General features: G+C 37.2%; 22 protein-coding genes and 4 long non-coding RNA genes across 54 annotated transcripts in view; 13 read left to right on the top strand and 13 right to left on the bottom strand.

Moving 5' to 3' along the window:
* The first annotated feature begins 801 nt into the window (after window positions 1-801).
* LOC309501527 (complement C1q-like protein 4) lies at window positions 802-2,194 on the top strand. The gene is made up of 4 exons (XM_082173705.1): window positions 802-1,063; window positions 1,208-1,270; window positions 1,382-1,513; window positions 1,604-2,194. Exons 1-4 carry the CDS (start codon window positions 895-897, stop codon window positions 1,879-1,881), a joined length of 642 nt encoding a protein of 213 aa, XP_082029831.1. The 5' UTR covers window positions 802-894; the 3' UTR covers window positions 1,882-2,194.
* Window positions 2,195-2,510: 316 nt separating this feature from the next.
* LOC309501504 (heterogeneous nuclear ribonucleoprotein C-like) lies at window positions 2,511-7,688 on the bottom strand. Its single transcript, XM_082173667.1, has 9 exons — window positions 7,538-7,688; window positions 6,536-6,664; window positions 6,002-6,267; window positions 5,831-5,903; window positions 5,654-5,716; window positions 5,405-5,574; window positions 4,304-4,417; window positions 3,350-3,483; window positions 2,511-3,164 (listed from the first exon to the last, which is right to left on the bottom strand). The coding sequence occupies exons 2-9, from the start codon at window positions 6,538-6,540 to the stop codon at window positions 3,060-3,062; spliced, it is 930 nt and encodes a 309-aa protein (XP_082029793.1). The 5' UTR covers window positions 6,541-6,664; window positions 7,538-7,688; the 3' UTR covers window positions 2,511-3,059.
* Window positions 7,689-9,674: 1,986 nt separating this feature from the next.
* On the bottom strand, window positions 9,675-22,471 carry dcaf8 (DDB1 and CUL4 associated factor 8). The gene is made up of 13 exons (XM_082174417.1): window positions 22,199-22,471; window positions 21,349-21,418; window positions 20,707-20,793; window positions 19,528-20,165; window positions 18,410-18,550; window positions 16,891-16,985; window positions 15,159-15,269; window positions 14,785-14,915; window positions 14,548-14,655; window positions 14,262-14,392; window positions 14,027-14,146; window positions 13,332-13,448; window positions 9,675-11,893 (listed from the first exon to the last, which is right to left on the bottom strand). The coding sequence occupies exons 2-13, from the start codon at window positions 21,383-21,385 to the stop codon at window positions 11,783-11,785; spliced, it is 1,827 nt and encodes a 608-aa protein (XP_082030543.1). The 5' UTR covers window positions 21,386-21,418; window positions 22,199-22,471; the 3' UTR covers window positions 9,675-11,782.
* A 1,399-nt stretch (window positions 22,472-23,870) lies between these two features.
* pcp4l1 (Purkinje cell protein 4 like 1) lies at window positions 23,871-28,434 on the top strand. The gene is made up of 3 exons (XM_082173908.1): window positions 23,871-24,086; window positions 25,770-25,824; window positions 26,783-28,434. The coding sequence occupies exons 1-3, from the start codon at window positions 24,078-24,080 to the stop codon at window positions 26,932-26,934; spliced, it is 216 nt and encodes a 71-aa protein (XP_082030034.1). The 5' UTR covers window positions 23,871-24,077; the 3' UTR covers window positions 26,935-28,434.
* A 1,554-nt stretch (window positions 28,435-29,988) lies between these two features.
* On the bottom strand, window positions 29,989-42,490 carry apold1a (apolipoprotein L domain containing 1a). 7 transcript variants are annotated; one of them, XM_082173888.1, is made up of 20 exons: window positions 42,364-42,490; window positions 41,786-41,861; window positions 40,819-40,923; window positions 40,667-40,735; window positions 40,375-40,440; window positions 40,131-40,250; window positions 39,624-39,674; window positions 39,286-39,357; window positions 38,920-38,985; window positions 38,702-38,776; window positions 38,539-38,610; window positions 38,352-38,420; window positions 38,193-38,261; window positions 37,910-37,972; window positions 37,764-37,826; window positions 37,569-37,643; window positions 37,377-37,413; window positions 34,844-34,895; window positions 34,348-34,762; window positions 29,989-33,428 (listed from the first exon to the last, which is right to left on the bottom strand). In XM_082173888.1, the coding sequence occupies exons 3-20, from the start codon at window positions 40,906-40,908 to the stop codon at window positions 32,865-32,867; spliced, it is 2,088 nt and encodes a 695-aa protein (XP_082030014.1). In that variant the 5' UTR covers window positions 40,909-40,923; window positions 41,786-41,861; window positions 42,364-42,490; the 3' UTR covers window positions 29,989-32,864. The 7 variants fall into 7 exon arrangements, with proteins under 7 accessions (XP_082030014.1, XP_082030018.1, XP_082030016.1 ...); XM_082173892.1 differs by having other exon boundaries at window positions 40,179-40,250; XM_082173890.1 differs by having other exon boundaries at window positions 40,667-40,729.
* Window positions 42,491-42,559: 69 nt separating this feature from the next.
* Window positions 42,560-47,688, bottom strand: apol1 (apolipoprotein L, 1). 11 transcript variants are annotated; one of them, XM_082173899.1, is made up of 13 exons: window positions 47,635-47,656; window positions 47,482-47,552; window positions 47,063-47,127; window positions 46,818-46,886; window positions 46,544-46,618; window positions 46,296-46,361; window positions 45,275-45,349; window positions 45,087-45,143; window positions 44,928-45,008; window positions 44,372-44,449; window positions 44,249-44,288; window positions 44,021-44,072; window positions 42,560-43,940 (listed from the first exon to the last, which is right to left on the bottom strand). In XM_082173899.1, the coding sequence occupies exons 3-13, from the start codon at window positions 47,066-47,068 to the stop codon at window positions 43,106-43,108; spliced, it is 1,434 nt and encodes a 477-aa protein (XP_082030025.1). In that variant the 5' UTR covers window positions 47,069-47,127; window positions 47,482-47,552; window positions 47,635-47,656; the 3' UTR covers window positions 42,560-43,105. The 11 variants fall into 11 exon arrangements, with proteins under 11 accessions (XP_082030025.1, XP_082030031.1, XP_082030023.1 ...); XM_082173905.1 differs by lacking the exon at window positions 47,063-47,127 and having other exon boundaries at window positions 47,477-47,502; window positions 47,584-47,688; XM_082173897.1 differs by lacking the exon at window positions 47,063-47,127 and having other exon boundaries at window positions 46,544-46,615; window positions 47,477-47,502; window positions 47,584-47,688.
* A 3,565-nt stretch (window positions 47,689-51,253) lies between these two features.
* Window positions 51,254-104,100, bottom strand: tep1 (telomerase-associated protein 1). Of its 6 annotated transcripts, none has more exons than XM_082173885.1 (57): window positions 103,957-104,100; window positions 101,762-102,298; window positions 101,205-101,387; window positions 100,705-100,854; window positions 100,444-100,608; window positions 100,128-100,265; window positions 99,684-99,755; window positions 99,456-99,577; window positions 99,174-99,331; window positions 98,967-99,076; window positions 98,802-98,880; window positions 97,978-98,170; window positions 97,656-97,875; window positions 97,373-97,525; window positions 96,863-96,943; window positions 96,643-96,764; window positions 96,394-96,471; window positions 95,022-95,168; window positions 94,521-94,812; window positions 87,406-87,527; window positions 87,098-87,211; window positions 86,898-87,015; window positions 86,115-86,300; window positions 85,816-86,000; window positions 85,589-85,730; window positions 84,800-84,979; window positions 84,607-84,699; window positions 84,369-84,501; window positions 83,555-83,714; window positions 83,340-83,473; window positions 81,778-81,866; window positions 81,578-81,692; window positions 81,437-81,481; window positions 81,076-81,283; window positions 80,713-80,833; window positions 80,485-80,609; window positions 80,290-80,389; window positions 80,044-80,199; window positions 79,750-79,962; window positions 79,586-79,642; window positions 78,866-79,007; window positions 78,425-78,655; window positions 77,923-78,080; window positions 77,719-77,826; window positions 77,519-77,623; window positions 76,504-76,633; window positions 76,313-76,398; window positions 75,646-75,781; window positions 75,307-75,437; window positions 75,072-75,193; window positions 74,179-74,316; window positions 73,935-74,034; window positions 73,471-73,849; window positions 72,851-72,933; window positions 72,649-72,753; window positions 72,397-72,530; window positions 51,254-51,393 (listed from the first exon to the last, which is right to left on the bottom strand). In XM_082173885.1, exons 2-56 carry the CDS (start codon window positions 102,287-102,289, stop codon window positions 72,411-72,413), a joined length of 8,061 nt encoding a protein of 2,686 aa, XP_082030011.1. In that variant the 5' UTR covers window positions 102,290-102,298; window positions 103,957-104,100; the 3' UTR covers window positions 51,254-51,393; window positions 72,397-72,410. The 6 variants fall into 6 exon arrangements, with proteins under 6 accessions (XP_082030011.1, XP_082030012.1, XP_082030013.1 ...); XM_082173886.1 differs by lacking the exon at window positions 51,254-51,393 and having other exon boundaries at window positions 72,094-72,530; window positions 73,471-73,569; window positions 73,612-73,849; XM_082173887.1 differs by lacking the exon at window positions 51,254-51,393 and having other exon boundaries at window positions 72,094-72,530; window positions 73,471-73,650; window positions 73,723-73,849.
* Window positions 53,051-55,439, top strand: LOC309501721. The gene is made up of 4 exons (XR_014206985.1): window positions 53,051-54,048; window positions 54,323-54,406; window positions 54,727-54,846; window positions 54,929-55,439. It is a non-coding gene; the product is annotated as an uncharacterized lncRNA (long non-coding RNA).
* LOC309501719 (cerebellin-2) lies at window positions 68,848-72,232 on the top strand. Its single transcript, XM_082173907.1, has 3 exons — window positions 68,848-69,151; window positions 71,612-71,746; window positions 71,837-72,232. The coding sequence occupies exons 1-3, from the start codon at window positions 68,983-68,985 to the stop codon at window positions 72,121-72,123; spliced, it is 591 nt and encodes a 196-aa protein (XP_082030033.1). The 5' UTR covers window positions 68,848-68,982; the 3' UTR covers window positions 72,124-72,232.
* Window positions 104,101-105,224: 1,124 nt separating the features above from the next.
* Window positions 105,225-110,623, top strand: LOC309501714 (mannose-binding protein A-like). Its single transcript, XM_082173881.1, is given in 5 exon segments — window positions 105,225-105,302; window positions 108,475-108,679; window positions 108,780-108,790; window positions 108,792-108,858; window positions 109,057-110,623. Coding segments are annotated over 5 exon segments (825 nt in total). The 5' UTR covers window positions 105,225-105,239; the 3' UTR covers window positions 109,536-110,623.
* Window positions 110,624-111,644: 1,021 nt separating this feature from the next.
* hbl4 (hexose-binding lectin 4) lies at window positions 111,645-114,061 on the top strand. The gene is made up of 5 exons (XM_082172729.1): window positions 111,645-112,198; window positions 112,613-112,809; window positions 112,976-113,062; window positions 113,411-113,494; window positions 113,613-114,061. The coding sequence occupies exons 2-5, from the start codon at window positions 112,623-112,625 to the stop codon at window positions 113,990-113,992; spliced, it is 738 nt and encodes a 245-aa protein (XP_082028855.1). The 5' UTR covers window positions 111,645-112,198; window positions 112,613-112,622; the 3' UTR covers window positions 113,993-114,061.
* Window positions 114,062-114,279: 218 nt separating this feature from the next.
* cbln13 (cerebellin 13) lies at window positions 114,280-115,707 on the bottom strand. 2 transcript variants are annotated; one of them, XM_082172731.1, is made up of 5 exons: window positions 115,571-115,707; window positions 115,225-115,452; window positions 115,034-115,096; window positions 114,813-114,944; window positions 114,280-114,710 (listed from the first exon to the last, which is right to left on the bottom strand). In XM_082172731.1, exons 2-5 carry the CDS (start codon window positions 115,406-115,408, stop codon window positions 114,433-114,435), a joined length of 657 nt encoding a protein of 218 aa, XP_082028857.1. In that variant the 5' UTR covers window positions 115,409-115,452; window positions 115,571-115,707; the 3' UTR covers window positions 114,280-114,432. The 2 variants fall into 2 exon arrangements, with proteins under 2 accessions (XP_082028857.1, XP_082028856.1); XM_082172730.1 differs by having other exon boundaries at window positions 115,225-115,703.
* A 423-nt stretch (window positions 115,708-116,130) lies between these two features.
* On the top strand, window positions 116,131-123,621 carry LOC309500913 (uncharacterized protein). The gene is made up of 5 exons (XM_082172728.1): window positions 116,131-116,918; window positions 117,879-117,974; window positions 118,058-118,163; window positions 121,112-121,200; window positions 121,519-123,621. Exons 1-4 carry the CDS (start codon window positions 116,414-116,416, stop codon window positions 121,167-121,169), a joined length of 765 nt encoding a protein of 254 aa, XP_082028854.1. The 5' UTR covers window positions 116,131-116,413; the 3' UTR covers window positions 121,170-121,200; window positions 121,519-123,621.
* LOC309500916 lies at window positions 119,417-121,103 on the bottom strand. Its single transcript, XR_014206732.1, has 3 exons — window positions 120,137-121,103; window positions 119,751-120,039; window positions 119,417-119,515 (listed from the first exon to the last, which is right to left on the bottom strand). It is a non-coding gene; the product is annotated as an uncharacterized lncRNA (long non-coding RNA).
* A 342-nt stretch (window positions 123,622-123,963) lies between the features above and the next one.
* Window positions 123,964-133,774, top strand: LOC309500912 (protein lifeguard 1). The gene is made up of 7 exons (XM_082172727.1): window positions 123,964-124,518; window positions 125,629-125,840; window positions 125,995-126,074; window positions 126,169-126,369; window positions 128,266-128,394; window positions 129,719-129,862; window positions 129,981-133,774. Exons 2-7 carry the CDS (start codon window positions 125,630-125,632, stop codon window positions 130,131-130,133), a joined length of 918 nt encoding a protein of 305 aa, XP_082028853.1. The 5' UTR covers window positions 123,964-124,518; window position 125,629; the 3' UTR covers window positions 130,134-133,774.
* On the bottom strand, window positions 133,612-142,646 carry parp2 (poly (ADP-ribose) polymerase 2). Its single transcript, XM_082172724.1, has 18 exons — window positions 142,603-142,646; window positions 142,235-142,322; window positions 141,753-141,953; window positions 141,502-141,672; window positions 141,170-141,240; window positions 140,638-140,688; window positions 140,160-140,256; window positions 139,985-140,060; window positions 139,792-139,894; window positions 139,541-139,691; window positions 139,289-139,427; window positions 138,741-138,804; window positions 138,418-138,552; window positions 138,148-138,275; window positions 137,880-137,979; window positions 137,652-137,750; window positions 134,123-134,247; window positions 133,612-134,033 (listed from the first exon to the last, which is right to left on the bottom strand). The coding sequence occupies exons 2-18, from the start codon at window positions 142,305-142,307 to the stop codon at window positions 133,874-133,876; spliced, it is 1,944 nt and encodes a 647-aa protein (XP_082028850.1). The 5' UTR covers window positions 142,308-142,322; window positions 142,603-142,646; the 3' UTR covers window positions 133,612-133,873.
* On the top strand, window positions 142,246-148,027 carry mettl17 (methyltransferase like 17). 2 transcript variants are annotated; one of them, XM_082172726.1, is made up of 14 exons: window positions 142,246-142,381; window positions 143,884-144,022; window positions 144,166-144,315; window positions 144,389-144,479; window positions 144,572-144,653; window positions 144,730-144,803; window positions 145,154-145,248; window positions 145,331-145,401; window positions 145,497-145,604; window positions 146,028-146,096; window positions 146,240-146,290; window positions 146,391-146,483; window positions 146,677-146,876; window positions 147,007-148,027. In XM_082172726.1, the coding sequence occupies exons 1-14, from the start codon at window positions 142,328-142,330 to the stop codon at window positions 147,098-147,100; spliced, it is 1,371 nt and encodes a 456-aa protein (XP_082028852.1). In that variant the 5' UTR covers window positions 142,246-142,327; the 3' UTR covers window positions 147,101-148,027. The 2 variants fall into 2 exon arrangements, with proteins under 2 accessions (XP_082028852.1, XP_082028851.1); XM_082172725.1 differs by lacking the exon at window positions 142,246-142,381 and adding an exon at window positions 142,770-142,908.
* Window positions 148,028-152,073: 4,046 nt separating this feature from the next.
* On the bottom strand, window positions 152,074-155,278 carry sdr39u1 (short chain dehydrogenase/reductase family 39U, member 1). The gene is made up of 6 exons (XM_082172069.1): window positions 155,141-155,278; window positions 154,594-154,700; window positions 153,884-153,966; window positions 153,664-153,785; window positions 153,247-153,399; window positions 152,074-152,778 (listed from the first exon to the last, which is right to left on the bottom strand). The coding sequence occupies exons 1-6, from the start codon at window positions 155,154-155,156 to the stop codon at window positions 152,351-152,353; spliced, it is 909 nt and encodes a 302-aa protein (XP_082028195.1). The 5' UTR covers window positions 155,157-155,278; the 3' UTR covers window positions 152,074-152,350.
* A 427-nt stretch (window positions 155,279-155,705) lies between these two features.
* On the top strand, window positions 155,706-159,543 carry LOC309500335. The gene is made up of 7 exons (XR_014206551.1): window positions 155,706-156,028; window positions 156,377-156,397; window positions 156,573-156,616; window positions 156,793-156,843; window positions 158,964-158,984; window positions 159,164-159,204; window positions 159,297-159,543. It is a non-coding gene; the product is annotated as an uncharacterized lncRNA (long non-coding RNA).
* Window positions 159,544-159,765: 222 nt separating this feature from the next.
* Window positions 159,766-164,454, bottom strand: ltb4r2b (leukotriene B4 receptor 2b). Of its 2 annotated transcripts, XM_082171909.1 has the most exons (6): window positions 164,166-164,454; window positions 163,937-164,067; window positions 161,448-162,042; window positions 160,476-160,676; window positions 160,340-160,380; window positions 159,766-160,262 (listed from the first exon to the last, which is right to left on the bottom strand). In XM_082171909.1, the coding sequence occupies exons 2-6, from the start codon at window positions 163,972-163,974 to the stop codon at window positions 160,058-160,060; spliced, it is 1,080 nt and encodes a 359-aa protein (XP_082028035.1). In that variant the 5' UTR covers window positions 163,975-164,067; window positions 164,166-164,454; the 3' UTR covers window positions 159,766-160,057. The 2 variants fall into 2 exon arrangements, with proteins under 2 accessions (XP_082028035.1, XP_082028036.1); XM_082171910.1 differs by lacking the exons at window positions 163,937-164,067; window positions 164,166-164,454 and adding an exon at window positions 162,995-163,930.
* A 2,346-nt stretch (window positions 164,455-166,800) lies between these two features.
* Window positions 166,801-180,471, top strand: nfatc4 (nuclear factor of activated T cells 4). The gene is made up of 13 exons (XM_082171908.1): window positions 166,801-167,442; window positions 169,675-169,835; window positions 171,452-171,958; window positions 172,104-172,279; window positions 173,283-173,445; window positions 173,825-173,925; window positions 174,015-174,116; window positions 174,203-174,390; window positions 174,674-174,814; window positions 177,261-177,316; window positions 177,417-177,543; window positions 178,358-179,044; window positions 180,139-180,471. Exons 1-13 carry the CDS (start codon window positions 167,307-167,309, stop codon window positions 180,207-180,209), a joined length of 2,616 nt encoding a protein of 871 aa, XP_082028034.1. The 5' UTR covers window positions 166,801-167,306; the 3' UTR covers window positions 180,210-180,471.
* Window positions 180,472-184,144: 3,673 nt separating this feature from the next.
* On the bottom strand, window positions 184,145-190,228 carry ftr66 (finTRIM family, member 66). 2 transcript variants are annotated; one of them, XM_082174415.1, is made up of 6 exons: window positions 189,603-190,228; window positions 188,778-188,873; window positions 188,329-188,550; window positions 188,085-188,235; window positions 185,502-185,561; window positions 184,145-184,997 (listed from the first exon to the last, which is right to left on the bottom strand). In XM_082174415.1, exons 1-6 carry the CDS (start codon window positions 190,182-190,184, stop codon window positions 184,468-184,470), a joined length of 1,641 nt encoding a protein of 546 aa, XP_082030541.1. In that variant the 5' UTR covers window positions 190,185-190,228; the 3' UTR covers window positions 184,145-184,467. The 2 variants fall into 2 exon arrangements, with proteins under 2 accessions (XP_082030541.1, XP_082030540.1); XM_082174414.1 differs by having other exon boundaries at window positions 188,085-188,550.
* A 2,139-nt stretch (window positions 190,229-192,367) lies between these two features.
* On the bottom strand, window positions 192,368-199,872 carry LOC309502150 (thymidylate synthase-like). The gene is made up of 4 exons (XM_082174416.1): window positions 199,808-199,872; window positions 198,080-198,153; window positions 197,787-197,961; window positions 192,368-192,498 (listed from the first exon to the last, which is right to left on the bottom strand). The coding sequence occupies exons 1-4, from the start codon at window positions 199,854-199,856 to the stop codon at window positions 192,476-192,478; spliced, it is 321 nt and encodes a 106-aa protein (XP_082030542.1). The 5' UTR covers window positions 199,857-199,872; the 3' UTR covers window positions 192,368-192,475.
* A 3,759-nt stretch (window positions 199,873-203,631) lies between these two features.
* Window positions 203,632-208,888, top strand: LOC309500232. The gene is made up of 5 exons (XR_014206506.1): window positions 203,632-203,664; window positions 203,877-204,032; window positions 204,236-204,511; window positions 208,470-208,625; window positions 208,829-208,888. It is a non-coding gene; the product is annotated as an uncharacterized lncRNA (long non-coding RNA).
* A 7,888-nt stretch (window positions 208,889-216,776) lies between these two features.
* myadmb (myeloid associated differentiation marker b) lies at window positions 216,777-221,734 on the bottom strand. Its single transcript, XM_082171873.1, has 2 exons — window positions 221,648-221,734; window positions 216,777-218,846 (listed from the first exon to the last, which is right to left on the bottom strand). Exon 2 carries the CDS (start codon window positions 218,759-218,761, stop codon window positions 217,880-217,882), a length of 882 nt encoding a protein of 293 aa, XP_082027999.1. The 5' UTR covers window positions 218,762-218,846; window positions 221,648-221,734; the 3' UTR covers window positions 216,777-217,879.
* Window positions 221,735-225,893: 4,159 nt separating this feature from the next.
* LOC309500330 (myosin IXb) overlaps window positions 225,894-243,793 on the top strand; it is a 32,018-nt gene continuing 14,118 nt past the window's right edge. Inside the window, exons 1-20 of one of the 4 annotated variants that reach the window (XM_082171905.1) lie at window positions 225,894-226,112; window positions 226,664-227,557; window positions 233,014-233,108; window positions 233,274-233,336; window positions 233,462-233,561; window positions 234,620-234,720; window positions 235,307-235,430; window positions 236,185-236,274; window positions 236,491-236,607; window positions 237,798-237,932; window positions 238,039-238,160; window positions 239,107-239,248; window positions 239,378-239,573; window positions 239,655-239,730; window positions 239,872-239,964; window positions 240,197-240,304; window positions 240,482-240,521; window positions 241,632-241,754; window positions 241,985-242,065; window positions 242,167-242,277. In XM_082171905.1, the coding sequence (XP_082028031.1) occupies window positions 226,721-227,557; window positions 233,014-233,108; window positions 233,274-233,336; window positions 233,462-233,561; window positions 234,620-234,720; window positions 235,307-235,430; window positions 236,185-236,274; window positions 236,491-236,607; window positions 237,798-237,932; window positions 238,039-238,160; window positions 239,107-239,248; window positions 239,378-239,573; window positions 239,655-239,730; window positions 239,872-239,964; window positions 240,197-240,304; window positions 240,482-240,521; window positions 241,632-241,754; window positions 241,985-242,065; window positions 242,167-242,277 (2,754 nt within the window). In that variant the 5' untranslated portion in view covers window positions 225,894-226,112; window positions 226,664-226,720. The remainder of the gene's footprint in view (window positions 226,113-226,663; window positions 227,558-233,013; window positions 233,109-233,273; window positions 233,337-233,461; window positions 233,562-234,619; window positions 234,721-235,306; window positions 235,431-236,184; window positions 236,275-236,490; window positions 236,608-237,797; window positions 237,933-238,038; window positions 238,161-239,106; window positions 239,249-239,377; window positions 239,574-239,654; window positions 239,731-239,871; window positions 239,965-240,196; window positions 240,305-240,481; window positions 240,522-241,631; window positions 241,755-241,984; window positions 242,066-242,166; window positions 242,278-243,793) is intronic. The other 3 variants (XM_082171904.1, XM_082171902.1, XM_082171903.1) reach the window with 3 other exon arrangements.

The following is a 243,793-nucleotide window of genomic DNA, read 5'->3' as shown; positions in this document are numbered from 1 at the left end:
TTAACTTAAGCTTTTTGTCTCAATGAGCAAAGAATTCTGAAAATATTAACTGTTTTAGGCCTACTATAATATTATAGTATTATTTATTTCAATAATATTATTGTAGCCTATTATTTATTTATTTAGTCATATTTATCAAATAACAGTTATTGAGTTTTGTTTGTTCATGTGTAGAACATAGGCCTACACAGATTCAGTGTGCAGGTGTTACAGATGCTATTCAATCTCTCCATATTTCAGTGTCAGACAGGAAGAATTTAACAATTTGCAATGCAACAAACTTTTATTAAACATGCAATTTATAACATGTTGCAACCGTCCCCAACCCTATCAGCCATGACAGAACATCATACTCCTGCTAGACACACTGACTTTGACACATGCTAACCATGTCACTTAGAAGTCAACAAAACAACAATTCAAACTATGTAAGTTTTGATTAAATCATACAAAATTTCAGGACAGTATGACAAAAATATATCTCATGAAAAAATTTACTTTCATACCTCCAAAACAAGTTTTGTTCAATAAATACATCAGCAGATGTTGAATATGTCTACTGTCTTCTTGGTGGGGGGAGGGTCTAACTGTGGTTGTGCAGTATGTGTGTTATCACTCTAGCTTGTTTCTGATTGGAGAAAAATGACATGTTGCAACCATCCCCTGTTGCAACTGTCCCCGGTCTCCCCTACCCAATTCTACAATTGAATCGTCCTATTGGACTACTAAAATAAACAAAAAAAACCTCTCAACATCAGTCTAAAGTACAAATGTTTACAAACTTTCGCAACCTTTCACAAAAAAGTATTTAAGAACAGCGTTTGCCATTCAAAGCTGAATTCTGGAATAATCGCAGGAGTAATTTGTCTTAAAAATAAATAAAAAAGCAAGACGATGGCAGGACTGCTGCTGGTACTGCTGCTCTGTGCTGGGAGCTCAATTGCACAAGATTTATTGACACCAAGTATGGACATTATTGCTGAGCTCCAGAAGATAAAACACATGGATGAAAGGATAAAAAAATTAGAAGAAACACTGACCAAAGTATTGAGTGAGAATGAAGGTAAGGTGGATTTGTATTGAACATGTCATTGTGGAAAAACTTTACAATTTATGAACTTACAAAGAAATTACAACTTAAACATCTTTATAAATTCACTATTTTGCAATATTGTGACATTATCATATCAATGTGTATTCCATACAGCTTTGAAAACCTCTGTACAAGATTCACAATATAAGCTTGAAACTGTCCAAAAAGAGATTGAAGGCAAGTATAAGGCACATTTTGTTCCCATAGACATTTAATGTATTAAATTTAAAAATGCATTTGATTACACAGCCTACATCATTTTACATCAGCCCATTTGCTCATTTTCAGCCAAAAAGGTTGCTTTCTCTGCTGGACTTCTGGCATCTGGAACCGGACGAACTGGGCCCACTGATCAACTGAAAATTCTGGAATACAAAAAAGTCTTTAGTAATGTTGGAAGTGCCTATGACTCAAATACTGGTAAGGACTGTAAAGAGAATACCATTACAGGAATACTGTGTTCACATATGATGACATTTTCTGTGACTGCTTTGTTCATGTGCCTTACAGGTATTTTCACAGCACCAATAAAAGGAGCCTATTACTTCAGATTTTATGCTCATTCTCATGGTGGAACCACAATGGCAGTCAGTCTCTTGAAGAACGGTGAAGCCCAGTGCTCTGTGTTTGCCTGGAAACCTGTTAGCAATGGTAATGGCAGCAATGGTGTTGTTCTCACACTGGAGATCGGTGATCAGATTTATACACAACTTTGGAAGAACACCTGGGTTTATGATGATCCAGCAAGTTACACCAGTTTCAGTGGCTTTCTGATTTTCCCCTTGTGAACACCTGAATTTCTTAGAAATCCAGTGCAGGATCTGATGCAAAACACAGTTACCGGTATATGAAACTTAATTGTTCCTGTGTAAGTGAACTATATAGTAAATTAGAGCAAATAGGCACAACAAAAGGGAGATCATGGTTTATGCTTCTTAGTTACAATACGTTAATATCTGGATGTCTTCATATTTCTTTATTAAGTCTGAAGAGTAAATGAGCTAAACTCATATGATCCATCTAAGAATGAGAGTAGTACTTTCCATATCTCTAGCATATCAAATGCTGAACATTTCATTAAATAAACCAAATGTCACAGAATTATGATTCACTTGCATTCTTCCCCCCAGGTGGTCAGACACCATCAAAGAATCAGAAAGTCAATGATAAACAGTCAAAATTAGACTTTTAAAGCTCATAGTATGCAGTTTAATGGTCAAATATGAATCACACTTCACATCAAATTCATGTTATTGGTGATATGAATGAAAAAATTATAATAAAAAAAAGTTTTATTTTTTATAACTTAAAAGACCATCCTAACTACTTAAGCTAAAAATCACTGACAGCATTGTCACATGATCAAATATTTGCCAAGGTTAACACTGAAGAAAAAAAGAAAAGAAAAACCAACACATTTAATTTAATATTTTATTGAAACTTTCCTGTAGAATTATTCTGAAACAGGGTGATATAAAAAAGACAGGAAATACAAACATAGATGTTTCATGGAAGCTTGTTGGTTCTCTGTAGAGGAGCCACTCAAGTTTCTCCCTTTAAAAATACAAATTTTACCTTTGTTCACAGAAAGAAAATTCCCATAGAGACACAGGGCAAACAGGGAACAGGCCAGTTTCACTCTGAGAATGCATAATGGACATATTCTGATAGTGAAAAATAAAAACCCAGAATCATTAGGAATAACTGGAGAATGTCATAGTTTCTGTTGTTTGAAAACAAATGTTTGTCTTCATCAAGGTTAAGGGACTTCAAAAGCCTGAAAAGTTGTCATGCTTACATTAAAAATAAACTGACATCAGTGAAACTGATGTAATTGTAGTGTCAGTTATTATAAGTGTGCAGGCATCTATAGACAAATCTTTTAAAGACTGGCTTCAACCTTTCAAAAGAACTGAAAGGGCTGAATTTTGAGTGGGTGTCTGAAATCCATGGTGTTTAAAACAGCCTATGAGTCATCGCCATTAACGCTGTCACCATCTTCCCCTTCCACATGCTCACCCTCTTCCTCCTCTTCTTCCTCTTCTTCATTCTCTCCTTCCTGGCTTTTAACCTGAGAAAAAAAGAAAAGAAAAAACGTCAGTATGAAACTATAGTTGGAAACAAATCTTGGAGACCCAAACAACATTAAGGAGATTAGACATCTTTACTCAAATCATGTCCTCACTAATTCAGCACCAATTACACTTAATCTTAACATCCATAATCATAAATGCAAATAGATTAATTTTCACAAACCTCCTCCTCTTCCTCCAACAGATCTCTTTCCTCCTCAGAATCGTTTATCTCTTGCTCTTCCCTCTCTCTGTCTTTCTTGCTGGAATGCTGCAGGGAGGAAGCCTCACCCACTTCTGCCTTCACACTCTTCCCCTCTGATGTAAAAAACAACAACAAAAAACATACATATTTATACACATATATATATATATATAAGCCAGTTATTTATATATTTTGCTATAGTATGTCTGTAAGAAATATCAGTTTACATTTCCAAACATTCATTTTGCCATTAATTGTAATCCAGTGAGATTTCTGTATGTACAAGTAGTCTGACAATCAGATCTCACCATCATCGAGTCTGTCTGTGATTACATGAAGAAACAGAAAAAACTGAGAAAGATTAAATCCAGAAGAACTGTGGCAACGTCTCCAAGACGCTTGAAGAAACTTACATCCAAAGCTACAGTACTGTGAAAACTTTTAGGCACTCGTGTAAAAATGCTGTAAAGTGAGGATGCTTTCAAAAATAATATCATAAATAGGTTTTATTGATCAATTAACTTCTGTTAACTAAATCAAATCAATATTTGGTGTGACCACCCTTTGCGTTTAAAACAGATTTTGTTCTTGCACGGAACACTTGCACATAGTTTTTAAGGTATCTTTGGAGGTCAGTTTCTTCAAGCATCTTGGATACATTGCCACAGTTCTTCTGAAAAACTGGTCTCAGTTTTTTTCTGTTTCTTCATGTAATCATAGATAGACTCGATGGTGATATCAGATCTATGTGTGGAGCATATCAGATGTTGTCAGACTCCTTGTGCATACAAAAAAAAGTTTTAATCTAATGGCATTTTAAAATATATTCTTTTTGAAAAAATACTATGGATTGATTATTTTCTGGGCCCATTTGAAGGCCATGTATGATGAACCTGCTGCAGAAACTCAGGGGGAAACCGTGAACACTTTTACCGGATTTCTTGCTGTGGTCTTTCTCCATCCTGTCCAGACTCTCCAGCAGATAGTCAACCTTGTGTTTGATTTGAGAAAGCTCTCTCTTAATTGTTTGTAGGTCATCTGCTTTTACTGAAAGAAAAAGAATTCCCTGAATGCATGTACCAATTGACAAGCCAATCAAGGTCAAAAATGTAAAATGAGTAAACGCTGTAAAAAAATGTAAAAAAGTAAATAAAGTAAAAAATGCAATGTTAACATACATTTTTTTTTTTTATAATATTAAAAACAAATCAACCAAAATGTATTTAACATATTTGTCACTGGTAGATTAAATGGTAAATTTACCCATCATTTAATCATCCTTGTTTTGTTCCAAACCCGTAAGATTTTTGTTCATCTTCGGAACACAAATGAGGATTTTTTTTTTACTAAAATCTGAGCCAGCTCTGTACTCTCCATTGACAGCTACCATTTTGAAGCTTCAAAAAGTTCATAAAGAGATCGTAAAACGAATCCAAATAAATTGAGCGGTTTAGTCCAAATTATCTGAAGAGAGACAATCGCTTTATATGATGAACAGATTGAATTTAGGCTTTTATTCACGTATAAACATCGATCAGCAAACATAAACAGAAGCTTAACCGAACCTGCTTGTGGAAGCTCAAATGTTCTGCATAACACGAGAATGAACCTCACTGGTGCTCACACTAAAAGAGAACATGCTTAAGCTTTCGTGTACCACAACTGAATCTGATGTGTGAATTGATTAATGTTTTTATGTGAATAAAAGCCTAAATTAAATCTGCTCAGCGTATAAAGCGATCATGTCTCTTCAGAAAATTTGGACTAAACCACTCAATTCATATGGATTAGTTCTACGATCTCTTTATGAACTTTATGAAGCGTCAAAGTGTCAGTTGCGTAGCTTTCAATGGAGGGACATAAAGCTCTCAGATTTCATCAAAAAGATCTTCATTTGTGTTCCGAAGATGAACGAAAGTCTTACGGGTTTGGAATGACGTGGGTGAGTAATTAATGACAGAATTTTTATTTTTGGGTGAACTATCCCTTTAAACAAAGCCCTCTATAGAGTTAAAATAAAGAAAAGGGACTGACGGGCTCGAGAGGATGTCCGCTGGCTGCTCTTGGAAGCAGTTGAGAAACTGGACTTGGTGCGGCGGCTGGTTCCCCCACTCATACTGACCCGTGGACGTTTGGAAGGGATCACAGCCCGTGACAGAGGAGGTGGTGGCGGCGGGGGCACACGGGAAGGATATGAATACATTCTGTACAACACAAAGAGATTGAGGTGTTGGCAAAAAGTGCACACATTTTTATTTATACCCACTGGCAAAGAGATCTTACCTGTCAAAGTATTCTCTCTGGAAATCATAATCAACCTCAAAACCAGAACTACTGCTGGAGAGACTTTAGAAAAATAGAGATTTTAACAACAACAACAACAACAACAACAACACTGGCTTATTGGAATAAAACACTAAAATGGGTGAATATAAAAATAAGAACAAATGTATTCCTTACCTGTACATATCTCCAGCTGATCGCTTTGACGTGTTTGGCCTGTGAGGTTTGGGTTCTCCTGCCAGGTTAATATCTGATTGAAAGACAAGGCAAGGCAAGGCAATTGTTCAATTAAAAAAAACAATATGACAAGATAAAATAAGATAGCCTCAGATTGTTTTATGTCCTCACCAAGCACCTGTCCAACGATCATCCGGCCGTCCTCTCCTGCAACAGCCGCTCGTGCGGTCCTCTCGTTGACGTACTGGACAAAAGCGTAGCCCTTGTGCACAGAGCAGCCAACAATCTTGCCGTATTTGCTAAAAATAGCTTCAACGTCTGCCTTGGTAACCAGCATAGTGTTTAAGTTTCCAATGAAGACCCTTGAGTTCAGCGACCGTGGGTCTGTCTTATTTGTGACGTTGCTGGCAATCAGCTGACTAGCGGTGGGCGAACGACTAGGGCAGTGAAAGGAGACATAAGGAAGGAAATTAGTATATTTTCAAGGGGAAAGCTAGCAAAATTGAGCCTATCCTACTTTTATGACATCTAGTACAGTATTTTTATTTATTTTTTGCTACTTGCTGAGGTATGCATTTGCTAATTTGTGGATGATCTGGTTAGATTATAAACCCAAAGAGGACAATACTATTCCTCAATAATTAATACACAGAAACCACATGTGATATTAGACATTGAAAGAAACTGTTGAAGACTGTGACTCACTCCATGGTGTTACTGCAGGGCAGTCGTCCGTTTGTCAATGGGAATAGCCCAAAGTGCAGATTACTCTCAGCCAAAGCAACAATTCCAACACCCCAACCAGTGAGCGGATCTTGGCTCCTAACAGTAACACTGGGAGAACAAAAACACACTTCATTACATCTGGACAAGGCTAGTTTTGTTTTAATCAACATTTGAAATCCTTTTAAATAGATCTAGGTTCAGTGTTTAAATATACATAAGATGACCAATCAGAATTCAGTATGCAAAATATTATGGTCATTAGGCGAACATTCTATCAGTGGAATTCAAAGTAAGAATTAATTATAAAAAAAGGGGGGAAATGGGAATGGGAATGGGAGGGGGAAGGGGAATTGGAATGGAGGCACGTAAAGGAAAAAGTACGTTTAAACGGCTAAATCTAGCAAACATTTAGTTTCATCATTAAAAAAAAGTAATGCAACAGAATAGATTCCCGCGATGATAAACATCGTTAACTTTGACCTGAAATACCCAGCGCGACCAGAGAGCTGCAATTTGGGTTCTTAATCTTATCAGTTATCACCCTCTCTCCTCTCCACATATACTATAGCCGCTTGTTCTGTGGCTGCCGTCGCATCGGTGGTGGTGAGGAGAGACTCCGACATGATAATAAAGCGCTTTGGGTGTACAGCATTAACGTTACATTGTAACGCGTTACAAAGTTACATAGTGAATTCATTCATTCATTGTGGTCGCGATATCGACCATAATCGAGTTTGAATATTCCCATTTAACACTGACGAACGCGGTTTTGTTTCGGTTTTGATGCAAGGCATTATGACTCAACACACGTGGCAGAAATTCTAATTCATGAAATGTAATAGAAAATCCTCGAAGTAGACAAAGAGGACAAACAGGGCCTCGATCATTGACCGGGGGTATAACGGATATTTCTGCAAATGCACAAAAAAATATGCAAAGGTCATTGTTGATTTAAAATAAAAAAAACTATAGTTTACTCACCAAAAGTTTAAAATGTGTTAATTAAGAAGGACTAATCTTAAAGTGCCTGCAAAAAAGCAACAACTGTGAATTCGCCGCGAGCAGTCAATCTGCTACGACATAAAGCTGGCCGCACACTTTTCAAGTTTAAAGTCATATGTTTTATTTATTTTTATAAGCCCTTCTTCTCGTCTAAACTCAGTAACGCTGGCCTGCACAGTGTTCATAAAATCATAAAATATCAAGAAACGCTCTATTAAGCTGCATGTTAAGTGGTGGCGTGTTTATTTAAGCCGCAGTTGCGCGAGTAAGGGCTTGTATTTTGAAAGAATCATGACCTTTTTCGAGACGCGTTGCGCCCTTCACACATTCTCTCTCTCTCTCAGTTTTTCTCCTGACAATAGATGGCACCAAATCTCATCTCAGCACTTTTGATGAATGGTTAAGCTATTTTTTAATTTCCGAAACAGTTTTGAGATTGATCTCATTTTGTGTCTCTGGAAAATAGTGATCTATGACATTGTTTTATGTTGAATATCAACGTTTTCTTTTGGTCTCTATTTGTTAATAGGAGATTTGTGGACACAACAATTGTTTTGGATTGAAGGAGTAAGTTAAAAGTTATAGTTTTTATTTTTAAGTAAAAAGATCAAATTAGACCCTTGGGGTAGTTGGCCCCGTCCGACATATATCGTTAATTAAAATATGCCTGTACTTTAGTCATAGAATAACTTTACCTTTCAGATTACTCTTTTACTGAGATTCTGTTTTGTCTGTCATCGGTTTAAATATATATATATTTTTTAATATATATATATATATATATATATATTTATATATTTATATATTTATATATATATTTTTTGTTTATATATATATATATATATATACACATACACACACACACATATATATATATATATATATATATAAATTATATCGAAAGTAATATATACATTCTGTAAAGTTAATCCAAGAGAGGCTTTTTACCCCAGGTAGGAGGCAATCTTAACCCTCTTTTAACCCTCTTGTGCTATAACAACTAATTTAGGAAATATTTATATTTATTTCCTATAACAACACACTGGCTGATGCATCATGCTAAACTTATGCCTAAATGTGTTACAGTTACAGCTATATAATATTTTCAAAGTAAATCCACATTGTTCTTAAGGGGGGCATCTTACCCCATCCTACTCAAAATCATGGTCCTAAAAAGCAATGCAGAATAAATCTGACTGAAAATCAAACAGGCCAGAATAATTTTAATTATGTATGTAAACTGATAAGAAAAAAGTCAACTCCACTCACTTTAAGGTTGAATTCTTAGGGTTGAGGCAAGGCGGCTTCTTTGGGTATAGTTTCATTTCATTTTTACGTTTTCATAAAGAGTGTCAGTCCAAATTATATTTTCCTGAAATTTATTTGCTTAAATTTCACAATTTTCTAATGCCTTAATGCTGATGGCTCAAACAGCAACTGAAAAGGAACATTAAAATCAGAACCTAAATATGACTACTATAGCAGAGAGACAACAGCACTAGTGTAATAATATCGGTAACACTTTACAGCAAGGAAGTTAGCTACATTAGTTAACACGAACAATACTTACAACATATATTCATTTTAGTTAGTTAATGTTAATTTACTTTTTTTAATCAAAAGTTATATCTCTTAACATTACGTAAACAACGGTATTTTATTAACTAACATTAATAAATGCTTAAAAAAAAGCTTATTCTGAGTTGATGTCATGCTAATGCATTAAATGAAAAAAAAAAAGAGAACTTCTTGTAAAGCGTTACCATAATATCTACGGTTTATAAACATTTTAGATTTTATGCCAATTAATCAAATGTTATGCCTGTACATGGCATGTCCCCTATTACACAATTTTTTTATTTGTGGAAATCAATTATTTAATAGAAATCAATTATTTGTCATTTGTTTCCTAAGCACAGGATGCACAAATAGTGAAAGAGAAAACAAGTTTCTATGCTACCACACGTACAACTAATTAAATAGCAATAATTATATAAACTATGATTACATATATAGCATGACGGCCTGAAATTAGTTGCACGGAAAATAAATTCCTCCAGTATTTACAGTAAATGAAGGCACTTGAAATAATAAGGCACTTGGTCAGAAACAAAAGAACAGATTTTTCTCTTTTTTTTTACTGCACAAATCATACATGTTGTCTGAACCGAACTGAAAGAACACAACATTAGGCAGCGGTGGGATAACTCAGATGAAAACCCTAAAAAAGAAGAAAAAAAGAAGAGAAAAATACATGCCAGTGACAGGACAGACATTTTGAGCAGACAAGTGAGAATGAGAAAATGCTTTTAACTTCAGTGACAATTAGGGTTGTAATCCAAAAAAAATAACAATGTTTCATTCATTTAAAAGTATTTTGTCTTATACAATATAAATCTCTGCATCAATACCAATTAAATTTAGACACCCTTTGAAAGAGTAATGGTTGATGGTGATTTTTACATGTATTTAATATTTATTTATATATATATAATATCTTTATATATTTGTATATACATCTAGTCATTTAAGTTATTCTTCTCATACAAAAAGAGAAAAGTTGAGACTTTATTCCCCTTACAAAAGAAGAAGGAAAAAGGGGGCAAAGTAATTCAAGCTTCTTACCCCTCCCTGCGTACCCCCACAAGTGCTTTACATCCCCTGCCCTTGACCCATAATTCTTTTCAACATGCAAGTTGCAACAGGGTCACAGTCCATCCATGTTTGCTCTTAACCAGCTGAATCCAAATACTGACAAAGAACAGCCACCATTTTTATGAAAAATGGGTTGCAAGGGCTTAGTGGGTTCTTCAGGCAAACATGGAACATCCTGCTACATTTGATCCTTTCCACCTAGTTAGGCAAAGATCTCAAGGATGTATATTCAAACAAAAGACAGAGGAAGAAACAAGGATTCAACAAATCACTGGATCTGAGCACATCATCGTCTTTGCTCTCAATTTCTACGGGACAGGGCTGAGAAGACGAAAGCAGTCCATGGAGAATTACATTTGTAGCCTTTTGAAATTTCTTCGAGAACTCCAAGTCAGCTCCACCCAAGTGCAAAACCAAAAACCAAAGAGCTGGTGTCAAATCTCTGTATTCAATTTAAAAGTCCACAATAAATTTAGGGAATTGCAGGGCAAAAACAACTAAATTAGCTAAATAAACACATTTAATCCAAGTATTGCATGCCCCCTAAGCGCGCACTCGTCTTAGAGATTCAAAACTCAAAGCAGATCCCTGATTAAAGTGCACTCAGTAGCATGGGAGAGAGGAACGGAGAAAAACAGCCAGCTCTAAAACCAGATTAAGTAGCTCTGGCTCATCTTCTGTGTCTTCAGTCAGATCTAAGAGAGCATTATTGACCTCAAGAAAATTTGCCGCGCCTGGCTTCAGAAAACACACACACACACACACACACACACACACACACACAGGAGAAGAGAACAAAGACAAGACCGGTCTATCAATGCGATGAAAAAGACAAAGATTGCAGTCCAAAAATAACAAACGTCAGCTCAGTCTTGGAGACAGAGGCAGTTCAGATCACTGGAGAAAACTGAAGAGGCGAGTGAAGGATGGTGCTGTTTTTGAATAAGTAACACTCATCATCTCAGTAATCTGCAAAAGGACTGGCTTTGAGTGTCCGCACTGTCCCATCATGCACTGAACACATCGCTGTGAAAGAAAAGCTTAAAGTGGGCCTGTTTTCTAAAGCAAAGATGAGAAATGTCCTCTTCTGCGCCTCACGACTGCTGCAGCAAAACGCTGCTTCTTGGTTGTTGATAAACTAAGGCAGCAAAACAGTAGAGGCGATATTTCTCGATCATCGGCTGTGGTCTTCCATGTGATACGCTGTAAAACTGGGAATGAAATTTGTCTGTGTCCATGTTTGCATAAAATCAGAGTGGTTAATTGCGTGTGTGGTTGCAAATGTATAAAAAATATGAAGTTCAGTATCAGTTCTTCCCCTAGTAATGTCTCTGTGTGAGTGTGTGTGTCTCTGTGTGTCTGTGTGTGTGGAGCATAAAGCCAGATTTTGACAATCGTTTCCCTCTCCCTCACACTGTGTGTATGTGTATATAAAGCTGTGTGTGGGTGTGTTGCTGGCCTTTCAGTGTCTATTTGTGTACCAGTGTGTTACTAGCATGTATGTGCTTAAATATATGGCAAAGTGTGTGTGTGTGTGTGTGTGTGTGTGTGTGTGTGTAGGTGTGTGGCTCAGGAGGACATGCACTGCACATGGTCTGGTCCTCCGTCTTCTTCATCAGAGGAATCTGGGGAGCTCCAGGATTCGTCTGTGTCGCCCTCTCCTCCCTCCCCTCGCCGGGCCTTAAAGGGTGAAAAACGTTGAGAAAGCTTTCAGTGTAGAGTTTTTGAATGGCTATGAACAAATCAGATCATGGAGCATGAGGCCAAGTTCTTTTCTGTGAGGCAAACCAACCATTATGAGGTCATTCTATTAGGGCTGTGCGATTAATCGTAAATAATTTCTGATTTGGCTTCCAACGATTTTGAAAACAAGATAATCAAGGTAAAATGATTATTGTGCCTCTGCCGCATTCTGTCCAGTACACTTTCCTTTCCTTCACAGTGGTGCACTTTCTTTCCTCCCTAAGCCAAAATTTACATCCAAATCACCTGGATAAGTGAGTGTTGTAAAATGCAATCTACTGTTGCTAAACTACAGGAAGTGCTTGATATTAAACAGTGTGATTAAAAGCGCATTATGCCACGATAAAAGATACTGTTCCCTTTCTGTGTGTGCACTCCGGGAAGGTGGCGGAACGCACATAAGCAAAGTATACTATGGGCTTCAGATACATGCCTAAACAGTCAAATAGCCTACACACACTTATGTTGAAATGCCATTTTGGCGAGTATCCTCGTAAAAACAGTCGGTTATGTCTTAAATTAATGTAAACAATTGAGAAATTAAAACGCATGTGTATATCAGTAATATTGGATCCGTGCAGCTCTTAAAGTGACAGCAGCCTAATAAACCTGCAGCAGTCATTAATGTTAATCAAACAACAAAAGACAAAGATAAAATCACTCACTGCTGTTGAATGAATAATTTTTGTAGTTTTAATAAGGATTAGTCTGTAATGTATACAGCAGTGCTATTTTACATTGATTTATTCCATTTCTGTTGTAGGCTATTACTTATCTGAATACCACTGTTAGTACATCTTCCTGAAAAACCTAAAGCACAGTTTATTTAATTTGTACTTTTGTTCTTTTTATTTATTTGTCCTTTTTGTTTGTAATTAGTTTCTTTGCTCTTACTGTATTGCTGACCGTTTACTTCTCTTTTGTAACTGTTTGGAGAACCTTTTACCTACATTAGTTATTAACCTAGTATTAGTTTTTGCTGAAGTATCGATAATTGTGAAATTTCACTGATATTTAAAATTACTCGTATCATGAAATAAGACTTTGATTATATTACCACCAACAATTGTGTTAATTTTTTTTGATATTTTTGACCAATATTGACCAAAATAATTGTGATTATGATTTTTGCCATAATCGAGCAGCCCTATATTCTATTTATGGTTTCCAGGTTTGTTTGAAAAAGCACAAATTGTATGTTAAGTGTAGAAGCGAACAAAAACACTTTCATCTGAGTGATTTTGATTTCATACAGCAGCATGTTCCTTTGCACAAAGTATATGGCACTATATCTTAAGTATATTGAAACTGCATAGTCAAGCCAATAAGACTATATATTAGTAATGAAAAATATGTTAGAAGAGCAAATTCTCACCCGCTGAGGTCTTCGGTTTCTCATGTGTCTCATCAGGAACCAGAGGAGCTGTGTGTCATACTGGTCACCATGACGAACGCTGTCTTCATCACGCTCTCGCTTGTTCTTCTTCATTACCTAAACAGCCACAATAAAATGACAAACATTTATATTTTGGTGCATTAACAAAATATTTATTAGCTACACTACCATTTAAGAGAGTTTTATCTGTCTGTTATGCTCAGCAAGGCGGAATTTATTTGATAAAAAATACAGTAAAACAGTAATACTGTGAACATTATTACAATTTAAAATAACAATTTTAAAGTTAATTTTTAAGACATTAAAGACTCATAGTGTTACAAAAGATTTCTGTTTCAAACACATGCTGGTCTTTTGAACTTTCTATTCAAAGAATCCTGAAAATCTACTGAAAATTCAGCATTGCCATCACATGAATAAATTACATTCTGAAATATATTAAAATAGAAAATGGTTATTTCAATTTTAATAATATTTCATATTACTGTTTTTACTGTATTAAAAAAAATGCAGCCTTGGTAAGCATAAATGACAAAAACAATAATAAAAAAAAAGAAACCCCCTCACCCCACTACAACTTCTGTTCAGTAGTGTAATCCGACACAAATAATAGCACTACACTTCCATGTCATATGCATTATATGGAAACATATCTTCTGTGGCATAGTATGTACCTCTTTAAGTCCCTTTAGTGTTGTGGGATTCTCAGCAGTGGGCGCCCACAGCTTCACATCATGGTCCAAACCACTGGTGGCTAAACCTGGAAGATGAGGATGTGGCTCCAGACAGTTCACCTGAACATAGAAAGAAAATATTTTGGGACGGTAAAGAATACTCCTACACTTCTATCAATTTGTAAACCAGGAGTTAAAGGTTCTAGTCTAGATTAGTCAAGTGACAGGGTCTTACCACTCCTCCCCGGTCTCCCTCCATAAACTGAACCACACGAGCAGAGTTCTTATCCCACAAGTAGATGTGTCCACAGTCACTGCCACTGACAACAAACTCACTACAGGGACCATAAAAGTTAACCCCCTTCACTGGATTTTCCAATAGCAGATGGAAAGAGAAAAAAAAGGGGGAAATGGTTTCACAAAAACTGAATCTATATTGGTTATAACATGAATGCAAAATGTGATACATGCCTTATAATGCAATTAAATCAAATGAAAACATTCAGGTTTGAGACAAGTACCTGTAGCGTTGTTGCGGTGACCCTTGTATCTTCTACGGTAATCAGCCCCATCACTGTGGCTGGAGTCGAAAAGGTAAATGTCCTCGTCATTGTAACTTGCCAGCAGTTCTGAAAGACAGTTCAATCATGACACACTTTGAATGTTGCCACAACAGATCATATAACATGTAAAGTTTTTAATCAAAGCCATGAAACCATACAAGGGTCATAAGTTGAGGGTATAAGTTTACTTATTACCTGTGCCATCATGGCTGTACACTAAACAGGTGATATTTGTTTTGGACTCGCTGGCCACCAAGTGAGAGGGACAAAACTTCTTTAGCACACCATTATTATCGTGTTCATTTATCTTTCTCTGGTCATAGATCCTATCACATACAAAAACAGGAAGAGAGAGAAACAGTGATGCAGTACAAGAGTTATGTGCCATTGGAGAAACAATTGTAACAGGTATAAAGTTTGACAATTGCATCAGAAGCAGCTTGTGATATAAAACAACGTTAGATGTTAAGATATGATTTCAAAACTTATAATACTCATAAAACTACAGACATACACAGAAGCATGACTTTGGTGCAAAGGAGACATGTCAATGAAGATGTTTGTCTCACCTGACATACTGGTCTCTACCACCCACAGCAAATTGGTGCGTGTTGGCTGGGTTCACGAAAATGGTATACAGCCCAACCTTCTTTTCGCCCTCCTTCACCACCACCAGTTTGCTGAGCGAATAAAAATTTTTTTTTTTTTTTAATTCTTCACATAGAACAAGAGTGTATCATATGAAATCACACCCATTCTATGGACTAAAACAATGCAGACTTAAAGGTGGTATCAGTGATTTCAGGCCCAAAAATATATATTTTTTTTTTCCTAACGATCCGCTAGCTGCCCGCCCCATAAGCATGCCGTCAAAAAAACGCATCTCTGTAGGCAGCCTAGGCTCTGAGATCTGCACACAAAAACAAATGGTTTCACCAAACACTCAAAACAAAAACAAATAGTGTTCCAACCAATCACCGACAGGGGGAGGGTGTTGTAAGGTTTTGAGCCAGCTTCTTCTTCAGCTCTGACTTCGCGTGCAGCCGTGCACAAGCACAAAACCTCACAACACCCTCCCCCTGTCGGTGATTGGTTGGAACACTATTTGTTTTTGTTTTGAGTGTTTGGTGAAAACATTTGTTTTTGTGTGCAGATCTCAGAGCCTAGGCTGCCTACAGAGACGTGTTTTTTTGACGGCATGCTTATGGGGCGGGCAGCTAGCGGATCGTTAGGAATTTTTTTTAAAATATTTTTGGGCCTGAAATCACTGATACCACCTTTAATACTCCAAACCCACCTAAATGAGTTAAATAACATTGTTATAAGTTTGAGTGTAAAGAGATAGTTTTTCCATGATGCCAGTAAAGAGGTTGTTAAAAGATTATGGTTTCTCTAATGTGACCAAATATTTTATTTTCTTCAGGATAGCAGATTTTTTTTAATTGTTAGCCTTTTTGCCATTTTTATTTTTGTAGCATAGAAAAGAAAATGAGAGAAGAAAATAGGAACTGGATCAGGAAACATAGCAAGTCGGAATATCAAACACATTAAAATTTGAGCTGCTGGGGGGAAAAAATATGTCTGAAAAAATATGACAATCGGAAGCAATTCTAGGATTGCTAACCCAGATATGTGATGTTTTATAGTAAATGTGAAGAGAGATCACATAATCAGATTTTACAGGTAAGTACAACCAATTTATCTCCAATAAAGTGGGTATATTACTTGCTATTAGAATGCTGAAGTGTATACAATATAAATCAAAGTTTGGGGTCGTTGTTTTTTTTTTTTTTATGTTATTGAAAAAATTCTCAACAAGGTGGCTTATATTTGATCTTTTAATATATTGTAGCTTTTCAGCATCATTACACCAGTATTCAGAGTCATATGATCCTCCAGAAATCATTCTAATATGCTGATTTGGTCCTCAAGAAACATTTCTTATTATTATCAATGTTGAAAATGTTTGCGCTTCTTAATATTTTTGTGGAAACTGATAAATATTTTCAATATTCTTTGATAAATAGAATGAAAAGCATTTGTATTTAAAACTGAACATATTCTGTAACATTATAAATGTCTTTATTCCCATTTCCATTGCTTAAAAGTATTAATTAAAAAAAATACTGATGCCAAACAATTGAATTGTAGAGTATACCATGATGTTACTAAATGAGTTAGTTTTATAGCATTACTTCAATACTGTTCACTTTTGTCCCTCTGCTGAAGAGCTGATTTTCTTTTCCTCTGCCAATCTTAGGGCAGCTGTCTGTGACATTTGTGACATGACTTTGCACTCACTTGGCAGGTCTGTCTAAACGCAGGTCAATGCCGAACACGACAGCGTCTTCACCAGCGGAGAGGAAAGAGCAGGGAGAGTCTGGCTCCAGTGCAAGCTGAGAAAATAAAATCTTATTTTTCACAAGCATTCACATATGACTCACTCCTTGAGTGAAATCCTGTTTATGTTGCCCTAAACCAAGGGTCGGCAAGTAAGTTTGGCATCGGGCCAAAACGTTTTCACAACATAGTCAAAGGATAATTTAAGAAATGATTTGATGAAAAATGCAACTAGAATTGCCTGTGACAGACTGTTACAATGTCTTTTGTAACTGGTAGTGAGCTGTTACTCTGTGTTAAATCCTGAAGTAGGACAGCCATTAACAAAAAGTGTGGCGGTGTCTGGGTTTTACACTGGATAAATTAATAAAGCAGTAGTGAAACGTAAACTGGCAAGTATCTTCATTCACCAACTTGCAACACAGACTGCCTTGCTAAAACACACATATGTAGGAGATGCGGAATGGATAAAAATAACTCAAAAAATAAAAGAGGACTTGAATAAGCTCATTAATGGCATGTTTGAGTCATGCTCTCAACGAACTGTTTTATTTCCTCTTTCCATATTGTGAATAATAAATTTGTATCATTTTAATTTGCTTGTTACACAATGGAGCCTAACTTATTGTAATAATTATTTGACGAAGCCTACTTTTACACTCAGAATTATTCTTTGGCATCCTCACGTACTAAACTGCATTTTTATTTTATTTTTTTTGTGCTGGAGGTACGCTATTACGTCGTGTGCAGAGTGATGTTAACATTTAAGTTAGCTGTTTAGAGAGAATATGGCACTATCAAAGAGTCTAAAGACGAAAGTTGACAGCAAAAATAGGGCATACAAAGAAGAACGGAAAGACAACTAAGCCTTCATCATCCTACCTAGTTTTGTGAATGCAAAGCTGGTGTGTCTTATCTGCAACGAAGCGATCCACAGACTCAGAACTTTCAAATTAAAAGCTCTCAATTCATCTCAAAATAAAACATTGCTACAAAAACGTTCTCGTACTTTTATTTTGAAGGCAAAATCACTAAAGACGAAGTGATTATGATTAACTGTTGCTGTCATGACAGATCTATTTCAGAACCAGCCGCAATCAAAATAATCTGGCTGTGGGCGTGGGCCAGATATTGCTGCTGGCGGGCCAGTTTTGGCCTGTGTTGCCGACCCCTGCCCTAAACCAATAGACCTCAGTTCTGATACACAGAAATATGTTCTTTGTTTTCGCACCACAGCATGTTCGAATGCTTGATTCTGTTTGGTTGACGGATGTTCCCAACTGTTGATAAATGAACGTGTGATTGTAAAGCTCCAACAGGTTTGGTTTGAGGTAACCACTGAAATAACACGAGTCCAGAACAATTAATTCACCCATCAGAATAACAGCCACAACTTGAAACACCTTAATCATTCATTTCAGTCCGTCATCTATTATTCATATCAAATATACAATTAAAAAACGTTTATGGATGATCATACCTTATGAGCTGCACCTTTGTGCTGGGCCACTCTTTTGGTGTTCTTGCAACGCTGTGTGGCAGAAAGCTCAGCCACTCTGATCTGTCCATCTCTGGCACACATGGCCAATGTGGAGTCACCGCTGTGAGGGAGGAACTTTGCCTGGGGACAGAATAATGAATAATAATGAGTGAAGAGGCACTGATTTAAATTTCTACATTTTAAAATCTTCCTCTGGACATCTGAAACTAAGATGTTCAGAAGAACTTAAAACACATTTAGAGGGTCAACACAAAAAGAGGTTTCTGTCCAACATACCCAACACAAATTTAAGAAATCACAAATAAGTTGAACAAAATGTACGGTCAAGTTAGCCTACAGGACTGTGGCTAAACTATTGATGTGGCTTTTATCTAGTTTTTAATACTGTGAAGATATACTATAGCCTACACTTCTAAAAAACACTACCGTTAAAAAGTTTGGGGTCAGATTTTTTTAATTGCATTAAAACTGATCAATTTTCTTTTATGATTTAATTTTTTTAATATATATATATTTTTTATCATTGTTTCCACAAAAATATTAAGCATGCACACCGGTTTTTCAACTGTGATCATAATAAGAAACGTTTCTTGAGCACCATTACAGTATATTAGAATGATTTCTGTGGATCATGTGACACTGAATAATGGAGTAATGGCTCTTAAATTCAGCTGTGGATCACAGGAATAAATTGCATTTATAAGCAAGGCTTGTTTCTTTGAGTCTTATTTTGACACTTGCTCAGGCTAATGTATGCGTAGTGTTTTATCAATACACTACCGTTCAAAAGTCTTTGTGCTCAATTAAGCTACATTTATATATATATGTATATATGTATATATGTATATATATATATATATATATATATATATATATATATATATATATGCATACATTAGCCTGAGCAAGTGTCCAAAGAAACAAGCCTTGCTTGTGTTTCAAAAGCCCTAAATGTCGCCTTCAGTAACATCAAGAAAAGGTTTTCTTTGTGCCTTGTGCCTCTCCAAGTTTTCCCATCAATGTGCCACTGTTTAAATTGGAATGCAAAGATTTTAGAGCTTCAGACATCTGCAGTCAGCTAATCTGATCTTCCTCACCTGAAAGACATTGCTCTTATGTCCGCTGTCAAACTCCAGCTCCGCCTTTCTGCGAGCCCAGTCCCAGATCACCACGCGGAGGTCATCGCTGCCGGATGCCAAACGGGTGCCAGAGGGGTTAAAGTGGAGGGTGTTCACGCAGCCTGTGTGTCTCTCCAGACGGCCCTGCAGTTCCAGCCTCTGCAACAGACCCCGCGCCCCACACACCCTCCTCGCAAACTGGTGCGAATCACGGCCGATCTCTCTGGCACGCAGAGAGGGGACCGCGCACCACGAAGGACGACACAGGTCACGCAGATCTGCTCCCAGCCACGCTTCCATGGCTTGCTCGTCTTCTTCCTCCACGTCATCCTCCTCCTCATCTTCTTCATCATCATCATCATCATCGTCTGAACTGGAAGAGTGATGTGTGGCACCACCGCTGGGTCGATTCCTCTTCCTGGCGGATCTCTTACTTTCATCTTTTCCCCTCCCTCCTCCCTCAGTCTCTCTCTCTCCTTCTTCAGTGAGAGAGTACAGCCCACTGCCATCCATGCTGTCAGTGTCCTCCTCTTCTCCCAGTTCCTGCTTCTGCTCAGAGTCTGCCATGGGCCTGTCCTGACCACCCTCACTTCCCTCTGGAGCTGAACTCAAATTTGCTGTCAAGAGAAAACTTGAAAAATTGGTGGAGCATTGCTTACATATATCACAGTCAAAGTGATGTTAGGGGTCAGGAAGACTTTCCTTATAAAGAAATAAATACTTTTCTTCAATGAGGATGCATTAAATTAAACAAAAGTGACAGTAAAGACATTTATAATGTTATTAAATGTTTCTATTTCAAAGAAATGTTGTTCTTTTAAACTGTATATTCATTGTGAAAACAATTATCACTGTTTCCACAAAAATATTAAGTAGCACAAATCATGAACACCAAATCAGCATATTAGACTGATTTCTGAAAGGATCATGTGACACTGAAGACTGGAGTAATGGCTGCTGAAAATTCAGCTTTGTCGTCACAGGAATAAATTACATTTTAAAATAGAAAACAGTTATTTCAATTGTAATAATATTATTTAACAATATTACTGTTTTCACTGTATTTTTGATCAAATAAATGAGCATTGTACTTACTGACCCCAAAACTAATGAACAGAAATGTGTATTACAAAGTTTGGACTCTATTTGTTTTCATACCTGACTCAGGACTGGTTTGGGTCTCTGGCGCTGCAGATGTATCTGCTTCCCCTCTTCCTTCTCCAGGTTCTGGATCATCAGAACCACCTGGTAAATTAAGCCCCAGGCAAAAAGAATTAGCTGTATTTGCCATCATTTGAATAATGAGAGATTAAGGAGTATTTCACCCAATACTTTTTTCACTCTCTTGCCGTATTGACCCCATTTGATTTTATTTCTTCCATGAAACACACAATGAGATGTTATGAATATTGTCAGTGCTACTATTGACCATAAAACAGAAGTGAATGCTGACAGTAAAGCACCATAAAAGTCATAAAAATACAGCAGCAAAATACAGCTACAACAGAGGGGAAGATTATCAGTTAATAATGACTGAAATGTTGGTCTATTCCTCACACAAAGTTATTATATGACTTCAGAAGACAGACTATTTTTTACAATATTATATGGCAGTATAAAACACTGTTTACTCTCCTCATACGGAGAATGGGGCATTCTGTCTAAGATCTTCTTTTATATTTCACTCAGAAAGAAAACAGTACGGGTTTGTAACTCCGCATGGACATAATTTTCAGTTTTGGGAGAACTATTCCTTTATTAAGACGGTAAACTGAAAGCTAAAACAAGTTGTTTACTCACCATTTGGGACACTGGATTTGCCGTCTGTATCGCTCATTCTGTCTGACTGTCTCTTCTAACAGAAGAGACCCTGAAGAAATAAAAGAAAAAGAGCTTACTTCAATTACACTGGATTATGTTAAGACAATATATTTCACTTACAAATTGATTGAAACGCTTGAGAGATCAGTTAACGTTGGTATATCCTATAGTCAATGATTACTAGCGTCCTAATCAAAATGCATGTCTTCAAACCGATGAACATAAAAATACATCATTGCCATTTTGACACATTTAAAAGGTGATGAGCTCTCAGATTGACCCAGCCAGTGAGCTGACAGGATCCCTGACATCAGCTAAAGGTGTCAAAATAAGCCTGCTTGCATGGTAAACACCTGCCTCTAATCGCAATACCCATACCATTACCTTGTACAGTAACAACTGAGTCCAACTGCAAACGACACTAACATAGCAGCTTGGTAACTTACTGTTTGTGCATTAGTGGCAATGCCACATTAACAACTTGACAGTGCGCAGTAAACTGGCTGCGACTAGCAAGTGTGCTAACTAATCTTAGCAATTGCTTTTGTGGCATTACCCTGTTCAAAAATAGAAAAGCTGCTAGGTACTTTTGCAAGCTCGCACGGCTCTTGGCAGTCAAATTGTAGCTCTTCAGTTTTGAACAAAGAGAGATATATTATCAAGATTACAAAAACGTACCGACGAGTAAATATTGTGTAATGTGTCGTGCAGGAGAAACACGAGTTCAACGCGTCAGTAATGGCTCTGTTATGAGTGCTGGCTGAAGCTGACAACATGTAAACATTGGTCGTAGCGAGAAAATGGAGAGCTAACTACCGAGCAGTGTTACCTCTACTGTAGGCCCAAAGTCTCCGCACTTGTTAATCCTCTGCGCAGATTTCCTTCCTTCACCTTCGAGTCACGCGCAAACAAAAGCTCGACACATTAGGGAGATGTGCCCTGGACACACTCATGCACGGGCGATCCAAAAACCACCGCAGTTTAAGGTCACGTTTTTGGTCGTGCCCGCAGTGTTTATGTTTTGACTGATCTCCTTCGTTAGCACTTCTGTGTTTTTTTTTCTTTCTTTCTTTTTTTTTCTTCTCTTTCCTTTTTTTCTCTTTCTTTTTCCGGCAAGACGATCGTTCTCCGGAAGTTGGTCTGGATCCACAAACAAAGCGGCGCTTAATATTACATTACACACTGATATATGTGATATATGTTTTTTTTGTTTTTTTGTTGTTGCTCTGAATATTGATTATGACTGCGCCATTTGGTATATTTATAATGATAATAATGATAACAAAACGCAACATTTTATTGTTATTATTAGTAATAGTAGTAGTATTATACCAATTGCATATTCATCATAAGTAAAAAAAAAAAAAGTAAAAAAAACAACAGCCTATTTATACAGTTAAAAGTATGGACCAATATGCATATCTAAAAATATTTGGATTAATTAATGAAAATAATCAAGAATGCAAATAACAATAACAACGAGCATTTCATCATAATTTGAAAATATTATAAAAAGTATTATTATTATTATTATTATTATTATGCAGATTCATCATCAGTAATAAAAACAAAACAAAAAACAACAGTCTGTTTATACAGGTACAAATATGGCCCAATATGTGACTATATTTAATCATTATAATATTTTGATTAATTAATGATAATAATAAAACATGCAAATAATAATACATTAAATTAATAATTATTTCAATTTAATCCAAATAAAAATTATATGTATTATATGTATTATTATTATTATTATTATTATTATTATTATTATTATTATTATTATTATTATTAACGACTTTCCGGGTTTCTCTGAAGCGGAGAGACTAAATTAAATATATATATTTTTTTGTGTTCCCATTTTGCTCAAATAGCAAAAGAAAAACTCCACATGTTTTCACAACTTTCAAAAACAGTAAAAAGAAAGAAAGAAAGAAAGAAAGAAAGAAAGAAAGAAAGAAAGAAAGAAAGAAAGAAAGAAAGAAAGAAAGAAAGAAAGAAAAAGAAAACAAAATTAGAGAGAGAGGAAGTCAGAAGAGAGAAAGATTTGTAATTTGATGCAAATGTAATGTAATAGCCTACTAAGCATCGTGTAATAAATGTACATGAAAAAAAAGATAATATAAAAAACTTTGCAGGATTATTTTATTTTTATTTATCTACACCTTCTTATATATATATATATATATATATATATATATATATATATATATATATATATATATATATATATATATGCTTTATTTGAACATTCAGTTTACAGTGTGAAACAACCAAATTAGAACACAGCAACAAGTATTAAGAATAACAAAAATATAAAGAATAGTAAAAGAAAACAAAACTTTGCATGATTTACGATGCTGATGACCGTTAAAACGCGTCCTCAAAGTCTGTGAAAAGGTCTGAACCATAGACGGTAACGAACGAGAGAGAGGGAGAGAGAGAGAGAGAGAGAGAGAGAGGGGGGGGGGGGGGGGCGGATAGAGAGAGCGCAGGGGCGTGTTTTTTTTTTCTACATGAGAGCTGGAAATACAGTCCTCTGCATAATATTCTCGGTTCCGTTGTTCTGACATATATTCAAAGCACTCTGACAAAAAAAAAAAAAAAAAAAAGGAGGGAAATTCCGCTTATATTTTGTTTGAGGCTTTAAAACGCTACAAATTAAACCGCGAACCGAAAAGGACATTCTCTCAGAAAGAACTATGAGTGAGGTAAGTTCTATTTGTTATTTTAAGACTGTATGATAAACCCGACTAACTTAAAAGTTCATTCGAAGATTTATAACATAAAATTAATCTAGGACGTCCAATTCAATGCAAATGCTTTCTTTGTTGAGACCCAAAAAAAGGATTAAATCATTTAAATCCTTTGAATCATGCAAGTTGCATTAATACAAATGGGTTAGCTGTAAACCCAACCCAAATTTCTCGTCAGTAAAGATGAGAAATATAACCCTTTCTTTATATTTTTTTATCTTTACTGAAATCAGAGGTTGGTTGACAGCTGAAACCATCTCTTTATGAATTTTGCCAATATATATAGAAAATATAAATCTTTAGATTTCCGTAGTTTAAAATGAAAGTGATGATTTACATTATTTTTGTGTGTCCTATTAATTGCCAATTAATAAGTGGCTCAGGGGAGCTTGACCTTGCTGATCTGAGCTTGGCTAATTAGCAGATGGAGATTGTGCCGTGAGGCTTGTGTGTATCAAGTGATGTGTGAGAGTGAAAATAAAGTGCTGTCTGAGGTAATGTAGAAGAGAAAAAGTAATGACTAACACACTGAGAGCCAGCTGGCAGCATGCATGCATGGGATCTCCCCCCTCATCACAATGTCTTTTAAGTGTGAAAGCCAGAAGTGTGAAGTATTACCTCCACAATACTCATATGACTTATTTTTGGCAAATTATGAGAAAAATAAACAACAGAATGGCATGTACACACACAAAAAAAGGCATCTCTTGAGACCAAAGTTGTCGTTTTTATGCTCAAAGAGATTTTATCTGACAGCTCACAGAATGTGGTGGATGGTGCATTAAAACTTACTGGAGAGAGGAGGCTGAGGCTGGTTCAGAGTTCAGAGTAAGGTGAAGATGCTCTTTCATTCCAAAAAAGGCTTAACGGGGGAAAGGGCTGCAGCGATTTGCATTTGAAAGAGTCCCTTGCAGTGAGAGAGAGTGAATAATATGTGTATATGTGAGTGAGTATATGTGTGTTTAGGCAATGTTCCATTTCATCCCCCCTTGATGACATTTTCGGTTCTCAAAAGAGTATATCAGCAGCTTCAAGCAAATATCACAGTGTTTCTCAGATTGAAATGACAATTCATCGCTGAAATTACACATTTAAAAAGGATTTACACAAAAATACATGAACACAAACTGACACATTTTGGATGCCAATGTGAATAACTCAAATCTAGGGCATCATCTCAAGGCTAATTTGTTCTCATAATTGAAAAAGCAAGGTCACAGATATACTGAATGTATTTTGGCCTTTAGTAGTTTACACCGTGTGCCTCGGAAACAAAGATTTAATAACCCCGTACTTTATCTATCAAATGTGAACAGGGATAAATTAATTTAAGAAATATATAATATAAAATACACACACACACACACACACAGTAAGCTTGCATTTCATGGGGATCCTCTCCAGGGCTGAGTGCCTCTGTTCCAGATTGCACACAGAATTGAAAAAGGGGGATTAAACCGATGGGGATTAAGGGGTCTTTATCGCTCGGTGTCCTAACACACGCATGATAAAGCCCATATCAGGTTTTAATTTGATGGCAGACCAAGTACAAAATTCACAGATGCTCCGATTTTAGTTTTTACTGCATGCCTGAATGCTCTCACAATAAACCTGAAAGCTGCTGCCTCTTTCTTGCAGAACAGTTCATCTGATCCTCCCAACAGCACTCAGGGGCCCGCCACAGATGGAAAAGGTGTGTTTATGTGTTCCATTACAGCATATTTAACATTTTCATGATTTACTTCTTGAAAACTCCACCAAAACTGTCCGGTTAAGGTCACGTTTTTGTAGGCCAATGCAGAAGCTAGCATCATCCTTGTTCCCTCAACAAAACCTAATAGGATTTTTCCCTTTGGCTTTAGGACAGTTGCAGAAAATAAGCTCCGACCAACAGAACTTTTATGAATTTTGAAGCCTAAATACAATCACCAGAAGTAAAAAGCTAAACGTATGTTATAAACGGACTACACCATGGTCACCACCATTAAGCATCATAAAAAAGTAAGAATAGTTTGCAAGAGCGTGAATAATAAACACAACGAGGCTGTAAAAGCTGCCTATAGTGAGTAGATACGTTTTTCATCTTGATGACATTTAATATTCCCGACAACCTCTGTATATAGTCCCATTTAGCCACTTGACAAGTAACAGCTTTAAATAAAAACACAAGTGTTACTGATGTATTTTATGTCAAAGTATAAAATGTGAAAATATATTGAGCTTGAGCACAGGGCATAGACATTATTTCAGGCATTTAATCAAACACCCATTCAAAAAACCCATTGACTTTGGGACGTTGGAGCCGGAAGTGCTAAAATACTCGTCTACAAAAAATTCATCATCCTTAAATGACTCATATTTGTCTCTGAAAGCTGACAAGAATACTTTTTAACATCGAAACAAATAGACATCTCATTTTTAACTATGAAAATGCACCGTACTGCTAAAAGATATTAGAACAAATACATATTTTAAAGTTCTGTGGTATGAAAATGTATACAATTGCTTTAAGTATATTTATAACAATTAACATGATTTAAGACCTGAATTGGGACGCATATACACAGTGGCTTCACAAATGTAAGAAATATTGCAGTTCCTTTTACTATGCCATTAATGTTGTCAATGTTTGCGTGTCATGTGTCCCTCAGCCGCCCAGGAGAAACCTGCGGACAAAGAGGGGAAGCCCCCTACGCAAGAACCCGAAGAAGAGATCGACATTGATCTGGAGGCGCCAGAGACGGAGAAAGCAGCTTTGGCAATACAGAATCAGTTTAGACGCTTCCAGAAGAAAAAGAAGTAGAAAAGGGAAGCCTGAACAAAGAGAATCGGTGGACAAAAAAAACGCCTTCCACAATATTCACTATGGAAAGAGAATTAACAAAGAAGAGACAGAGGAAAGTCAAGTGTGGGTGGGAAATTAGGGGTTTGGAAAATAAATGATAGCCCTGTGGCATCAACATGCTGGGTAGATTAGAGTTTAGGACATAAGAATAGAGAAGGATTTTCACTTTAAAAGACATGGCAGATTCTGTTCTCACTATATTTGTCTAGATTTGTCTCCATCCTTCTCCTCTCCTGTAGACATAAATATAGGAACGCCAGTTACATGTGCAACACACATCTGTCATTTAATGTATTTAGTATCATTGATGCAATAGAACAAATGTAAGTGGTATTAAACTTAATTCAAAGGGCAGTAAATGACCAAATGTTGCACTACACTTACAGTAAAACATGTTGGCGTGAATCAGTATTAGATATGAAGTAGCTTAGTTGTAAATCTATTCTTAGAGTAGGCTGTTCATTTTTTTTGTGTTTTTTTTGTTCAAGTGACAAGTGATTAAAAAAAATCTTTATTTCAACAGCAGACCAAATAATGATTATTTAATAGCAGAAAAAAATATTATAACCTGACATTCTCAGAAGAATTAGCAATAGCAATATCTTGCATATTTATGCATTTTGGACAGGGCTTTAATCAAGACACACTGAAGTTTAAATTCAATAGCTTATTATTTTTAATATTAGCCCTGTTAAACTAGGCAAATGGCCTTGAAATACATGTAAAATGGGCAAGTTTAACATTCTATTCAGTTAACTGTAAATTGCTAGCTGAATTTAGCACAAGGTCAAGAACCTTTTAAGTCATGTCATACTCACTTAAATTAGCATAAATTCCTTTCATTTTTGCTTCAATGCCAGAAGTCACTGGCATGCAAGTGAGATCCTTGAATTTTTGGAGACTGGTGACTCAAATGAAGATGATTATCAAGGAAAGTGTAACATTTTGATCTATTTTAAGTGTCTTTATCTTTCTCCTTCCCTATAATTAAAGTGGTCTCCACAGATATCTCAGAATAGCTCATAAAAATTAGAGCAGTATATAGAGACTCATGATTATCTTGCAGTTAATGGGACAAATTATGTCTGTAATTGCATTGAGATAGGTTTGATGAAAATGTCATCTGTGCTTGATCGTTTTCAGATAACCACTGGCAAGGCAATTATTGAATACATCTGTTATTATTCTGTATATTTTATATCAAGTAGCCTATGACACATTTTACTGTTGGACAGACATTTATATCCTCCTGTATTGCTATGTACTTATCTCTCTCTCTCTCTCTCTCTCTCTCTCTCTCTCTCTGTGCTCATGTGTGCTTGAGTGCTCTATCCTACACTTGTTTCTTTTTTCAGTGTGACTCATTGCTTCAATAGAAAGAATTGTATGTCCTGACCTGAATTGTATGTACTAGGGGCAGTAAGTAGATGGTTACATAAAGTGAAGAACATTATATAACATTAGTTTGCCTTTTCTCCATCAAACATATAGAATTTTCAATGTAAATGCATATTTCAACTACTATTGCAGTTTAGTATTTTTTAAACCTTCGATCTAAAATAGTTAATGCAGGAGTAAAGTGAAATGAATGGTAAAAAAAAGAAGTAATTATTGGATGTTCCCACTTAGGCTACTTGTCGTTGTCTATAAACCAAAATAGAAAGCTTTTTATAGGCTACCTAGTTTTATAGCTAAGAGTTTTATTGTGCTGTCCCCTAATAAGTACAGTCAATAGTTACATCATTTAATCATTTAAAGAATGCACGTTTACTTGTGTTTGGTGCTGATACGTGTAGGAGGTGAATGGCATCATACAACCTAAATCTTGCGAGAGGAGATGATGACGCCTGTTACTAGTCTGATAGTGTTTAAAAACTATAATAACCTATACTATTATTTGAACAGCAGAGGGCAGTCTCTTTCTTTCTATCCATCTTAGGCAATGTTTCCAAGTCCGTGGTTTTTTGGGGTTACTTAATTGGGCTACTTTTAAAGGGGTGGTATAATGCCCTTTTCACAAGATGTAAAATATGTCTTTGATGTCCCCAGAGTGTGTATGTGAAGTTGTAGCTCAAAATACCCCACAGATATTTGTATATAGCATGTTAAAGTTGTTTTTGAGGGTGAGCAAAAACGCACCGTTTTGTGTCTGTTCCTTTAAATGCAAATGAGCTGCTGCTCCCAGCACAGAGGGCGGAGCTTCAACAGCTTGTGTCATTTTACCTCACACAGACATGCACTAAAAATTTCAAAAACGTTTAGCCTTTTATGTTCAAACAAAAGTCAGATGATGTCAACGGAGTCAATGATGGAGAGACTCAAGAAGAAGTGACAACATGTAGAATGCAACAGCACATTTCTGAATGGTTAGTTGATGAATTTATGTAGCTTTTGTGTAGTTATCTTCTAGTCACTGATTAGCATATTCTGTCTTGATAATCTATAAATCATGTTCAGGGGGTGGGGTTTATGTAAATTTTAGGGTTAGTGATGTCAGGAATGTTGTGTAGTCCCTACCAGCTAAAAAGCAATTTCTTTAAAAGCAAATAACTCCCTTTGCTTTGAACTTTGAGCATTGCAACTTTGCAGATGTTGTTTATGCTCCAACAGCAACATTACACCTAAACTTAGAAAAGTGAAATCATAATCAACCACCCCTTTAAAGGTAGGGTAGGCAGTTTGAGAGACTAGCAAGAGTGGTGCATGTATGACTTCAGAACCGAGAAGTCTAATGCGCCACTGGTTCCTTCAATATTTTCCTTTGAGGTTTTATAATGTTTTTTTTTTTGTTTTGTTTTTTTTATATGAGTAAAATAAAGCCTGTGGTAAACAACTTGACAGTAGGCTACTTTGACGTTTAGTTCTACAAATTAGTCTTCCGGGTTCTGACGTCATACCTGCACCAATCTATGGCAAGCTCGCTTTTAAAGCATAAGATCCTTTTCCATCTCCCTTCAGAGCGCTCTCCAAAGCCACACCTCCTCCAAAACACATGAATGCACACAGCTAGTGCAGAGTCTGCAAATTTTATTTATAAACCAATTTTATGCACTGCATAAATCCATAGAAAAAGAACCATACAAAACATTTTGTGGAAAAAATGTAAAACCAGTAAAAGTGCAGTCAAAGAATAAAAAAATATGTACAAAAATAAATAATACAGAACATATCAAAAATATATTACAACTATGATGCATAAAAACTTTTATTTTTTTATTTAGGGAGCAGAGGGGATGAAATAGGATCAGAATTCAAACTTATGACACCTGTATATGTCCCAGAGTTAAATCCACAATATTGAAATGCTTTTTTACCTACACTTCATCTTTAGTGCACACTGCCAGCACTGGTTTAAGGTGTTTCATTAATGTAAAGTCACAAAAGAATGCTTCCCATATATAATGCTGATGAACTGAAACAAACAGATTTTTTGTTTGTGTGTGTTCAAAACCACACCAGAGAAATCTGAAAATCTCAATTATAGGCTACAGGTCGCGGTTATCAGGTTGAGAATAAAGTTTCTGACTCAACCCTTGTACTGTCAGTCCAGATTCTTAGACCATTACACTGGTCTGCTTTTTTCACACTAATTCTCTAGAATTTATTTATACTGCTTGCAAGACAAGACTACTGATATACCTTAAACATCAAAGTTTAGTGCTTTGTTATAAACCCACAACCCTAAATATAGAAAATCATTTTGAAATTTTCTTCTGCATATAGTGAATTGTGATCGCCATATATTTAACACTTGCAGGTTAAATTACAGTTGTCATTTTGATTCTTGTGTGTAGCACACAGAAAACAAAATGCATACATGATGCAACATTTGATTTATACAGAATCAGAAGCCTGAAACATAGTATTACTTAAAACTTAAACACGAATCTGGTATTTACTTCTGGTAATGCAATAGATGTTTTTCTTCCTCCCCTCTCTTACTTCTCAATATACTCTCAATATATTTACATTTACATTTACATTTAGTCATTTAGCAGACGCCCTTATCCAAAGCGACTTACAAATTAGGACTAAGTTCAGCGAGTCATCATAAAGAGGCAAAAGCAACAACAACGCAGGAAGTGCTCAAAATACGAAGTTCAGGTATTATTCAGAGTAGCCTAAGCCTGATAAGTGATGTTTCAAAGGGAAAGGATTATTTTTTTTTTTATTTTTTTTTTTCTATAAGGTTAAGTGCTCACGGAAGAGATTGGTTTTCAGCTGTTTTTTGAATGTTGTCAGGGATTCTGCATTCCGGATGAGGGTGGGGAGAGCGTTCCACCAGCATGGAACTGTAAATGAGAATGTTCTGGAAAGTGATTTTGTGGCTTTCTGTGATGGAACCACGAGACGTCGCTCGTTGACCGATCGTAGGTGTCTGGTAGGGATGTAGACTCGTAGGAGTGAGTGAAAGTAGGAGGGAGCTGAGCCTGTGATAGTTCTGTAAGCAAGCGTCAGTGCCTTGAACTTGATGCGAGCAGCTAGAGGTAGCCAGTGCAGAGAGATGAACAGAGGAGTGACGTGGGCCCTCTTGGGCTCGTTGAAGACAAGACGAGCTGCAGCATTCTGGATCATCTGTAGGGGTTTGGTCGCACATGCTGGGAGTCCAGCCAGAAGGGCATTGCAGTAGTCAAGCCTAGAGATGACCAGGGCCTGGACGATAAGTTGTGTTGCATGCTCAGTTAGGAAAGGCCTGATCTTCCTGATGTTGTGCAGTGCAAACCTGCATGATCGAGCTGTCTTTGAAATGTGATCTGTGAAGGTCAGCTGGTCATCAAACGTTACTCCAAGATTTCTGACCGATCTTGATGGGGTGATTAATGATGACTCTAGCTGGATGGTGAAGTCGTGCTGTAGAGACGGATTGGCAGGGAGGACGAGAAGCTCAGTCTTTGCCAGGTTGAGCTGCAGGTGGTGTTCCTTCATCCATGTGGAGATGTCCGCCAGACAGCTTGAGACCCGTGCAGCTACTGTGGGATCATCTGGTTGAAAGGAGAGGAAGAGCTGTGTGTCATCAGCATAGCAGTGGTAGGAAAAACCGTGTGCCTGTATGATGTGTCCCAGTGATGTGGTGTAGATGGAGAAGAGGAGGGGACCAAGAACTGAACCCTGGGGAACCCCTGTGGTCAGCTGATGTGCTCTGGATACCTCGCCTCTCCATGCGACCTTGAAGGACCTACCTGTGAGATAGGACTCAAACCAGTGGAGTGAAGTTCCTGTGATGCCCAGCGATGAGAGGGTGGACAGAAGGATCTGATGATTCACCGTGTCGAAGGCAGCAGACAGATCCAGGAGAATGAGGACTGAAGATTTGGAAGCAGCTTTTGCGATCCGTAGGGCTTCTGTGACTGACAGTAATGCAGTCTCAGTTGAATGTCCTTTCTTGAAGCCAGATTGGTTGACATCCAGCTGGTTGTTTAGAGACAAGAAGGATGTTAGTTGGTTGAAGACAGCTCTTTCAAGTGTCTTCGCAATGAATGGTAGGAGAGAGATAGGTCTGTAATTCTCTACCAATGATGTGTTTAGCGTTGGTTTTTTGAGCAGTGGAGTAACCCGAGCCTGCTTGAATGCTGTAGGGAAGGTGCCAGTGTGGAGGGATGAGTTGATGATGTGTGTGAGTGATGGCAATATATGTGTGTTAGCTTGAAGAATACATAAGGGTTTCTATACTTCTTATCCCCCTTGTGTTCACTTGAATGATCCCCTTTCTCTATCTTTAACCCAGATGTGTTCAGTTCCTCTTATAATCTGTGATCAGACCCCTGTGTCAGACCCCAAATCTTTGAATTTGATTTGCCAACCATCCTGCTTTTGTGGTTTCCATATGTTAGCTCACTGTTAAGACTTTTTAATATAATTTTTATAATTGCTTTTTGCTCTTTGACTACTCATTTCTTCTTTGTGGTATCTTTATTAATTTGCTCCAGTGTAGTTTTCTGGTCAAGTTTTTCCTCCAACTGATCAAGTTCTTGCTCAAGTAGAGCCAGTTTAATAGGATCTGACTCACATTTGTCTTCATCCTCTTCCTCTTCTTCATATTCTTCCACTTCAATTCCATCCATGGTCTTTTGTAGCTGAGTCTTCACTTTGTTTAGTTCCAGAAGGCCGTGTTGAAGCTCTTTGCATACTTCTCGGATCTTGGAGGCAAATTTGGTCTTGGCACCTTTGCGGAGTTCATTGGAGTCTTTGGCAAGAAAAAAGACATCCAGGGCTAGAAAGAGAGTGGACATGACCCCCGTGGTGATACTGATGGCCCTGACGGCTTTGGCAGCTCCTCCAGCAACACCTAAAACTTTCACAGTGCTGATAAGCCTTTCAGTGTTAATCATGAGGGCTTTACCTGCTCGCCCACCTTCCTTCATCACATGCTTTATGTTGCGGCTGAGTCTCGTGTTGACCACACTCTCAGAGTACTCCTTAAAATCCCATTCTTGCAGAGTGTTCATTCCTTCCTATATACACAACAGACAAAAAGTGAGATAGATAGATAGATAGATAGATAGATAGATAGATAGATAGATAGATAGATACAGTGCTATGCATAAGTTTAGACACCCATGCTAAAGTTGACTAAAAAGAGGAATAAAAAATCATCTTTTGGAAATTGAACTTAATGCCTTAATTAAAAAAATTAGGAAAAATCCAACCATTAAGGACACCAATTTTCTTTGTGAATGAATAATGTATCGTAAATAAATAAACGTTCTTCCTTAAAATACAGGGTGCATAAGTCTGGACACCCCTATGTTAAATTCCCATAGAGGCAGGCAGATTTTTTATTTTTAAAGGCCAGTTACTTCATGGATCCAGGATACTATGCATCCTGATAAAGTTCCCTTGGCCTTTGGAATTAAAATAGCCCCACATCATCACATAGCCTTCAGTACTTTCCATAAGATCATCTCTCAATGCAAATCCAACCAGCTATTAGGCTAACTGAAATAAAACCATGCCAATCTCTAGGTATGGTGAAGGCTATGTGATGATGTGGGGCTATTTTAATTCCAAAGGCCAAGGGAACCTTATCAGGATGCATAGTATCCTGGATCTATGAAGTAACTGGCCTTTAAAAATAAAAAATCTGCCTGCCTCTATGGGAATTTAACATAGGGGTGTCCAGACTTATGCACCCTGTATTTTAAGGAAGAACATTTATTTATTTACGATACATTATTCATTCACAAAGAAAATTGGTGTCCTTAATGGTTGGATTTTTCCTATTTTTTTTAATTAAGGCATTAAGTTCAATTTCCAAAAGATGATTTTTTATTCCTCTTTTTAGTCAACTTTAGCATGGGTGTCTAAACTTATGCATAGCACTGTAGATAGAGAGAAAGAGAGAGAGAGAGAGAGAGAGAGAGATAGACATACTTGCATGAATTCCAGACAATCTCTGATGTCATTGATCTCGTCCTGGTAGCCCTGGATCATCTTCTCCACCTTCTTGCGGTCCATTTTGGATTGAACCGCATCAGTGATGTTAGCTGTGGCTGAGGTGATGCTCCCAGCTGTTGCCACACTGATACCCACCGCAGTAACGATAGTAGAGGTGCCAAAAGTGAAGGGTGCCAGTATGAGGCCGGTAATGGTGGCTATGCCCCCGGCCACACAAGCCACACCCCCTCCGACAGCTGCGCTCACGGTCTTCTTATGGAAGCTGTCAGCAGTGTCCGCTAGTGCAAGCAACTCCACAATGCGACGTTGCAGAGAGGCTCCACGCTGGTTGAACAGACTGACAAAGAGACGGGCTGCCATGAACACACGGTCAGCAGCAGCCTCAACAGCCCTAAGAGACAAACATTAGCAAAACAGATCAGTGGTCATAGGAGTTAGACAGTTTAAAAAAAAAAAATCCACATTTACTCACAGCTCCTCCTTATCCTCCTGAAAATTTGCTGTTTCATTCCATTCAGTCCAACCTGTCAAAATTCAGTAAGTCATATGAAATTAGTGAGGACAAGTAGTTCATAATTATTTTATATTTTTAGCAGTGCACTGCAGCTACAAACACACAACATGGCTGTTATAGGGCAATGCATCATATCTTATACTGTTTTTTAGTATTATGTCATTAAGACATGCTTTTTAAGATGCTATGTTAAGTTTAAAATGGTTGAATTTATTCAATGTACTGTAGTATAACATTTTGCTCTGTGCAGCTGAACATGTCTTACGTAATTGCCCCCTAAGAAACGGGTCAGGTGAATCAAAAACTAGCCTAATTATACAAGGACGTCTTTAACCCTTAAATGCATGAAACTTTTGCTCATCATTATTACATATTCAGGTCTTTAGTGACCCGGATCTAACATATATGGCTCTCTAATTGCCGTAATAGTATAACATTTTCTTTATATTTTAATAACAATTATAAAAGAATAGAATAAGGCATATTTCGTAACCTTTTGGAACTTGGAAGGGTTCAGTTTGATGTTTTCTTTTACCATCATCACTCTCATCGTCAGCTCATTTCCCCAGCATCTGGCTCATATTCACGATCTCAACTATATTCTTAATCTCAAAACTATCTTTTCAACATATTCAATATCAATATTTTGATCGCTGACAGCTCCTTCACCAGATCCACCATCAAGTGACGGTGACACTAATATTTAATTGCCTACAGTACTTGCTCTGCAGTAAATCACTTAGTCTTTTGTTATATGCCTGCGGTAATTATGAGTGTAACATCATGTCATCATTGAGTATCAGACATTGTCACCTTGAGGAATAAAGGTGAATTGCACTTATTGAGTCATCAGAGATTCAATTCATTGTGAGAAGGACCTGGCTGCAGCCTACAGAATGGGGCGGGGCAACATGTCTTGCTCCGCCCTATACTTACTCTGATTGGCTCTGTCGTCTTTCATAGGCATACATGATAGGAAATGTGTTCGGAGTTGTCTTCACTATAATGCACTGACAACATTCTTAATGTTAATGTTTAATGTAAAGACAACATTGGCCTACATCCTACAATGGCAAGAGAAATTAAAGTAACACTTTAGTTTAGGGTCCAATTCCCACTATTAACTAGTTGCTTATTAGCATGCATATTACTATGATATTGGCTGTTTATTAGTACTTATAAAGCACATATTAATGCCTTATTCTGCATGATCTTATTCTACATTCCTAATCCTACTCAATACCTAAATATAACAACTACCTTACTAACTATTAATAAGCAGTAATTAGGAGTTTATTGAGGCAAAGGTTGTAGTTAATAGTTAGTTAATAGTGAAAATTGGACCCTAATCTAAAGTGTGACAGAAATTAATTATGAAATGTTTATTCGTGGAGGACGGTGTGCACAAACCCTGTACTTAAGTTAAAATAGAGTACACTAATAAAATATTACTCCAGTAAGAGAGGTTTGTAATGCCACACAAAAAAGATAGACCTAAAATAGGCTAGAGCTCAGACTGACATTATTATGAATTATTAGGAGCACACTTAATCTGAGATTACTCCTGGATATTGGCTCATTTTAGCAGGACAAGACCAAATCAAGTGTTTATTGTTCAGTTGACTCGCTTGTTAACCACTGCAAATTTAATCTCTAGATCAGTTGAATTCACAAATTACACATTTAATGTTATTGATTGAAAAGAATCAGCTCAAAAGATCTTTTACATATTTTTTATTTCCTTTCTCATACTGTGGTGATATAAAGTAATCACATTTCATGAATCATTTAATTCATATTTCATTTCTCTACCTGAAGACCCTACCTGAAGACCTGACGTGTGGATAATCAACCAATACATTTTGGTTAAATGTTGTGGGGTTGTTCATGCGTTAGTCTTAAGACCAGCTCAATTTAGCAAAATATTAATTTCAGGGACATTGCGAGATACAGGCTAATGTTTTTTTTTTTTTTTTTTTTGCATTCTGAAGGCTTTGTGAAACTGCACAGCTTTTTCAGTTCATATAGATTTGAACGACATATACTCCGTCCTGCACCGATTATGAACACATTTCCTATCATGTATGCCTAGGAAAGACAATCAAGCCAATCAGAGTAGGTATGGGGCGGAGCGACACGTGCAACCTGCAGTCAGGTGTACTTGATTGTTGTTGCACAGAAAAAATACATACCTCGGGTCAATAGCGACCCAATACACAAAATTAATTAGAAAACAGACATTCTTTTATAATTCTTTTCTTATTATATTGTTTATAATACACCAATTGAGGAATACTAATACGGTGGATGTATAACTGTAAAAAAAGGGTAGTGGATGACGTCCTACAGTAGGTCAATAAAGACCCGATGTTTGCGTTTAAGGGTTAAACATTATAGCAGACTAGTCTTCTAGGAAAACCATGACCAGCAAATTAGGAAAATATGTAGTTTTTCACATGCATAATGTGTTTCAAAATTTGACCCAACTCACCCTCAACAGTTTTCCACCAGTCCATCAGGCCATCATCCTATGAACAGAGAGCAAGAGATAAAAAAAAAAAGGTTAAAACAGATTTCAAAATCAGTCAAATTTAACATCAATATTAATATATATATATATATATATATATATACTGTATGTATGCATGTATGTATATATAAAACAATACAAAAAAATAAATACCTCATCAGCCTCTAAAGAACTTAAATCTGTTGGGTAGGCAGCCATTTCCACTGGCAGGATTTCAAAAGTACAGTCCTATAACATTCAGAGAATAAGATATTATAAAAGTATTAAGTGAAGGCATAATGTTATATCGATGCACCATAGAAGCAACATAATAATTTGCAATTATAACGCATTGCAATTACAACTCACCTCAGTTGTCTGAAATTTCTGCATTTCCATCGGCACCTCAATTGTATCTTCTTGATCGGAACACTATAGAAAGATTTTATATTATGACGATTTTTTTAATGTAAACTATTAAATTATATATATATTTTTTTTAAGTGTTACATTACCTGTATACTGGGTGAAAATGTTGACATTCTAGGTAGAGTTCTCTTCACTCTAAATGATACAACCTGAAAGGATGTGAACAGCAAAGAAGATTATGCAGAATAGAGTATGTGAACTGACACTAAATAATTTTAAGTGCAAACAAAAAGCCCAATTCCACAACTGTCTGCGGCATTATGATGAAAATGATCATCAGTTATTTGTGTAGTTTATTGTACTGATGGGCTTCTATTTCCTACAATATTCCCACCTGTGTATACCGAAGGGAAAACAAGTGATCCTCACCTTGGTATTACTGTTAGAAACTTTTATATCATTATTTTCCATGCATTTTCTGGGCACTGCAATAGATTTCTAGGACATAGAGGAAACAGTTCAACATTTGTTGCACAACTTCATTTACTCTGCAGGCAACTTAAGATCATTACCGATTTGGTAAAGTACCTTTTCAGTGCCAGTGTCCAAGAAGCTATAATCCCAGTCAATACATTTACTGTGCTCACTTAGCGGATCCTACATATAGAATTAACTGTCATTTGAACTTTATTAAAAAAGGTTTAAAAGTACATGATATTTGTAAAGACTGTCAACGATATAAAAATACAGCAATAAAAGGGGGAAGCTGTGTTACCGTCTCAGCAGTGAAACGTAATGCCGGTTTTGGAGATCTGTGGAAAGTGCCACTACGCTTCCCTGAGTTATCCTGCACAAAAGGGACAGTAATTGTGAATGGCAGATGACTAAGCAATTACATATATTCTATTGTATACAATATAAAGGGCAGTGATAAGCACCTGTAAGTTGTTGAAAGAGAGATATAAGAGATCGTCATTACTGGCCAGCAGTTTAATGTGTAATGGTGGGCTGTCCTACAAGAAGAAAGCTTGTTAATACTGTGCATTATCATCTGGAAGGTAGGGGTACCAATGCAAAAAATACACAAATACACACTACCTATAAATAAAATAGACCTTCATATGCTAATTATTTAGTTGTTGTTGCAGAAATATACCTCTCCAGACGTGTCCTCAGTTCCTCGAGGAAATGTTTGGAGAAAATTAAACAGGGAATTTCCCTCCTAAAGAAATTAATCTGAGAATTAGATTGGCATTTTGTTTTACTTTGAATTCATGATAAACTGCCAATGTTATTGGTCCCACTGAACTTCAGTGACATTGGGGCTTACAAGACTCTCACTGGCTGAAAAATCCTAATTTTTCAATGCTGTTTCTACCTGAATGGACAGCAGATCTTCATATTATACAAAGCTAAACTAATTATATCATAATTTAGACAGTATTGCTGCATAAATGTAAACTTTAAGACATTCATTTAAGAATAAATGACTGCATGAACAAGGCTGTAGTTTTTTCCACACCTTGGTGTTGTTGTTTTCTGTTTGGTTGAGATTACCGGCTGAGAGTTCTCCATGTTGTAATGATAGTTCTTCCTGTCAAGAAAGAAAAAGGAAGGAAACACCAGACACGGTATGTGTGAGCTAAACCAAAATTGCAGGTAGCATTATTCGTTGTAATGTGTAACATCAAAGCATGGTTTTTACAGATTGAACACAGATTGTGGACACAGGGTGGACCACCTGAGCTTTTGTGGTGACCTTAGAGAAGCCTAATCCAAACTTATTGTGTCATTACAAAAGCTGTGATTCATATTGGATGTTCGGGTTAAGATGTAAAGTGTAATGTAATTACAACAGACCTTATTGCTGTGTTGGTTGGACAGACTGTCAGTGGTGGCAGTGAAGCAATCCTGGGGCAAACAGAAAGATAATCGCTGAAAACCTTGCGTTATCTTCCATAACAGATAATAATCAATAGATCAAAGTGTATATGCAACTCTACAGGCAAAAATCTAATTTGATCATGGGATTCCTATCCTGAGTATTTGGATGATGTATGAGCAAATTCACTGAGCAAGTCTCTTGCCTCCCCTAGTGGTAAAATAGGATACACTTTCATGGCCTAAGTAGCTGTGTGATGTAATGTATACAAAATAATGTGTGGCTGCAATGCATAATGAGACACAATGGTTGCAAAAAGTTTTTGTACACCTGAACCAAACTTAAAAATACATAAATTTGACTGTTAGACAATGGATGTTAGCAACATTTTGATACCTCAATGATGTTCAATTTCATGGTCAGGCCATTTACTTAAATTACACTATGAATTTATTATTTCAACTAGCATCTGTAAATCAACAGACTGTATAAAATAGCTTCAAGTGTCTGTCTTCAGTAAACACATGTTCTACCTCTTGTGCAGGAAGACTCGTCAACTTTTTAGGAGTTCTTTTAAACAACTGGCTGAAAACAGCAGCTTTCCCCTGACACATAAAGAAAATGTACATTCTACTAACATTTTCATTGTAAAAAAGAAACATTAAAAACAATGAAATGGATATAAATATACACCATGTATGATTAAAGTCAAGAATATAATTTGATGACCTTAGGGTTGTTGTTGTCTGGTTGTTGATCAGTGAGAGCCGAGAGATCACTCTCAGTTAGCATGTTCTGGGAAAAGATGTTAACTGATTATTCTCAGAAAAAAATACCATTGCTATATTTATATCATCTACATACTACAATAATAAATCAGATTCTTCCTTTTTTGCAGTCTGTCTATATTCCAAAATGTTACCAAAAAAAGCAGAGTCAAAATGGTAATATTCTGAGAAATCAAACTATAACATCAACTCTAAAAGTGCATTAAAGATAGAACATACAATTAGAAACTGACCATAATTTTGCTGTTCTCTAGCAGACCGTCATTATTGCCAGTGATTCCACCATGCACAATATTCTCATCCTAGAGAACAAAAAATGGTCAACTAACCATTACAAATTAAAGCACAGATATTACAGAGAGTCAGGCTACATCAAACTAATTACCCTAGCGTGAACGCTTGCGGTTCCTACACCCTTAAACATGTACCGTCTCGCCTCAGATGAGTGCTCAGCTGCGTCTGATCGCCTGGGCATTGAATCTACTTTCTCCTTAAGCACAAGCAGAGACAAAAACACACAGCAATACACAAACAGTTATATATGTGGCTGCAAAAAAAATTTATTTGAGTTTTTAAAATGTGTGACACATTCAAACGTTCAATATCTCACATTCACACCTAAACTAATAAAATGGGGATGCAGCTCCAGACATGTTTTCAGTGGTTCTAGTTCATGACTCATGTTCATATAAATCTATATTTAATCTATATGTTCTTTTATGATTGCTTTTTCTTTCCTTTTTATTCATTTAAAAAAAAATTTGTAAACTTAATTGTTAAATGTTCTTAATTGATCGTAATTGTACTTTTTTTTAACTCTCTTTCTCTCTTCTTGGACACTGAAACATCGTGTATAGATGTACTATACAAATAAACTTGCCTTGCCTTTTCATGTCACAATTAAATGTAGGGTTGTGGGACGCTGGAGCCTAAAGGCAGGGAAACACCTTGGACCAGTCCATCATAGAGCTAACACACAAAGACTCACACCCTTGAATAATTTAATGACTCCAATTATGTGAAAATCTAATATATTTATTATTTTAAAATGCCATAGCCAACCTGATGGCAATATTACTGCAAACTCTTTAGTGAGCATATGGAAACCTTTTCACACTGCTCATTCTCTCTCTTCATCTTGACAAATTCTAAATTATCTAACTTACAGGAAAAAATGCAAGTATTAATTATTATTTATAATTTTATTTAATTTAATTTATACAACTATTAATATTTCTTCAAATTAATTTTTAAATAGCCAAATATTTAAATAAATTATTTTAGCATTGTCACCATGGAACTGAAAAAAAATATTACAATTATTTTTATTTTTCATGTGACTGCTTCCTTACCTCATTTTAGCGTAGGGGAGGTCTGAGCTTCTGCTTCAGTTTTCCCTCTGTTATCAACCACTGCACTTCTCCATTTCTAACAAAAAAAACAAAACAAGTTTGCACAATGGATATCATATAGAAACCAAAATTATGAATATTGTGAATAATTATGAATAAGCGTTTCACACGCAACACTGCGCCGGAGAGTACTGTAACACTATCTTAAAAACGACCAACAATGACATCATTCATGATCACAAACAACTGCAAAGTCAAACATTATCACCAGTGTCAACGCCTCGGGCTAACGACGCTTCATTAGTTATTTGCTATGATGCACTTTGGTTTGCTCACTTTTTATGCTTTTTTAAAAAAAAATATAAACAACATTGTGGAATTCTTTTTCGATATTGACATTCCGTTGTTAGGGTGGATTTTTCTAGTCTGAGGCAAAGCGTCTGGTCTAGTATGACACATGACGCGTGCGAGCCAAACAGGAAGCCACTTGACTTTACCGAAACTTAACTCTATAGTTTATTTGATAAACATACAGAATTGCCAATTGTGACGATATTTCTCCGAACTTTTTTGCCTACCTTGTGTTCCCATGCGTACAGCTAAAGAGAAATGGAATGGTCTGTCAATACTTGTCAAGCTCCGCCCGGCTAATCGGTGTTGTGTAATAACAGAATCACAGCGAGACGGTTTAACAGGGTGTCTGTATGACTGACTCCAGTCTCTTTAAATCCAGTAGAGGGAAAAAAGAGAAAAAAAACACCAAGAATTCATTGGTTTCTTCAGACCAGGTTTATTATAACAAATTTCAACTTTTTTTTTTTGTTATATGAAGGTCAAATTAAAATTGAAATACAAAAGGAAATGTTACAATATTTACTGTGTGAAAATTCATTATATGAATTTTAAAACACATAGCTATCATAAGGCTGTGACAGACAGACAGACAGACAGACAGACAGATAGATAGATAGATAGATAGATAGATAGATAGATAGATAGATAGATAGATAGATAGATAGATAGATAGATAGATAGATAGATAGATAGATGACAAATATACAAGCAGATAAATGTTATAAATAATTAAATAACATGTTTTTTTATCAGGAGAAAATATTTACATAAACGTGTTCAGGACCATATAAGTTCATATTCTTTTAGACTTATAAAAGCATAAATTATAGCAGTGGATGTAAAGCCATAAAACAAGTTAAGATGCCAAATTTTCTTTGCTGTCTAATAAGGAAAGCCAGTGTAGTTACATAACTATATAATTTGTAAACATCTAGTGTGAAGGTATTATTAAACCCAGAGGAGTGTTTATAAAAGTTTGTCTTCTTTCAGAGTGGTGGTCAACTGCAACTCATTTCGGATGCTGTTAAGTTCCACCAAGCCCTCCTGTAGCTGGTCTGCCACCTCTCTGATTTTCGCAGCAAATTCTGACTTTGCACCATTTTTAAGCTCATGGGAGTCTTTGGCCACAAAGTAGATGTCCATACCGACAAAAAGCCCAGTCAAAACTCCTGTGGATATACTAGCAATCTGCACAGCACGGGCTGCAGTGGTTCCTGCTACATTGGCTATCTGCATCACACGCATAATCTCATTGGCGTTAGTTAGAATAGCTTTGCCCGCCATGGCACCATCCTCAAAGACATTGTCAAAACAAGGGAAGTCTCGATTATAGGCATGCTTCTTCATCTTATTCAGGTTGAACTTGCGTAGGTTTGTAATGCCTTGCTTGATGAACTTCATGCTTTTGTTAAGGTCTGCCATCTTCGCCTGGTAGTCTTCCACAATGCGCTCCACCTTCTTGCGATCCATTGAGTTGTTGACGGTACTGGTTATCCCAGCGGACGCAGAGGTAAGCCCGCCTGCCATGGCAACACCCAGGCCAACCGCAGTGACAATCAGAGAGGTTCCCATGGTGAAAGGTGCCAAGATGAGGCCAGTTATGGTAGCAACACCTCCCACAGCGCTGGTGGAGCCACCGGTGATCTGGGCAATTTTAGTCTTCTTGTTGAATCTGTCCAGGCCATCGGCAATGGCATGCAGGTCAATCACATGTTGCCATAGTCCTTCTGCTCTCTCTGAGAAAAGTTTATTAAACACGCGAATGCCCTTTTGCACCTTCTCAGCAGTTACAGCAAAAGCCCTGAGAAAAAGGCCAATGGTCAGTCAAATTATCTTTATTTCCATGTCACACACACACACACAAAATGAATTGGGACTTACTTGGTTTCCTCTTTCTCAGTCATGTTGTCACTTTTGGGCATGTCCTCCCATTCTAAATTGGAAAAAACAAATTGGGAGGACAATAGCTATGAATTAGAATGGGCCATCTGTTCAAACGTGGTTACGTTAATGTAAGTTTGTCTAAACTAAGAAGTTAAATGAGGGGAGGTAGGGGATTATTTCTGAAAGTGGACAAACAGTCACGCCAACATGATGGGAAAAACTCACGTTCCACAGTGTTCCACCAATCCATGAGGCCATCAAGATCCTGTGATAGATACATTTATGATAACTAAAAATTGGGTCTATTTTAGAAAACAAAGTCAAGGATCTATATTTAATGAACCAAACCTCCTCATCCTCTTTCTCATTTTCACTTAAACGGAACTCATCTAGCCATTCCATGAGGGACTTCTTGTGTCCTTTAGTCTGATTTAAAAAAAAAAAAAACAGAAAGTAATGTCAGGTTATTCTGCAAGCAGAGATTGGACAATAATGTGTAAAAAAGAACTTGATGGGAGAATTCCAATGCAGAAACACACAGAAATTGCAGAAGTTGCGAGTCAAATAGGAAGGTAGTTTGCTCATGTGGTTTTGTTTTTGTCACAGGTTGCAAAAAAGCACTATTTCTTGTGGCTGGTGCAATAAAATATAGGGGCCAAATAAAATTTGCAAGATAATTTTTCCCTCCTAAAATAATAGTAATTGAGTTCAGGTTTTTTAAATCAAAATACAAAACGAATTTATTGTCACCTGACCTGTAGCATAAAACAGTTTGTGAAGATGGGGTTTTTATATTTAGGATACCACAACAGTCTCTCAGTTCTCATTCTTTGCCTGGTTGTGTCTTGTTTTCAGTGTCACAAGTTTAATTTTGATTAAAAGAACTGCTAGGACATTTCAGCACCTCTGCAAGATCACTCCCACTGCCACTGCCTCCGCCTCCGCCTCCATTTTGGTTTCCACTCTTTTTCTGCGTTGTTTTGTTCTGTAATAACAGCACATGATTTAACTGAATAACAACTGTGAGCGTGTAAAAACCTAAGAAGGAAAAATACTTGTTTACCTTTGGTACAACCTGGGGCATAAATGGATTTTTGGGTTTCTTCTTTTGTCCTTTTTGCTGTGAAAATGTCATATGATATAAAGCTGTTCAACTGGGATGAATTTCAGATCACCTGTTTTGGTTCTCTGGAAAAATGCACTGATAAGGGCATCAGTATTCACTTAAAATGATAAGATGGGTGCAATTACTTTTGTATTTTCCTCTTCTCCAGGTGTCTCAGCCACTGTGTCAGGAATCTTTTCCAGGACCTCATTGCTATCGCCCTGCAATAATGAGTAGAATGCATCTAATCCTATTCCTATGATTCAGATATGACTTTAAATGTGTTTTTTTTTAAATGTGTTTGGCATATAATCTGTGTTGAAGAAAAAAGAAAAAGAGAACACAGAACCTAAATTATGAGAAAATATTAAATGATAAACTAAAAGAAGTGACATTGTTAAAAACTTTAGGTAAGCCTGTCATGGTTGCCAGTCAAAATAGCACCAATAACTGCATTCATGCTTTAGACAAGTGTTTAAATTATAGCCTCACCACTTGCTTTGTTATTGAGTTGCATAATTCAACCTGTCTAGATGATCTTGCACAATAATTTGAGCCATATTTCACCTGGCATTCTGATGTGCAAGTAGGTGCTTGTCTTTTATGTTTGGTTACAGCGATTTAGGCTGGGCCAATAAAAAACGAAAAGTATTGCTGAAAAAGCCCAAAGGCATGTTCAGATAACAGCTTCCATACCAATTTGGACTTGCACAAGATACCTAGATGAACAGAAGAAACTTAACTAGTCTGTTTCAAAATGTTTTCAATAAAGCTTATAGTTTAGGGGTGATGTTTATGCTGTGTGTGTGTATACATACATTTACATACAGTATATATATATACAGTATATAAATATACACACACACACACACACATATATATATATATATATATATATATATATATATATGCCTATTTTAATATTCAAACAATACAGGAATATCACCAGAATGACATCTTGAAAAAAAACATAATAATAATAATTTTTTATTATATTATAACTTAATATATTTAATACTATACTATTTTTAACAATAAAATATTATAAAACTATTGTAATACAATTCAAATAAATAAAATGTACCATCACATTTTGGTAGTCAAAGCAACAGCACTTAACCGTTCCTCATATTATAAACCAGTACAGAGATGAAAATGCATATTTACCTTCTTAAGGGCTGGTTGGCTCTCAACATCAACCAGCTCCTCTGCATCTAAACCAGAACCCATATCCTGGTATAAAAGAGAAAAGTGCATCATTGACAATAATTTGATGAAAATGCCCTTGTCTTTTGAGATTCAATGGTTAAAGGCAGTCCTGATCCCATCCAATTATGTGTGTACTAAATCTGAGCTGTAATTTAACTTGCAAATAATTAACAAAACTGGGTTACATCTTTAAAAAGTATGCCCACCTGCATGGATATTGACTGTTTAACGTCAGGTTTATCAGTGAGCTCCAAGAACTGTTGTGTTTTTTCCATGCCCTGCTGGGGAAGCAGATGCCTTCCTATTACAACATGTTTTATCACCTATCAGAACTAGTGACATTACAAAAAAGATAGCCTAAAGTCTGTGAAACAGTTAGTAAGGTTTAAGTTACAATACATGGAACATAGAATACATAGAAAGGTGAAAGAAAGTGAAAGTGAGTGAAATATAGGAGTATCAAGGCAGACAAGGACTTACTTCAGCCGTGGAGGGCTCGCCACAGTTGTCATCGATTTTAAAAAGTTCTCTGTCCATTATAAGAATGTCCTAATGGAGGATCAAGAAACAGATAAAAGGACTGAGAGTCAGAAGAGTAAAAATAGGACTATTTAACACTCATGATGTTGCGGTCAGACCAAACATCATCACATGCTGAAGGTTCACTTTGAACTGGGAGGTCATCCTGAGACAGAGAAAGAAAGGCGTTTTTGTTGAAAAATGACCTTCATTAATCAACACTGAATGCTAAGGCAAAGCAGACCCCAGATCAGCAACAAATATAGCCTACCTAGCTAAAAATACCTAGGTAAAACATAAAGATTGAAGATAAATAGAGGGATGACAGCTGAGTACAAGAGCATTTTAGAAATAAATCAAATTTTAGAAATTAAATTAAAGTAACGGTTAGATCTCGTAGCCTCGGGTAAGTCAACAATCCATTCCACAGACGGAGTCATGTCAAATCCCGGGATTTATAACAAATAAACGCACCCATGCCTCTCTCGGTCGTTTCCTGGACATGGCAGTGCTTTTCCAACATACATTATTAAAGTTTGTACAGTTGTTTTACAAATAAACACTGCAACAACAACAAAAAAAGTCGTTAAAGTTAGAGCAACAAGACGTGCTCAACTTACCGCACATGCGTAAACCGCACACTTCCCTGAGGAAAAAATATTGAGTTTCGTGAAGAAAAATAAATCGGTGATCTATCTATGAAATGAAAGACAACTGTGTAAGCCACCTTAAATTGTTTCCATGTTATTTTCTTTTGACGTGCAGTGGTTTGCCTTACAGTGTGAAGTAGCCTATCGAAATGTTGTCAACTCCGCCCTTTCTTGCTGTGTTTTGCCTTCGTTTTGTAAATCCATGGACGGCAGTCAAGTGGTGCTATTCAGACGGGCAGGGGGCCCCTGTGCTTGAGGTAATGTCTACAGTACACTATAAATTACCTCAACAAGAACATAATTATGGAGTAGCACAAAATACCAAAAAAATTTAATATGCTTGATGTTCATAGAACAATTAATATGCAACAAGACTAGCATATTCAAAGTTTAGATGTAATATCAAATAGTCGTATAATATTTATATAATAGTTATATAATACAATAAAATAAAGGATGTGCTCTCTCTCAGTTGAGAGAAGATCAAAACCCTGAAATAACACTGAGCAATAAAGCCAGAGATAGTAGGCTATTATAGAATAGTATTGTCTTCAATTCAATGAATAAATTAAATCTGAATAAAATACACTTTATGGCTACAACAATCAAGTGAAATCACTATCAACAGAATCCATAGATGGATTTTGCATAGATTATATTAAGAGATTAATGTTTTAAATAGGCTATAATTTTTTTTTGTAGAAATATAAAATTACTGGAAAAATTAAATAGGCTAAAAATTACAATGTAAGAAGTAAGCCTAAACCTGCCAGTAGCTAGGTGGCGGCAAATTATTGAGTTGAATCCTTAAAGCAACAGATTTGTTTAAAATGATTAGTCATTTAACTCATCAACGACTGTATTTAGGCCTATAGCCTGCTTGAATCATTTACTCATCTGAGGAACAAAACACTGTGATGCTCGGAGACGCAGCGGTTCTGCTGCCTCTTTTCCACCACCGTAGGGCCGAACGTTATACGGTTCCAGTTTTATTTCCACTTGAGTTTGGCTGCGTGGTATTTGAGTGGCGTAAACACAAATTAATAATAAAATTCAAAGAAATATCTGATCATCCTCCGACAGGCTTCCTCCACTGCTGGTCACTGTTAAGTCTGCTGCTGGTTAGAGTGGTGGATATTTTTTTTTAACTCTTTTGTCAATGGAGCTACCACTGGACATTGTCTTAATTATGAACATTATAGGCTTAACATGAGACATCAATTCACGAAACACCAAAAAGTCAACATAATATAAAAACTATAGTTTTAAGTTGTCATATTTATATATTTTTTGTATTTGTATTGATTTTGGAAAATATAATCCAGCATTATCACAGTGTTTTGTTAGCTGTCACTCTGTAAATTCCATGACAATTATTGCTTCAAAATGTACTTTTTGCAGTCCAAAGTCTGTTTAAACAGTTACGCAAGTTGTGGTCTTTAAGAGAATGTTATTCAGTTGATACATCACTAGAAGGTCTAACAGACAGAACAATAAATAATGTTGATTTTTATAACAGTTTTAATGGTCAATGTGTGGGTTATACCAGCAGATGATATATTTTCACCAAACATAAACATCCTTGAAGAACTGGGAAAGATGGGAGCAAGGATGAAATATATGGAGAAGGAAATGGAGCGACTAAGAACAGAAAACACAGGTAATATCACAGGTAATATATGACATGAATGAAGGTACTATACTGTAAAATGTTATTATTATTATTATTATTTAAGAAACTGACTGACCACACTGGAGAGACCAGTTTGTTTCTTTGAGCATAAAGCTTAAATGGATAGTTCAACCAAAAATGAAAATGCTGTCATCATTTACTCACCCTCAAGTTGTTCCAAACCTGTATACATTTCTTTGTGGAACAGCTGTGTCGTCATCAAGTCAAGTCACATTTATTTATATAGCACTTTTTACAATACAGAATACAGATAGAAGAAAATAGCGTCACAGTCCAGCTTAAGTAAGTTAAGTGATGTTTCATTTTTGTTGTATTAAAAGTTATTTATTTAGTTCAATTATGCTATAGCCGCTCTGGAGAAAACCGTGATGTCATCGTCTCAGTTCAGTTCTCATATAAAATGGTGTCCATGCAGGCGGATCAATATTACTGTTGAATATTAAATTACATGTTCAATTTAATGTCCCCAACTAAGCAAGCCAAAAGCCAATGGCAACAAAGGAGAAAAAAAGGAGGAAAAAAGGAGGAAAAAAGGTGAAAAAAAAGTGAAAAAAAAACGGTGAAAAGGGGGGGGGGGGGGGGGGCAGTTCTCCTCTGGCCAACGAACAAACAGTGTATGATTATGATTCAGCATTACAGGTCAGAAGTCAGATTGGAACAATCAGAATATAAGATTTGTGCAGCCGCTGTGGAGAAGCTGTGCTGTCGGAGTCAGTCGTCTGCTCTCGGATCGCTCCCGCGGTACTTTGATGCCATGTTACAGTGGCGTGGCGTCGGCGCTGTCTCAAGTCGGACAAAATTTCTAAATGGCATGCACTGTTTCAAGCCAGACACAGATCGGAGCGTCATGAAGCAGTGTTTTGAAGGCGGCCATCACTATTCGAACCTCCTGGGAATCACCCGTTTTAAAAACTGCCGAACAGAGGAGCGTCTGCTGGCAAAAGAGAACCCGACAGAGCTCGTAATGAAACAAGAATGAACGATAGTTGTGTTCGACTTGAGGCGCTGTGCAGATCGATTAGTGTATGACATCAAAGTACCGCGAGAGCAGATGGCTCCGTATGCTTTCGAATTGCTCTTGCGGTATTTTGATGTCATCCACCGATGGGTCTGCGCAGCGCCACTTCAAGTCAAACACACCTGGCTATTCGAATATGGCGAGTATAGAGGAAATTGAAATGTAAAAGTGACGCGTAGATGGCATTTTTATTACTCAACAGGTGAGCAAGGTATTTTATTTAACAGATAAATAGCCATTTATCTCTCTAACAGAGTTCATTGTAAAGCTTTATCTATTGTGAAAAGTAATTTTTGTATAGTGCTATTGCTGTAGGCTATAGTGCTGTGCTGGAAATTAGCTTCAAGGAAGTACCGTGTATATTAATGGGTATAACTACAGTAACGTTTTCAGCTAGTCATCTTGAGATCCTTTCTATCTAAACTGCATATATGCACCTATATATAGGTTATCTCTTAATAGTGAATGTTTTATGAGCAATAGGATAATATCTCTCTTTTTTTTTTTGTTATGAGAAAGAACCAGTAAAGAGCCGAAGCACAACCAAAACAATGTTCTTCCGCAAAATGCATGCAATTTTGTTTTTTAACCATACAGTGTACCTTTAAGTTCAACAAGAAATAGCACTACAAAGATTAAATGAAAAGATACTGAAGGGTTTTTCTTTTTGCTTGCTTGATCATTTTATTCACATCCTTTTTTTGCAGAAAGGGTGAAAGTAGCCTTTTCAGTCTCACTGTCAGCTTCAACAGATGTCAAATATATTGGCCCTTATGCAGAAGCAACCAATCTTGTGTATGAAAATGCATTTTCTAACATTGGAAATGCTTATGACATCAATACAGGTAGGCTATCGCAACATTGCACAAAGAAATTCTTAACACAATGCTTTAACAATTTTATCATGTCATTTATTATTTAAGAACCTAAGTTTCTGCCATTATCAACAGGAATCTTCACTGCACCAGTAAAAGGAGTTTATTTCTTCAACTTTGTGGTCTTCAATCCTTATGCCATATCGACCGGTGTGAGACTGCTAAAGAACGGCAATTTTGTGGTTGCAGCGTCAGATAACCCTCCCGGGCAAGACACAGAGGACACTGCGTGCAACTCTGTCACTCTTCTGTTGGAACAAGGGGACCGGATACTTCTTCAGCTCTTACAGAACTGTCGTATCTACACAGATATGTGGAAACGAAACACCTTCAGTGGACACCTTCTTTTTACCATGTAAAGTTATTGCCCATGTAATATAGCTCAAATGCAGTGTTTTATTTACATACAAAAAATAAAGTAGAAAATTTCATTTTCTTGAAGCTGTCAACATGCACTTGGCAGGACAAAAATTGTCTTCAGACAACTTTTAAAATAGCTTACAAAAATCCTTCAAATGTAGTGCAATTTACACACTACTTTGATGTTGTTTGTTTGCTTATTATTCATTAATATTAAGTATAAATCACATTATTCATGAATAAAGACATTTTGCTAGTAAAGTGATAATAATCAAGGTATTAATCAATATTTTTCATTCTAAATATCAAATGAGTTGAATGACTTCTCTGGAGATTTTACTTTGTTATAGAAGTTACCAGTGTGATCACTGAAATGTTCTTTTCATGTATTCTTTAATGTGTAGCTCTCGCCTTAAAGACATTCGTTCCAATGAACTGCCGTAGACAAGGCGACATCTAGTGTATATATCTATGCACCAGTCTGCGTCAGATCAGATCACTTGAACATGGCTGTGTATAAGAGGTAACAACGATATAAATACTGTTCGTTTTCTCACACAAACTGCTCGTTTCGTGTCTTAGGCCATCAATGTGTACTTACGATGGGGAATTGTTTAATTTGGATGACGGGGAATTGTTTTAATTTGGACTCTGTGCATGCTCTTTGAGGTGGTGCCCAAAGACCTGCATTATATGACTGACAGACAAGAACGGTTTGACCTAAAAATATCAAAATTGAAACTACTGCGGAAAAAAAGACACCTACATCTTGGATGCCCTTGAGGTAAGCTAAAACATACCAAAAATTAATTTCAAAGTGAACTATCCCTTTAAACACTGATCTACTTTCAAACCCACATTAACCAGAGATTTCTGTCGCTGTCACACTTCTGAGCCATTTAGAGTAAAACACTCTCTGTCATCTGGTGGCTGTGTCCATCATACCACTCACCAGAAACCGCATTCCTTGGATGGCTTGTTTTTCATTGTGACAAGTGTCTGCAACTATGCCAGGGGAAAACACCCTGATGGAGATTATAGATAAAGAGCTAATGGGAATGGGCTTTCAAAAACCAGCAGAGACCATGAGGTGATTGTCATTATTTGTTGTGGAGACAGTAACAAAACTTCTTAATTTATATCAGGACCATGATGTTGGATGCCTTATGGGCAAGAAAAAAAATGTTTAGAAGTGTTTATCATGAACTTATATGCCAATAACATACTTTTAACTCCTGAAGGTCGTTAGACACGGAGGTGGGTAAAGATGAAGACCGCTTTTGTAGATTCAACAAAAAGTCTGAAATTGAAACTTTTATATTTATTGTATTTTACAGTTTTCATATGATTTTTTATTTTATTCATTGGTTTGTTAAATACACACAGCATTACTGTGCTATTACTGTATTTTGTTTAATACAGTTTCTCTTCAGTTAAAAACAAATGTATACTGTCCACTCAAGTGGACATCTGAAAATTTAAAATATGTGTAAAATATATAACCAATGACTGTGGTTAGCATAATTCATGCATGAAAGGGTAAAAAATGATCAAACAAGCAATGTACAGTGTGTCAGGGAGAGACACGGATTCAGTTGCTGGTAAACAGAATAGTTTATTTTGCTCTCAAAAGAGCCCAGGAAAAAACAGGAACACAAAAAGAAAAGAGGAAGTCCAAAATAAATGTCCTCTGGGCCACGAGAGCACTTCTCAAAAGAAACCAATTATAGCGTCACCCGACGCAGTGTCCAAGTCACACTGAATTCCTTGAAGATGATAAGCACACAGAGAAGGCCTGGGGTGGTACATCCAAGTCCCAACAGAAGATAACACCTGGGCAGGCAGTCTAGGAAACCAGCTCTGGCAGGATGAGAGGGAGACAGTGGAAACAGGACAAAAATCTAAACGTAAAAACAAAACCACACTTGGCGTCTGGAGAAGCACAGCAAGCCAAGAAAGAGTCAAACTCAGGAAAAGCCTTACTCACAACAACAGTCTGACAAAGGACTGAACACAAAATGATCTAAAATAGGGGAGATAATGAGGGATTCATTGACAACAAGACACCACAATGACAGCAAAGCACATGGCGAGCTGTCAAAACAAGCACATGTGCTCAAAAGACAACAAGGCACGCAGGGAAAAGACAAAAACACAGCGGATCAGACCGAAGTCATGACACAGTGGTTACTTACTACCACCTTTACAAGCTTTTAAGTTGCCATTTTGTATTGATATGAGGAAATATAATCCAGCATTATCACAGTGTGTTTGTCACTCTGGAAATTCCATGGCATATACACCAATGATTGCTTCAAGATGCAGTCCAAAGTCCCTTGGTCTGTTTAAACAATTACGCAAGTTGTGGTCTTTAAGAGAAGTGAATGTTATTCATTTAGAACATAGTAACAGACAGAACAATAAATCATGTTGATTTTTATAACCGTTGTAATGCTTAATGTGTGGGCTATACCAGCAGATGATATATTTTTACCAAACATAAATATCCTTGAAGAACTGGGAAAGATGAAGATCATGGAAACAAGACTGGAATCTATGGAGAAGGAAATGGAGCGACTAAGAACAGAAAACACAGGTAATGTGACACTGCTTACAAATGTGAAGAACATTGACAAACATAAGTTTCCATCAAAAACCCTTCTAATTAAAGTCAATTAGGGGGGTTTATATAACTTATTAAACAAAATGGTAGGTAATAAAGGGTAGGGATAATAAAAGATAGTTTCATCATTCACAAATCTCACATATTTAAGCTAAAAATAGCCTATCAAGAAGTTCAAGGCTTCAATTGATCAGAAATGTTTTATGTAAATAAATTAATGTTTGTTGATCAATGATTATTATTTTAGCTCAAGGTAAGGAACTGGACACATTGCGTGAAACAACAAATGATGTAAAGACCAAAATGGATGATCTACTAAAGCAAAACGAAGGTAATATAACAATAAATTACAATTTTGTTTATTAAATATTAGACAAGACTCATAAATGTTTTAGCATTAGCAAATAATTGCAGGGATGCTGAACTATAGCCAGAAAAATTCATATATTTAAATGTTGAATACATTTATTTCTCGATGTTGAATTTAGTGATTTATATTAATCTTTTTTCATTCAAGCTTTGTAATCGTAAGGTATTGCAGTTTATAAAGAATCTCAGTTATATACTTTCTTTATCGTATAGGTAAATGAATGTAATTAAATAATGTCCTTTTTTAATAATGCAACCTAATTTACATATTTTATGTCTTAGTTTCAAAAGTGGCTTTCTCAGTTTCTCTGTCGTCCTCTAATGGGCCGCACAGCAGTTTACACACCCTGATTTACAAACACATCTTCCTCAATACTGGAGATGCTTATGATGCAAATACAGGTACAGTAAATCACTTCATATACTGTAAATGTGAATTTTTTTCAAAATCCTGATTGATTTATGAAATATTTGTCTGATACAGGAATCTTTACAGCACCCATGAAGGGAGTGTATGTATTCAGGCTTTTCTCTAAGGCCCATGGAAGTTCAGATAAAGCGGTTGTCGCAGGCTTGTTTAACAATGGCCAGCATGAAATTTCTACTTATGCACGTCAAAGCGATGGTTTCATCGGCTCTTCAAATGGAGTTTCTCTGCTGCTGGAAAAGGGGGATAAAATATATGTAAATCTCTATCCTGGATATTGGATTTTTGACAATGAACACCATCACAGCACCTTTAGTGGACATCTGCTTTTCCCCATGTGATCGGAACCTAGAACATCTTTGGACATCAAGACTGTAATCATACAAGATGTTCCATTCACATTATTTATTTCTGTCTGTAAGACTAAGAGTGAATGAATTTGATACAATTTTCTGTAAATTTGATACTAACTTGTACTTCAAATGTATCGGCATTCGGCTCCTATAAAGTAAGTATTGTAAAAATGTGTCAAATGTAATCCATAAAAGAATCTGATCAAAATAGTAAACTTTGAGTGTCACGTTATTTCATAATCTAATGCTCTTTAACTGTTTTCTGGAGTCTTCTATTCTCTCAAGTGAAGTGACGTGATGTGATGTGCAGGACAAGTAACCCATACTCAAAATTTCTCCTCTACATTTAACCCATCCAAGTTAGTGCGCACACATTCGGAGCAGTGAGTAGTGAACACACAGCCATTTATTGCGGCGGCCAGGGAACAACAGGTATTGACAATAAAATCTGCAAACTTCGGGATACAAGTCTGACTCTCTAACCATTAATGCAAGAGCAGAACAATATGGAAAAGAAGGATTGGGCAAAATAATGCTTAAATAAATAAATAAAGCACAATATATAAATGGGTAAATCTTCAAAGTGAGTCCAATTTTAAAAAAATTACACACCCTGATTTACAAACACATCTTCCTCAATACTGGAGATGCTTATGATGCAAATACAGGTACAGTAAATCACTTCATATACTGTGAATGTGACTATTTTACAAACCTTTAAAATTAAATGGATTGGAGTCTGATACAGGAATCTTTACAGTACCCATGAAGGGAGTGTATTCAGGCTTTTCTCTCAACGATTTCCACAGGCCTGTTTAGGAATGGCCAACATGAAATTTCTACATTTGCACAACAAGATGGTTTTATTGGCTTTTCAAATGGAGTTTAGCTGCTGTTGGAAAAGGTGGGTGAAATATATGTATTGGATTTTTGACAATTGAACACCATCACAGCACTTTTAATGGACATCTGCTTTTCCCTGTGATCAAAACATAAGGTTCACTCACAAGCATTTCTTTATTAGAAGGCTTTAATCACAAAATAATGTGCAGTGCCATATTATTGCCTTCCAGTTTAAGGTTTCCACAGTGCACACGAATCAAAATCCTTACCTTTTAATTTGGGTTATTAATAAAAAAAAAATTGTCTGATATAGGAATGTTTTCAGCACCTGTGAGGCAAATACACATTTAGGAATTAAAATAGGCCTATATGGTAAAAGTACAATATGTTTAATTTTCACTATGTATTGAAAATAACCTTGAACTCTTTAAAACATTTCTTGATTTGTATATTAAATTTTAGCATCAATGCAAATTTCTTACAATGTTAAAAGGACCTAGATTATGCTTTGGAGTCATTGATCTAAATACAACACGAATAAAGAGACTAGATTATTAGAATGTATTAGAATGATTAGAAATAGAATGAAAGCATTATCCAATAGAAATTATAGCAGAACAATATGGAAAAGAAGGATTATGAAAAATAATGGGGGGAAAGGGCACAAAATAGTGTAACGGTTCCTTTCGCACACTCACCTTTTCATTTTACAGTGAATGCCAAAATAAATATTGCCTCAAAATGTAGTTCTTGTAATCCAAAGTCAATTGGACAGTTTAAACAATTAAGCAAGATGTTGATATGAAAGATGTGGGATTACAAATTTAAAAATATGTTTACGATCTGCTGATCCTAGGCTACATCCTGACATAACATCACATGAAAAACTAAGGTGAACTTTACTGATTAGATTAAAGAGTTTCCAGTGTGGGGTTTTTGTCAGTCTTTGATCTTCCTACTGAGAGTCAAATATATATATGAATGTTCACATGTCTCTAGTTCCTGTGACATGCAGGTGCTGCTTAAGCCATTTGGGGGTAGGCTACTATTAGCTCATAGTCAGGGGTTGTTTCCTGTATAGTCTTTAGATGCTTTTGTTTCAGTGGTCACTTCTAGGCTGTGTGTAAGGTCAACACCTTTAAAGGGTTAGTTCACCCAAAAATGAAAATTCTGTCAGTAATTTCTCACCCTCATATTGTTCCAACCCCGTAAGACCTTCGTTCATCTTCGGAACACAAATTAAGATATTTTTTAATGAAATCTGACAGCTGGCTCACTCCTCCATAGGCTTCTATAGACGTTATAACTTGCTGGCCCAGAAAATGCATTAAAGACATCGTTAATATAGTCCAAGTGACTACAGTGGCTCAATCTTAAGTTTATAAAGCGACGAGAATACTTTTTGTGCGCAAAAACAAACAAAAATAACGACTTTATTCCACTATTCATTTCCTTTTCTCTGGGCCTCGAGTTTTTTCACGTAGTGTTTAAGCGCAGCGCGTCTGTGTTGCACGTCACCTCGTAGGCTCACTATTGGCCGACGCTGGTCATGTGGTGATGCGTGGAAACTCGAGGCCCAGAGAGAAGGAAATGAATAGTGGAATAAAATCTTTATTTTTGTTTGTTTTTTGCGCACAAAAAGTATTCTCGTCGCTTTATAACCTTAAGATTGAGCCACTGTAGTCACTTGGACTATATTAACGATGTCTTTAATGCATTTTCTGGGCCAGCAAGTTATAACGTCTATAGAAGCCTATGGAGGAGTGAGCCAGCTCTCAGATTTCATCAAAAATATCTTAATTTGTGTTCCAAAGATGAACGAAGGTCTTACGGGGTTGGAACAACATGAGGGTGAGTAATTACTGACAGAATTTTCATTTTTGGGTGAACTAACCCTTTAAGGACTGCCCACTGAATGCACACGATATAGCCTATTAAAATGTATATATTATATTAAATTATATTATATAAAAACATTATATCACTGCATACATTATTAAGATGAATGTTTTAAATAAAAAAATTTATGTAGAAATATTCAATTATTGGAAAAATTAAATAGGCTATAAATCACTATGAAAGTAGGCCTACACCCGCCAGTAGGTGGCGGCAAATTATTGAGTCGAATCCTTTAAATTAACAGATTCGTTTAAAATGATTAGTCATTTAACCCATCAACGACTGTATTTAGGCCTATAGCCTGCTTGAATCATTTACTCATCTGAGGAACTAAACACTGTGATGCTCGGAGACGCAGTGGTTCTGCTGCCTCTTTTCCACCACCGTAGGGCCGAACGTTACGGTTCCAGTAAGAGTTGTATTTCCACTTGAGCTTGGCTACGCGGTATTTGAGTGGCGTAAACACAAATTAATAATACAATTAAAAGAAATTTCTGATCATCCTCCGACAGGCTTCCTCCACTGTTGGTCACTGCTAAGTCTGCTGCTGGTAATGTGGTGGATTTTTTTTTTTTTTTACTCTTTTGTCAATGGAACCTACCACTGGACATTGTCTTAGAACATTATAAACGAAACTCATCAATTCACGAAACACCAAAAAGTCAACATAATATAAAAACTATAGTTTTAAGTTGTCATATAGATATATAGTTTTTAAATTGCCATTTTGTTTTGATTTGGGAAAATATAATCCAGCATTATCACAGTGTTTTGTCAGCTGTCACCCAAATTCCATGACATACACCAATTATTGCTTCAAAATGTATTTTTTGCAGTCCAAAGTCTGTTTAAACAGTTACGCAAGTTGTGGTCTTTAAGAGAATGTTATTCAGTTGATACACTGGTCTAACAGACAGAACAATAAATGAGTCATTCCACGAAACCGGTACGATTTGGATTTTTTACTTACTTTTCTGAACACCCCACAACATTAATTACATATTTAACTTCCAGAAAAACATATTTTCCCACCTCAGACATCAAATCCCTATTATTATTTGTAATTATTTTGATGGCCACTATTAGTCTTCAACCCCGTTATGGACACTATGGGAGCTCTCTGAATATGATTATAAAATATATTTGTAATGAAATCAACATTTCATATTAATCAGATGTCCCTCACACTAATTCAGTAATTGTAAATGTAAATTTTACATATCATTTTACACGTTATGCTATACTAAAGCCTGAAATGGGCACTTTTTGTGACAGCAACCTCATCATTTTTTATCAAAGATGTGGCTTAACTTCAAAATTTGAACTAAATTCAGTATTCTTATGATTGCTCTGAACATTTCAGACTAAGTTCAACAAACATTAAATTACTTATTCATACACTTAAAAAAATAATTAATGAAAATGTAGGTGTGACGGGGTTGAGACTAGGGTAACAGGGTTGAAGTTGGTAACGGGGTTGAAGAGACAAATACAGCTTAACATGTACATAGTTGTTTTTTACTCAATTTCACTGTAAGATTTTCTATAAGCACTGTATTTCATTATGTAACCAAGAAAAACAACAGATATAAATTGCAATTGCAACTTAGTTTTATTAACCCGACTGCAGGAAAAACAACCATAACTTAGTATACATTAGAACATTATAAACTGACTAAATAAATTTTTTTTGCACATGCGCGCGCTTCGTGGCAAAAAAGTAACGGGGTTGAGTGTGACGGGGTTGAGTGTGACGGGGTTGTGATTTTTTGCTCGAAAATGGCCACTGCTCTACATGTAGTGAATAACAGGAGAGCACATGGCATGCATGGTATTAAGAAATCATGTATATTGTTGAAATAACAAAGATCATTTTCACAAGTAATAGAATTCTATCTTTATTTGATGTAACAGGGTTGAGTCGTTGAGCTTGACAACCACAATATCACAATTCTAAATAAGTTAGAGTTATAAAAGAAGGTGGTAACTTGCCTGTGTCTACACACAATGTTGTTCAGAAGACTTCGATGATGTTACTTCCTGTTATTGATGTCACATAAGGATCTGTTCATTAGTTTTAAGGGGGAGAATGATTTGTGTAACGGGGTTGAGGGATTACTGAGGGACGGAACTAAATAATGTTTAAATGAATAATCATGAATTTACTTGAAAAAAAAACATTACCAGCAAAAAAGCACAGATAGATATTCATGGGAATGGCAAAATGTATGGACTTTTCTCAAATTTTATTATTCATATCCCAAGTGCACTTTCAAGGCCATGAGGGACATGACAAAATAGGTGGTGTTAACTGAAAAAAACAAGATCATTTCTAATATAAAGATAATATGTATGTCATTATTTTTAAACTTTATTAAAGGAGACATTTCAATTGATACAAAAAGCTTTTAAAAATAGATTTTGGTGACCCAATAGGTAAAATTAACTTTATATATAATTAAATATTATAACAGTTTTAATGGTCAATGTGTGGGCTATACCAGCAGATGATTTATTTTCACCAAACATAAATATCCTTGAAAAACTGGGAAAGATGGGAGCAAGGATGAAACACATGGAGAAGGAAATGGAGCGACTAAGAACAGAAAACACAGGTAATATATGACATGAATGAAGGTACTATCAGAGAATGTCTAATATGGCTCTGGTACTACTGTAAAATGTTATTTTTAGTATTATTTAAGAAACTGACTGACTGACCACACTGCAGTTTGTTTCTTTGAGCATAAAGCTTAAATGGATAGTTCATCCAAAAATGAAAATGCTGTCATCATTTACTCACCCTCAAGTTGTTCCAAACCTGTATACATTTATTCGTGGAACAGCATTTATATAGCACTTTTTACAATACAGATAGTTTCAAAGCAGCTTTACAGAGATAACAGGAAAATAATGCGACAAAGTTTGTTTCCAGAAGAAAAAAGCGTCACAGTCCAGCTTAAGTTAGTTCAGTGATGTTTCATTTTTGTTGTAAAAAAGTTATTTATTTAGTTAATTTATGGCTATATATATATATAAAGCCGCTCTGGAGAAAACCATCATCGTCATCGTCCAGCTCAGTTCAGTTCTCATAATGGTGTACATGCAGGCGGATCAATATTATTGTTGAATATTAAATTAAATGTTCAATTTAATGTCCCCAACTAAGCAAGCCAAAAGCCAATGGCAACAAAGGTGAAATATGATGAAAAAGTGCACGTGCACATTAAGGGGGGTGTGGGGAGTGGAGGAGAGTGAAGCATGAAGAGGGAAGTGAGCTAGAGGAGATATGTCCTAACAACGACAACGACTAACGTTAGAATTATATTCTCTTGAATTTTGATATGGCCGACACACGACCAAAGAGATGGCGTTCCGATGAACAAATAGCAAAGAAGAGGGAAAAAGGAGAAGGAACGTGCGAAGTCCCGAATTTACATCGGAAAAGCACGGAAGGGAGGGGGAGGGGGAGGGGACGGGATGAGGAGGAGGGAGGGTCGAGCTAGCCTCCGTTCCCTATCAAGGCTACGGAACTCGACATTACGGATGTCGTATATGGGAACTCCTCTCATCCTTCACTTCCGCTGAAATCTTATAGGCTAACGCCAGCAGAGCTGGCCAATTGACGCAAATATGCAAATACTGAAACACCGTTGCAGTTATAATGCAAGTGCAGCGCCAATTCCCTTCAGAATCTCTCTCTTCACGCTTAAATCGTGTGCTAGAAAGCTGATACTACAAACTTGGATTATTCGCCGTCGTTGAAGTTGCGTCGGAGATACTCGCACTGTCTCCTGCATCCGATGGCAACTACTTGCAACTTATGCTCGGGCCCCATCGCCCCCACCGACACGCACCTGTTCTGCATCGCGTGCTTGGGGCTGGCCCATGCTGAGTCAGCCCTCGGGGACGGAGGGTCCTGCGACCACTGCGCGGATTTATCCCTTCGAGCCCTCAGAGCCAGGAGGGAGGAAGCTCGCGCAGCAGCGGGGATTGGGCCTACCGCCGCCTCTGAGCCGCTGGTAGCCCCCCCCAACCGCAGAGTCGAGGTTCGCTCCCCGGTGAGCTTCCCCGACCCCACCTTTCATCCCCCTCGCGACGTCGCTGACTTCGTTTCCTTCGGGGTGAGTGAGGGGGACGACTCCATGTCGCTGTCGGCTTCCGAGAACGACTGGGGTGCAGAGCAGGCCGCACCGCTGGCGGCCGCGGAGCAGGACACCCCTGCGGACCTGCAGGACGAGCTCTTCCGCGTCCTCTCTAAGGCCGTCGAGGAGCTGGACCTCGACTGGAAAGCTCCTGATGAACCATCAAAGAGCAAATTGGATACGTGGTTCCTACAATCGAGCCGCCGTCAGGCCGCTTCGAAAAGGGGAACACCGTTTTTTCCCGACGTGCATGAGCACGTGGTGAAGTCGTGGGCGGCCCCGCAATCGGCGCGCACCCTCACTTCCACCCAGGCTATGTTTGCCCCCGTGGACGAGGCGGGGGACCACGGCTACCTCACCATCCCCCCCGTCGAGGAGACCGTCGCCGCTCATCTCTGCCCGTCGGCTCCCGCCCTGGGCTCGGACCGCAGCCTGCCGTCCCGAGCCTGCAGATTTACGGCCCACCAGGCCAACAAAGCCTTCGGTGCCGCGGGGGAGGCAGTATCCGCGCTGCATGCTATGGCCCTTCTCCAAGTGCTCCAGGCAAAGCAGCTGAAGTCTCTGGATGGCGCCGCCTCTCTTGACGCTGACGCCATCCGAGATCTCCGTTCGGCCACGGACCTCGCGCTCCTGGCCACGAAGCGCTCGGCCCAGGCGATCGGCCGTTCTATGGGCTTCCTCGTGGTCCTCCACAGGCATCTGTGGCTCACCCTGTCAGACGTGCAGGAAGCCGACAGGAAGACGCTCCTGAATGCGCCCATTTCCCCTGCAGGCCTGTTCGGAGACGCCATGGAGAAAGTAACCGAGCGTTACTCCGAGACGCAGAAAAAGGCCAAGGCTATGAGCCACGTCATTCCGCGAAGGGCGCCGCCGCCGCCGCCGCCGCAGCCGCGCTCTCGTTCGTCCTCAGCCTCAGGCCGCCAACCCCAGGCTGCGGCCAGAAGACAGGCAGCACCCCGCCCGGGACAGGATGCCCGTAAGGGCCGCAGCGGTCAGTGGCAAGGGGCAGGTAACAGGAGGACGCAGAGGAGCCCGCGCAGAAAGCCCACCGCGTCCCCTGCCAGGCCCAACCAGTCGTCCTGACCGCTCGGGCAAGAGGAGGAAAGAGCGTCAGGCCGGCCCCGCGTTCAAGCGGCGCGCTCTAGTGCACTTAGTCCCTCAGAGTTCTGCGAGCGACGCGTGCAGTTGTTCTGTGTATGCAAATGTTGTGAATGTTGTTCAAATAAAGCAAATCACTACTTCACAAACAGAGCTTTTTTCTCCTCTTGCACCACACACTGTGTTACCCGCCCTGCCCTCGAGCAGCGCAGAGTCACGGTCAATAACTACCCCCAGCACTCACATAGCGGCCATGACCGCAGCGGCGATGACCGCAGGTTTAGATCAGCCCACGCTCAGTCGTTTCCAGGCAGCGTGGGAAGCTATTCCGGGCATTTCGCCGTGGGTGTTGAATATAATTCGGCGCGGGTACACACTTCAGTTCAAACGCAGACCACCCCGCTTTCGCGGCGTAATTCAGTCATTAACTTTGCCCCAAAACGCTCATGTGCTGAGGCAGGAAGTGTGCAGCTTGCTCGAGAAGAAGGCTATAGAACCAGTTCCCCCGAGCGAGCGGGACAGCGGGTTCTACAGCCGCTACTTCGTTGTGCCGAAGAAGGGAGGGGGTCTCCGCCCCATTCTGGATCTGAGACCTGTCAACAGAGCGCTTCACAAGCGCGCCTTCAGGATGACAACACTGAAGCAAATCCTGGCGCAAATTCGCCCCGGGGACTGGTTCGCTTCAGTGGATTTAAAGGACGCTTACTTTCACTTTCAGATAGTGAAGCGTCACAGACGATTCCTGAGGTTTGCGTTCGAGGATTCGGCGTACCAATATACGGTGCTTCCGTTTGGACTGGCCCTAGCCCCCCGAACGTTTTCAAAATGTGTAGACGCGGCACTCTCACCCCTCAGATCGAGCGGAATGCGCGTCTTGAACTATCTGGACGACTGGCTAGTTCTCGCTCAGTCGAGAGAAACGCTGGTCAGCCACGTGAATACCCTCCTTCGACACTTGGAGATGCTCGGGTTGAGGGTGAACGTCCAGAAAAGTGTGCTCACACCGAGCCGGACGATAACATTCCTGGGAGTGTGCTTGGATTCGGTGAGAATGAGAGCGCGCCTCTCCCCCGAGCGAGCGGAGGCTCTGAGTTCTTCTCTCAGTCTCTTCAGACCTGGCAGGCTCGTCCCGCTAAAAGAGTTTCAGAGGCTACTGGGACGGATGGCAGCGGCTTCCTCGGTGTGTCATCTGGGGCTGCTGCATATGAGACCGCTTCAACTCTGGCTGAAAGCGCGCGTTCCCCCGAGTGCGTGGTATTCTGGCCACAGGCGCGTTATGGTCACCAGCGGATGCGCCCGCGCCCTGGCCCCGTGGAGGAACCCAGATCTCTTCAGCTCAGGTGTCCCTATGGGCTTAGTGACGCGGCGAGTGGAGGTCCTGACGGACGCTTCATCCACCGGATGGGGAGCGGTCTGCTTGGGCAAGCCCGCCTCGGGTCGGTGGTCAGAGAAGCAGATGGAGTGGCACATAAATCGCTTGGAACTAGAAGCGGTCTCTCTAGCTCTAAAAACCTTCCGGTCTCAGCTGGAGCAGCGGCATGTGTTGATTCGGACAGACAACACTTCCGTGGTCTCGTACATAAATCGGCAAGGCGGTGTACATTCCAAAGCCCTATTCAGGCAGGCGGAATCCCTTCTGCTATGGGCGGACCGGTTTTTCCTCTCGGTGAGAGCGGCGCACATCCCCGGTGTTCTAAATCGCGGGGCGGATATGCTCTCGAGAAGCGGGATTCCCCAGGGGGAGTGGAGGCTTCACCCCGGGACGGTTCAGCTGATATGGAATCGTTTCGGCAGGGCGGAGGTCGACCTCTTTGCAACGAGCGAGAACGCGCACTGTCAGATGTTCTTCTCGCTGTCCCGTTCCCCCCGGGAGGTGGACGCGCTGACTGCGCGATGGCCGAGAGTCTGTCTCTATGCTTTTCCTCCGGTGAAAATTTTGCCCATGGTGTTGTGCAAAATCAGGGAGGAGAAGGCGGCGGTGACTCTGGTAGCCCCGAACTGGCCGAATCAGCCCTGGTTCGCGGATCTGGTAGAGTTACTAGCAGGGCAGCCATGGGAGATTCCGCTCAGGAAGGACCTTCTGTCTCAGGCGAGCGGAACGATCTGGCATCCCAGCCCCGCGCTGTGGAGCCTCCATGTGTGGCCGCTACAGGGTCGCTGAGCGGGCGGGACGCGCTGCACTCGCGGGTTTTGAATACCATCGCGGAGGCGCGAGCTCCGTCCACCAGGCGCCTGTATGCTCTGAAGTGGGGTGTTTTCTCTAAATGGTGTCAGGATGTCGGCATAGACCCAGCGGACTGTTCTGTGTCGGATATTCTACGCTTCCTTCAGTATAGGATGGATGAAGGGAGCCTGCCATCCACTCTGAAGGTTTATGTGGCCGCTATTGCCGCGTTTCACCCCCCTGTTGACGGACAGTCTATCGGTAGACATGCGTCGGTGACACGGTTCCTCAAGGGAGCTAGGAGATTGTGCCCTGCACGGCCGCCTTCTGTGCCGCCGTGGGATTTAGCTTTGGTCTTGGAGGCTTTGTCACGACCGCCTTTCGAGCCCCTGGCCTCGATTGCCATTAAGGATCTATCGATTAAAACGGCTCTGCTTCTCGCTCTCGCCTCGGCGAAGCGGGTTGGGGATTTACAGGCTTTCTCTGTAGGTGAAGATTGTATTCGCTTTGGACCGGGAAACTGTAATGTTACTCTCAGACCGAGGCCGGGTTACGTTCCTAAGTCGCTCAATACCCCGTTCAGAGCGCAGATTGTTTCTCTGCCTGCCCTGGCCGCTGAGCCATCAACCTCTCAGGGTTCGGATGCTCAGAGTGCTATTTGCCCAGTCAGAGCGCTCCGAGAATACATTTCTCGCTCGGCAGCGTTTCGACAATCGGACCAGCTGTTTGTGTGCTTTGGTGGATGCAACAAGGGACGGGGGGTCTCAAAACAGAGGCTTGCTCACTGGATCGTGGACGCTATTGTTTTGGCTTATGATTGCCTGGGACAGGAATGTCCCCTGAACATCAAGGCCCATTCGACTAGGGCGATTGCCTCCTCGTGGGCTTGGACTAAGGGTATGTCTATTCAGGATTTATGTCTTGCGGCTGGCTGGTCTTCTCAGAACACGTTCGCCAGATTTTACAAGTTGGATTTACCCTCTGTAGCGTCTCGAGTGCTTTCGGTGAGTTGATCGCTTACACAGCATTAAGAGAGCTGCTCTGCGCTTTGCTCATGAGTTGTTCTGTGTGCTATTTGTGTGTTGTACTATTGTCACCGCTATGCGTTGGCTTTCTCTGTTGTTGTTGCCCTGTTGGTCTACAGTGCAACCTTCCCCCAGATATACTGCTCGGGATATGCAAATTCCATATAGTGTTGGTAAGCTTGTGATTGGTCCCTTTGGACCTATCAGAGGTTAGAGGTTCGCTATTTGTCAATCTCGGCCTATCAGGCGCTTGCACTCTGGGGGCGAGGTTTGTATTGGGTCTGTTCAATAGTTGCTGCCACGGCGGGATTCTATACAGTTCCCATATACGACATCCGTAATGTCGAGTTCCGTAGCCTTGATAGGGAACGTCTCCGGTTACTTTCGTAACCTCGGTTCCCTGAAAGGCAAGGAACGAGACATTACGCTCGCCGCCGTGTTCGCTATTATTTAGCGTTGTTCGATTCTGAAGGGAATTGGCGCTGCACTTGCATTATAACTGCAACGGTGTTTCAGTATTTGCATATTTGCGTCAATTGGCCAGCTCTGCTGGCGTTAGCCTATAAGATTTCAGCGGAAGTGAAGGATGAGAGGAGTTCCCATATACGACATCCGTAATGTCTCGTTCCTTGCCTTTCAGGGAACCGAGGTTACGAAAGTAACCGGAGACGTTTTGTTTGACAATACTTTGAACGTCAACAAGAAGTGACGTCACCCATCATCGCTTAGAGCACCTTTAATACAGTTTCTCTTCAGTTAAAAACATAAATGCATACTGTCCACTCAAGTGGACATCTGAAAATCTAAAATATATGTAAAAAAAAAAGTTCAAATCTTGTTTTTCATGCAATAAAAACAATTATAAAAAAAAAATCTGACTGTGGTTAGTATATTTAATGCATGAAAGGGTAAAACATGGTCAAACAAAACAATGTGGTTACTTACTACCACCTTTACAAGCTTTTAAGTTGCCATTTTGTATTGATATGGGGAAATATAATCCAGCATTATCACAGTGTGTTTGTCACTCTGGAAATTCCATGGCATACTAGTTGGGGGCCTTAAGCACATTTTCTCTACCTTGGTAATCCAGAGTTCTCGCGAGAGCACAAGCTCAGCGAGTTAATTATTCTTTTAGATTTAGGTCTGGATTTCCAGGCTACATTTTCGCGCAAATTCATCTAAAAGCGCCAAATTTGGCAAAGATGTAACTCAGGTCATACTGAAATGATTTAGCTAGAGCGCCGTGCAACCCTTGCAAAATAAAATAATAAAATAAAGCAGGATATTTTTTCTATTTTGCAATTGTAGTCATATTAAGAACAAAACACTTGTAGTAAAAAGTACACCTGGTTACTTACACGAGGAAGGAAGTTGGTAGGAAAGGAAGTAGTTGGCTAAACACTGTTGTTGGTCATCTTCATCTTTCACCATTGTTGTCCATCTTGCTCACAAGCATGGAGTAGCACTAAACAGCTGCTCCACCACAGTCCATACAGTCAACTAGTATTCTCAATATTTGCTCTATATTGCCTAAATCTAAGCTGGAATTCTGACTCTCCCTCATATATGCCTTCCCTACATTCTCAATTAAAAAATTGGTGGGAATATTTGGAAAGTATGAATTATCAGGTAGTTGCTTTCCTGTAAATGCAAATGTGGGGTCTAAACATAGGCAATCACAAATGTAAGCATTCCTGTGTGTTTGTCATGGTAAAAAAATTAAATAGACATTAAGTTTTCATCTGTAACTTATTTGGTTAAAAAGTTGTAGTCAAAATCCTTTTTTGGACAGTAGCCAGATTGGATTTGGGGACTTTGAGGGTCCACATATACCCAATCATAAATATTTTTTTTTTGTGTGTGCTTCCCATAGCCAGAAAAGGTGAAATATATATCAACTTTATATTTGTATCTCACCTGGTTCAAAATATGCAGCCGAATACCTTTTCAGGTGGCGGCCATATTGGATTTGGCAGTCATCTTGGTCTCAGGGATCACTGGCTCGGGCGCCCAGGCTAAATCATTTCAGTATGCGTCAGCTGCATCCGTGCCAAATTTGGTGCTTGTAGATAAATTGGCGCAAACAATGGGGTGTAAGGCCCCATACTACAGTCAAAACTGCTTTTTTGGACAGCAGCCATATTGGAATTGGAGGATTAAGGGGTCCAGATATACTGGGTCATAAATATAAACATTCCTATGTGTTTCCCATGATCAATTAAGCTGAAAAAGACATCAACTTTGTATTTGTAGCTCATGTGGTTCAAAAGTTATAGTAGGAACCCTTTTCGGGCAGCGGCCATATTGGATTTGGCCGCCATCTTGGCCCCGAGGGTCGCTGGCTCTGGCGCCCTTGCTAAATCATTTCAGTATGACCTGAGCTACATCAGTGCCAAATTTGGTGCTTTTAGATTTATTTGCACGAAATGACCACTTTATGTGCCCCCAACTATACACCAATTATTGCTTCAAAATGCAGTCCAAAGTCCCTTGGTCTGTTTAAACAATTACGCAAGTTGTGGTCTTTAAGAGGAGTGAATGTTCTCAGTTAGAACATCACTAGTAACAGACAGAATAAATCATGTTGATGTTTATAACAGTTTTAATGCTTAATGTGTGGGCTATACCAGCAGATGATTTATTTTTAACAAAAATAAATATCACTGAAGAACTGGGAAAGATGAAGATCATGGAAACAAGGCTGGAATCTATGGAGAAGGAAATGGAGCGACTAAGAACAGAAAACACAGGTAATGTGACACTGCTTACAAATGTGAAGAACATTGACAAATATAAAACTAGTTTCCATCAAAAAGCGTCAAAAGTTTGGAAATATTAAGATTTTTTAATGTTTTTGAAAAAAGTCTCTTAAAGGGTTAGTTCACCCAAAAATGAAAATTCTGTCAGTAATTACTCACCCTCATGTTGTTCCAACCGCGTAAGACCTTCGTTCATCTTCGGAACACAAATTAAGATATTTTTGATGAAATCTGAGAGCTGATAACTTCTCCGTAGGCTGCTAGGTGACCGAAACTTGCTGGCCCAGAAAAGTTATTAAAGAGATCGTTAATATAGTCCAAGTGACTACAGTGGCTCAATCTTAAGTATATAAAGCGACGAGAATAGTTTTTGTGCGCAAAAACAAACAAAAACAACGACTTTATTCCACAATTCATTTCCTTCTCTCTGGGCCAGTTGGTTCACGTAGTGTTTTAGCTCAGCGCGTCTGTGTTATACGTCACCACGTAGGCTCACTATTGGCCGACGCTGGTCATGTGTGTGATGCGTGATGACGTATAACAGACGCGCAGCGCAAAAACACTACGTGAAAAAACTAGAGGCCCAGAGAGAAGGAAATGAATTGTGGAATAAAGTTGTTGTTGTTTGTTTTTGCGCACAAAAAGTATTCTCGTCGCTTGATAAACTTAAGATTGAGCCACTGTAGTCACTTGGACTATATTAACGATCTCTTTAATAACTTTTCTGGGCCAGCAAGTTTCGGTCACCTAGCAGCCTATGGAGAAGTTATCAGCTCTCAGATTTCATCAAAAATATCTTAATTTGTGTCCTGTTGTATAATATCAAGAAAATGCAATTACCTGCCTCCTTATTTATTATAGATGCCTTTTTGTTACACATATTTAGCCAATGTATTGGATATAATGCGTTGCATTCAATGTTGTTATTTAATTTGTTTGTAAAAGATGGCTTATATTGTTTTGGCATAGATGTACAGTAAATGGTTATATGTGTGTATATGTGACTGTGCTAACCCATGTTGAGAGGAGCAGAAAAGTGCGATTATGTGTGTGCGCTAGAGGACTCCTACAACTTTAAATGAACTCAGCCATTGTAGTTGAGTTTACTGGAGTTCAAGGACATGAAGAGGTGGACCGCTTGCACCTGCCTGGAGAAGGATCTGGGAAACTTTGGAGGAGTGTCAACCTAACGCTTGTTGTAAACAAGGAGTATAAAAGACTGATGAACTGACTGCCTCTTGGGATACTGATACGCCAGAGCCCCCGACGCCTAGAAGCCCAGAGCTGGGGACAAGAAACCCCAAGCAGAAGAGAAGAAGCCCAGAGCTAACTACACCTTTGTTTCAAAACATGACTATTGTATTTTATACTTAAACGATTAAGTTGTATTCGCCTTTTATATTTTTGTTTATTATAAAAAGAAAAGTAACCAATTAAAAGAAATTTAACTGATTACAAAATCTGCCTACTGAGACTTAGATTTATGATGCTGGAAGACTTTTAATGAGAACATACCACAGAGGAGTCTTCTGACCAAATTGTAAGTACATTTTGAATGCTTACGGTTTAGGTCAGATTTGACTTTCTTTACCTTACCTGAGAATAATAAATAAATAGGTAAAAGGTGTTAAGAGTAAAGTACACACCCTAAAACAGTCCCGAAGACGAACGAAGGTCTTACGGGGTTGGAACAACATGAGGGTGAGTAATTACTGACAGAATTTTCATTTTTGGGTGAACTAACCCTTTAAGCTCGCCACGGCTGTATTTATTTGATGTAAAATACAGTAAAAACAGTAATATTGTGAAATATTATTACATTTTAAATTGTTTTCGCTTTAAATAGAATTTAAAATGTAATATATTTCTGTGATATCAAAGCTGAATTTTCAGCATCATTACATTACTTCAGCATCATTACTTACTAGTGTCACATGATCCTTCAGAAATCATTCTAATATGCTGATTTTGTGCTCGATTATCAACTAGTATTGGTGCTCAAATATTAATAATGGTTCTTATTTTTATTAATGATAAAAAACATTTTTGCATGCTAAATATTTTTGTGGAAACCGTGATACATTTTTGTCTGGATTCTTTGATGAATAGAAAGGTAAAAAGAACAGCAACGAGCATAGAAATCTTTTGTAACAATATAAATGTCTCTTTTGATCAATTGAATGCGTCCTTGCTGAATAAAAGTATTATTATTATTATTATTTCATACATTACTTATCCCAAACCTTATCATGGTTTGCCATCACAGAACAACAGAAAACTTACTATTTTAAATTGTAAAAATATTTGACAATATTATTGTTTTTACTGTATTTTTGATCAAATAAATACAGCCTTGGTGAGCAGAAAAAACATTTAAAAAATCTAAACCTTGAACTGTAGTGTAAATATAATGAAATAATTTGTAATCTAATGTACAAATCTATGTTTTAGCTCATAAAGTGGCTTTCTCAGCCTCTCTGTTGACCTCTTTTGGACCACAAAGCGTTGGACCCTTTAATGATTTACACACCCTGATTTACAAACACATCTTCCTCAACACTGGAAACGCCTATGATGCAAATACAGGTGAATAAACTCATATAGTGTTAATATCTTCCTGTAATCTTTTATAATGCTCTCATTTGAATGTATCTAATGAACCTTTGTTCGATACAGGAATCTTCACAGCACCTGTGAGGGGAGTGTACGCATTCAGGGTTTTCTCAAAGGCGATCGGAAATTTACTGAAAGCCGTTACCGCAGGCCTGTTTAAAAATGACCAGCATATCATTTCTACACATGGACACCAAGCAGATGGTTTTATCAGTACTTCAAATGGAGTCTCTCTGCTGCTAGAAGAAGGGGATAAAGTAAAAGTAAATCTCTATCCGGGCCAATGGATTTTTGACAATGGGGAACACCATCACAGCACATTCAGTGGACATCTGCTTTTTCCCATGTGATCTTGCAGATAGTTTATTCACCCAAAAAGCTTTTCATACAGAAAGGATGTACAATCCTTAAAAAAATAAAAATAAAAAATACATTTACTGAATATAACTAAATATTAAATCAAGTGGTTGTCATTTTCATATAATAAAAACAAAGCAAATATTCTTCATATCATGGCTTAGTTTAAGGCAATAGTATCATTAGTGCAAAATGCTCCATGCATGTGAAGTAAATGAAAATGAGCAGAATGCAACATTACAACTGATTAAAGATTACAAACGTACAGACTATGAGGATATCAACCTTTCCAGGACAGGAAGTACAGCTGACCCTGCGTATCTCCGCAAACAAATTCCTTGGGGTCATGGGGGTTCACCTCCAGCACCTTGACAGGGCCTCCACACACAAACATGCCAACCTGTGAAAGGCAGAAAATGAGTGGGAAACAGAAATGAAATGGAATATACACTGGTGGAAGTGATTGCAAATCCACTCCTTCAATATAAGAAAAAAAATAAAATAATAATAATAAAGACCTGTTTCTTAGTGTGTTTGTCCCATAGTTTGACGGATCGGTCATAAGATGCTGAGATGATGAGGCTCTCTGTAACCCGCAGTACACTCACTTTGTCTGTGTGTGCCTATAGAGACCAGTCAACAGCCACCCAATTTATCAGCAACCCATGCCTTCATGACTTATGATCATTATATCTATCAGGAAAGCTAAAGGATACTTGCCGGTTTTCTTTCAGTCCAGGAGGAAATATTAGGAGGCTGGTTGAACCATATGTTCCCTTTATAATCACCACACACAATAAAGTCTGTAAAAAAAAAAAAACACGATTTGAAAACAACCAAATCAATTATCAAATCATTTATCAGTCATGAACAGTTCACATAATGACCACTAAAAAGGTCAATGGGTCATGGGCATGTAAGTTTTTTTTGTTGTTAAAATACATTCTCTTAACCCAGTTTATTGTTCATTAAGTACTATTTGTATGGCATTCATGGGTTTATCTTCCCCAAAATTGTAAACATTGAGCCTCCCAGGCACTATCAAAAAGATGAGCACGGTCCGCTCAGATCTGTCAGTCTCTGTCTAGCTCAACCTATAGCGAGAGTTTGGGGCGTGGCTACTGTAGCAGTCAGAGACAGAGCACAATGGACACTTCAATACTACAACATCATGCGTCCGTTTGCAACGACTGAACTGTTGTGAATATGGTTAATAGTAATTTATTCTCACAAATAAAAAAGAGAAATGGACTTGAACAGATAGCTCTCTTCACATTTTACTGACTTTCTGACAAATTGATTCATTTGTGCTACACATTAAAGTGTAAGAACAAGTGTACCATTTTGCATTGCTGCAGCTGTGATCCAGGAGCTAATCTGCCCAGCCTTCCGGTTTGCAATTCGCAGCTGTTCAATCTGTTCCTTGCTGGGTTTCTCCTGCTGCTGCTGTCCCTCCTCCTCCTGCTGCTGTCCCTCCTCCTCCTGCTGCTGTCCCTCCTCCTCCTGCTGCTGCTGCTGCTCCTCCTCCTGCTGCTGCTCCTCCTCCTCCTTCTGCTGCTGCTTCTCCTCCTGCTGCTGCTGCTTCTCGCGCTGCTGCTGCTCCTCCTGCTGCTCCAAATGCTCCCACATATTCTCCTCCTGCTCCAATTCCATAGGCGTCTTACCCACCGCATCGTAACAAAAGTTTAAGTCGTAAAGTCGATTTGGATTTACAGACAACTGAAAGACAGACCGTTTCAGATCATTTAGTTTTCAGACAGTTTGTACAATGTCAGTGTCACATGATAATGATAGATGAACTTACAAGCAATCCAATGTACAGTACACTCTTTTTCTGTCCCAACAGCCAAAAGCTCTTGTTATCATTTGGCATCACGCCAATAGGACGTACATCGTTTGTCCAGCTACAACAAAACACACACTTTTTATTATCCAATGAAGTAATGTTATCATTCACTGTGGATGTGCCACATTGCACCGAAAAAAGGCTTAACAGAAGAGTGTAGGACATCTTTTCTATGTGTAAAAATGATGTGGTGTTTATTTACGAAAAAGTTTGTTTGGTCGACGAGCTAGTAGAGATCACATCGACGACTGGTCCATTCACACATACTCCAAACAGACTGCCACTGTAGAGCAAATAGCTCACAGGAACCTCCACTTTGTATGAAGACATCTTATTGAGTCTGGAAGAAAATAAAATGTTGGCCATGTAATTCCTTATAACAAGATGACTCCTGCACTAAGCATCGTTAAATAGGCAATGAGAAAGGTCATGTGACCGAAATGTTTGCCACTTTTTTCATTAATCTTGCAATTGTGTTTTTTTGGGGGTTTTTTTTTTGTTAGAGTGTGCAGGCTTTTTTTGCAGTGCTTTCCTATTTACAAAATAAAATCCACACATAAAATTGTGTGAAATTGACAAACATTAAAATAGCTACAGACAACCACTCAGGGGTGAAGCAATCATTATATCATCCTTTATAAGAGCTTGGTTTTCTTTAGACACAGTGTGTTTTATGTTTATTGAACATAAAATGACACTGGCTGATATAATATAAAATCTGTACTATTTTTATTTTTAAATAAATTAAAAACAAAACACTAAAATCAAGCATTTGAAAGTTTTGTACATACACAATATTACTATGAAATAACAAATATTATTATGCCTGTAATCACACTGCTGAATTCAAGAGCAAAATGTGTTTTCAAGATGTATTTCTAGTAAACAATGCAAAAAAATCTTCAGTGGTCTTATGTTGACAAATCTTTTGTCAAATTGTTTACCCTCTTCTCACCACCCCCTTGTAAAAACTGGCTTTGCTTGAATCATGTGATTGACATGTTCTTGGTTCAAAATGGCACATTTCTCTGAAAGGCAACAAGTTTGCAAAACTGAAATTGAAATATGAAAGTGAAGAGGGATAAAAGTTGATACCTCACAATGCACTTCTTGGTGTCTCTCTCCAGTTTCCAGACACATACAGAGCAGTCACTGCAACCCACAGCTAGCTGATCCTCTGGCATACCGGTGACTGCACATAAGCCGCCATCACTGACCTTAGTGCAACACACACAGAGCCGTTCATTCAGAAATTTCCAACCAAAAGAAGGTAAAGTTATTTTTACTAACTGATCAACAATAATAAATTCAGTTCCCAACCCATGATTACCTTCTTCCAGTAAACCACTGAATTCTGATGCCATATCTCCAATCTGCCTGTGTCATAACCACAGACCATGAGGTCATCAGTATCAAGGAAGCACACAGCTCTGACACTCCCTTTCTGGCAAGGAGGAGCTTCTGTGGATGATTGTATATAAAAAAAGTTATGTTATTAATGCCAATCAAATGATATATTTGGATGTACAGCTGTAGTTTAATAAGAAATTGCAATGTTGTTACCGCTTTTCACATCAGTTTAGATTCTGCTTTTGTTCACTAACAAAATGTTCTGAGGATTTATGTGACAGTTTAGTTGAGTTAATTGGGAAAGACCATTTTGCCGTACCCATTGCCGTGGTGACACTCCATGACCTGAGGGAACGATCCACAGAGACAGTGAGAAACTCCGGCAGTCCTGCCTCTTTGCACACTAAAGCTTGGATTTCTGCACTGTGACCATGCAGAGTACTATGATGATGTACCTATGAAAATTTAATTTTTATGAATAAATTAGCAATGCACTGATATCAAAATCTGACCGATGCAGATAAGATGAGAGTTATTTTCATTTTATGGCATAATAAAATAAATAACAAATGGCCAATATAAAAATGTTATACCATTTTATCAAAACAAAGTAAAAAATAAAACACTAAACTAAAACCAGTTGTTTTAAATACTAGAAGTTAATTTAGGCACCACACCTTTATAAATTATGAAAATTACTATTTATTTTGAGATTTGCAAAAGATTACATTTAACATTGTTATTAAATTATTAAATTTGAGCACTTTTAATAGCTGCAAAGATCTAAATTTACGTAAATATAGGGGAAATTATTTTATAATCAAATATACAGTATCAACTGATCAACAATACGGTAGCGATATATTATGCATTCCTAGAATTAATCTCTGGGAATTATGTAAAATATCTGATTTGCAATTCATTTTATTTAAATAAAATATAAATAAATGATTAATGAAAAAAATACAGAAGTGAGAGTTGGTTACCTGCAGTGGATGCCAGAGTTTAACAGTTCCATCTTCTGATGCTGAAGCTACCAATAAGTCCTCTGGTTTTAAATTCTCTCCCAGATCTGTGTGCAACAAATGGTTTTGCTAAGAAGGTTTGTTTAAGCAAGATACACTATTTAGATATCAAGCTTCCGTTTGTGTATACATTTGTGTATTAGTCACAGTACCTGGCTGAGAGACAACAGTGCAGTGATTGAGACGGGACTTGTGGGCCTGGATCCTGGTTACTTGTATACCTGATTCCCACTTCCAAACCATCAGCAGTCCATCCATAGAGCCTGCCATTACATGATCCTCCTAAAGTCATTAAAAATTACATAAATGTCAACAGGTTCCACTTATTGTGTATTTTTGTGACCTGGCTTTAAAGGGTTAGTTCACCCAAAAATGAAAATTCTGTCAGTAATTACTCACCCTCATGTTGTTCCAACCCCGTAAGACCTTCGTTCATCTTCGGAACACAAATTAAGATATTTTTGATGAAATCTGATAGCTGTCACACTCCTCATAGGCTTCTAAAGACGTTATAACTTGCTGGCCCAGAAAATGCATTAAAGACATCGTTAATATAGTCCAAGTGACTACAGTGGCTCAACCTTAAGTTTATAAAGCGACGAGAATACTTTTTGTGCGCAAAACCCCCCCAAAATAACGACTTTATTTCACTATTCATTTCCTTCTCTCTGGGCCTCGAGTTTTTTCTCGTAGGATAACTGCGCAGCGCTTCTGTGTTGTACGTCACCACGCATCACACACATGACCAGCGTCGGCCAATAGTGAGCCTACGTGTGACGTGTAACACAGACGCGCTGCGCAAAAACACTACGTGAAAAAACTCGAGGCCCAGAGAGAAGGAAATGAATAGTGTAATAAAGTCGTTATTTTTGTTTGTTTTTGCGCACAAAAAGTATTCTCGTCGCTTTATAAACTTAAGATTGAGCCACTGTAGTCACTTGGACTATATTAACGATCTCTTTAATGCATTTTCTGGGCCAGCAAGTTATAACGTCTTTAGAAGCCTATGAGGAGTGTGACAGCTATCAGATTTCATCAAAAATATCTTAATTTGTGTTCCGAAGATGAACGAAGGTCTTACGGGGTTGTAACAACATGAGGGTGAGTAATTACTGACAGAATTTTCATTTTTGGGTGAACTAACCCTTTAAGGTGCAACTGCCTTACCCAACAGCACAATGTGCTCAAAGATGAACTAGACAGGATCTCTCTCAGCAAACTTCCTGTCTGGATATCCCACATCCGCAGCTTACAGTCACTGGAGCAGCTAAGCTGAGGTGTAAGAGAAGTTTTGCATTTGGTTACAGACACACAGAGTCAGATGTTACTGAAATTAACTAACTGCCCTTTTCAAATGGCTTTCTTACCACTGCAGTTGATGTCCAGGCACATCCCGTAATCCAGTCTCCATGGCAATGGGAAAAAGACCGGGAAAGAACTGGAGGGGAGGAGTTTACATTCCATATCATCAAAGCCTATTGGAAGAGATTATGATAAAAAAAAGTCTTGTGAGAGAGATGATAACATTTTCTTCCATTTTTCCGGTGATAGATGTGGAGTGGACCAAGTACCTGATCTTTCCCTCCTGACAGCAACTCTTTCTCATTAGGACTGAAAGCAAGGCATGTGACCCCTCCATTGTGACCTCTCAGAATACACATCACTTTAGGGTCGATCCAGGGCTTAGAAGTCAATTCACTCTTCAACCACAGAGCAATAGTGAAGTCATCTAAAACAAAATTAAATTTTTCAATAAAATAACATTTTAAAACATGAAATAAATAAATTGGAAAAAAAATTAAACATGAAATAAATAAAATTTACATTTCTAAAAACTTCTCAGTTGTCTAAAAATAGCCACCTATAATGTGCAGTATGAAATGGATATTCATTCTGAGATTAACTAAAGACTACATTTTAGTGTTATTAAAATATTAGTGCATTTAAAGAATAACTTTAAATGAGTGTAAGAAAAGATAATCTAAATGTAAAAATAGGTTGAAACGAGCATGCAAAAATTAAATATCCAGTATGGACCAAAATCAATTGACAAAATGTTTTGTGTTTACTGACCAGATGCAGATGCCACACAAGTGGAGATTTGAGCCAGAGCAAGAATAGCTCCCTTTTGCACGCCAAAAGATCCTACTGACACAAGGCTTTCCGAATTTTCTCCTTGCCTTTCCCAGACTCTGAGACGATGGTCCATGCTCCCAGACAGCAGCAGCTCTGTTCCTCCTCCCTCCATCCACATGAGGCAGAGCATGGACACCTGCAGCTCCTCACTGGCCCAGACCTTCTCTCCTACAGCACAAAGCATTTTGGGATGGGTTCTACTTCTGGTTACTCACAGTCCTCTCCATTATTATTAAGTGTGGATTGTTTTTTGCACCTTATTTCGTTCATGTTATGGCTTTTGAGAACAAGCGAGATTGAGAAGCAGTTTGAATATATGAGCTCCAAGTATTTCTGGATAAGTACGTTTGTAAATGCTGGATGCAAATGTTTATGTACCTGACTTCAAATTGAACATTTTGATACCATCTCCATGGTAACCCACAGAAGCGTACCCACTGGCCACAGCCACACACAGAGCATTAGCTTCATCTTCATTTCCACTTCTGGTGCGCTTTTGTTGCTGCTGCAATACTGTTACCTGCAAATTATGATTATTAATATCATCCTTATAGGCACTCAAAAAAACATTTTCATTTCCTGAAGGAAATATCCATGCTTCCAATGCGGCAAATGAATAGTGTTGATGTTTCAGGAAAGCTTAAGCTCTGGTTCAGCATATGTGAAACACATCAGAGCTGCTTCGCTGTGCATGAAAATCACAGCCTTTGCAGTGCAAAGAGTGCTATAGTTGGTTTATTAGATGTGAGATACATATTATATTATAAGTAGAAAATATAATCCAATAACATGACATGATTAAGTTGATTACATACAGTATTTGCCAAAAAAAAAAAAAAAAAAGTGTGATTTAATATTTGAATTATCTTCATAGGCCCCTAAATTAGAATATTAAATTCACACAAAATTAAAAAGTTAAATTAACAGGCCTAAACATCATTTAAACATTCAGGTATGCAAGGGCAGAAAAAGTCTGTTTGGAGTCTGTACATCAAGCAGTTCAGGCTGAATTCATTGCTGAATTTAATACCTATTATACTATTTATACTGCTTATACTACTTATAAGTAGCAATTCTAATTTAAGAACATGAAAGTACCTTTTTCTCTCCCAGTACAGCGACAGATCGCCCAAGACCACCGGACCACACATTAACCTGGACAACAAAAAAAATACCTCAATACGGAGTGTTTTAGGATGCCTGTTAAAGTGCAAAAAAAACCTAACAATTGAAAATTAAGAATGTAAGACCATAGTCCTCACCACACTGTCATGTCCAGCGCTCAGCAAAAGGTTTCCTCCCTGCAGGAAGTTCAGTGACTGCGTGGAGCCGCGGTGAGCATGATAACTGCCCACACAAGCAGCTGCTGCCACTGACCAGAGCCGCACTTCTCCTGACAGACAGCCTGAGCACAATATGGAGGAGCAGGGAGAGAAAGACAGACTCCGCACTGAACTCTGATGACCTAACAGAGTCTGAAAAAGAGAAAGCATTGGGAGGGAAATTAAGTTTTAGTATATCAGGCATAGCAACATATCTTTGGAGTCGTTCCTCACCGTAACGTTTTTCTGTTCAAGCCAGTTCCACAAACGAACAGCTCCATCCCAGCAGCCCACTGCCAAGAGCTGGCCCTCAAGGTCAAAGTTCACACAGTTCAGGGGGGAGGGATTCAGGAGAGAGGCCACCTCTGTACTCTTCTGCGCTGACCACACCTGAGTACAGCCAAATAAATGATGAATATTTCAGAATAGTAAAACACCACACTTATTTCAGATTTTAAATTATTTTTTCCTTGGTTTTACCTTCAAGTTTAGGTCTAATGAAACGGTAGCAAAGAGTTTTCTGTCTGGACTGACATCACATCCTGTGATCTTGTTGGAGTGGGCATTCATGTGGGCAGTTCTTAAAGTGACAGCGAAAAAAATAAACCGAAGATAACAAAGCTGTGCAAAATTGTACAATGTAAATTGTACATTTGAGCCAGAAAAACGAATTACCTGCAACCACTCGCAACATCCCACACCTCCACCTGCCCATCAAACGAGGTTGTTGCCAAAAGCTCCTCCCCAAGAAAAATACATCCAGAGATGCCATCACCACTGCTCAGCAATGACTTCACTTCCTGTTTGAAAAAATAATGTAAAAAAAGCCAATTGTGATTGAATTATCCTAAAAATGCCGAAAATCATAGTAGATGTATGTTTAAATACGTTTTGAACTAATACCTGTCCAGTCTCTGTATGCAGAAAGTGAAGTGTTCCCTCTACGGTTCCCAGTGCCACAAGTTTTCCATCAGGACTCACCACCACACAACTTGGCTCAGAGTGGAAGGTGGAAACCAGCTCACTGAGCAGAAGAAACAATTAACATACATAGAAAAATTCTAGATAAACAACCTTTGCACATAGTGGTGTCCAGGAAGTCACATTATTAATTGAAATCTAATTCTAAATCTAAATTCTAAACCTGAAAACAAAAAAAGGATTTTAGGATTTTCTTTATAAGTGTATAACTGTGGCTCAGCCAGAATTAATCTGAAATTCTGAATCTGAGAATAAAATGCTATTAATCAGACACAATATTAGTACCTGACTTCTTTTTGTGCAGCATCTGTGAAGTTTAGCCATTTTACAGCATGCACCCCTCCATTTCTTGTCATGCTTTCAGCCCACAAGTGTGCAGAGCTGTCACATGGTTCATTAAGAGCTGTTTGTATGAAGAGAGCGGGCCATTGAGAGAGGAGGAGGCTGTGGCGCTTCAGAAAACTGAGACAGTCTTTAAAATCCTTCAGGTTATCTGGAAAAACACACAAATTTGGTATAGGTTTACCGCGAAAACTATAATTTGTAGTTTCAGTACATATTAAGATCATGAATTCATTTTAAGATCTTTTTAAATGTCAGTGTTGTCGGGTTTTCATAAACATACAATAATATAAAAGTAAAATACCTGCTGATTTTTTGGATTGCAGATGATCGGTCCCATACTTTTGGGCTAAATGGATAAAATGAAAAACAATCAATATGAGAACCTGTGAACTAAACAGAAAAAAAAGAAAAATGCAGTACTGAAAAACATCAGGCACTTTACCGAACAAAATGTAGGTCTCCAGAAGTTGGTGAAGCAGTCCATACCGCACATTAGCATAGAGGAAGTAGTAACTCGATAGCAGAAAACGCAAGGGCTCACATTGATTACCACCCATCTGATCAGAGAGAGAGAATAGACATCTCTTATAAGTTTAGTAACTGAAGCTGAAAGGTTGAAGAAGAGAGTAGGGGGATACTGACCAGGTGGGCAGGGAGATGAGACAGAATATCAGCATCAGAGTGAAGAAATGTGTCCTTCCCCTGAGGATTTGACCGCACCCAAAGGTGAGCTGAAAAAAAAAGAAAGTTATTTAGAAATAAATATATAAAAACCCATACACTACTGTTCAAAAGTCTGTTTCTGAAAGAAGTCTCTTACGGTCAACCAAGGCTGCATTTATTTAATCAAAAATACAGAAAAGAATAATATTGTGAAATATTATTACAATTTAAAAGAAATGTATTCTATTTTAATATATTTTAAAATAGCTGCTACCAATCCGTTCTCATTGCTTAACCGTTTCATTCCATTCAGCGATTCAAAACGGTAAGCTTGTAATAATGTTTTTAATTCCGGTGGAACTGGTGGATTTCCGTGGGAAATTCGAGCATGTCTTTGCGTCATCACGTCACATCTGTACACATAAAGAAGGAGTCTCGGCTAGTAGGCTATATTGCGTGTGAGGATGTTGGAGGTGGAGATTTATAGCCTTTTCTACAGCACTTGATATAATTAAACTTATCAATTTGATGGCGGATCCAAAAAGGTTCAAACGACAATCACCAGTGACAACTGGAGATTCACCCGTTGTAAAATGCAAAAGACTTCATTCAGACTTCGGAGTGGCTACAGAAAAAAAGAGGGTGCCCATGCGAAAACAAGGATAAATATCGGAAGGGCAATTAATGTAGTCATGCAATGCTGATGTTGTTAACATGTTGAACAAAGTATAATTTGCACGGTTTGACGTGATATGATAAGCGATCGTTAGATTTAATCAGCACGATTTACTGCAATGCTTTTTTTCCCTTAGTTGGAAACTAGTGGATGTTACTTGTTCAGATGACATTTTCTGGTGAAAATTCTTATGTTGGTTATACTTCCAAAAAGTAGAATCTGTGATTCCGAACGACAGTATCCACACCAGCGCAGTGACTGACAGCCGCACATTCTCCTCAAAACATTGCATTCATCCGCGCTGTGCCGTGCCGAAGCACAACCCACGTAAAGTTGCTAATTCCGCGAATAACTGCAATTGCAGATTTCGAAAGGAGATGGCGACAAAGAGGAAAAACTACGGACTGCAGCTTTAACTATTTTCTCATTTGTATTCTGATGACACTGAACATATTCATACATTTTGTAAATTGTATACAAAGTTATGTGTCATAAACATGTCATCTCTATGTGTTTGCAAAAGAAAAAGAAAAAAGAAAAAAAGTAGCCTTTGAGCTAGAAGCATGTCCCAGCCGGGTTCACCACTTATTGGGGTCCCCTGGAAACATGGTCTGTGCTATTTGCAGTGCGTTTCTGTATTTGGTTGTGTTATGAACTTTTGCAGCACGTTTCTGTATTTGGTTGTGTTGTGAGTATTTGGAGCACACATGTGTTGTAAAACTAATGAAGAAGTTTTCTTAATTTTTGGGTGTTTTTTCTTTTTGCATGTGTTTTCTTCAGTTGCAGCGCGTTGAGCTCTCTCAGCCACCGTAGTAGTGTATAAAACACATAAAATGTATCACAATTTGCATGCATCATGTTTTACCTGCAATTATCAGATGACTTCTGGTTCTACTCTCCTCAGTAGACAGGTACAGATGTTCAAAGGCTGACCTCACCTCTGGATGGGTCAAAGTCAGGAGGTCATCTGACCCCTGACCGTGAGACTGTCCAATTATACTGGCGATACAACAAGAATAAATCATTCATTGTATAAAACAGAAGCTATTTCTTATGTCCACACATTTCACTGTGCTGTACCTGTGCAAAGATTGTGCCAGCTGAGAGAATATTGCCATGGGAACACGGCTCTGTGGATGCCTTGCTATATGGAGAATTTCTTGCCATGACACCAGCCCTCCTCTGGAGTTTAAATCATTGCACATGTTCAGTATAGTGTAAAGATCACTCTCGCGCATCCCTGTGGAAAAAACAGATTAGCGATGAGAAATACTTATTTTCAATACATCTACATAAAAATTATAATGTTATTTAAATCATTAAACTATTTAAATTAATTAAAAAAAGAAACAACATACAATAAAACTTCTAACAACTTTACAATAAAAACTATATAAGATCTTAATATGGGATACAGTTTAAAATTAAGCTTTAGCATAATGTTTATTATTTAATAGAACCTCTAAAATTGTGTGGTGCGATTTTAAAAAGGTGCAACCAATGACATTTTTTAATAAAACTGATACACGTCCAATTTGTGATATCAATTGGGCCACAGATCTTTGTTTGGAATAAAACAATAAGTAAAACAAGTACCATGGTATGACCCTTAATTTTTGGACACGGCAATATCATGCTTTCTAGATATGCACCATGCAATGATATATGAATCATTCAATGCCATATTAATATTACGATTTAATACTAATCACTGTACCATGTTACCCCTCTTAAGAGAGAAGGGCTGGACAATTTAATTTGAGCTTGTCCCCTGTGGAGACAACCTTAAAGAAATAAAAATGTGTAAAACAGGGTTAAATTAAGATAACGTATAACAGTTTTTGCAGAAGTGCAGTGCACTGCACTAAGTCAGCAATAAATAAATGTCTTGTACCGGTGGACCTGACAGCTAGAGTCGCTAATGCCCAACCCAGTCCTGCTCTGCAATATTCAGTCTCCAGCCTCAGCAGACTGTGCTGCACCAGCTCACCAAGGGACTGAGGAAGAGACTGGAGGCTGTCCTTCATCTAAATGACAAATTTCATCATCAACATTACGTTCAACTTTACATTTCTTAAGCTAAATAACATTATGTGGATCACTATAAAAAAAATGATTTAACAATAATTTACCTTCTCAAAGGAGGCATAATTCCTGAGCTCCTCACAGGCCAAATGGAGGTAGAGTGGACTCACAGACCCTTTCTTCATCAGCAGTGTCTGAAGCTACAGGGGAACACAACAATAAAGTCACTAGTTAAGCAAAAACAGTTCTCAATATTTCCTTATAGTACTCCAACAGCCAGAGAGCAAAAGGGAAGTTCACCTGGTTATTGAAAGCAGAATCGCTCAGTTTCTTTCCAAATCCAACAAGCTGCTTCTGCACAATCTCCTTCCTGTCAGGTAAAGATAACTGCCCCAGTGGAAATGACACGGCACCTTTCCTTTTGCTAATAGTGTTTTGTAGGGATGATTCTGAAGTAACACTCAGGACCAAACAGACACCCTAAGAGGACAGTGAACACAGTAATTGGTTGATGAGAAGGTTCCCTCATTTTTTTTATACACTTATTTAAAGTGTTAGTTCCCCCCAAAATCAAAATTCGGTTTTCATTTACTCACCCTCATGTTGTTACAAACCCATAAGACTTTTGTTCATCTTCGAGACACGAATGAAGATATTTTTAATGAAATCTGAGAGATTTCGCTCCCTCCACTGAAAGTCCATTCAGTCTATTTCACATATAAACATTTACTAGCAAGCATGCTTGAGCTTACGTTTATCATATTTGAGTGCTCTATGTACGTCCGCTGATCAGTGTTTATAATGTGAATAAAAGCCTAAATTAAATGTTCATCATATAAAGCATTGTGTGTTTTTGAAGACATGGATTAAACTGCTCGATTCATTCGGACTTCTTTTATGATCTCTTTATTATCGTTTTAAAGCATCAGAGTTTTGGGTGAACAGACTTTCAATGGAGGGACAGAAATCTCTCAGATTTCATAAAAAATATCTTCACCTTTGTTTTGAAGATGAACGAAAGTCTTATAGGTTTGGAACAAAAAAATGTTGGGCGAACTACCCCTTCAAGAGCACGTTTCTCTCTCTTACCTTAGGGATGTGCTGCGGTATCCATTCTGACACCCTTTGACCACGACCGTCATGGAAACGGTCCGCCCCATCAACAAGCAAGGCCAGTGGCTTCTCTTTGTTCAGGTCCTTCAAGTTTAACTGGAACTCAGACAACAAGTCCCTGTAATGCAACAAAAGAATAATTATGAAATGAGTTTGCTTGTGTTTGCATATAACAATGCATGTTACATCAGATCCTTCCTTACTTATAAGATGTGTTTGGAGGCAACTCCACATCATCTTTTCTTTTCCTCAGCCACTGAACAAGACAGCGCAGAAGCTGCTCAACACTGCAAGCAGACTGGCTAGCGTCTGTGGAGTAGGATATGACATCACAAAGAGGGGCTTTCTTGTTTTTGACAGAGGTTTTGAGTGCCTGGGCCAGGGCAGCCTTAATAAAACAGAAGATATAGAGAGATATTCAGATGTACTTCTAGTAATTCATCATACATTGGGCATTAATACATGAAGATTCAGATGGTTTATTGTACAAATGTACAGTTACCATGAACACAGTTTTGCCCTCTCCAGGTTTTCCCTCAACCATCAGAACTCCTCCTTTTTGCTGACATTCTTGAACTTTCTCTGTTGCCATAGAAATAAGCTTTGACCTGCCGTGAAACTGCCGCTGTTGGGAATCCTGATAGACTTCCTGTTCTTTAATCTCTGAGATCAAATCTTCATCTGTCTCCTACAACAACAAAAAAAAGAAAAAAGGAGAGAAACAAAATTCCTGAAAATCACTAATTAATCACATTAATAAATGTAAAATAAGCACTGGGATGTACTGGGATTGATATGTCAAGAAAAAAATATTTCATCCAATAAATTATGAAATGTGTAAACAAAAATATAGAGATATGAATAGAATGAACAATTTGATCATACAAAAATAATCTAATAAAACATTGATAAATAATCAAATAGAAAATAAATGACCAAATTGATTTTATAAAAATAATGACATGTGACTATGAAGTGATTGGTAATTGAATATTTGCATTTTCTAATATCTACTATTATCAAAGAAGTTGGGACCTAATAAACAAATTTTGCCAATTCTATTCATTAGCAAATAATGTAGATAACCCCAATATGTAGACTGCCGAATATCCCAATCCCAATATTTATATATACACAAATAGAATACACTAAATATAGGTGAGTAACATCCTTATTCATCGTTTAATTGATTTATCTTTCAATTGTTGTTTCAAACTGTGAGTGGCCCCCATAAAGTAGAGCATATGAAAACAATTCTTTTAATTCATTTTAATGAGACTCTGACCTCCACAAAGAGCTGCTGCACTGCTTCCCAGATATCCTCCAGCGCTGCTCTCCCAAAGTCCTCCAGTCCTTTCACATAGGGCTTTCCATCCACCACCCCACCCCATTCACAGGGATAACTAAGAGAATATGAAGCAGGGCACAAATAATAAATGCAATGTCATTCCTCATTGTGCAAGGCAAAACAAATACAGAACTCACTTTTCTGTCACTTTAATCTCATTGTTCTGGATCCATGTTTTTAGGCTGTTCATTTTAGCTTCAGCTTCTTTGGATTCTGCCACAAAGTCCGTTCTCCATGCCACTGGCACTGAACTAAACATACAAACGCACAAAATGTAGATGATATGACATATTGTACTTAAATTACATAGCCTCAGAAACATTAGCTGGCAGCTGTAATTGTTTTTCATCCATTATTTCATTTCATTACATTAAAACTGACTGAGAACAGCCTGCAGAAACAAAAACGAATCGGATCAGCTGACAAATGATAAATGAATGTATACCTGGTGAGATGGGGTGATCTGAAGTAGAAGAACATGCGGCTCTGGGCAGAGTCTGGATACAGCGCTTGAAACTGTCGAATCTCCATTTCAGTAATGGATAACCCATCAGGCGCAGAGTTCAGCTGATAGAGTGAAGCATGAAAGCAATTCATGAAACTTCAGGACAAGGGGGCCCAAACCAGTATACAATGTCGTTTTATGTTGCTTTGGCTACATATTAGTAATTTAGGGATGAACCAATATTCAAATTCTGGTTGATACCAATAATGTGATGGGTGATAATGTTATGACTAATAACCAATAAATGGCGATATTAAAATCTATGCTTTGTCTAAATAAATTAAATTCTATACTATTTTGTCAAAATAAATTTTAAAGTTAAATATAAAAAACTTAAATATTTTTTTTTAAACTACAAGTGAATTTAGGCATCACAGCATTATAATGTGCAGTAAAAAAATTATATTTATTTTGAGATTTGCTAAACATTACATTAAACGGTGTTAGTAAACTATTTGTTTTTTTAAAGATTTTCTTTAAGTGAGCGTTAGATTACGGCAAAAGTAATATAAATGATAGCATGATAGCACTAATCTATTGTGCATCCCAATGTCGTTTTAAATAAATACGTAAAAGACTTACTCTGAACATAAAGGGCAAGGCTATACTAGTTTTTAAAACTGGACCTTTATTTAAAACTTCTGACCAAGCTCAGAGGGTACACTACCGACGTTTTAAAGCCTTTGATAGTCAAAAATTCCAAAATATAGTAAAAATAGTAATTTTATGAAATATTCTAATTTAAAATAACTTTCTATTTTAATATATTTTAAAATACAACTTATTCCTGTGATGACAAAGCTGAATTTTCAGCAGCCATTACTGTAGTCTTCAGTGTCCCTTTGTTTTTTTACAATTCGACTAATAGAGAGTTGAAATAGAAATCTTTACTTTTCACCTTTCTTCTCTTATCTAGCTCATATATTTCAACGTCAACTCTGGTGAATATTTAAGGTGCAGTAAGTGATTTCTGAGAAACAATGTTGATATTTGAAATCAACCCAATCAAACAAACCCCTCCCTTCATTGCTCTGCCCCCAAAATGCACAAACACCAGCAGCACACCAGCGCCAGACAAACAATGACACACAAAATTGCCTCGCTGCCTGCTGTGAGTGTGTTTGCTCTGTGTTGTAAGCTCCGTCTTAGCCTCGTATTTTCCTTGTTTTGAACCATCATCTACCACAATTTCTAGTTGTTTATACTACTACTAAATACAGCTTACCCAACATCGCTAGCTTCCGTTACTACTAGCACAGCACGCTAGTAATTCGCTAGCCTGTAAAAGCCGTGTGCGCTCAGCTATTTTATTTATTTATTTTCTCTCGCGCCTTTGAGTTCATAAAAGCTCAGGTGAGTAAGAAACACTCAACAAACACGGTGAGTAATGTCTTGTCCTGTTATTATCATGCGTCGCGTCTGAATACGTTGTTGTTTTTGGAGCTCTATCGATTTGATTTATAATTCTTGATTTTTCTCGCTGCCTGCTGTGAGTGTGTCTGCTTCGGTGCTGTAAGCTCCGTCTTAGCCTCGTATTTCCTTGTTTTGAACCATCATTTACTACAATTTCTAGTTGTTTATATATTACTACTAAATACAGCTTACCCAACCCTGACATCGCTAGCTTACGTTACTACTAGCACAACACGCTAGTAATTCGCTAGCCTGTAAACGCGCCACCCGTGTGCGCTCAGCTATTTTTATTTATTTATTTTCTCGCGCGCTCGCGCCTTTGAGTTCAGAAAAGCTCAGGTGAGTAAGAAACACTCAACAAACACGGTGAGTAATGTCTTGTCCTGTCATTATCATGCGTTGCGTCTGAATGCGTTGTTGTTTTTGGAGCTCTATCGATTTGATTTATAATTCTTGATTTTTCTCTTTAAACTCGCTTACAACGAACATTTTCTACTTTTCCTCACTGAGAAGCACTAATGTTACTGCTCAAACCTCATTGTTACAACGCGGACTGTTGAGCAGACGCGTCTCAAGCCTATTAGTGATCCAACGCTGCATACTCTTAAAGGTTACGTCCGTGGATCACGGCTGAACGCGTCTTCTCCACACTCACTTATAAACAAACATTTTTTTTTTCGCCTATCGTGCGTCTACTCTACACCCCTACCACTAAAAAACCTAAAAAACCTCATAGTTACAACACGGACTGTTGAGCAGACGCGTCTCAAGCCTATTAGTGATCCAACGCTGCATACTCTTAAAGGTTACGTCCATGGATCACGGCTGAACGCGTCTTCTCCACACTCACTTACAAACAAACTTATAATATAAATTAGTATTAATATTGATAGCATCACTGGTAGCTTCGTTGCTAACTCACTGTCCATCTGTTAAAATGGCGAATATATCAGATGTAAGTAGTCTACCGCTTGGTGCAGGTGAGGACACATTTGAGCTTCACGCACTGCAGTCTGAGCTGGAAGCTGTTGAGAAACAGATCCACAACCTTTTATTGAGACAGGCCGAGCTGAGAGACCGGTGTTTGGCTCTTGAAACATCACGCGCCGATGCACACAAATCAGTGTTTAACGTTACTAACCCGCTGACTCCGACCGCGTCTACTCCGTGCGTTCCTCAGTTCACTCCGGCTCCAACACGCCACCACGAAGCCTGGGTGGTTCCGCAGCGGAAGACGCGAGTCAGGTTTAGACCAAGACTTTCTCCGACCCTCCCGGTTTTCGAGTTATCGACTCAAAACCGCTTCTCCCCTCTACGCGAAACAGAACGCGATGCTGTGATCATCGGCGATTCCATCGTTCGGCATGTACACGCTACGTTAGGTAAAAGTAAGGTGCAAAGTCACTGCTTTCCTGGTGCTAGTGTTTCTGAAATCGCTGCTCGCGTTCCCGAGATCCTGAACGGTGACGAGCGCGTCGGAACTGTGGTCCTGCACGCGGGAGTGAACGACATCAGGCTGCGCCAGACGGAGATTCTGAAGAAAGACTTCAGGAATCTAATCGATACGGTACGCAGCACATCGCCTGAAACAACGATCATTGTGTCAGGACCGCTTCCCACGTACCGACTAGGGCATGAAAAGTTCAGCAGATTATTTGCGCTAAATGAATGGTTAATGTCATGGTGCAATGAGCAGAAACTGCTCTTTGTAAATAATTGGAATCTGTTTTGGGAGCGTCCTAGGCTTTTCCGTGCTGATGGCTTACACCCAAGCAGATTCGGAGCGGATCTTCTGTCAGATAACATCTCCAAAATGTTAAATACCCTTTGACCCCAAATCATAGTCTCTGCTGCACCAATTCAACTGATATAAATACTAGTGTAGAACATTGCATAGAAACCATGTCTATTCCTCGTTTAGTGAGATCAAATAATAAATCTAATGCAGGATCTAGGAAAAATCTAATTGTTATTAAAACAGAAAATGTTGCTATTAGTAAACAAAAACTATTTCTAAAGCTAGGTCTTCTAAACATTAGATCACTCACACCTAAGGCAGTTATTGTAAATGAAATAGTCACAGATAATAGCTTCGATATACTTTGCCTTACTGAAACCTGGCTTAAACCAAATGATTATTTCGGTATTAATGAGTCTACTCCTCCTGGATACTGTTATAAGCATGAGCCCCGTCTGATTGGTCGTGGCGGAGGTGTTGCAACCATTTATAAAGATATTCTAAATGTTACCCAGAAAACGGGTTATAAGTTTATTTCATTTTAAGTACTTGTACTAAATGTTACGCTCTTAGATGTTAGAAAAACATCCCTATTATCTCTAGCCTTGGCTACCGTATATAGACCGCCAGGGCCTTACGCTGATTTCCTAAAAGAGTTTGCAGATTTTCTCTCAGACCTATTAGTCAATGTCGATAAAGCACTAATTGTTGGAGATTTTAACATACACGTAGATAATCCAAATGATGCGTTAGGAGCTGCGTTTACAGATTTATTAAATTCATTTGGGGTCAAGCAAAACGTCACCGGACCAACACATCGTCTTAATCATACACTCGATTTAATTATATCACATGGAACCGATCCAACCGATATAGATATCATTCCACAAAGTGATGAAGTCACTGATCACTACATGGTAACTTGCATATTACGTACTGCTGTAATATGTCATGCGGCGTCGCGTTATCAACCAGGCAGAACAATCCTCCCATCCACCATAGATAATTTCTCAAATTGCTTATCTAATCTGTCTCAGCTGCTGCCTGAACCCAAACAAACAGATGAACTAGAAGAACTAACTAGCACTATGAGCACCATTCTCTCTAGAACATTGGATGTGGTTGCACCTATTAAATTAAAAAAGGTCAGAGAGAAAAATAAAGCACCATGGTATAACAATACTACGCATGTTTTAAAGAGAGAAACGCGTATTTTAGAGCGTAAATGGAAACAAACTAATTTAGAGGTCTTTAGAATCGCGTGGAAAGACAGTATGTCACGTTATAAAAAGGCCCTAAAAGCGGCCAGGGCTGAGCACCTCCGCAAACTAATAGAAAACAACCAAAACAATCCAAGGTTTTTATTTAACACCGTGGCTAGACTAACAAATAAACAGACGTCACCCGAACAAAATATCCCGTTACAGTTCAGTAGTAATGATTTCATGAACTTCTTCACTGAGAAAATAGAAAGCATCAGAACCACAATTGTAAACGTTCAATCTTCAATCGCGCCTTATAATTCAGCTTCAATTATCACCCCGCAAGAACAATTACAGTGCTTTACAACTATAGAACAAAAAGAGTTAAATAAACTTATCACTTCATCTAAAACAACAACATGTTTATTAGATCCTATACCAACTAAACTACTGAAAGAAGTGTTACCTGTAGTGGAAGATCCTCTCCTCAATATTATTAACTCATCTTTATCTTTAGGTCATGTTCCAAGAACATTTAAACTGGCAGTTATAAAACCTCTCATTAAGAAACCACAATTAGATCATAATAATCTAGCAAATTATAGACCCATTTCAAATCTTCCATTTATGTCTAAAATATTAGAAAAAGTGGTGTCCGCTCAACTGGGCTCTTTCTTGCAACAAAATGAGATCTATGAAAAGTTTCAGTCTGGATTCAGACCGCATCATAGCACTGAAACTGCGCTCGTTAAAATCACAAATGATTTACTTTTAGCTTCTGACCAAGGCTGTATCTCAATACTAGTTTTACTTGATCTTAGTGCTGCGTTCGATACTATAGATCATACATTACTCTTAGATCGACTACAAAATTATACTGGTGTTCAAGGACAAGCACTAAGCTGGTTCAAATCATACCTATCTGACCGCTACCATTTTGTCTATTTAAATGGAGAAAAATCGATCATAACTCCAGTAAACTATGGAGTGCCGCAGGGATCTGTATTAGGCCCTCTGTTATTTTCAATATATATGATGCCACTTGGAAATATTATAAGGAAACATGGAATTAGTTTCCATTGTTATGCTGATGACACTCAAATATATATTTCATCACGGCCGGATGAAAACGCAAAATTTTCCAGATTGACAGAGTGTGTTAAAGATATAAAAGATTGGATGACCCGTAATTTTCTTTTATTAAATCCAGACAAGACAGAGGTAATACTTATCGGTTCAAAAAACCGCCCACAAAACCTCGCACAATACAACTTTAACATCATAGGATGTCCTGTTACTTTATCCTCTACAGTAAAAGACCTGGGTGTTATACTCGATTGCAACCTGTCTTTTGAAAATCATATTTCATATGTTACAAAAACAGCATTTTTCCACCTTAGAAACATTGCTAAGCTACGTAATATGCTATCAGTTTCTGATGCAGAAAAGTTAGTTCATGCATTCATGACCTCGAGACTGGATTACTGTAATGCTTTACTAGCTGGTTGTCCTGCATCCTCAATAAACAAGCTACAGTTAGTCCAAAATGCCGCCGCTAGAGTTCTTACTAGATCAAGAAAATATGATCATATAACACCGATTTTATCATCACTGCATTGGTTACCTATAAAGTTCCGTATTAATTACAAGGTATTGCTACTGACCTATAAAGCCCTAAACGGCTTAGCTCCAGTCTATTTAACGGATCTTTTATCACCCTATAATCCATCGCGCTCTTTAAGATCACTAAATTCAAGGCTTTTGGTCATACCTAGGATATCCAGAACCACCAAAGGAGGGAGAGCATTCTCACATTTGGCTCCAAAACTCTGGAATAGTCTTCCTGATACTGTTCGTTGCTCAGACTCGCTCTCCCAGTTTAAAACTAGATTAAAGTCGCATCTCTTCAGCCAGGCATTCATATAATCCTACAGTTCAAACTACAATCCGGCCTCTAGCTCATAAATGCCAGAGGAGAACTGGCCCCCGACTGAGCCTGGGTTCTCCCAAGGTTTTTTTTTCTCCATTAGGTCACCTGATGGAGTTTTAGGACACCATTAGGTCACTTGATGAAGTTTTTCGGTTCCTTGCCACTGTTGCCTTTGGCTTGCTCAGTTGGGGATATTTTGGGGATATTTAATTAAATTTTATCAATCAATAAATTCCTCTTGAAACAAACTTTGTTGTATTATTTTAATTTAATACTGTGAAGCTGCTTTGATACAATCTGTATTGTGAAAAGCGCTATACAAATAAACTTGACTTGACTTGACTTGACAAAACTGTCCTGTTACTATAGGTAACATTACAGAAGCAGCATAACCAACGTCACTCACATATGGAGCAGAAACAATGCAACCTTGGCATCCATTTTCAAGCCTTCCCACTTAGGTCTCTCTAGCACTAGTGTATTCATATTCCTATGACCCTTTCTCTTTTGTAATGTCTCTCAGTCATCTCTCTTACTATAGTCTTCCTTCAAATCTCCCTCTTGCTCACTCTCTCTCCTCCCCCATCATGAGTGTATAAATCCCCTACTGCTGATTGGCTACAAGTGTGTTGTGATGCTCGGTCCAATCCACTTTGAACAGAATTTCTCATAAATCGCTTACTGCACATTTAAACTTGAAGTTGTACACTTTTAGAAGTGCAGCACATGACTAATCAAAAGTATCTATCAGATAAATAAATGAAATTATTACCCAGTTGTATTGAGGAAGTTCAGGTAGTGTGGGGTGGGGCGGCACTAGGCCATATCTCTCCCCCAGAATCCCCAGCAGCAGCTGGCTGCGACAGACCTCCGATAGACAGAGCTCCACAGCACGGTTAGACTCCTCCTCCGTAACGCCCCAACGCAGCTCCACTTCCTGCAGGTACAGATAGTGTGCCGCTGCCCGCCTTCTGAGCTCTGGAAACACACTACGCACAAGAACATCCCTCTCTGCATGCATGTCCCTGAACGTAGAAGAGATGAACACTCGCACACCTTTCCATCTATAAAGAGAGAAAATAATGAAAAGAAAATTGACAAGGACAAAATTTTGTTTAGCATTTCATTTCCAATGTACGTATATTTAGTGTGGTCTACATTGCAATATATTCTGGGCCACAACCACCCAATTTAGACTTAAAGTGATTGACATACATTTTGTTTAATACAAGTAATTTATGGATATTTGAGCTTTGGTGTTACTGGAACTTACCTGAACTTTGGTGTTGCTGGAAGTGCGATGACATCGGCAGCTCTCTCAGGTTCAGTTTTGCGCCCCTGTGGTGGAGGGATTTTATAGACTCTGTCCATGTGCTCCACGTGCTGCAGCATCCTTGAGGAGCCTCTCTCGGACACAAACCTACGATCACAAAACAGATCTGAATGAACATCTGAAACTACTCCATTATGGCCATTATCTCTGATAATAGATTCAAGAGTAGATTGTAAAGTTGTAGAATGCTTAATGCAAAGAGCAAAACACATTGTTGTTTACAAATCAAACACAAGGAAGAATGTTTATATGCAAACCGTCAAAATGCGAGATGGGGGCTTCTATGAACATTTTTGTGAACATGGCAGAGTTTTAAAACGATTAATTGAAACGGATAGTTTGAATTTAACTGAACTTACAAACTCTAATATGTTTTAGCAACTGAAGTTTAAAATAATTACACAACCTTTAAGACCTTTAACCTTAATAAAACATATTAAGATCATTGCAATATTCAAAAGTTCGGGGCCAGTACGTTTTTTTATTTTATGAAATGAACGCTTATATAGCGAGTATGCATTAAACTGATCAAAAGTGTGTTACGACCTGTGCTACTTGTATTTGTGTTGTTGTGCTGGGTTCTTTCTTGTTCTGTCTTTCATTTCTGATAGATTTTCTGAGGATGGGGACAACAGTCATTGGCTGTTAAGTCGAGGCGTGGTCTTTATAAGGACGCTGCTGGCACTCGACGGAGAGCTCATTTCTGGTTGTGATCGTGATCGGGTTGAGAGCTCCCGGAACTCTCCACCAGCCGATGATCAAACTCGTGAAGTTCATTCTGATTGTTACACACGTGGATCATGTTCAATTATGTTAAAAATATGTTAAAAGATCTCAGAGCGTATGAGGTGTCCGGCCTCTTTTTTTTTGGTGAACCTGTTTGGGCTTTGTTTTTTATATGGATTTAGGTAAGCCAACTGTATTTTATTTTGCATTTGATTAGGTTATTTCATTTATCCCTTTTGGAGGAAGAGGAAGAGGAAGAGGAAGAAGAAGAAGAAGAAGATTTCTGAAGGATCATGTGACACTGAAAATTCAGCTTTGCATCACAGGAATAAATTAAATGAAAATGAATCAATTAATGAAGTTTTTTTTATTGTTTTGACTGTATTTTTTGCAGCCATTGTGAACAAAGAGTTCTTTAAAAAGCATTAAAAAAACGTTTGAACAGTAGTGTATATTGTGAATATTAGATCCGACACTAGCTCTTACTGCCAATTACATGTTTTGTTTTTCAAAAGAAAATCATCTTAAATCTTTTCACAAGAGAGAATATATCGAGTACAACATAGGAATGAACTAAAGATCTTACTTCAGGATCTGCTCGCTAAACCCACAAAGTTGTACTGTGCTGGATTCGTGTCTGTATTGAATATCATCTAGTGGAGACCTGTTAAAAAACAAACAATACAAGATTTATTTGTAACTATTTTTGTAAGCATTTATGATCCAAACAGCAGATGCTTCAAGGAAACATAAGCAGTTGCTCTTATAAAAGTAACATATCAGACTCAATTTCAATTTTGGAAATTGGAGATAGAAGAAGTTTCACAAAACGTACGTTTTTCCGAGCAGCACCTCTATCACAACAGCATCAGCGTTAGTATCTTGCCGATAGTTATTGATATCTGCCATTAAAGCACAGTTGGTGTAGCAACTTTCAAACACAACTATACGATCCAGCTGTGGGGAGAGAGGTTTTAACAGACATGCCACTTATTTTAACCCATGTGCAGAAAAACACACCCTGGTATAGCAATAAATTAAAAAGGGGCTCACACCTTTGTCTTTTCTTCAGTCAGCTTTGCAAAGAATGTAGACGAAGTTATGAATTCAGATTCTACGTCGCAATCATTCATATCCTAAGAGAGAGAGGGACAGAGAGACGAAGAGGATAAAACACAAAAAAGGTATGACACAATCCAAAAATACAATTAAAAGTTTTTGTTATTATACAATATTGGATATTTAATTGTGCATGCTTATCAACTGTTTTTACATTTAAAAACACTAATAATTTAATAACGGCGTTAAAAGTAATCTTCAGCCAATCTCAAATTGAATATCCATTTTTCAAACTGTACATTATTGTAATGCCCAACTTCACTTAGAGCATTTAAAATAAGTGATTTTATTTTCTAATGTTTTATTTATGTAAATAAATTGCATCCATTTGTTTTTTTTCTCGTTTTAATCTTATTTCAGTGTTTTGTTTTTATTTAAATTGTATTTAAAGCAGGAGCCTGTTTGATTTTAAAGTTATATACACAATAAAAGGGAACATTCCTTACATTCAATTGCTTCATTGCTTGTCTCACATTATCCAGAAGGACGTCAGACTTCAACTTTAACTCCTGGTATTCATCGAATCTATGCAGTAGGACTTGGGAATCTTCACTGCAGTAGTTAATCATCATGCATAAAAGCAGCGCAGCTTCCTGCACCTGCAGAAGCAAAAGAAAGATACTTAACAATATGTTTCATTTTGACTAGAAGCTTAATTTCATAACAAACTATAGTAATCATTTATAACACAAAAATATAAATCCACAGTCACAGATGTTCATATCTGACCGATGCTGCGAGTTTATCGCTGTCAATGTTATCGGTGCTTTCAGGGGGCAAGCAGAAATCCTCAGCGCCACTCCAGTCTCGATCCTCTGAAGAATAAGCAGAACAGATCACAAGAGTGCGTCCAGGGAGAGGGGGGATGTTGTGCTTGCAGGAGATCTGCAGAGCTTTCTCCAAAGCACAGCAGTACTTCTTCAGAAGCTCCTGAGTGTACAGTCTCTGACTAACAAATTACAACAAACAACAACATCAGTTTAGGAGTAAAAAAAACCTTGATCATACAACTTATACTATGTAATAGTTTTCTTTAATAATAAATACACACTTTGCTTTTCTCAGGAGATTTCGTTTGACGTTGAATATGCGGTATACGAAGGGCACTCGCATTGTAACTCTCAGTCTCTTGCGCGCTGTTGTGTCCCAATTGTGTCGCTGGAATCGTTTGCTCTTAGGCAATTTCTTCAGAATGTCTCGTAGGATCACCTTGGAGCTTGGCACCTCGACCGCAGGCCCACCAGCTGAAAGGGGAGAACATGTCACTTAAACTTCCTCAAGAACACGTCAATAAAAGACATTTGCATTATTAATTTGTGATTCTTTTCTTGATGAAATTGTTTTTGAAAACCTTGGTTTGTAGATTTAAACACTAAAAATCCCTAAAGCACCATTCTGTAAGATTTTACGGTTTTTGGGAAAACTTTAATTAACGAGCATTATGAAATTAATTCCTTTGATGAATGAGTTCTGATCCTTCAGAAATCAGTGTAACATGCTGATTTTCTATGAATATTGAAAACGGTTGTGCTGCTTAATATTTTTGAAGAAACCGTGATACACATTTTTCAGGATTCTTTGATGAATACAAAGATTAAAAGAACAGCATCAATTTAAAATAGAAAAGTTTTGTAACATTATAATTGTCTGTACTGTCCCTTTTGACCAATTTCATATATATTATGTGTGCCAAGCAGGACCAGTTTCTGGATCAGTATATTTTCCTTGATAAACAAAAATAGTCCTAAAACTAAATTTTAATAACCTCTAAAATCAGATGGAAATGATAGCTTGAGAATGTTTTTGAAGCCCCAACATCAGCTGAAAACCTAACCCTAAAATCAGGAACACAATCACACTGCTACTCCAACTTACCAAATTTACTGAGCTCCAAAATAACTTTATAAGCAGACAGGAAACGGAAGGGAAACTGTCTGCTCTTGATTACAGCGTTCTGTAAGATTAATTTAAATCTGTTAACGAATTGATCATCTTATATACGTTCCAGTAAGCGAAAATCTGAATTTAAGAAATGCTCACCTTCGAGGTCAGTCTGTTGAGGATCATAGAATGATGTTTCTCACTGATACCCGTAGAAATCATATTCCTCAGGTTCCTCAGCATTGCCATAAAAGGAAGAGACTTCCCATCTGAAATCACACAAAAAAAACATATACTTCAATATGAGTAGATGTTCAAGAATTAAGTACATTATGGACCCAGTGCATCTTGGACCGTAATTCACACCGATGAGTTTCTCCCAGGTGGCAGCTTTGTTTCCCTCCTGACTTAGTTTGCACTCCCATGTGTCGGGTTGCTTAAGTTTCATCCGTTTTCCAGCTCTCTCTCTCTCCCAGACCCCACTAAGACCACTGCGAGAGAAGGCCTTCAGATCACTCGGGTATCTGCAAGCAAAAACAGGTAACAAACATAGTCACTCATGGCTGAAAGTTACACTGGACTAAGCAATCAGTTCACCAACATTAAACAGATTTGATTAAAATATATATGCCAGTTTGTAGGACTAACTTCTTTCCCAGAATGGCCATGACATGTTCTGCAGAATCTTTGATGTGAAGGCGCTTTATCATCTTCTTGAAGTTGAATTCACTCTGTTTTTTATCCTTTGTAGCACGATTCTGGCTCTCCAACTATATCATAACATACAGAACTGAATTAAAAGATGTTCAGAAGACATTTTGATGTGCAATAATCATGCGCAATCAAACAGATGAAACTAAACATGGCAAAGTTTACATATTGTTTGAGAATTGAATCGTCCACTCTGACGAGGTCACCCCACATTTTCCACTGTGCAGCAGAGACTTTCTGAAAGAAGAGGGTAGAAAACAAAAGCATTTTAAAAGTTATGTAGAAAGAAAAAATCTGAAAGAAATAATGTGTTCATTATTGTATGTTGGTAGAATGTGTGCTTTTCTAAAGATGTAAGACGCAAAAGTATTAGACAACATTTAAAAAATAAAGGATTCAAAATATCTTTCAAAAAAAAAATTAAACCTGGAAATAAACAAAGACTTTAAAACTATATTAAAACAATAAATGGAACAATTAATTTTTTCTTCCTCTTTTTAAAAAAAAAACCCAAAAAATATTTTTCAAAGAACCATGTTCAGTGAACCCCCCTGTATGTGTTTTGATCTGTAATATTAAATATTATTAAGTGTTTTTTTGACATATTACCTCTCCTTTCTTTCGTTTCTTATTGTGTTTGCAGCGATGCTTCCGTGTATTGTATTTGGCCAGCTGATATTCAGTGAACTGCTTAAATTTATCCACCAGAGCTTTTTTCAGGCAGGAGGGTAAAGATTTACTGAAGCACTGCACAAAAACATTTTAAAAAGCATGAAAAAAACAAGAATTATAGGAATAATACAGTAAAGCAAAATAAAATCCTTATTTGTACATCCACCATAATATTCTTTATAGTACAATATAAAGGTATATGAATATGGTGATAAATTTAGGACAGCAAGATATTTACTATATTAACACTTACCATGCTATAGATTCTTGTCAACTCCAGCCAATCAGATGGAAGCTGCACAGCAGCACAAAAGTACCTTCTCAAGTGTGGCTTAGAAGCAGGCAGATGGGCCGCCAGCGCTAACAAGAAGTTGGCTGTGATTCGAATGTTTAGTTCCTGCCTAGTATAGACTGCAACCTAAAACCAACGCAAATATGCAAAACCACACATTTGACAACATAACCACATGACAACATAACTCACATGCACTCTCACACATGCAAAATCACCAACCTTAAGGAGAAACTCTGGGTCTTCTGTAGTAATCTCTGTGGCAAGGTTCATAATAATGCTCCACACACTCGTCTTCTTATCCCAGTCCTTCTGGCCCGGGGTACAGCTCTTATTAACCAGGGAGCAGCACACCATATTCAGCAGGTTGTTCTGAAGGACAAACAAAAGAACTGTCAACTGTATGTTGTTTGACTTCACATTCACCACTCTGTATATCCATTATGTGGTGTAAGAATGATTACAAATAAGTTTGGTCAGTACGATTTTTCTGAACGATCATGTAACACTGAATAGCTGCTGAAAATTCAGCTTACCCATCACAGGAATAAATTACATTTTAAAATATATTATAAATATGTTTTATAATATGATATGTAAAGCGCATTCATATTAAAATAGAAAACAGAAATAGGATTACTGTTTTCACTGTAGTTTCGATCAAATAAATGCAACCTTGGTGATCATTATTCAAACCCCAGAGCTGTGACCATTTGGCTCACCTTTCGGACCCTCAGTTCCACAAGTTTTTCATCCTCACTTGCTTCAATCTCCCCAAATTCCTCATGAGGAGCAAAAGTCTGCTCCCCCTCTCTATCTAAATCCATATCCAAAACAGGGATCTCAGAGGACAGCATCTGGTCTTCCTCTTGTAAGCTTTCCTTGGAAGGCATCCTGATGGCATCCTGTTAAGATACAATATAAAAGACAATATAATTAACTACATTTGTATTTCCTGAAGAAAATACCAGTCCTTGTAAGATATCTGTACGTTTACGCAGAACCAAAGAGAAGTCTTTGATTAGAGTTGTCTTAACCGTAATGTCACTGTGCTTTCTAAATGTTTTTCAAAGTGGTTATAGTTGGATAAACAGATGTACGACCTAAAGATGAAATTATTAATAAAATGTGTATGCTTATTGGTTGAGTTGAATTAGTAGCAATGATTGTGTTATTTTAATTAAATATGAATACAAATTTGTGGAGAATTAAAAAAATAATTATGCTACATTAATTCACATGCAATTTTACAAGCATTACAGAGGAAATCACTCTATACCTGTCTGGGCTCCTCACTATATCCCAGCAGGCCTTCAGGTGAGAAAAGCATGTCTGCCACTTCTCTCTTTTCATTTGTGCCCGCTTTATTCTCCTTTGATGGTGACAGATAGGGGCAGAGTGTTGGGATGGCACTGGCAGTGGAATTTTGGGAGCAAGAGAGTAAAGGATTATGGGAATAGGTGGAGGTTAGAGATGATGAGACTGGAGGGTGGAGTGGAGGCTCCATTAGGAGAGTATTCCTGGTGCTCAGCAGAGAGGAATTATAGGAGATTGAACTCATCATTGTGGATGACAGAAGAGATGAGGTGGCCATGGTGGAGGATAGGCTGGTTGGCTGGAGTGCTGGACATGATGAGAAGGTGGAGGTCTGATTGACCCAGGATGGAGATGTGTACTGATGGTGAGATAACGCTGAGGGCGCTTGAGCCAGAAACCGGTTTTCCAGCCTTGGAGTGCTATAGTTTAGCTGTAGTCTGGCATCCATATTCACCTTCAGATCAGACTGAAGAGGAGCCGGAGCCTTCATGTCTGCTTGCTTAAAGAAAGGAGAAACATAAAATGTGTGTTTTTGTCCAAAGACATTGCAAATGCTAAAAATACAATACTAATCACTAATTCTTGAGATATTAAACAAAATATGGAACACAACTTTACCTGCAAATTAGATTTTAAATAAGAAACTTGAATCAGAGATGATCACAATAAAGTTCTCTTAACATAAATTGATTTTTTTTTTTTAAACATTGCCAAAGTCAGTCTTTATCCTAAAAGTCCTCTTTCCATCTTTTTATGAGTTCAACAAGACCACGCATCTAAAAGGGATACATGGATAGTTCACCCAAAAATGAAAATTCTGTCATTATTTACTCACCCTCAATTTGTTCCAAACCTGTATGAATTTCTTTCTTTTGCTGAACACAGAAGATGATATTTTGAATAATATGGGTAACCAAACAGTTGATGGACCCCATTGACTTCCATCGCATGGGGGGGGAAGAATACTATGGTCCATCAACTGTTTAGTTACTGACATTCTTCAAAATAGCTTCTTTTGTGTTTTGCAGAAGAAATTCATACAGGTTTGAAACAACTTGAGGGTGGGGGGGGAGTACTTTAATTTTCATTTTTTGGTGAATTATCCTTTTTAGTAATTGTGCATACTGTCACTGCTATATGGAGAGGGGACAAAAGTTTCAATGCCAGCTGCCCTGCCATGGAAATATTGTACCCCTATTGGCTATATGTAACCCTGTCACAAACTGTAAAGAAATAGTTTGTTATTTTAGATCATTTTCCTCATTATAACTAGGCTCTAGTAGATACAAGGCAAAAAAAAAAAAAAAAAAAAAAAAAAAAAAAAAAAATTATATATATATATATTCTACCAAATGGGTGATTATAGTAATAATAATATGGTTATTTTGTCAACCATAAACTTGTCAAATTTCAGAGATTTTCTGTCTGAAGGTAATGCGATTCAGAATCACTAGCATTGACAAGCATGGGTGTGTCTTATGCAAACAACAAACGTAATGTAGACACACCAGAAAAATCAAACAATAGCTTTCTCCACTCCTTTTCACCCTTTCACCGAGTTTATTTAAAATTTAAGTACTAGCTATATTTCCTTATACACTGCATATGAAATAATGTGATATTCCCTTATTCATGGCATGCTGATACTGCTGTTAGCACGCAGTGTCTTTCGAACTGGACATGTACAGGTACAGGCACTGCTACGCTCCCGACGGATTAGAATCGCTCTTCAAGATTTCGGAATACGCTATAAAGTCCAATTCGCAGGGCACTTACTGTCGATTGGAGTGCGGGTCAAAGAGCATCCTCTATCTCAAGCTGATAACGAATGAAGAACAATAAAAATGTGTTTTCGCAGTGTCGATTCCTTATTGCCACGCGAAGACGACAAATCATCACCACCACCACCACTCCCTCATTTAATGCTTCACGTGCATTTAAAAAAAATAACTAAATCCGTTGTGGTAGCCTAAACGACATTACACGTTGGCAGTAGGCTATGTCCCTATGTCTGACACTGACTGCAGTCATAGACATGAAAGTTGCCGAGGCAGCCGAGTAACCCTGTTGTAAACAAACTCATGCACTATATTTGGATTATTACGTGCGACACGGTTTGCTCAGTTGTGTCACTAAAAAATAAAGACATAAACTCACCTTTTAATGCTTCGTGACCAAGTGTTGGAGTAAAATGAAGTAAACCGGTGAGCTGCAGATAACCAGTGAAACTTCTTAACTTCCTCACCTGTCATGTCATGACTATGTCACTACCGTAATGAACCAAATAGATGCACTATAAAAGATGGGAGGGGCGCCTCTAAAGCGTTTCTCCATCTCCAGTACATGAGTGATTTAAAGGAGACATATCATGCTTTTAAATTGTTCCTTTTTACATATAAATCATACATTTGTAGTCTATATAAAGCGGAACTGCAATGCTTGGGTCTGAATTCCTCATTATTATAGCTCCACAGGCCCCTTTTTTACCCCTTTTCTAATGTGCTTCTGAAAGCAACTCGTTTTGGTGCGGTCTCTTTAAATAATATTGAGACACTTCATACCCCGCCCCCTCTCCAGGTTGTAGCGGTGACACTCGGTTCAACTCCACCCCGTTCGGCCATTTTTGTAGTCTGGTAGCAGAGATAGGATTATCTAGCGCACAGAAACTTTTATACACACGTTATTAACAAAATGTCAACAACGGAAGACTTGTCCAGCCAGCCTTACATGTTCGAGCCAGAGTCGGAGCCGGAGCGAGATGAAAATGAAGACGACGAACCTGCAGAACAACGTCTTCATATGGATGTATCGCAATGGTGTGTACTGTATTTACACATGAAACTTTGGTCTTCCGACCTTTTACCACCGTGTCGATTTATTTTGATTAATATGTCCGAGGGAGAGAGAGCAAGACAGCGTCTAGTTTGGAGACGGCGATGTCTTGTTTACACTTTCGCCTGGCTCTGAAGAGAGAGAGTGAGCGCGCGCGCGACCGGGTCTCTCTCTCTGCTCGTTCTTTCAGTTAAACATGCGCCCTGTCACAAGCGCGGCAGTTCATCTACATTAGACGGTGTAATGAAGTGTGTGGGTTACTACATCCAACAACCGAACATTTTAACTTACCCTCTCGTAACTTCTGCATCCTTTAGCTTGGACTACAAAATTGCAGCGAGAAATAATAATGGCGGATTGCTCGAAGTGTTGGGCCGGAAGTCAATGTCCTTATTTGGCAGTTCCGCTGCAAATACTGTGACGTGATAGTTCAAAAAACGTCATAGATAACAGAAAAATCTGAACCGGTTGAAAAATATGACCAAAACAGAATATAAAGATATCAACGAAGCACCTGAACAGAATAATTTCATCTTTTCTGTACTTCTAAACACTCCAAATATACAACAAAATGCATTTAAGGGCTAAAAAAGTGCATTTAGCATGATATGTCCCCTTTAAGTTTTGAAAGCTGTCGACATTTCAACAAGGCTCCTCCATTAAACTGCTATGTAAGTAAACGTTGTCTAAAAATAACAGTTGATGCAATGTATTTTAAAAGCAAAACAGGAACTAGTAGCCTATTACATTTTTTTTAGTAGGCTATTCAAATCCAGTTCAAATCCTGTGATCCACTTGTGCATAGACAGAGCCATTACATACAGAGGTGGAAGTAACGAATTACAACTACTCACGTTACTGTAATTAAGTCGTTTTTTTTGGGTACTTGTACTTTTTTGAGTATATTTTTAAATCTGTAATTTTACTTGTACTCAAGTACATATTAAGCTAAGTAATCTACTTCGCTACTTGTAAAATCACATTTCGTTACTGAGTACAATTTGAATTGATATTCAAATCTTTGAATGGCATTTCGGTAGCCAATAAAAATATTCGATCGTAAACGGACCAATAAAACCCCTGATATTTGGATTGAATGAAAGCCGCCGCAGTCGCAGCAGGTTTTGAAGAGCTGATCATGAAGGAGGCGAGGAGCTCAGAGTGATTAATGGCTGGACTGAAAGTTTGGAACAACAAACTACATAGTAGTACTGTCAAAATATCTATATTTTGATACATATCAATACTGAAATATCTGTCAATACTCATTTTGGCCTATACACCAATACGATACCAGCTGCGTGTTCTCATTCTCTCATCTCAACGACAGCGAGTTTGACACACCCGCCTCCCCTCAGCGCGGGATTGCAGGTAGGCCTATTACGCATAATTTTATTAATACCTGCAAGTTTCTATGGCATATTTTAATGGCAAATGTCACGAACAATATTATAACGCGAGGGCACATTCATGTAATCGCAGAAAACTGGACGCGAGCTCTCAAGTGTATGCTACGAATGAACTGGACTCGGATATTGAGTGTGCGCTCTCGGACTGTGTGTCATATCATGTGTAATCGCGAATCTCTCCAAGTGGTTCTCACTGCAGACTCAAATAACGTCCAGCTCCAATCTCTCCATGCTTTTGAATTAAACGCTGTCAAAAGTTATGAAAAATCTAGTCTTTTTGCAAATTAAATTCAGTTTGAATTGAAATCAAGCTTCCTCGTGCTGTGTGTGAGCTATTGCAACAGTTCACGTTACCCTATTGTAAAGACAAATACACTGAGTGAGTAAATATTAGATTATTGTAATGGTTATTGATCAATGTTTAAATATGTAAACAAAAGCCTGAATTAAAATCTCTCCTTATAAAGTGGACGTGTCTCTTCAGAAGACTTGAATTAAACTTTTCCATTCAAATAGATTACTGTTACAATGAGTGTTGTGCTTTTCAATGCTTGAAAATAATGATTGCCTTGACAAAATGGATGGACAAAAATGTAGATATTAAAATATTTAGTATGTAGTAGTTTTCCCGATGGTATTAAAAATTATAGGCTAGGCCTACTGAATATTGACATATTTCAAGGTGTCATATTGAAGTTAGAAATTCCAGTATCCACTAATTAATGTCCTTCGACAATAAGGTAAAAATGTGTTAAAAGTAGCTATTTTCTACATAAATCTATGATTTGGTTGTATATTTTTATTGGTAATGCATTAACTATCGCCAGCTAAAAAGTAATTAGTAACTAGTACTCCGAGTAGTTTTTGAGAAGAGTAATTTGTACTTTTACTTAATTACTTTTTTGACACCAGTACTTTTACTTGTAATTGAGTATTATTTCAGCAATGTAACGGTACTTGTACTTGAGTACAAATTTTCAGTACTCTTTCCACCTCTGATTACATATTTGCATTCTTTAATGCAATACTTAAATTTTTACATTTTAATAGCTAATTTTTAAAGGGGTCATGACATGAACTGCATTGTTTTATTGTTTTATAATGTTTCCTGGGGTGAACTTAATAGTATAATTTTTTTTGATTAAAAATTGTCATCATTTAGAAATAAAAGGTGTTTTTGCTACCCATTTTAGCCCTCTGATTTGAACGCTCTGGCTACATCCAAAAACAAAATGCTGCCTTGCCTACGTGCGAAAACACTGCCTGCAGTCATTGCCGTAATTACGTGTTTACACGACAGTGTTGGAACAAGTCAGCTGCCTACGTTTTCGGATGCAGCCGCTCTGTTTGAAGGGGCGTGTCTGCTGTGAGACTTCAGTGTAAACGCCCACTGCTGTGATTGGCTAACGTCTTTGCATTGTAAATAGCTTAATTTGCAAAAATGCAAACTTTTGAAAACGGGTTTCAGGGTGAATTGCCCTAATGTGGGCCATTTTTTTTGCATTTCAGATTCTGTGACACGTTGCGATGTGTAGCCATAACATTAAATCCACACCCAATACCATTTTTAAAACCCCAGGATGTGTCCTAATCAAATCAAAAGAGAAAATGCAGATAACACACTCATAAAAGAAATGATAGACAAATTAGGGCTCTTTGTGCAAGTCATCTGAGACAAGCTGCAGCTTCCTAATGTGGGACAGTTGTTTCCCTAATTTGGGACACTCAAAAGTGTATGATAAAAGGCTAAAATCACATTGATTCATGTAGAATAGTAAAATATCCTTAAGGTAGTAATTCTCTTGGTTATGGATGGATGAAACATGGATAATTGAACATCATCAGACAAATAATACAATATGATAGTTTTTTGATGGACAAACATTTCCTTTTTTTTTTTAAATTGCCAACAACATTGTTTGACACAATTTGTTACTGTACCTGGTTCAATAACTCATTTCATTATTTTAAACTGATGCCCTTTGAAAAGTAAATACAAGTGAATATAGATCTTATAATTCAACACTTTAATATTTTATATAACTCATTAGAATACGCTTTTATATTTTACATAAGGTCATTGTATATGTAATTTGTGTTGTCCACTTTATCATGAGGCAAATCTTTCCTGTTTAAAAAGTAGTTTTCTTGTTTTCATAAGCCTGATGAAGTTGCCTTCTTATTTGCTTGTTTTGTAGGGCACTATAATTTCATCTAATTAGTATTATTTATTGTATATTTAAACAAGTTCAAAATTACACACTGGGGCAAATTTTCTTGTAACCCCATGAAGGAAAAAAAAATTTCATTAAACAATTTGGTTAAATGAATCTAGCATCTATAAATTCCTTAATCTCCGAAAATTGAATAACTAAAGGATTTGCCATTGGTTGTTGAGAATCACTTTGAAGTTTTCCTGTTTATACACCAACAGATGGCGCTGTTAAAGATGTTCCTCAGGGCTTTTCTGCTCCTTCAGTTTGCAATTCAGCTTTTGGATGGAGCTGAACCTCAGAACCTGAACTGCCCTACTTATGGTGGCGTTCCAGGCACTCCTGGACACAACGGCCTGCCTGGGAGAGATGGGAGAGATGGCAAAGATGGAGCAATTGGACCCAAAGGAGAGAAAGGAGAGCCAGGTTTGTGTTTGTCCGTGAGAGAGAATGAATAAGTCAGTGGTTCACCTCCTTGTTTAAGGAAGAGAGATGTGGTTATGTTTTTCATACTTTACTGTCTCAGGAGTGAATGTGCATGGGAACACCAGGTAAAGCAGGACCGTCTGGCCCGACTGGAGCCAAGGGTGAAAGGGGACCCCCAGGTCCACCAGGTATGAAACATTAAACGTTTTTATAAGTAATTTAGATATTTCAAAATTCCTCATGTTGAACTTATACTGTAGAGCTTCAGCGAGTGTGGAATTTATTTTTTATTTTTGGTCCTGTTAATATTTATATTTAACATCCCAGGAGATTTCAACCCTGTACCTAATATCTAAGTGTAATTATTCTGTTTTCAGGGTTGCCTGGACATGAAAACACGGCTGACTCCCTGAAATCTGAGATCCAGCTTCTTAATGCCAAGATTTCTATGATTGAGAAAGCTGTGAGTTTTAGTACATTCAGAAAAGTTGGACAGAAATACTATGTCACTGATGGTATTGAGGCCGCTTTTGATCATGGGATGCGGTACTGCAAGGACTTTGGTGGAGTAATAGTTTTGCCAAGTACTGCTTTAGAAAACCAGGCACAATTGAAAGTATTAGTATCCAGTGGTTTAAGAGATAAGAAGTCATATATTAGAGCCACAGATAGAGAAACCGAGGGACAGTTTGTGGACACTGAGGGAAAGCAATTGACTTTTACAAACTGGAGTCCTGGTCAGCCTGATGACTATAAGGGAGTACAAGACTGTGGAACTATCATAGACTCTGGGCTTTGGGATGATGTCGGTTGTAGTGGTCAACATCCCATTATATGTGAAATAGAAATAAGATAGAATTTACACTTTAAAACAAACCTATAGTCTACTCAATACAAACCAATTTGGGTCGTTTCAACCCAAGGGCTGGGTAAATATAGGACAGAACACATGTTGGTTATTTTACCCGGCAAACTGGGTTGTTTGTTTAACCCAGCATAATGGGTTGATTCATTACTATAGTACTTTTTTCTTTTAATTCAATCATGAATTAATGTTTAAGGATTTACTTAAATCCTCTAAACTTTTTTTTTTTTTAAATACTCCTCACAACCATTGGTTTGCATTATAATTCCTTTATTTTCAATCATATTTTACAGTAAAGCATATTTTTGAAGACATATTGCAGACATTTAAGCTTGTTTAACAAATAGAACTAAAAATTTAACATTCAGAAGATAACGGCGCTGGATCTCATTAGAGTAATCTGAACTCTTGATTATTATACTTTTATAATAGCTGTGATATTTGCAATGAACAAATAAGTACTTGTCACTGTACTGTAATTATACAGTTAAAGCTCATTGAGTGTTATCAACTTAATTCATGTTGCAACCCACATGCACAAGCTCTACTCTTCAGCACAATGAAAACCTCAAAAACTTCAATATAACAGAAACTCTTTCAAATGTCAACCATAACTGAACATTAAACACTAAAAGGTCTTTCCTTTTACTCAAAAACGTATAGCACCTAATTTCAACATTTACTCTCCTGATCCAAGCATGCTGGGAACTAAAAATCCATTGCCAATTTTAATTTTTACTGCTGCAAAAAGAATTCAGGTAGTTCCAACTCAAATAAAATTAAGTAAACTTCAGTTTATTTATCAAAGTATATTGGGCACAATTTAATTATGTTCAGCGACTGTGTTACTTTATGTGTGTTACTTTGTGTAACTTTTAATGAAGTAAATTTAACAAACAGCAAAAATAACTGTTTACAGATTATACAATATTAAGAAATATACAAATCTGTTAACAATGTCTTTAATATGCTCACAGAATTCACAGCAGCCCTACATATGAAAGAATTTTATGAAATGTATGAATTACAAATAGCCTAATATTGTTTCAAATTAATGAATAAAATATTTCTTATGATTATTTGTCATGTGTCATGTTTTTTTTCCATTGCAAATCTGACATTAATTGTGTGTCTAACAAAACTTCAAACTGAACTACTGAAACTAATTAAATGTATTGGCTAGCATGCTGATTTTTGCACATAAAGCTGTTCATATCATTACAGGCACACTAAGTATGAAGTTTTTACATTTTTTTAATCTAGGAAAAAAAAAACTAACACATTCTGTCTACACGGACATGAGCACTTTAGTAAAAAATGCTCTGGTTCTGATGCATAGATATAAACGTTCTGATGACTAACAGTCATAAGTTTAGCCTTTGCACTTCTGAATGAAATAAGCAAACCCATGACTTCAGTCCTGATTATCCTAAGAAAATGAATCATTAATATTTACACAAGAGTTGGATCTTGTTGTTTTAAATAAAACTTAAAGCAGTGTCAAGTATTTATTTGGATTCATCAATGTAAACCTCTGGTTCACATATTTTTCACAAACCAAGACAATAAGTGATAGGCTATTGATCCTGCGATTTCTCAGCAGTTACATAGCCTAAATGTGACCCTGGATCACAAAACCATCACAAGTAGCATGGGTATATTCACAATAGCCTAGCCATCAATACATTGTATGGGTCAAAAATATCTATATTTCTTTTATGTCAAAAATCATTAGGATATTAAGTAAAGATCATGTTCCATGAAGATATTTTGTAAATTTCCTACTGTAAATATATATTTAAAAAAAGATTTGTGTGAGTGAATTCAGCACAATCGCGACCATAAATGGACAACTTTAGGCGATTTTCTCAATGTTTCGATTTTTTAGCACCCTCATATTCCAGATTTTCAAATAGTTGTATCTCGGCCAAATATTGTCCTATCCTAACAAACCATAAATCAATGGAAAGCTTATTCAGCTTTCGGGTGATGTATAAATCTCAATTTCATAAAATTGACCCATGTGACTGGTTTTGTGGTCCAGGGTCACAAATGTGGTATTTGAATGTCTAGTGAATAAATAAATAAACACAGACATTTTAGTAACTTTAAATAAGTAACCAATATAGGCCTAATCAATTGCATTCAATCAGTCAGAAGTGAGTCTTAAGATTTACCTTAAGTGTGTACACCGAAAGTGTAGGACTATTTAAATGCAATTATAACAGATAAATAGGTTAATGAGAAAAGTTTATCTTTGGAACTCAAGCATTTGATGTCCTGATGTTCTTTCAACTGTTCAAACACAGTGCATTTGCATTAGACAAACACTGAGCACCTATCGGGAAGCAAAACCTTTCATCTATCCGTTTCAAGACTGAGTGACCTAGATCGTTTAGTCATAAATCACAGTGTCGCTTTTCATTACATTTCGCATAGACAAAATTACGGGAAAGAAAAACATAAGACTGATAGAACTATAGGCTACAGATCTAAAAATGACACCGGTATAAATAAACCTAACAGTCTGTTTCTCTTTTTGTTTTGTCATCGAACGAACTCTGATCTGGCTACTAACTACGTCACTGAAATTTGGTGAAGGGTTTGCATGCAGTTGTTCACATTTAGAGCTGATCTCCAGGCCTATTCTGTTGGTAAGATCCATAGGTTCTTTTTATTAAATGTCACTAATTTGTATTGTTGTCCAGTTTTCGGTGAAAAGGATTTTATAATCACTGTTGGGCAAAATCGCTTTTAACATTCAATAGAGAACTGAAAAAGATATGAGACAAAAAGAACATGTATTTCTCTTAATTTAGGCCTAGGCTACTTTCTTTTGACTTTAACCAAGTAAACTTGTTTGAAATCACTAATAGGCTACCTATATTAGCTATATCAAACCTACCTCGCTGTTATTAAATATCATTATATTGAGAGAGGAATGACATCTTTATAAAAAATGGAAATTTGGAAAAGTGGAAATAATTGTATTATTTGAACTCAAGAATGCGTGTTCTCTGACGGATGAACACAGCATTGCAGAAACCGAAATCTTGCCATTTCTACAGTGAACAGCAGATGGCGCTGTTAAAGCATCTCCTCGTTGCTGCGCTGTTCCTGGTGGAGTTTGTGCTTCTACTTGCTGCATCTGAAAGTAGCTGTCCAGCTTTTGCTGGGGTGCCGGGCACACCTGGACACAATGGCAGCCCTGGCAGAGATGGAAGAGACGGGTTTCCTGGACCGAAAGGGGAAAAAGGAGATCCAGGTTCATGCCTTTTTTCCCTCTGGTTGTTGGTTTTATTGCTTTCAAAATTGATTGAGTGGTAGAACCATTGTTCTAATGCTGAAAGATAAGGTGATGAAATGAGAGAAATGATCAGATCAGAGAAATGAGATTTAATCATCATCACAATCTCTCTCTCTCTCTGCAGGAGTTGGTGCACAGGGACCCCCAGGGAAAATAGGACCCTTGGGTGTTGTTGGCCCTAAAGGAGACAAAGGAAATCCAGGTCTGCCAGGTAAAGTTAAAACACAGTAATTTTTGTTTGTGTGTGTGTGTAGTTCATATAATTTTTTTTATAAAACAGAAAAACTACATTAATTGAAACAAATAAGGTGTCAGTCTTTTTCTTGTCTGAAAACAGAATACAAAAGTCAGTCAATCAATCCCCCCAAAAAAACACAACTAATAAGGTCAAAGTAAAATGAATGATGCTGAATGAAGATCTAGACTGTGATCAAGTTTTTTTTTTTTCTAACCATATCTTAATTGAGTTTATAGTTACATTAAGTTCAAGACAAAATCTGTAAAATATTCTTCTTCCACATACTCTGCTTCTGATTTTCACTCTGGTATTCTTTTACAGGTACTGGTGTTCAAAGTGCATTAGTACTACAACTTCAATCAGATGTCAAATACCTAACTGACAGACTCACTGCAGTAGAGAAAGGTAGAATACTCCTACATAAATAATGTTTACACCACATCTTTTGTTTATTCATGTAACAATATTTTTAAAAGATAATAGTACAATTCCTTTTTAGAATGTTTTTTTTAATTTTTTTTAGTCCTAGGATTTCAAATGTTCAGGAAAGTGGGACAGAAATATTATGTGTCCGATGGGCTAACGGGAACTTTTGAAAAGGCACAGAAGTTCTGCTCTGACGCTGGTGCTAAAATTGTCCTGCCAAGAAGTGAAGATGAGAACAAAGTTCTAACATCATTGCAAGCTGCCCTCCAGTCTTCTTACGTATATGTTGGTGCAACAGACAGAGAGAAAGAGGGGCATTTTGTAGATATGAGTGGCCAACCTTTAACTTTCACCAACTGGAAAACAAATGAGCCGAACGATCATAAGGGGGCAGAGGACTGTACAGTTACTGACAAAAGTGGTGTATGGAATGATATTAACTGTAGTTCCGAGTGGCATGTGGTGTGCGAACTGTAAAACAGATTATGAATTGTTATTGCTCTGATGTTTGAATGATAAAGGAATAAAGAAAATCATAAACATTCAGGTGATTATTTGCAGTCACATCTGGATTTGTATGATAAACGTATTTATACCATAATCAAGACTAGTAAAATAATGACACATTGACTGGCTTTTTGTGTGATTGTTAAAAAGGAATTTACTGCATACTGATACATTAAAAAGGGCTGAAGGAAACTTGTCAACAAAAAGAATAAAGATACAATTTCTAAAATGTTTTGAAGTTTGATGTCATTAGAGAAGCTTAATGATTAATTTTGTTAATGTTAAAAATTCAAGAGGAGTTTAGGATCATACAATGTTCTCTTCCTTTAATGTAAATATGACAGAAATATGATTATTATGACACTAGTAAAAAAAAATGTGTCACATTCAATTCTGAATTAAGTGGACACTCACAAAGGGAAAAGCAGAAAACCGCTGAAACTGGTATAGCTGCTTTCATCATCATAAACCCAGCTGTTCTCCCACAGCTGTGTGTTCACTTCATCACCCTTTTCCAGTGAGAGAACAACAGCATTGCTGCCATTAGCATTGGTCTCAGGCTTCAGAAAAAACACAGAGCATTGGATTTGATTATTTTTATGGAGACTGACTGCCACTTGGTTAAAAGGGTGACCATGAGCATAAAATCTGAAGAAATAGATTCCTTTCACTGGTGCTGTGAAAGTACCTGTGAAACACATACACATATGAATTCAGAAACGGAAAAGAAATGCCTTTAAGTTGAATACGTTATACTTTACGCAACAGAAATGTGAACAGGACAGGTTACCAGTGTTGGAGTCATACGCATTTCCAGTGTTAGTGAAAATTTTTTGGTAGACCAGGGGTTTCCGAATATCAAAGGGTCCAATTTTTTGGGCCCCAGATGACAAAAGTCCTGCTGAAAAGGCAACCCTTTTGGCTGTGAAAAGATAAGTGGACTTGGTTAGTTTTTTTGTCATATTCATTTGGTTTTAAATATAACATCATATAATAATTATTTCCATTTACCTTTATTCTCTGCCTGGATAGATTCAAGTGTATCACTTAAGGCTTTTGTGAAAATCCTTAAAGCTGTTCAGAATGAACATTTCATAATTTTGTTATAATGCCACATTGGTTTTTATAATGTGTTGAGCTGGAAATGATTCAGCAAATCAATGTGTCTGGAAAATAATAGATGTAGATAAAAAGCTTCATACCTTCATTCTCTATCTTTAGTTCTTTCAGTGTTTCCTCTGTGGCTCGCAGCCTTTCCACAATGTCCTTTAGCTGTGCTGATGTAGTTAAATCGTGTGCCAGTGAGACACCAACACAAAGCAATAAAAGCATCTTTTGAGCTGCCAACATCTTCATAGCTTTGTATGGCCGATTTCTATGTTGCATGTTGAATTTTGCACAGTTTTCGGGCGATACTGAACCACATGATGCTGTAAAAGTAAACATGAACCTTGTATTGTTTGGACTTGCAACTCAGAAAAGCTTTAGTTTAATGTGTATTTAAGTGAGAAGATCAAATGTCACAAATAATAACTTTTGCAGCAATACCTCAACTCTGCACACTATTCAGTTTTCTTTTGGGTATATTCTTTATAGGAAAATGCCTCAATGTATAATCCTGTGCTTTGTGATGTGAAAGATTCCCAGCTTGAAATCACTGGTTTGTTCAGATTTTTATTTTATTTCAATAGTTATTAATTAGTTTAGTAATGTTTATAGTAGCCTATCGTTTAAAAACTATAATATAGCCTAAGTGATATGAAACTGAACTGTACAAATATATTAAATAGGATATTTGAAAAGTGTTCACTGCTGTCTCTCAAGATGGTATGAACATTCATTTAAAAAAGTTAAATGTTAAGTCGTTTGTCACTTTGAATAAATGTGACGTCCATGCTCTTTTTTTCAATGCCAATGTAGCACAAAAAAAAAATAATAAAAAAATAATAAAAAAAAATGTACATAGGCCTACTTATAGCTAAAATCATCAATAATAAAAATAAATTAATAAATAAATCACGAAATAATTCACATAGCCTACTTTTCAAACATCCATGCGCCTGCTCCTCTATTGGATAAAAAGTTAATTTAGAGCGTGAGGTCACACTGTCGGTTGAACGAAGAAGAAAAGAGGCCAACTTCCGGTATGGTGCGTTGCTGCCGTTGAACAGGGACTACAGGACATAACTGCCAGGAAAATGCGGTAGGCAGTTGTCATAACTGAAAGCGAAATGAAACACTGCACATCTTAGTGTTATCATTACGACTTTAAAATAAATGTGGCAATTGGTTATATGGCCTAAGGGCTTTGAGACGAAAGCAATCGGGTTAGCTGATCAGTCATCGATCGATCGGTATTAGGGATTGCGCGAGCTCTGCGCGCGGTTGAACATGGGGACGAGATCGAGCCGTTTACACGAGGAAGCTGCTTCGACACCTTTCGATAAAGATGGCATCAAGAGAGAATCCTGCCGACGAATCCGAAGCACCAGGCCCACTAGCCTCATGGTGGAGTTCTCCGGGAGTTTTGATCATGACTCCGAGACGAACCGCAGCCGGTCGGAGGAGGGTAGCGACTCGGATACCGGGCAGCAGGCGAGCAGCGAAGGCAGTCCCGCCGACCGCCACACATCCCCGTCGCTGAGCAGCCAGGCCTCGCCGACGGACGAGAACGGAGCCGACGAGAAACGCGAGGAAGATGACAGTCCTGGAGGCCCTGTGGGCGGAGAGGAAATAGGCCGTGCACCGCAGCGCACTTTCTCGGAGCGTTTGCCCAGCGGTCGCCATTCTTCCACCGGCGGCGTCACGGCGAGGTCCGCCCGGCTGAGAGGGACCCACGCACGGCCAGTCTCCGAGGCGTGGATCGGCCTCTACAGGCTCAACAACCGCCACGGTGGTAAGTTAAAGAGCAGATCGTTTCGTTCCTTCGACAGTCATTTCAAACGTTACACCCAGTTAAATCTCCGTTCTGTCATTTAAACCCGCACTGTTTACAGTGAGTGATAGCCATATATACAGTTAACAGGTTTGACCGGAGCTCAACATGTTAATATATTATGTATTAAACAAAATAAGCCTATAATGTACTTAACCGTGTTACTCAAAAAGGATAGTTCACCCAAAAAAGAAAAAAATTATGTCATTACTCATCTTACTCATGTTGTTTAAGATCTATTTTACTTTAACAAAATAGTTTAGGTAGAATGACAGCCCCACTTTCATTGAAAGAAAGTGACTGCAGTTGCCAGTCTCTAATGTTCATCTAATTTTGTTTTTAACTAGTTAGCTAAATGAAAGTTTGGTAACACTTTGCATGAAGGTTCCATTTGTTAGCATTACTCAACGGGAATTACCAATGAATAATACTTATAAATCATAATAATGCTTTAACTTAAAGGACCTTATTGTAAAGTGTTACTGAAAGTTTATGTACATAATAAAATAGACAACAAACCCAGGTTGACTGGTATTTAAGTGATTTTATTCTGTTTTAAAGCATATAAAATATGGAAGGTGATTAAAATAGATGAATGGTTCTGCACGAGACTAATGAGCTTGTGGTGGAATTAGGCTTTGGGGACATTATAGACATTCCTGACAGGATGATCCATGATGGATTGAAACGAAAAGGTCAAAGGTAAATCCAGTTTACTAATGATGTCTGTGTAATTCCTATTTTTTTGTTATTACACTTACACTATATTGGTCAGATGGCCATTGTCCAGCCAGAGGGTTCAGAAAAGTGGGTCACATGGGCGGCAAACTCAACCGTCTATTACTCTGATTGGCCTGCTTGTCATGAAACGCTTTCTGTTTCCATTTTGCATTGCTTAGTTTGTTTTTCTCTCCTTACCAGCTATTCGCTGCCCCTTCTGCACCAAGCCGTTCCCTGGAGGGCGGATCGAAGAACACCTTTTAAGTTGTCTAACTTCTCCACCTCTCCCTTATAACAGTAAGCATCCAATTAGTTTTCTTCACCGTTTTTCTTTCATCTGCTAATATCTTAGTAATTGTTGTATCGTATTTGTCCAACAGCGGATGTGCTAGCTAAAGACAGTGGAGAGTGCTCTATCTGTCTCGAAGACCTTCTACAGGGAGAAACCATTGCTCGGCTGGCTTGCCTGTGCGTCTACCATAAGAGGTAATTGTAAATTACAATAAATAGGGATGTCAATTTACATAAATTCCCATAATTGATCGTTGTTTAAATGAACAATCGATTAATTGTTAACCAACCTTAAGTCCGAAGCGGGTGGCGCTACTAAGTTATCACGTTACTTAACCGCTTGCTTAACCAACACAAAATAGGTGTCAATTTAAAGCCTAGAAGCTTGGCTTTACAGTGAATATAGGGAATATGAGCATCACTTAAAACGCTTTTAAATTTGCTGGCATATTAGAAGTACTCTATTTTCATAGCGTGAAAAAGTAGCTGGTTTACATGAAAATGTGATCTGTCAAATCATTGTACATAACAGATAAACTTGTCATAAAAATGTTCAATGGCCTCAACTAGCAGAATACAAGCATATTTGTCTTAGTTTGAGACCAAACTATAGCCTACCAAGTATTTGTATAAAAAGCGCCGCTGACACACATGTAAATGGTATACACATGATGAGATGCGTTTTTGTTTGTAACTTGGCGAAACAATAGTAAACCATAGTGGTGGTGGTCTCGAATGAGCCCAAAAACATCATCACGGAGTGACACGACGTGCTGCTTGGCTAAAGCTATAGGATTTCCGGGATATGATCGCATCGCAATCATGACGCAGTGTCTTCCAACGTCATTTGAAAGATCCAAACTGGATCTTGGGTTTTGTGGGTAGGGATGATGTGTATAGCAGTGGTTCTCAACTCCAGTCCTCGGGACCCGCTGCTCTGCACATTTTGTATGTCTCCCTTATTTAACACACCTGAACCAGATCATCAGCTCATCAGGAGAGACTCCATGAACTGATTTGAGTGTGTCAGATAAGAGAGACATACAAAATGTGCAGAGCAGCGGGTCCCGAGGACTGGAGTTGAGAACCACTGGTGTATAGATCAATCGGACACCGTTTTACAGCTTGAGCGCGTTTGGATTGGTTTGATTGCTCAGATTGACAGGTCTTGATTTACCATGCACCATAGAATAGAAGCGCACAGCTAAAACAGTGCTAGAAGATCACTCATCCACCAGGATATTATTACTTGTTTATTCTTTGTACTTTTATTGTGGCGTTAACACAAGTAGTTCTTATGTTCGGTAAAATCACTTGGTTTGATTTGTTTTGGACCCTTGGTTAATTATGTTTCGAAATAACCTAATCCATTGCATGAAGACATTAGATGTTTTCGATAGATATATCGGTATCGGCATATATGCCGCAGATATGGCGCCTATATGAAATTTTATTTTGTATTTTTTTACAGAACATATAACGCGGATAAAATGCTTGTAAATTGTGTAACTATGTAGTTTGTCCTGCAGAGCGCGCTCCATTGTTTGCTAATGGCGACCCAGGTTACTGTAGTGACACTAGCCAACCCTTTTACTTCAGTAAAAGGAGGTCTCTTCTTCAGACACGGTGTAAGATGCGCAGACATTAGCTTTCACTCCACTGACAAGGTATGAAACATGGCTAGCTAGCTAATGTAGCAAACGAGTACGATAAGCTCTTTGTGAGGGTAAAAGACGGGGACATTGTTTATTTACTTTATAGCATTGCGTCTCACCAGGTGACAATGTAGCATTAAATCACCATTCATCAGACTCAAGCCACCACCGCATTGGTAACTAGTTAGCAACTTACCGTTAAGACACCGCTTGACTGTTTGTCTGCTGCCTGAACAAGACACCGGACGCGAGCGGCGCGATGCGACAAAAGACAGTAGAACCCATTATAATCAGTGATGTTGTCTACACAGGAGGATGCGGCGCAACGTGAGCGACAAATCTCTGACAGTAAACTGATGCCTCATTCTATTTATGACGTACTGACGCAAAGGACAAATGCTTAGTTTGAATGGGAGCTTTGCCGCATCCAGGGTAAACAGCTGTTGCGACGCGAGTGACAACGTCATGCCGCATCCGGTGCAGACACAGTGTTAAAGCCCATTCTGCCGCTACGATACTACATCAAGCAATATTCCAATAATTTATATAATTATAATACTTTATATAGGGCCTTTTTGGATAATGAGTAGTTTCACGTTTAGTAAATTTTGCTGACTAATTTAAAGTAGTATTTAAGTAAAAGTACTGTACATATGTAATTAAACATGTTTTTACTATGGTATTATTACTTTTACTTTATTAAAAAGATCTGAGTACTACCTCCACTGGTAAGTTATTTTTTATATAACGTGAATAAATAAAAAGATAAAGTCATTAGTGAAGATTATGCAGCAATATTTAGAATATAATATTGAATAGAACATGCAATGCAAACTAGTTTGGTTACAGCTCAAATGTATCATTCTCATTCTATCATTCACCCTGCCTCCATTACATAGCTTTGTCACACAAGTGTTTGATCACCACATTTGAGTGATCATTGCACCATTTTTTTTTTATATATATATATTCTGTTTATATATACTGTATTTTATATAAAGTACTAGTCAAAAGTTTGTACACACGAATGGGAGAGTGTGTCCAAACTTTTGACTGGTATTGTACTATAATATACACATAAATAATATTGGCCGATATATCGATGTCGGCTTTTTTACTCCCTAATATCGGCCCCCAAAAATCCATATTGGTCGGGCTCTAGTTTTCTACTTTTAAGTTCCGCTGTGCAGGCCGATCGGTGTATGACATCAAAGTAACGTGAGAGCGAAAAGAGAGCAGACGGCATAATAGCCACTGCGTGCTCGCTTCATTTTTCCACACGTGTCTGCTGAACGTAAGCCGCACGCACTTCAAAACGATGCGCTCCAATGATGACCTTGCTTAATCGAACATCAATCATTTTTATTGATTAAATCATTATCAACAATGAATCGATTGTCGATAAATCGTTATAATGATTTAAAATCATAATTTTGCTGTACAAATGAATGCTTTCAAATATGTAATGCTGGATATTTCTCTAAATAGCTGCATTGACACTTGGAGCAAAGTGAAGCCATGCTGCCCTGAGCATCCTTTTGATTGATTCATGTTCACGTGCAATGACAATGACTCAGGTGAGCTTTTTTTGTTCAAGTAGATTTTTTTTTTTTAAATGTATTCGTAAAATCCTTTCAAAATGTCATGATTTACTCTCCTTCATGTTGTTCAAAACATGTATGACTTTCTTCTGCATATATAAAGATATTTTCAATAATCGACATTAGACCCCAATGTTTGATTGTATGGACCACAATTTTTCTAAATATCTATTTATTTTGTGTTCCAGAAAAAAATGCATACAAATTCGTTAACATGTTTGAGTGAACTTTAACTTTATTTAATTTTTTTGTTTTTATATTTCTTCTAACTTTTTATTTTTTGCTTCCTTTTAGGAGACTATACCCCCCTAGCAGGTGCATATATTTTCTGATGAGATGATTGAGAGAAAGACACAGAGAAACAAAAACAAATAACAAGCATCAACACTTGTGGTCAGCTTAATCAGTCTGGCCCTGAGTGAGCCTGGCTTTAACTATCTGATGTGACTCTTGAGACTTGGCTTTTCTCTGCTCTACAGCACCTGTGCGAACGCCGGGTTTGCTCTGCTTGCCTTTTATATTTAGCTCTTTAACTTTAAAACTCAAGAGTGAAACTGGTAAACTGAAAAGAACTTTGAAAAAGAATCGTATGTAAATATGGAGAGAAAAGTTACACATGGAGCGCCTCTCGGCGTTGGCGTTTGGGTTCTCTTACCATGGAAACTGGCGATCTGTCATTTATGCTGGGCTTAGCATTTGGTTTTGTGCAGCCTGCTGGGGTTGCTTTGGCTTGAATGAACTACTTGAGTTTGTTGGGCAGATCCCGAATGAACGCAAACGAGTTGTACATGCGTAAATATTGCACAGGATTACCTAAGAGGCATGATGTTTTATATTTCGAATGATACAAAACGTTTTTGGTATTAATCTATTTTGTTTACCCTTTTCCCTTTTTGTTACTATAGGAACATTTCAGAGGCAGAGTGAAATTTCCAATAGATTAATTTGATTGAAACTACCATGAATAGTGACTCTTATCCATCATTGAGGCAAAACTCTCTCGTTACCACATTAAGCTCTTTAAAAAAACCTCTTGATCTGATTGATTTAACTCAATTGAACTGTACATTTGTTAACAGATCAGAGCAATACTTCCACTAGATATATTAATGGACGTGTTATTGGTTGCGGTGAAGCGTGTGTGTGTTTAAGTGTGTACTCAAATGCAGAAGATTTTGACTGATGACCTGACTGCATGTACTACTCTTGGAGGGAAGTTGTGTGCAGGAGATGAAATTGCTTTTCTGCGTCTCGGACGTGGCCTGCTAAAGAAATCCAGTCACTTTAGGCTCTTTACACCAGGCCTTCTCTGCACTGAATGAGGCCATCTGTGGTGTTGGAGATGTATGTCAGGCGCAGTAATGCCATATGGCGCATGCTTTGCCTGAAGATGGTGATTGAGAACAGATGAGGGGTAATTATGACGATGTCATCGACCTCCTTGGAATGAACAATGGAAAGGTAATTTCTTTGAACAGCCCTTCACAGAGATGCTTGTTAAATATTTTGAGGATTTTTTTTTTCATGTTTTGAGGTTTATGGGGGTTATTTGATTGTGGATGGGTGTTATGTTCATTATTCTATTGTCTTGTAGCGGTCAGTTGGTCTGTTACCTTTTTGCCTTAGCTCAAGGATTCATATTTTGAGTGGTAAGACCTTTGAATGGTGATTTCCTTGCCTCATAAGAGAGGTGACATCATCTACCTTTGAAAGTATTGCAATTTGTTTCCTTTACATGACAGTCTAACGGTTCTTTCCCATTGAAAACACAAGAAATGCCAAGTGTGTCGGTGTGGGTCAAAGGCAGGAGTCATTTTTACAGTTACACTTATGTTTTGTGTTGGTGTAGTGCATTGTGGAGTGGAGGAAGGTATTGTCAGAACATTTTGACAATCTTTTAAGCTCTGTAAGTTAGCTTTTGCCCTTTAACTTATGTGGTGCCATACCTCAATATCCATATTTACTAAACTAACCTGGGGCGTTGCTAACTCCAAAGGTGGTTTGATTCTTTTTCTTTAAATATTATATATATATATATATATATAAATATATATACACAGTATAAATGCTATAGAAAGTTCTGTAATTATTCAGTGCTAAGGGTCTTTACCCACTTGATCCTGTGTTTTGACAGTTGTCGGTCAAATATGAATGAGTTGGGAATGTTCTTTAGGTCAATATGATTTGCAAATATTCTCATCCCCAAACATGGACAATCTGCCTTCATTCTGCTAAAGAACAATTGAGTATTTATTTATTAAAGTGTAAATACGTTTCGCATTTCAAAATGGCTTTGTCTTTTGTTTGTCCATGATGCTGTTTCTATGCCTAAATCTTTTGTATGTCTGAAAATTTGTTTTTATATGTATTTTTTACAATAAATATGCTTAAGTGTGATTGTTGTGCTTTGGATCATCTTTTCTTATGTTTCCATGCTTCCTTTAAAAAAAAAAAAAAAGATTGTAGACTCTAAATGGATTTTGTAATGCAGTTGCACATTCATTTCATCTTACACTCTAAAAACTGCTGGGTTGTGTTAACCCAATTTTGGGTCAAATATGGACTAACCCAACATTGGGTTAAAAAATTCAATTTAAAAATGGACAAACCCAGCCGTTGGTTTACATTTTTAATGTAACCAATGCAATTTGTCCATTTTTAAATTGCATTTTTTTAACCCAATGTTGTGTTAGTCCATATTTGACCCAAAATTGGGTTAACACAACCCAGCAGTTTTTAGAGTGTAGTTTTTGTAGTAAACATTTTGAATTCTGTTAAAAAGGAAGCCCTTGTGCTTGAGTTATGAAGTGTCAAAATCTTGAATAACCCACGTTTCAACAGCTCTTGTTGCACTTGCATTTTTGTGGTTGAATTTGTGAAACTAGTTAACCCTGTTCTGACCACCCCACACACACACACACACACACACAGACAGACAGACAAACAAACATGGTCAAAGTATACTTTAATTTTAATATTCTTTTGTGTTAAAAAAAATACAACTGCTAAAAGATTGCACATAAGAATTATTGTCATTTAACAGTGTACTCATAAAAATGTACAGAATGTGCTGAGAAAGGAAGCCAATGCAATGGTTTGAACTTATACATTAGCAACGTTTGGCCGATCGTGCGCAATCAACTTCTTCACAACAGATTTTCCACACAGGGTTTTTTGTAAATGATGAAAGCAGAGGATGTGGAACCTACTTCAGCCCGTGTGAAAAAGGTGAAGCATTAAACCTCTGAGAGCTCGGAGTGCTTAGACCTCAAACAAGGCAACACCAAGGAGAAGGTAAGCTTTTTCCCCGTTTTTTCTAATATAATCATATTAAATATTTGAATTAGTTAATGTCCATTCAGAAATTGATTGTTCTAAAGAGAAAAAATAAATGTCTTACCTGTAAAGTAAACCTGATCTAATTATAATCAGTAGACTCTTTAAAATAAAGTGATAACTGAAATACAAATGAGAACAAAAACCAGCTTTTAACACTGAATATGCACTCAATGGCTCAAATGTCTCTCAACTTTTAGACAACAAATTGAGGATTTGGCCCATTTGTATCTACTCAGCATTTCCAATTCAAATGATCTGCAATACTACTGATTTAGGAGAAATCAGCATGCTAGAGTGATACAATGCAGTCTAACGCATTCTCTGTGCAATCACCTAATGAAAAAGTTTTCGGAAAAAACCCGGAATGAAGTGATTTTTGAACATTTTCTCACCTTGACTTTCCTTAACTTAAAGAGTTAATTAAAAAGAATTAAAATAATAATAAAGCATAATTATATTAGCTTTTTAATGGAAATGCTAATATAGGCTATAATTTTTAAATTATATAATATTTATTTCCGTATTTGTGCAGTGATTTATTTTTCAACAGCTTAAAAAAATATCTGTAGTCTTTCTCAATATAAATATATTAATGATACATTTACTTTTTTAAATAAAAGTATACTATTATTTATACTTTTTGGCAGACACACAGGTTCTCAACACTTGCCCTTCCATTTTCTAGTGTGCTAACAAATTTGGTGTAAAATTGTTGTAGTTAGTTGTGAAGGAAGTTATAAAAAATTTACAATTTCCTTTGTGTCCCCTATCTAAAAATAAAAGTGCCAAATTTCACATCTTATTCTATCTGTATACTTCTACACTGACTCAGGTTATTTTTCAATGTATTTCTAAATCTGCTGTTGGCATATCAAATAGAACTATAACAAACCACATAACAACAAACAAACACTGCAGACACCACTATTTCCTGTACACTGATGCTTTTTCTTATCCCTCTATGGTTGCACATAGACACTTAAAATTCCCTTCAACCCCAATGTTAACTCATTTCCTGTTTTGACAATCTGACAATACAGTCCCATCTGACCACATCTTGTTTAGGATGACAGACGTAGAGAGCCAAAAAATTCTGAGTGACCCTAGCCATGGAACGACAGCACCAATGTATCCTCCCCCTCCATACATGCCCCCTCCTTATCCCCCGGGCCCTGTCATGTACCCCCAACCTGGTCCTGCACAAATTGGCTTTATCCCACCTGATCTGCCACCGGAAGAGGCAGGAGTCAGCAAAACAGAAGACCCAAAACCAGCAGGTACTCCACTGTTTGCAATATCCATTTAACATTTACTTTATTATAAAGACAAAATCAAACAATCTGAGCAACGTTTGAGATAATATAGAGGACGAGGGCCATCTAATGACATGGAAGGTATCACAAGAATAATGTTTTTTCTTCTTTAATACAGATGTATTTCCACCTGAGGAAAGTCAGCTGGTCTTGTCATCATTTGATGATAACACCATTCGGAAAGCGTTTATCAGAAAGGTGAGAATCTCTTACAATTCAGCTACAATAAATGTAATGATTGTTCTGAACAGTGGTCCTCATTGTCATTTCCAATCTCTCTTTCCACCCACAGGTGTTCAGTGTGGTAACGATTCAGTTACTAGTCACGTTCACTGTAGTCTGTGTGTTCACCTTCTCAAAAACAGTCAAGACTGCAGTTCAGGGTAACCTCTGGGTGTACCTCAGTTCATACATTATCTTTGCAGTGGTGGCCATATGTCTTTCCGTGTGCTCCACATTCAGTCGCACACATCCCTGGAACCTGTTGGGACTGGTGAGTGTCTGTGTGTGAATATGTCGGTTGCACTTTATTTTACAGTACGTGTACTTACAGTGTACTTACCTAAGAAAGTACTGGGTAATATAAGGTAACTACATGGGTTAAGGTTAGGTTCAGGGTTAGAACCTAGTTATTACCCAGTTATTGCAATTACTCTAAGTACATATTGGGGAACAGGACTGTAAAATAAAGTGCTACCAATATGTCTTTAAGCTTTGCATTACATGTAGAACATTACTGCAACCCAGAAAAGTAACCTACAGTTAGAAGATGAAGAATGGCATGAGTGCAACAGTCAGGTTCTGGAAGTAAAAATGGATGTAAAAATTGATTTTGAACGGTAACTTGTAGACAGATCTACTGTGAGCAACAAAGTTGTTAATCAATGGTATATGCTTTTGTTGAAGCCATCAGCCCATATTATTTCAACTTACTTTTCAAATAATCGTGTTCAACAGAGGAAGTCCTGGTGAAAAAAAATACATAACCCATGATTCTGCAGAGAAATCTCCATCAATCACTCATCCATGAAGCACTGCGAATGACGTAGAGACAGTTTTATTTTGCAATAAATCTTAAATATATTGTTTCTATATAGCCTAGTCAACATCTTCAAATCAATAGTCTAATATTTCTACAGTATTTTTCATTAAATTATGCCATTCTCAGTGCTTCATGGGATTGTACTGTCTACCTTTGTTTTTTTGCCCGATACTTTTTTGCTTCAAATCGAAGTTTGTAATGTTGCGATTCACCTTGTTCCTGGTTGGTTTGGCTTAAAACTATTAAATTATGTTTATTTTAAATTCCCTTCCAGAACCAAGGAAGCTAAAACAGGCAACTGTTGCACTCTACGCTTCTCTTGATTCTTTTCCATATTCTGTGTGAAGGATTAGTTTGAAAACTGGCTGTGGATTTGAACTCTCTTTGAAAGGCAGCATTTCAGTGAACTATTAACTAAGTTGGTTCCTCCTCTTGGTTCCTCTTGGATCTTCCCCAAAATTAAGTATACTTAATAACATTCTATAATATAGGTTTGCCCAGGACAAAACCACCTTCCCTCAAGTCAACCATTAGTTATTTTCACTAGTATGACAAACTGGTACAGCCTGTAGCCAACTTCCTCTGTATCAAGTTCAGTAGGCTACATTTAGGCTATATAAAAGTTTGTGAGCAATGTAGTAATGCCAGTCATTATCTCAAAATAAACGGTGAAGAGGGTTATTTTTGTTATAATGGCAGAGTGTACATTATCTTGCTCATTATACCTGCTTGCCAAATTAACATAGGCTACATGGATATTAATTTATTTAAGAATTTCCGCCAGATTCACAACAGTTGTATTTGCTCTCACCTTCGTTCTAATTGATCCGGTTAATAAATCACGATTATTGTAAATGAGAGAGCACGTAGTATGCTTAAACACTCGTATATCATGTCCAATTGTCCATGTAAGGACTTCGTTAAAAGTTATTCCTGCTCACTCGCGCGATTTCTCGCCCACTCGCTTGCCCTTGAGCGCATGCGCAACAATATATCCAAACAAAAAAAGTCAAGTGCGCCATTCTCAAAATCACTTAAATCACACGAACACTCACACACATCGCACCTCTAATTTATGCAAAGACCTATACAGGCTACATTTTTGCCATGACATAATTTTTTATTGGTAGGCTACTTAGTTTTTCGTGTGGTTTCAGTTGGTTGTGCAATGTGTAATAAACAATAAATTAATAAAGAAAATAAATTAAAGAATAAGTTTGATTAGTGAATGAGACCCATTGGCCTCACTTCAGTATAGTCATTATACACATGGTTCTTGAACAGAAATCAGAGTGCAGTCAATACTTTAATAATTTCACCTTATATGCATCCTTGTATTGCCTGCAGTCAGTGGTCACTCTGAGTCTGTCCTACATGGTGGGAACTGTAGCCTCATTTCACAACACAGAAGCTGTGGTGATCGCTTTAGGATCAACTCTGGTCATCTCATTCGCCATCATCGTCTTTTCCGCACAGGTATGTTCAGTTTCTCTATAAATCAGGGGTTTTCAAACTGGGGTCCTCAAGGGGGTGCTAGGGGGTCCGTTGAAAAGTTTAAAGGGGTGGTATAATGCCCTTTTCACAAGATGTAAAATATATCTATGATGTCCCCAGAGTGTGTGTGTGTGTGTGTGAAGTTTTAGCGCAAAATACCACACAGATATTTTTATATAGCAAGTTAAAGTTGTCACTTTTTGAGGGTTTGCAAAAACGCACCGTTTTGTGCCTGCCCTTTAAATGCAAATGAGCTGCTGCAGAGGGCGGGGTTTCAAGAGCTCGTGTCCGTTAGCAGCTGCTGTTACCTCTCACAGACACACTGAAATGACAGAAACTGTTCTGCCTTTAATGTTAAACGGAGTCAGATAAGGATGGAGAGACTCAAGAAGAAGTGACAACATGTAGAATGCAACAGGACTTCTCTGAATGGTTAGTTGATGAATTTATGTTGCTGATGTGGAGTTAACTATCTTCAATTAGGATATTCTGTCATGATAAATCTATAAATCGCTCATATAGGAACTGTTGTGAGATGCACACAGAGTGACTTTCTATTGCATGTGAAAAGATGGATGCTAAAGTTTGAGCTCACTCACAAATGTACTGTTATACTACAACTTTTCCTCTTCTCAACACGGACTGCGTGTTCCCGGGGGCGGGGTTTATGTAAATTCTAGGGTTAGTGATGTCACTAACCCGGGAGGAATGTCGTGTAGGTTTGTTGTAGTCCTTTTCTTTAAAAGCAAATATCTTCCTTTGCTTTGAACTTTGAGCGTTGTAACTTTGCAGATGTTGTTTATGCTCAAACAACAACATTACACACTAACTAAAGTTAGAAAAGTGAAATCACACTCAACCACCCCTTTAATGAAAAACATGTCAAAAATGTAAATGCATAAATGAATACATAAATAATTTGGATTAAAATAAATAAAAAAAAAGAGTAAATGAATATGTACTAATGTAACAATAGAAACTAAATCAAAAAAGTATCTTTTCACTGAGTAAATTGTCTTTATAAAAATATAGTTGCCTTTTAAATTTTAGAATTATTATTTTTTGGGGTCTGTGGCACTTAAAAGATTGAAAACTCCTGCTGTAAATTACACTAATCTGACGTAAGATCATTTGATTAAAAATGCAGCTTAAAACACCAAATCTTCTATAAAATGCATTAGTTTATAGAAAATCCTGTTAAAAACGAGTCTAATTCAGAAAAGCTTGACCTGAGCTTATATAGTTGCTCTGCCAGTTCTTTTCTTCATTTGCTGCTGATGTCATTCTGATTTGCTGTGATTTTCAGACTCGTTTGGACTTCACCGTTTGTAACGGCATTCTGCTTATACTGGCCGTCAACTTCCTCATGTTTGGATTCTTCTGCATCTTTTTCTACTCCCGTGTTCTGCAAGTTCTCTACGGATGTCTGGGAGCCCTTCTTTACGCTGTGGTAAAGCATAATCAATATTCCGTAATACTAATAACAAATCTAAAACTACATGTAAGTGCTTAAGAATGACATAATTTCCTTCTTACTGTTTCGATGTTTCTCTTTCCCTTTCCTGTAGTTCCTGGCAGTGGATTGTCAGTTGGTGATGGGGAGGCAAAAATACAGCCTTAATCCTGAAGAGTATGTCTTCGCTGCCTTAATTATCTACCTGGATATCATTATGATATTCCTCTACATACTTATAATTTTGGGCGGGGGCTCCAAAAATTAAACCCACGCATGCACAGCTTGTGGCACTCTAAGCCTGCAAATGCCTGGATGATATTCAACCTTTCGACCTCAAATATTCTCACGTCACATGTCCGCTTTGCCCCCTTTACTGTTCATTGATCTTGCTGCTTGTATCTGGTTGTTTCTATTTGTTCATGTTTCACTTTCTTTTTTAGCAGATAATCGTTTTGTTTCCATTTGTTGATCACAATAACTTTTTTTAAGTCTGCTAAATAACTTGAATCTTAAAGACTTCTACTATGGTGACAAACACCCTAATGATGTGAATCATGAAATACTTAACATTTATACGCCCCTGTAATAATGTGACTGCTTACTTATGTATACTTCTAATGAAATCAATAAAGTGCGTTTTGTCAAAAAAAAAAAAAAAAAAAAGTTTAACATGCATGTTTAAAGGACAATATACCCAATTTTTTTAGCCTACACATGTTGCATATAAATCTAATACATGTTAATTTGATTATCAATAATAATATGCTAGGCCTATTCCTTTTACATTAACAGACAGTCAAAATAAATGAACAATTTCGCAAAAATTTTCTAATCAGTCTAATGAATTTAAAAGCTACATATACACTCTGCGTATGAAATCACATACTCTGAGTAGGTATTTTGAATAAGTAATTACTTCACAACTGCTAAAAAAAAAGTATGTACTACATTCACCATGCTGTCATTATCATGTGACCTACCAGCGTCGCATCACTGCCATTCCCAGATCCTCTTCTGTGGCCTCATGGGATAGTAAAGTGTCCATCGTATGCACACTTAAGAATCTCGACGGAAGGAGTAGGTCATCCGGGTACTTTTACCTACTCTTTTATGAGTACTCTGAATTCAGACATACTTCTTTGGTCACAATATTGTTTTTTGCCGACTTTATATATAGTAGTGAAGTATGCGATTTCTGATGCAGCCACTGATGATTCAAAACATTATGACCAGTCACAGGTGAAGAGAAGGTCTCCTGACAAGGTCATATATTAAGGTCTGGGTAAATTAGATGGTAAGCAAACAATCAGTTCTCATAATGTGTTGAAATCAGGAGAAATGGGCAGGAATAAGGATCTGAGCGACTTTGACAAGGGCCAAATTGTTATGGCAAGGTATCTCTGATATGGCAATGCGAATGGGTTGCTCCCGGTCAGCAGTGGTCCGAGGAGGGACAAACCCCAAACTGGCAACAGTTAGCTGGACAAGCCGGTGGAGGGAGTGTGATGCTCTGGGCAATGTTCTGCAGGGAAACCCTGCGTCCGGCCATTCATGTGGACGTAAATTTGACATCTACCACCTACCTAAACAATGTTGCAGACCCTGGTACACCCCTTCATGACAATGGTGTTCCCTGGTGGAAGTGCAGGATAATGCACTCTGCCTCACTGCACACATTGTTCAGGTATGGTTTGAGGAACATCTTGAAGAGTTCAATGTGTTGCCCTGCCCTCCAAAATCCCCAGATCTCAATCCAGTTGAGCATCTGTGGGATGTGCTGGACCAACTAGTTCAATCCACGGCAACTCCACCTCGCAAACTGCAGGATTTGAAGGATCTACTGCTAATGTCTGGGTGCCAGATACCAACGGGACACCTTCAGGGGTCTTGTAGAGTCCATGCACTGTTTTGGCAGCACGTAGAGGACCAACAGCATTTTAGGATGGTCATAATGTTTTGGCTCATCTGTGTATGTATTAAGTCCTTGACATACACGAACTGTATCTTTGTTTTACATTCAAAACCATTCATGAGTTGAATGTAAAGAATTAGACTCTCTACCTTGCCATAGTGTGAAGAAGATAACATGAAACAAAGAAGTGGTTTTGCATTAAGAAGTGCAACGTGCCTTTGCTGTTGCGGGCCCTAAACTACTTTAGAACAAGTTACCAGTTCACAATAAATTTGCTCCTACATTAGATTTTTTAATCTTTGCTTAAAACTCATAATTTTCCCATTGCTTTTAATGTTCCCTGATTATTTTTGTTTTTGACTTCTGTTAGTATTTTGATTTTATTTTGCAATTTAGTTTGAAAATTGTCTCTGATTTTATTTGTGAAATTAGTTTTCTACTGCTTTTGCTTGTATTTCTTTTATCCGATGTTTAATGGTGCTATATAAATAAACCAAACTTGAAACTTGTTTGGGCAGGTTAGACATGATATTCATTGTAGTAGAGGGTGTAGCCACCTTTTCCTCATGTCATTCAAAATCTTTCCGCTTTTATTTCTTCCACTGAACACAAAAGAAAGATTCTAAAGAATCTTCACACAATCTGCCATACAATGACAGTTGCAGTTCCATGTGTGTCAAGTTCCAAACAAGACAACAAAGAGAAGAGAAGATAGGGAGATTTTCAGCAATATAACTTCAATTTTAGTCTGTTCCTCACAAAAAGCCATCATATGACTTGAAATTTAGCGCACAAATCAGATGGACTATACTTCCATGGTGATTTTATGGTGTTTTTGTCCTTTTTGGAGCTTGAAAGAGGAGTTGTATAAAAAAACTGCTTCTAAACAAGTCTACTACACCTGGAGAAAGTTATAAGTTAGCATTATCATTCATCTCAATGTCCAGCTCAGTCAGATATGAAACTATCTAAAGCCTGTGTAAAACAAAGGTGAGGCTTTAAACATTAATACATGACAAATATTTAGACGTGTTCACTTGTTCATCTAATAATTAATCAGTGAACTCTATAAACACTGTGATAACCCCCAGCTGCAATATTAACGGACCCTTTTACAGACTGATGACACGTTTCCGCAGTTATCGAAAATCTAGTCGTTTATATATATATGTTTTTAATTTAGCACGCTATATACATTGTTTTATATTAACTTGCCAGTTAAAATGAACACTGCCGCAAGGGAGTGTACAGTGTTCAGTAATCAGTGTGTACAGTGGCGAATGGAGTGATGGCAAATTTCACAAAATTCTCTTTTCTGGCTGCTGTAATCAATCTCATTATATTTTTCTCTCTTTTGGAATGTCGTGAAAACATTATCATCTATTTTTTCTTTTGCTATTGTAGCAAATGGGAACTTCTGCTTCTGAGAACCCTGGAAATGTGATAAGGGTCCATTAGACCAAGAGCCATTTTTTCCACAATAAATAGTGCATTCTGGTGCTTAAGTGTCCAAGCAACAAATTATTGACATTTGCTTCATTGTAATCATTTCTAGTTTTTACCCTAAGTAAAGTTCTAATCATCTGACTTTCTATTAAAATCCTGTGTCAATTGCTCATACAACCATTCTTACGCGATATTTACATTAGAAATATCAGTTTACACAGATTCAATACCCATGAATGAGGCCCACTCAACGCCATTTCAAATCTGCACACACAAGCACAAAGCTTGACATTTAAAGACTTACAATGTAAATACTACATTTATGATAATCTTTCTCTTCTTACACTAATCAAAAGTAAAATCACAACACTATATCAGTAGAAAATATATTTAATTATTATTTATTTCAATTAATAATTGCAATATTCCATTTATGTTAATAGAAATTACCCATATCAGCTTCAGGTTGCAACTGGAGATAAAACAGACATTAACAGAACAATATGCCTTTTTTTTTTTTTTTTTTTTTTTAAGAGTCTATTCAAATTCATGAAATATGAGCTACATACTGTATAACTATAGGGTATGTCCTTCACCTCAGACTGTAAAGACTGTCAGTGTGCTTAATGTAAAGAATCCCCTCAGCCTCACCACAGTGAAGAGAAGTTAAACTGAACTCGGAGGAGGTACCTCATCTGTACCTGAGCAGGGTTATAAACAATGTACTCATTATAAAGGAGAGAGTAACCTCCTTTCTGCCCCACCCCAGTCTTCACTGAGGGCCCCATGGGTACGCTCACACCATCCCTGAGAGAGAACGAGAAAAAATATTCAGTACAGCAATTATGACTCAAACATTTAAAATATAAAATGGAAAAATTGAAATGTCATCTCACAATGCAACATAGTTATTTGGGTCGGGTGCAGTCTGCCCCAGGCCTTTTATGCTATGTTTCCCAGAAGGCAGTTGGTCAGCACTGTAATCCGCATCCAAAAGTTCTTTACTATCCCCAAGGGCAACCTGTGGTGGGGAAAAGTGAACAAAATAATGTAGCTCTGAAATGAATTATCCAACACTTAAATAGATTTGAATAATTTTTAGCTTTTACATCTTTAAAATAATTGTAAATAATCACTTTTTTTAAACTAGTATTACTTACTCAAATAAACATCCCAAATAAATGCTGTTCTTTTCTATTCATCAAGCACCACAACACATTGGCTCATAAACACATTTCTGATATTTCAATATACATTACAACGTTTACATGCAACCAAATAATCTGTTAGTAATCGGATTGACGGCTCAATCGGAATGAAAAGCCTTCATGCAAACACCTTGTGTCGATCCGATTGAGCTCGGTCCGAATGAAATTTCGATCGGATTGAAAGGGGTGTGCAGTGAGGCTCTGTGACTAGGGACTCTTATTTTGTAAAATGACTCCTGTCCTCACCATGTCCTTTTTCTTTAGTTTAACATTTAGTGAGTCATTAATTTCACTATGTTGATTTATGTATTGTGTTGTGTTAAGAAGTCAAACAAGACCGGTAACCATGTTAAATGTTTATTGTTTTCAGTTAATCACTTACATAATATAAATAGTCATACATTGTGTAGGATTTTCTCCCATCTAGCGGTGAAATTGTATTTTGCATTCAAACAAATAGTGCTCTCCAGCGCCTCGCTTTTTCAAATGCGTGTTGCATCTACGGTAGCCGTTATGTACCAAAAAGCTATGACAGGATGTCTTATAATAGCACTTCATCGAGTTTTCCTTCGGGTGAACTGGTTTGTTATTTCAAACAAACTGAACTTGACACAACGAACAAACGAATGTTACAGTTTTGAACAAACAAAACTTACAACCTTGTTTTTAGGGCCTTCTCTACTTTACTCAATAGCTGCTATTCATCAAAGAGCCTGTTTAACTTTTAACTATAAATGTTCTACTGTCTATATAATAAAGCACACAACCAAACAATGAAAAAAAGCTTTTAATTAAGACCGTAACATTGACTTACCTATCGAGAAGAAAGCAGGCAACTTCAGCGTCTCTTTTGAAAGCTTTCTCCTGCATTAGCTATCCCGACATTAACCCTTGTTTTTTGTAATCTCCGGTCACGTTTCCTTTTACGGTCTATTTTGACGACGAGGACTCCTTATCCTGTGACTCAGCATATGTATGGTCCTCCATTATAAATAACCGTGCAGTGCAGCCTTTTAAACTTGCCGGGGCAGTGACAAGCGCCTCTCACTGCTCTGCTCCTCCGCTTCTGCTGGTTTCAGTCACGTGACGCTGGCTCTGAACGAAACGCGTTGTGGAAACGCGTTGGCTTAGTACTTTTTGTCCCTCTCTGCTATTATAGTTTTTCAAGATGGCGGAACTACATGGAAGCCTCCGTGGACCTACCAAGCGGGAAGGAAGTCGACCGGAAGTTGAAGCCGACCGCGTGCCACCATCTTGTAGCAGAACTTCACCTGCTGTTAGCATCCCATTGACTCCCATTCATTTTGGCGTCATTTTGGCGACAGTGAATAACTTTACATCTGAGGCGTTTGAAGACTCCATTTGTCCATTATTTATTTCTAAAGAAACACGACAATGTATAAAATGCTCCATTACCTTGTATCTTACGTTATGGCCCCGTAGAAGCAGTTTTTGTAAAAGTAGGCTAACGATTGTGTCATAACCACGCGACTCTCTGTCGCACAGTAGAGAGATTACCGTATGGACGGGAGGAGAAGCTCGCGGGCAATCGGGGGGACGTGGAGGCAAAATTACAAAATAATTAATCAGAATACCTAGCAAAAGTTTCTCCTGCTCCTAGCTCATGGACAGCTCCTACTCACACTCTCCGTCTCTGCAAGATTCGGAAGGGAATGATTCAGATTTCTCATGCCACAGCCACTAGAAGACAGACGGGTTGCTCACGTCACATCTACGTCGTCAAGCTCTGTTTGAGTCTGCGCGTCAGGAACAGAAGTCCTAAGAAATCGCTGAAAACGGGCTTCACTTGTCTCAACTGAGTTCCAATGAGATGGCTCTGTCCACTTCTTATACTGTCTATGGGACCTACCCGTCCCATGTATATAAAAATAATAAATTCTTCGTTTACAAGGATAAGTCAGATAATTAGCAGAGGTATTTGTACACCATTGAGGACATATTTATGAATAAAAATATTGATTTTAGATAATAAAATACCTAAAAAACTACACATTGTCCCTTTAAAGGTGCTCTAAGCGATGTTGGGTGACGTCACTTCTTGTTAATGTTCAAAGTATTGTCAAACAAAACCGAGGCCCTCCTTCTCATTCCCCCCCGACCAATCCTTGTTCTTTCGGATTCTCATCCACAGACGACAGAGAGGGCAGAGTGCAGAGAGGGCATTTTTACTGTGTGATAAATATAAGTTTGTCATTTTTTAACCAATTTTTTTTTAACCTTTGAGGTTGTAAACGTGCAACCTGATCACTTGTTTAGTGTTCATGTAAACACTACATTCAGATTCATCAATCGGAATGAATGACTGATTGAAACAAAAGTTGTTATGTTGTTGATCACTCTTTTTTCTGTTATCTGCAGCAACTCAGCACTTTACATATTCTGTATCCTGGCCGAAGCACTTTTGTTTCAATCTATAATAATAATATAATTAGCCAATGTTACAGTTTAAAGTTATAGATATTAATATTAATACGTTGAGAGTCTTATGTTTATTTGACAATGATTTTACATTTCTTGTTTGGATGAAGGCTAAATACAAATAAAAGGTGAACATTCATTTATTTGTACCGTTTTTATTTCTAAAATATATCATTTTATAGGAGGAGGTTTCATAGACTTGGCAAATTACAGTATCAGACATCCGTTGTGGGCGTTCTTGGCTGTTTTTCTGAGGCTTTTATATTGTTCATCATATCGATATCGGAATTATATCGTATCGACTGAAATTAAGAAATATATTGTGATATGAATTTTGGCCATTTCGTCTTTGTTCTGTTCTTGCACTAGATTTAGGCGCACTACATTCTAATTGCACACTAAAAATCATGCTTTCTGCGGTTTAGAAATTACACATGCTCACATTGCGATTTCTATTAAACGCACAGCCATAGTCTGGAGCTGGTGTGCTGCTGGCGACTAACAACAAATATATATGTATAAACTCTTGTGTACTGTATGCACATTTTTTGTTCTTCCTTGTCGTTCGCCATCTTTGCAGTATTTTGCTTTGCTTCATCTATGATAAAGAGCCATCCACTCTTGCATTGCGTGTTTGTGCGTTTTGGGGTCGGAGCAATGAAGGGAGGGGTTTGTTTGGGTTGATTTCAAATATCTGCAGTGTTTCTTAGAAATCACTTACTTCACCTTTAAGCAAATGGGAGCAGATTTTTTGATGTTTAGATACAAAAAAACCAACCTCGCTCAGCAACAAGAGTCCCTGGTTGTTCTTCTGATTGGCAAAGCAGTAATTGGCACTTTTAGATGACATGTCAGCAAAATAGATCCCCTTACCAAACTAGAGGAGGAGGAAAAGTAAAAAAAAAAAAAAAGAAAAGAAAAATAGATTGGTTACAGATGTCTCGTAGACAAAAACTGATTTAGAATTCTTCTATTGATAATATTTGTGTGATTCAGTTCATCTCACCATGTATCCGGTCACAGGAGCCTCTGGAGGGGCCACTCGCAGCCCCTGACTCAGGATCCCCACCCAGTTCGTCAGACGAGAGCCATGCCACAGGAGCATCCTGTATCCACACACAAAAACAACTTCTACTATCTGAAACACATGGTAAAATTGCCTTAATCTATTCAAATGGGATGAGGCACACACTAGACCAGAATCTAAGGGACCGCCTGTTTACATAGAGCATTACATAAGTGATAAAGTGTAATTGAGGAAGGTGGTTTGGTACTTGTTTTCCAGCTCAGAGTTGAAGTTGTCCTTCTCGCCCTCTCTCTCCACAGCAAAAACGTCCAGAATAGTCATTGTGTAGTCAGTATGGGTGGGTGCATGAGTGGACAGAAGATACTTCTCTATAACCTACACAAAGACAGTTTGTGTTTTGGGATGTGCAAAAATACATATTTTAAAATCAACTAGTCAAGTTTTTAACATCCACCATGCAATATATTACTATTAAGACTATTTCAACCATAAAAGTGGTAAGTCCCATGTACTGTACCTTGTATTCATTGCAGTGAGAATCCAGTGGCTCCAGACGACACTGTAGAGAGCGATAATGTCTGTCCAAAGGATGCTCATCAGTCTGAACACTAGACTGAACCATTTTCACTGCTATCTGAATGTCACTTAGAGCCTAAAAGACAGAAAACAATGACAGAATTTTTTTGTTGTGAGTGAATTATTCCTTATTGTCTGTAAAATTTGACTATAAACATAGAATTATAGGAGAATGCAGTGAAATATAAATTGTCAAATCACTTCTACCCATTCAGCATCAACAATGCTTTCCCTATAAGGTGAGCAGCGATTACAATGTCACACCTCAAGCAAAGTGATTTTCTCCTTTAACTCATCCTCTGTGCGTATTATGGGTGGTGTCTTCAACCTAAATGAGGATCGAGCAGTCAGGAACACACACACACACACACACACACACACACACACACACAGGTAAATGTAAAATCTGAGTCATTAAGCCATGTAATTATTTTTTTATTAGTCTCGTATGCTCACCAAGGTTGCATTTATTTGACTAAAAATACAGCAAACAGTAAAACTGTGGAATATTATTACAATTTAAAATAACTTTTCTATATTTTAAATGTATTCCTACGATGGCAAAGCTGAATTTCCAAAGCTGAATTAATGTTTGTGGGAATCTTGATTAAAAAAAATTCAGGATTCTCAGAATAGAAAGTTCAAAAGAACAGCATTTTTTTTCTCTTTTGTATTTGAAATAGAAAACTCTTGTAACATTATAAAGTACTTGCTGTCACTTTTGATCAAATTAATGCATCCTTGCTGTATAAAAGTATTAACAACATTTTTAATCGTACTGACCCCAAACTTTTGAACATAATGCAACTTACCCAAAGTCATGGGGGATACGAGTGTAAAACTGGTTGCATGCATCCAAGAGTTCTTTACTACTCTTCTTCCTCTTTAAACATTCTTCAATAATCTTCAAGGAGGCGTAGCCAGCTGTTATTTGCTCTGTAGTTAGTTTTCCTTTAGGGAAATTAAAATCAATTAATTAATTTGTTTCATTTGCAATCTTCATCATGAAGAATGTGCTAAATTATTTTCATCAGTTTGGTACACAAATGCACACACACACCCACCAAGCGGGGCTTTTTTGATATCAAACTTCATCTCAAGCACATACTCCTCCATGGCTTTGAGGTCACATATAAGCTCTAGTAGAGACTGGACCTTGCTGTTCAGTTGGCAGGGCTTTTGAAATGGGGAGGATACCACAGCCTTGTCCTTCTCCTGGTGAAAGGAAAAATTAGGTCTCAATATGACTATAAAAAAAGAATAAAACATAAATGCAATGTAGAACAATGGATTGGGCACAAAATTGTCTTTTTACCTGGTCTTCAGTGCTATAGTCTACAAACAGCATGTCATATTTTCCTGCAACTTTCTCAAAATGTGCTCGATGCTCCCACTCATTTTTGGTCTTGTCAAAGAATCTGAATATAAGCAGATAATATGCCGATTCATCCACTCATATCGTATATGAGGAAATAACATTGATGATATAAAGTAAAAGATAAACTTACTTCTTTTTGAAAGTGTCTTTGGCCTGAGCTAGATTCCCCCGACAGTTAACTAAGCTGTTCTGTCCTACTTTACCAACTGAAGAGAAAAACAACAAGAACATGGATAAAAATAATAAAACATCATGATAACAAAGGTCAGCCTGGTAAAGACCATCTGAGGTGTTTCTGCACATACCTCGTCCCCACCGCATCCAAACACTGTAGGCTTTTGCACTGTCATCCTGAAGAAGCTGTATCAGGTAATATTTGTTATTGTTGAACTGAAGATTAGTCTGTAACGCAAGAGTAAAAATATATCATACAATGTAAAAATATATATATATATATATATATCATGGTTCCCACAAAAATATTAAGCAGAACAACTTTTTTTCCAAAACAGCACATTAGAATGATTTCTGGAGGAGCATGTGACACTGAAGACTGAAGTAATGATGCTGAAAATTCAGCTTTGCATCACAGGGATAAATTACATTTTAAAATATATCAAAATAGAAAGCAGTTCTTTTAAATTGTAATAATATTTCATAATATTACAGTTTTTACTGTATTTTTGATGAAATAAATGTAGCCTTGGTTAGTATAAGAGACTTCTTTCAAAAACACAAAAAATCCAAACTTTTGAACAGTAATGTAACGTCTTCAATATTCACCTGATTCAGCATAACGTCATATACATCGGCGCCCTCGTTGTAGACGTGGGCCTGTGAATAACCAAAGAAAAGAAATCTAATCAGAAGAATGCATGCAGGAAAAGGGAAGATTTTAAAGGCGATTACGCAACAGTTAGTCAAACACTATACAGCAATTTCATTTTGCGTGACCCTATAGATCTTATGCGCCAGAGAAACAAGTGCGCAGCCATATTTACAATTATTTGATTGAACTTCCATCTTTGTGGTAGCTCTGTATATTTCTTTGGCATCGCTGTCTAAGAGTAATTAGCTGGTGAAGTGAATTTAGTTATTGTAGAGTTAACTAAAGTTATCATGAGCATTCATTGTAATGTTTAAAGCAGATGTCATAACAAATGTCAGTAGCCCGGGAAGATTTTAAAACGATTGGTTCATTCATTCCATAAGATCTTACCTTCATGCTATGAAAATACAAACCGGAAGCCAGAACACAACGAGCGCAGCGCTGAAAAGGGGCTACATAAGGTCTCTTACAATATAAGGAAATTACCGTTCCAATTTTAGCCTTGCATTCCGGATCAACCGGGGCTTTTCCCTTCATAACCACCGTCTTCACAACCTCTTAAAAACAGGAGAAAAAAAAAAAAAACAGTTAAAATCAATCTGAAAAGTAAATTATGTAACATAATGTGATGTATTTGTGTAAAAAAAATATTTTTAGGACAGGACATATTTTATTTTACTTGAAAGAGCTGTGGAAGGTGTCTTAATTTGAAAGGAGATTGAAGGATAGTGGTTTAAAAAAAAAAAAATGAGAGGGACTGGGGTAACATCAGACAAAAATTAAAGTCGAGGAAAGTTCATTTATTAGGGAAGCATCACCTTCACATTCCTTTTTTACAACGGGCTTGGCTTTGTTCACCCTTTGACTCCTCCCTTCTTTGCGTCTCTTGGAAATGGGTTGCTCCTCTTCCTCCTCTTTCTCTTCTTTAATCGGAAGAACAGCTGCAGCTCCATCATTACCATTCAAAGCATCCCCTTCTTTCAGATCTTCTGCAATACAGCAAATACTGCTATTAGTTTTCTGTGCCAGATACTGATGCATAATCAGATGCTAATACACACAGGTGTACCTGACTTCACTTTCTGAAGGCGTATTTTTCGTTTGTACTTAGAGACAGTGTTAGTTTGAGTCATTTTCACAAGATCCACTTCATAACCAGGTCCAAGTGCCAGTGACACCGACTTTTCTCCAGCCTGCTTTGCTGTATCCAGCTGGACACAGACAGCTGGAGGATACGGTTCCCACTCATCGTCCCCCTTCCACTGCCAAACTGGAAAGAATAAAAACTTGTATTCAGATAATCAATCACTCTTATGTGAAATATGAAAATATAAACCTAAACCAGCGTCACACCTACACAGATAAAGTCATTTAGAGATTAAATTCAAACAAATTGGTGTGGCTATGCTACGTACTTAAATACATTTATTTAGGAAAGCATTTAGTGTGAATGGGCAATGTTTGTTACTTCAGTGCGTGACTCACTGACTTTAACTGCTGATTGTGAAACTTTGAGCTGTTTTGGCATGTGCACAGAAAGTGAAATCATACCTGTCTTCGTCTCTGTCGCTTCACTGCCTGAATCGGCCACAGACTTGCCCCGGCTACTCCTTGTTCGTCGCATGCTTTTAGAAAACTGCTAAAATGAAAGGAAACGTTTCTCGTAAATGTCAGCAATGTTCCAAGTATCAGTATGAGGTAAACTCATTCATTCAGATAGGAGGTGGTGTAATATATGAGTCTGTATTCACTTCCTCGTCATCTACGTTAACGTTACATGGGACACGACACGACACAGCCATGGATATGGCTCCAAAACAATTTAGGACAAACGTTTGAACAAAACATACATTAAAGTCACAATATTCTCTTACTAAAATTTTAATAATCACAAGACTGAAATAGTTTTCAACACCAACCTGAGAGCTTTTGATTGGCGCCAAAAGTATAATACCTCGGACCTGTTGTCTAGGAACGAATTGTTCACAGTTTCTTTCTACACGGATTTATTTTGAAGTCGTGTTGCAGACGACCACATGAGCACGCGACCGTACACACTGACCGATGTTAACATACAGTGACTGTAAACGGCGTTAAATTAATGCAGTATCTAATTTGTTGTTAAGTGTAGTAATTGTTAATAAAACATGTTTTTACTGGGCAGCCGAATGTATGTTAAATGTTCAAGATGCCATTTTGCTTTATGTTTGAGGGAAGCGCAACGGGTGAGTTAATCCGTCATATATCTTAATGATGAATATATACAGTATTATTAAGAATAAAATATGTGAATCAGCAAAAGAGCGGAGGGAGAGTAGTCTGAATTGGGTTCTAGCAGCGTGTGCTAGCTCACACATTGAACTCATTCGCCAGCCGCGAGTGTTTCCACGTCAGCGGGGATCGCATCAGTTGATTTGCTGTAATTTGCGCATATATCAACGTCTCGTGCGAGAACACCGCGGGTGACCCGTATTTTCTGTGCGCTCGCTCATCCATTCAGATGATGTCCTGCGAGGACAGCGTTTGGCTCTAGTCTCAGACCTTCCCCGAGGTGATTGGACGAGTGACGAGCACTCAGTATGTAACCTCTACAGTGAGCTTCCTGCCGCTGCGACTATACAGGCAATGTGTGCTCCTATATATATCATCCGATTATAGCTATTCGTTTAAATAATGGTAAGGGGTGTCATAATTTTAAAATCTTTTTTTCTTGTCCGACTAAAATAGTTTCTTGAAAAAATGTATTTTTTGTTGACGAAAAGTTTAGTTTGAATAAGTAAATCTCAGTCAAAGAATAAAAGATTGAGAATATGTTAATTGCTGCGCAGTGATTGGTTAAACTTGTGAGTTGTCCTTGGAGTATTTCATCTTTATAATTTGATGTTTACCTCCAGTTTATCCAGTGAGCACCAGTGGCTATGTAAATACACCCTTGTAGCACTCTCCTTTTTTGTTGTTTTGTAAAAACATAAAAGTATTTTATTACAGCAAGTTTCATTTTCATCATTTTCATTTAGTTTAACTCAATGTACTAAAAATGACTAAAACTGAAACTATATGGACATTTAGGCATTCTTTAGAAAGAAAAAAAAACTAATAGTATCTCAATGATACCAAAATACTGCCTTCCCCTCCAACCAGCTGCTATGTACTTGTATGTCCATAGCATTTACATTCTTTATTCCTTTTTTTTTTTTAAGTGTCAGTGTTCTGCAGCACCTCTGGAACAGGCCGACTTCTTGAAAGGTGCTCCTCATCGAAAGCACCCCGGTGTGACAAACCTCAAAACAGTGCGCCTACCGGAGCAACTGCAGGTAGCGGCACAATCCGTCTTACAAAGTAAGTAAACATTGATCTACCAGTCTATATTTTTTAGCATCTTGAGCATTCAAATCAGTCTGTGTTCTGAAATGCACATATCAATCACATGTCACTAGAGTTGTGTGTGTAATTATTCGTATATGCCTTTATTTGATATTTAGGGGCAGATGTAAAAAGTCTGACTGAAAGGGCACATAAGCTGTCCAACTTCCTTTGGAGCAGGAAGCGAGCGATAGAAACCTCACAACTCAGGGAAAAAGCCACCCTTCTTGAGAAGACATTTTTGGAGCAAGAGGGGGATATCCATAAAGGTGAGTTATAGATGTGATAGACTGTACACTGAAGACTGTAAATAAAACTGTTATTATTAAATATTTCCTTCAGATGGCAATGATGACCACAAACTAGCGGCTCGAATAAAAAACAGAGTATTATCTGAACTGAGAAGAACAACATACCACAGGACTCCCCTAAGGTACAAATACATAATCTGTATTAAACATTTGTCATAGAATGGGACTGTGAGGTTTTGTGTGTTTTATTGGATAACTCTGGATTTATTTCAAGGTACAATGAAGATCTTGGGTTGGTGTATATGGCTGCTAGACTAGCAGGTGGTTATGCTGCTGTCCTCAGAGCATTAAATGAGGTATTTAATGCACATTTTAACAGTATTTTCATTGCATTTTTTCTGTCGTAAACAGTCTTTCTGATATACATCTTAGATTAAGAAGAGAGAGCCTTTATTCGTACCATATTCTCTAATGGACTTTGGATCAGGACTCGGAACAGGTACATGGTGAGTATGATTTAGATATTAATATTTTAATATTATAAAGTGAAAAGAACTTTGAGGGCATATAAGTAGGATTGATTTATTGTGGTATTTATTAACTTGCTTTGAAAGATGCATTTTTTTATTGTGTATCAATTAGTGAATTGATATTATATTTTATTCGGTAGATACTATGTACATTTACTGTAAATACTATGTACTTATTATAGCAATTACAATAACTGGTTTATAACTAGGTACTAACCCTGAACCTACCCCTAAACCTAACCTTAACCCATGTAGTTACATTATGTTACCAGAAACTAAGTACATATACTGTAAAATAAAGTGTAACCTTTTATTCTTTCACTCAGGGCATCACACTCACTCTGGGGAGACTCTCTGAAGGAGTATGTTTGTGTAGACAGCTCTGGAGACATGAACACCTTGGCAGAACAACTTCTTAGAGGTAAGGTCATTCAGTCAAACTTTTAAGCACAGTGTTATATAAACAGATCTACAGAAAAAAAGTGTTCGTTTGTACCAAACAGGGGGCAGTGAGATGGATAACCCAGTAATCCAGCAAGTATATTTCCGCCAGTTCCTCCCTGTTTCTCCTAAGGTATCTTCAGCTGACATCCTTAATGGAATTTATTTGCCCAAATGATACATTGCTTTTACACAACTGAATAAAACGAATGTATTTCCTTTCCACAGGTGCAGTTTGATCTTGTGGTAGCCGCTTTCTCTTTGTCAGAACTGGCCAATCTGAACGAGCGACTGAATGTTATTTTCACACTTTGGAGAAAAACCAACTCCTACCTTGTGAGTGATGATGCTTGAGTTATTCATATTGATTAAACTAATTTAATAAATTATGGAACTGTGACATTGATGTATTTATTTTTTTACCGTCTTGCAGTGTTGTTACTAAAACTACTAAAAATATTTGTGTTAATCGAAATAAAGTTGAAATCAAATCAAATAATAAAATTTGGAAGTGTAGTTTTAAGTTGAAGTACTGAAATTACTGAAACTAAAACTGAAATTAAAATAAATCAAAGCTAAATTAAAAAAAAATGACAAAAACACTTAACAAAATTACTAGAATTAAAATAAAAAATGAAAATATAAAAATAAGAGCTAATTCAAAATATGAATAAATACTTTAAATAAATATTGCTAAAATAACACTGCTATCTAACCAGAATTAGGTTTTCCTAATGCAGTTCTTGATACTTTGTACAGGTATTGGTGGAGAATGGAACCAAGGATGGCCATCAAATCTTAATGGAGGCCAGAGACGCTTTACTTAACGTATGATCTAAGTTTTTTGCTGTTTGTCAAATTGCTAAAATATGTCTTTCTGTTTGAAGTGGTGGTGATAGAACTGCATCTTTCAGAAATCTTCAGAAAGTGTCTGATGTAATTTCTCTCAAACTTTTGCTGTATAACTATAGAGAGAAGAGGAGGTACAGCATGACTTGAGGAGACCATCTATATTTGCTCCTGTAGGTTGAAATATCATTGAAACCATCCTTATTTGTTCCATTAATATGATATACTGATATGTGGCTGACAAAATCTACTGCTGGGTTTCATTTTGAACAGTGCACTCATGAGCTGCCTTGTCCCAAGATGATCAAGCGACCTGTAGTACCTTGTAACTTCACTCAGTTCTACTATTCTCTGCCCTTTTCTCGGGTAAGTTCAAAACTGTGTTCGAACAGTTAACTTTCGAATTGTGACATTCGTCTTGAATAACTGAATTTTTGTTCAGTAGTTTTCATAGGATGTCAACATTTTGGCTATTTATAAAGTAGTTATGAATGGTTGTATAATCCAATATATTATATATTTCTCTCCCCCATCTCTCTATATGAATCAATCATTACAGAGCCAAGAGAGGCAGCAGGAGAAGTTCAGTTTCCTGATTATATCCAGGTCCGATGGAGAGAAGGCTCAGGAGACTGAGCACTGGGACATGGCCAGACTGATCGCACAAGTCCGTCGCCGACCCAGACATGTTCAGTGTCAGCTGTGCTGCGCCAATGGAGAACTCAAACAACTCGCTGTTACAGCCCGTCATCATGGAAAGTATGTTATGCTTTCATTTAATAGATCTCTTCTTGCATGACCTCCTCCTATAATACTACCTCTATTATGTTATGCAGGTGGAGATCATACAGGTTGTTTTAACAATGATTTTTGTTGTCCATTTTAACAGGGACATGTACAGATGTGCTCGTAGCAGTGACTGGGGAGATCTGCTGCCAATATTTCATGCAGAAGATTCCACTGAAAATGACGAGACTCAATGAGGCTATTACGATAATCTGTTAATGCAGTGTTTGTGGATTACAGTTGGATTTTTGTAATGTTTCTTTCCAAATACACTAGTTGATCAATGCAACCTGATTGTGATTTGCTAATGCACGGAACCCAATGCTCACTTTTTACCAGTATCAAAGCCCAAAATCCAAATTAAAATCATCATAATTGAAGCTGCGATAGTTCTTCCCTACTGTGACATATATTGGAGTGAAACAGCTTCTGAACTAGAAGGGCGGGACTTGGTTTTGTCCATCGGGAATTGAATTGATGGTTGCGTTTGCTAATGCGGTGATCTCATGACAGGTTGTCCCGCCCTCGCACCAGTAAACATGTCATCAGAGAAAAGAAAAATTACAAAAAATTATGAGGGCACATAAATCAAAAAAAAAAAATGATAATGATAAATCATTTATAACAAATACTGCAATATTCCATAAAAATAAGAAAATATCCATTTTGATTTCATGATCAATAAAGTTATACATAATAATGCATAATCCCCTCAAAGGCAGTGCTAACAGCAGTATTAATATAGTTCTAAATATGAATTTTATTTAATAATAAGGACACTTAATAAACCCATACAAAGGCTACCTTAGGGAAAAAAAATTACTGGTGTGCATCCTGAGACAAAATAATGAGTTGCTTAAACATGCATTTTTTTTACGGGGCTAGTCTGTGAAACCGGGCAATAATGAACCATGCATATTCATTTCTAAAAGAGCGGAGGGAGAGTAGTCTGAATTGGGTTCTAGCAGCGTGTGCTAGCTCACACATTGAACTCATTCGCCAGCCGCGAGTGTTTCCAAGTCAGCGGGGATCGCATCAGTTGATTTGCTGAAATTTGCGCATATATCAACGTCTCGTGCGAGAGTACCGCGCCGTGACCCGTATTTTCTGTGCGCTCGCTCATCCATTCAGATGATGTCCTGCGAGGACAGCGATTGGCTCTTGTCTCAGACCTTCCCCGAGGTGATTGGACGAGTGACGAGCACTCAGCATGTGACCTCTACAGTGAGCTTCCTTCCGCTCTGCATCATGACGTAGATGATGAGACGGTTTATAAGCTCGCTACTGAACAATACTTTACATAGATGGTGAGTCATTTATGTAATAAGTAAAACATTTATAAAACGTAAAGTTATAAAACATTTCAGTTACTTATTTTCCCAGATAACTGTAATTTCGTTTGTTATAATATGATAGTACACGAAACTCGGTAGAACATTCAATGTGGTGTTTATGTAAATTATTTCGCAGTGATTGGGTAGTTGAGGTATGACGTATCCGTAGACCTTTTTCATATATATTTTTGGAATGTAAAAAGTAATACATAATGTAACTGTGTATTTTATTAGGAAAATAACATTTATACAAACAAAATGTATTTAAAAATATGTAATGTAATTCATGTAATGTTTTAAAAGCATTAAAATAAATGCAACTGATTTTTTTTTCAGGCTGCAATTGTAAATAATTTGACCTGTAATACCTCTTGTTCTCCTGGCACTGAATAAAAACATTATTGGATAAGGGAAGTTGTATATTTAAAATTTCACAATTTTTGCCTTTGCTAGTCTTTATTTTAAATTACTGCATGCTTAATAAAAAAAAGTGAAATGCTGTTTAAAATAGTTTTGCATGGAGTATACCAAGACACAACACTAGAAATGTCAACTTCTCAAAAATATTTAATGAGTATTTTCATATATATGACCCTGGACCACAAAACCAGTCATAAGTCGCACGGGTGGCAATAGCCAACAAAACATTGTATGGGTCAAAATTATAGATTTTTCTTTTATGCCAAAAATCATTAGGATATTAAGTAAAGATCATGATCCATGAAGATATTTTGTAAATTTCCTACCTTAAATATATCAAAAATGTATTTTTGTGAATGGATGCAGCAAAATCGCCAACAGAAATGGACAACTTTAAAGGCGATATTCTCAATGTTTAGATTTTTTTGCACCCTCAGATTACAGATTAGCTGTATCTCCGTTGTCCTATCCTAACAAACCATACATCAATGGAAAGCTTATTTATTCAGCTTTCAGATGAAGTATAAATCTCAAAAAAAAAAAAAAAAAAAATTTAGATTTATTACACAAGTACAGGTACAAGGCAACGAAATGCAGTTTAGGTCTAACCAGAAGTGCAATAGCAGCAAGTGCAGGATATACAGTGGTTCCATAAGTGCAGAACATGGATATGTACTGAATAAATATAGAGTTGAATACTATTATAAACAAAAATTTACAGATAGATTTGTCCTATGAATATAATATAACTATTACTGTGAACAGAATTTACAGCTAGATATGTACTGAATATAATATACAGATGGCTATTACTATAAACAGAATTTTTACAGATAGATATGTACTGAATATAATATACAGATGGCTGTTACTATAAACAGAATTTTACAGATAGATATGTACTATGAATATATATACAGATGGCTGTTACTATAAACAGAATGTGAGCATAATATACAGATGGCTATTACTATAAACAAAATTTTACAAATAGATATATGTATAAGTTAGGCTAAAATGAGCAGTATAACAATGGATTTAAAGTAGTGCAAGTAAAGTTTGGACAGAAGCTATCCGAGTGAAAGTGCAGTGGAAAGTAATTGCATATTACAGTTAAAGTACGGTATTGCAAATGTATATGTAAACAGTCGGTACTGTAAATAAACAGTCGGCAGTGCAAATTTTGCATATTACAGTCAAGGTAGTAGTGCAAGATGCATATGTAAACAGTTGTTACTATAATAACAGTCAGCAGTGCCAATGAACATTATAGTATTGCAAATAACAAAATGGAGGCAGGTGTGAGGAGGGAGAGGAGAGTCAATCAGTATATGAGGGGAGTGGGATCAATGAGGGTTAGAGTTTAATAAAGAGACAGCTCTGGGGAAAAAAAATTTCTTTAGTCTGCTGGTCCTGGTCCGGAGGCACCTGAAACGCCTGCCGGAGGGCAGGAGAGAAAACAGTCTGTGGGCTGGGTGAGAGGAGTCCTTAAGGATGCTGCGAGCTCGATGCAGACAGCGTTTCCTCTGGATGTGCTCGATGGCAGGTAGTGGAGTCCCAGTGATGCGCTGGGCGGTTTTCACCACCCGCTGCAGTGTCTTGCGCTCTGCAACAGAACAGCTCCCATACCACACTGTAGCACAGTTGGTCAGGATGCTTTCTATTGCACAGCGATAGAAGTTCACCAGGATAGTGGAGGAAAGCTGATTCTTCCTCAGTGTCCTCAGGAAGAAAAGGCGCTGGTGAGCCTTCTTGACCAGGCTGGAGGTGTTGGTTGTCCAGGTCATGTCCGCCGAGATGTGGGTCCCCAGGAACTTGAAACTGGAGACACGCTCAACAGCCATTCCATTGATGTGGATGGTGTCGTGTGTGCCTCTTGACACTTTCCTGAAGTCCACGATGAGCTCCTTCGTTTTGGTGGTGTTGAGGAGCTGGTTATTTTCAGTGCACCATGTGGCCAGGTGCTTGATCTCCTCCCTATAGGCAGTCTCATCGTTGTTGCTGATGAGACCAATCACCGTAGTGTCGTCGGCAAACTTGACGATGGAATTAGATCCGTACACAGGCTTGCAGTCAGAGGTGAAGAGGGAGTAGAGAAACGGGCTTAGCACACAGCCCTGTGGTACACCAGTGCTGAGTGTGATGGACGTGGAGCAGTTGGAGCCTGATTCTGGGGTCTGTTGGTCAAAAAGTCCAACAAAAAGTCAAAAAGTCCAAAATCCAGTTGCACATGGATTGACCCATAAGACTGGTTTTGTGGACCAGGGTCACATATGTGCAATTTTGGATAGTTAAGGTCAGAGGCGGACAGAGTACACAGCTTCATTACTTGAGTAAAAGTACAGATACCCCTTGCTAAATTTTACTCAAGTACAAGTAAAAGTACTACAGTCAGATGTCTACTTAAGTAAAAGTACTTGTTTTTAAAAGTATTGAGTATCAAGAGTACAAGAGTACATTTTCTAAATATTGCATTACTACTGCCACAGTGCTTACATTGGTAAACACAGCAAACACTTGAAGCGAAAACTATCATTAACTTGTTCAGAAAATGTAAATAGTCTGGCGAGGTGGGGCCACGGGTTGGCACATTCCCGGTATGGACCTGCTGCGTCTTCATCCATTGATTCGTCCATGGTTTCGTCTCTTATCTAAATCTGACCATGGAGTTGACTTTGGCGGAAAGCTGAAGGTGATTGCTGATAGGCTGTCCCAATCAGTGGCGCCTGCACAATCCAATCACGTTTGAGAGGGAAACAACAAATTGAGGGTTTCCGAGATTTTTATTTTTTCCTTTTTTTTTTATTTTTAGAAGAAGTAACGGGTACTCACGGTTATGGATAGAAATGTAGCGGAGTAAAGAGTACAATATTTGCCTCTCAAATGTACTTGAGTAAAGTCATGAGTACTCCCCAAAAATTATACTCGAGTAAAGTACAGATCCCTCAAAATTGTACTTAAGTACTGTACTCAAGTAAATGTACTCCGTTACTGTCCGGCTCTGGTTAAGGTACCTGAACTTTCCACGTTCCACAAAGTTTTACTTTTGTGCTGTATCTCAACATAATTCATCTTGAGGTTAACAAGTTTTTATTATTACTATTGGTCGTATTTTTAGTTTTATAGGAAGCAGTAACATGATAAATTCCTTAGAAGCATGTTGTGCACATCTAAGTGAACCTAAGATTAAAAAGCTGGTGTATGTGAATTGTGTCCATACACAGATTTGTTTGTTGATGTGCTTTTGTTCCAATGGTAGTTTTTGAAGAAAAATATGTAAACGTTTCATCTAGAGGATGACCTCTTGGATCAGACAGATCAAATATAGCCACTCAAAAGTCATGAGAGACATAACATCTGCTATTATCATCTAATGATGGAATATACTCAGAGATACCACAGCTGGACTCGAAACATTTCATGTAGACATTTATTTACAAATGCAGTGCTCATTTTTGTACACACAGACAAATATAACTTGTTCTTACGAGGGACAGACAATCAAAAGAAAGTTAAACCATTGTTTCTCTCAGAGTATCTACATTAAATCAAATTATTTAAATGTATCTGTCATTTTTGTACAAGCAAGCTTTATTTTGTATATGCATAATTCAATTCAAAAAATGTATCTTATAACTGCACTAGTATGCATAAAAGAATCTCTTCATGTCTCTTCTCTGTTTCAACTGATCACTAAGATCCAACAATTTCTTTTATAGCAGAAGTAAGATCTGGGTATTGAAACTCAAAGCCTGATTCAAGAGTTCTCTTGGGCACTACTTTCTGGCCTTGTGTGAGGATAACAGCTCTTTCAGAACCGAGGACGACATCCAAGAAAAAGCCAGGCACAGGGAAGATGGTAGGTCTTTTTAGAGCACTGCCCAACTCTTTAGTGAATTCAAAATTTGTATTCAATGCAGGTGCAACTCCGTTAAATACATCTGGCTCTGTGGATGGTGGTCCTTCATGGGGCTCCAAGGAATGGGCAATGATGCCAGCCAGGTCTGAAACATGGATCCAAGGGAAGGGCTGACGTCCCGAGCCAAGCGTCCCACCCAGGCCAAGCCAAAAGGGAATCATCATCTGTTTCATGGCGCCACCGTCACGCCCTAACACTGCACCTGAAAGTGAGTGGAAGAAAGAACATAATTGCACTACCATTCAGAAGTTAAGATTCAGCTAGACTTGTTTTTGATGCTTACCAAGGCTGCATTCATTTCAGCAAAAATACTGTCAAAACAGTAATATTGTAAAAATATTACTATTAAAAACAACTGTGTTCTATTTTGATACATTTTCAAATGTATGATGGTGAAGCTGAATTTTACTCCAGTCTTCAGTGTCACATGATCCTTCAGAAATCATTCTAATATGCTGATTTGCTGAAAACAGTTGAGCTGCTTAATATTTTTGTGGAAACCATGATATATTCAGAATTATTTAATGGATAGAAACTTCAAAAGAACAGCATTTATTTGAAATAGAAAACTTTAATGTTATGAATGTCTTTACATTCACTTTAAATCAATCTAATGCATACTTGTTGAATAAAGGTATTTGTAATGAATGAGACATTTGTTTAGATTCACCTGGTCTGATGATCACTTGTCTTGTTTTCTTAGCACAGTTTTCAGGAAGTTGTCCTGCCCCCTCCCACTCTTTCACCAGGCGAGAAAGGAAGTCAAATGGTGTCCAGTTGCTCTCTTCAGTGTACTGGTTTTGAAGACTAGGTTTATAACACGCTGAAGACAAAATCAGAGAAAAACTGCAAAAAAAGTCTACTTTATAAAATTACAAATCATTCACAATTAAAAATAACTATAGAAAAAAACAACTACAACATTATTCTGACTTTTTATCCTTTAAATGATCAAATCAGTATAGAGGAGACAAGACTATAGATGAACAGAGAAGTGAATGAGATTATTCTATCAAGTTATTCTGTATTTGATTAAAAAAAAAAGTCATATTTTGTCTAGCTTGCTAAAACACCACCACTTATTTACCTACTCCTGTAACAAGCACCCATGAATGTGGAGGAGTAGGTGATGCAGCAATAGCTTGGGCAAGAATTCTGGTTGTGTTTATTCGGCTGGAGAACAGATCATTTTTGTAATTTTCATTCCACCTAGAGTGTCAAAAACAAAATATTAAAAATAATATTAACAAAACCATATTAAAGTGAAGATAATTATTTATATACACTGAGGGGAAAAAAGTCCTCACCATCTCATAGGGTTCATAATATTCTCCCCTGCTAGATTCACAGCGCCCTCACATGGCGGGAGGCCCCCTGATTCTACATCAGCCTGTGATAAGTAAACATAGGTCAGGGACTCAGGGGTCCAAAACTCATTTCCTGGGGGGCCACAGACATGCAGTGTTTAGTTCCATCCCTGCTCCAGCACACATACCTGAAGTTTTCAAATAATCCTGAAGGACTTGATTAGCTGGATCAGTTGCATTTAATTAGGGTTGAAGCTAAACTCTGCAGGGCTGTGGCCCTTCAGTAACTAAGTTTTGCACCCCTGACATAGGTCAAAGTGGCCTCATCATCAACATTTACATTTAAGTCTACATTTAAGAGGTAATTACGCATCACACATTTAGTGAAAAACTCTGAACTGAGCCAGGCCTTACAAGGAAATTCATTATAATTTCTATGATACTGAATAATATCATAGCATGTCTGGTATTACTTTGGCTTGTAAAGTTACATATACATACATATATACACACACACACACACACATATATATATATATATATATATATATATATATATATACACACACACACACACACATATAAATATACATATACACACACACACACATGTAAATATACCACTGACATATTTACAGATACCAAAAATCATAAGTAAAGGTGGACTTTGATGCATATCAATATAGTCTTTAATTTAAGTTACATCATACCCATGTTATTTTTCCTGGACCAGGCTGCCTGGATATGATTGTTATTTCATGGCCTTTGGTTTTTAGCAAACGTATCAGCTCACGACCCACAAACCCTGAGCCTCCGCCTGGTGAGAGTGGAAAAAAAGTGAGAATTGAGAAAACTAAAGCTTTATAAATTTTACAATCAAATAGAGAATATAAGTTACAACCATTTATCCGCATGAAATAAGATTTTATATATATAGCATTTGACATTTGCAGCCTAATAATAATAATAGCCATCTCGCGCATGTGTACATGCGCATGCGCTGTTACAGCACTTACGAAACACATCACCTTAAAAAAAATCAACTCTCATTTATCTCGTGACTGATAAATGAACCTAGCCATATCATAATAACACAATCACATACAATCAAAGAAGGTTCCAGGATATTTTAATACAAGAATAAGTTTTAATGTTTCTATCAAAAATAGCTCTGTGTTACAAATCAGCACACACAATGAGCTATTTTTTGTTACGCTATCATGCATAATAACGATAAAAATGATAAATGTGATATACCTATTACAACTCTCATTATGCTTGTAAAGTTGAGTCCGTTTATCCTGACAACTTGCAGAAATCCACTTCATTCACATCTTTCTGCCTGCTACTACTGTGCCTATATGCCTACGAAGGTCGTACTATGTACCACGTGATCCACACAAATTGGAGCGTAACTGCAGCCATGTTGATAAGGACGGCTTACCTTCCTTTAACTGAAAACTATCAACATTGTACTTAACTATGCAACAATGATATTCCATACCAATATGTAATATGATATTTAAAATATGTTATTATAAATAATAATAATTCCCTTTTAGTAAAACTAATCTTTGGAATTATTGTGCATTCTCATCAATGATGCCCACAACTTCTGTTTTAAATGCATCATACTATGTCTGCTGATAATTCCTATAACATCAAAATTAATCAACGCTTTTCAATACATAAGTCACATCATGTTGGGCCGCCTGAATTTAATGATATTACTCTGATATTATTAATATTAATCCAGTTTATAATTAATGGGGGTGGGGTGCCGACCGCAACCGGAAGCGCTATTTTTCTGAAAACACGTGGTTGGTTAGGAGATAAATTCGGCCTCATGCCATAGTAACATCCTTTCTGCTTGCAGTTCTCAATGGTGTTGTAACGATTGTGTGCAGTCATCGAAATATTTGTTTTGAATTCCATTTTAGTTGTATTAATACCGTAGCACCAGTTGTATTGCTATTTATGTTGTTTTTATGAAATATATATTTTATTTATTTTTAGCTTTAGACGAAAAGTGGATAGTTCTCGGTCTACATTCTCTGACCGTTTTAGAAAATATACATAACTACAGGTCAAAAGGATGCGTTTTCATAACCATACCGGTGTAATGGACCCATTGGAGCGTATTCTGTGAGTTTAACCTTTGATTCATATTTTAGAGCAATACTGAAAGCCAATAAGTCACGTGTTTTCAATGACAAGTTTTGTTGTTTGCTGATCTGGCAGGTGCATCTGCTTTAACTACATTCACATGCCGCATGTTAAACCCGGCTGTATCATTGCTGTAACGTTTTTTTGCCTGAACCAAGTGCGCAGCTTCTCAACCTAGACATGATGATCTTGCAGTCCGTATTTCACCTGAATCTAATGATTACAAACCTACTGCACTGACTGGTTAAAGCTGCGGAATAAAGCTATGAGATGTTATGGTTTCCCTCAGAATACATTCTAATGTGCGATCATTTGTTTATTTTACAGGGACCCGCCTTTATGGAAATGGTGAGTCCAAATATCATGTTTCTCATGCTAATGTCGTGCACAAAGTTGATGAACTGCATGCGTCCGTGTTTATGAAATTCAGTGATTTCTTGACATGCTCTGAAAAAGTGCTCCTTGGAGAAAACGAATCTAAGTTTAGTCTGAATGCTCTAACATCATGCCTAATATTCTGCAGGAACCTCAACTTATAAAAATGTAAGCAGGGAGGTGTTCAAAAAGGTAGGTTTTTCTTTCATTCTGACATTTGAGTAAATGATTATTTTAAAGATCAGTCTGCGAAGTCAATATAGTCTTCAATGTAAGTTGCATAATATTCATGCTATGTTGTTGTTTTTTTCTGGACCAGGCTGCCTGTTCCTGGATATGATTGATTTTTCTTTTCCTTTGCTTTTCAGGTTTCAGCTCACGACCCACAAACCCTGAGCCTCTGCCTGAGAGGAAAAAAAGTGAGAAATGTTTAGTTTTACAATCAAACAGAATAAGAAAAATGAACATAATTGGGGGGTGGGGATATTTATCTGTATGAAAGTAGATTATATTTATTGTATGACATTCACATGTTTGCAGACAATTAATAACAATAGCCATCCTGCGCGTCTGTACGCACATGCGCTGTTACGGCACTTACAAAACACTCACCTCAAGAAAAATCTAAATTTTTCCAGTGATCGGTAAATTAACCCAGCTGTGTCATAACACGGTCACATGCAAAGGTTTCAAGATATTTTAGGACATGAGTTTAATATAGCAGAGCTATGTTTCTATCCAAATATGCTCTGTGTCGCAAACAAAATGTGCAATTTTTGTTGCGCTATCATGCAGTGATAATGCAACAATTGATATAGGTGACTTCTCTATTACAACTCTCATGCTAGTGGAGTCATTTTATTCTGACAACTTGCAGAAATCCACTTTCCTATCTTTCGCCTACAAGGGCTGTATGTTTACCATGTGATCCCCACAAATTTGGCGCGTAACTGCAGCCATATTAAAGGCGTCAAGTTAGCTTTTAACTGAACTACCAGCATTGTACAGTACTGAACCATGTAACAATATTTCATGCCAGTTAGTAATATCTTTAATATTAAGTAAAATACAATAATAGCACCCTGTAACAATTCCCTTTTAGTATAACAGATTTATTAATTATGCCTACAACTATGGTTTTAAATGCATCATACTATGTCAGCTGGCAATTCATACAGCATAAATTAATCAAAGGTATTTTATACAAGTCACATGTCAGACTGCCTGAATTTAATGAGTTTTCTCTGTGGAATTTACAGTCAAAGAACCAAGGACTAGATATAATGAATGAAAACCCGGAGTCAGAAGTGCAGTCAATTGAATAATTTTACTGAAGAATAGTTTGAGGTGTTATCAGCAGAAGTCAGCTTCAACACTCACAAGGACTTTGTAGGCTGCTCTCCCATACATTCACATTTTCACAGCAATAATACCTTATACAAGTCTCTAAACTACGTCTTTACTGCAGGTTGAATGGTTCTGATTGGCTAAGAAATGGATAAACTTAGGAAATAGCCGTATAATTGGAGATGTGCTTCTGCCTCTCAGTCCATGTGTGGATGATACCAGGACCCTGGTTTTAGGCACTAGGTGACCTTCCTAGGTCACAGATATACGTTTCTGGGCGCCAGCTTGTCAAGAACCAGTCATATATCTCCCCAGGTTGCCAGTTGTTCACCTCACCAATACTGATCTGTAACAAAGAATACCTACACGGATACACCGCTTCAAGGCTGAAATTGGTTGAGCTCTGGCTCTAACAGGATACTTACCCAAAACATGCTAATGACATGTTGTTCTCACAGTTAGAGGTACAAACACTCTAGTGATTGAATATAGAAAAGAAATGCTTTAAGAATTGGTCATGTAAGTGACGGGATGACGTTACCTCGGATGTTTTGTTCAGCTAGAAGATTAAATTGCTTAAAACGTATGCTTCTCTCAAAAATATGGAGAGGGCACAATCCAGTAAACAGGTAATTATATGATTAAGTATAATCTCATAAGCTTGAAACGGATATTAAAATCATTTAATGTAGAAGGATCAATATTGATTTAATACCTTGCTTTTAAATCACTCATTCGATATACATTGTAGCGGCAGTGGCTTCAGAGTCCAACCCTTCAACTAGGATTCAGTTCATAATTTGTGGGGGTGCCGCAACCAAAAGCGTTTTTTTTTTTTTTTTTTTTCTCTGTAGAAACTTGGTTGGTTAGGAAATAAATTCGGCCTCATGCCATAGTAACATCTTTCTGCTGGCAATTCTCAATGGTGTTGTAACGTTTGTGGGCAGGCAGTCAATGGTTTGAAATCTGTTGTAGTTGTGGTTGGTTTTTTTTTTTTTTTTTTTTTTTTTTTTTTCTGAACCAAGTGCGCAGCTTCTCAACCTAGACATGATGATCTTGCAGTCCGTGTTTCACCTGAATCTAATGATTACAAACCTACTGCACTGACTGGTTAAAGCTGCGGAATAAAGCTACAATGTTATGGTTTCCCTCAGAATACATTCTAATGTGCGATCATTTGTTTATTTTACAGGGACCCGCCTTTATGGAAATGGTGAGTCCAAATCTCATGTTTCTCATGCTAATGTCTTGCACAAAGTTGATGAACTGCATGCGTCCGTGTTTATGAAATTCAGTGATTTTTGTTTTGACATGCTCTGAAAAAGTGCTCCTTGGAGAAAACGAATCTCAGTTTAGTCTGAATGCTCTAACATCATGCCTAATATTCTGCAGGAACCTCAATTTATAATGTAAGCAGGGAGGTGTTCAATAAGGTAGGTTTTTCTTTCATTCTGACATTAAGTGCATCCTTAAAGAACCGTGAGATCTTTTTATTCTAAGTCTATTTTGTTTTTTCTTTGTTTAGGTATTTACTTCATGTGACCTGGCTTTCTACTATGGAGTTGATTGAGGTTTAATTTCTCTTTACATAGGCCTGCTAGAGACAAAAACAATTCTATGCTACCTAACATAAAAATATATAATTGTGACTTGTAGATTTGTTCTTTTTGAGTTGCATGCTGTCTTGTTCGTTTGAAAGGTGACCGCAATATATATACTGTCAGTGATGTAAAGACTTGAAACTGCTGCAATAAATTCTCATTTTTCTCATTCTCAAATTCTCGGCTTAATTCATGGTGTGAGTTTAATGCATATTCCTATGAAATTGGGTTTCAAACTATGTTTTAGATATTTGACCATTCAAACTGAGTCCTGAAGAGTTTGCTTTCTGCAGTTGAGTTTGTACTACTGACATATGAAAGCACAGTGTAATTCTAAAGTGCATGTTCTCATGTTATTTCATAATCCCACTCCTGTAAACATACACACTGGTGTGAGGTATAAATACTCTTTATGTGAATTATTTGCATGGGAATACAAGTTTTTTTTTTACTTATGCAAAACCACTCCAGATTTACCAGGATTGTTCCAGTGTAACAGCATTGCAATGTAAACTGCTTGCAAACTTGAAGGTAACTTAATATGAAGGTGAATAAGCTCATTTATATCAATGGAGTTAAATGCATTTTAAAAGGCAGCTTTATGAATCTGTCCTGGTGATTATTCCATACAGTATCAAAATGTACTGTCCTAGATTCTTTTATATGGTTCTCCACTCCATGAGGTTTAAAGTCTGATAACCTCTTTGGCCTGGCTTCTTCGGGCACCATAGTCCAGGACTGTGCCCTCAAAGAGTCGGGCCATGAATGCCAGGCCGTCAGCTTTGATGTAGGAGCGTCCAGCAAAGGCGTAGAGGATAGGATTGGCACAACTACTGATAAAAGCCAGAGCGGATGTAACCACACGGCTGGACTCCCCGATTTGAGCCAATCTGGGGATAGACAGAGAAGGTGGTGGTTGACTTTTGATGAAATATCTGTACTTTAAAATCTTTAGCACACCACTTACTCTTTTTGGGTTGGTCCCTTTTGTATAAGTGCTGCCACCACCTGACCAGGAGACAAATGATAATTCATTCATACACTTGTTACAATATAATTCCTAGGATTTGAGAAGATTAACAGATTCAAATAAAAATACTTACTTGCACTATATTAATAATGTGATAAGGAAGCCAAAAAATGCAGAACGTCACAATGATGGCTTGAATAAGATTCTCGCATCGTATACTTCTCTTGAACTTGGTCTGTCTGAGGCGGCGAAGGATACACACATAACTGCTGACTATGATCACATATGGTACCAGGAAGCCCACCACCGTCTCAAGTGTGTACTGGAATACCACCTGTTCATAATGACATTTATGGATTACATTTTGTAAGGATAATGCACAGTCTGCAGATCATTATCGAAAAATAAACATGGATCACCCGGAGTAGTTTATATTATATTAATTCTACCGTATATTATAGTACAGTAATATTAAATACTGAAGTTTTCTGAGGTAAGTTTCAATATGATTAAGAACTGAAATAAAAGATTGCACCAGTTGTATTTCTATCAGTGGATCTCAACCTTTTTGACTGGAAGGCCCCCAATTGTCCAACAAAATGTTCAAAGGCTCATCATAAATTACAATCATTTCTCTGGTATACATTTATCTGGTTTTACATTTATTTATACATTAAGCAGCTTGTTTTCAAATATATGTAAATATATTCAGAAGTTTCTAGAACTGTATATTCTTTAATAAAACAAAAGTTCTTAACAATAATAATAAAATTTCCCAATGAAATAAGAACTTTTCAAATAAATATTTAAAAATATATAGTGTTTTCACCTTGATGTGTTTTTTTATTATTATTATTGTAACGCAGTTTAATTCAACTTAATTTAAACAATATGAATGAATCCTAGAGCCCTGTTAGAAGTTAGAAGCCCTGGGCCCATTGGTTGAGAATCACTGGTTTATATGAAACGAGAGCAAGTCTGCAGCGTGATATGAGAGATATGAAATACAATACTAAGCAGTTTGATACAGCATTGCTATGGACGATGGATAGACCAATCATAATCAAGTATTCAAGCATCAGTGGAGCAAAGAGAAACCACTCACATGTTGTAAATGCTGGTGATGAGTTGCACATATTATGCGTTTCTTTCCATTGTCATTCTTTGTTTTTTCTTCTCTGAATATCAAAGCAGGAAGTGCCAAAAGAAATACAACAATCCACAGGCCCCCGAGCACAAGTAATACTATCCGTCTACGAGTACAAGCAGTCAAGTATGTGGGCCACACCACTGCCACTAGTCTGTGTAGACTCATCAGCGTAATGATCATAATAGAAGCGTACATGTTTGTATTGCACAAGTAGAAAAGCAGCTTGCACATGGCACCTCCAAATATCCAATTCTGCTTGGCTAGGTAAATTATAAAGAAAACCGTCAGACACATCAGACAACCGTCTGCACACGCCAGGTTGAAGATGAACAGGGTAGTGACGGAGCGTTTGCGGGAACGTGCCAGGATGCTCCAGATAATGAAGAGGTTTCCAGGAACACCCAGGAGGAAGACGATGCTGAGGATGAGGGCCCCAAAGGTAAAATAAATATCGTTACCTTTATTGCTCTCACCCTCAAGATCGTTTGTTGTCGTGTTATCCATGGAGGTGTTCCCATTTTCTGATCCCATGAGGAAGGCGTCAGAAGAACTGATGGGATCAGAAAGCAATGTTATTTGAAGCTGGAAATTGTTTCATAACCATTTAACCCTGCTAAAAATGTTTTTAAAAAGTGTTTAAAATCCCTGTAAAATTCAACAGACTATCCTGACAACAGGTAAGACCAGCAAACTATAGATAGATTGTTTATTTATGTATTTAGGGGAGACCGGGGACAGTTGCAACACTTTTTGCATTTCTCTAAATTACTCAGAGACTATTTGGACTAGACCAACCAAATTTGTATATATTAAACTTGCATCTGTCTGCTAATTACCCATACCATTTAAAGATGATTATATATGACATATCGTTCACAGTATTTATTTGAATGGAAGAAGTCAGATGTTGCAACTAACCCCAACCCAGGGGACAGTTGCAACACAACCCAGGGACGGTTGCAACATGTTAAAAATACCTTAAATTTCATTAATTAACTTAAGCTTTTTGTCTCAATGAGCAAAGAATTCTGAAAATATTAACTGTTTTAGGCCTGGCTACTATAATATTATAGTATTATTTATTTCAATAATATTATTGTAGATTATTATGTATTTATTTAGTCATATTTATCAAATAACAGTTATTGAGTTTTGTTTGTTCATGTGTAGAACATAGGCCTACATAGATTCAGTGTGCAGGAGTTACAGATGCTATTCAATCTCTCCATATTTCAGTGTCAGACAGGAAGAATTTAACAATTTGCAATGCAACAAACTTTTATTAAACATGCAATTTATAACATGTTGCAACCGTCCCCAACCCTATCAGCCATGACAGAACATCATACGCCTGCTAGACACACTGACTTTGACACATGCTAACCATGTCACTTAGAAGTCAACAAAACAATAATTCAAACTAAGTAAGTTTTGATTAATTCATACAAAATGTCAGGACAGTATGACAAAAATATATCTCATGAAAAAATTTACTTTCATACCTCCAAAACAAGTTTTGTTCAATAAATGCAGCAGCAGATGTTGAATATGTCTACTGTCTTCTTGGTGGGTGGAGGGTCTAACTGTGCATGTACAGTATGAGTGTCATCACTCTAGCTTGTTTCTGATTGGAGAAAAATTACATGTTGCAACCATCCCCATGTTGCAACTGTCCCCGGTCTCCCTATATTTATTTGTCAGCTGTTATAATTTTTTAGAAACCGAAACAATGGTGTAGCATTTACTTTCAAACAATTTGCACTTTGCTTGTAAATTTCACAAATAGTTAATAAGAAATGACAAGTAACACATTGAATCAAACATGAAATTTTGATGTAGCCTATAAGAAATTGTAACATACTTCACTAATCTTGAAAAATATTTGAAAAAAATAACTAAACTCAACATTGTTCTTTTATTTTCTAGACTAAATTGAAATTATTATTAGCACATGATCAGCTGGGGTAAAAAACAAACAATTATATTTGACCATGTTATCTAATTCAGATTATGAATTATCGAGGTTTTTTTCTTTAATAATGTTTGCTTCAGTGGGCAAATAAAGTATGAATCAGCATCAAGGATGGGCTCTCAGCAACCGTGTAATTATTGAAATTCAGCCAGAAATCTGCCAGCAATGAAAAAAACATGCATGGAAACAACGTGCTAAAACTTGCTGTGAACTTACGCTCAACTAAAGCCACTCAGATGCTGTATTATCTGTTGATCAGAGGATCACGTCCTCACCCTCATCCCAAACGTTCTCTTCTGCTATCTAAAAGTGCTAATTTCATTCTTTTTTTACAGCAATTGTCAAGAAAAGAATATCTCATTTAAAGTCAAGTTAAAAGAACACAGGTAAAGCAAGGCATTTAAAGAAATAGCATTGGGAGGATATTCACAAATTGAACTGTGGTGAACCTATTCAGTATTGTAATCCCTACGTTGTAAGAAGATACGATTGTCCAGTCGGCAATGTCATCAGTCGGTTCTGATTACGCACGTTGTTGACCTCAGAACGGCAAAGATGAGTGAAATTGAGAAATTGGACAGAGTTGCGTCAACAGAAAGTGGCCTGAAAGGACAAAGATGGAAAAATACAGGCAGATTATGAGTAATAAGACTGTAATGTATTTCTACTTTGAAAATCAAATAGGGTTTCTTGTAACTCACCAATACACTTGATTAGATCCGAATGGCTGAAATGTATTTTCCCTGAAGTGACCAGATGGACCTGGTTAGCTTGTGTGGTCTCCGAGTTGGTCTCTCTATTTCTTTCCCCTGTCTCTCAGATAAACTTTCACATCTTATTCTAAATTTCCTAAGTTTACATTGTTTTTCAGTGATCTCACTCTATCAAATTTTAAATAAGCTATTTAATAATCAAGCACACTTATACTTATTAATGCCCTACTGCTTCTTTCTGTTACTAAACTGCTAGTCTTCTGAAATATCGTGTTCAAATTTACTCCACCCCCCATCCTCTTTCTCCTCCCTATGTTTCAACACACCAATTTCCATGTCTTTTGTTTTTTTTTAAATGAAAGTAAGTTCTAACCTGCAGGCTACAGCATTCCAGAAGAATGTGGAAAGGAGTGAATGAGGTGTATCACACAGTTACATGCATTGGCATGCTTCTTCTACCTGTTCTTACCTGCTTTGACTTGATAGTTCTTTACCACTTTTTTCCTGACACATATATCTTGATTTAAAATCCACAACCAACCCAATATTCACCAAATATGAATATTGGCATCAAGCACTCACCATCATGTTTCACACTGTCTTTCTTTCTTCTGTGGAACACAAAAGAAGACATTTTGAAGAATGGCCACTCATTCTAATGAAATCACCAGAGAAAGGTGATGTTGAGCTCAGAAAAAAAGAAGACGAAGAAGCATAAAAGTATCATAAAAGTGGTTCATATAACTCATCTTCTATATTCAAATGTCTTTTGAAGCCATACTTATTAGCAAGGTATTATTACTCAGAAGAGTATTAAATAGAAGAACAGAGAAGAACACAAGAAAATGTGTGGTAAAAATTGGCAACTCTCTACACCCATAAAAATAAAAGTTTTGGCATTATAGTTCAATGAAGAACATTCTTCACACTTTTAAAGTCAGCATGAAACAGAAGTTACAACTTCAATATTGTGAAAAAAGTGAAACAGTTTCTCGAACACTTGATTTTGTCCATCAGGAATTGTTTGGATGGTTGGATGATTTGCTATTGCTGTGATCTTTGGGGATCCCAAAATGATTCTTTTTTACGAGAAAAAGGATGTCAGTGAATAGGGAATTGGCTTTTCACACACACACACACACACACACACACACACACACACACACACACACACACACACACACACACACACACACACACACACACACACACACACACACACACACACACACACACACACTCATTGCATGAGGTATTCAGTGACTATTATTGAAAATATGGCACTGCATTCCTCATACAAGAAACTACTAATATATGTGAGAAGTGTGTGTGTGTGTGTGTGTGAGAGAGAGAGAGAGAGAGAGAGAGAGAGAGAGAGGGGAAAACTTAGCGAGAAAATACACTTCCTTATTTCTGACCTCTGGGTCATTATTCAGTGACCTGTTTCCCATGAGTAACATAAGCTTCTCCAAACTCTCATGGGTTCAATGGAGCACCGAAGGGAGCAGCTTAATCATTGCTTTACATGAAGTTTACAGTTTCTCAAATTTGCATATATGTCATTGTGACGTGATTAGAGGCTGTGTGGGAACTAAACATAATAGCTATCTTTGTTGTCCACATGATGGCAACATTATCCCATAAAAATGCTTTTGGTCTAGTGGTGGATGGTATATATAGTTGAAGCCAGCACAGATTGCTGCTGATGAGAAGCTCATGCATAACTCTGATATTTATATAACTAGATGAAATGGGCCACCTCACAATCAAGCCCTGTGCTTAAGACCATTAGATCCCATTTCAAAAAAGGCTTGTATTCTTTATATGCTCTATTCTCTCCCAGAATTATGGCTGTTCCCATCACTAAATTAAATGTATGTAATTCCAGTACTGATGAATCCCAGCCAGATGCCTCTGTACATCAACTTATCAAGCAACAGATGCCATGGAAAGCTCACTTCTAAGCATCAAGCTTTAAAATAAGACAAAAGATAATTATTGTGAGAATTGTCAGAAAGCAGAAAGAGGGAGAGAGAGAGAACATGTTTATTTAAGTTTTTCATCTCCCGTCTCAGACAGAGTGCAGACTACAGAGGATAATGAGAAACAGATCTTACAGGGGGAGGGAAAGGAGGGAGAACTGGGATAAAGAGTTGGGGAAAAGGAAGGGGAGGGACATTGAAGGGGGAAAGTATGATGGGGTAGAGAGAGAGAGAGAGAGAGAGACTGTAGTTATGGCGTCATAGATGGACAAACTTTCAGCATCAGGATCTTGTCTAAAATAAAAATAGCCACTATGTTTAAGCATGTGGAAAAGGAATATGAAATATGTTTTTCTCAGAACCTGTTTGCCAGACAAGACTTTCGCTGGTGTCTGTCCAGGGAATTCTCTATTAGGCAGAAGAGAATGTGTTTCTGCTTTTAAAAATGTGTGTTGGAATAGATTCTTGCGGGTATCATAAAGTTATACTTCACAGTTCACCCTAAAATATGTAGTTGTACTCACTGACCAATCAACACACTATGCAGCAAAAGCGGGCATGTAAAGTTAAGGTCTGTTGATCGACAAGTCAAATAGCCAATTGGGAGAGAGTAACGGTACCGAGGAACCCGCCCAAAGGCAATTAAGGGTAAAGAACGAAAAAGAACTACATATAACTTTTTTGTTCTATGCTGGTGGAGGAGTGATGGTATGAATGTAAATTCTTCGGATATTTGTTATTGAACGTGAACGTATGTGGGACTTGAGGCTGTGAAAATGGACTGTTCTGGACGATGGAAGTTCGTGAGATGAAGTTATAATAACCGACTGTCACGGAAATCGCAAGCGAATCTACAGGGAAGAAAAAGTTAGATAAAGAGATGTGCAACTGTTAAACTGCAAGAGCGATGCGGAAATAAGAAAATGGTCAATGCAAATGTGATACTTCAACTTGAGGATAACTTTTAATTCTTTAATGTAGCCTAATACAAGGAAGGCGCACGAAGGAGAAAGTGGATCGCGCACAGTGACATTCTGGAAAAGCTGTATGGCTCCCATAGTTTTAGACGGAGCCGATATTGAGAAGTGAGAGAGGGTCAGTGATTTCTCTGTCGCCGGTCTCGGTCGTACTTTTCTCGGAGTCAGAGATGGGGGCCGCGCCGGGCTCGGGATGGGAGGAGGGAGAGTTCGAGTTCAAGCTCGTGTTCGAGGAGGATCCGCCGCGCCAGAGCCGCTGCGGCCCAGAGGAGACCGAGAGCGGCCAGACGCATCATGAGCCAGCCGGTATGTGTGAAAGATGGAAGGGTGGCGAACCAATAGGTAGCCTATTGGGATGGTGCATATGAGTGGTTATAGATCTGAGCTGGTAACCGATGTTTTAGGTGCAAAAACCGTAAATCATAATCTATATAATTAAAATAATAACTGTTGTCCCCTTGAGCAGTCAATACATTTATAAGTGCGGCGTATTTACAAGTAGCTTTGGATAAAATATACTGTTTCAGTCATTATATCAGAATCCTACAGAATATGCACAATATATATATACATACATACAGGGCCGGGCACAGACCTTTTGAGGGGCATGTGCTGAAACTGAAAAAGTTATATATATTGTGTGTGTGTGTGTGTGTGTGTGTGTGTGTGTGTGTGTGTAGGTCTAAATGAGTCGATGAGATGACGCTATGTTACTCAAAGCACATACAAATTCAATTCAAACAAATACATACATTTTCTATTTGCCTAATTAACATATTTTTCATTTTCTGAATTAAAAGTATTTCTGTTGTAGTTGTCAAAAATGTCTAGCGGTTGTAACTGCCCGAACAACTCATAATACCTCATAAAAAACCACCCACCCATAAAAAAAGTTGGCACATGTAGTTTTACTCATTAATATTATTATTATTATTATATTTAAATGTGCTGTGAAGCGATTTTGCATTATAATATTATGAATATTTTGAAGAAGAAAAAAAAGTTTATCTGGCAAATAATTTTGTTGTCACGTGACAAGAAAATCATAAACAGTGAAGATCTTCATGGTTGTGTCCAAAACAATTTTTCACCTTTTATGAAAGGGAACACTTTGTTCAGGTCATAATATAAAATCAAGGCTTAGACATTTATATTCATGCAATATTTTTTTACATTGACATGTTTAAAACGTTTTTAAAAATAACGATAAGTTGTGGACAGTGAATTATAGGTGGAAGGAAAACATGATTTTTTTACATGATGATGGTTAGACCAGTTGACATTTTTATATATAGTCATTACTTCAATATGTTTTGTGGAATTTTTTTAAATATTTTTTTAAATACATGATTCTTATTTGTCATTGACCCATTGGCAGTACACTTTATGTGCATATTTTAGGAGACTTTTTGAATGTCTTTACTTTAAAAAAGGCACAAAACATGGAAACATTTCTCTAAAGAATTCTTATATGTTCATGTAGTCTGACTCACTGCCCATGTAACTAAGTTTTATCCGCTGAAGTGTGCGTGTGTTTATGGGTAAGTGTGGAGCACAGCGCAATGTGTTTTTAATCAGCTGTGCGTGTGAGCAGAGTTAACAGCTGCCATCTGGACCCGAACCCTCAATCTCTGTTTACCGAGCATGCATTTAGATACCTCCCTCCAATATTCCCTCCTTTTCTCTGCCCTGTTTCCCCCTCCTGGCACACATTCTGTTGTACACCCATCCTCCGCCTTCATATTGGCATGAAGTCGTAGAAACATGCACCTCAGGTTTCCGTCCACACACACCGCATCACTTTGCTGCCTTTTACCGCAAGTGCTTTCTTCAGATGTTTACTATGTTCTTAAGCGTTGCCATATATAATTATTTATTTACTTGTGCACTACATCATATTAACAACTTTAAGGATTAGAACTTGCTGAGTAGGTTCTAAATTTTGAACTTTAGAATTGCCCCTACAAACATTTAATTTGTTAATCATAGTTTACCACAACAATAGAGCAGTGACTGCAAATGAGGGCTTTTACCAGTGCGATAAATTGATTTTAAAGTAGCTTTTATAATATCTGAAACATTCTATCAGACAGATGTGTTTTAAGTGTTAATTTAAGCTAAATTAACCTAAATTATTAAGCTGAATTATTGTGAAGCACAAGGGTGGGAACAAAAAAGCATCCTCAAGACAAAAAACAAACAAAAAAAAACTGAAGAAACTGTGGCATTTTGTGTAAACTGTCATTGCTATGCTAATGATTTGGTGTGGCAGATTGTAGTTTTGAGAGTTGAGAGATTTCAGAAATCACCCCATTTGGAAAACCTTATGGATGTGTTCTGAGGTAAACAAGTCTGTGTGTACTTGTGGAAATAATAAATGACGTTTCCACAAAGGCTTCCCTGTGTTTGTTATGATTTTCTATTGAGTGGCCTTGTGTCTCATGTTTCAGCAATTGTTTATCCCATATGCACATACTTGCAGCTCAAAAAGCATGTGATTTGCTATGTGCAATAAGCTTTTCTTTTTTTTGCCACCAGATACCCACTTGACTTCCACACAGGCTGGCCAGCCCATGGGTATCCCCTTGCCTCCGCAGTCAGCCGGCCGCAGAGCTGGGATGCATTCGCCACCCCCTAGGCGGGCATTAGTCAGGGAGTTCAGTGGCACTTACGAGAGTCTACCAGCAAGATCAATACAGGTGGGAAGCACATTTTCCTGAATTGTAGATTTCTAGAACTTCCTGATACTAGGATAATGTTACACATTGTGATTAATTATGGCAAAATAAATCCAGATGTCTGGTTTTAATTTCAGGAGTTCATTTTTGTTGCCCAGTAATGTTTATTGTGAACTGAATCGGTTGCCAGGACCTGACCTGCATTTTTTTAATTTTGGCACATAAGGTCTGTAGATAAATGTCAGAGTTCAAATAAAATTTGAGTGTCCTTTAGCATTTAAAATCAACACAAAACCAGAATTGACCCTATTTATTTAATACATGTTTCTGGCCATATTGTATGTCATTCATCTGCAAATTATTATCCAAAACAAAACATGTTTGTCTTTGTAATCTTGTTCTGATGGATAAAATCAAGACCTTTTTCTTTGAAACTCAAAAACATGTAATAAACAGGGTTGCTAATAGGATGTAGAATCAAAGAAAATCTGGTTCCGCTTCTGATTCCTCATAACAATTCTGGTTCCTTAGTAGTTCCATTAATGATTCTTTTAGTACTTTTTCTGGAAAAAAAGACATTTAGAAAAAAAAAATGCAATTCCATTGTATGAGAAAAGTTATAATAATTATTTATTTATTTAATCTTATTTGTTCAAATAATAAGTACATTTAAAACAGTTATTGCAAAAGATGTGTGACTTTTTAATTGACTTTCTCTTTTTAGAGGCGGCATAAATGCAGTTCCATATTAGCCTTTTACTATACCACAATATTAAACAAACAATCAGGTAACACATTTTATTCAATAATATTTCATTTAAAAATTAAAAACTTCATAATGGGTGAAAATCAAATTTAATAACACATTATCATATGAACATTGCTGTTATTGTTAACTAAAACTTGAACTAATTGAAATAAAGCTGAAAGAAAACAAAATATAAATATTAGATGAAAAGGTTAAACTTTAACTTTAAAAAACTTTAACCAGAAACACCAGCGATTTCGCGTTTTAGAGACTGTGTTTGGTTCACTGCAGTTTTAAGGAGAAAATACTCAGCAATGGTGTTGACTTATGAATTTACACATGGTTTGTCTTAAAACATTAAAAACACCACGTAGACATATAAGCAATATTAAAAGCTTGATTTTCACCGCAGGGAGACTTTAAGAAAAGAAAGAAAGAAAATTTGTTGTCTGGGCCATTTACTGAAGTCGAAGTACTAAAAATAACTAAAATAAAAAAAATGAATGGAAAGGACAACACAGTTATTCAAATTTAAACTAAACTAAAATTTACTAAATAATATTCAAATAAAAGCTAGTTCCAAATAATAATAAATGCTATAATAGTATATAAATAATACAAAATAACACTGCATAGTCAGTAACTACACTGATTTAAAACTAGGTAGTTGTGAACTGTATGTGTTTGATTTACTAAAAGTAACATGTATAAAAGTCACATAGTTCGGTAATCCGAACACTCATTGTGCTGTATGTGTTTGATTCACTAAAAAGAACTGCATTCATTCATAAAAAAGGACAACATTGCTGTCTGTTTTGGTCATGCTGTAGATTCATCAGTTGTGTTGCAGCGCTGTTGTGGTAGTTCAATAATATCACACTTATTTTAGGTATCAGATTCTAGAGTGCTTGAGTGCCCTAGTATCCAGATCACCACTATCTCCCCTGAAGATGACTCAGGCCCAGCGGGGGGAAGTTACTGGGACAGTGGGGGTGGCTGGGACAGGGAGCGTCTATACCTGCCCCTGCTGGATTCCTACCGTGATGTCATGACAGGGGCAGGTTCCCTCAGCCCCAGCCCCAGCCCTGCTTCCAGTTCCTCATCTCGTGGATGGCTGAGTCCAGCTTCCAGCTGTGATTCTCTCCTGGTGGAGGAGGAGGAGCTGAGTGAAGCTGCTGCCCACTTCTGCCTATCGCCCTCCTCGCGCCCTACGTCTCCTGGGGGCAAAAAGCGCAGGAACTCCCCAATGGCCTCCCCCAGCACCTCCCGCAGAAGCAGCTACTCTGAGGATCTCTCTTCCTTCCCAGACGCGGGAGAAACCTCGGCTCAGTCTCAGGCTCCAGCGAGCTGTGAGCTCAACATCCCACAGAAGACCAGGAAAACCTCCCTGGAACAGGTGATCCTCTTGAAATCCTTAAACTCACTGATGGTCCATTCTTGGTAATCAAACAAAGAAATTAGTGTGTTATTTAAAGAATTATCTCTGTCACATGACCATCTTGGTGTGTTTCTGGGTGTTCACAATATGTGTGCCAATCTAGGTGTCATCAAGAGATATCGAACCAGAGCTGACCCCCATTCAGAACTCTACCTGCCCCCTCCCAGAGGTTGCTCAGCTGAGAAGGGATGCCCCCTCACTAGGGATGGACTACCTGTCTGTGCCTCCTGCTCTGGGCTGGGGCAGAACCAGGGCCTGCGCTCACAGTCCTCTCTTTAGGTTAGCACACATCTCTTATGTTTCATTTTCAATTTTAATGCTAAGGAGTTGTTTAGAACAGAATACTGCCTATTATTTCAAATAGTATTTGAAACAGTACGCAAACATTTCAACTGCAGTACGCTACATTGATATGATATCACATGACCTCATCAGGTTGTATTTTTATATAATTAAAGTTTAAAGATAGTGCAGAGTAGGCAATTTTTGGTAACACTTTACAATAAGGTTTCATTTGTTTACATTAGTTAATGTATAAACTAACATTATCTAACCATGAGCAATAGAGTTGTTACTGTATTTGTTCATCTTAGTTAATGTTAGTTAATAAAATTCCAGCTGTTCATTGTTTGTTCATGATATTTCACAGTGCATTAACTAATGTTAACAAATATAACTTTTGATTTAATAATGCATTAGGTATTGAAATTAACATTAACAACGATTAATAAATGCTGTAGAATTGCAGTTCATTATTAGTTCATGTTAACTAATGTAGTTAACTAATGAAACCTTATTGTAAAGTGTTAAACAATTTTTTTTCTACTAACACTTTTTGTTATACTGGTTGAAAGTCTGTTCACATCCTGACAGCAATCAATAATAGAAGTGGTCTAAATATTAATACATGTGTACTCTATCTATCTTCTGTGGAAGTCTCATGCAGGACCAAAAAATGTTTGTCCAATCATTCGTTCTGAATGCAATCATATGATGTCCTACCTGCCTGTCAACATATGTATTTCCATAAACCCTGCTCACGCAGACATCACGTGTCATCAGCGCGCTCCATAAGGCTATGCAGAGTCTCTATCTATCTATCTATCTATCTATCTATCAGTCTATCGATCCATCTATCCATCTATCTATCTATGAGGTTATGTGACAACATACTGAGGTCATATGATAAAAATGTAGCATACTAAGCCTACTGTTTTACTCACTACTTTAGATTTACTTAATGTCTTAGATAATCAACTCTGCTTCCTTAATACTTCCACAGATCTAATGCACTGCCGCCACTTGACTGGCCACTTCCTTCACAGTTTGACCAGTATGAACTACGTATAGAGGTACAACCCAGACCACACCATCGCGCTCATTATGAAACTGAAGGAAGTCGAGGAGCAGTAAAGGCATCACCTGGAGGCCATCCAGTGGTAAAGGTTAGTAACGCTCATAAGCTATAATTAATGTACAATCCTGTACAGTATGTGCCGTTACTTCATAGGTGTGTGACTTGCTTTGTAAGTGTGTGGCATTTTACCATTCAAGAAAGAAAAACTATCGTATTTCAGTATTATTAACAAAGTGTTATTGTGTGTGTGTATATATATATATATATATATATATATATATATTATATGAAAAATTACACACACACACGCACACACACATATATATATATATATATATATGTGTGTGTGTACTTTTCTGTTGTATTACTGTATTTAGATAATAGATAATTAGATAGAGAGTATAGATCATTTATTCGAAATAATTGAATTTATATAAATTTTTTGCTCTTTTCTCTCTGGCATCCAGCTCGTAGGTTACACTGAGAGACAGCCGCTCTCCTTACAGGTGTTTGTAGGAACTGCCGATGACAGATCAATACGTCCTCATCCTTTTTATCAAATACATAGGTAAAACTCTATGATATTTCACAGTATTGAACAAAAGTGTTTTTGGTTGATCCATGGCTTGACATGTGATATACTTGTCTCTCACACAGAGTAACAGGGAAGATGGTTGGCACAGCTAGTCAGGAGAGCGTCCAGGCTGGCACCAAACTCCTGGACATCCCACTCAACCCGGAGAACAACATGACTGCCCTGTGAGAAAGAGACATTTGACCTCTGATTAAATGTCATAAACACCTCAGTAAGTGCTCATACATGAATTCCTGTGATTGCCTCTCAGCATTGACTGTGCAGGTATTCTAAAGCTGAGGAACTCCGACATTGAACTCCGGAAAGGAGAGACGGATGTAGGAAGAAAGAACACTCGAGTGCGCTTGGTGTTCCGCACACACCTCCCGCTGTCTCCGCCCATCGTCCCCCCTGGACGAGTCTTAGCCCTTCAGGTCGCCTCTTTACCCATTGAATGCTGTGAGTGAAGCAAATCACAATTATGCATGTTTAACTGCGACTCCTATGTGTAAGTTACCACTTTCACTTTTTCATTTCGTCCTATACACTTTTTAAAAGTGCATTTTGATGAGCATACATAATACTGTTTCAAACATCAAGTCAATTAAATGACTTCTTTTTATAAATTAAGCACAATTTTTTCTAAAATACCAGCATCATTTAGTCACTCATTGTACACATTGAACAATCTTCATTTGATGTTCACTCAAATTTAAGCTTAAATGTATGCTTGTTCCTGCAGCACAGCGCTCTGCACAGGAGCTTCCTGTAGTGGAGTCTGTCAGTCTTACTTCCTGTTCAACAGAGGGAGGGGAGGAACTGCTTCTTGGTGGGACTAACTTTCTACCCACTTCCAGAGTCTTCTTTATGGAGAGAGGATCAGGTATTCGAGTAGGCCTACAATAATGCACATTTTCATGCAGAAAAAAAAAATTAAAGCTGTTTTTCTTTACACCTACTTTACACCTTTACACCTACTAACACCTTTTTCAACTAAAACCGGAATATTTTTCAATTACACGACAACAGCATTTTGGGGGATGAAAACGCAAACTTTTGAAAACGATACTGTTTTTGTCATCATGAGTCGCGTTTCCACCGCAGGAACTTCTCCCAGGAACTAGGAACTTTGGGGTGGTACTCGGTGTGTTTAACTTTACACCACAGGAACCAGGGTCTAAATGAAGTTCCAGGTAAATATTTCCCCCTTCGAAAGACCCTGCTCGCGAGGTAGTACTTTTTCAAAGTTCAGGAACTTTCAGGGGTGGGACTTGGGCGCTGAACATGCAGATTGGTTGAGTTCATGCCGCATTTTGATTGGTTGACTCCACGCAGCATTTTATTCAACCACCAATCTGCTGCGGATGCGTGTAGTAATAGTCGTCTACTATTTGAATCAACAATGGAGTTTAAAAAATACGACCGATGGAACGACGAGGTGTTTGGTTGTTTTAAGCCCCCAACGGCGCCTTCCAGGCAGCGAGGGGATGGGTAGGTTTAAGGTTGAGGGTAGGGTTAGCTGCCTCTAAGGAGCCATTGGGGGCTTAAAACACCATCGAGCGAACGACGACGAGGTTCAGGCTTTATTAAGCTTAAATTCAGAGGATGAAATCCAGTCGGAACTTTAAAGTTCCAGTCCTACGTCACCGGACTATTTGCCTAATCTTCACGGTACTTTAGACCGTGGTGGAAACGTGGCTAGCAACAGGTCTACGGTTCTAGGTCTAGGAAAAAAGTTCCTGGTAAAAAAGTTACTGGGACAAATTGTTCCGAGTAATTTCGGTGGAAACGCAGCTATGTTATCTACAAAAACGAGAATTTGTGAAATGGTGACGTCATGTGCATGCGTATTACGTGTTCAGTCAATGTGACATCGCCAACTACTGGCCTGGCATGCATAATACAGCGTTTGTATTCTTTTTCGCGGATCCGTGTGAACGGGGATCATTTTGACAACTTTGTCTTCTGTAGTCTGTTTTTTTGTAATCCATTTTTATTACATTGTTGTTTAAATGTACCCTAATAATTTTTTTTTGCCAGGATGTATTAAATTTAAAAGTGACACTTAAGGCTGGACTCACATATCGCGCCTAAAAACGCGTAGAAAACGCTAGGCGCGTCGCGTTCTCCTTTTTCAAAAGCGCTAGGACGCGGTTGCGCTCCGGAGGCGTCTATCGTTGCTAAGCAACCATCAGCTGCGCTCTCCGTTACAGCAAGGACATTTCAGAAATGGATTTCCACCGCAGAAAAACCCTTGCTGTAACTCTGTTACAAGATTTATTTTCTAAGAAAAGTAAAAAACGCTGCAGTGTGTGGGTGCACCCAATACTCCAACAACGCAAAAAACATGGGGAATTTCACCAGCTGATCCAGGAGCTCCGCCTGGACAATGAACGGTTCAAAGCCTATTTCAGAGTGGACCAGGACCAATTTGATTATATTTTAAGAAAAGTTGGCCCAAGCATCAGTAAACAGAGCTTTTGCCGTGAAACCATCTCTCCTGCGCAACGGCTCTGCATTTGTCTGAGGTTAGACTATAACTGAAGTGGTCATAAAACGCCAGAAATAGCAAACACATACACATTTATATATAGAATATAGAACAATTCTGTATTAACAATGATGGATTTAACAATGAATCAGTTGTGAGCATTAATATTTTTAGTAAAAATATTTTTTAGTAACTAGTGCAGCAGTTTACAGTGTTAGGTTCTTGTCACGTGACCTACGGTGCGCTTGCGGCATTCTGAAAAGTTGAGATGTTTTTATCTCGATGCGGCGCGGACGCGCATGGAAAAAATGAGCGCGTCGCACCGCGACCGCGTCGCTTCCAATATGAGCGCGCATACCGCGCGCCTACATTTGAAATAATGAACTTGAGCGCGCAAAAGACGCGATATGTGAGTCCAGCCTAAGACTTTTACATTGTTTCAAAAATATATATTTCAAATAGATGCTGTTCTTTTGAACTTTCGATTATCAAAATAATCCTGAATACATATATTATGGTTTCCACAAAATTAAGCAGTGCAACTAATTAATAACACATTTTTTGAGCACCAAATCAGCATATTAGAATGATTTCTGAAGGATCATGTGACACTAAAGACTGGAGAAATGTATATTTTTCATCACAGGAATAAATTACTTTACATTTTAAAATGTATTAAAATAGAAAAGAGTTTTAAAAGAGAGCATTAATTAGCATAAGAGACCCCAAACTTTTGAACGATAGTGTACATTATAGCTAACATGAGCGCATAAGGAAGAAAACACCATAATATCACAAAATCAATGATGTTGTATTTATTTTTATTATATATTTCTAGATGGCAAAGTCCAGTGGGAGGAGGAGGCACATGTAGACAGGGACAAAAGCAATGAGGTAAATCGACCATATACTTAACTATGACTCAGTGAGTTAGACTCTGTGTAGAACTTGAAAGGAAATGGACTAATTCTGTCTATATTTACTTATGGTCCAGAATTTGCTGTGTGTACGAGTGCCAGCCTATAATGATCTTTCACTGAACCACCCAGTATCTGTCTGCCTGTACGTGTCCAATGGGAAGAGGAAGAGGAGCAGCACACACTGCTTTAAATATCTGCCCAGTGAGTGTTACACAGGCAGCAGTTAGCTGTGTTTTTACATGGTAGAATCCCTCTGCGCATGGTATTAATCGGTGCTGTTGACAAGAAATGCAAAATATGTCTTATGCATGCCATGTGTAATAAAGAACCTGTTCTCTTTTATAATCTAAAAGCGTGTTCAACTCAAGTGCTGCTTTGACCTCCAATAAAGTGTTCCAGATAGCATCACAGAAGAGCAATTTTAATGTCTTTCTCTTATTTTTTAAAGAAATTAATATTTTGAATAATATTTTTTTTTGCAGTAAGGATGCATTAAATTGATCAAAAGTGACAGTAAAACATTTCTAATGTTACAGAAGGTTTCAGCTGTTCTAAAATACACTTTGTTCATTAAAGAATCCTGAAAAAAATGTATCACAAAAATCGACAAAAATATTAAGCAGCACAACTGTTTTTAGCTTTGATAATAAGTGTTTCCTGAGAACCACATCAGCATATTAGAATGATTTCTGAAGGATCATGTGACACTGAAGACTGGAGTAATGATGCTGAGTCCTAACCCTCACCCTAATTTATCACAGGAATAAATAACATTTTAATATTACATATAAAACTTTCTGAATGTCATGGTACATCGTTCATGTTGTGTTATACAACTCTATGTAAATAGATAAACAAAATATATTTTCTAATGCAAAACCAGCTGAACCAATGTTGTGAATTCGGGGGAGGGGAAATCTGTTTGGCTGACCAATGGTAGATGGGGAGTGCACAGGAAAGTCACTAAATGTCATAATATGTCCATCTTGACTTGTGTGTTTTCCTCATTTTCTAGTCATGTTTAAAGAGGAGGATCCACTCCTATCCCGTCCCTCCATCTTGCCCCTGGAAGGGGTGACGCTTTGCCCTATGGAGAGCGGTAGTTCTGTCGACATGAGGTCAGACCTATCCGTAGATGACAGAAGCATGTCTTTCCACCTCCCTCCATATCCCAGTGAGTACTCTTACTCCTTGCACGGCTACCAGGAGGACTACTGCCGGAAACCAGAGGTTATCGAGGACGGTGGAGGTCGCGGTGCCCTGACCGAAAGACATCCTAGCTTTGAGAGCCTGGAGCTGGGTTTCACAGAGCTTCTTCCTCCTATGTACCCAAGAGCCTCACAACCTCTTTCCCCCTCCCCGTCTCCGTGGCTCGACTCTCCCTATCTATCCTCTTCACCTTCTCCCTCACACTCTTGTTCTCTGAGCCCGTTCCCTGCCAGCAGTCCGATCTCCACCTCGCCTCTTCCTCCGCTCTCTCACTCTCCATATCCACACTGTCCTTGCCCCCAAGAGATGTGCTCCTCGCCTCCGTCAAATACTAGCCACTATCAGGACCTGTGTCCACCTCCATACGGCCAATACGAGAGCTGGGAGCACCAGATGCGTCCCGCTGAAAGAGACACCGCTTCTAGCCTGAAGTTGGAGGGACCCCCGGACTTTACGGGCCCTTCACCGATGCAACATATCACATTAGAGGAAGGTGGGTATGATTGATTTTATGTGTGATGCTAGGTATGCACTGATATTAAGATTCAGACTGATACTGATTAGCCAATAATTATTTTAATGTTATGGTCAATAACCAGTAAATGGCTCATATTCAAATTCTATACTAATATTTATTTGTACCTATAAAAAAATTAAAAGATGCTTCTTCGCAAACATCATGTGCTGCTCTGACCTCTAATAAAGTGTTGCATATAGTATCACAGAAGAGTTTTTTTCTCTTATTTCTTTAAAGAAATTATTTTTTTATTCTGCAAGAACGCATACATTCAAATAAATGCTATTCTTTTGAACTTTTTTTAAAAAATCTTGAAAAAAACGTTTTAATTAAATTATTAAGCAACACAACTGTTTTGAACATTGATAATAATAAGAAATGTTTCTTGAGCACCAAATCAGCATAGTAGAATGATTTCTGAAGTGTCATGTGACACTGAGAAATTATGCTGAAAATTCAGATTCGCCATCACAAGAATAAATAACATTTTAAAATCTATTCAAATAGAAAACAGTTATTTTAAACTGTAACAATATTTCACACTATTACTGTTTTACAGTATTTTTTATTACATACATGCCTTGTTGAGCATAAAATACTTCTTTCAAATCGAAATGACCCCAAACTTTTGAATGGTAGTGTAATCATATAAAATAATAATTTATTATTATATAATTATGTAGATAATGGTAAATTACAATAATGTAATATTTTGTATTAAATATTATTGAATGCAAAACATATTATTGTAATATTTAATGATATGAATTTCATGATATAGATACCAGAAAGAAAATAGTTATATTTCATGTTATGACCAATAACCAATAAAAGGCTTATATAAAATTCTATGCTATTTTGTCAAAAAAGGTTTTTTAAATAAAACACTAAAAACTAAATTCAGTCATTTTAAATGCTACAAGTGAATTTAGGCATCACAACATTGTTATTTACCGTTTGAAAATGGATAATCATTATGAGATTTGCTAATGCTAAGTAGAACCAGAGTCTCATGATAGATCTGTATCAATCTATTAAATGATTTCTACCATAATTTCTCATCCCTGCAGTGACTGAATTCATCGGAGAGGATATCAGATCCTTTCAGATGGAGTCACACATGGACAGTCGACCTGGATGACAACATCCTCTCAGCTGTAGTTCAATGATAATCAGTGTATAGATAATATCATATCAGCATTTTCTGTATAATTTTTTTATGGTATATTGCTAAAATATGGCAATAATAATAAAGACTGCGCTACTTCAGTGGGGAATCTGTGGTAAAACAGAAGGCAGGCATACAGTTGTAAGTATGTAACTGTTACTGCTTCCTGACTGCATATTTGAATGGAACTAATGTTTTTAATCTGTATGCAAAATAAATTATCATTATATTATTATGTTTTGATCCTCTAAAAGGTCCATTTATGGGGGTAATTAATTTAACGATCAGGTAATGTAAAACAAAACCTTAACATGTTCACCATTCCCTTTTTTTTTATCTGGGAAACTGCCTTCATTTTTGCTGTCTATTTGTGGGATCACTGAACATGTCCTTTGTACACAGTGTCTTGGTAGTTTAAAAGTGACTTCTTCACCCCTGCCCCCACACAGGAAATATTACAACCCTCAAACATCTAAATATTTATAAACGGAGAATATCAAATGTATAATCATTGATTCATGAAGACAATGTGGACTTGTTGTGATTTGTGACTAGTTTCTGTCATGGTTGACAGTGTAAATGAAGTGGAATATTTGTCTATTTGGACGACAGGAGGAACTCTGCCCCCTAGTGGAAGTCAATGTCTTTGTTTGCGCATAACATTTTTAAATTAATATTTTTTATTCATAAATGACAACAACAATACTTATTAGATGGTGCTTGTTCCATTTCAACTATTGAAAAAAAAAAAAGTATCCTACCGTGGAAGCACGGTGAACATGATTTCTCGTGCAACATCTTCCTGATTCCTTACAACCAGGGTTAGGTTGGGGTTCAATCTGTTATTTACCTATTTCCCTGATTTTAGGGATGGGTAGGGTTAGGTTTACGGGTAGGGATAGGGTTAGGACTACATTTTCGGACAGGAACATGTCTTACTTGGCAAAATCACGGTGACCGTGGAAGCACCATGATACAGTGACTGAGGGTAAGTAGCTAAGTTACAAGAATGTTCTCGAAATTTAGCGTATTGTCTCATAAAATCTAGTAAAATCATACGTTTAGGCCCAGGACATCTTATTACGCCATTTAGATGTTAAACAGTGTCCAATTTTAGTTTGAATGTTTCAGTTATAGATGGCAATGGGTGAGAGGGTAAAGCAGGAACACTAGAAATGTCATATTAGTTCTGAAGACCATGGCGTTCATTCAGCTTCAGTAATGCTTCGCACAGTCCAGATGACTGAGATAAACAAAAGATTTAGCAAAAATAAGGCATTTAATGCAACTTGACCTTTAAAAATTCTGGATTTAATATAACCTCAGGTTGTAGAGCTGATAAGCAAATAGTTTAATCTCAGTTGTAAATCAGTATAATTAATCTGAATCACCTCAGTAAATATGTGAAAATCTGTCTTGTGGGAATGTTGTGTTGTTCCAAAATAAGCAGGGCCGCATCTTGGTGGACTGCCAAAAAGCAGCATATTTTCAGCCCGAAACTGGCGCTGGTAAACTATCATGGCCTGAAACCACATTGGTGAGGTTGTGAATGGACCCGGATCTATTCCTCAGTTCCTTACACTTGTATATTCCAAACATCATTCATTCAGTCCTGTCAGTGCACTCACATGAGCTGAGATAAACTAGTAGGCTACATTACATTTACATGTTCATTGTAAATAATTTATTACCAAAGCACTTATTATCATTATCAACCCGCAACTTTTGATTTCCAAAGTAGACTTCACCCTCATCCAGACTTCTATCAAGTCTATCTCTGAGAAAGGTTGCCTTCATGTTCTTGGCACTCTAACGCAAATACTGAATTATAGTCATTTTAAAACAGTTTTTAGTTCACAAATTAATTTTTTAATCATCTGGTAATAAAATATGTTTTTCTCTAGTAGTTTTTCAGGTGCTTTTCCTCTGAAGGCCTGGTTTTAACCCATTTGGCCACCAGATGTCGTTGTTTCTGTTGTTTTGTCTATAAAGCTTTGGTTGTCCTGCTCCAATGGCAAGCCGTTTTTACATTTAATCCTTAATACGTACCAGTATCTATTTTCATGCTACTTATTTTTTAGCTACTAGTATCTATTTCATTAAGTAAGTACTTATTCATTAGCCACTAGTGCTTATTCTTTAGGTAGGCCTACTAGTGCTTATACTTATTCATTAGATAGGCTACTAGCCTGTTACATTGGTATACTAGTAGCCTACTTATTTATTAGATATTAGTAGCCTACTTATTCATTAGATACTAGTACATATTAAATATATACTACTTATTAGATACTAGTACTTATTCCAATAGTGACTAGTAACTATTCTTTTGTTACTAGAAACACATTTTTACATTTTTGCCATTGACTTCTATTGGAATCTGTCATTCAGATATCAACTATTCAGTTTTGACTACAGTATGTATTCCAATTGTGACTAGTACATATTTTTTATATACTAGTAGTTGTTCATTAGGTACTATTTTTTAGATACTAGTATTATTAGATACTAGTCATTAGATACTATTTATTACATATTAGTATTTATTCATTAGATATGGGCCTAGTTCTTATTTATTAGATAGCCTACATCTTATTCATTAGATACTCGTACCTATTAAATAGATACTAGTACTTATTCATTAGATACTTATTCATTAGCTAATATTACTTATTCAGTAGATACAAGTAGGCCTACATATTTATTAGATACTAGTATTTATTCCAAATGTTACTAGTAAGATTTTTTTATTGAACTCTACAGTGGCCATTCTGACTCCTATAACATAAGACGAGTAAAACAGCAATTGTAACTAGTGGGGCCCAAATGGAAGAAAACAAAACTAGATTTTTTCCCGCATTTCATGGAAAACTGTGTACAGAGAGGCCTTAAAAGCTGCTAGATCTGCTTATTTTTCAACCCTATTAGAAGAAAATAAACAAAACCCTAGATATTCATTTGAAACAGTGGCTAAATTAATGAAAAGTTTAAAAAAATAAGTACTAGTTCAAATTTTTCTAAGCAAGTATAATGAAGTATAATTAAATACTAGACACTATTGGAATAAGTACTTGTCTAATAAATAAGAACTAGTACCTAAAGAATAAGCACTAGTATCTGAAGAATAGGTACTAGTATCTAAAGAATAAGCACTAGCTAATGAATAAGTACTAGTAGCATAAAAATAGAGACTGGTACTTATTAAGGATTAAATGTTAAAATGGCTTGCCATAGTACGCCATTTATTTGAGTGCTTGTACTGTTAAAACATACTAAATGCCATAAAATATCAAAGGAAATAGACTCTGTGATGTGAAAAATGAGGTTGACTCTGAAAGGCAAAGCAAATATAATGATTAACACAATGTATTTTATTTGGATTGTTACAGACGTTTTTAATCAGAACTGACAGAGAATGAAAGCGTAAAGGCATTCAGACATTATTAACCTCAAGGGACATTCATGGACAGAAATAACAGCAATTCACTGTGCAGTTTAAATGGAAAGACATTATCATAGACATAAATGTGTCACAAGTGTTTGGCTGGAAACAAATATTTTGCATAATGTGTGATCAGGAGTATAGAATATATAAGTAGCCTACCATTTGTCAACATTATATATATATATATATATATATATATATGAAGAGTTCAGATGCAAAAGCCTCTAAGTGCCATCTGAAATTTTCTTCCAGAATGATCATTTTTATCAAGCTCGTATATTTAAGTAAAATAATTTCAATTAAATGGCAATGCAAATTACCTATTAATTGTCATTTAAGTGAAATTACTTCACATAAATATACAAGCTTTATAAAAATTATCATTCTAGAAGAAAATTTCAGATGGCACTTAGAGGCTTTTGCATCTGAACTCTTCATATATATATATACACGTTTCTAATTATATTACCACTGACATAATTTAATGCTCACTCAAACTTAATCTTTAACAATTTAATTACTGTTAAAAGTAATCATACTGAATCCATTTCTGATGCCTAAATTCTCTTAAAATTTTAAATGACTTATTTTAGCTTTTAGTACTTTATTATAAATACAATAATATAATTTATGCAAAATATTACATTATTTTTTATGTTATAGCCATTAGCTATCAGTTATTTACCATAACATGAAAATAATTATCAGCTTATGAGTCTCGGTCAAAAATATTGTGCAGATTGTGCAAGTAATAATTTGTGTTGATATTCAATGCCAAATTTGCCCTCACTCCAACTGACACAGCTTGATCGAGGCTCCACAGCTCATAAACTCAAAGCCAGGGTAGAGAGGTTGTGTGAATGTGGTCTGAACTCTGTGAAGGAGGGTCATTGAGTCATCAATGCTGTAAAAAGCTAGTGTCCCGGCCCTATGATCTAGATAAACACCTATCTTTGACGAGCCAGGCTCTGAGATTTTACTGACAATCCTGTTGTGCCGGAAAGCATAACCTCTCCTGCAGCAGAACAAACTCCAGGATTTGTCATTGTGACCGAAGTGAGCTTCATTGCTCTCCCCTTTCCTGGCAATGTTTTTGTATGCGACGGCAATGTTTACTCCCATCCCACTCCATTCCACCTCCCAGTAGCTGCAGCCTGTCAGGCCCTCAGTGCCCAGCACCTGGCACCAGTAATCAAAGCGCTCCGGGTGGTCGGGACAGGATTGCTCTTGGCTCTGAACAGCCGCTTCTCTGTTCCCATTGGACAAACTAAGGTCCTTGTGGGCTGTTAAAGAATTTAGTTGCAGCAGGCAGGAATCTGAGAAATGGATAGAGCATAAGAGATCAAAAATGTTTATTCATGGTGTATTATATTCAAATCATCTATAAATACATATCAGATGAGAAGTTGAAGAACACTAACATCTACACTACCGTTTAAAAGTTTGGGGTCAGTGAGATGTTGTTCTTTTAAAGACATTAATACTTTTATTCAGCAGGGATATATTAAATTGATCAGAAGTGACAGTAAAACCTGTCTGCATTGTTACAAAACAATGTACAATTATTATATTATACTTCAAATAAATGCTTTCTATTCATCCTGACAAAATATATAAGCAGCACAACTGTTTTCAGCATTGGTAATAATCAGAAATATTTCTTGAGCACCAAATCAGAATATCAGAATGATTTCTGAAGGATCATGTGACACTGAAGACTGAAGTAATGATGCTGCTTTAAATTGTAATAATTTTACAATAGGCTGTTACAGATTTTTGAGCATATGAATGCAGCTTTGGTGAGCATAAGATTGACTTACGGTGCAGGAACTCTGATCTAATTCTGGGCACTGTGCAGTGAAGGATCTTCATTGATCTAGCTGGAGAGAAAATGGAAAGCATATGCACATCACAAGGAAACGATTTAACCATAAAGGTTGAATTACATAACAATTTGCAAATCAGTTAAACTATGGAGGTAGATTTGTGTCTTTATTATTCAATCAAAAAAAAGGTTGCTTCAATCAAAAAATATATTTTCAATCAAAAAAAACCGTTTCAATCAAAGAAAAAAAGTGTTTGAATGCAAAAATATATTTGAGACTCAAAAAAATGCATTTGAACACTATTTTTTTTTGCTTGAAAATGTTTTTTTTGATAGAAGTGAAGGTTTTTTTGTTTGAAGCAACTTTTTTGATTGAAGTATTGTTGTTTTGTGTTTGGGCCATATTATGGGTAGGACATTTGTGTCTTTATAATTCAATCAAAAAAGAAGTTGCTTCAAACAAACAAAACATATTTTCAATAAAAAAATCACTTCAATCAAAAAATAAACCTTTTCAATCATAGAAAAAATGTTTTTGAATGCAAAAAAATATTTGAGATTCAAAAAATTGCACTTGAACACTTTTTTTTTGATTGAAAATGTTTTCTTTGATTGAAGTAATCTTTTTTGTGTTTGGACCATGTTATGGGTAGGACATTTGTGTCTTAATTATTCAATCCCAAAAAAGTTGCTTCAATCAAAAAAAAAAACATTTTCAATCAAAAAAAAAATAATTTCAATCAAAGAAAAAACTGTTTAAATGCAAAAAAAAAAAAAATCATTTGAAGTGTTTTTTTTTTATTGAACTTTCTTTTTTTTTGAATGAAGTGAAAAAAGTTTTGAAGTCGTTTTTTTTTTAAATCATTTTGACACAAACGTACCGCAGTGGGGGCGGGTGCTTCCCCATTGGTCAGACATGCTTGAGTGACAAGTGTCTACACCAACGACGTCTTTCTGACAAGCAAGTCATGGTCGCCACTCGCCAGCGAGCCAGGAAGCAGTGGTGGAGTTGTTGGTAAGTAGATAAAACCGTATTAAAATGATTGGTGTCACGTTATTAGCCTACTCTGTTTGATATTTCGATTAAACATACAGCTTGCTAACTTAGCTCACGTTGACTAATTTGTGTGATGGTGTTAGAGTTAGGGTTAGGGTAGGTTAGGGTTAGGGTAGGGTTACGCTCTCAAAATAACAGCATCTGCCTCTGTGTCTGCGAGCATTTGACTGTGATGGTGGGGAGACCACTACCCGTGAGCGAGAGAGAGAGCGGGACGGTCAAATAGCTGTAATCCTGTGGGCTGTGTGAGAAGATAGACTCAGGCTCTGCATGACCTGTTGCTGCTAAACAGGCAGCGCTGTGGGCAACAGTTGGCCTGTGGACTGTTGTTTGACCACTAATGACGTTACGTATTATAACACAATATAGCACAAGCACATAGCAAGCCTCTGTAACGTTACTTAAGTGAAATAAACAATTCAATTAGCCGTTAGCGCACCCTGCTAGCCTGCCTGACAATATGAGGCGTCAGATATCTAACACCATCACACAAATTAGTCAACGTGAGCTAAGTTAGCAAGCTGTATGTTTAATCGAAATATCAAACAGAGTAGGCTAATAACGTGACACCAATCATTTTAATACGGTTTTATCTACTTACCAACAACTCCACCACTGCTTCCTGGCTCGCTGGCGAGTGGCGACCATGACTTGCTTGTCAGAAAGACGTCGTTGGTGTAGACACTTGTCACTCAAACATGTCTGACCAATGGGGAAGCACCCGCCCCCACTGCGGTACGTTTGTGTCAAAATGATTTTTTTAAAAAACGACTTCAAAACTTTTTTCACTTCATTCAAAAAAAAAGAAAGTTCAATAAAAAAAAACACTTCAAATGATTTTTTTTTTTTTTGCATTTAAACAGTTTTTTCTTTGATTGAAATTATTTTTTTTTTTATTGAAAATGTTTTTTTTTGATTGAAGCAACTTTTTTGGGATTGAATAATTAAGACACAAATGTCCTACCCATAACATGGTCCAAACACAAAAAAGATTACTTCAATCAAAGAAAACATTTTCAATCAAAAAAAAAAGTGTTCAAGTGCAATTTTTTGAGTCTCAAATATTTTTTTGCATTCAAAAACATTTTTTCTATGATTGAAAAGGTTTATTTTTTGATTGAAGTGATTTTTTTATTGAAAATATGTTTTGTTTGTTTGAAGCAACTTCTTTTTTGATTGAATTATAAAGACACAAATGTCCTACCCATAATATGGCCCAAACACAAAACAACAATACTTCAATCAAAAAAGTTGCTTCAAACAAAAAAACCTTCACTTCTATCAAAAAAAACATTTTCAAGCAAAAAAAAATAGTGTTCAAATGCATTTTTTTGAGTCTCAAATATATTTTTGCATTCAAACACTTTTTTTCTTTGATTGAAACGGTTTTTTTTGATTGAAAATATATTTTTTGATTGAAGCAACCTTTTTTTTGATTGAATAATAAAGACACAAATCTACCTCCATATTAAACAGGAACTGCTTAGGAAAAAGATCAACTTAGGGTGTTTTCCCCCTCACCTGCTTGATAAATCCTGAGCCATTCCTTTTTAAAGACAACTTCAAGCTTCTTCTTTAGACCAGATATTGCATCGTTCACATTGCTAAAATCTGAGAGTGAAGCAACTGTGAAGGGTGGGCTAGGAAGGCCAGAAGAGAAGGAATGACAGTTCTGTGAAGAGACAGAGAGAGAGAAGTATTTGTCAAATTGTTTCTGAGCAATTTTGTTGTATATATTTTCAGTCAGCACTGGGTTCAAAGTTGCCTGAAGAACATGAACGTGATCTTCAGACTTCAGAAGCATCTGAAGCTCATGATCTCTCTGTTTGAGCTCAGTGATTTCTTGCTCCAGTGTTTGCAGCATGCTCTCCGCAGCTATCTCTTGATCTTGGATCAGATCTCTGAATTTACATCTCTTCCTTTCAATAGACTGCAGCAACTCATTGAAGATCTGTTCACCGTTTTCCATAGCAGCTTGTGCAGAGCTCTTTTAGGGCACAAAAACATTTATATATACATATATATATATATATTATATATATATTATTTAATAATATTTATTTTAAAATAAACTATGATTATTATTATTATTAATACAAAGTAAATAGTTAATTGATATGATGAGAGATGAATTAATTTTCAGGTTAATTGTTTTTGATTTAAAACATTTGAGGATTCATCTATTTTAATAAAGCAGTTTTGGAAATGTCTTACTTTCAGGGCATCCACAGCTTGTTTAAGCTCCAGCAGGTCCTTTTCTTTAGTGTGGATTTTGAGCTTGTATTTCTGTCGTGTCATGCCCATTTCTTTCTGTGAAGAAACAAGGGTTTTTATTGTAATATTCATGCTATTTAACTATAATTATGATAATTAGAATGGAGGAGTGATGTTACAGAATAGACATACTGCATTATTTGGGAATTCGTTAACGTCGCTTAAGTATAACTTTATATTATATTTGATCTTTTAATATGTGTTACTCTTATACTCATTTGTCACAAACAAAATAGTGAAAACACTTTATATGTAAGGACATATATCTAGAATATTCAAAGTAGCTGACCAAGCCAACAGATCATAATCTCTGATTTGTTAACAGGAAGCTCTGCTAGGGATATGTTTGCATAGAAGGTTGAAATTTAAATGTGAAGCAGGAAGTTATTTTTGTTATATTATATAACCTTATAACATTACACTTATTTGCAGGTACTTTATTGTTTTGGGCTGGAAACCTGAACTCAAGGGACAGCCTCAAAAACATCAGTTATATGCCTCCTTTCTCTCACATTTTGTCCCTGTTACTCTGTTGCATGAACTTTTCAGTACAATGAAAGCTGTTCATATTGAGCTGGAGTGCACTTTGGAAAATGTGCATTGCCTCAGTGGAAAATGATTTTGGCTTCTAAAGACTTCTGAGTATACAGTAATTTACTGTGTCTTCCATAGAGGTTAAGAACCATGAAAAGGTATCTTGTTAAATACTTACACACTCAAAGAAAAACAAGAAAGATGATTGTTATTATTATTTTTTTTCTTTACCTGTTTCTTTGTGCTTTCCACAGCTGCTGGTACTGTATCATGACCTTTGTGGTCCTCCATCACACACAAAGTACATATGCACTGTTGATCAGTTCGACAGTATATCTCCAAATATTTGCCATGATGAGGACAGATCTCCTGCTGGCTGAGGTTAACAGAGGCTTCAATCAGCTTGTGTTGCTTCAAGGCAGGAGATTTGTTGTGTGCTTCAAGGTGATTTTGGCAGTAAGATGCCAAACATGCCAAACAAGACTTCACAGCCTTTTGTTTGATACTTGTACAGAAATCACAGGTTACATCACCTTGCACGTAATTGCTACAAATCTCAGAGTTGCCTGGAAGTTCCAGTTTCTTCGGCTTGTCCACCATATCTGCCAGTATGGTATCGTTCAGAATAGGCCTGGGGCTAAATGTCTGTGCGCACTGGGGACAGCTGAAGACCGCCAAATGATCTTTTTTGTTCCAAAAATCATTAATGCATTCTATGCAGTACCTGTGCTCACATGGTATAGCCACTGGATCTTTCAGCACATCCAGGCATATCGAACAGCGAAACTCTTCTGTATCCCGGAGCTCTTCCATTTTGTTGTCTACTGTAGGGAAATGTTTGAAATGAAAAAGGGTCCGTCACTGAGAAGCAGTTTGCAGTTTGGCACGGATGTTCCTGGGCCACACCCATGAGTTTTTCCTATTTAGATGACAGATAGGTAAATGTGTGTGCCTATTGTACTGTAATTGTAATAAAAATGCTGCACGGTGTAAACTTTAAAGAAAAATTGTAAAATAAAATAAAGATACTTGAAGCACCATTTACTGTAGGGTTCCTTAGATTGCCACACTGGATGAACCCCCTGAATAAACTCTAAACCAGTGTTTCTCCACCAGGGGGCCTCAAGAGGTTTGATGATTCAAAAAATGACAAAACAAGCTTTAAAATAAGATAAGCCAAAACCTTTTTAATTCACCCCCTTAAAATTTTTCTTCTTTGCAAAACCAGGATTCACATGGCCTTGGAAAACTGGGATGTCTAGACCTGGAGAAGTAAATGAATAAAATATTTAAATGCTTTGTTTGTTTGTTTTTCAAAAGCTTTACAAATTCCAAAAGCTTTCAAATTTTTGTTTCAAAATTCCAAGCTTTCAAATACCTACTGGGTAGATACAGATTAACATATATTTTTAAAAAAGTATTCAAGTAAAAAAAGTGTAATGGGTGAAGTGGCTGCAATAAAGCGCATGACAAAGGATTAAACAACAAAAACAGTCTTCAATAATAATCCAACTAGAACAAGCAGGAGATTTCAAGAGTAATAGTTTAACAACCACATGAAGACGTAAACGAGACCGAACAAAGAACTGAATGAAATGAAGGCTTAAATACACAGTCTGAGTAATCAATGGAAAACAGAACAGGTGCGTAAATTAGGAACTATGGAAACTAATCTACATTCACATTAATTCTCCAGCATTATTCACATTATTTGCGTATCGGTTTGGAATCTGATCTAAAATTATTGACGTCCACATTGTGTATCGCAACTGTTCAGATCCGATTTGTGTGTCTATGCCACTTTTTCGTTTTCTGAAATATTTGCTTTGGTTTCTATGGCAACAATGTTGCGTTGGTAGGCATAAGCCAAACAACAACAACAACCACAACATGGAGGGTTTGCAATACAGATTTCTTATTTACAACATGACAATGTGATGTGTATTGACATGACATTACAACAATGTGTACAGGTCGATTAAAAATTACAATCCACATTACAGACAGTAGTCGATCCACAAAATTAGTATTTTGGTAATATGTTTTTGTATTTCTGTCGCAAAATGTTTTGCTCCTGGTCTTCAAATAACAACTCGTGCAACATCCATGTTCTTGGAAGAAAAGCAAATGTGTTTCGTGCCGTTAGCCCCCCTTGTAACCTACTATGCTAAGGTAGGCTACTATTCATTTAGATTATAACACATTTAGATAATATAGTATATTACCTTTTTATTATGTATAATGTTAATATGGTCTCATTAAAATATTATAAATATGATGTATGTTATAATGCCATCCTGATATTATTGGATCTTAGTGCCGCCTTCGACACCATTGATCACAACATCTTCCTCACCCGCCTTGATCAGCAGGTGGGCATTAGCCTGGATTCAAAGGCAGAAATGGAGGGGGCAGATCTAATATCCAGGGGGAGCTGGTTCCACAGACGTGGAGCAGCAACTGCAAAAGCTCTATCACCCCTGTTTGAGCCGTGAGCTCAGCACAAGCAGGAGCCCTTTGTTTAAGGATCTCAGTGACCTTTGAACCGAGTACGGTTGTACAAGGTCAGTGATATAGGTTGGGGCCAGCCCATTAAGTGCCTTAAAAACAAACAATAAAACTTTGAACTGAATCCTAAAAAGAACTGGGAAATTATCAAAATATTATTATTATCAAAAGTCTGATAAATACTAATAATAATAATAATAATAATAATAATATGGCAATCATATAAAAGCTACCCTAAAAAAAAAAAAAGTTTGAAGGGATGATTTAAAAACACTAAAGGTATTTGTCATGGTTTATGAACAGCGCATATTTTGTCGCTGCCTATGCTAATGAATGAGAGTGTCGGCCGTCATGAGGTAAATATGATAAAAAAAATGTATCATATTTATAGATATTGTTTTTTACCTAGGGTATGTTGCAACACACTTATTGTGTTTCTATATTTTTATTTGTTAAAAATAAAGAATAAAAACAAAAGAGACAAGACAAAGACTTTAGGGCCTTTAATCTTCTGCCTTCAGCTTATGTTTGCTTTTGCAGCGATCTAAACAAAGGCTTAGTAAAAGTCGTAGACAGTTGTCAGGGTCAAACTTTCTTTACTGAAGCCCAATTTGTGAAACTGTAACACAAATGAACAATGATATTAAAAAAATATCTCTTACAATGTTACATTCAGTTCACATAAATCAAAACAATATTTAAGATGCACATAAATCACCCTTACATAACTTAGAAGATAGCTGTGTTAAGAAGAACAATCAAGCATCACAATTATGTGCCTCGGCTACATTTAACATGTCACATGCAAATCGTTCTCAAACATATGTATAACCTATCAGAATACATGTAATCGTATTTTACCGCTTAGATTAGTCTTTTAAACTTACAGATTGTGCCGTTTCAAGAGCAAAACAAGAAGGATGTACGTGGATGCACCTCTATACTCTACACCATGAGCTCTAAAATCCAAAATGGCTGATATATTATTAAACGCGACGTACTACTTTAAAGTGACCAGAAGGTGTCAGTATTGACAGAGTAAACTATAACTATAATCAGAGTGTCCGCGGTCACGCTTTCCGATCTGTGTTTGCGCAGCCGCTGATCAGGGGCCTCATTTATAACCGTTGCGTACGCACAAAACAGGCCCTGAAAGAGGCGTACGCCACTTCCGACGCATAAGTTGTGATTTATAAAAACAAACTTGACGGTAAATTTGCGCACCTGCATGCAAACTCTGACCTATGCGTACGAACATTTTGGAGACGGAGCAGTTTGGCGACACCGATGGTGAGCTGAGTGACTGACGGCAGATGAAGGAAAACCACTTTAAATAGGTTTAAAGTTTAAACTTTAAAGCTGCAGTCCGTAGCTTTTTTGGGTTAAAAATTATCCAGAATAATTTGTACATAACCAGCCAGTGTTCAAAACTATCTGCTTGCCGTAGCTCGATTCAAAATGGTAAGCTTGTAATGTTTTTAATTCCAGCGGTACTGGTGGATTTCCGTGGGAAATTCGAGCATGTCTTTTGCGTCATTACATCACATCTGTACACAAAAAGAAGGAGTCTCGGCTAGTCGGCTATATTGCGTGTGAGGATGTTGGAGGTGGAGATTTATAGCATTTTCTCACAGCACTTGATATAATTAAACGTATCAATTTGATGGCGGATCCAGAAAAGTTAAAATGACAATCACCAGTGACAACTAGAGATTCACCCGTCGTAAAATGCAAAAGACTTCAGACTTCGAAAAAAAGAGACTGCAACCGGGCCCATGCGAAAACAAGGATAAATATCGGAAGGGCATTAAATGTAGTCACACAATGCTGATGTTGTTAACATTAACAATTTGAGAACAAAGTATAATTTGTACGGTTTGACGTGAAATGATAAGCGATCGTTAGATTTAATCAGCGCGATTTACTGCAATGCTTTTTTCCCTTGGTTGGTCAGAACAAAAGTGGATGTTACTTGTTCAGATGACATTTTCCGGTAAAAATTCTTATGTTGGTCAAACTTCCAACAAGTAGAATCTGTGATTGCGAATGACAGTATCCACACCACCAGCGTGGTGATTGACAGCTGCACATTCTCCTCAAAACATTGGATTCATCCGCGCTGTGCCATGCCGAGGCACAACGCACGTAAAGTTGATAATTCTGCGAATAACTGCAATTGCAGATTTCGAACAGAGATGGCGACAGAGGAAAAACTGCGGACTGCAGCTTTAACTTTTTCATTGAGTCCTAATCATAAATACAGTGCATGTTCACAATAACAGTTTAAATAAATAAAATAATGATTTAAACTATGTTTTAGGCTACATCTGATATACACATTTATATTAAATATGCCATTCTCATTAATGGAGTTAAGCACTTAAATGACATGAAATCATTACCAAGAAGTTACAAAAAAATTATATTATAATAATAATAAATATTCGAAGTGGATGTGATGCTTTTGAACACTTTTCCTGTGGCATGCTGTGTTTTAATGTTTTAACTACAGCGGGGTTTGCTTAGCGCATGATTTGGTCTGAAAAAATATTTTCGCGCAAATAATGATCAATAATGCACAATAAGGCCTATCCGTTTCCATTAAAAATATAAAGAAATTAAAAATACTATTTGGCCAGTGGATAAGACCTTTCTCTGAAATGTATTTTATATTATTTTGATTTATTATTAAAAAACAAGGCAAGGATAGGCTACTAAATTATTTTTAGCAATGTAATGTGATGGCACATCTGTATCTCATATTTTCCAAATGTCTTGTACCATTAAACATGTTATCACGTGGATGAATATGCATATGCAAATGATATGCAGATGAGGATATGCATAGTAAAACTAGGCGTTGTAAGCTCCGTATATGGTTATTTCGGGGAGACCCATGTGCGCACAATCTTCCGCTGACTGGGATTTATAAAGAGAATTCAGCTCAGGTTCTTGCTTACGCACGGTTTTATAAGTCTGAATATTATTTTGCGTCCGTCATTTTTAGCTTTTGCGCGCACGCACACCTCTAGTAAGGATCCTACGCAAAGTTTTATAAATGAGCCCCTGAAGGGAGCAGCTGCCATGTAAATGTACAGTAAGCAGCTTCACACAGTCTTTACAACCACACATTATTGTTATTTATGGGTTACAAATAACAGGGGATAAAAGTATACTGGGATAAAAGTTTATATTGGGTATAAACACGTTATTGATCTTTTAAAAAAGTATTTTGATTCTTGTGTGTATTGTATTGTTTATCGTTACGCCAGGAGGTAGCGACAAGCGAGTGTTTAAAAAAAGGAGTTTGTCATTGAATCGTTCATTTGAAAGATTTATTCACAAACGCTGATTCATCCAATAAAGAAACAAGTCTTTATAAATGAAACATGGACTCCATTAAAATGAATGAAACTCTAGATGGCATGATTTTTTTGTGTACTTGTCTAATGTAGTTTTTTTTTTTTTTTTTTTTTTTTTTGAATCGTGATCTTCATTTTACACAAAACAAAATTGTGATTCTCAATTTATCCAGAATCGTGCAGCTCTATTGATAGAAAAGTTCCAGCCTTAGAAAAATCCTTGATCAAACCAATTCAGACACTGTGAGAAAAGAGATGATGCTGCAATTTATATTATGAGAAAATTAAAGGGGACATATTATTAAAATCTGACTTTTTCCGTGTTTAAGTGCTATAATCGGGTCCCCTGTGCATCTACCAACCCTGAAAACGTGAAAAGTGAAACCCAGTAACTTTGTTTTGGTGAGCCTTTCTCTGCAAGCATGTCAAAACTTAAGCCGATCAGATTTCGCTCCCCTTCTGACTAGGAAGAGGATCTTATTATAATATCACCGCCCCTTAATCTGCACGTTTACGCCCACGGCGCCACCATTTGGTTTTCGCAAGCGACAACAGTGTAATCAGTTAAAACTCAATGGCAAAAGTTCAAGCAAAGCATGCAAACTGTTCTGTCGTTGCTGCACAGACGAGCACAGAACACTATTTGACCAAAAAATGTCACGTCTTATAAAGACCTCAGGGAACTGTCAACTTGTGTAGAAGTTAAACATGACAGTACATGCAAGTCGATGAGATTAATCAATGTAATTCCACAACAACTACATAAATGTATCCACTAACCATTCAGAAACGACCAGGTGCGTCTAAAAGTTACAATTTCTACAATCTGCCTCCGCTACTCGTTATTTCTGAGATTTGACTGAAATTCGCGTTTGTTATTGCTGGAGTATCGAAGCTCGTGTAAAGGATCGGTTCTCTTCTGAACGGGAGCGGGGAGCAGCAGCTCATTTGCATTTAAGGGGATGCACACAAAAACGGCGCAATTTTGCTCACACCCAAAAAGGGGCAACTTTGACAAGCTATAATAAATGATCTTGGGGTTATTTTGAGCTCAAATTCACAGACACATTCTGGAGACATCATAGATTTATAATACATCTTGTGAAAAGGGGCATAAGATGTCACCTTTAAAGTGTATTTTGACCTTAGATGCATATAAACATATTGTAGGAGACTACAAAACAAAATTAGGAAACTACAAAATAGCATAATAGGGGCACTTTAAAATATAGTTTACTGTTAAAATATGTTAATAATTCAGTATACATTGTTGCTATATGTAAATGGTGTATATATATATTTATACTACAGGGCCGTTGAATGCTTGAATCTGATTGGTTGACGAACGTTCTAAGGTGTGCATTATTTTCAGGGAAACGCACGGCTAAAGTAGTTCCAGGCAGGTCTTGACCGCAGTTACAGTTCCATATCACTTCGCGTAGTCAACTGTAATAACGGAAAATAGGATACAATTCATAACAAGAAAAAGCATTTCGCCCCATGCGCTTGATCTGCAATTTTCAATGTCTAGCTTCACAATCAATAGAAACATGCAGTTTAATCTGAATAAATAAACTATAAAGTCCTATCTATAATCAATCGAAAATTAAACTGAATATAGGCTAAATAAATGGATAGTCCTGCAGCACGGATTTTTATTGCAGATAATAACAAATAAATAATTATTGATAGGCCTACTTGTTAAAAGGGCTTTGGGTTTCATTTATTTGGCTAGTCTACTGTCATCTGTCAATAATAGAAAAAAAAAAGAATTAACGAATTAATTAAAACGATTGAATTAATTAATAAATAATAATATTGACGCACATGCTTTTCTGTCTCATTTATGCAACATCTCTCTCTAATAACTGCATTAATAACTGCATAAAGCCGGGAACACACTTTAAGGCCGGTTATGAATGTAATTTGATACTTTGACTGATCATGCCCGCGCGTGTTCAGCGCGTTCAGTCTGTGTTCAAAGTCGGTGTTTAAAATCTGCTGCAGACGATGAAAACAGTCAGAGAATGTGTCAGCTAGTCGTGTGTCCCCAGCATTAGTCTGCTATCAGCCGCTCAAACCCTCCGTTATTAACTCTACCTAACCCTAACCCTAACTCAGCATTAGTCTGCTATCAGCGGCTCAAACCTCCGTTACTAACTCTGAAATGACGTTTTGGAATTAGCAACGGAGGCATGGGATTAGATGCGTAAGAAATTAGTCCTACATACAAGAGCGTTTTAATGACAAAAACTTTACAAACGTCTTGAAATACATAATCTGAACAATGTTTCGAGGTGTGGTAACTGTAGTATAAGCAGAATAATTGACTTCAGGCCGTTGAATTATTAGAAAAATAATGCACACCCGAGGTGTAACGGCCACTCCGCTTCGCGTCGTGACCGCATTACCACCTCGGGTGTGCATTATTTTTCTAATAATTCAACGGCCTGTCGTCAATTATTCCTTACATATATATATATATATATATATATATATATATATAGAGAGAGAGAGAGAGAGAGAGAGAGAGAGAGATAGTTACCAGTGTGCATGTCATTGTATTCAGCTCCAAAGTGCCTCCACTGAAAGCCATACACTGGGCCCAGGTCTCCTTCCTCACGATCAGTAAAGCCATTTTTATCCAGAAACTCCCTGGAGCCATTAGCATCCCAGATTCTCACACCATTTTGTGACAGCTCTTTGGCATTTGTTGAACCCTAAGTTGGATGAACAAAAAGTACATTTAAAAAATGCGAAATGAACAAAAACCAAAGAAAAAAAAATACTATATACAGAAATAAGATACAAAAAGTTTGGAATATTTTCCTATTGTACCTTGATAAACCACAGCAGCTCCTCCAGTATGCCTTTCCAGAAAACCCTTTTGGTCGTCAGCAAAGGAAACTGATCTGCGAGGCGCATGATGAAACCAATTTTTGAATTATGATAACATTTCAACAGTAGTTTGATCCTTTAATCCTATAGAGCCTCTCAAATGATATGATGATGATGTCTTGTGCATAAGAATATATATATATATATAGTTAATATTTCACAATGAACACTTACTGGACTGAAGCAACATAGGTTTACTTGATTATCAACATTTTTTGTAAAAATCCTGTTAAAATGTGAGTATCATATGATACATTAGGTTTTTGAGGCACATTTATTTGTTCATCTCTCAATCATCATTGTATTGCATTGTTTTAAAACTACAGAGCTTTGATCATAAAACTAAGCATTTACATACATTAAGACATATTTACATAGATATCTCTCTCTATATAGCCTATATATACCTAGTATACAATATACAGTATACATATTTATTTCTATAGAGACAACTGATATTTATATGCATTTTATGCAAGTAGACTGCTATACATTACATGCTATCAGAATTTCATCTTACTTTTTGACCATATCAGCAACTGCATCAAATTGCATATTTTTGCTCAGTTTGGGTCTTTTGATTTTTAAATCGAGGTGTTTTATCCTCCTTGAGTATGAGCTCCATATTCTCACAAGCCTATATCATATTATATGAGCCACAAAAGGCTTTTGTATATGATACTCAACAAAAACCACAAGCAAACTTTTTTTTAAAAGATATCTTTTTATTTTTTGTCTAAATGTTCAACAAATTGTTCCATTTAAAATAATAATAAAAAAAATTATTTCATATGTCAGACTTTACAGAGTTAAAGGGTTTTAGTTCACCCAAAAATGAAAATTCTGTCATAATTTGATGACAGAACTAATTCATATGAATTGAACGGATTAGTCCAAATTGTCTGAAGAGGCACATCTCTTTATATGATGAACAGATTGAATTTAGGCTTTATTCACATAAACATTCATCAACTCACACATCAGTTGTGGTAAATGGAAGCTCAAGCATGTTCGCTTGACGTGCGAGAACCAATGAGGTTCATTCATTCTCATGTGTCAAGCATGTTTGGTTGAGCTTATGTTTATGTTCACTGATCAATGTTTATGTGAAATGTGAATAGAAGCCTAAATTAAATCTGTTCATCTTTAAATAACTTATTGAAGCGTCAAAGTTTCAGATGTGTAACTTAGCTGTCAATGGAGTGTCAGAAAGCTCTCAGATTTCATCAAAAAGATCTTCATTTGTGTTGCGAAGATGACGGGTTTGGAATGGACTATTGTTTTTGGGAAACTTTCCCTTTAAGTCACTTTTTATGTATGAATACCATTTTAACCGTTGAAAATGACATTTTACTTGAAATTAACGTTTTTCTCACTGCTTTTTTGATGTTTAGGCCACGAAATGAAATACATTTTTGATTAGCCTGTTGCTTTCCATTCAAGTTTTTATAGCAAGACATCGAGAAACACAACAGGCTATATATTATCTCTGTTGTATCACAAAGTAGGTTCGCACACAGAAGATCAATAAGATACTCGTAACATAAGAAAACACATTGCATTCGTTTTTATATCTGTGCTTATCTGTTTTCCTCGTAAACTTGCATTTAAAATCATTTGTCATGAAGTTAAATACTATGAAGTGTTAATGAAACACGTTTGTCTCACCTCTGAGACTGTATCTGGCATTTGTCTTTTGCACTTCGGCGTTCGCCATTTTCTTCAGTTTAAGTTTAAACTCAATCTGTAGCGCGCGAAAATTCACATTTATTATTCCCGCGATATTCTTCTTCTTCTTTTGGCGGGACCGTGACATGTGCATACCATAGCATACTGCCATCTACGATACTGGAGTATGTAAAAGCAAGGCTTCATTGCTTATTTTCTCCTAATAAGAACAGTTTCATGTACAAATGTAAGTATGCCATAACTCCCATTGGTGATTTTTGATACAACGATCTTTAAGTTATTTATGTATTGTACAAAAAAACATTTTTATTATACATTTATTAACTTTAATGTTAATTTTACAAATGTTTATGGTAACTCACAGTGCATTTACTAATGTTAATAAACTTTTGATCTCAAAATTTGTGAGATTAGATTATCATTAACTAAGATTAATAAGTGCTGTAGTAGGAGTATTTTTCATTGTTAGTTTATAACTAATGTAGATTTACTTCAATTTTTCAGCTATTTCATATCTTTGAATTCCTCTGAGCTGGGATCAATTGACCTAGTTTTTCTAAATTTGGAAGTGAAGTGTATATTTCTATTAAAACGTCATGTTGTTTTACTTGTAATTTCTCTAAATTTGATTTGGCTGCAGCTCCATATGCTGTCATACACACGTCCGTATAATCCATAGGTATAATCATAGATCTCATCAGTTCAAAACCAGACACATCTTGTTAGATTTTGCAAATTTTTACACTTTGTTTTTCAATAGGCTTATGTTCTATGCGTTCTCCACTTTTTATCATTTCAGGTCATGGTTAGTTTTGTGCCCCAGCCGATTACATTTTAAACGGATAGTTCACCCAAAAATGTAAGGTTCCCTCATTCTTCCCTCTCAATTTGTAACATATGTTTCCCTCGCTGGTCAAAATGACCCGAAGCCATACAATTACTTATGTTTTTTGTTTAGAACGCTTTTTTGGATATTTTTTGTTCTTCTTTATTGTATTTACCTTTAAATGACTAGATTTGATCAATAAAAAATATTTTTCAGTTTATGACGCGTTGTGCTCTGTCTCTATCCCTCAAACTTTTGTGGTCGATTGTTACGTCATAGGCGCATTCTAATTTCTTCAGACCGTGAGTATGAGTGTAGCGGATTTATTCTTTTAGTAGCAAGTTGGCGATTGTGTGAGTATGCAGGGTTTTGGGGATCTGAATTTAATATTTTCATAATTTGCATAAGTATCTGCTTAAACTGTGATATGTTGTTGTCTCGATTTGCTGTAGCTACATTTTGATAAATATAGGCATGGTAGGCTACAGAGTGGTGGGTTTTGTGGAAATGAGAGGATGATATGTGAATCAATATTGATCAAATCGTTATATATATATATATATATACAGGGCCGGCTCTAGGTTATTTGGTGCCCAAGGCGAGAGTTTTTTATTTTTTATTTTTATGCGACACACCGAAGCAGTTTGTTTATATCTATGGATATAACATGGCAGCAGACGCAAAGTTACCTTTCGATGCAGCCTTAGATAGTGTTCATCTAAACCAGGAAAAGTTTAGAACTACAAAAAGTTTAGTTTTACCGTGGTAACCTGTCCATGTTCAACTTTTACCCCATAATTTAAAGCGCTAAAACCAGCTGTCAGATGTTTTCGCGCCACTCCCGGTTGCTGAGCAACGCGCGTGGGTTGGCCTGTCAGAGTGACTCAGTCGTTTTTTAGGATTGTATAATCTAGTAAAAGAAATGGACAAATACAAGCAGTGTGTGGACAGTGCACAGTAAAAGTGTACAGCGTGTGCGCAGCTTTCATAATATGATACATACATTTAATTAACTTTTTTTTTTTTTTTTTTTTGCAATTTTGCGCCCCGTCCAGCAGATGGCGCCCCAGGCGGCCGCCTGTGTCGCCTGTCGGCAAAACACCGGCCTTAATTGTTGATAATTTATATTTCATTGACTAAACGATAGCAGATCTGATGACACACTTAAGTGATATGCTTGGCCTTAAGCTGATTCGAGTTAGCAATCAAATTTGCCTGGACAACCGGGCATAATAAAAAATGACTATAGGCTTTTAGGGATGGGACGATTAGTGCTACAGGTTTCACTATAAACCGTGTTTGATTATCGTGATTTTAATAACTCACTGTAAATCCTGTCCAGCCAGCAACAGGCTGACGCAAGTGCAGCGCGCAATGTTGTTGTTTTTTTATTCGAGGAGGAATGGTGGAAGGCAGATTGATGTTTTAAATATTACATGATCACAAAAATATTATCAAACTCAGTAAACAATAAATCAACTCTGATTTCATTTTCAATACAATCGAAAACGGAGACGCAAGACGGCAAGTTAAACGAGATGTGCGCTGTGCTATAATGCGTTGTTATTGACGACGGTCATTTTAAGGAAGGAAATGCCACAGAATATAATCTTGCTTAAAAAAGGTCATAGAGCTGCTTGTTTTATTTGTTGTTTGTTGATTCAACAAATATAAAACTTGATGAAATGTTTTCAAGGCTATTAAAGTTTCAGATATAAAACTTGTTAAAATGTTTTCAGTGTGAGCATCAGTTATTTTTGAACACTTTCATCTCGTTTTAACAAAACCGTTATAATATTGATAATCACGATAATTTTGGTCACTATTTTCGTGATATGAAATTTTCATACTGTCCCATCCCTATAGGCTATAGGCTACATTTACATTGTGTGCATCTGAGTTATGCACATTAGTAAGGAAATTAATAAAAATAACAATTAACTTTTTTAGCTTCATTGTTCATTTTAAATGCATTTTAAGGAGGCTCTCAGCCTCCCTTCCCTCTTCTGATGGATTGCCACTGGGCATAGCCTACACTGTATACATTTTTAATTTTTATTTTTAGAAAATTAAAGGCCCGGGTATACTTGATTTTCCGCGTTCAGCTCCATCTCGAGCACAGTCGTGTCCTCACAGCTATTAGTTGGTGGACCAGTTTGACACTGCACAATTTCTTAATTTTACTCTACCAGATGTCAAAGAGCAGTACAGAGTCGTGTCAACATTCCTCTGTCTTAACAATCACCTAGTGTATGCGTTGTTTTGCACGCACCGTTAGTGAAAAAAAATTGGGCTACATACGGATGTCCGTGGAACTTCCGATGACAAAAATTGCAGAATGCGGATGACATAAGTTTAAGTTGGGCTTAAGACAACAAGATTTCAGGTTCTTGTACTGTATGTTTACTCAAATCATCTCTTCCCTTTCTCTTTCTTTCATAGTGTTTCACAGATATAAACTGCAAAAAGTATTGTTCACTTCTAGTTCATTTTCTACATCATATCCATCATCAATATGAGTATGTCAACCATGCACACCCTTTTTGAGAGTGCAGAGGAGTTCTCCTCTTCTGAAATCTCAGATGAGCTCATTGCGGCCCTTGCTGCGGGGCGGTGGTGGGCGATGGTGGAAGCTTCAGTCCTCATATCTGAGCATCCTGAGTATGGGTACCTCATCTCAGGGCAGTGGGGGGAAACAGTGGAGACAGGAGAAACATCATGCCCCACATCCCTGGTCTTCATTGATGCATCTGAGAAGGCTGATTCCGGAGATGGGCAAAAACAAAAGATCCCTGCCAACAGCCAACAGTCAGACCCAGGCAGCTTAGACCAAATTGATGATTTATGTAGCATGTTTGCAAAATGTTGTGTAATTTCAGATATTACCATGCCTGACAACATCTCAGAGAGGCAAAAACCAGTGATCCTTGAGCCTGAGATAGCGCCTGTGTGTTGCTCACAGGGAGCACCTGTTATTAGCACAATCTCAGAGAGGAGCACAGAAGCTTCTGTAAGTCCCTTATATCTCTTGTTTTTACTTATTTTAAAATGTATTCAGACAAGTAAACATTGCCTTTAACTATGCTACTATGTTTTCTAGGTCCTCAATTTAAAATCCTTTTATATTTCAAAATGATCAAAAAAGATACGCCTTTTGATTTAGTCTAAGAAGCAGCCATAAACCTGCCCAGCATTGCACGATTATATCTGTTCTCTCAACAGGACAACGCAGGTCTGTGTCAGGCACCTCCACAAAAACTGTGTGTGGAACTGAGGCGCAACAACCATCCAGCCCCTCAGATAACCACTTCACAACCGAACCCGGGAACTCCGAACAGGCTTCAGTCCAGGTCCCAGCCGATCCGGAAAAGAGCTTTGGTAAGACCCTCCTCCTATCTCTCAATTTTACTAAGATTTAGAAACAAAATACATTAATAATTTTATCTGGGATGCAAATCATATCCTTTTCAATTCAGACGCCTTATATCGAAATGGTAGAAGCAATTTTTCTTTAGATTTTCTTTAAGAATCATTTATTAAATCTGGTCAGCGTTACATGATTGTGTCTGTTCCTTCAACAGGACAGTGCAGGAGTGGACTGGTCACCCCCACGAAAAAAGCAGCGGATGGAAATCAAAGTCAACAGCCAACAGTCAGACCCAGGCAGCTTAGACCAAATTGATGATTTATGTAGCATGTTTTTAAAATGTTGTGTAATTTCAGATATTACCATGCCTGACAACATCTCAGAGAGGCAAAAACCAATGATCCTTGAGCCTGAGATAGCTATGTCTGTGTGTTGCTAACAGGGAGCACCTGTTATTAGCACAATCTCAGAGAGGAGCACAGAAGCTTCTGTAAGTCCCTTATATCTCTTGTTTTTACTTATTTTAAAATGTATTCAGACAAGTAAACATTGCCTTTAACTGTGCTACTATGTTTTCTGTTCCTTCAACAGGACAGTGCAGAACCCCCACAAAAAAAGCAGCGGATGGAAATCAAAGTCAACAGAACGCCTTCTGTGTGAACACAAACACGACCCGGGATTATGGAAGCATATGGGTAGCAAATTTCAATTTGAAATGTAATATGCAAAATGACAATGCAATATGTAAAATGGCAAAGCATTTCTGTATTTAAATTTAAATTTTCCAACACTATCTCACGACCAATTCGTACGAATTCGTACGAATGATAAAAAGATGGCTAAATCGTACGAATTCGTACGACCTCACTCGTACGAATTTGTACGATTTGTCTAAACCCACGTGATGGGTAGGTTTAGGGGCGGGGTCAGGGATAGGTCATTCGTATGAATTCATACGAATTGGGCAATTCGTAAAATATGTACGATTTTGCAAAAATCGTCGTACGAATTCGTACGAGTGAGGTCGTATGAATTCGTACGAATTAGCCACCTCGTAGAATTTGTACGTTTTCCCGTGAGATCGGGTTGAAATTTTCCCCATCATTTGTGCAACGTTTGGTGCAAAATGAAAATGAAAATTCAATTATAAAATTTACATTTGCCATTTCATACACTAGTTTTAATATGTAAATTGAATACATAATTTAACGCTTTATAAGTTGCAAAATTAAAATTAAAATGTATTACAGAAATCATTAGATATGTTTAACATGTTCAAGCAAAAACTGTGGCAAAACTGTAATTTAAATGTTATTTTTTCTTAATTGCATTTACACTCACAGTTACGACACTTGCGATTGCATTTCCATTAAGTGTCCCGCAATGAATGTAGCAAAATTCAATGTGCAATTTGAAAATGCATTCTGAGCCGATCACGTGCCCGCCCCGCCCTGTCAATCACTGCGTGAAGTTGGCCCCGCCCCCAATCCAATGCAAAACGTCTGCAAACTAGTCCACATTCACCCAAAATAGACTCATATGTTTGTTCTAATTTGCGCCGATAAACGTTTATTTTGTGCTGCTTCGGTTTCTTAAATATTAAAATAATATTTATTGGTCACTCCGGAGCGACTTATAAAATAGGCTACGGTAAGTTATTTATTCTTTTTGTGCAAATGTCCCATAAAGTCCCATCCTTTAAGGATTAATTTATGTCCCATTGACCGGTCCATTGCATTACGAATAAAAGCAGAATCAATAAAGTCAAAAATGTAATGTGCAGGCAGGTGGTTGGAGTGTGTGCACGTTTTTTGACGAGTTTTATAGTCTTGATATTGTTTCTTATTCAAAAGTGGTGAGCACCCACAACCTAAAACCTCTTCCCGCGGCCCTGGTTTCTGTTGCTGTCAGTATTGTTTTTGGAAATTAGGCTACATTCAAATGCAATGGTCTCGTTTCAAAAGCATTGGTCAATATGCTTGCGTCGACTTCACTGTAGCCTATATGTGCCCTGCTTCCTTTCTGTGAGTTCTGACCGAAAAATGGAAAATATCAATTCCGTTTCAGAGTCCCTGTTTCATGTTTGTTAGCCCAGGACATTTTACAAATCCAGACCAAACGATGTTCTACGGCCATGTCCGGAATAAAGAGTAGCCTATCCATGTCACACAGTAAGATTTAGGATTCTGACCATATACCTCGCAGTCACAGACCGTATCAACGTCAGTGAGTGATACTTATTGTATTTCGCCACAGGGTGTCACTGTGGCCTCAACCCTTCGCCTTCGCTTACTCTGAGCTCGATTGCTATGTCTGAGGTAAACCACGCCCTCCTCATTACCCTATGCAGGAAGAAATGTAGGAAGAAATAAATGAAGAAATAAATAAATGTAGAAATACATAAATGTAGAAATAAATAAATGTAAAAATAAATAAATGTAGAAATAAATAAATGTAGAAATGAATAAATGTAGAAATAAATAAAAGAATAAAAAAATTAATATGGAAAAAAATTAATATATACATAAATAAGGAAATAAATGTATAAATAATTATTTATTTTCGTTTTTTGCTTTTCTATGTATATTTATTTATTTATTTATTTTTTCGTTTTTACATTTATTTGTATATTTATTTATGTATTTATTTATTTTTAATATTGGCAGACTTGGCATTCCATACCCCCCCCAACCTGCTCCACATTCACCCAAAATAGTCTCGTTTGTTTGTGCGATAGTTTGTGCCGGTTAAAGATCGTGTGCTGCTTCGTTGTTTAAAATATTAGACACTGAATTATAGACGATGACGTCACCCGCCCTCGACATGCTCCACATTCACCCAAAAAAGGCTAGGTCGATGAATTTGACCCGTCAGATTCCGTGACCATGTTCATATGTATTAATACCTTATCAATATGCTTTATAAAATGGAAAGGGACTCGCATGTATGCCTCATATTTTATGATTATACAGCTGAATAAACAGAGATGGTCACACATCACATTCGTCACTTTATTGAACATTACAGTCAGTTATAAATAAAGAGCGGTCACATTTTTGTGATTTTTAGCTATTAATACCGAATACCAACGGAGCTTTGTGATCTCAGAGTAATAGGCCTATGCATTTGGAAGGAAAAACTATAGGATCTCCAACATTATTGGGTATTACAGTTAATAGTAGGCTAATAATAAAGATAAGCATGTATCAGACAATGATAATATTTTATACAAAACGAAAACATCAACACAGTCCAGCATCAGACAACAGCAGCGCAGCAGAATGTTGACATGGGTGTCGACGCTTGATAGGCAGAACATTCTCCCAGACCCAGACGGTCCAACATCGTACCGGTTCTATCACCTGCAGGCGCGTAATAATCTTCGGGAATACATTTCTTTGTCCACGCTCCACTTAGTGAATTTAACGCTCGTATCAGCTCTGCCGCCGCCCTGTTTCCTTCCAACACCTCAAAATACGCACCATAGCGTGTGTTTACCTGTTGCCGAGCCCCGCCTTCACGCAGTGATTGACAGGGCGGGACGGGCACGTGATCGGCTCAGAATGCATTTTCAAATTGCACATTGAATTTTGCTACATTCATTGAGGGACACTTAATGGAAATGCAATCGCAAGTGTCGTAACTGTGAGTGTAAATGCAATTAAGAAAAAAATTGCATTTAAATTACAATTTTGCCAGTTTTTGCTTGAACATGTTAAACATATCTAATCATTTCTGTAATACATTTAAATTTTAATTTTGCAACTTATAAAGCGTTAAAATATGTATTCAATTTCCATATTAAAAGTAGTGTATGAAATGGCAAATGTAAATTATATAATTGAATTTTCATTTTGCACCAAACGTTGCACAAATGATGGAAAATTTTTTATTTAAATACAGAAATGCATTGCCATTTTACATATTGCATTGTCATTTTGCATATTACATTTCAAATTGAATATTGCTACCCATAAGCTTCCATACCGGGATTGATGCCGGCATCGATGCCGGGTTGGGGACCTAGTAATATTGCCGTGTTCAGTCCCGGAACGTGCGCTGTGTGAACAAAAGCCGTAATAATGCTGTGTCGTAGTGATGACACTGAAGCCGGGATCGTTCGCTAGCTGTAATGCACAAGTTTATAATCGAATCAGAGAAAAAAATGCACAAGCGTGGTTTCTTGAGAGAGAAATCTCAGCTCATAAGCAAACTTAAGACTCTGCTGAGACAATACATGTCACATCGATGTCACGTGTCTTTACGGGATTTTTACGGGTTGTGTGTGAACGCACTCTCTGATTCCGGAAAATCACTGGCAGTGTGAATGAACCAAAATCAAACGGTCACTTTATCCGTGTATTTTCCGGAATCTCTGTGTGAAAGGGGCTTAAGAAGCAGCCATAAACCTGCCCAGCATTGCACGATTATATCTGTTCTCTCAACAGGACAACGCAGGTCTGTGTCAGGCACCTCCACAAAAACTGTGTGTGGAACTGAGGTGCAACAACCATCCAGCCCCTCAGATAACCACTTCACAACCGAACCCGGGAACTCCGAACAGGCTTCAGTCCAGGTCCCAGCCGATCCGGAAAAGAGCTTTGGTAAGACCCTCCTCCTATCTCTCAATTTTACTAAGATTTAGAAACAAAATACTTTAATAATTTAATCTGGGATGCAAATCATATCCTTTTCAATTCAGACGCCTCATATCAAAATGGTAGAAGCAATTTTTCTTTAGATTTTCTTTGAGAATCATTTATTAAATCTGGTCAGCGTTACATGATTGTGTCTGTTCCTTCAACAGGACAGTGCAGGAGAGGACTGGTCACCCCCACGAAAAAAGCAGCGGATGGAAATCAAAGTCCTCCTATCTCTCAATTTTACTAAGATTTAGAAACGAAATACTTTAATAATTTAATCTGGGATGCAAATCATATCCTTTTCAATTCAGACCAGGGCCGTGCACAGACATTTTGAGGGGCAGATGGGGCACTATAAGGAGTTTGAATGAGGCAGTATCATCTTAATATAGAAAATTAAAAACAACTCTTTTATATGGGCAATAAGATTACAATTAGGATTTAGTGCAAAATCAATTTATGTTGTTATAATTACTCTTCCAATTAAATAATTCAATGTCAATGCCAGTTTAACTGTCTGATGCTCAGTGGGCTCTCACTCTCTGAGCTGCCTCGTCCTATGGAAGTAGTATAGACATTTAATTTAATATTATACAGTTAAAGTATAAATTGAAATGATATACAGGTTACAACAGTTATAAAGTCACACCGGGGTAAAATGCGCATTTGACTTATACCACTCAATGGCACAAATTCTGCTCAGCACTTTTTTTCATAAACGCTTTTGATGATGGACTTGGAAATTTGGCTGATCATTGACTTGATCAAAGTTGATTCTGTGCTAATTTAATCTACTATTTTATATATTTTTTAATGTTTTAGACTTATGTAGCAATTTAAATACAAAGATCTCAAGAATCTTGTTTCTGTATTTTTAAAATGAAAATTATGACAGATAGCCTATATTTATTGAACAAACATTTATTATTTAATTTATCAAAATAACTTAAATTTTTTTATAAACTTTGCTAAAGTGATTGGTTTGAACAAGTATCAACTTAGACATTATTAAAAGCATATTAATTTAGCTTAAGTATTTGTATCAATACTGTGTGTCTTTACCGTGCTGGTTTTACCCCGTGTGTACCTCCTTGCCACCTCATACATTAATACGATTTTTAAACAAACCACCTTTCTGATTTATTTTCACACAAAATCTGTTGCTCCATCAATTTTCAAACATATATTGTTCTGCAATCATACACTGGGAGTAGTGAAAATTAGAATTCTTGTTCAATCAAATTATTTAACCTGATCTAATCTAATATAAATAACACTAATAAATAAATCACGAATAAATAAATAACATTTTCTGTTGTCTGCCGATTTTGTAGACAAAAAAACAATGCCTTCACAAAATTAGAAGAACAGAGTGAGAAAGAGCAAAGACAAAGCCTATTCAACATTGCAAAAATTGAATCAAAGTTCTAGAAAGCCAGAGGGTAAATCATGTATAGAATATTTAGCAGACAGTTTTTCACACTTTAAGGGCCGTGCACTGGGGGGTGGCCCGGTGGCTAGAGCCACTGCCCTTCTGCCCTCATCAGCTGAGGTGCCCCTCTCGCCCCCCTCCCTAACCCTCCAGAAGATTCCCATAAAAACGTTCTGTTATCGCTCCGCTAAAGATCCACTGATTCCGCTCATCCGCTCCATGTTTTCCTGCTCGCTCCGCAGCGTCACTCGTAGACAAGCATGTGCCCGCTCTCCGACGACAGTTTCAGAATAGAATGTCGTCCCATTCACAGGCAGGGCCGTCCATAAGGGGGGATAAAGGGGAACGTTTTCTGGGGCCCAGCCGCTAGGGGGGGCCCATGCAGTCCAGCTATAATTATGTTCATCCTAAATATAAGCAAAGGTTACCATATTTTGTTTTGAACCAAAATAGCAACATTAATTGTTGAAAGTGAGAAAAAAAATGCATTTTATGTAATTTTGCTCGAGTAAAATATAGCCTGTGTCACAATGAAACACCCCTTTCCTGAAAATGGTCTGAGCAGGCTGGCGAGCGGGCGCGGGCGCCGTGAGCGCTGAGCGAGCAGCAGGAAGGAGTAGTGAGTTGTCGTCGAAAAAGATGGCTAAAGCAAAAAAGCTGTCGGGGGCTAAAAATAGAAAAAGATACAATACAACTTTAACATCATAGGATGTCCTGTTACTTTATCCGCTACAGTAAAAGACCTGGGTGTTATACTCGATTGCAACCTGTCTTTTGAAAATCATATTTCATATGTTACAAAAACAGCCTTTTTCCACCTTAGAAACATTGCTAAGCTACGTAATATGCTATCAGTTTCTGATGCAGAAAAGTTAGTTCATGCATTCATGACCTCGAGACTGGATTACTGTAATGCCTTATTAGCTGGTTGTCCTGCATCCTCAATAAACAAGCTACAGTTAGTCCAAAATGCCGCCGCTAGAGTTCTTACGAGATCAAGAAAATATGATCATATAACACCGATTTTATCATCACTGCATTGGTTACCTATAAAGTTCCGTATTAATTACAAGGTATTGCTACTGACTTATAAAGCCCTAAACGGCTTAGCTCCAGTCTATTTAACGGATCTTCTATCGCCCTATAATCCATCGCGCTCTTTAAGATCACTAAATTCAAGGCTTTTGGTCATACCTAGGATATTCAGAACCACCAAAGGAGGGAGAGCATTTTCACATTTGGCTCCAAAACTCTGGAATAGTCTTCCTGATACTGTTCGTTGCTCAGACTCGCTCTCCCAGTTTAAAACTAGATTAAAGTCGCAACTCTTCAGCCAGGCATTCATATAATCCCACAGTTCAAACTACAATCCGGCCTCTAGCTCATAAATGCCAGAGGAGAACTGGCCCCCGACTGAGCCTGGGTTCTCCCAAGGTTTTTTTTCTCCATTAGGTCACCTGATGGAGTTTTAGGACACCATTAGGTCACTTGATGGAGTTTTTCGGTTCCTTGCCACTGTTGCCTTTGGCTTGCTCAGTTGGGGATATTTAATTTAATTTTATCAATCAATAAATTCCTCTTGAAACAAACTTTGTTGTATTGTTTAAATTTAATACTGTGAAGCTACTTTGATACAATCTGTATTGTGAAAAGCGCTATACAAATTAACTTGACTTGACTTGACTTGACATGTATGGGCAAAGACGAAAGTTGTATGTACAAGCGAACATGTTAGTCAGGAAATTTCATTACTGCTCTGATGATGTGAAAGTGCACTTGTTTCGTGCTTACTGTACCCCTATGCAGCCCCATTATGGGTCAACTACAAAAAGGAGACCATGCGCAAACTGCAGGTAGCATATAATGATTGTCTGAGGATACTGCTGAAGAAGCCCAGGAGCAGCAGTGCAAGTAAGCTTTTTTGTGACTTGAGGCTAAGCTGTTTACAGGCCCTCTTGAGGAACCTAATGTTTAAGTTTATGGGTCGACTTGATGAGTCACAAAACTATATTATAGTAAGGCTCACAAGTCCCAGGTGTAGCTTGGTCCGATATCAATCACATCTATGGAAGCATTGGTATTGAGTGCCTTTTAAGACTTTTGTGAAAAAGGGTGTATTGTATATGTTTATGTAATTGTTTTTTGTTTTGTTTTTGTTGTTGTTGTTTGTTTTTGTATGGTGTATGTCCAGAGGGCTGTTCCATAAAACAAGATTAGAATACAAGCCAGGCTTATTTTGGTTAGTCAGACTTATTGTCGGTGGATTCTGTTTCATAAAGCAAACTTAAAATAGTTCAAACCCAGTTACCCTGGCAACTTATGCTGGGAAACTAGCCTGGTCCAAGGCTAACTTACACAGATCCTCTAACACTGACCGACAAGAACACAATGATATTACCACTGACACTCTCCCATACCATTATTGGACTTTATTAACCACTATTAGTTCAAAAATAAATACGCAGTATACAGAAAATCAACTTAAATAAGGCTACAATGATAAATTAGACTATAGATAGATAGATAGATAGATAGAATATTTACTACAGGTTTTCTTTTGGCTGAATGTTTTGTGCCCAAGATTTTATTAGATTGTTTTAAAGATTTATGAATACATTTATCTCTGGTTTTGTTTGGCAGCTGTACATGTTTATGATTATTAGAAGAACATTAGAACACAATCTAAAAAAAAAAAAGCTTTTTAAAGCAGAAGTTAAAATCACAAAATTAAAAATAAATAATTACAAAAGCACAGTATAAATTTTAACTGGTAAGATGAATCTGAGCTTAGTAATTGACAGTATATTAGCCTACATTTGATTTACACCATTACAATAGTCCCTTTACAGTTATTGCTATCATAAAAATACACTTGTAGGTTTAACATTCTAAATAAGGCACATCTAATGTCCAAACAACAAATATTTTAGCATATTTATATATATAAAATGTACTGTATTATGTCTTTCAATTCAAACACATTTAACACAATTATACAAATGGGCAGTTCCTTTAAAGACATCATATTTTCCCCCAATAAATATTCCTTATTTTTCCTTCTACTTTTTTTTCTTTTGTGATGATACCCACCAACACATAGCCTAAAAAACACATAAATTAGAACAATAACCAAAAAGTACATAGTTAGACACTTTTACATAATGATTTAAGGGGAAAAAGACAAAAAACAAACAAATAAATATTAATAAAAATTTAACATTCACATATTTATATCAAACTCTTATAATGACACATAATTCCTAACAGTTATTCAAGTAATATTATTTAAATATCAAATATTCAATATTAAATAAGTCAATAAATAAAATAACAAATAACTAGAAATAAAAGGGAGGGTTATATAAAAATGTAGTTAATGTAGGCTAATATATGTTCCTTTATTTTATGGAATATTCTTTGATTTTAGAGTTGCACATATCTTTTCAAAATGTATACATTTGCTCTTAATTTCATGTTATCCTCTCCATAGTGTACTTTAGAAACTAAATCTAACCACTCATTTAAAACTGGGGATTCTTGCTTTCTCCAAAAAATTATTGCATTAAAAGCTGTAATTCTCAGCATAAGTAGGTCTATATGTCATCTTTATTAAGTAGCATAGGTCCTATACCCAAAACTATATTTTGTATCTTTATATATTTAGTTTCTTAAAAAAAATCTTCCCTGAATTAGGCTACTTCTGTTCAATTTTTTTTTTTTTTTTTTGAAGTATAAAATATATGAGTGTAATGAGCTAGAAGTTCACTGCAACTTATCCAACATCCTAAAGATAAATTATTATAATTAGAAGATATTTCTGGTGTTATAAAATATCGCATATTAATTTGCCAAGCAAAATGTATATTTTAGTCCGAATTATTGCGCTCCTATTTGGCGCGCATGCGCGCAGCAGCGCTCGTTCAATATGAAGATTAGCAGTAAAATGGATACATTAACATTTGCACGACTTTCTAACATTTACAGATGGAGAATATAACTGTAAAATGTAAGTTTTGCACTGAGGGGAAAAAAAAAACATGTCACAAACGCATAAAACAGCACAAAATATACGCTGTTTGATGGTGGATCGATTTGATCCACGATCGACCTCTAGGGCTGCTTCAGAAACGCGTGCACACGCAATTGTCTAGACTTGATAAACCTGGATCAAATTAGTGAGATTGCGTGAACTTCAATTACCTTTTATGGAACCACTTTAGCCCCAACTTATTTGTTAGGCTCATTCAAGTCCGGTTTTGGAGTTTAATCCCCGCTTTTCTAAGCGTCTTTTATGGAACAACCCTCTGCTGTTGGGCCTAGAGCCTGTAATAAAGTTTATATATATATAGATACATAGATTATATCTAGATACATATCTAGGTACATATTTAGAGACATAGATATATTATAGCTACATATCTAGATACATAGATAGATTCATATAGATAGATACATAGATAGATATATTTGGATAGATAGATAGATAGATAGATAGATAGATAGATAGATAGATAGATAGATAGATAGATAGATAGATAGATAGATAGATAGATAGATAAAATGGATGCTCGCCAGAAGAGATGCTGTACATCTGTGGTGTGGGAGCATTTCCGTTTAGAAACCCCAAATAAAGTGACTGTGAGATGTGTGTATTGTGATCGGCAGCTAGCCTACTGCAACAATACATCATCCATGATGCGCCATTTGAGGAGAATTTGAAATTTGCGTATTTGCCCAGAACTCATGATCCCCTAACTTACTGGAAAGAGAGAGCAGTAATCTTTCCTCATTTGTATGTCCTTGCTAAAAATATATATTTGCACGTCAGCAACAAGAGTCCCTTGTGAAAGGATTTTTTCAAAGGCTGGAGAAATTATCTGTAAAAAAAGAAGTCCTTCCACAGCAGAGAAATTAATATTTTTTAATAAAAATCTCAAAAAAAGTGAGACATCGTGGCTTGATTTATTTTATTAATATTCATTTTGCAGGACCAAAATAACATTATGCACAGTGAGGAGCCAACAGGTTACAAGCTTCACATATTAGAAAAATACAATAATAAAAAAACAACACATTTTTTTAATGGCTCGTCAAAGTTGTTTCAGATCAACACCTGCAAGTGACCACTAGGTGTCACCGTTGAGACGGGTGTCGGATTGATTCGAAGCCTCGAAACAATATGGCCCATTTGGTTCAACTGTTTCATTGCTTCACGAAGCCTCGATCTGCCCACCACTAAGGCTAACAGCGAGCCGAGCCGGGCCAGTGGCCTCGGGCCTCAAGCACCGGGCTTGCGTTTCCACTGCCGGGCCATTAGCCCTGCAGCGCTGCCCTAAACCCCACCCTTAACACGCCTTCCTGGATCAAACGTCATACAACCCCACCCATTTCAGCGGGAATTATGATGTTCATTCAGGCAGGAAGTTAGGAAGTTAGAAAACTTAGATTTTAAGAAGATAGCATGTATTAACTCACCGTCCGCGGCTGCCATAGTCCCGACTTGTCTCTCCACTAACAGAGGGACGTTGACCCAGCACACCGTCCATCAAGTCGAACCATGGAAAGTTCCTTCTCTGGGTTCGCTTTGTCCATTGTGCGTTTTAATCGCCTTGTACTGCGCCCACAACTTTTTAATTTTTTTCCGAACTTGAAGCGTTGTTCGCTGAACGCTTAGCTTAGCAAGTTCTGCAACGATGTATTTTATAACGTCCTCGTTTCTGCACACGCCGTCAAATTGACGTTGTACCCTTTCTTCTGCCCAAATGCTCAGAAGAGCTTTGGTATCTTCGACAGACCAGTACAGGCGATTCTCCATTTCGAGCAGCGTTTAATTTTCGCGATATAAAAAAGTGAAATGTGCATCTTGCCGCAGACCATAACTTTCCCGAACACCGATAAACTCCGCCTTTTACCTTGACCACGCCTCTAGCCCGAGCTGGCCCAAGGTATTCGATGGGCCAGAAATCCTGGCCATTGGCCCCGAGTAAGCCCCGATCAAGCCCCGGAAGTGACAGTGGAAACGCGACTGGCCCTGGCACGCACTAGCCCGACAGTGGAAACGTGGCTATTGTGAGTCACTGAATCATTCATTGATTTGATTCATTCAGAATAGCTCATTTATTTACGAACAAAATTAGTATTTATGAATAAGTCACTGAATCATTTAGTCTACTGATTTGGTCCAAAAATTCTGATTCATTTAGGAACCTGAAACACCTCACTGGAGACAGTTCATGTGTGTCTGTTTGTATTATCAAAATTCTCCCATTCATGTTTTTACAGAGACCTATAAAATTGAATTCAGATCTAATACAGCAAATTAGATTTTGCAATCGAATATACTCTTTCTTTATATCAACAATTGTTTGATTTTTATTTCTCCTAATCTTAATTTTAGGAGAAACACATCTGGCAAAGGTGATTCATACATTCAACATAACTGAACAATCCAATCCAAGTCTCCTGAGCTGAGAAAAAGCGACCTCTGAGCAATTTAATGTTCCTCTGGGTGAATGTACTGTATGTGAATGTTCTAGAATGTGATTCATTAGCTCAGGGATGGAGAGTCAACAGATGTTCTCTATCTTTTCACACATGCATAACTTTAAACAAAGAATGAGTAAATGGTTGGTAAGTCTAAATCACTGTATACAATAGTAAATGAGGCAAGAGCGCAGATGCACAGAGATTACACTTGTTTCTTTATCATGGTTTTTATTCAGAGCTTGATTACACATTCACACAATGCTGCGGTGTGTGCTGTTCTCCTCTCAGCACAGAGAGAGACACAGTGCTGCATGTGCTCTCTCACTTTTTTATAATACAATGAAAACATTCTCATTCAAGCATCGAGGACTGTGTAACAGTCTGTGACAGGCACATGCAGATCCCAGAGACTTACAGCACAGCAAACATTTCATTTCCTTTCATTATCGTGAGGTGTCTGTGTAACTGATACTGTCTGCTGGTGTACAAAAAAAAAAAACAGCAATGGTTTCTATAGAGATTTGACAATAAAAATATTTTTAGCATTTGCATACTTCGCAAATCCATATGCACATATATAGCAATAATATCCCGTAAATATGAATCCAGTACAACATGTATATAAGAATAACAATATATTCAAGATGTCTTCAAAGTTGAATGATATGTCCAAATATACATTTATATTTCCCTTCATCGTCAATGTGTCAAAGTTACATTTTAGGAATTCATTATGTACGGTTCATTACACCATATGGACTTGACACATATACAACAAAGAGCAGTGTAATGTACTGAAACATATCAAGTATTACATAACAGACATTAAGTGCAAACACAGTTTTTAACTGATGCTGATTAACCTGAACGAGCTGAAGGCTGTTATATTGTGGTGATTGGCGATTTGACATTCACTCATACAAACTCACAAAGCTATAGTAGCTAATAAAAGAATCCTTCATGCAAAGCAACTTAAAGCACAAAGAAACAAAAAAAATTATAATAAAAAATAATAATGTAACATATGTGTTACATCAAAACATTTTATTATAAATTTTTTTTGTCAATGATTTATAATCATTAATTTGTCCATTTGTTACATTTTAAAAAATAATTGTAAAAAGTCCAACTTTTTTGCCTACTGTATACACGATTGCAAAACAGGCATGACAAAAAATATAGCTAACAGTGAATATAGTTTGACCTTTCATTTCAACATCATTACTCTCCAACCCACTTCCCTCTTTTTGCCTTTTAACTCTTTGCCGTCTTCTTGTATTATTTCTAGCTAAACCCCTTAAACATGAACAAAAACCAGCCTGGCTGAGTAGATGAGATCAGCCAGATAAAGAATGAAGTTGAGAGCGCTGAGCACCGAGATGGCCAGCAGCTTGTCCCACGAGCACAGGCCGCTGCTGGAGCCACAGCTGCTGGGTCTGTGGCTCTGGCCTCCATGCTTATTGTCAAACTTATATATGGGCCAGATGATGGTGGCGGACAGATACAAGCCCACAGCCAGGAGGGCATATGAAGACAGGAAGCGGGCGAAGGAGAAGGGCAGGCAACCTGTGCACTCTCCTACGCACATCACGATGATGGCTGCCGAAAAGATGAAGCAGATGCAGTACACAGCCAGGCACCACTTGGTCGCCGCATTCTGGTCATACGATATCGGCTCGCTGATGAAGACGAATATAATGCAGGCGACGAAGGTCTCGCACACCTTTAGCAGCCCTGGTGCTGTGGCCATGTAGCCAGCCACCTCTCCCGGACGAGCCTTACTGAGACTCACCTCGCTTAAGTACGCGATGGTGGCGAGGCAAGAGAATACGGTAGATGCAATGCGGCAGTTGATCATCTCACTGCGACCAGCAAAGCCTTTCAGGAAGTAAAGGGGGAATATAATAGAAGCGGAGAGGCAGAGGAGGGAGGCGTAGCAGGCGAACGTGATCGGAAAGTTCTTCCATGAGACAGGGGCGCGGGTCTGGAGGCCAAACATTTCCACTAAGATTATCAGAAGAGTTCCAACGAAACTGAAACTCCAGCAGAACACGCACCAGTCACCCGTGCCGTGGGTTACACCCGCTCCATAAAGAGCTACACTGAATGCTACACAGGCGAAAACCATGGCAGCCACACGGGCCCACAGGAGAGGTGAGGAACGCAACACCACCGGCATGATGGGCTCACAAAAAGACGATTTACAGGCCAATTAATGTCAACTGTGAGTAACAGGAAACAGGATTCTGTCTCTTCTTGGTTGTCTAGGAGAAATGAAGAAAAAGTAATCAGTCAGTCGTAAGAAAAAAACACACAATATGAACAAAACATCTAATAGATTTCTCACAGATTAAAGGGAGACTTCACACAAAAATTACAATTCTGTCATCTCTGCAACTCATGTTGTTGCAAACCTGCTCTTTCTTCTTTAGAACAGAAAAATCGAAGATATTTTGACTAATTCTATCCAGTCGGAAGATACCAAACATATTTGATATGTTGAGCTGGTTCTTGAACATTTATGCATTTAGTTCCAAAACAAGCTCAAAATCGAAATATCAAATGTTTATTTTGAGACAATTTTAGAAAGCATATGAAGAGTTCAGATGCAAAGGCCTCTAAGTGCCATCTGAAATTTTCTTCTAGAATGATAATTTTGATAAAGCTTGTATATTTAAGTTAAGTAATTTCACTTAAATGACAATTAATAGGTCATTTGCATTGCCATTTAAGTGAAATTATTGAACTTAAATATACGAGCTTGATAAAAATGATCATTCTAGAAGAAAATTTCAGATGGCACTTAGAGGCTTTTGCATCTGAACTCTTCATATTGTTTTTGTTTGTCATGCGTCTCCAATAGCAACCAGGCGCATATTTCTGTGTGGTTTTGTGTATGATGCCAAGTGTGGAGCCAAGTGTTTTAAAATCTGTTCAGATTATAAAAATCATGTGTTGTGTTCCTCATTCGGGTTTGCAACAATATGAGTTGGAGTAAATGATGACTTGAATTTTTGGATAACTTATAATTTTAATATCAAGGCTGAGTGAGGTTGTTTACTGAGGATAATCAGAAGTTAATCTGTGATTACAATCATTTCATTTTGGTCACATGTTAAAATTCCCCACTATGTGAAACTTGTAGAATAATAAGCCATGTATTCATGCAAATTAAATGGTCACATACTGAATAAATTTGGTGCTCTACAACAAAACGTCTCTGAGACTCTTTCGAGATTCCAGACTGGGAGTCAGTGAAATTATCTCAGTAATGTATTCAAGCTATTTAGACAAACTCGGCACAAGCGAGACCTTTACTCAACCCTACAGTCCATCTGTCATCAACCTTGTGGGAGGAGCCAGATAGGCTAACAATCGGAGTATTGAGGCCCCTTCCCAGCCCTCCTACACAGTTCTGTAACAGCCAGGAATACCTCCTTCATCTTGTCGGAGAGGTTCAAGTAAACAATAGAGGCATGCGTGTTTACATTTTCAGGGTTAAGTGGACAGAGGAGAACATAGTTAGGAAATAAGGGACAAAAAGTGATAAAGACGTTGTAAAATAAAAAAAATAAAAAAGCATAAACCCATGCAGATGCATTCAGAGCCACATATGGACAGACAGCCGATGGATTTGAAAAAGCATGCCCTTTCACCTCACAACGACTCATATTTTAAACACAGGCGGGAATAGCTTAGCTGTGAGTCATTTATCCCTTGCTCCCTCCTTTTTTTCCCTCTCTGCCTCTCTTACACTCTTTCTCTGCCTAGTGTCAAATTTTCCAACTTACTGATCAATTCCAGATGCTCTGCATCCCATCAAACTACAAAATGAGAGGGATGTGCCTGGTGTTTTCCACTCAATTCCCCCAACCTCTCTTTCCTTACTTGCAGTTCTACCACACACACCCACCCTTCAGACCTTTTTCTCTTTTTATACTTATAGAATTGGTTACTACAGAAATAGAATAGTGAAAGGAGAGTTTCTCCTTCCTTTAAACCTTCTCCTTCTCCTCAAAACCCTCTCCTTTGTCATCCACTCATGGCTATTTAAAATGATGAGACGGAATATGCTGCTGAATTCAATGCAATACACAATTATTCATGTTCTCTGTCAGCAGCAGAAATTGCCTATAGATGTCAAGGGGGAAAAAATCTAAGGAAACACATATGAGAAAACAGACCTAGACGGGGGCACGCTGATGTCTGAGACATGCCATTTATTACTCAATTTTCTCTCTTAATCTGGTTACAAGTGCTGTTATTTGTCTGTCCAGAGAAAAAAAAGGGGGGGAAAAAAAGCTCTCTACAGCCGTATTTTCTTACCTGGTGCAGAAAGAAGGAAAGCCAGCTTTATTGACTGCCAAAATATTTTTCAGTGGAAAAATCTACTTTTTGTATCAGAAACCGTTTGGTCTTATATAAAAGACCAGAATGGAAGGAAAAGCATTAGACTATATGCTCAAATGGAAAACATAAAATTAAATGAATTTTATGTTGGCTACTATGGAAGCAGTAAATCAAAACAAATTGTATCAAATGAACGGATCAATGTAAAATAGCAAAAAGTGACAGGAAATGAAAATGACATTTAGCTAGAAATGAGATCACCATCCAGCCAGACACGACAAGTGGGCGCGCCTCCCCCACGTGCCGCACCCATTCATACAGGATACATGAATTTTACTGTAAAACTTTTAAAAGTCAGAATTTCAAGTAAGCAAATATAGAAAAATACATTTCTGTCTCCGTCATCAAGATTTCCACATGCGAGCGCAACACGTGACGGGTGCTCGAGGAAATAGCCTAATGGATTTTACATTTAATTTAATTTTATCTGACCAATTGATCGCTACGGATGCACACTACGCCACAAGCAAAGTATGTATAAATAAAATAATGTATAATATAAAGCATTTTTATCGCCATCATCAGAATCAAGAACGCAAGTAAAACACTCTAGTTATGTCAGTAGCCAATACATAAGTAAACATAACGGTGCTGGCTGCTCGAAACGTCTGCTTTTAAAAAGATGAAAGTAAACTATCCTCAGCCTCTTTCTTACCCTTGTCCCGTTATCGTTCTCTCGAAGTGCTCAGTCTGAAACAAGTAGGCGCGGACTTGGATCTGACTTTTCAATCAGTGAGGACACTTTAAAACATGTTTATGAGGGATACCCCTCCACCCACCCCCAATCCGCCCATTACAAGCCAAATTAGGTAATATGTTCTCTCTTTCTCGCTCTCTCTCACTCTCTTCTGCTCTTTCTTCCACCCTCAAATAAACTGCAAATGCTCCTCTAAAAAAATTCTGAGCATGAGTAGACGATTTACTTTCTCATTCATGCAGTAACTGAACTGAATTCAGCCCAAGAAAAATACTGTATTCAGTATTTCCAGAGTGTAGTCTTTTCTTGTTTTATTGACTAAACTTAACTGAACTAAACTTCACCACCATCTTTCATATTCTATCCCAGCAGCCTGGAGGATAACAAGAAGTCTGACCTGTCTGCTTTCAGTCATCTTGTCAGGCAAAACATGTACTAACACTATAACAGAGGTCTTCAACTCCTGCTCCGACCTGGAGACGCATTGTCCTTCAATGTTTATTTCCAACCAGCTTCCACACATCTATGACTTTTAAGCAATCCTGAAGACCATGTTTAGCCGGTTCAGGTCAGGTCTGGCCAGGTCTGCAGCATAGTGGGTCTCCAGCAGCTGGGATACAATGAATGTTGTCATGCATACCTATCAGGATCCGCTGCCTCCGTGACTAGTATGCATGTGAGACCGGACTAACCCACACCACAAAACATTAAAACCTAACATTAAAAGAATGTGTGTATATAGAGTGGATAAGGTGAATAAGAGTTAGGTCATTAAAGCATATTTTACCTCCCATATATTAAACTACAGTGCAAACTGACATATAAAGACAGTGAATAAACTCTAAATGGCCATATCCGGCCTCTTGGTTGTGTAACTATTGTTATTCTACATCATCAAGCACTATACAAGTATCTTAAGTGGATGCTGGTCAGGAATGTTAGCATTTATTTATTTATTTTTAGGTCCATACAAGCTGGACGTAAGTGTTGCAATGTCACTTAAAGGGATAGTTCACCCAAAAATGAAAAGTCTGCCATTATTTCTCACCCTCAAGTTCTTTTAAACCTGAACCATGATGTTCTTTCTTGTGTTGAACACAAAAAAAGATATCTTGAACAAAGTTGGCAACCAAACAGTTGCTGGTCCCCATTGACATCTAAAGAATAGAAGAAGAAGAAAAAATAGTATGGAGGTCAATGGGGACCAGAAACTGTTCGCTTATCAACATTCTTTAAAATATCTTCTTTTGTGTTCAACACAAGAAAGAAACGAATATAGCTTTGGAACAACCAGACTCTTGAGGGTGAGTAAATGGTGACAGAATTTTCATTTTTGGGTGAATTCCTATTCCTTTAACTGCAAGTTATTGAACTATGGCCCCTGTATTTTATATTGTCTTTAATGTCATTTGTCACCCATGTTAAAGAAAGATTTGTCAAGACAAATTTAATTTAGTGGGTTTATCCATGCATATTGATGATAAATATCACATTCTAAATTACAAATACTTTACCAACAAATGCCATAAACAAAATAATTGTCGCAATAGGGTTTATAAGGAGGGTGACAATAGTGATATTCTGCATATATTTCTACAAAACGACTGTACTGTACGTTATAAGATTGGGATGGTATGTTGTAACTTTAACTCACAATCCAAACCATCATTCACATCCATAACCTAAAAATCCACAACCTTTAAAACCACTAGAAATATGTGCTCTGGTAAAAAGTTCACACTAGAAGTTATGCTATAACATCTACCTCTTGGTATTTATTTCTGTTGCTAGGATGCAGAGAGCTTGTTACTATGGAAACCAGATGTTTGTTTATGCTGTAATGTGGTTAGAGTGATGTGTGATTTAGAGCACATGTCCGCTTGCTGAGAACTGCTGCAAAAAGCGGAAACAGTGATTCCCCTCTCTCTTCTAACCAATCCCTTCCTCACAAGATGCTGTACAGAGAGAATATATACAGAGAGAGGACAAGAGAGAAAGGAAGAGTGCAGCTGAGTATTACGATAAAAATAAAATGCCCATTTCGCACTCTCTTCCAATTCAATATTACTAATTAAAAACACAATATAAATGTATCAGCATGGGTTGTGATAAAGCACACAAAGATGAAGACAATCTTTAATAAACTCCAAGAAAACTTAATCAAAGAAAACAGAACACAAAATGAGACCAGACAAATGAGAACTGAAAAGACTACAACTTAAATACATGGTAAATAATGGTAAAATAACAAACACATGTGCAGATCAAATGAATCACCATGACAACTGATAAGTGGCGGGAAAACTAGACAAAGAAAATCAGGAAATGAATGAAAACCAACTAAAAGTCCATGAAAATGAAACCAAAAGACCAAAATAACTGAATGTCTGTGACAATATATTTTATTATATATTATTTGGTGTTTTTTAATTAAGAATTTGTATAATAATTAAACATATTCATGGATTTCATCAGGTCCCTTTCCACAGGTGTATAAAATCAAGCACCTAGATCATGAATGCAGACTGCATTGTGCTTGATTAATACACCTGTGGAAAGGGACCTGATGAAACCCATGAATAAAGGCCTGGTTTCACAGACAGGGCTTGGATTAAGCCAGAATTAGGCCTTAGTTCAATTAGAGCATTTAAGTAGCTTTTATAAATGTTCCTTTAAAAAAACAAGATACTGGTGTGTATCTTGAAACAAAACAATGCGCTGCCGCTGACATATTTTAAGATATTCAGTCCAAGTTGCTTTCAGTTAAAACAGCTCAAACATGCATTTTAGTCTAGGGCTAAGCTTATGCCTTGTCTGTGAAACCGGGGGGATAGTGTTTTCAAAAATGTTCAGGATTAGAGTGTTTAATCAGACTGAAAGATTTGTAATTATCGAACAGAACAACAGACAAAAAATGACACACAACTAGCATATCGTCACAAGTCATTTTTTCAGGTTTCTCAGAAAACACAAAAACGGAACCAATAATTGAATATCGTCACCTTCCTAAAATAATTGCCTAAGTCATTTTTCAGGTTTCTCAGAAAACACACAAAAAAAAAGAAAAATAACTTCAGAGGTTCGTTCTTCTTGATGCAGCTCCCATCTTGAAAAGCTTGTAAAATTGCCTTTTAAAAATGTAAAATTGCTTTTAAAATCTTTTGACTTAGGCCAAATAAAACGGCCTAAGTCACACTCTTGACATAGGCCATTACATACAGGGGTAGAACTGCATGATCTGTTCAACTGAGGATGTGGGGATTTTACCAGAGGTGGCCAGCATCATGAGGAGATGACTTATGCAAAAAAATCATTTTTGTCAAATAATGACTTAGGCAATTATTTTAGGAAGGTGACGATATATGAAATAAAACCATTTAAATTATCGAAAAGTAATGTATTCATTCTAAAATTATTTTAATTATTAATTGATTATTGCAAATAAATTAAACTGTAATGCCATTGTTTGTTTACCAAATTAAATACAAAGTATAGTGTTATAAATATACATAATATATGTGTATATTAATAATATATATTAATAATAATAATAATTTATATATATATATAAACGTTGCAGGATTTACGATGCTGGTGACTGTTAAAATGTTAATACGCGTCATCACAGTCTGTGAAAAGGATCCATAGAGAGAGACCCTTACAGATCTTGCTAAGGGGAAGGGATTGGTGTTGTATGCTACCACCTACTGGTGAGAACCAAAAACGCATGGTGAAGTACGGTAACTGACCCATGTCGTTTTAAACACACACACACACACACACACACACACACACACACACACACACACACACACACACACACACACACACACACACACACACACACACACACACACACACACACACATATTAAAGGCTATATATATATATATATATATATATATATATTATTTTTTTTATTAATATTATTATAATTAGTTTTTTTTTTTTTACAGAGATTTTTGAGAAGGGTAGGCTACTGGATCTTGAATGGGAATGTGTTAAATGTGCAGGTTTACCTCAGGTCAGGTGTTCGCCTGCGTCCGCGCGTGACAGCTGCAATAGCAGTTTGAATGCAGGCGAGGGCGGCGTGTCATCATCACACACATCAACTGCAATTAAATCACACTGAGATGTCAGGAAGTAACAAGCCGCCAGTGGCGTCATCATTCTGGAGGCGAGATACTATTCTTCCTTGTTTGCCGTTGAAGATTTCTCCGTGTCAGTCACGTTTGGTGTTAACAGACTCTTAATTGTTTTACCTGTGCCCTGTATGTCGGTTTAACGTGTCCGGTTACGCAGTAATGCAGATGGGCGGCTTTTACTAGTAGGCTAACTTAGTTTTGTCTGGAAAGCAAGACAGGATTTTTTCCATGTTGGAAAGGACTCCGCTGTGGAACTAAACGAGGGTGTTTTGAAACAGGTAAATTTATTGTTGTTAATTTGATATAGGCTACTTTAAAGTTTTTAATTGCCAATCTCTTAAAAGACAACTATAGTCAGATTGTCTTAACTGTAAGTAGATAAAGGTAAAGATAGTTTACCTTTCTAGAGCGTATTCTGACGTTTGTTGATTATTGGATGCGTTTTTATTGCGCTGTTTAAATACATTTGCTATGCCAGGATGGATTTTGTACATTTGTATTTTTCTTTAAAAATTAAAATAATAATAATGATATATTATACAAAAAATATAATAACAAAACCTGTGCCTTTCTATGTTCCGAACATTTAGGAAATAATCAACCTAATAGACAGAGAAAAATAGTAAAGCATAGATACAAATATAAATATAAACAACGCTGAAATTGAAAATATTTTGTTTATTATTAGATTAAAACTGTTTAATTTTGTCTTGTGTCACAGTTTATGCTTATTTATAAACTGCTAACAGTTCCCACATTAGACAAGTTAGTACACGTACTGGTGGTCTGACTGCCGTTTCTGCTCAAACTTACATTCTTTCTTCTCCAGATCCTTATCATGCTGTACTGTGCACTGCGGTATGCTGATGCATGTTGCTTTTAGAGAATGAATGTCACCAACTGCAAGGGTACAAGCTGCCAGGATGAAACGGTCCACACTCTGCAAATTTACCCCAGGTTATCCATCAAACCTGGGCAAGGATGCATCCTCAGTGTCCCAAAAGAGGCAACAGTTGCCACTGTCATCAAGATGGCTCTCACCACACTTGGCTTGGACACATCCAAGCCTTACATCCTTGTGGAGGTCCAAGAGTATGGTGGAGAGGAGTGGGTCCTTCAAGCAAGCGATCTGCCTGTTCATAGAGTCCTGCTCTGGCCTAGAAAGGCCCAAGATAAGCACCCTCAAAGTGATGGATACTATTTCGCCCTTCAAGAGGGATGCAAGGATGGATCCATCCAGTATGACGTTATGACGTCTGTACAGCAAGAAAAAGTAGCTCAGGGACTTGTGACTCGGGGTTTCATTGCACAGCAGCCTCAGGAATATGATGATTTATGTAACCTCCCTGAGCTGACAGAGGAGAGCATCTTGGGAACCCTACGACATCGCTTCCACAATCAGAAGATCTACACATTTGCGAGCAACATTCTTATTGCCGTCAACCCCTTCAAGTTTCTCACCATCTACAATCCCAGATATGTCAAGATGTATGAGAACCACACGCTGGGCAAGCTAGAACCTCACATCTTTGCTATTGCGGATGCAGCCTTCCACACAATGCTGAACAAACAGGTTAACCAGTGCATCGTCATCTCTGGAGAGAGTGGTTCTGGTAAAACCCAAAGCACCAACTTCCTTATTCACTGCCTGACTGCCCTCAGTCAGAAGGGCTATACTAGTGGAGTGGAACGAACTATCCTGGGGGCAGGCCCTGTGCTTGAGGTGAGTTCTGTAGGTTTGAGGTTTATCACTGTTCATTTTCTACTTTGAAGTTAGCAATCTAGTTGTAATAGGAAACCAAGAAAGGGTGTAAGATGGTAAGACTTTGATGTAATTGCTGTTTTACGAGGATTATGTCCGTTGGATGAATGGTGGCTATTGTAGCCTTGTTCAGGGTTCAGCAATAAATGGTGTTTCTTCAACTATGGGCTATTTTGCACTTCAAGAGACATTTCCACCACATTTCAAATGATGCACTGGGTTTTGCACAACTTTTTAAGCAATGTTGCTGGGCAATGTTGCCATAAACGGGCAAACAGGTGAGACACAGGGCCCTACGACCGATCCAAAGTATCCAGATAGAAATTTGTTGGCTATTCTCAATGGGAAGTTCCCAAGCATCATTGCTCAAAAAAGTTCCCCCGTGTATCATCACCTTAAGTTTAGGCTGAGACCAATAGAAGGCTGAGTCAAAATCTAGACAGAGTCTGAGTCCATGACAAGACCATGACCATGGAAATATCGTCTTGAACTCAGACTTGAGATGCTCCCCTTTGTCTCGCCAATGCTCATTTCACAGCTAGCATTTTTTGTATCCTTTATACGCAATATTGAATAACATTTTCAGTGTCCAGGTCAGTTTTATTTTCAGTATTATTTATATACTTTTATAGTATTATTATTAATATGTAGCTTTTCTTTTTTAAATTTTCCATTTCCATTTTATTTTTATTTTATTTACATTTTATTTTGTAATTTGTATTTTGTAACTTTTTTCATATTTTATTAAAAAAAATATTTCTGTATAGCTTTAATTTATTTTTATTTCAGCTTTAGTTATTATTAGTAATCAAACTTATTTATTTCAGGTATTTGCCAAGGGAACATTTCTAATTTCTAATACAATTTTTAATAAAAATCTACCCCAGGACAAAAAAGTGCCTGAAGTTGAAGAAACACCCGATCAACTACTTTAGTTTTTTTTTAGGTTTTTTTACACTCTGTAAAAAAACTTGTCTGTAACTGACTGTGGTCTCATGATTTATTATTGGGTTGTTCGACTCATCTCTATATCTTGATGTACTGATAAAGAGTGTCTTTCGGGCGGAAATTATGACCTCTGTGCAGGAAATGGCTTGCCCTCTCGTATTTTGCATGATTTTAGATATTCATGTTGATGACTGAAAGTTTGATACTCTCCTTAAATCATATGCAACTAATTGTGTAAGAATGGTTTCCCCTTTCCTCCCTTAAGCATGGTCAAACAAGGATCTAGAAACCATTTGGCCACGCCACACGCAAGGGGACTTTCACATCCCTTCCTCTGCATCTCCCAGGGAAAAAGGGACTCTGAACAGACCTCTGTCTCCTTGAGCACTTTAAATAGACACTGTAGATCATGAAACACACTGAGTCGCAGTTTAAGGGTTTCAACACACTGATATTTTTAGGTGTTACCATTGTTAATACATAAACAATGAAGTAAATTCACAACACTCTCAGGAGTTTAAGTTTTTCCACTGTTTATACAATGTGTTCATTACAAGTTTGGTATATTTCTGAACAGTCCACTTCCTACATTTCCTGTTCAGAATTTAGTATGAAGTGCCACTAATGTGCTAATGAAGTTCTACTGAGGAAATAGTTCATAATTCATGGGTTTTCTTTACTGTGGCCTGAAGTCCCGCCCCCTTAAACTGAGCTGTCAGTCACCGTTTGTCATGCACTGACCAACTGGGATTCTCAATCTGATCTGAAACCGGTCAGACAAGTTCTCTGTTTTTCTTAAAAGCTTTCTTTTATTAACAAGTCCACGCCCCTCTCAGTTCTGCAGTTTTACTTACAAAGAAAGTAAATGGCTAAGAGGAACAAGAACATGTGTTTTGCCTTGGAGGTTTAAAATAGAATTTCTTATAAAGAGGGATGGGGAAAAAAAAGTATTAGGTTATGTTTTTGTGTTATGGCTAAAGGAAGCAGAACAAGCAAGCAGATTGAGACTGTTAAAAACGTATGGTAATATGTTCAAGTTGTGACCATTAATATTTTATGAGAATTATTATTTAAACAAATAGCCGGATTATGATTATTGGATCTCATAAATTATAAATAAAAGATCCACTTGAAATGAGTCATTGAAGTCCTGTTGTTCCCAGATTAGGTATACCTTGATACACGACCGTTCAAAAGATTGATACTTTTATTCAGCAAGGATGCATTAAACTGATCAAAAGTTACAGTAAAGACTTTTACAATGTTACAAAAATGTCCATTTTTAAATAAATGCTGTTCTTTTGAATTCGCTATTCATCAAAGAATCCTGAAAACATTTATCACGCTATCTACAAAAATATTAAGAAATACCATGATATTGTTCCTGGTTGAGCATAATGCTAGCAAAGCAAGTTACATTTTCAGGGAATGCACATACTGTTATTAAAGGTATAGTTCACCCAAAAAGTTTACTCACCCCAAGTTATTCCAAGCCTGTGTGAGTTTCTCTCAAAATATCTTATTTTGTGTTCAACACAAGAAAGCAACTCATAAAGGTTTGGAACAACTTGAGGGTGAGCAAATGATGACAACATTTTTATTTTTGGGTAAAATAAGTTAAGTCCATTTATTGTATATAAAAGGTCTTCCAACTAAATAAATTTACATCGATTGTAAAGGTAAAAATGAAATAATAACTGTGGTAGTGCTATGATACTTTTTGGTACTTTTAAATGAGAGTTGCTTGCTTCATGATGGCTTCAATGGTCTCTGCTTTTGGTTTTGTTGAATCAAAAACACCTAACCTGTCCCTGTATTCCACTTCACTAATTCATAGAGAGCTTTGTGTATTGCCTTCACGTGGTGTACCCCTCTAACAATATGCACATTGTTTGGCTGGCAGTGTTATTTACATATGTACTACTGTTGAACTATTATGCATCAACGCTAGAGACTCCACCTCCTTGGTAATTGTGTTTTATGTTTTGATTCAGACAGCTTAGCACTTAGTACAGATGATGGAATTGTATAGGCTAGCTCAACTCCACTGTAGAGAGTTCAGCATTAAAAATCCATTACCAGCGCATTTGTTCCATTTAGGCATTCATACTTATTCTAAAACTCTAAATGCTATGAAATTGACTTGGTAGTCCTGTTCTATCAACCCGTTAATAAGAAGAGATATGTCTGAAATAGAGCCAGATATAGGCAATGTGGGTGGCATATGGAGGGTGTGGTGGAAATTTTAGGCAAGGCAAGCATAATTTTTTCTATATATATATATATATATATATACACACACACATATATAAATAAGTGTGTATATGTATGCACGCACATATTTAGCATTAGAATATTCCCAAGTTTGATCTACAGACATGAATTTTGTCTCAAATCATGAGACTTATTGAGGAGAGATTTTGCCTTTACCTTTCTAAGTGACCAGACTTATGATTTTTGCTTGATCTTGGTAGATGAAAATCCCATAGACTTGCATTGAAGGAGTAACCCAAGTCTTATGTAGTAACCAGACTCGAGTAAAGTATTAACCATGTAGAACACTCTAGCAACTCTTTAACAACATTCTAAAAAAGACTTACCAACTGCATAACAATGTGCTAGAAACCATGTGCAACTCTTTTGTGGGGACAAACTCCTATTATTTTTACTTCTTAAAATGTACAAATCTATATAGTGTTGGAAACGTACTGAACAGATGTTTGAGAAACAAAAATGGGTCACAAAAAACTGGGTCATCATATCTATGAGTAAAATTTGTTGCATTTGCACTTAATTTTGACTCTCACTTTCACTGAACTTTGAGTGAGAGTCTATTTTTTCAGTTTTGAGTTTCATTTGATAGTTGTAAGAGGTGCCAATGCTCTGTTATGACATCTGAGGAGTGCGGTTGTGACCTTTGTCCGTTTACTTCTCCAGTGTGAAAGGAATAAGAGAGAGTTCTGGGGGAAGAGAACACATAACAGCTGTTAAATATGTACAGCAGTGAATCTAGGCCTTGTTGTTGAGCTCTTAAAGAGATAGTTCATCAGTTGTCATCAATTACTTACTCTCATGTAATGCCAAACCCAGACTTTCGTTCATCTGCGAAACATTAAGGCATTTTTTATTGAAATCTGAGAGAGTTATGTCCCTCCATTGAAAGTCTATTCACCCAAAACTCTGACAAACGTTCATAAAGAGATAAATAAATCGAGCTGTTTAATCCGAGTCTTTTAAAGAGACATGATCACTTTATAAACATTTTGAATCATCAGAGTTTTAGTTGAATGGACTTTCAGTTGAAAAACAGAAATCTCTCAGATTTCATTAAAAATATCTTAATTTGTTTTTCAAAGATTAACGAAAGTTTTATGGGTTGTGAACAACATGAGGGTGAGTAAGTGATTAGAATTTTCATTTTTGGATGACCTAGCTTTTCTGTTTCATGTGTAGAAGCCCTGGGTGTTGGCTTTGTCAGAAAACCAGAACGAGTCGGCGTACGTCAGCATGTCAAGACAGGCTCTGTCAGGCCATCGTATAAAAACGTATCATTTGACAGATGTAACATCTTTTTCTATTCTCTCTGTTCTGGTGTTTTATGACCTTCTTTCCTCAGTATATGTCTTCCTACACAATTTGAATATGGAAGTGGGACAAGGAAACTATTTGAATAAAAACATGTTTACTACAGGATAGTCCTGAATGATGGTAATGTCACAGATCGTGTTGAAAGTATGCACATATTGAGAATCAATAGAGAGCAGTGTGAAAACCTGTTGGTACATGTTCACATGTCAAAGTCCTTCTACAGAATGTTTAGTTTTAAAAGCTGCAGTGTGTAATGTATTGCACCTTTAGCTGCAAAAATAACATTATTAAATATGATTTCTCAAAAACTGCAACTTTCTGCAACAGTTCTGGAAAAAAGAGAGAAACCAAGATGTTCACTGAATAATGATTTTTCGTCTGTTATTCACACACAGCTATCATATAACTTCACAAGACTTATAAGGCATTTTTATAAGTAATCTTGAGTGCTTTTATGTTTTTTTGTTTTTGTTTTTGGGGGGGGGGGGGTACATTTTCAGAGGTTGGCAGCCCCTGGTCACAACATGTTTTCATTGTATCGAAAAGAGTGGTTAAGAGAGTCTTCAAACCATTTTATTTTGTGTTCCACTCATACATGTATGTGGTTCCTGTGGGTGATCTAAAAAGGAGTTCTGTGCTACCCACTACATTTTTTTCTATTAAATTCTTGTCATAGACAGATTATCTATGACAACGTACTTTGCAGTTGAGCAACCAATAATAATGATAATCTATTGTCAGTAATGGGTCAAGAGTTGTCTGTCAGCATTCATGAAGACCAGATATCAGTGGGTTTTTTTGTGGTTTTTTTGTCAGAAATATTTGTCTGTTTCCTCAAAAACAATTTGCCTATCTGATGCATTTATCTTTGGTCTCCTCAGGCCTTTGGCAATGCTAAAACGGCATACAACAACAACTCGAGTCGCTTTGGAAAGTTCATTCAAGTGAATTATCTGGAAAGTGGCATTGTGAGAGGGTGAGTCATCTTGTGTACTTCTGCCTATCTACTTCAGTTCACACACCAGAACACCCACAGCTGAACATGATGACAACTGCATTTTATCTAATGAGGAAATGTTTATTTATTAATGTAAAATAAATGTTGAGCTGTGATGCTCATTCTGTTTGCTCAATGTTTCAGGGCTGTGGTTGAGAAGTATTTACTAGAGAAATGCCGTCTAGTATCCAGAGGAAAAACTGAAAGGTAAAAAAAAACCCCAGGAAAATCGTTATCTATATCCATTTTACATTTGAATTAAAGTGTTGGAGATGTGAAAAAATGTATCGCAACAACATGAATTCCATGCCTGTTTGTTATCTAACCTGCAGGAATTACCATGTTTTTTACTATCTTTTGATTGGGGCCTCAGAAGAGGAGAGAGATGAGTTCAAGCTCCTGCGGCCTGAAGACTACCACTACCTCGAACAAGTAATTCAGAACAGCCATCACAAAGAATCAGTGTTTCTTAAAGGGGTCCTATTATGCCCTTTTACGAAGACTTGATTTTTTTTGGGGGGTGTACTAGAATATGTTTTCATGCTTGATTGTTAAAAAAATGAAGCCCCTCACATGTGCTGTGATTGGTTAGCTGGCCCAGTGTGTTGTGATTGGCACTGTGTAGTGCATGTTCGGGAAATGCACAGTGTAATCGGTAAAAGAAAACATGGTTAATCTTCCTGATGGGGCGGTAAACCGTCTTACAAATGCAAGAGCGTACAAAAGCTACAGAAAACAAGCTGTTCTCCATTAAATGTGCGGCGGATAGATAAATGTTGGGGTTACAATGTTCAGGAGCACTTATAAAAATACATTTTAGCCACTGTAAGTTTGTCCGTTTTAAGATGGCCAAACAATGGTGTTTTGGAACTGGGGTGGGAAAATAAGCGTCTCTTCGACATAGCAGCAACACTGTTTATCTTTTCTAGCGCTGCTCAACCAGTCCTCAGCCCCCTTTTTTTGTGCATTCCGTGGGCGTGTATTATTTAAATGAGTAACATTGTGACTTCATAAAATCCGGAAAAATCACGTTGTAGTCCAAACTCATTCAAACACAAAGTTCATTGTAGTTCTTGAAAAGTCGATTCTGTTAAATAAAATATCTCCCTTTAGAGTGGACTTTGAGCTCTGTAACCTTCCAGATATTTTATGCTCTAACAGCAACATTACACCATAGCTTAAGTTGAAAAAGTGGAAAAGCATAATAGGACCCCTTTAATGAAGCTGTTTCCGTTTTAATTTGCATTCATGATGCTCTCAATTGTCTTCGGGGCAACAATGACATTAAATGGAGAGAAAATGGAGTCCTCTTCTTGAGCTTGTCAGATTTTTGTCCCGAGAAAAGGACCATTTCTTTTCCTGAGAATGATCAAGACTAAGTTTTCTGGGCTTTCCTGACCATGTTAATTGTATAGCTGTTTATGCATAAACTGTATGTCAACAATTGTCTTTTCATTATTTGTTCACTCTTCTATGTTTACACCTCACAGGAAATACCGATTTTGGAGGATCAAGCAGAAATGAAACATGAATTCAGGAGACTTCATCAGGCCATGGAGATGGTCGGTTTTCTGCCTCCCACCAAAAAACAGTAAGTGAAAAAAAAAATTCAAGTACATAATAATGTTTATTAACACACATTTTATTTTTGGATTATGTGTAATCTATAATGTTTATTTAGCCCTGCTAAAACCATATCTATAAATACAGAATACTTCCATGTGAATAAGATTTATGGTGTTTAATTAGGTTTGTCCTGGAGGGATTAAGTCACACTGCTGAAAAATTACAATCTTAATGCATGACTAGCAAATGAAGAATTCTGCTCTGGAACAAGTCTGTGCTTGTCATGGAGGGGGAAAATACATCAAGACTTTGAATATGCACTGTGCTCATTTGGCCATGACGTAGAGTGCAATAATGTCAGACCTGACACATTTAGATCATTATGACCTGTCTTCCGAGGAACTGCAATGTTTCAGTGTTAAATGTTCTGGCAACTAATACTTATTTACACAATGTTAGAAATGTAATTATTTGAACAAAATTACCTACAATTACCAAAACGTACCATGGTTATATCATGTAGCTTAGAAATGTATTATTTAAGGCACCTTGCAAAGAAAATAAATATATTTTGGATTTAATGTGGTTCAATGGTTGATGCTCTTTTTCAGGATATTCTCTGTGCTCTCTGCCATTCTGTACCTGGGAAATGTGACGTATGCGCAAAAAGATGTTGGCGAGTGTCTTAAAGTTGGGCCAGATCATGTCCTTTCAGCTGTCTCTGACCTTCTCAAGGTACCACTGGCTACTTTAATGTGCAATATAAATTCTTCAAGACTGAAATTCTGTCCCTCCTACTGGTTATTGTGGTAAACCACACAGAAATAGAAATACTTTAAATAGTGTAATGCGCCCAATTCTTTGGAAATGCTGTGCAGTGACATGTTGATGAACTTGAACACCATCACTGCATGGTGAACAAATACATAATCATTCAACCAGTTGTATCATTACTTTTAGAGGACTCTTAGTGGACCGGTCCATTTGGATTCTTTTGGATTGTCTTTCCAATAGGAATCCTTTTCCCATTTTACACTTGTTAAGTTGTTATTTGGCTGTCATTTAAAGAATTACACACTCTGTGACAGATCATGTGTCAGATTTCTGTCATCCTATGATCAAATGTGTCTTTATTACCATAATGTTTGTTTGGTTACACTTTATTTCGATGGTCCACTTTAGACACTCTACTAAGTAACTGCAACTACATGTCGACTAATTCTCATTGGAGTATTAGTAGACTGTTAGGTTAGGGATAGGGTTTGGGTTAGTAGAATAAGTTGACATTTAGTTGCAAAGTTACTTCTAGTCAGTAGAATGGGGAAGCATCCAAATAAAGTTTACTTTGCAGATATTAAGCAGACAGTATACTAGAATTCTAGTAAGAGTTAGTTGACATGTTGTTGCAAAGTTACTTATAGTTAGTAGATTGTCTAAAGTGGACCGTTGATATATCTTTTGATTTTATATAATTGCTCTTAAATTACAGGTTAAAGTGGAGCTGCTTGTGGAAGCATTGACTACAAGGAAAGCAATGACTGCTAATGACACACTAATTCTGCCTTACAGCCTCAGTGAGGTAACTTCATCTATAATGTGTTGGGTGGTGCAAATGATGACATTTTCTACTCTGTACCATTCATTCATTGACTAGTCATGTGTTAAGTGCATATCTATCATGCCTTATGTGTGAAGTCAGCTGTTCCCTTGTTGCTCTATCTTCTCCATTTGTCTTTCTTCATTTCTGTACTTCAGAATCTGCTGACCTCATGTTCAAACATTGTCATGTGTTTAGGCCATCACTGCCAGAGACTCTATGGCCAAGTCTCTGTACAGTGCCCTGTTTGACTGGATTGTCCTGCGAATCAACCATTCTCTACTCAACAAGAGAGATTTGGAGGAGTCTGTCCCGGTATGAATTCTGTCAAAATAATTTATGTATTTGAATTTATAAAATGTATATTTGTATCAAACACACTCACACTCACACTCACACACACACACACTCACACACACTTTTACTATTCTTACTATTATTCTTACTATTATTATACAAGATCAATGTTTGAATTAAAATTAATCTAATCTTTAAATTTATATTGTGATTATTCTATATAATATACACTACCAGTCAAATGTTTTGGATCTTCTGCTCACCAAGGCTGCATTTATTTGATAAAAATTTAATAAAAACTGTAACATTGTGAAATATGATCTATGTGAATATATATAATAAAGTGTAATTTATTCTTGTGATCAAAGCTGAATTTTCAATACTCCAGTCTTCAGTGTCACATGATTCTTCAGAAATCATTCTAATATGCTGATTTATCTGAAATAGAAAGCTTTTGTAACATTAATCACTACTGTTCAAAAGTAGTAAGAATTTTTTTTTTTTTTTTTGGTGGGAAGAAATAAAATAAATCAATACTTTTATTCATCAAGGATGAATTCAATTGATCAAAAGTTACAGTAAAGACGTTTCTGATGTTACAAAAGATTCTATTTCAATAAATGATGTTCTTTTGAACTTTCTATTCATTAAAGAATCCTGAAAAAAAAAATTTTCAATGTTTTTTGAGCATCAAATCTGTATATTAGAATGATTTCTGAATGGTCATGTGACACTGAAGACTGTAGTAATGATGCTGAAAATGCAGCTTTGATAACAGGAAAAAATACATTTTAAAATATATGAAAATAGAAAAGTTATTTTAAATTGTCATAATATTTAACAATATTACTGTTTTAGTATTTTTAATCAAATAAATGCAGCTTTGGTGAGCAGAAGACTTCTTTTAAAAACATAAAAAATCTTACCATCCAAAACTTTTGACTGGTAGTGTATATTCTCTAATAGAATACAATTTACATATTTTGCTTTTTAATATATGTATTATTCAGTATTATAAAATCTAATCAAAATGCAAGTCTAAGTACCTGATTTAAATTGATCTAATCTTTCCTTTTTTTATGTTTTTTGTGTTTTAGAAATACTTGACTTGATTCATGCAGCTAAAGTGGCAAACTGAAAGCATCTACTTTGACATTGTATTTTATTACTTTTATCATTATATTTTCATTTTATTCTGTCCCTCACAGTGCTTATCCATTGGTGTACTGGACATATTTGGATTTGAGGATTTCAAGATAAACAGCTTTGAACAGTTCTGCATTAATTATGCTAATGAGCAACTACAGTATTACTGCAATCAGCGCATATTTACCCTCGAACAAGTGAGTTATGACATCTGAGTTGTACTTTGATGTCTCCTGTAATCATGGTGGACGGGAATGCCTTGTTGCTCAGTGTGCATCTGCTCATGCTTGCATTGTGTTTTAGGAGGAGTACATGGCAGAGGGAATCACATGGCACACTGTTGACTACCCTGACAACATTGGCTGCATCAGTCTCTTCAGCAAGAAGCCCACCGGGCTGTTTTACCTGCTTGACGAGGAGAGCAAGTGAGTTCCATCCCATAAAGCAGTGTTTCTCAACTCTAGTCCTGGGGACCCACCTATCAGAATGTTTAGATGTCTCATCAATGCAAACTGATTCAACTCAGCAGCTTCTTGGGGCCAGATTTACTAAACAGGGCAAATTAGCATGAGAGCGAAATCTCATTAAGAACACAGACGTAGCCGGATCATTTCCATAATGACCAACGCAATCTACCAAGAGCAGCGCAAATTAGCGTCTGGTTTAAGACTTTTTTTGGACTGTAAATAATGGCTCAAATACCAGTAAACTGACTAGCGCAAATCTTAGTAAATCACCTTAAGTGATTCATTTAAAAACTCTCCTCCCATAAATGTTGTGTCTGAAAGGGAAACTCCTACAAATGCATATGATCAATAAGGGCAGCCACAAAAATAACCCTGTTCACGCCTGTTCAGTGCTAATTTTTCACTGCGTGTCTTTAGTAAGCAGGCTGACGCAAACTGTTAGTAAATCTGGCCCTTAGTGTGCTAAATAGAGAAGAATCGGACTCATTCTGGGAGGTGTGTCCCGAGGACTTGAATTGAGAAACACTGCCATAAAGCAATGCATATGCATTGTAATATTTGTACATAAAATGTAATTTTCTTTAGTGGAAAGACAGTAGATTTTTTTTTTTTTTACTACTTATATTAAACATTTTCAATCTACTTTAAAATCATGATTCCTCTTAATGGATAGAGATACATAAATATTGTATATTGTTAAAAGCAACTGTTGAAATCCACTGGAAAAAGGAAATCATCTGCTGATCCACTACTTGAATTGGATCTGGCAAGCTATTTAGAATGTATAATATAGTATGTGTATAGTATAGTATAATATATAAAGTATGTGAATTAGTATGCATCTAATCGCTAATGTGGTTTTTAGTCGTCCATTAGTTAATATTCAGTGTTATGGCCTCTCTAGTTTTCCTCAAGCCACAGATAGCACTCTTCTAGAGAAGTTTAAGCAGCAGCACCAGGACAACGCGTTCTTTGTGCAGACCCCAGTGCGGGAACCAGCCTTTGTCATTCGGCATTTTGCTGGCAAGGTCAAATACCAGATAAAGGTAAAGGAACAGACCCTGAAACTAAACTTTCCCTTTGCACAAACATTTGGAGTGTAATTGTGTTACAAATGATGTGTCTATGGTGGGAAAACAATACTGAGAAGCAGTTGTGATGTTCCTGCCCTATAGGACTTCAGAGAGAAGAACACAGACCACATGAGGCCAGATATTGTTGCGTTGCTTCGTAGTAGTGAGTGCAGTTACCTGCGCCAGCTGATCGGGGCTAATCCAGTGGCTGTGTTCAGATGGGGCATCCTCAGAGCCACGATACGCACACTGGCCGTGTTTAACGAGGCAGGACGCAGCTGGGCGAAAAAACATCCAGGTTACGATCTACTAATACCTTTTTACTTACAGCTTCCAGAAGTGGATTATCATTGATTTAACATGTTTGTTTCCCTATCAGATCAGATCAAGCGCTACTCCAGACGTTCTCTTGGGGAAATGAGGAGACCCAGCACTCTGATAGATAATCTAAAGAGGTAAATGGACTGGATCGGTTCCTGTAGACGTATGACCTCTTGATGGAACAATGGATTTATGCCAAATGAACGTGTTTGTTTTAAGTTTGCTCCATACAAATGACAGTTCAACTGCTTATAATTGCAACTTGTTCTCTACAGCCAGAAGTCTATGATTGACTTTTCCTTTGATCGTTCTGAAGAGGGTCCACTTGAAGCATTTGAGGACATTTTTGCAACATTTGAAAATAAGAAGTAAGTTCACCATCACTCGAGGAACTTACTGAGCTTGGGTTCTTCTCTATTTGATGATGATTTCCTTCTGTGGATTAAGAATCTAACTGAGGTTACTGCATGCATTTTCTGTGAAATGGGTGATTGAACTAACTAATTTCAGCTGTTTACTCCCTATTGTTTTTATTTTATTGTGTTTTTAGTATTTATCTCCTTTCTAAACTTTTTCTGATTTGGGGTTGGGGCGAATCAGGGAATTGCATGCCAAAGTTCTCCACTCCCTAAAGCAGTTTGGTGGTGAAGTTCCTCACAAGCTGCGTCTGTCCACAATTTCTGTGAGGAAGTCTCGTCTCTTCTTTCAGTGAGTGGGACACATGTTCTGTGACCATCTGTCCGTGGCGGCACTACTGCTCTCTGTCTCAGCTTGTGCTTATTATGTGCAATTTAATTGGGACAAAATCAAATGGGATATTCTGCTCTGTTTTTTCCCCAAATCTTAATTGTAATCGAATCTTAATTATATGTTACTACTTTCTAGGAGGAACAGGCCAAACAGACACAAGCAGCTAATTCCTAAGGTAAATTTATGAATCAGTCCTTGTTGTTGTGGTTTTTGCTAAGGCTGTTTTAGTGTTTAATACTTGAATTCAGCAGAAATGCTTTAAAGGGATAGTTCACGCAAAAATGAAAATTCTGTCATCATTTACTCACCCTCAAGTTGTTCCAAAACTGTATGAATGTCTGTCTTCTTCTGAACACAAAATATATTTTGAAGATTAAAAGAGATATTTTGGTAACCAAACAGTTGACGGTAGCCATTGACTTCCATAGTATTTTTATTTTTTTTTATATACTATGGGAGTCAGTGGGGCATTGGGCCTGTTTGGTTGCCCATATACTTCAAAATAACTACTTTTGTGTTCAACAGAAGAAAGAAACTCATACAGTGTTGGAACAACTTGGGGGTGAGTAAATTATGTCAGAATTTTCATTTTTGGGTGACGTGTCCCTTTAAATTTGATCAAAAGTGACTGTTAGTATGTATATATTGTTACTAAACTTTCTATGTCAAATAAATGTAACTTGTGTATCATGGTTTCCACAAAAACTTTTCAATAATTGATCATGTTGTTAACGTAATAAGAAGTGAAAATGTAATAATAAATGTTTCTTGAGCACCAAATCAGTATATTAGAATTATTACTGAAGGATTATGTGACACTGAAGACTGGAGGGATGGCTGCTGAAACTTCAGCTTTGTCATCACGGAAATAAATTACAGTTTTAAAATGTATTAAAATAGAAAACATTTGATCACAAGTTTTGTAGAATCGTAAAAAACAAATTAAATCAGGTGTATCCAAAATTCGACTGGTAGTATACATTACAAAGGCACCCAAAATGTGTTTAGTGAGAAGAATATCAAAGACTTGGTCCAATGAGTAACCAGCAAGCAATGCCCTAGCAACCACACAGCAACATGCTGGCAAACTAGGCAACTGCATAGCAACGCCCTGGCAACTACCCAGAAAACCCTAGCATCAAGGTGCTGAGTTGTACATGGTAAATGGAAAATGAAAATAAATTAAAAATAAATTGTGGTTCATTATATCTGTATTAGTTTACTTTATTATATTTTAAAATGTGAGTGATTGCATCAGATGTTATTCTTTTGTTTTACTATACAGAATCTCATAGATTCACACTCTCTGAAATTCATCATGGCCCTCACGCAGCACAACCGAGCAACCAGGTCCCTGCTCCATCTGCACACCAAGAAGAAACCTCCGAGCATCAGCGCTCAGTTCCAGGTTCAGTATTATTATTATCTAAGTGTGGAAAGCATACGCTCCTTCATCATAGGGCTCAGGATTGGTTTGTTCCATCTCTGTGTGAAAGCCTCTTTTGTTGTAGTTGTAAATTAGATAAAAGGTTCAGACCCCCGAAGCTGTGGGGAGGTTTTGATATGATTTGCAGGGGTTTAATGGATGCTGATGGACAAATCAATGAGTCACATGATTTAATGTATTATACCGTCCAGGCATCTCTAAACAAGCTGTTGGAAACCCTGAGGAAAGCAGAACCATTCTTTGTCCGCTGTATCAGATCAAATGGTGATAAGGTATGGTGGAGAGCTATTGTATGTTTTGTGATTAATCTATTATGTTTATTAATTAGGTGATGGATCATCCTTCTTTTAAATGTTGGTGAATGTGTTTACAGAGGGAAATACACTTTGATGATGCTCTAGTCCTTCAGCAGCTGAGGTACACAGGCATGCTACAAACGGTTCGGATTAGGAGATCTGGCTATGGAGCCAAATTCACCTTCAAGGTAGTGTAACATGACTTTTTTTTATTAATATTTATTAATTAGGACTGTCAATTTAATGCAGATGTCCATGGGTAAATAATGAGGTAAATACTAAATAACCCATTTAATCATACCCCCTGATCCATACATACATTTCCTAATAAGGAATTTAATTTTATTAAATAACTTAATAAATATATCAAATAAATAAGAAAACATAGAGGAGTCCAGGTAAGATTAACAGACTCTTACAAAATGGATCACTGTGGACTGTAATACGCATATATTGATTTTTTTAAAATGTCTATATAATGCTTTACTGGTCTGCAAAAACAAGGCTCTTAATGTCACCCTTATTTGAAGACTTCTCAGCAGATGTTGATATTTTTAGAGATTAATTTGAATACTTAATAAGTAAATCATACTTAATTTGATGTTTTATTTGATTGATAACCTTGTGAAAAATAAAAAAAAACGATACCAAAATGTATTTAAAATACTTTTATTTCATACTAAGTATACTACAAATCCATTAATATATTTACTGACTTATCGCTTGAGACTTACTGATTATAATTAAACTTTATTTGGAGTACTTCTTTATTGCACAATGCACATTTCTTGATATTAGGCCTTAAAATGTGTTTAATATCACTATTAGTAAGGATAGTATGATCTCTGTATAATATCAGTCTTTAAATGCAAGATATTTAAAGTGTACCTAAAGAATACTTGCAATAGTTCCACTTTAGCACAATCAAATATACTTAAGTATATCTTTAGTTGGACCTCAGCACTATTTCTGGATAACTATAGTGCATTAAGTACAAAATTAGTTGTTCCAATTTAGCAGACTTTAAGTATACCAATTTAGTATACCAAAAGTTCAATTGCAGGGTATTTATAGCAAGTACATACATTTGTAAATGTATTTGTAGTATACTTAGCATAAAATAAATGTATTTCAAATACATTTATTTTTCACTAGGATAGCCCTGCTATTAATATTAGTTAAAGGGGTGGTATAATGCCCTTTTCACAAGATGTAAAATAAGTCTTTGATGTCCCCAGAGTGTGTATGTGAAGTTTTAGCTCAAAATACCCCACAGATATTTTTATATAGCATGTTAAAGTTGTCACTTTTTGAGGGTGAGCAAAAACGCACCGTTTTTGTGTCTGTCCCTTTAAATGCAAATTAACTTCTGCTCACGGCACAGAGGGCGGAGCTACAAAAGCTTGTGTCCTTGACCTCACACAGACATACACTGAAAATTTCTAAACTTTTAGCCTTTTATGTTCAAACCTAAGTCAGACAATGATGGAGAGACTCATGAAGAAGTGACAACAAGTAGACAACATTTCTGAATGGTTTGTTGGTGATTTCATGTAGCTTATGTGTAGTTATCTTCTAGTCATTGATTAGCATATTCTGTCTTGATAATCTATAAATCGCATTCCCGGGGGTGGGTTTATGTAAATTGTAGGGTTAGTGATGTTACTAACCCTGGAGGAATGTTGTGTAGTCCTTATCAGCCGT

Source organism: Leuciscus leuciscus, assembly GCF_965113295.1.
Source record: "Leuciscus leuciscus genome assembly, chromosome: 6".
NCBI classification, from domain to species: domain Eukaryota; kingdom Metazoa; phylum Chordata; class Actinopteri; order Cypriniformes; family Leuciscidae; genus Leuciscus; species Leuciscus leuciscus.
The sequence above is the reverse complement of the archived record's forward strand: the minus strand, read 5'-3'. Positions and strand labels throughout refer to the sequence as shown.

What these genes read in the sequence shown, in the direction of transcription:
- ftr66 (XM_082174414.1), bottom strand. Translation starts at nt 190,184, where the DNA reads ATGGAAGAGCTCCGGGATACAGAAGAGTTTCGCTGTTCGATATGCCTG. An exon ending in TGGAAAGCACAAAGAAACAG is followed by an intron (nt 188,874 to 189,602) that starts GTAAAGAAAAAA and finishes GTTTCTTCACAG; the next exon opens with AAAGAAATGGGCATGACACG. An exon ending in GCTCAGGATTTATCAAGCAG is followed by an intron (nt 185,562 to 188,084) that starts GTGAGGGGGAAA and finishes TTTTCTCTCCAG; the next exon opens with CTAGATCAATGAAGATCCTT.
- apold1a (XM_082173888.1), bottom strand. Translation starts at nt 40,908, where the DNA reads ATGCCCAGGCGATCAGACGCAGCTGAGCACTCATCTGAGGCGAGACGG. An exon ending in CAGAAAACAACAACACCAAG is followed by an intron (nt 38,986 to 39,285) that starts GTGTGGAAAAAA and finishes TAATTTCTTTAG; the next exon opens with GAGGGAAATTCCCTGTTTAA. An exon ending in CTGGTGGAAAACTGTTGAGG is followed by an intron (nt 34,896 to 37,376) that starts GTGAGTTGGGTC and finishes GAATTTTGACAG; the next exon opens with GTTGGACTGAATGGAATGAA.
- hbl4 (XM_082172729.1), top strand. Translation starts at nt 112,623, where the DNA reads ATGGCGCTGTTAAAGCATCTCCTCGTTGCTGCGCTGTTCCTGGTGGAG. An exon ending in AGGAAATCCAGGTCTGCCAG is followed by an intron (nt 113,063 to 113,410) that starts GTAAAGTTAAAA and finishes ATTCTTTTACAG; the next exon opens with GTACTGGTGTTCAAAGTGCA. An exon ending in ACTCACTGCAGTAGAGAAAG is followed by an intron (nt 113,495 to 113,612) that starts GTAGAATACTCC and finishes AATTTTTTTTAG; the next exon opens with TCCTAGGATTTCAAATGTTC.
- dcaf8 (XM_082174417.1), bottom strand. Translation starts at nt 21,385, where the DNA reads ATGAGCGATACAGACGGCAAATCCAGTGTCCCAAATG. An exon ending in ATAAGAGCAATGTCTTTCAG is followed by an intron (nt 18,551 to 19,527) that starts GTGAGGAAGATC and finishes TTCTGTCCCCAG; the next exon opens with GCAAAGTTCCTCCCTCACAG. An exon ending in ACAAAGGTGCAGCTCATAAG is followed by an intron (nt 16,986 to 18,409) that starts GTATGATCATCC and finishes TTATTTTCTCAG; the next exon opens with CTTGCACTGGAGCCAGACTC.
- LOC309501527 (XM_082173705.1), top strand. Translation starts at nt 895, where the DNA reads ATGGCAGGACTGCTGCTGGTACTGCTGCTCTGTGCTGGGAGCTCAATT. An exon ending in TGTCCAAAAAGAGATTGAAG is followed by an intron (nt 1,271 to 1,381) that starts GCAAGTATAAGG and finishes GCTCATTTTCAG; the next exon opens with CCAAAAAGGTTGCTTTCTCT. An exon ending in TGCCTATGACTCAAATACTG is followed by an intron (nt 1,514 to 1,603) that starts GTAAGGACTGTA and finishes TGTGCCTTACAG; the next exon opens with GTATTTTCACAGCACCAATA.
- sdr39u1 (XM_082172069.1), bottom strand. An exon ending in ATTATGAACCCTATGAGATG is followed by an intron (nt 153,786 to 153,883) that starts GTGAGGACTTTT and finishes TTGACACTCTAG; the next exon opens with GTGGAATGAAAATTACAAAA. An exon ending in ACAAGTGATCATCAGACCAG is followed by an intron (nt 152,779 to 153,246) that starts GTGAATCTAAAC and finishes ACTCACTTTCAG; the next exon opens with GTGCAGTGTTAGGGCGTGAC.
- myadmb (XM_082171873.1), bottom strand. Translation starts at nt 218,761, where the DNA reads ATGCCGGTGGTGTTGCGTTCCTCACCTCTCCTGTGGGCCCGTGTGGCT.
- ltb4r2b (XM_082171909.1), bottom strand. Translation starts at nt 163,974, where the DNA reads ATGACATTGCCGACTGGACAATCGTATCTTCTTACAAC. An exon ending in ATCACCAGCATTTACAACAT is followed by an intron (nt 160,677 to 161,447) that starts GTGAGTGGTTTC and finishes CATTATGAACAG; the next exon opens with GTGGTATTCCAGTACACACT. An exon ending in AAGGGACCAACCCAAAAAGA is followed by an intron (nt 160,263 to 160,339) that starts GTAAGTGGTGTG and finishes GTCTATCCCCAG; the next exon opens with ATTGGCTCAAATCGGGGAGT.
- nfatc4 (XM_082171908.1), top strand. Translation starts at nt 167,307, where the DNA reads ATGGGGGCCGCGCCGGGCTCGGGATGGGAGGAGGGAGAGTTCGAGTTC. An exon ending in GGAAAACCTCCCTGGAACAG is followed by an intron (nt 171,959 to 172,103) that starts GTGATCCTCTTG and finishes GTGCCAATCTAG; the next exon opens with GTGTCATCAAGAGATATCGA. An exon ending in CCTTTTTATCAAATACATAG is followed by an intron (nt 173,926 to 174,014) that starts GTAAAACTCTAT and finishes TCTCTCACACAG; the next exon opens with AGTAACAGGGAAGATGGTTG.
- mettl17 (XM_082172725.1), top strand. Translation starts at nt 142,831, where the DNA reads ATGTTTTTACTGGGCAGCCGAATGTATGTTAAATGTTCAAGATGCCAT. An exon ending in AGAGGGGGATATCCATAAAG is followed by an intron (nt 144,316 to 144,388) that starts GTGAGTTATAGA and finishes TATTTCCTTCAG; the next exon opens with ATGGCAATGATGACCACAAA. An exon ending in GGACTCGGAACAGGTACATG is followed by an intron (nt 144,804 to 145,153) that starts GTGAGTATGATT and finishes TCTTTCACTCAG; the next exon opens with GGCATCACACTCACTCTGGG.
- LOC309501504 (XM_082173667.1), bottom strand. An exon ending in GATCGTTGGACAGGTGCTTG is followed by an intron (nt 5,904 to 6,001) that starts GTGAGGACATAA and finishes TCTTTCAATCAG; the next exon opens with ATATTAACCTGGCAGGAGAA. An exon ending in TGTTGGAGGAAGAGGAGGAG is followed by an intron (nt 3,165 to 3,349) that starts GTTTGTGAAAAT and finishes TTTTTTTCTCAG; the next exon opens with GTTAAAAGCCAGGAAGGAGA.
- LOC309502150 (XM_082174416.1), bottom strand. Translation starts at nt 199,856, where the DNA reads ATGGCGAACGCCGAAGTGCAAAAGACAAATGCCAGATACAGTCTCAGA. An exon ending in TGCCAGATACAGTCTCAGAG is followed by an intron (nt 198,154 to 199,807) that starts GTGAGACAAACG and finishes TGCGCCTCGCAG; the next exon opens with ATCAGTTTCCTTTGCTGACG. An exon ending in ATACAATGACATGCACACTG is followed by an intron (nt 192,499 to 197,786) that starts GTAACTATCTCT and finishes TTTGTGTTACAG; the next exon opens with TTTCACAAATTGGGCTTCAG.
- LOC309500912 (XM_082172727.1), top strand. Translation starts at nt 125,630, where the DNA reads ATGACAGACGTAGAGAGCCAAAAAATTCTGAGTGACCCTAGCCATGGA. An exon ending in GGAAAGCGTTTATCAGAAAG is followed by an intron (nt 126,075 to 126,168) that starts GTGAGAATCTCT and finishes TTCCACCCACAG; the next exon opens with GTGTTCAGTGTGGTAACGAT. An exon ending in CCTGGAACCTGTTGGGACTG is followed by an intron (nt 126,370 to 128,265) that starts GTGAGTGTCTGT and finishes TATTGCCTGCAG; the next exon opens with TCAGTGGTCACTCTGAGTCT.
- LOC309501719 (XM_082173907.1), top strand. Translation starts at nt 68,983, where the DNA reads ATGTTGATGTTTATAACAGTTTTAATGCTTAATGTGTGGGCTATACCA. An exon ending in ACTAAGAACAGAAAACACAG is followed by an intron (nt 69,152 to 71,611) that starts GTAATGTGACAC and finishes TCTATGTTTTAG; the next exon opens with CTCATAAAGTGGCTTTCTCA. An exon ending in CGCCTATGATGCAAATACAG is followed by an intron (nt 71,747 to 71,836) that starts GTGAATAAACTC and finishes TGTTCGATACAG; the next exon opens with GAATCTTCACAGCACCTGTG.
- tep1 (XM_082173885.1), bottom strand. Translation starts at nt 102,289, where the DNA reads ATGAAGGCTCCGGCTCCTCTTCAGTCTGATCTGAAGGTGAATATGGAT. An exon ending in TTTAGCGAGCAGATCCTGAA is followed by an intron (nt 95,169 to 96,393) that starts GTAAGATCTTTA and finishes TTGTGATCGTAG; the next exon opens with GTTTGTGTCCGAGAGAGGCT. An exon ending in TCTAGCTGTCAGGTCCACCG is followed by an intron (nt 83,715 to 84,368) that starts GTACAAGACATT and finishes TTTTTTCCACAG; the next exon opens with GGATGCGCGAGAGTGATCTT.
- LOC309500913 (XM_082172728.1), top strand. Translation starts at nt 116,414, where the DNA reads ATGGGGACGAGATCGAGCCGTTTACACGAGGAAGCTGCTTCGACACCT. An exon ending in GCTCAACAACCGCCACGGTG is followed by an intron (nt 116,919 to 117,878) that starts GTAAGTTAAAGA and finishes TCTCCTTACCAG; the next exon opens with CTATTCGCTGCCCCTTCTGC. An exon ending in CTGTGCGTCTACCATAAGAG is followed by an intron (nt 118,164 to 121,111) that starts GTAATTGTAAAT and finishes TTCTCTAAATAG; the next exon opens with CTGCATTGACACTTGGAGCA.
- cbln13 (XM_082172730.1), bottom strand. Translation starts at nt 115,468, where the DNA reads ATGTTTACTTTTACAGCATCATGTGGTTCAGTATCGCCCGAAAACTGT. An exon ending in ACTAAAGATAGAGAATGAAG is followed by an intron (nt 115,097 to 115,224) that starts GTATGAAGCTTT and finishes CATTCTGAACAG; the next exon opens with CTTTAAGGATTTTCACAAAA. An exon ending in TGCGTATGACTCCAACACTG is followed by an intron (nt 114,711 to 114,812) that starts GTAACCTGTCCT and finishes TGTGTTTCACAG; the next exon opens with GTACTTTCACAGCACCAGTG.
- parp2 (XM_082172724.1), bottom strand. Translation starts at nt 142,307, where the DNA reads ATGCGACGAACAAGGAGTAGCCGGGGCAAGTCTGTGGCCGATTCAGGC. An exon ending in CCTTCAGAAAGTGAAGTCAG is followed by an intron (nt 141,673 to 141,752) that starts GTACACCTGTGT and finishes GCTGTATTGCAG; the next exon opens with AAGATCTGAAAGAAGGGGAT. An exon ending in GACTCTTGTTGCTGAGCGAG is followed by an intron (nt 134,248 to 137,651) that starts GTTGGTTTTTTT and finishes TCCCCACCACAG; the next exon opens with GTTGCCCTTGGGGATAGTAA.
- pcp4l1 (XM_082173908.1), top strand. An exon ending in GCCCGCCACAGATGGAAAAG is followed by an intron (nt 25,825 to 26,782) that starts GTGTGTTTATGT and finishes TGTGTCCCTCAG; the next exon opens with CCGCCCAGGAGAAACCTGCG.
- apol1 (XM_082173899.1), bottom strand. An exon ending in GTGGGAGTGATCTTGCAGAG is followed by an intron (nt 44,450 to 44,927) that starts GTGCTGAAATGT and finishes TTTTTAAATCAG; the next exon opens with ACTAAAGGACACAAGAAGTC. An exon ending in TTGGTGGAACACTGTGGAAC is followed by an intron (nt 44,073 to 44,248) that starts GTGAGTTTTTCC and finishes TTTCCAATTTAG; the next exon opens with AATGGGAGGACATGCCCAAA.